The following is a 227,879-nucleotide window of genomic DNA, read 5'->3' on the forward strand; positions in this document are numbered from 1 at the left end:
ATGTAGAATGTGTTGCATGTGGTTCCATATAGACGCTTTTTCAAAATGAAAAATGAAGATGAAACAAAAGAAAAAAGAGCAAACGGGCTAGACGTAATGGTGAAGGAAACATCCCCCTCGGTTTATTTTAACAACTGTATTTTATGTAAATTATTAGAAGTTTAAGAGCATCGCTCTGTCAGTTCTTAGTCTGAGACATAAATTGAGGCTGTTGTAAGGTTAAGAAAATATTCAAGTATTCAAGACATTTTTTTCTTCAAGAATACACTTTTTTTCTTACAGTCATTCTTAATTCATTTGAAAAACTCTTAAAAATCGTTTTGATGAAGTATGTGAGTGTGTAAGGCACATTTATGAAGATGTTCATTCTTAAGACACTTGTTTGAATTTGGCCCAAGAAAATCAATCCTCGCATATTTTATCAAAAAGACCAACACTGTTTTCTTTAAGCTTTAATGGAACTGGATGTGTTTTGTTTTTGGTTTAATAGGTATGTATGTTAGGGTCCTTCCAAACTCTTCCACCATTCACCACATGTAGTTTTGACGTACACATTGACTGATTTTCACTGTAATCACAAATAATTCCCCTTTTAATAGTATTGTTATTGGGCTATTAGCCTTGGTTTTATTGGTAAGATTTTACTGAAGAGCAGCACTCATATGGTTATGACACCTACACAAGCCTGTCATGACAACTGCCTTAAACATAAACCTTTATAAAAGCTTATTCCAACAACAGTAAGTTGTCATAGCACTTTCTGGGGTAAAATCTCACCCAAACTGACAAAAGCAGCCTTACGCTTGCTGGAATAAAGACTTTATAAATGTTATGCAGGCTTATGTCAGTTGAAAGCTTTATAGGTGTCACATACGTTTGCAATGTCACCCTTCAGTAAAGTGTTACTGTTATTTAGCATTGGATCTAAGAGAAATGTGTGCTATCATTCATCCCACCTTGTTCAACGAATGCTGTTCTTTTCCCTGCAGGCCTACATGTATTCAGACAAAGCATTTTAGTTCTGAAAGAGCAGCAGAAGCGTTTATGTACTTTTATGTATGTGATATATGATCATCTTCAGCATCTCCAGGTGAAGCTGATCCTATTTTAACACATCCCCAGTGTAAAATGCCACCAACAGGACAAAAGATCACTGTACTAACCCACAAATTCAACAGAGAAGGCATAAAGTCACACCTCATTTGAAGGAATGAAACATCAGTACACACTATTTACCTCGACCAGACCTCACTTAAAGAAAGAAATAACAAGTAAACACAAATCATTCGTGGCACAAGCGACGTCGTGCTTCAGTATCGCTACTGGGGTCTGTAAAGTGAAAACGTGCTCATGAGTGAAAGCGGAACAGACATTAGACCTGTGCTGCCATCTGGTGAAAATTAGATGAAATAAACCCACGTAAATTTACCCACATGCCGTGGACTGTATAGTGTATAAAATAGTGCATTTTACAGTCACAATCCAGATTTCATTTTTAGCATTGTAAAGTCATTTTTGAACGTCACTTTAGGAGACGAGGGCCTATTAGAACCGTTAGCCACCTGTGCTAACAAACATTTAACAAACATCTCTCGACGATTAGTGGATTACTTATGATTTCTCTTTGTTGTTTTATAATGTAGTAGCGCCTATTCTAGAGTTCTTTTATAACTCTTAATTCATGTAGTAATAAATATTACGTTTATTTCTCTATCATTATTTTTTATTGTTATTTCTATTTCTTTTGCGAAACACTGACGAATTTCCCTCCACGAAACACCACGAGTTCCGTCTTTCAAAATATCGAGTAGGACTTTTATTGTGGTGGACTGCCACTGAAATAGCAACCTGGAAGAAGGAAATAATGACCGCTGTCCACAAGTAGGCTGCAGTCACTTTTGGGTCGAGAAGAAGGTAAGTAATTAAAAGTAACTTCAGGGAACTTAGTAAGTTGTGGGTAAAAAGACATTTAAACGAGTTCGCTTTTGCTTAGTTGTGATTACGTGTTGTGTCAAGCACCCACAGCTTGTCGAACGAGCTCTAAGTCGTAGTGTACAAACAGCGTTAGTCAACTGCTTAAGTGAGCGTTAGTTGAGCTAACGTTAACCCTAACCTTAGCTCGCCCCGTGTTTATTCCGTCTCCGTAACTAGTCCCTCTGTGTCGTGTCTTTTGTTTCAAATGTACCCTGTAACGTCGGATGACTACAAGGTAGCAGATAACACTCGGGCAACTAACTGTGGAGTAAGAGTTTAGTTTCAGTTGTGCTGTTGGAGTGCCGCTAGCTGGCTAATTTGATGTTAGCCGGGTTGTTCGCTAACTGTTTGTAGCCTTCTTAAAATACTCGGAGTCTTGCTCATGTTGGTGAGTAACTGCATTTCTATGGACTTTCAGCTCCTCAGTCTCGAGAAATTAGTAGCTACTGCATTCTCGCTTTCCTGTCTAACTAGTATGTAAATTTACATTATTCAAAGTGTCAGTAACGTTCACTAGATGGTTGATCTTGGAATGAAACACGTCTGTATGTCAGGTAGCTAGGTGAGTTGGGTTAACTACTGTTTTTGAATTCGTGCTGCTCATGGCACTTTGCCAATTTAACGCTAGCCTTTTAGGTTTGAGCAAGGAAAACGTGTCAAATATGTGCAGTTGTTGCTACTGTGTTGTTTAATTTTGCGTGACTCACTGAAAGGGTGGTTTACAGAACTAAGTTTACTTTACTAACCTAGATAAGTACCCTACATCGGCCAAGATACATTTTGTAACTATCTAAAGTGTGCATGTTTTGCACTGGAGCTAGCTACAAGGGTAGAAATAGAAGTCCGTGTCAGCCAAATGATATTTATTGTCATATTAGCCTTGTGGTTCCAGTGGAAAAATGGTTTGGGGTCGGTGGATAATTGTGTAAATGTAATTTTTACTCAGCCATCCCTTAAAGTGCTGGCCAAAATGGAAAAAATATGACCATCTCTACATCTGTTGTAAATATGTCTATTGGCCTCTTATAGCGGAGTTGTGGTGAACTCCAGTCCTGGAGGTATGAAGTCCAGCACAATTTGGTGCTTTTCATACTCAGACACACCTGATTCAAGTCAGCAGCTGATTGCTAGGTGAAATTGTTGTACTATATGCAGGAAACCTGCCAAATTAGCTTGGACTCTGGTTCTTCAAGACTGCAGTTCACCACCCCAGCTCTAGAGTAAGATTACCTGGTTTAAAGCCTAAAAGCACTCTGATTATGTATCTTTCATTATGTAAATTTCAAAAGGCTGCAGGTGGTTTGGGGTTGATATTTCTGGGCAGGCTTTTTGATTTTTTTCATTAGTGGGCTATAAACACTAATGAAAAAACACTATACTATACTAATGAAAATGCTATAAAAAAATTATATGAGGATTCTGCTATACAGCAAGTTGCAGAAAGAATGCTGCTGTAGAAAGAATATGGAGCAGTACTGCAACTATAGTGTTCATGTGGATTTAGAAAAGACCCATAATTGTTAGTCTGTAAATTACAGGCTACTTACTATTAATGTAACCCAAGTATACTGTATTCTGTAGCTGAACACCAACTGGCATGGTGTAGATATATGTTTAAGAAGATATGGTTAATTATCTATCATAATTAAATGATTCTGCTGTTTAATTAAATATTATTGTGATGTTCTGTCTGTGCTAACTTTCCAGGTAACCATGGCAATGACAGGTCAGACATCTTGCTCCTCAATGAGCAATCATACAAAAGAACGGGTCACGCTGGCCAAAGTGACCCTTGAGAACTTCTACAGCAATCTGATCTCCCAACACGAGGAGAGGGAGATGAGGTGAGCGAATCCTGTCAAAACACTATCATCCTGAGCTGTACCCTCAGAAACTGATGTTCAAGATTAGCACAGTATTTGTGTGTTAACTCATTCTGCTCTAGTTGAAAATGGCTTAATGTCAAGTAATGAGTAATCTATCTTTGTAAACTTCTGTGGTATTCAGTACCATTAAAACTAGTTTGACATGTCTGAGCAATGCATTGAGTATCTTGAGCATCTTAACAATGCAATGAAACTACTTTGGAATCTTTCCCTCCCTGCTCTAGTCTGGCGCATATGAAGAGGTGACGGACTGCAGTTTATTTGCTTTTTACTTTTCTAACCCGTTATGTATGCTGGCTGGAGCTGTGCCGATTTCTGTTTCATGATTCACTCTTAAAATTAGTACACATGGCATTTTCTTGTTCAACTTTGTTTAAAAGTTTTGCCAGAAAGGACAACACTTCTTTATTGTTATGTGAAAATATATTCCTTTCATAGATGTACTAAAACACTGTGTATGTGTCATAGGCAGCAGAAGTTGGAGAAGGTGATGGATCAAGAGGGACTAGCTGATGAAGAGGTAGAGGAGTAGTTTTGCTTTGTGCCCCCCCCCCACAATGTGTCATGTATTGCTGTTGTTGATAATGCTATATAAAATTATTGTGTTAGCAACTTTGATTTAAATGTTAACTTCACTTTACACTTAACATTAATCATCCTTGTTTAAATAACATATCAAAGTTAAAATTTTGGTGGTATTGTGAGTTGAAAAGTTTTGCCACTAATGTCTAAATTTAAAAATGATCTTAAATGACTTTTAATTTGTAGAAGCGTATACGGCGATCTCAGCATGCAAGGAAAGAGACAGAATTTCTCCGGCTGAAACGAACACGCCTCGGACTAGATGATTTTGAGTCACTCAAGGTGATCGGTCGTGGTGCTTTCGGAGAGGTATGGCCATTGAAATCTGACATATATCCATGTCTGATCTTCTGAACCCTGCACTGCATATTGAGCTTTTTGTTGTTTATTTATTGTTAATTGTACTGAACGTCACAGAATTGAATTTTCTGTTTAGTTCATTAAATTAGCATTATTAGATTTGGCTTACACATGTTGTTGATATAGGTGCGCTTGGTTCAGAAGAAAGACACAGGCCATGTGTATGCCATGAAGATTTTGCGCAAGGCTGATATGCTTGAGAAAGAACAGGTGAGTCTTCTTTGATTAAGTAATGGATCAATCTGGGCTGTTCTTGCATCTGTCACCATTTGAATATTTCATCTTTAGGTTTGGCAGCATGTGACAGAGGAAGTATGACTGACAAGATATTGTATTTTTTTGGGTGAATATTATGATGGGAAGTCTTTACACTTTGAAAATTTAGGCGTGTAGAATAAACAGGGTTTCAACAGACTCAGAGTATGCAGAGTGAGCCTGGAAAACTCATTCACTCACTCATTTGCTGGTGACATGTCATACAACAGTTTCTTTGTTTTGCCTACACCTGCTAGATTGGCCATATTCGGGCAGAAAGGGACATTCTGGTGGAGGCAGACAGCCTGTGGGTTGTGAAGATGTTCTACAGCTTTCAGGACAAGATGAACCTCTACCTCATAATGGAGTTCTTACCTGGAGGTGGGTGCTGACTAACTACAGATAAATTCAAAAATAGTTAATGTTTACATTTTAGCATTTAGGAACAAATTGGTCTGTTAGAAGGTATCCAGAGTTTGATATTACATTACTGGAGTAAACTAGCATTAAATATGTTATTATAGTATTCTACAGTGCAGCATTGTACAGTCATATGCAACAACCACCAGTCAAATTACGTTATCTTGATTTTTCTAAGTGAAAATATGTTCACACATCCTGTGCAGGAAATGGCAGGAAACAAACAGTTGGGGGGTCGGGGCGTGGTATAAAATATACCAAAACTTAGTGTTTCTCTAATATCGACCAAATAAACAGTAATTGTGTGTAAAATGTGTAGAAATGAGAATAACAATAGTGAATGTAGAGGATAGATTCACAGAAAATGAGCAAAACATGCTATTTGACCAAGAGAGCACAAACTTTCACATACATCTCCTTCTGTGTCATTTGTAGTGCTAGGGAGATTCCCTGCTGTTGCTCTTCGTTGTATAAGATTTTTCTTTAATAAAGACATAACCGAGTTGAAGTAAGCCTTATTAGGCTAATGTGAGTTAGTGCAGTGATGGAGCGTGAATTGTCTTGCCCAGTGTGTGAAATACCTCCTGATATTTGGGGGTCCCATGGTTGGCTTGGTTGGTTGGTTGGCTGGCTGGCTTGTCCAGCATTGGCTGGCTGCTAACTCTCTCACAATTGCCCATAGAAATGAGTAACAATTCACTCTTTCCACCAAAGTCTTGAATAATTGGGCAAGTTTTCAGATTTGGTAAATATTCTACAGCATATTGTAATGTTTTTCAGAGGTCTCCTGGGCATAGTTACAGTTGCTAAGTTAACAAGGATGAACTGGGTGAACCAGTCTGCTACATCGCCACCCTGAGGCAGAGAAGTGCTACATCTCTAGTCATTTAAGAATATTAAAGACAGAAGCTTGCTGATTGTTGGTGATACTAAAAAATTAACTTTCCCTGAATTTGTGTTTTGAGAGTTTATTTTACCCTAATGGACAGCATAATATAATATACAGTTAAGCCCAGAAATATTTAGACAGTGACACAAGTTTTGCTATTTTAGCTATTTTCCATAACGTATTCAAGATACAGCTGAATAATCAACAAGAGCTTAAAGTGCAGACTCTCTTCTTTAATTGGAGGGTATACACATCCCAATTGGAGGAAGGATTTAGGAATTACAGCTCTTTAATATGTAGCTGATTCTTTTTCAAGGGTCCAAAGGACATTGGACAATAATTGGACAATTATCTCAAAAGCTATTTCATAGGCTGTATGGGCTATTCCCTCATTAATCCATCATCAATTAGAAAAGTAGAAGGTCTGAAGTTGATTACAGGTGTGGCATTTTGAAGCTGTCGCTGTGAACCCACAACATGTGGTCAAAGGAGCTCTCATTGGAAGTGAAGCAGACCATCATTAGGCTGAAAAAAAGAAAAAAATCCACCAGAGAGATAGCAGAAATGTTAGGAGTGGCCGAATCAACAGTTTGGTACATTCTGGCGAAAAAAAGAGCACTCTGGTGACCTCGGGAACTCAAAAAGGCATGGATGTCCACAGAAGACAACAGAGGTGGATGATCACAGAATCCTTTCCATGGTGAAGAAAACCCTTCACAACATCCAGCCCAGCTAAGAAAACTCTCCAGGAAGTAGGTGTATCAGTATCTAAGTCTACTATAAATAGAAGACTTCATGAGAGCAAATACACATGGTTCACCACAAGGTGCAAACCATTAATCAGCCTCAAAAATAGAAAGGCCAGATTAGACTGCCAAAAACATATAAAGAAGCCTGGAACTTCTGGAACAGCGTTCTTTGGACAGATGAAACTAAGATCAACCTGTACCAGAATGATGGGAAGAAGATGAAGTATGGAGAAGGATTGAAACGGATCATGATCAAAAGCACACCACATTGTCTGTAAAACGTGGTGGAGGCAGTGTGATGGCATGGGCATGCATGGCTTCCAATGGCACTGGGTCACTACTGTTTATTGATGATGTGACATAAGAGTGAAGCAGCTGGAAGAATTCTGACGTGTACAGCGATATACTTTCTGCTCAGATTCAACCAAATGCAGCAAGGTTGATTGGACGTCGCTTCACAGTGCAGATGGACAATGACCCAAAACGTATTGTGAAAACATCCCAGGAGTTTTTTTTAAGGCAAAGAAGTGGAATATTATGCAATGGCTGTGTCAATCACCAGATCTCAAACCGTTCGACCATGTATTTCACTTGCTTAAGACAAAACTTAAGACAGAAAGACCCACAAACAGGCAACTGAAGACAAAGTATCTGAAGGCCTGACAAAGCATCACAAAGGACAAAACCCAGTGTTTGGTGATGTCCATGAGTTCTAGACTTCAGACAGTCATTGCCTGCAAAAGGATTCTCAACAAAGTATTAAAAATGAAATTTTTTTATGGTAATGTTCATTTGTCCAATTACTTTTGAGCCCCTGAAATGAGGAGACTTTGTAGAAAAATGGTTGCAATTCCTAAACGTTTCATAGAATATTTTTGTGCAACCTCTTGAATTAAACAAAGGTCTACACTTCAATTGCATATGTCGTTTCATTTCATATCCAATGTGGTGGCATGCAGAGCCCAAATTATGAAGATCGTGTCACTGTCCAAATATTTCTGGGCCTAACTGTATTTATAGGGAAACCCAGAATTTTTAAATTTGAGACATTCAGTAGGTCCAGAAAGTTAATTAGGAGGTCCCAGGATGCTCTCTCTGGGTGGGTTGGATGCCTCTGCATTTATTAACTGAACCAATTAAGAAATTAACATTCTCCTTCAAGCGTGTTGACTTGTCCTGTGATTATGTTGGCAGCAGTTTGAAAATATGCAGTGGCTGACTTTTTGAAGGAAGCATTATACTTACATTTACAGCATTTATCAGATGCTCTTATCCAGAGCGACTTACAAAAAAATGCTTTGTCTACCGAGACAAAGTGTCTTTGCTAGTTACAAATAGGTTAGAGAGAAGGCTTGTACTGAGCTCAGATATTGCTAGTAACAAAAAGCCTATGTTGATACCAAGAGAACAGGATTAAACACAGCAGTGTGATACATTTTCAATAAGTGTAGTACAATACATTATGGTAAATACTTAACTCTGTGCTCACTTCAGTGCTGTAAAAAGTGGTGTGTCTTCAGTCTGTGTTTGAAGACTGCGAGAGACTCTGCTGTTCGCACAGCCAGTCTGAGTTTGTTTCGCCACTCAGGTGGCAGGACAGAGTAAAGTCTTTGTGCTTATCTTCCACTTGAAGGATGGCAGGTCAAGCCAAGCTGTACTTGAAGCTTGAAGGGCACATACTAGCCATTGACCTCCAATCATAGCATATTGTGATTGAAGCTAGCAGATGGAACTGTACATGACTAAATTGTGGAGTCCTCCCCAAAGTTCTTGTAGTTTTTGAAAATACCCTCCCACCTTGAAGATAAGTCATCAGAAAGGGATGTCCTATAATTCAATCTGGAAGATCTCGCTGTAGACATTATAGGAGACCAATAGGCATGTTTACAACAAATGCTGCATGCTTAAATTTTCATTTTGGCTAGAGTGGAGCTTTAAGATTGAGATCAAGAGTGACTGAAGCTATATTTATGTGGATTGCTAATAATGAATGTTGTTTTACAGCCTTTGACTTCTGTAGTCAGTTGGAGGCATATCGGAGTGAATGAAGGGACTGTTTTTTGGCACAGTTTAATCAACACGAGTTGTTGTCCACATACCAAATGTCTCTAAAGCAGCTCCTTGCCTCTGCAGGAGATATGATGACTCTGTTGATGAAGAAAGACACTCTGACTGAGGAGGCTACTCAGTTTTACATCGCTGAGACTGTGCTAGCCATTGACTCCATTCACCAGCTGGGTTTTATCCACAGAGACATCAAACCTGACAACCTGCTGCTGGACTCAAAAGTGAGATGCATGCACACAAATGCTTTTGCATGATCAAATTCACAAATGCTTTCACTACTTTCTTAGCTAGTTTTGTGCACCTACTAATGCTGTTAATTGATGGGAACATTGGTGGGCTGTGACAGTTCATGTTCATTTTTGTTTAAAACTTGTTGAAGCCAGTGTGTTCATAAATTCCCAGTGTAGGCTTAGTCATGCTGTCTCATTACTTTGATTTTAATTATCTATGATTTTTTTTTTTATCCAGGGCCATGTGAAGCTGTCTGATTTTGGCTTATGTACAGGACTTAAGAAGGCTCACAGGACAGAATTCTACAGAAACCTCAACCACAGCCTGCCCAGTGATTTCAGTGAGTAGTCAAATGTCTTACTTTTTTCAGTTGTGGTGCGGATACAGTAATACCTGGCCTTTTGAGTCATTTCTCATATTCTCCAGAAGCCAGCTAAGTATTCTGTTATTTTGGCTCTGCTTTCAACATGCATGCTCTCAGCACTCCTACTCTTAGGCCATTTTTATACTGTTCAGCTGCTATAAAAGAGCTCCCTTGCTGGAACGTATTGATTGACACAGCTGTTTTATGTCAGTGCAGTAATGCAGTGCTTCCTGTTTACACTAAGAGCCATGAACAGTGCATCACCCATGAGCTTTCACTTATACAAAGCCAGTTAGGATCCAGTTATATAACTTTCACTGACATCATAGGTTACCATGCTGGATGACAAATTTTGTCAGTCTACTTATTCATTTAAGCCAGATTGTTACAGTTATGACCCATCTAGCTAATTTTTCCTTTTACGGGGAATTCCGCTGATCTTTCAAAATTTCTTAACCGTTAAAATGTGAACAGTCAATGGTTTGTTGTGAAACGTACAAGTCTGTAGAAACATTTCACAGCCGTGGTAATAGGAACCAAACATCTGATGTGTTTAATTCCTCTAAAAGCTACCTCAGAGGAAGTTATTACATAAAATGGTTAAAGATGCATTGTAGTTTTCGAAAGGGCTTTGGCCTAAACAGTCACAGGCAGGGTGTTATAGTGAAATTAAACATTTTTTCATTTTGTCACTCATGTTAATAAATCAGCTCTTTCACACAGGCTGTGCAATCAGAGTCACAGAGCACCTCAGATGTGGCACTGAAGCACCACAGTATGTAAAGAATAGGCACCATGGGGGAGGGAGAAAATTAAAAAATTCAAGCAGTCGCAGTTACATATAAATTTCACATATCTCAAAAGATGCGTGGGGTCATTGGTTCCTGTCACCGCTATTATAAAGAAATCTAAATTGATGGGTTTCTCTACAACAAGGTCTGAAAGAATTTGATAACATGTCAGGAATTACATTCTGCAGAAATGTTGAAAAGTCTTTTTATAAATCTCACTAGTTTAATAAAATACGAGAAGGTAACATGAGTTGTTATGCTGTGGTTGACCATAGCAGCAGTTGCTAGGATATACCAATGGACACAATGGTAGTTCCTAATTGTATGCTGAATCTGATATGGTATTTAGTCTAGACTTCAGTTGCCATTTCAGAGAACACTTGATGTTTAGAGCCAACACAAAAATTGCTGGATGTAGAAATATTATGGTAGAAAACAAACATACCTGGAGATCTGCTGAAAGGTTTAGCTTTAACATTCAGTTTATTAGGTTAACCTGCTTCTTTTTATCTTAGAGATTAAGGTTAATAACTGAGTAATAATCCTGCAGTAGAAGGTCTCTTGAAACATTTATGGCAACCTAAGTAATGTATCTTACTCGATACTTCTCATAGTTCATACTGATATGTTGAGATGTAAAATCTTTGTTTGCATACAAACAGAGCCAAGATGTGTGCATTGGTTGAAGCATTGTAAGATGACTTGTGTCAAGATGTCAGGGTCACCCTTTTACCTTGGATTAATCCTGGAGTTTGTTTTCCTCTGCAGCGTTCCAAAACATGAACTCAAAGAGAAAAGCGGAAACATGGAAAAGAAACAGGAGACAGCTGGTAAGTCACCAGCATGTCATTGTAAACCAGTGGGATATTAATCTTGTTCTAGACATGTCCTCTGTTGCATGGTTACACATCGCAAGGACAAGTGTGTTTGGGGATAGGACTGGTTTAGATAGAGCGGCTTGACCTCTTCTAAGTCGGATTTAACTGCTTAATGATTCACATTTTGAAGGACTTGTAAAAATGTAGGAAATTTAGTCTAGACATCATTTTGTTGGGTAGTTTTTCTGGCTTAGAATGAGTAGGGAAGTAAAGGGGGATTGTGGTGGAGATAAGTAGCACGATTGTCTGTCTTTTAGGCCTTCTCCACTGTTGGAACCCCTGACTACATTGCTCCAGAAGTATTCATGCAAAATGGATACAACAAACTGTGTGACTGGTGGAGCCTTGGGGTCATCATGTATGAGATGCTCATAGGTGAGATTATTACAAGCTGAGTTAATAGCAGTAATCTCATTTTAATGTCTTTAATTGTATCCAGCACGATTGTATAAGCTCTCACAACAATTTAGTGCATGTTTGCATGTGTAATTGCAGGTTACCCTCCTTTCTGTTCTGAGACACCCCAGGAGACATATAGGAAAGTGATGAATTGGCGGGAAACCCTGACATTCCCCCCAGAAGTTCCAATCTCTGAGAAGGCGAAGGACCTTATCCTCAGGTTCAGTTTTATCCTTTGTTTATTAAGCATTCACACGTTAATTTCCAATAAAGAGTCATGGCTTTTTGGGAAACATGTTGTCTGCTTCATAAACACTACTGTATAAAGCATTTTGGGTAACATTTTTGCTAATTGTCGATGATGGGGGATTTTCATGTCTTCAGCGGTGCGTGACGTCCAGTTGACAAGATTTAAAAGTGTATTTAACACTGTTTGTGTCATGTTGTGTAATAGGTTCTGCTGTGAGAGTGAAAACAGGATCGGTGCTTCTGGAGTTGAAGAGATCAAGTCCAATCCTTTTTTTGAGGGAGTTGACTATGACCACATCAGGTAGAAATTTTGAGTAAACGTTGTTTTGCAGATGTTGGACATTGTTGAGCATTATGTTGAGTTTGTGAATGACATGTTAGCAGATCATTGAGTATTATTGAGATTTTGTGTGAGTACAAATCTGATTATTCTGACAGGGAGAGACCTGCTGCCATTCCAATTGAGATTAAAAGTATAGACGACACCTCTAACTTCGATGAGTTCCCTGATTCAGACATCCTCCAACCAACGTGTAAGTTTTTTTTGTTTTTTTTTTTTCCTCCATGCACTGACATAAGCAGAATTATTGAACTTTCACTCCTGATCTTATCTGATAAATTTACACTGACGTAATTGTATCTTTTCCTCTAGCTACTGTTGTGTCCAACCACAGTGAGGTCGATTTGAAGAACAAGGACTGGGTCTTCATTAACTACACATACAAACGCTTTGAGGGTCTGACTGCCCGGGGAGCCATTCCTTCCTGTATGAAATCAGGGAAGAGATAAACACATTACCTGCTGGATTCTCATGGAGCTAGTGGTTTTCTTCAAGGAGTCTTTTCTCCCCATTCCTTGTCATTGCTGTGGATTGGTCCATCTACAGAGTCATCCATTTCCTACGTTGACCCACACTGTGAAGTCATTCGTGGTGGTTGACTCCTCTTTTTCCAGCACTTGGTTCTTTTTTTATTTCTTTCCTTTTTTGCTTCTTCAGTAGAAGCTGCTACTAAAACTAAGATTGTAAAATTTGGAAAAGCATTTGAATCTTTTTATTTTTTAACCCCACAATGGAGGTACATTTTCTTTTGACTGGATTCATCTAGAGGGTGATGAGGGCACTCTCAACCTTTTCATTGTTTTTAGTAATTCACTGTTTTTAAACAGACTAGTTTGAGATTGAATCCTGCTTGGCTTCAGCCTTGATCATGTCCTCATCTGCTGTATAAATCTTGCACCTTTGTTTTGAGTAAACAAAAAAGAGGAATTTCTCTTGGTGAGCTTTTTAAAGTCTGTGCAGTTGGATACGTTTGGGTTTTTATCTTCTCTTTTTGATAGAACATGCCTAGACACTTGCCACTGTAGACACTGGCAAAGGCAAAAATCAAGTGGCTCATCTTTTCATTTATCCAAATAATTGTCACTGTTTGCAAGCCTGGAATAATGTGTGGAGCAGACATTGCCTTACACTTGGATACTACATGAATGTTCCAGTAATCACCTTTTACACCAGCAAAATGTCAGAGTAATCTCTCTTCTAGACCTACAGAGGAAACCAAAACCTTCTTTCTACATTTCCACAGTATACCAGCCAGTGATGGTGACCAAGTGAAACTAGTAACCAGCTTATTTATCACAGTATATAAATTGCTGCTTTACCCAGTAATTTGCCTGGTACACAGACTCAATCATTACTTAATAATCCCTGTTCCTTATAAGGGCTTGCTATTCATGTTTACCCTGTACAACTGGGAACAAACCAATGTAGCTCTCGCATTAAAGGAATGAACATCATCATTCAGAATGTGCTGAACTGGCTTAATCGATGGTTATATACCAAACGTCTTCCATGTTGATACTGGGCTTAAAAGCATGTCTTAGTAGCAAAGCAATATTTTACCAAAGATTTGTGACTTATAGCAACTTGGTTAAGCAGTTCAATTTGTGCTGGGGATTTTAGAATGTCTTCTTTCTAGGTTTGAACATGCTTTGCCTATAATGCAGCATTAAATCAGTATGTCTAAATGTTGTTCTTTCCTGATATTGGAGAAATTGACTTGTAGCAATTAGTTATCATTGAACAGTAATTATCAGTATTGTCATCTTTGTCATTCCAGTATGACTGTGAGTAGATACATGCATTATTGTATACTTGATGGTCACTTGATGCATACAGTTGGTGAAGGCATGTGTACTAGAGCTCATGCAATACTACGTAATGTAGAAAATGAATTCAGATGATTTTGTGGGGGTTGAGGGATTCTCATGTAAGCTGAACTTGTAGGACACATACAAGACTTTTGAGCTTTTGGCTTCATGATGTTTTGCTCTGTCAGCTTTCAGTAGCTTCCTTCATCAGCATAAAGCTGAAATGCAATCCTTTGCATAAACACCAGAGCTGCAATGTGAGCATGTTTGGGTCATTTAATATGTTCTTGACCTGTAGATGTGTGCACCATGAAGACTTAACAAATCCAGATTCGACTTTTTCATGATTCTGGATTCTGTGCGAATTAGCCTCTGCTTATCTAGGATTTTAGAACTAATTCTTTAGAGGTTTTAGAGCAAATTGTACAATTAGTCAGGTTCTACAACTTTTTGTGTATTAACTATTAATTTGTTCTGTCTGTGGAGCAAAATGCTTAGGAACAGGTGCGCTTTTGAATGCGGGGCTGTTTGGATCTTTTATTTTGCAATACAGAATGTTGTCAGTCAAATCTATAGCTGTGCGCATGGCCTCACGAATCCAAAAATGCTGTCATTATTATGAAAACAGCATGATTGTATAACTGTCAAAATGCTGTAGTTTTTGTATTCCAAGAGCAATACAGGGCGGGGCATCGTGTTTTGTAAATACATGTTGGTCCTGTGAGACCATCGTTGCATTGATACTGAAGTTTGACTGTTCTGCCACATGCTTTTGCATGGGTGCTGCTGGAATGATGGCTGATCTCTGAATGGAATTGAGAGCAATTGTTTTATTTTTAATTTATATTCCTGTTTGTGTCTGGTTCTCTGTTCCAGCTTTATTGTGGAGTGAGAATGATGGGGAGAACCAGTTTGTTATAGCTTTTTATTAATGAGAAGGTGCTTGATCAAATTATACACTGTTCTGCAAATGCTCACCTCACCACCTTTTGAACTGCTCTGTGTACCATTTTGGAGTTATACAAATGTGCTGAAAATAATCAGAAGTTTATCTGCTATTTGATCACACCAATTTATATTTTATGTCTTTTGGGCTCAAGGAGTTGGTTGGTGCTCCATGTGGGACAGCTAAAATTGTGGGTGCAGAATGCTTCATTACGGGGGTGTTGAACTTGTCTAGACTTTTGGGAATATTGTGTTGGGTATATTACATATAAGTCATGAGTGAACAGCAGTTTTGATTTATTTCCACTATGTATAATACACCCAAGTTTGGTTCTATGTTCTAAAACACACTGGTTGACTATTTGCCTAGTTACACAGCATCAGAAAAAGCAGGATGGAGCTTCTGAATATTTCTGAATATTTCAGAATATTTATATACTTTGTAGGAATGTCTGCAATAAAACCCCTTGTATATTTATGTTTAAGGGTTTGTCTTGTAAATGAAGTAGGCCTTATTTATTCAAACCAGGGCCTACATTCACAAAGTAACTCTGGAACAGAGGGTGCATTGATCATGGATGAACAACTTGTTTGCCACTTTGAGTTACTGTTCATTAAAAATGCAAAATCAGTATAACACCCATAGTCCTACTTCCATTGTCTGTAAATATGGCTTCTGGGTTCATTAATGTTGCATTCTACTGTGAGATGAGGAAATGGGGCCTCTCTCTGCCTTAAGATTAAGTTTGATATGTTTGAAGATTTTAACTACTCTTTGTAGAGCACCTTTCATTGGATACTTGGAGAATTTGAGGTGAGCATACACATTAACCTGTAAAGAACATTCAATAAAACACAAGTCAGTTTACCATGTGTTTGCCTTTTTCTTCTCATCCTCTGTAAAATTGTGTAAGTGTTGAACCTTGCAAAAGAAACAGTATGAAGATCCAGTTTAACATTATTTATTGATTTGTGACACAGTGTTTCAGATTCCTGGTTCCTCTTTAAAGGTCTTACTGGAACTTAAGGGGACATAGAAACGTGACACCATGTTAAGCTATGTAATCCAGCCCAATTCCTCACTTCCAGTTCCATGCCGCTGTGAAATGTGAGTACGAAAACATCTAAAGGGAATATTGCACAACGCAAACAGGTTTTGACAGATGCTTTGAAGAAGAGCAAAAAATGGGTAGTGAGTTAAAGATTTCCTAAACAGTCATGAGAAGGCAGGTTCCTCTTCCTTGACTTCTTCCAGTAAGAAAAAATCAAAAGGCCAAGAAAGATGATCACAGTTAGGGTGGTGGATGTGGCTAAGCTGACCAGTACAATTTTTTGGACCGTGTTGCTTGGATACAGTTTCCCAGTGACCAGAGTTATATTTGGCCACAGGCCACCAGGTGTCTCCCACTGAACCAAAGCCTTAGTGAAGTTCAAGCTCAACACGTGTGGAGACAAAACCTTCACTCCTTTATACATTCTCTTCACTCTGTGGTAGGATGTGTCCTGTACGTCACAGCGGTATGTCCCAGCGTCTTCCTCTCTCACTGGGTCCAGTACCACCCTGTCCAGTCCTGGAACGTCGTATCGCACAAACAAGCTGTTATCGGTGGTAACAATGCCTCTTGCAAAACGCCAAGATACCATAAAGGCAAAATAACCCATGACCTCCATGACTTCCTCTAGACAGTCCAACTCCAGGTGCTGTCCAACGGCAACTGTTTGAGTCTGCAGGCCACACTGCCAGCTGTCCAGGCATTGGACTTGGCGAACCCAGCAGGAACTACCGTTGGCCTTGGCTGCACCCAAAGGGCAGAGCTCCTGGGTACGGAGGCCCAGTCCGCAGGTGGTACTGCAGGGAGAGCTGTGTGTGATGGCCCAAGTGTCGACGAAGGCTGGTACATCCAGGTCAACAATGTTTAAAGTGTTACAGTGGCTGCATGTATGAAGTAACATCCAGCATAACCCAAGCAACGAAAGCGTACAGCTGTACATGAATGGCAAGTCTGGTAGAGCACAGGAGACTTCTTAAATGTTCAGAAGGCAACTGCTTGCTGCTCCCTGCCACATAAAATGTATTAGAAAAATAAAAAGATCTACAAATAATTCATTATTCCCATCAATGTACCACCACCATTCAAACTTCCCTATGTAAGACAAGCAATTTCACATGTTATAAAGCAACAAAACACCAGAATTAAGTGATACGTTATTAAGTAATACTTTATTAATCCCACAAATGGGGAAATTTCACCTCCGCATTTAACCCATCCGTGGAATGGGTTAACACAACATACACACTAGTGAATAGACACACACACTAGGGGGCAGTGAGCACACTTGCCCGGAGCAGTGGGCAGCCCTATCCACGGTGCTCGGGGAGCAATTGGGGGTTGGGTGTCTTGCTCAAGGACACCACAGTCATGTGCTGTCGGCCCTGGGAATTGAACCAGCAACCTTCCGGTCACAGAGCCAGTTCCCTAACCTCCAGCCCACGACTTCCCCCAAATATCACTCTTAGTACTTCCTGTAGTATACAATCTGTCCAGATGACTGTTTATCACTTAAATATCATAAAGCATAATGGAGCTTTTGATTTTGTACAAACGTTTAATGGCGACATTTTTCCACATAATTGGGATCATCAGCAACTAGTGGACTTTGTTGATTAATCACTGCAGCCTTTAAACTGTCATTTGAGACTTTCTGCCAATAGATGAACGAATAAATGTGTAGCACGAGAGGTCACGTGGCAACACAGTACTGGTGGAAAAGTATTTGTCCTGTGTCTATTAATGTATGTTTCTGCTATTAGGCTGAATTTATTCTGTGGTTCACTTCAGAAAGTGAAGGGAGTCTAAGAGACACAAATATTTGCACCCTTGTCAGTTGTGGAGTGTGCGAGGTAATTAAATAAGCAGTCTTGAGGTGTCAAAAAGTAATTGCCCTCTAGTGAACTGAATCCAATTACAGGGGGATAGAGTGAGTTTGGTAAACAAACCAGCATGTTTATGCTTATTAGTCTGGAAGGTTCCCATATTTCTGTGTTCCAGAGCTCTACCTTTAACTACATTTACAGCCAAATGGGGAAAATTCAAAAATGTTATGATTTGCCTGACTGCCAAAAAACTCCCCTTCACTTGAACTTGAAGGAAAAAAAACTTCAAAGGATTCGCAAGCCTCGCTCACCTCAGCTAATGTCGGTGTCCATGAGTCTTCCCTTAGGCCTTTAGAGTCAAAGTTAGAGGGAGTGCAGATGGGTCATGAGGGAAGGCAATGATCCAAAGCACACAGGCAAGCCCTCATTAGAATGTTGCAACGAGAACTCATTTAAATTTTTAAAATGTCAAGTCTAAACTGCACTGAGCTGCTGGGGCAGGACCTGAAATGAGAAGATTATACTGAAAATGTCATAGTATTAAAACAGGTCTGCGTGGAGGTGCAGGTCAAAGTATTCACCATCACAGTGTGAGTCATAGGCTTTAGTAGGTGTTAAAAAGTGACATGACCAGTCACTATGACTAATGAAGGGCTACTACATGTCAGAAAATGGCTAAGTACATGAAAAGATAATAATATATCTTAACATTCAGTATATTCAGAAAAAGGGTAGACAGATAAATAAATATAAACGTTTGGACAATAAGCCTTTGGTGTTATCATGCTTTGAGCGAGTACATTGTCTACAGGATATCTCAAATGAGCAAATTTGTTCCAACAAATGAACAGATTTGAAAAATCCACACATTTAAATATAATTAAGGATTAAAATGCATTGCATTTGTTTATATAATATGATTAAGATGCAATTTCATTTATCAAAAATCTGTCATTTTAAAAGTATATAATCCATTATTTAAAACACACTCTTACCTCGATGATTGTTCAAATCAGGATTAGATTTTTTTTTTTTCCAGAATTCTGGTGTTGAATCAACTCTAGTCATAAAGAGTGACATCATAAACAGCAACAGCAGGCTGGGAGTTTTGCGCCAGTGCGTGCTGCATCATTTTTGTCACTAGATGGAGTCTGTATACAGATGTTTGATGTTGTGTACTCCTGAAAGAAACATCTACTGTCACCCACGCACCCTTTTATTACTTAATTACTCCATTTAATATCATATTAATTAACCGCAACTGCTCTAATCAACCAGTCTGTGGTCATGGGCCATTCATATGTGACCATTCATAGTCAGACAGCTATGAAATGGCTGGGAATGGAAAACTTTCAAACAGTCTCCTTCGTTCAGTCTAAGCAGTCTTCCACACCCTGATGCGATGGATTCTCTTGGTTAATGTGGTAACACTGTGCGCCTTTGTGTTAACTGATTTCTTGGTTTTACTCTCTATAGCCTTTGTAAACAGGATGTGGATGAGTTCTGACACCAGTTTCTCATGAGGCGTTGGTAGCGCCCAGGATGTTCCTATATCACCACCAGTTCAGTTCAGAAAAGCTGTGTTGTTGCAGCAGTGATTGCATCAGCAGTGATGCAGCAGCAAATTATACTGCATCTGTACTCACCCACTGATACTCTGAAAATAAATCAGCTACAGATTTTTGAAGGGGATTGCATGATTTAATGGTTAAGATGTAAACAGTCTTCAGGGTGGTTTGGTGTGAAATGCTGTGTTCTACAGAAAGTCAGAATTGTGGTGATGAGAACCAGACATCTGAAGCGTTTAATGCCTCTGAAAGCTTCCTCAGAGAAAATCACTACATTTATATGGTTATGACTATGTTGCTTGATGTCTGAGGCATTGATTTACTAAAGTTTTAAGGCTAAGATTGGGCCTAAAAGCCACTTATGGCGGAGCTGTACATGTAGGGCAGCGTGAGGACAAATCACGTGTGGAGACAAAGAAAATGTATTCTATGTATTGGCAAGTCACACTACAATGAAATTTCACAACAAACCAGTTTGAATGACTGTTAACATCTCGATGACTGGATTATACAAAAATTTGAAAAATCAGTGGACTTCCCCTTTAATTGCATATATCCTTTTGGCCCCAGGATACACTCTGAAGTAAATTTATCGAACTGGCAACAGCACAGATTAGCACCGAAGTGTGCAGTGGAAGCACTCAGGTCTGTGTTCATCCCCTCGGGGCTCATAAAAATTAGCATCTGAGGGACTCGGGTTTTCTTGCTTTATAACTTCTACAGAACCGCCTGTGATCTCTAGCCTTTTTTGTTGACTCGGTCAGATGTTGCCGTTGGGGTAAACCTATACATTCAAACTGAGCAGCAGCTCATGTAAATTGTAGACTAACAATAACAGAGTAAAGGTTCAAATGTCGAACCTAGCTGTTGAGCAGAGCAGCAGAAAAGAGAAGTGCACAGGGAGCCAGGCTGCGCTGCTGAGCGCGAACAGGAGACGGGGCTAACTCACTCACACTCTCCCTGTCCCTTCAGTAGCTCAGTAGCTGACCGACTGATATACTCAGTCCACACTCTCTCACTCCCACACCGTCTCGCTGCTCATGTAGCCCCCCCGCCGGCGAGCTCTCTCTTCTCCGGGCTTAACTTTTCCTAGTACTGGTCACCGTTTAGCTCTTCGGTGCTCGCCGTGAGCTCGTACATCATGAGTTAGGTCAGCGTTTCTCTTGCTTGGTAAACAGTAAACAGAGGAGGACGGCGGAACTCCGCAGAGGAGACGCCGAGGGTCACTTCGACTGATAGACCGCGGCACGCTGGCGAACGCGTCTGTCTCGCGACCTCTTCGGCACCGCGGTTTTTTTTTAATAGCACACAAATAGCTACCGTTTTCTAACGGACCGCTCGCGTGCGGAGTGTTTTAACTTTCCCTGAAGTTTCGCTGAAGCCAAAGAGCGCTGAGGGGATTTCTCTGTTTTTTTAAAACTGCCGCATCCTCCCCCTGCGGTGGGTGCCATGCGAGGGGAGATGGACTGAAAACACACACGGCTTCTGCGAGCAAGGGGCATCGTTTTTGGTGGGTTTGTGTGTTTTTTTCCACTGGAAGGGGCTTTGGCGTGAGCGAGAAACATGGAGGAGGACAGTCCTCAAGAAAACGCGGATCAGAAAAGAGACTCGGACCGCCAGGTTCGCCTCAGACTCTGCGTTTTGAACGAGATTTTGAACACGGAGCGGGATTACGTGAGGACCCTCGCCTTCCTGCAGTCGGTAAAGTTTCTGCTCTTGTTGTTTTTCCCTTCCTCGGGCTACAGCTCTTGCTTTCGCCTGTTTGGCTACAAAACACGGAGCGGAGAGCTCGGTTAACGTAACGTGCTGCGGTTTTAACCCTAACGGAGCACAAATTTGCTCATTTGGTGGACATCACGTTAAACAGGCCGGTAACGTTGGCGTGTTTGTGTGTCAGATAACGAGCGGCTCTTCCTACAGCACGACCCTTTAAGAGTGGATGCGCAACAATAGTTAAATGGCTTTTGCGTCTTCTTTCATTCATGTTTTTCAGAATGGCTTTTAACGAGACGTTAGCTCGCTCACAGCTTAGTCGTTTGGTTGTAAATAAGTAGTCAAAACGAGCATTTATGCGGCCATAGACGTGAACGTTTAGCCAGACAGTTCACTTGTGCTGGTTCCCCATTTAGCTGGTGCTTAGCGCCCTGTGTTAAAGGACACAGTTACGCATAAGATTTCACAAACCCTTAACCTTCCAGGGACATTATCCTCCTCTTTAATCTTTAACGTATGCAGTTAATCAAATCTTGCTGCCAGATCTTTTTAAAAAAAGTCAAGAGTCAAGGCCACTCCTGTCTATTAACCCCTGATTCTTGCAAGAACATGTCCCAGAATCACTGGTGGTCCATCTGATAAAACATCTTGGCCTTAAATCCCTGCAACTATGATGTGTCCTAACGGCGTAGGGTATAGCTAAGGTGCTTAAATCTTTATCTTAATGGAGGTGCGATCCAGATACAGTGCACAGGTTCTCATGCAGAATGCCTTTCATATCAAAAGTGCTGGGCCATGTTAAGCAGCAGCAGCAGCCGCTCCTGTCTCAGTTCTGCTAAATGAAAGGTATATAGAAGGGGAGGCTGCTGCATAAATCTTTAGACTGAAACCTGACATGTACTTTCTTGTTCTGATTTGCATCACATTGCAACATCGCTTTTATGGATTTGAGATCCGAAGAATGATGAACCCTGGCACAGTTTGCATTTGTGTAGATGGTCTTGCATAAATGCAGAGAGTTATGGAACACACTGGGCTATACATTCCACTGCGTATTTCCAACGTGGCATGCCAACACTTTAGTCCTGGTGCAAAGCCTATTGATCTGAGGATAAATTTAACAGCATCAAAAGGCTTTGGAGTTTTTAGAGGCTTTACATATATGATGTAGCCTCACAGTCCTGAACAAATCAGTCTTGGCCCAGTGCTCCATAATCACATTGACTGGTTAAGTGCAGTGGCTGAAAGGGCTTTGTGATGAATCTGCCCATTGGTGGTGGATAGCTGCTGGTGTCTTTGGCTTGGGCATCAGTATGTTTTCAACCATTTAGGAGGATGTAATGTGGTCATGCTTCATAACGAGACTCAGTGTGAGGTGGTTAAGCTTGGCGTGAGACTGTGTGTGTAGGCCGTGGATGCTGTTCGTTTTGCACACATGGTTGCTGCCAGACCAAAATGGTAACTTTTACAGGTGAAGGGGAAAAGTTCATTTACCAAGTTTTTTCCCAGGTCATTTGATTCATCGTAAAACGTTGACACAATGTAAAGGTCAGCTGGTATTTTTTCAAAAAAGGAAAAGAAAAAAAACCTCAGTAAAAGCAGAGATACAAGGTTTTGTTTCTGATGCTGACAGTGTATTCATATCATGGGTTTAAATGTTTGTTTATAGAAGAGACCTTCTTTCTCGGTCCAAGAGCCATTGCCATTGGTATGTGAAAGCGTGAACACCAATCAGATTACCCCTTCCTGACGAGTGTGACAACTTCTCATCAAGATGCCCTCTGACTGTGATCACGTACATTAAATGAGATGCCTGTTCACACATCAGATGAAAAAGATCGCAGCTGGCAGTGGCCTGCCCCCCCTCGATCATGTCAAATCCAGCTGTGCAATTTTGTCTGAGAGCAGGTAAAGAAAGAGTCTGTCTCTCAACCCAAAGCAAACAGTAACAGAGGCCTTTGGGTCCTGCTCTACACAAAGACCCACACGCGCATATTTATTGTGAACCAGACTGGCTATCATTTCTTAGGGGAGCTAATAATCATAGTCTCATCCTTTTTTTAGACTCTTGACATGTTTATCCAGTATTTGTTTCATTCAAAGACTATTTAAAGCTTAGCCTTCTCATTCTGAACAGCATTTGGTTGCTATTGTTGATACCTCAAGGACATTTTAAGCTGTCCACACTGTGAAAATGTCACATTATCATAAAGTGAAAGAAAGTGGCAGTAATTACAGAAAGAATTGACATAACAGCCGATGGGTGACTGAAAGCACACCCTCATTTCTAGAGGATGGATTTTAGACTGGAGGAGGCCATTGAGGATTACATGCTGTAGGTGTATATTGTTGCTGTCAAAACCTCATAATTCAGGTTTTTGGTGTTATGTTTTTACAGCATTTCACAACGCTAGCTGCCCTTTACATTGTGTTAACATTTGAAGACGAATGAAGCAATGAAACGCATATTGTGATCTAATGATATATTAATGATAGATTATATCATGATAATGATAAAGATCATAATATTTCCCACCCCTAGATCAGAAATCATCTACAACTGCTTAGAACGAAAATCTTGTTACATTAGCATGCGTTGGAGTTTCCTCTTACAGAGAAAATAACTTCTTATAAAGTTAGGTTATTTTCAGAAATATGAGGTTGTTACAACAGTGATGACATTGAGTCACTGAAAGTAGGTAATGCGATCAGTGACTGGAATACGTCAAACACATCAGTCACAGCAGCATCTGAAGGGGCTTCAGAAGCATTCAGGACTTTGAAACTTCCTTTTGGATGATATGAGCATGAAGTTACGCCTGCTCTTTTCAGAATCCAAATGTTGACATACAAAGGTTTTGTATTTCTGCCTATTTCTTAACCACTACTAAGGACAAGAACTGAGGACTTGGGGCTTCAGCCCTAGTTTGCTTGTATTTAATATCCATAAAAGTTGTACCAGGCCCCATACCTCATCTCTTCAAGCAGATCAACTAAATTGGATGTGTCATGTTTATATTTTGTGGTAGAGCAAGCAAGCTGAGAGCCAGGCATATGTACCTAATTCAACAGGTCAGTTACTCTGTGCATGCCCCCCTCTGTTTTACTGTGCACCAGTTGCTGAGAAAGTTGCTCCCCCACCTCCTCCCAGTCCAGCTGGTGTTGAGTCCTGAGCCCCAGCTGTGCTCTTCAAGAGGAGCGGATGCCCAAACAGGATGGCAGCGCTTTGCTGTGAAGAAGATGGAGGAAGTCAACCTGCTGCTTCCTGCTCTTTGCTTCTGGTTCTGGGGTTGAGTCCTTGCAGGGGAGGAAGCACCAGTTTAAGGTTTCAGGTTTATAAATAGTCAGCCCAGAATCCCCTATATACTGACACAGTGCTTTTAAAACGCTAGCCACCTCCAATGTCCTGGCCTTTCTGTGGCCTAGCCAGGTGCACCACTGGTCTGAACTTCTGGACATTAGTGTTATAGCCCAGAGCTTCTTATAAATGGAGTTATTATACAATGAACATCTGGCCTTTATTAGTATTTATTTATTTGCTGTGTTGCCGAGATGTGTTTAGTGTGTGAATTTTGCTATTAGGCTAATTTAGCTAAAAGATAATGGAAACTTGTATCCCACCAATGAGCTTGAACAAAAGTTTGAACACAATTCATGGCTGTTTTAGCATACTTTTGTTCATCCTTTTATAGACAACATTGTCATTTAATGTCGGAATCCACATAAGTGAGACTATATGAAGTTACTCTGCGACTTGACACAGTTTGAGGCAGTTGTATGATGATTCAGGAATGCAGTTTGCACAATACATGAGATGCCTCATCATATGTAGCTACATTAGCCTTGTAGCTCCAGTTCAAAACTGAGGAAGCCAACATGCCTTTTCTGCATTTGGGGCGAGAAGAAAACTGTGTAAGCTAGATTTTTCACCAAATTTAAACTTACTTATATCAGTTTACTACTTCATGCCTATACCAGACCTCTATTGTGTCCCCCGTACCATTAATTTTACAAGGCACTTCAGAGCATCAATCTAATGCACTAATTTAACCATTTGCAGTGCACAGTGCTTATTTTATTTATTGAGTGGATGGACTTTTGTTTAAGCAGTTAATTTATAGCTGCATCAATTTATTGACCTGTCATTGGCACAAACCCAATGGGACGTCACAAAGTAGTTCAGATAAGGTTTCCATTGATGTGGTTTCATCGTGGTCTGGGCCTGATTTGGCACAAAAGCTAAGGAAGCCTGTTATCTAACTGTTCATTCCTCAGACAGTCCAGAATTACAATGAAAATCAGCTGACCCCTGGGTCCCTTTTGGACCGCACCCAGATTTTCCAGTGCAAGCCCTTTGTGAAGTTTTCAGCACTGGTGTGGCTGTGCGCTTGTGCCGATTAAGGTGGAAGTCTTAACGTTAGCATCTGCTGCCTGAATAGTCCAGTTATTCCAATACTACCCCAAAGCTCCACAGATTTTAGCCTGCCTTGTCTGAAAATGTCAGCTTATTGAAGTGTCTTGAAGTCATGTGTTGCCATAAGCCATTTCTTGAAGGTACAAGTTGGCACAAGGAATGTTAGGAATCTGTGCTGTAAATGTGTCTCAGCTACAGCTATGCAGACACCTCCCTGTGGCCATGTTTTAATAATTTCCTATCAAATAGCAAGCAATCTCTGACAACTTTGAATTTGCATGAGCCTCTGTGGTATTTCATGCATTCTGATTTTGAGTGTAATTACTTAAATTGGGTGTACTTGTGTCTGTGGGCACTGAGGTGGATTGTGATTGATTGAAGGGCTGCAGAATTTTTCTGTCTTTTTTTTTTTGTTGTTATTTCAAACCAGATCAGTACGTGACCTTGTCAAGGAACTTTTCCAATGGAGTCTCATTGGAAGATCTCAGGCTTCAATAAACATTCAGTTGGTCATGTTTATTTGCATATGAATACCTATGTTCTCTTTGTCAGCATGTGGAGGTCTGTAGATCCTTTTGAACTTTGTAAAATAATCTTTCTCATTTCTTCAAACATTTTGATAAGCGAGGCCTTTGGTGGTTGAGTGTTCTAAGGTAACCTGCTCATTTGAATTGAATGGCTTACTTGTGAAGCCCTGTGTGGCCCCTTACGTTCGTGTGAAGTTACTAACACAGCAGGGGACTGATAAAGATGTCTGTGATATCACATTGCATTGTGAGAGTGCTAATAAGTGCTAATTGAACATTATATTTATTCTGATATCAGAGTGAAGAGGGCGTGAGAGACTGAAAGACAGTGGTAGAACGGCCATGTTCACTTTTTTATTGTATAAACTAATGCCCAACTCATGTGAAACATTTACTCGCCACTACTAATTTTAAGGAGCTAAAATTCATATAAACAATATTGTAGTCTTAGAAGTACTTTTATATGGTTAAAAATGAAACAGACTCCAGTAGTTTTGGTCAAATGGTGCTTTTCTCACTGATATTATTGTCAGTTGGAAACTGTAAATTGTCAGTTGTGGATCTCAGGTCTCAATGGGTTAACAGCATAAAAACTGCAAACTCATATTTAATTTTATTTCCCTTGAAGTTCATTGAGTTTTGTTTTGATATGAGCATTTTACAACATCTCTTTAGTTCTAAGTATTAAACAGGATGTTTTTGTTAATGCAAGGTTCATTTTTTTGCCATAATATAAGCTCATTAAATAATATGAACATTATAGCACTCTAACTGGGAGCTTCCCAGAATACTTCACTATTTTGTTGGCTTCTGTTATTTTCTCTTTATTTGTCTAACTCTTTATTAGCTCTTTACACAGCTTATTAAAACATAATACAAGCTGCTTCTAAACATTGATATTTTCTCAGCAGCATTTTCTCTAATTCAGTAAATCCATGAAACCTTACTATCGACTAAATAATGCATCATCCGGGCCCTAATATGACCAGGTTATGGTAAGGTATTGGTCACCTGGGATTTTACTCAGACAAGCTGACTAGATGCTGATAATTGAATCAGATCAGCATGGCAGTCTGCCATGGTACTCAGACACACCTGTCTGGTCCCTCCTCACCTTTCGCAAACAAGCCGACGTGCTAGTGGCATGTGTTGTGCATTATGAATGTTATCGGCCTGTTGGGAGGTATCCTGGGTACAGTGGAATAGGGCAGGATTTTCTGAAGGATGTCGTCAAGATGTTCAATAAACCGTGGACTGTAGTTCATAGGATTATTTCTACCTTGGTCATGAAATTAATATTTGCATGACCCCTTGCCTCTCAGGTCATTGCGCACATATTACTGTTTTCTTTTATTAACTGTTCAGTTGTTCAGGTGGGAAAGGATTTGTCTGCTTTGAATTGGCCAATTGACCCTTGCCATTGCTGTGTGTGGAGATGCTGGATTCTTACTTGGATCTTTACTTGTAGAATACCAGTGTTTTCTCACACTCTCTAGACCTTTCATTTGGTCAGCACTCATCATGAAACACAGCAAATATTTTCCTTACAACAGCAGACAATGGCCACTGATAAACTGGCATGTTTTACAAAGGGTGAGACAGCAGTAAATTGGGAATCCACACACTGCTGGACTGACCCATTGGCCTCTTTCACTCAAAGGAATTCCTGAAGTGTCCTAAGGGAATTGCCCCTGTGGTCAGTGTGACCAGCGCCTGGCCATGGAAGCTCTGACTGCTAAGATCTTGGGGCTTTGGCAGACACTGCCAGATGGATGGGATTTTCCTGTTCCTGGCTAGTGTGGAAGTCACTGTCATTGGTGGAGGTGAAATATGAACTGACCCGTCCAGTCTCGCTACGGTCAGGGCTGACGGATGAGCCGTTTGCCGGGATGAATGAAACATGACGACCATGCATTGCTGTTCTGACGCACACTTCCAGATGGTGCCAGGTCATGGCGGTGTGGCCCGTGGTTGTACGAATTAAATTAATTTAGAAAGAAAGTCATAACCGTATGTTTACCACCATTCATACTGAGGCAACTATGGCAATTAAAGTAATGCAGTGTAACCATGATAAACTCCTCCTCAAAGCCATTCATTGGAAAGTCTAAGTAAAGAGCAAGAAGTGATGTCCTTGCATGTTTGTGGTAACATATAACGCAATGTGTTTTGTAACTGCCATTTCGTACAGCTGATGTAAAGTGGCCAGTATTTTGCTGTCATGTGTTTTCCTTTTTATTTTTTGCGGTGAGTAGGGAGAGTCCTCAAGTCCAGCCACGAAAAAAAACATCTCTCTACTGGGTAGAAAACTAAAGGAGAGATTTAGTCCACTGCCATGGTTACATATTATTTACTTCACATATGATTCGTGTGATAGTGATTAAGACGTAGTGTTTATGAGGAGTTTCTCTTGTTATTGACTGATTGGGTACAGCAGTCCAGTAATGCTAGCTGATAAGTTAATGCTATTGTTGCGGCATCCCTTCTGATGTATCTATGTCCATTTAAACAAAGTCAATGAGGGGTTAATTGATTAAATAGATCAGTATCTTATGTGGCTCACCTTAAGTGATCCCTTAGGCATGATCGCATCCATTTCTTATGCACCCTAAACTAATTACTGTATTGAGTAATGAAAATCAATTACTGCTCAGAGGGACGAGATAACAAGTGACAGAAATTAAATGATGTTTACAATAATCATGTCTGTCTCTTTCTCTCTCACTGTCTCATTCACTCACTTTGAGAAGTACATTGGGGTATACTCTACAGTCCAAATATTGAAGAAAGCTGTGCCCCCCCCCAAATATAGTACAAGCACAACTCTTGTGACACATTGATATCGAGTTCAACCAGGCTTTTTCAAAATATTCTATGGGTTTACAGTGAATGCACACATGCTCTGCCATGTTATACGGTAAATGCCTTCATACAGACCAGTTTCCAATAATAATTATTTACAAACGTCTTATGTAATACATTGTTTTACATTATGAAGCCACCGGGAGCACCTGAATGGGAGAAGCATGTGGATATGATTAGGGCTGCATTAAAACTCTCCAGGAGACTTACTAGGAGCTAAATAAGTAAAGAATCAGTTGTACACTATTTCTACCATTTAGTCAAACCTTTTTGTTCTTTGTTAAAGTTGAACTATGTAAGGTTTTTTGCCTAAAACTGAAAGAAGTGGCATTAGAAAAAAACACTATAAAATGTGCATTTGTGTCTTTTTCTAAAAAATCATTTTAAAGTTAGAGGCAGGTCAGAGTCTAAAGTGGTAGTTTCTGCTTGATGTTTAGATCTTATTTGCAAAATCAGCTTTAGATATGATGTAGTTGATAATTCACTTCATTCAGTTCAATTCTTACTGAACTGAGTTCTGTTTGACTACATTTTTGACATGTTCACAATCATCAGATTCATCTGCCGGGGAAGGGGTCTGAAGCACAAGCGACATTATCAAATTTTCTTTTGCATTTTGCTTGCAATTCACATCCAAATCCCCAGGCCTAACATATTGCTGTGTTTTTTGTTTGTTTGTTTTTTAAACAATAGTTTTTTTTTGTTTTGTTTTTTTTACAAAAGTTACAATGTTAGTTACTTCCAAACTTTTGGCCTGTTGTTGATCTGCTCAATACACCAACTTCTGATATTACAGGAGGCTTTGATATGCAAATGAGCCCTCTAACAAACCACAGTTTATTTTGTCTTTGTGCTGTGATTTCCTGGTGAAGGTCATTTGTTGAATCCTTTCATATGATTGAGCAAAATAATGCAAGCCGGTCTTAATCTTGTCACACCACTTTGTGTTTTTAGTATATTGCAAGGCATATGGAATTGATTTGAGTATTGTTTGCAATATATTGTGCTCCACTTGTATATCATATTTTATTGTATTGCACTGTGTTTTGTAGTTTACTTTAGATGAATGCACTGTGTATTGTAGTTTACTGTATTGTATTGTATTGCATTGCATGGTACTGCTTGGCACAGAGTTCTGTGCTCAACTCTGTTCCTTTTTTCTGGGTGTCATCTACAGTGACTTTTGTATCTAGCAGTACTCAGAGCTCAGGACTGTCTTTCTCTTTAACCTATTCCTAACTAGCAAAGATACTTTCTCTACATAGACAAAGCACTTCTTGTAAGTCGCTCAGGATAAAAATGTCTGCTAAATGCTGTAAATGTAAATATTGTGATCACAGTGGGGAAGATTGGAATAACAAATTCAATATCAGTTCCCGTCCTTAGCTTCAGATTCCTATGACAAAGTTTTTGCATCAGTCCTACCACAGTTAAAAGGCAGATGGGGGGGCTTTGGGGACTTTGGCCTTCTAGCTCCACACAGAAGCTACCGAGAACTCCGGCCCAAATTCCAGTCAGTCAGTCTCCGTTCATCCCACCGCTGTATTTTGAAGATATGGTCCAAACTCATAAAATGTAGAAATATAATCACGGTATGGTATTGTGTCCATATTGGGCAGCCCTTGTCTATAGCATATCTTAAACAAAACTCAACGACAATGATAATCACAGACTTTGCAAGTCTGGTAATGCATTGCGTGCATAGTGAACACTTTGTTTTGAAATTTTGCATGAAGAAGTAAAGGTAATTAACTGGCCATTGTGAAATGGTCAGTCTAGTCCCCTCCCCTGTGCCACCCGCCGTGCATTGACCCCCTGGCTTCTCATGGCACTTCTCCACAAGCCCAATCACTCTTCCATGGAGAGGAGTCCAAACACCTTCCAGATGGCCACTCCAATCTGCTCTGAGATCTTATCTGCACCACCACATGTCAATGCAAAGTCTTTGCACCAGCTCAAATAGCCATCACCATCAAGCCATGACTGTTCCTGTAAAGCCTGTTTGTTTGTATCGGTTGTGCCAGTATTTACAACTGTTAATGATGCAGAGTTGTTCAGGGAGCCTCAGTTGCTCATATTTACTGCTCTGCACTCTGTGTACAGCAGTATGCATTAGACTGTTGGGCAATAAATGAATGCCCCTTTATGACTTGGCTGTTAGTAATTTTTATACGTATACATAAATGTGATAGGAAAAGCTGTAAAAAGCTTTAAACACTTGTCTTTTTTATGCTGTGAGAAGTAGATATGTAAGAACTGATGGTTTTATTTTCTGTAGAATTTTCTTTTCTTTTCAGGTTTCCCTGAAAAGATATAAATTTAAAGCCATTTCATTTCATTCAGCGTAGAAGAAGATGCGAAAAACATTGCACATGCAGGCAAATGTTCTTTTGTTTTGAACAGGCACTTCAGCTGGCATGCCCGGCCCAGTGCTCCCCTAACATGAAGCACAGGGAGGGGTAACAACACAATATGAGGAGGGTAGATGCTTCTAAATATTTGTTACACTACAAAGCCCACCCTCCTTAAACACAACTACTCTAATGAACACAACCACACACTAACAATAGCAACAGCATAAACAACAACAACAACACCTGTATCATGTTAGCAACAAACACTATTGGCAACAAACTGGTTAACCCTCGATGTATGATGTAAGCAGTAACTTTATCTGTAAAAATGGAAGATTGAAAAGTGAGCAAAATTCAGACTTGAGGTGGGCTACTAAAATTTTTATTTGCTATGTATTTTTGCCAATGTAATGAAATTGCGTTACTCTCAGACCCCATGGTGTAATAATAACATTAAATAGACGGTAAACAGGAAAAGTGTGAATTTAAATAGATACTAAACACAACACTAATCGTAAAAATAAACATTAAATGTAGAAAATTAGAATAATAACTTATATAAATGATTAGAAACCACATATACATATATACTTGATATTACTTAACAGCTTGACACAGTTTGAGGCAAGTAGTGATTGCGTGTGTGATGCATTTAGCATGGTGCTAATCTGTATGCTACCATGACTTATTAACTTCTTTTAAAACCGTTCCAATGTGGACCTACAGAAGCAAACTGATCATGTAGAGTAAGTGGAACATTGCAAGTATTATTTTGCATTTTATTTTGACTGAAACATTTTTGGGTCACGTGTACATCTTGATTCATCAGAACATCGACAGAAACTTGTGTGGAACATTTGAGGATGATCAAAATCCGCCAAGCCTGAAATAAAATAATCTGTCACTTGCCAGGGGCTTATTTTTTTATGATGGTTTTATATGATATCAGATGATATACCGTGCAGCCTGTGGTCCTGTTGCCCTTTAATCGTTCTCCTCTCATCCTCATCTCATCCTCCTGGTCATCGGCAGAGGCTCACACTTCCGCCCCTGCATGCAACTCAAACAGCCGTGAACTCTGAAGCCCCTCAAAGCGGAAGTGAGAGACAAGGGGCCGTGCTGAAAGGGGACTTTGTTGCAGCGGGAACGGCTGAGGGAGGAGGGGAGAGCGGAGGGTGACAGTGAATCAGAGTGATGGGGAGAAAGGGGCTCGCTCGACTCTCTCTTTCAGCTCTCCAGTCTTCCTGCCACTGGGCCTTTTGTCTCCATCCGCTGGGCCTCGGCCACAAAGAGAGGATTTTCCCCCCTCTCTCCCCTCCCAACCATTTTATTTATTCGATTTCACGCTATGGCGGCCAAAACGGCCCCTTCCTCGCATCCAAAACAGCGCCGTACCCTTTTACAGCGAGGCAGATTCTCACAGAGAGGCATGAAAGAGCCTTTCTCGAGGGTCCTGGGCTGTTTTTAGCTGAGCATTCAGATGGAGTAGGATCCTTGGGTTCAATCAGCTTTGGGTGTTGCTCACGTTGTGGGAAACAGATTGACCTGCGCAGGAACCTCACTTGTACACTTGTAGAGGTGTGTGTAGTGAAGGAGTAGAGACACTGAGAAGTTTGCTCTGCCCCAAACTGAGCTATCTCTGCAGAATGCTGAAGAACTAGACTGCACAAGATGTTTTTTGTTAATCTTTATCATGATATTGGTCTTTCTACCACTGATATTGCTGAAGGCTAAATAATTCATAAAGCATTGTTTTTACCGTCTGCTGTGAGCATCTGGAGCAGTTATGAGGGGCAGTTCCAGATGAGTGTTTCTGTGGATGTTAAATCTGTATGTTCTCATGAGTTTTGGTCAAACCAACTCAGCAAATCTTTAACCATGTCATTACTGATTTATTCATTTTTAATATATTGCATGATGTATCACAATCCTATAAATACAAAGCACTGTAGTAGCACTGCTAGTAGTTTGTTCATATCCTGAATGACTAGTGAGTTAAACAGCTGTTTGTTTGAGGTAGAACAGCAACTCCTGTCAACTCAATACCTCTGGCTGGAAAATGAATAGGTGTTGATAGAAGGAGATGCCAGGTTTCCCCATTCAAAACATAGACTTTGTCTATGATTTCATGCCCCGTTGTGGTTTATGTATCTCTCTTGTGTGCGGTAAAGTACCCCGATGACGAATTCTATTGCGGTACTGTCATTCAAGTAAAACCTGAAGTGTCTAATATAACGGGACAAACTACAGTTCTGTATAAAAGTCAGAGACCACTCTTAATATATGTCATTTCCAGTCAAATGACCATTAATTACAAACCTTCACAAGGAAAAAGGAAAGTGAAAGAGAAGAAAAGGTTTGAAAACTGGAGTCTGAAAGGATGTGCAGCTGTCAAAGCTTTCACTAAGAAAAGAATTAATACAAAAATAGTAGGAATAATACTTGCAGATCAAACAAAGAACAATGGACCTGCCACCCCAGGGCCCATACCTCAGCATCAATGAATGGTTTTGGGATTCCTTAGATTGGTAGAAGCAGAAAATGCAACCAATTTCAAAAAACTAAACTTTGAATGTGTGGAAAAATATCCCTGTAGATTTCTATGAAAAAATGAGAGCCTCTTTGAAGAAATAAAAGTCTCCCAAAAAGGATGGATGTTGTAATAGAGGCAGTGGGTGGGCACTAAATACTTCAAATTTGTTGTTGTGTTTAGTTGTTGAAGTTTTTATGTCATTTTCTGAGTTAAAATATGTTTCTGCCTGTTGTTCTGATGCTCAAAAAAAGAATAACTTATGTTTAATGGCTATTTTGATTAGAAATTAAATAAAAGGGTGGTCTCTGACATAGTACTGTACATGACAACTTACTTCACAATACGCTTTTTTTAGCGCCCTACAGATATTGTCAGCTAGGGGTGGGAAATATGGTGATATATTGTCATTATCACGATAAAGAACATCAAACTGCATTTTTCTGAGATTATCATATATATATCGGTGCTTCTAGAACACTAAATAAATGCACGTTTGATTGTTTCAACAGTTTTTCCCCAAAAACATTGAGTTTTTCAAATATTTAGACAAAATATCAAACTAGTAGTGTCATAGTGTCAAGTTTCTTCAAGGTTCTTTTTTACCTAAATAAATAAATAATACAGTGAACGTTTCATCTCTTTAGCAAACCTAAGCAGAAGAGAAAAGAAAAATATTGTGATGTGTATTGAGGATCAAGAAGACGCCTTCAGCTATGGCAGTATTGTGTCATATCATCCTCCATACTTACACCATAGAGGTCTTTTGCGGTGGTACTTTGAGATGAAAGGTGACGCAAAATAAAAATTTCTGCATCGGATGGTCTGTAATTGATCACAACTTCTAACCGTGTTTCAGATCATCCAGGTCAGTCTTGACTCAATCCATGACGATCTAGAGCTAATCAGAATTTTTCTGCAAGACCCTGCAGAGGAAAGCCGTTCCAGACTGTATCATGGAGAAACTACAGATGAACTGAAGAATGCAGGATGGTTTAACCACATGAGAAGGGTTTCTTGGTAACAGTGGAGATTCACTTTTCAAATTCCTCTCTAATTTCTTCATACTAAATTGACCATGGCCAGAAGTTATGTTTGAAAAGACCATCGGACACATAAACATCCATGCAAGGCCGGCTTAAGGAGTCCGGTGCAGCGCTTCAAGATTACTGTTCCATTTTAAACCGTGTTTTCTGTGCGCTGGCCCAGATTTTCTGAACACCTCTCCAAGTTCCCTCCTTTGTTGTGTATTTTAAACCTCTCTCGTTGTTGCTCCTTTTCACTGTCTGCTGAATGAAAGTGTCAAGCAGGCATATTTGCTGCTTTTTTAGCCGTGAAATGAAAGCGCAATGCATTCGCAGATTCAGTGGATTGCCTAGTGCATGTTCATGTTCTAGGCGCTTCCTAATTTTTCATACCCTACAAAACCACAATTTCTACTTTCTCTGAACCGTATCAGCCTTTCCGATGTTTGAATGATTTAATGTGCAAATATAAAACAGTTCTGCTTTGTTCGTCTGTATATTCTTATCTTGAAGCAAATGACTCTCTGGCATGCTGCATCTTACTTATTCACAGTAAACAAGGTCCATATGATGCATACATGTTGCACCAATTAAATGAGTTTGTTCTCTTATAACCTTTCACTGTATGCCTGTCGAAGAATTTCAAATAATATACTGGCTATTCCGCTTATAGTAAACTCACAGAGTGATGTAAACAAGTGCCAGTGTATCCAGTCACCAGTTTGAGAACTTGCTTAGAAGTCGTGAACTACCATCACAATTCTTTAAATTTTCAAACAAGTTGTTCCATTTAACTTCCCATTTCCACTAAATTGAAATACGTTTCACCAGCTGATAGACACAGTAGTTGTGGTTATTGATAGTTTGCTTTAACTCCAATGGCTCCATTTCCACAGCTGCTCTCTGGGCCGTGTGTGTGGGAACATCTGTTATCAACAAGTTCAAAGGCAGTTATAACCTTCAGTATATGAGCAGCATGGATGGAGCTTTGTTCTGAAAAGTGTTGGGGGAAAAAGGAGGAGGGCTTATTCGTAGTCTTTACTGATGAGTGCTTTTCCGCATGGATGTGATATTTTTATGGTGTTTTTATAGGGTTTTGTTTTAAGTGTTTGGACAGGTTTCTGCCACTGGCTCTAAAAGATTTTCAACAGACTGCACTTTAAAAAAATAAAATAAAATAATTACACCAAATCAGGCTTTATGTATGTCTCCAGTGCAAATTACATCCATGATGCCACTTATGTCTTGAATTCATTAGATTGGTATAACATCTCTCTATAGATACATTTTCATTCTTTGATGAAGTCTTCCATCTTTTAGAAAAATTGGAACAAAAAATGAATACTTATAGAATAAATACTTATAGCAGGGATACCCAGCTCTGGTCCTGGAGGGCCACAGTTTGGCACAATTGGGCAATTTCCCTGCACAAACATGCCTCCTAAACATGTTAAATTATATTAATTCAGTCTAGTGTCAAAGCAGGGAAATTGCCCAACTGTGTTAGACTAAGACCCTCCAGAACCAGAACTGGGGATCTCTTCTAGTATAGGTAATATTATAGTAACTTTTATATATAGTTTACATTGTTAATATAACATTCTAGAGAATAAGCTCCACTGCTCCACAGACTGCACTTGACCCAGGGCATATTGACCTTTATTGGCTGGTCTAGAGCATCCTGATCTATTGACAGTGTTTTTCTTTGGATATTAAACAAACTGTGTGTGACAACTAAACATGTGTGTCAGTAGTTGGTGCACTTCAACATAGCTGAATTCACTAATTAGAAGGTTTTCTGAACTATTTTGGACATATAGTGTAGATTAAATCTGTGTCAGGATCAGACTGTTTAACTGAGATCTCAGCTCCAGTGTCCTATGATCACACTATGCAGAGGCCAGATGAATTTTAATTGGTGATAAAGAAACCCCCTGCAGCCACCTTCCCAACACAGCGCTGGAGTCTCTTTAAATGTCTTACTTCTGTTTCTCCATCTGATCAGCACAGGTCACGTGCTATGGCTTTCAGGCCCTCAAATGTCCATGAGCATTTTACACTTCTGCTTTTAAACCCCAGTCATCACATTTTGTGCTGAACAGTTTTGTTCTCCCCAGTGCTGTGGCTTTTTTTTCACGTTGTACTTTTATTGTTCTGTGTTTCACGTCAAGATGACACCTAATGATAATTTGATATGTTCTGGATAATTGTTTTCAGGATAATTGAGTTTCCTATTTATTTTGCACTGTAAATCAGCTTATAGAACTGGAGGTTCTAATGTCCTTCTTGATATACATTGTGTTCTCACTTGGTTTGAGGAAATCTCATATTTTGCCTCTCTTTCACAATAGGGCCATCTCCTTGTTAAAATAAAAAAGAAAGGAAAAACACATATGATTGCAAAAGGCAGAATTATCCACGATTTCTTTAGACAAAGAGCAATCTGCTGTCCACTATTGCAAACGCTGTGTTCCAGCTTCAGTAAGCAGATGTGGTCAAAAAGGCCATGATACATGGCAGGAAACGTATTAGGAAATGATTGCTTATTGGCCAGAGATTTGTCAAAAAATAAAGCAGATTTTTTTTTTTTGCGAGAACTGCGAGAAATGTTTTCTTAGGCCAAGAGAAATCTGTTCTATTCTGTTCTGTTTGTCTGTTTTCAAAAAACATGTCTCAATTACTGGCTCCTCTGTGTTTAGTACCTCAGTTATTACCCAAATAACAGAAGGAAGTCTAAATAAGATGGGAGAAAACACAGACAGACGTTTTCCATCAGTGGCCTTGATTGTTAAACCATTTGTTCAGACAAGTTAATGTTAAGTGTTGTGTGGTTTGTTAGATTAGACTTTAGTAGGTCTGTTCTGTCTTAAATGATCAGATAACTTTTGCCAGTCGTACAAAAACACTCATGTACATTTAAAATGATGCTTTCAGATTATTTGAAAAATAGTCTATTTCTGGTGTCTGTTGTGCTGCTTATCCTAATTTCTCCTTCATGTGGACAAGAAGTCCTTTTAGTGTGTGATTATGAACTCGATTTGAGGCTTCCAGGCTCATGGCTCAAGTGTGTAACAGACGTGTTCATGATGTTGTATGTGTGATCGTCTTGCTCTATCACACTTCATTGCTCTATTTTGGTGCCGCACCTGCTGCAAAACATGTTCTTTAAATAACTTATTCACTTATTTAAGACATGTACCTGCTACTAATTTAACTGTTTAGCCATGAACATAATGAAGCAGAAATTTTAGCCGGGTATCTTTAAAGAGGCTGTATCCTCTCGTATGTGATGTAATGTAATAATGATTATGTAGGTTTTTTTTTTTGTACCAGAAGCAATCCTAATTATATTTTTGCATAACCATTTTTTTCTTACAGTTTCTTTTTTACATGGGCTGTTTTTGTTAATGAGCCTTAAAAAATGATCTGTGATCTGTTTTGATTGGCTGATGTGAAACACAACATATACTTCAAAGGAAATGGGTGGAGCTAAACTGCAGTCAGCTGAATAGGTGAATATTTAAAAGTGCGTTGGTTTTCATAACATTGAATGCCGATAGGCTGCTTTTATAACTTAGATTCCATTTATGGATTGTATGGACTGGGGAGAAAATAGTATTGTTGTTGAACGATGTTCAGAAACGACTTATTTCAAATATGCAAGGCAAGTATAGTTTTCCATGATACAGACTTTCTGTGCACAGAGCAAGAGATTACAGTCCTATATAATCAGTGAAGGATTACTTCACTTGTAAACTGTTTTTACTGCACCATAACATAATTTGTAAACCATACATGTTTCAGTTATGATTGCATTACACATCAGAAGATGAGGTCACGTATATTTTCTGCTTTCCTGTCAGGGTTTCTCTATACAGCTGGCTGGTGCTTATTGACCATAAACCTTACACCATGGTGCTGCTAGGTCAACCATAACACAGTTAGCCTTGAAGTCTGCTGATGGCAGAAGTCATGGCAGAAGGCCCTTGACCCTGAGTCTTCTTGGATGAGAGTGCTGTCTATGAGAGCATATGGCCAGTCTGGGTTTTCTTACCTCGCTGTCTGACTGTCCTTGCCTGAGCGACTCGCTTCAAACAAAGGGCTAGTCACCCACGTCTAACCTTCTGCCACTCTCTAGACATGGACCGGGCCATGGGGACTAAGGGCATAGTGCTAGGACATGGTGGTTGAGGGTTTCCTTGAAACATATGCCCATTGGTCAGATTTCATTAGCCTTTTCGCTGAGTTTGTGGAATAATTTATATGAATGCATATAATTTAAAATATTCTAAGACAGGCATGTCAAACTAGGGACCTTTAGTTCAGAGGCCTTGCTAATTAACTGATGAGCTGATGTGTCAGGTGTGTTTAATGAGGCAGTATGCTGAGGTTTTCAGTGTTTTAGGCTACAAGGAAAGGAGGCTGACGCATGCTCAACGAGACTACATGCTTGAATTTCATAGTGGTCTTAACTGACTGACAAAGTACCTTTTGTTGTGTCTTCAAGTCCAGCATCAGTACGGCTGTTGCCAAAATGTGAGCTAATGTATTTTTCATTTGTCAGTCTTGGATGCCTTGAGTGAAATGACAATTGGGGTTTAAGCATTTAACTTTTATTTCAAGGTTAACTTGTTTTTAGCATGTGTTTAGTGCAAGATGTTGAATGATGAATGATTGATGTCATCTTTTTTCAAGCCACAACCATTCTAGCATTAACTACAGTAAATGTAATTAGCAAAGGCCTTTAGATAGAACCATTTTTGCAAATATACAGATAATAATCTTAACAAATTATAGCTGGTTTAGCTGAATGCATCATAAATTAATACCAGGTAACTACATCATCTCATCTCAGAGCGTAACATATTGCACCGGTTACCGCATAGCCATGGAAGCTAAAAGATGCTTAAAAAATCACATATGGGAACACAAAGCTTTCATATGGTAAGGAGAGCTTTGCAGTAACAGGTTGAAATATGAAGTCAAACAAGTTGGATGAAATTGTTTTAAAAAAAAAATAATACAAGTTTTGCGCTCCTTATTCCAGTACCTTTTGGTATGCTGCAAGCCCGACACCATGGCTGATTTCAGTTCATTTACACTACTGCCAGAATATACTATTAATACATCTTTACCATCTACTGGATGTGTTTTAGCCGTCAGCTGGTTTACATTTCATGTCATATTTGTATATATGACCTGATTTCCTTTTATACATTTCAGTAAATTACATCCCCAGTGTTGGCAAATGAAATGAAGTTTTACTTTCCTCCTGGAAAAACGTCTTTCTGCTTTACTTTTATCCCGCTAAGATATCAATTGTTTTGACGCTTTCATCGACCCAGAATAAGAAGACATTTGGGATAAGTCCAGGCTTGCATATCCTCCATCCTACATTACTTTGTTTACCCTTTGTGCGTCTGCTAGTCAGCACTCAGCAGACGCATTTCTACTTATATAACTGTGTGTGGATATGGAAAACACTTTCCATTTACACTTGTGTTCAATGCGATCAGTATCTGTCTCTGACCATCTCTAAATGTGCTTTGATTTATCCAGTCGTAGTCACGTAGTCAAGTTTTTTGGGTTTACATCAAGCGAAATTTGAACGATTTGCTCACTGAAAGCGATTGTTGATGCAAGGTATAAGGTATTCTTATTGTGTTTAAGGGCAAGTTTGAGGATGTGTGTTTGTATGTGGGTGATCTTTTAGAAAGGCTAAACATTGACATGAATGCTAACATTTTGTTTTACTGTTTCTTGCTGGCTTCCGTAGGTTCCATTTATTGTCGTTTTAGCATTCTTGACTAAACTGCCTGATTGACAACAAAAATGGTCAAGATGAATCCTGGTGACTTTACTTTGTGTTTTCTAATCAGGTCAAATGCACTTGTTTTTTTCTGATAATGAAAGTACAAACATTTAGCACTGAATGATTTACCCTGATACAGGAATTGCCCATCTCTCATTTTGAATATTGAAGATTTGTTCTGAAGTTCTTTTTTTTTTGTCTCAGAGGTTTTGTAAAGTAAAATAGTGCACTAGGTTTACATCTGCATTCATTCATAGCTGCTTGCAGAGAATCAACAGGTTTGAGATGTTCAGACATACTGATTGAGGAGTCTGACACCATCTCACACATGCAGGTTCTAATCACAGATCTGTTGTGGCCTTGCAGAAAAAAACTGAAGCTGAAGGTTGCAGTGGCATGCATGCATATCGTCTGCCTTGTGTGCTGAAAGCAGCTGACCGCATGCAGCCTCTTCACACTGCACTGCTTCCTGTCCGAGGACATCCTTCCCTTTTTTGTTCTGTCAGACAGAGAGCTTTACTTGCTAGTTTGCTTTTCTTTTCCCTTACAAGTTTATTTTCAGCTCTTTAACTTGTATGAAAATGACAGTTTCTTCTGAAGGGAGATAGGTTGGATGACGATTTCATACACTTCTAGTTTCCTGTTTTGGCACCACATGCTAGTAAAGAGAGGCAAAGAACAGCATTTGCAGAAAACCTCGCTACAAATGCGTTACTGATCTTAAATGAGATAAGAGGTTAAAAGTGACGACTTGAGTTTTGTATTCATTTAGGCTATTAAAGATAAAGGTTCCAAAAGGGGCTCTTTGGAGAGATGCCATAGGCGTACAACTTCTGGTCCTCTAAAACACTTTTTGATTGATAGTTCTTCAGAGAACAGTTTGTATATGAGATGTAATACAAGTGTGGAGAACCAATTTGAAGTTCTATATAAAGTAAGGGTTCTTTATGAAATGTAAGGGTTTTCCTAGAGCCATAAAACCAAGACAGGATTTACCACCTTTTTATGCTGGCTAATTAAGTCGTAGTTGTAATTGTTGATTAGAATGAGGCAAACTAGTGTCTGTTAGCATACTAATGAAAGACTTTACATTGTGTCTTATGGGAAAGGCCATTGAAAAGGTCTTTACTGATGGTGCTTGACCCTATGAGAGAGTGTGAAAGTGACACAAAATGGCTCTTTTGAAATTGAGAGTTGAGGCACTTTGGAAGGGGCTAAACTGCTTCCCCTCAGTTGCTCACCCCTCTGCTCTTTTCTAAATTAACATTGACAATACGGTTCTATTTGCTGGCACTGAAATGCCATTCTGATACCATTGTGAAGGTATCAGAATGACATAAAATGTAAAGTACACTCTGCAGCCCCTTTTCTGCTGCTAGGAATAAGCCGGCCAAAGCTTGCTTGCGCATGCCTTAATCATTAATACTGAACTGTGTGGTTTCACTGCGACTGAATCCTACAGCAGTGGTGGTCACGGTGAACAGATCTTAACCAGTGCTGTTGGTTCTGCAAGATTTAAAGTGTAGATATGTAGAAATGATAAAAGTTCTATGCATGTAACTGGAAACTCCTGCCAGCTGCTCAGCTGCTGTGGTCAAATAGCCCATTTCTCACCTCAAGACTCAGAAGCGTGAGACAGCATCATGTGCCATTTCCCTTCAACCACAATTGTGCCACTTGTCGCTTGACGACTTGAGTAGACCAGACCAGAACGAAAGGAAAAAAGTTATTGTTGAGATAAAAATAGTGCTACGAATAATTTAATTACTTTCTTTAGACTGCATCCCTTTCAGCATGGCTGTTGAAGCTAACAGAGCAAAGATGCCTAAGAAATCACTTTTGGAAGCTCAGTGCAAAATTAACAATAGGAGGTTAGCATATCACAGATGTATGTCAAGTTTGTTGAATCATGTCAAATATGTGAGTGTAGCAATTTTTATTGGAGTAGCACTTGTCTCTGGTGAGGACGACCCTAAAACGGGGGAGTCCAGAATGTCATATCTGTTTGTTGTGGAGAGTTCTGGTAGTATTTGATGAGGGGGAAAACTATCACAGCTACCGTTGTTGGTGCTCCCAGGCAGAAGTGTCTTGCCTGGATGAAGTTCACACTAGGTTGGGACCCTTCAGGCTATAGACAGTGGGCTGCATTCTATGGGGAGGGAGTGATCACAGTTTCAGGGGTCCCACTGCCTTGCAGCTTGTCTTCTGAGCTCGGTACAGGGTCCAAAAGGACAGTCTACACCAGCCAAGCTGGGTACCTGCCAGGTCTTCCTCATTAACTCCAAAAGCCCCTGAATCCGCTGTTCCATTCATTGTACAGTGTCAGGAAAAAGGGACTGTGCAGGGATTTTTTTTGTTCTTCAAGGTATAATCAATCTAAATGTACTCTCAAATGTACAACCTGGGTCCAACTTAAGGTTCTATTGCATACATGAATTGAGTTTTAAAGTATACTACGCTTACTTTTGCAGGGAAAGGTATATATTTGTACCCTCTCTGCCTGGATTTAAGACTGAGTGTATAGACTCATTGTAACTTAAAAATATATTTGCAGTCGAATATGGTCCAATTGTATTAGCTAACAAGTAATGAAAGCTTGAGCAATTAGCATGCCTGTATCTTCATATGCTTCCCTTAAACTGAATAGAGTTGTGAAGTAATCTCAAATAGATTTGCTTATTAGCCTTTTAGAGCCATTGCAATGCTAAAGAAGCTAACCTTGGACACCAGACATGGCTTGACTGTTTGGATTCGTTTGCCATAAAGAGGGAAAACTCTGCACATTTTTGCCAAACTATTTAGAGATAAAAAGCCTGTAGGCCTACCTGATGTCTACATTGCTCACATGATTATGCCTCCAGTATTCAGCTATGGATCAGTGTAGCCATTGGTATTGGAGCATGGCTTTTAAAATGGCTCTTGGTAGAATGCACATGTCCCTTGATATCATCCTGCTACCCCTATTCTTATGCTGTCTGTGCGTGTGTGAGCATATCTGACTGGCTCTTCTGTTCCCATGTGGCTGAGCGATCGGCACAGAGCCATCTCCAACACAAGGGTGAAAGGCAGTGCAAAGCTACTGTGCCTTTTCTTTCCCTTCTCAGTGCCGCTCACCAGTGTCCACTTCAGTAGAAAACCTCCCCAAACAATGAACAGAGTCGATATATTGTGTGAGGGAACACCGGCATCTTTTATCGCAGACCGCATGCGGTCATTTCCTTCCTAAAACTACAGTGGCCGAAGCCTGTCCTGTCTCTGGATTAGCCCCGGTGTTTGGTTAAGGTCAGCATGCGTAATCAGCAGCACCTCTGCAATGATTTTTTTTTTTCTTTCCCCTCTAGAGGTCATTGAGAAAAATAGTCAGTTAACAGCTTGCTTCCTTCGCCGTGACATATGGGTGCTTCCATGTTCCTCTCTCGTTCTGATTGCCTCAGGCTGCCACACAGCAAGTAACATGATTCCATTGCTTCTCCCACCAGCTGCAGCAGAGCTGCACTCACATGCTCTGATTGAGCTGTACTAACCATCTTTTGAATCTGCATCTGAGAGTTTTGGGTGCATCCATGTCACTGGATTTAAGTGGTATGCATCAGTACTACAGAAGTGTAGTCAACAAGCCAAGATGTGTTTTGGTGTGCAAACACTAGAAGTACATGTACTTAAGTAAAAGGGGCACACTTCTTACTTTGGAACTTCAGCATTTTATTTTAGACAGAAAGATTCCCAAAAAGAGAAGAAGAGAATGTAAAAAAACATCAGTTCCAGTACTGAATTTACTAAGAAGTTCCACTGCAGGAGCTGTAAAGTTAAGCTTTGACCGGTCAGGATAAGATTGTTCACAATTTGTATTACAGAAGCATCTCATCTTAATTTAGGAATCTTATCTTATAGCATCCTATCTCAGATTAGGAAATCTTAACTGACTTGACTGAAGTCAGCAATCAACTGTCATGTCTGTTATCTAGCAGCTGACTATATATATGCACAGCTGAAATATAAACACGTAATTAAAATATTCAAGTTAGTTAGCCAGACTAGTTAGCTAGCTACCCTTACTGATGTAAAAAGGCCAACAAAACTAGAGCTCCATAAGGTTGGAGTTTCAGGAATATTCTGACAGTGCTTCATGCTGTTTGTCAGAGCACTGCATTTCTTCAGTTTCTCAAACGCTTTAGCCAACCATGCTAATGCTACTCCTCCTAATAATCAGACACACATTCAGCTCTCTCTCCTCATTATTCACCACCATCACTATTATATTTTATCTGACAAGTTTTCATCAACACATGATGGTAATAAGATGGGATGGTGGAGATCGCGTCTGCAGTGTCTGGGATTAAGTCATAACTCAAAGCACAACTTTCAGTGTAGATAAATGTAACATCATGCTGATTATAGTGAGCTGTGCTTCATATCCCTGCCTAAAACGATAGAACCAGTTAAAAGTTGTCTTAAAGTTTGGATAGAATTAAGGAAGTTTGGTCTAGTTAGGATGTTTCTGTAATAATGTTTGCGTATCTGGAGTTAGGATAAGATTATGAACTGTTCTGTCCTAAATTCAGTCCTAACTGAAATTGCCATGGAGACTAAACAGATACGAGTTTAGACTTAGGAAGTTGCTGTAATATGGTCTAGATCTTGAAGTTACTGAAGACTGTTTGGTTTTTTTTTTTTTTTTTAACCCAATACTTTTGTACTCCAAGACAAGTTATTCTTTGGGAAGGTACTGTTACTTTTACTTGAGTGTTCATTTTCTTTCTTTTTTTTAACCTAAGTATTAGTGCTTTTGCTTGAGTTTGGGTTTAGGAACGTCTTTCAGTGCACTGAAACCACATCCAGGTTTTCATTAAAGTTATACAGACCGGTCAGCGTGATTTAGGGCACAGTATGACTTACTGTAAACTATATAAAAAAGAGCAATGACTTTAAACAGCAGTTAAACACAGTTGTGCCAAGTGTGTGTGTGTGTGTGTGTGTGTGCGTATGTCACACAGGCATATGAATTTCCCAGATTACGTATGCAATGTTGATGTTTTGTTTGTTTTATAGTTCACAGTATCAGCAGTAACTAAAGGCCTTGACACATGAAATGTGATTTATTTGTGTGCTTTCTTAGAAATTACAAACGCATATATAACTGATTTCTGTTTTGGAAAACCATGCGTTTCCTGGATGGCACGGCTTTTGTGTGAAAACACGCTAATGTTTCATGTTTTTGTGTCATCAATTCTTGTCACACTCAGTGATAATACAGTCTGAGGTACTTAAGTACATTTTCCAATATGAGCACAGTCATTGTTGCACAGCCCTTGCCCCTGTCTGTGCTGCATCTGGTTGGTAGTGTTCTCTCGCTCTTGTGCAGAAACGAGCTTGTGGTTTATATCTCATTTCCATTAAGACAATATACAGTCAGACAAAGAGGCATATTTTATAGTATTATATTAGAATGCATATTTAACGTACTTCACTTTTATTTTTGCTAATAATCATACATGCCTTGAAGAGGTTTCAAAGCACAATGAAATTGCATGAGCAAGTTGACATTTAATATGCTGCAAACAAATGAATACCATGCACATCCTCTCTGGTTTGAATATGAGTGAATGGATGAATTTCAAATTCTGGTTTAATCTCAGGAGCACCTGGCTGCTGCTGCTGCTTACTTCACACTCTCTGTTGCTCAGAGGAACAGTGGCAGTTACCATGGCAGCGCGGCACGACGGTGCGGGATTTGTTTATTTACTCACTTTGTGACGTCAGTGCAGGGAGTTCTGGTGACGCTGCTCTGGCGTACAATAGGACAGACGAAAGTCATCTGCTGCATAAAGACAACACACTGCAGCAGCTTCTAACACAATGTGTCTGCCATCAGTGCACTAAACAGAACTTCAGCAGAAGATATGAAGATATACGTTCATGTTATCTTTATCTTCTCTATACTGTTCTATACCCAGGTTTGTAGACACCTGCTCAGCCAGCATTTTTCTGAATTCAAGGGTATTAATAGAGTTTGTTCCCTGTTTGCTGCAGTAACAGCTTCTTGTCTTCACCAAAGGCTTTACACTAGATGCTGGAACATTACTGTGAGGATTTGATTTTGCATTGAGACAGAACTGCAATAGTGAGGACATACTGATGTAGGATGAGTAGTTCTGGATCACAAACATAACAGCTTATTGGTAAGGTCAAAAAATGCAGTTCCGCTGATTATCTTGTTATAAAGTTGGTATTAAATGCGTTTTAATATTCATATAATATAAATAACCTATTCATTTTAGTTCTCTTTAAGCAATACAATCTAAAAAGACAATATAGATACCATACAATGGATCTAATATTAATTTAATAAACATTAATAGTTATTAAGCTCTTATTTTATATGTTAGATGTCCCAGGTAGGCTCTTTATCTTGTCTTCGCTTATTCCCCTCCCTGTCTTTATGGATGCTCAGCTTACTGGCTCTTCGCCCTGTGGCTTTTTTGGCCATCTCACACATGAATGAGCCTAGTCAGGATGAGTTTGGATCTGCCATATGGGAGATTTCATTAGTGCACGCGTGAGGGATAGTCCTCCATCCATGGCCAGAGGCTGTGTGGGACACCAAACCACCACCAGCATCACGCCTGTCTACGTTTTAATTGGATATCACTTACATACGCATACATCTAGTTGTCTTCCTCTTGAGAGTTGAGATCTATGTTTAGTTCAAAAAGACTCTGATAGGGTGTGTCCAATGCTTTTTTTCACCTTACATCTTTCTTTGAGAGCTGTTATTTAGGGAGTAGTAATGTGTTGTGTTTAAATGTAGGCAGAATACATTGTAGTGATGGACAAAAGCTTTCTTTGCTTGCCGTTTGGAGATGACTCAATACCATTTTTCTTTTCTGGCACATGTATCATAGTACACAGATAACCTGCTGGCTCCGAGTTAGCCTAACATTTAAGTAAAAAGAACAGAAACTTAGCAGCTTATAGAGGTGTACGTTTGGAAACTATGCTTTACTATTGAAAAACCTCTAAGGTAAAGGACCACTTATAACGCTTGTGTGAGTTTTTACATCGAAAACAATCAGTTAATTACTCTTTGCTGTTTAACTGTATTCAAAAAGAAATACAGGCTTTTAAAATACACATTGAATGGGTGGATCTAAACTACTGCAGGCTGAATAGGTATATATATAGGCTATATATAAGTTGAGGTGGAGTGGAAAAGTGTCCTGTGGTCTGATGAATGAAAGTTTGAAATTCTTTTTGGGCACTGCTTAATTAAGGCTAAAGAGGAGAGGGATGCACAGTTTAAAGCCAGCATCCATGATGGCATACGGGCGCGTTAGCGCACATGACGTGAGTGACTTGCATGTCTGGGAGGGCAACATAAATGCTGATCGATGTACACAGATTTTGAAGCAACATCTAGATGGCATCTTTTAGGGAAGGCCTTGCTTATTTCAGTAAGACAAAGCCAAACCACATTCTGCACGTATTACAACAACATGGCTCCATAGTAAAAGAGTCCGGGTGCTAAACTGGCCTGCCTGTAGTTCAGACCTGGCATTCAATGAAAATATTAGGTGCACTATTAAATGAAAAAGGAGACTCTGAACTGTTCAGAATCTGAATTAATATATCAAGCAAGAATGGAAGAATATAATAATTTCAGAATTAGAACACTTGGTTTCCTCAGTTCCCAGTACTTGGTGTTGTTAAAAGAAGAGGTGATGTAAAACAGTAGTAAACATGCCATGTTTCAACTTTTTAAAAATGTGTTATAGGCATGTAATTACAAGTGTATAATTACAAGTATTTTTGTAAACAATATTTTCAATTAAATTTAGGCATTACGTGTGTGTGTGTGTGTGTGTATAATATAGCACTACATCATGTCTGTGATATTTGCTGTGTTTTCCCACAATCAGATCATTTTCTGCTAGTACTGAATTGGTGGCATATCTGCTTGCTTTTATGACTCTGTGTCTTCTGCTTTTCATCGTTTTGGGAAAAACTTGAAACTCTAATCTGTAACTCATCCGTAAATAGCTCTGGGTTATCTGAATGTTCCTGGTGGAGCACCCGGGACACGAACCCAGGGATTAAAAACTCAGTAAAATGCTAATAGCTGGTTTAAAGGGGGATAAGTTGCAGGAGCAGTCGCCTGTTGGTGGAGCAGCATATGTAGGGTGTGTGGGGCCGGCGTGTGAGTGGGAGAGCTAGTCTGTCATTAAGGGCAGGGCTGGGATGCTTGGCAGGAACGAGGGAGCGGTAGACGTGGCACCCGTCCTGTCATTGTGGTGAAGGGCACGGGGGTGAGAATCGGCACATTTAACATCCTGCTGGCCAATAAACCGGATAAAAGATGCCCGTCATGAGGAGTTTACATTTGAACTGTAAGCACAAGTTAAAGTTGGGGTGGCCAGTACAGTGTCAGTGTTTCCGGATATATTGTGGATATCATCAGTACTTCTAGAACATTGAACAACTGTGAATATAATAAACAGGGACAGATTTAGACTAATGTTAAAATAAATGTGCCGTTCTTATTCATTTATTTTTGTTTTAAATTATAGGGCAAAAAAGATCATGATACTTTGACATTTTTACAATATCTCCCACCCTTAAGTTAGTATTAGTGAGGACTAAGAGACAGCATCTGCGACAAGCTGCACAGACAGACAAACATACACACAGCATACTGATGTGTAGAGATGAAAAGAGAAGGACAGAGAGACAGACAGGCAGACAGGCGGACCCACATGCAGAACAAAGGTGAATAGGAGAGCCAGTATGAATAAGGCAAAGACAGTTCCCATCTATATGAACATTGTGGCTGTGCTACAGTCTCAGTGAAGTGGTGTAGTGAGGAAGACGAGTGAGACAATACACACACTTTCAGGTAATTTAACACACACACACACACAAACACGTGTGCAGGCTGAGTGAGTCCACCTTCAGCAAGCACTGCCGCCCGCCGCCCAGAATAGACTTACACAGCCATAATTAGAAGCAGCTTTGAGTGGCAGACTTGCTTTCTACACACACACACACACACACACACACACACACACACACACACACACACACACACACACACACGTGAATACTGAAGATCTGTTCTAATATCTAATCTCTCTCTGTCTGTCTGTCTGTCTTTATCTTTGTCTCTTTCTGTCTCAATCTCTGTGTTTCTTATCTTTGTTTCTGTCTCTCTGTGTGTGTCTCTCTGTCTCTGTGTCCCACTTGCCTATCTGTTTCTCTCTCTCTCTCTCTCTCTCTCTCTCTCTCTCTCTCTCTCTCTCTCTCTCTCTCTCTCTCTCTGATCTCTCCTCTCTGTCTGTCTTTCTGTATGTCTTGCATCTCTCTTCTCTCTCTCCTGTGTGTTGTATATGTCTGTCTCTCTTGTCTCTCTCTTTCACCCTCTCTGTGTATCTCTTGGTTATCTCTCTGTCTCTCTATTTCTCAGTCAGTCAGTCTGTCTGTTTCTGTGTATTTTGTCACTTGGTCAGTCTTTCTCTGGCTCGTTTATTGTGTATCTCTTTTCTTTCTTTAATTTTTTTTTAGTCATTTCATTTCTTTTTACTCTCTTTTTCTCTCTCTCTGTTTCTATTTCTCTGTGAATGACCCTCACTCTATATCACATCTGTCTCTATATCATATCTTTTGTGTTTGTATTATCTCTCCCTCACTCCTTCACCCTCTCTCTGTATCTCTAGTTTATATCTCTGTCGCTCTCTTGCTATCAGTCTTTCTTTTTCTGTCTCCCTTGGTCTATCTCTTTGTGTGTCTTTCTCATTACTCTGTCTCTCTCTCATTTGTTCTCTCTCCTTCTCTCCTTTTCTCTCTCTCTCTCTTTCTGTCAGTATGAATTCTTTGCCCTCAGCGTTGTTGATTGATACACTGATTTGTTTTGTTTTCTGCTGCTCTGTTTGTGCATTAGCGGCCACGCGTTTATTCACAAGCAAGGTGTGTCTTCCCCTTCTCTGTTGCCGTGTGGTATCCAGGCTCAGCAGGCTATCGCTCCTGTAGATTTTTTAAATCCCCTCTTTTTGGCAGAAAGACAATCTGGACTTCCCCATGCTTGTCTGTGTGCTGCCTGATCAACAGTCTGTTCTCCTTTCTCTTACTGTTCTGCATGTTGACAGTACAAAGTGGCAAATGAGACTGTAGTGAGGTTTTTGTCAAAAATATGATATGAAATGAGCTTGTAGGTTGTGGTTGTTCAACAAAACAATTATTTATGAAAAATGCAAAAAAAAGTTAGGAATGTGCTGTTTAGCAAAAGTGTAGTTCATTTTTTAAAATTTATTTCATCTTTGTTTTACGTATACAGTTTAATTTCTATGGGACTGTTGGCAAAAACAATTTACAGAAATTTCATAAAAAAGCCTTTAAAATAAATAAATATTACAGTGTTCTCAGATGTTATTGATACCAAACCAGTATTGATTCAATGTTTGCAACACCGGCTGTGCTGATGAGGCCATCGTTTAGAATCATGTTCGTCTAATCATTGTGCTTTAGCCGTTGTTCCAGGTAGTGCTGATTGTAACCTCAGTTCTCTTTCGATGTGTTTTCTTCAGGCCTTTCTTCAGAGAATAAGACAGACTGCGGAAAACCAGCAGTGTCTGACACCTGAACATGTCAAGGTACGAATCATTCTCTGACCATCCAACACATTTGTTAAACATTCATTTTAGATCCAGTCAGTGAGGAAACTTATCCAATGTCTGTCTTGCTGCTAACACCTTTCCTTGTTGCTCACGTCAGATCTTGTTCTCCAACATTGAGGAGATCCTGGACGTCCACCGTGAGTTTCTGTCAGCGCTGGAGGGCAATCTGCAGCCTGAGCCTCAACATTATCATGCACTTGGACACATTTTTCTCCAGTTTGTGAGTGCCGTTTAAATCCACCTGGCACACACTTTAAAATTACCTTTGATTTAGTTGTTGACATTTTTCCCATGTGCTGTAGAGTTGGGAAAGTTGTCTTAAAAATCAGCTTGATAACTTCTTTTTCAACTGCTAACTACATCTCCAGTTAATGCTGTAATTTGTACATTCACCTTAATGTTTACCTGGGTAGAATGTAATCCTACAGATATTAACCTCATTTTAGATGAAAATATCTCTATGGTGATTGTCCTCATGATTAGTGTTTTCCATGCTTGATATGTAGTCCAGATGCCTACATACATACATGCATTTATATAGATAGCCAGATACTGACTTGTAACCCTTATGCTGACTTTGCACAACTTTGCAGCCTGCTTGAAACCTACATTGCTCTATGTCGTCAGGACTGGTAAAGCATCAAGTACAAATTAATGACAATTTAAAAATTCATTTTCAAACACTTACAAAGACCAAATGTATACATTTATAGGTAGATAATGAAAATAACAGCTGGAAAGATAAAAATGCTGTAAATTGCACTTCATGGGTGACTTTAAATAGCTGAAACAATATGCTGTATCGAAAAAACAAGCTGGTAAATTGTCATTGAATTGGTGGTAGTGGCAGTTCAAAAAGATGCAGTTCCTGACTTTGTGTCTTGTAGGAAGTATGTTTTTAGCCCTCAGCCTTTAGCTTTGTAGCATTGTATGATGGGAAGACCTGGCTAATGGGTGGTGAGTGGGAATTAGCTATGACTAAACAATTAGAGAGGAAAATTTGTGGTTAAATAACATCTCCAACATACACATATGAATAAGGTATTGTTTGAAAGTTTGGAGTCCACACTCCATGATGTGGAGTGGAGAAACTTTGTCGCAGCATTTTATTACTACACTGCCCTTGCAGTCCCAACCCTTTATCCTTCTTAAGCCAGCCTGCATCTTCATATCTCTGTCTACATCACTGGCCTGGGTGGGTAGGATGATCCGTCTCTCTGCCCTTATCCAGCTGCCCTGATGCTATTCAGTGCATATGTCTCCCAGCTTGTGCAATAGAATTGACCGTTAGTGTTCTCCACCAAGCACATTGAGCCATCCAATGTCATTGTGTTAGCAGCAGCTCAAAAAGATATGTTGACTGGCATCAGTCGTATTGGAGAAAGTGTGTTACAGCCCTCACCCTGCAAGCTTGGTAGCACAATGTGATGGGGGAGATCTAGCTAGAGGGTGGTGGGTGGGCATTAGCGACAGCTAAACATATAGAGAGAAATAAACTGAATAAAAATCTCTCCTTCTGCTTGCAAACCCATCTGGAATCAGTTAAAAGTTTTGAATTCACACATTTTGATCGAGTTTCTTCATTTTTTACAATAAACTGAGTGAATTTGCACCGTGCTTTTGTTGTTGCAGATGGGTAAGTGTTAATCCCCGAACCCAAACAAACTTTGACAGTAACAGTAATATTTTAGCAATCTCTCTCAGTCCCAATGCTTTATTTTTCCTAAAGCAGGCTGCAGACATCTTCACATCTATGTTTACACACAGTATTCCAGATGTATGAGCTGAAATCATGCTGGTGGATCTTTGTTAGAAGCCTTGACTTAGTTGAGTTTAGGCATTAGTGCAAGTAGCTGTGCTGACATAGCCTCGGTGTCAGAGTTGAATCATTCTCCACAGTAAGTCAGAGACCGTAAGCCCCTGTCAGAAGAACTATTGCATAATTCAGGATGAGGAATGTTTTAGGACTGTGGACGTCTGGAAAGAAACACAGCTGGAACAGTACACACTGTGCTGGGATTGACCCAGGTTTGGCATAGGGCTGTGTTGTCTCCAAAAATAACGATATGGAGGGAAAAAAGTTTGAAAAAAGTTAGTAATTTCTGTATTTAACACTGCAGTAAATATTTGCTTTATTTCCTTGGCTAACTCCTATTCAAGGCCCTTCAGTGCTATCATTGTGCATTAGTGCAACAAAAATATGTTTGTCAAAGGAACAAACAGTGCTGGGGCTATTTTGGGTGTGCTTTCATATTGGAAAGAAAGTCTGAAAATGAAAGCTAGCTATGAGAGTTTTGAACTTTCCTTACTTGGTGCCTGGGGGGAAATTGACTTTAGCCTGAAAGGATAATTTCTGACTGTTTGTCTGTCCCTGAGCTGAGATGTAATGCATTAGCTCTGTGAGAGCACCACTGTCTCCCATTACAGGTGCTGTGGCCAGGGGGGATTTATTATAGCACTGAGACCACTGCCATTGCTGAACGTGATCTCTCTCACACATGCATGCACACATACAACGTTTTCATACAGTGTCAGGATTCACAAGCATATTCTGGAGTGCTGAGCAAAAGTCAAAGACCACTCTTGATTTATTTTATTTCCAGTCAAAACAGCCATTAAGTGCTAGTTAACAAATTTTCATGAAGGAAAAAAGAACATATACACAGAAAATTCCAATAAATTCCAAATAAATAGAATGTGACATTTTTCAAATTGGGACATTGTTTCATGTCCAAATTGGTGGTTATTACAGCCTCCATTCTTTTCAGGAGACTTATTTTCAGCTTATCAAAGAATTCTGCAGGGATATTTCCTCACACCTCCAAAGTTCAGGTTCATTTTCTGATTCTCACAATCCAAGTATTCCCAAATGCCTTCAATGATGTCTGGGCTCTGGGGTGGTCAGTCAATTGTTCTGAGAACACCTGCAACTTTTTGAAGCTTGATTTTTCTCCTCTTACACAAAGATGAAAACTTAGTGCTGTTTATCTCATGGTAGCATTTTTGGTGGTCTATCAGGTCTTGCACGGTTGTTAAACCCAATGTCTCTGTATCTTTGAATGTATTTTTTTGGACTCTAGTTTTTTTGCCTATAAACCTAACCCTAATCTAAACTTCAGTATTTCAAACGTGATAAATAAGACATTTAGATTTGTAAAAACCAGGTACATTTTATTGGTTATCCATGTTTTGGATGGCCCGAACAGAAGAGTTCCTCCACATCCATTGATATATTGGAGAGAGAGAGAGAGAGAGAGAGAGAGAAAGACAGAGATGTGAGCAAGACAGAAGGTAAACGTAGAAAGAGGCAAACAATGGTAAATTCTCTCCAGCCATTCATTGTCCAAAGCCCATTACCACAGAGCTGCCCATGGGATGTGAACCTGTATCACTTTTCAGTTTCATCCGCATGGCCAGATAAGCGGCCAATCCCAGGAGAAAGAGAGCAGCACCTTAGCCAAGGTTACAGCCCATACTCTGCTTCTGTGCAGCCCATCTAATCACAGTTGAGCCAAAACTCCATACATAATTTACATATACTGACCTCATTCTAGCCTCATTACCTCCTTCTCTAAAGCCAGAGCCTTTAATACTAAGCTGTCAGTCTATGTTCAAAAACAGACATGTCAGATGCCTTCTTCAGTGTCAGAGCCGATAACTAGATCGCTGAACAGAAGAGATGCTTTGGACTGATAGTACGCACCCAAGAGCTTGTCTGAGCGCTGTTTCCTGTTTGGTAGCACTGGCTGCTTCTCTAAGGGTGTGACGCTAGAGGCTCGTGAGCTTCAATTTCACTTCCTGTGTTGTTTCGAATAACGGAAGTCAGGTAGCAGTGCTGTACAGAGTCTCCTTTTCAAACCAGTTTCATTACCTTTTGCCCTCTGGAAGGCCTGCATGTTTACAATCTTGACTAAAATAAGGAAGATATATTATTGACGAAGTGAAAATACAAACAGTGGGCTATTATGTGTATATCCAACTTTCAATTATATATAGGTTAAAAATTTTTATTTGCTATTTGACACTTGTTTTTGTGTGTTTAAGAATATTCAATGACAGATTTTGTGGTAGCGATTAAAGGAATAATGCCCACAATACCACAATAATAGAGTTTTATGGAATTAATTATGGTATCCATAATTATATACTTTGTAAACATCTTTGTAAATGTACGTTTTATGTAAGTGGATTATCTTCTATCTAAACTCTTCAGAAAGAAGTCTTGAAAAATTATAACTTAGTGGCTGTTTTGACTGGAAATTAAATAAAGGGTCTATGACTGTTGATATAGTGACCACATTGAGACCTATACAGTATGTACACTCTCTTTACTCACACACATTTTGTGTTCTGTCTTTTTCAGAGAGGCCATTTCTCAGTCTATGGAGAATACTGCAGCAACCACGAAAAGGCCCTGAAGCTGCTCATAGAGCTCAATAAGATACCCCACGTCCGCACCTTCTTATTGGTGAGAACTTGATTTCTACACATGTTTTAAATGAGAGTGGGAGTTAGTTTAATTACCAAATAAAATTGATTGGTACAGGCCCAAGTAGATGTGAAAATTCATAGACTTCATTCAAATTCATATGAAGCTGATGTATAAATGTGTGATTTATCTGTTTAAGCACTGCATGCTGCTAGGAGGAAAGAAGAGCACAGATGTTCCTCTTGAGGGCTACCTGCTTTCCCCTATCCAGAGGATCTGCAAGTATCCTCTACTGCTAAAGGTAACTTAGCATTTCTTACATTCATTTTTCTATTGTAGAAGATACATTTACACAAACAGCTGTTCTTATGTGTATATGCCAACCAATGTGTGCACTCTCCACCCACACATTTGGAGTGGTAACCATAATTATATACTTTGTAAGCATTTTAAACGTTGCACAAAATAAAGCAATGAGCCACAAGAGGCCCTGCATTACACGATTTTACCACAAGTAAGGAGCGCTTGGTGCATGTTTAAGCTGTAAATGTGGGCTCTAGCAACATAATAGCCAAATGTTATTCCATGAATAGTGCAATGGTTTTCAAAACCTGTGAATACAGAATACAGGGTAACACTTTTTGAATCTCCACTGTAGATACTTTGAAGATGCTCACTTTGACCATAACTAGTGTTCATATATGGAACAGAATTTTAAGGTTAATGTAATAGGTTCTAGTAAATCTAACCCATACATTTCACTAGACAGTTCTGAAGGCATCTTTAGATAATCTATAGGGGCCTCTTAAAATAAAGTATAACCAAGTTCAGTTCAGAAACTGGAGCATTGGGTTGTGTGCATAGTAAAAAGCAAAACATGTGCAGCTGACGTACATATTTGTCTTGATTTTAAGTGTGAGCGGCTCATGGCACCTGGTTTTGTGTTGATATGTTGTTAGACAATTATACAGAGGCATGAGCCTCACAGACGTGCTTGAAAAACACATTTGCCATCAGAATGAAAACTGTTCAAACCCTCAGAACCAGATGTGCCAGTGTGTGAGAAGGTACAGCACTAAATATGCAGTCGTGTGGCTGCAATTTGCATGTGCAATCCATGCTAAACTTTTCTTAAACTCTGTTTTGTTAGCCGTGGGTGAATAAACCTCCTGTAAAATGTTTAGGTAGGAAAGATCTCCACAACCTCTTTGTTAGTGAAGTTTGATTTTCTGTTTGTCTCTAGCTTGATAACTGCTCAATTATTTATTTATTTATTTTTTTTAAACTATATGCCTTTTGAGCAAGCGGCTAGTGGCCAGGACTGCACCTAGTTTGCATGATAAACCTGTGTACATACATGTTCACACCGTTTCAAGGGTCCAAGCCTGCAAAAATTAGTGTGATTTTTATACCCTATCACACCCTTTGGCAAACAAAATGGTTCTAAACTCTATACATAGGTTTAATCCTATGTACATTTATTTACATTTATGTACATTTATATTATGAGGTTGTTTAAGGAGCCAAAATATGAATTTTGCTGCATGCAAGCTAACACTTCTGCACACTGCTGCACACTGAATTGATTTAATAAGACCAGCAAATGACTATAAATACCAAACCAAGCTTTGTCACGTGAGATAGTCAAGTTGCTTTGGCAATGGTAAAGTACATTAGGAGTAGGAACAATGTTTGTATTTTGTCTTCGGCACTGACATATGAAAAGTGGTGCTAAACACAACAAAACTCAATATCTGAACATCAATATTAAATATTACCATTACTGAATAACAGTGAACAGCTTTAGAGTGTATGATCATTACACTGGCATATGTGACAAAATGCTCTTGTTCTGTTATGTAATACCAACAGTGTGCAAATAGACAATGATAAACAAGTGCATAATACCATTATTTACTTCTTTTAGTCTTTCTTTGTGTTCATTTGGACTTTCACAGTGAGGACTGACTGCAGTATCTAAAGTACACAGTGAAAAGGAGGAGTGAAATCATTTTAAATCTGCTTTGTTGTGTTATCTGTAACTGTGATTTGATGAGGATACAGAATACACAGAACTCAGTGAGTAATGTTCCAGTGCACTAAGCTTAGTTCTGCTACAGGAGCTGTTGAAGAGGACTCCTAAGAAGCATGTGGATTACCCCACCGTGGAGGAGGCACTGCAGGCCATGAAGGAAGTGTGCTCCAACATCAATGAAACCAAGAGGCAAATGGAGAAACTGGAGGCTCTGGAGCAGCTACAGTCACACATAGAGGGCTGGGAGGTGAGGGACAGTACATGCTGTTGATGTCTTTTCTGAGTGATTGTTGCTCTGATAATTACACATAACAGCACAGGATGCGACACCGCATACACACATGTGCTGCGTTAGCAACCACGAGGTCAGAGTTTGGTCGGCAGGCTGTTTGTATGTGGTAGTTCGTATATTTGAGTGATATTTAAGTATGCAGCTCTCATACATTTCCTGAGTAGAGCCTTGATGACGCAGGCAGAATCCATGGTGACATTTGCTGTACTTTTAAAACAAGGAGAAAAAGGAAGTGATAATGCAAAGAAGTCCCAACCTCGTTACCTAGGAGATAAACAGGTTCATTAGAAAATGCTACTGTATGCCATGTTCTCTCACCCTCTCTGTTTCTCTCTCTCTCTCTCTCTCTGTTTTACTTTCTCTCTCACTCATATCTGTAATTCTCTCTTGAATTCCATAAGTTACAGAGAGAGAGAAAAAGGAAAGGTGAGTTAGAAAGAGTTAGAGAGAGACAGTGAAGAGTATATGCAAAAGATTTATAGAGAATTACAGATTTCACTCTTTCATGGTCTAATTCTCTCTGCGTCTGTCTCTCCCTGTTAGTGTGTCTCTAATTCCACGCTTTCTCTTTTTTCTGTCTCTGTTTTTCTCTCACTTTTCTCTCTCCCTCTGCAACTTCAACCTTTCCTCTTCTCTAATTCTCTTTCTCTGTCACTCTTTCTTGCTCCAATGTGGTCTCTTTGTGTTGCTCCTATTTTTATTTTTTTTTCTCCCTCACTCCATTCTTTCTCACTTGCGCTCTCCCTCTGATTTTAGGGTTCTGACAGACATTTCTCTTCCTCAGTGGCCATGCATGGTGTGTTATTTCCTACAGCAGAGTGGCATTCACAGTAGCTCAGTATTTCTCCATTCACTGCTCTCAGTCACCTCTCAACAGAGTCCCTTTATTCTCGGCTCCAGCCCCTGCGTGCCAGGGTTTCCTCACCCCAGCCCACCCTGAGCCCTATGCCATGCTGGCAACAGGAATGCTAACTGGATGTTTTGAGTGCATGCAAGAGTTAGACCAAGTGCTTGATTGGTTTAGTTTCTATGCTTTTATGACTTCATTCAAAAGTCTCTCTATTTCACTAGTTCCCAACCCTGGTCCTGGAGTAGCTAGCTGTCTTTCACATTTCATTGTTTTCCTTCTGTACCACACCCACTTCCAGCTCAGTAAGGGCTTGTTAACTAACTTATTTGTTGGATCAGGGGAAAAAACATGTGCTGCTCCAGGACCAGGTTTGGAAACTACACACACTAAACACACACCATATTGATAAGAACTATGGGCAATTTCAACTCCTTCTATTTGTTTGAAAGGGGAGATGCTCATATTACAGGATTGATCTGGTGTTTAGCCATTTGCCTCTGATATATAGAGGCACTAATGCAATATATACACATGGTTTCTTGGTTTATTTTGACAGAAAAGCAGCTTTGTGGTAAATACACTATCCAAGCACTTTGTTAGGAACACCTGTAAACCTACTCATTCATGCAATGTCTAATTAGCCATTCATGTGGCTAATGCAGTGCATAAAATCATGCAAATATGGGCCAGCAGCTTTAGGTAATGTTCACATCAACCATCAGAATGGGGGGAAACATGTAAGCACAGTGATTTTGACTGTGGCGTGATTGTTGATGCCAGATGGGCTGGTTTAAATATTTCTTTAACTGCTGATCTCCCAAGATTTTTACGCCCAACAGTCTTTAGAGTTTACTCATAGTGATGCATTAAAAAACATCTAGTCAGTGGCAGTTCTGCAGATGGAAATGCCTTGTTGATGAGAGAAGTCTACAGAGATTGGACAGACTAGTTCAAGCTGATAGACAGGCTGCATTACCTGTGTTGAGCACAAATGCATCTCAGACTGCACATGAGTCGATGAAGGTGGATGAGCTACAGCAGCAGATCACATCAGGTTCCATTTCTGTCAGTAAGGAGCAGAAAGCTGAGGCTCCAGTGGCCACAGGCTTAGCAAAAACTGGACAAATGGTCGAAACTGGAGAAATGTAGCCTGGTCTGATGAATCTTGATACCTGCTGAGGCACACAGACAGTAACGTTAGAATTTTGCACTAACAGCCCGAATCCATGGACCCAAACCTACCTTTTGTCAACAGTCCAGGCTGGTGTAATGGTGTGGGGAATGTTTTTTTAGGCATAGTCAATCATCGCTTGAATGCCACAGCCTATTGACAAGCTTAGTATTGTTACTGACCGTATGCATCTTTTCATGGCAACAATTTATCTTCTAATGGTTTCTTCCACCATAATAATTCACCATGCCACAAAACAAAAGTTGTCTCAAACTGGTTTTATGAACATGATAATGAGTTTAGTGTTCTTCAGTGGCCTTCCCAGTAACTAGATCTGAATCCAGTAGAACACCTTTGGGATGTGGTTGAACAGGAGATTGAACACCTGAAAAATCTGTAGGAATTGCAGGTTGAAATCCTGTCAACATGGAGCAGAATCTCGAAGGAATGTTTGCAAGAATTAGTGTAGTGTTCCTAATAAAGTGCTTGGTGGATGTATATATCTGTGCCCATGTGTTGGGCAGCTCTCTGTGAGGCACTGGCTTAATGACAGCTAGATGGCATTTATGGCTTTTCCTAACAATGTCAGAGAATGATTTAGATTTTACATATAACAAGTGATGTGGCAGGCAATGAATTTAAGGTGGACACCAGCTGAGAGAGTATGGTGAACCAACAAGCTTTATTATGCACGTATTATTTAACATTCAGCTATAAGAGAAACTCTACTCTACAGTAAGATGATAAGCATACAACCTGGAAACCGCAAACAATGCAGGGAGCCCAACAGCAAAACAGTAACAACAATGGAAAGATTAACAATAAAGGATGAATAATATTCACTTTTTGAGCATGCTGGGAGGGTTAACTTGATCCAAATTAGACCCCTTCCCCTGGACCACTCCAATAATTTGAGACCAAAGTTTTACCATCTACTGACCTTGCTGTGGTTTAGAAACTTTGAGTATGCTAGCTGACAGAATACAAGTAAAATTGCCATAAGATATAATAGCAGCAAGGTCTGTATAATAGGCCAGTGTATTCGGATAATGTTTATATTTTACACATAACTTGGCGACGATGCTTCAAATGTAATTGTCATGTTGGCAAAGGTAATTGGTAGGGAACTGCAATTTACTTTATGATGTTAAATATTATGTATGCTGTATTTTATTAACTTTTCTGTTAAAACAATGGGTTATTAATAAGCATTTAGACTTAGTCTACCAGTAAGGCATTTTCTATACCAATGATTTAGATGAACTGTAAAGTTTTATATATATATATATATATATGGGAAACCAATACAAAAGCCAGAGCTTCTTTCCCATCTATCATCTTTGGCTATCCTCTATGATATAATATGCTGTATTTATATCCCACTTTGCCTTTACAAGTAATGCCAGTATTGCTGAAATGGAATATAGTGCTTGCTGTACCTCCAAATGCAGTACAGTGAAGTGCATGGTCCTGTATAATTTATGTAGGTTTAAATGGAGTTGAATGGATCCAGTATGTCCAGCAGATGTCTGCTGGCAGAAAATTCTGCATAAGCAGGTAGAATGCATGCAGTGTAACGTAAATCACCTCTAATGCACAGAGAGTACAGAATAGGAAGAAAACACACTGCCAGTGCTCTAATCGACCAGTTTGGTCACACCATTGATTAAGCAGCAAAATGGAATTTGCACACTATACTCCTGCAAAGCATGGACACTCGCATCCTGCGTAGGACTACGTCTGGAATGCTCAGACCGGATGAAATCAATTATTGACGGTCCAGATCATTGCATACATCTGACTCCTTGACATCAAACAAGTCTGAGCATTTTTGGTTCCTGCAGGACTCAGGCTGGCAGGCGTTTGAAGAAAGGTAGAGACGGAAATAAAAAAGACTTTGGCTTTGATTTCTTTATTAATGAAATCAGTCCTTTTCAAAGAAGGGCACTTTGTAGAAAAGCAAGCCTGTGCTTTCTGTTAATAAGCAGGTAATTACACGCATCACTGATATCAAAAGATATTAACAGTTTAAATAGCATCTTTGCTATTTTGCTGGCATGTGGAGAGATTCCCGTCAGATTTCTGTCCTCTCATTTCCTCAGGGGAACAAGTTATGTTGCATTACTAATGAAATGTCATGTGTCATGGTGGCTTTGAATCACTTCAAATAAGCTTATAGGCAGAGTGAATGTCTAATTTACTTCTCAGAAAAGTCAGTGTTATCCAGACAGCTTACCTCTTATTATTTCCTTTTTTTTTTTTACCAGGGAACGAATCTAACGGATATATGTACTGAGCTGCTCCTTCATGGGAACCTGCTGAAGATCTCCGCAGGAAACATCCAGGAGAGAGTGTTCTTCCTGTTTGACAACCTGCTGGTGTACTGCAAGCGGAAGTCCAGGTTGGTCAACCATGCAGTCTACATTACTCCTACTTCTACACAGTGCCTGAGTTGCTAATATTTACTGGTGCTAGTGTATGGAGATACTGTAATTAAAATTAGCCCTTAGATGTTTTTTTTTTTTAATTTACTACTTAATCATATTTAAATAATTATTGACTGTTACAGTTACATTTGATTTACATTCTGTTTTGACAGCTTCATATCAACAGTTTCAACTTGGTTCATTTGTTTAAACAAATGACAAAACTATTTTTTTTTTGGCAAAACAAAAAAATTATCTCCACAAAATAAGTCTGTACACTTAACAGTGGCTTTATCGAAGTGAAGTCATAAAGAAATATCTCCTTTTCTGCTTTCCAGCACAAATTTCATAGTAATTGAAAGTTAACCACATGCACTTTGTTTCTATCTGCTTTTGTTATCATCAGCAATAACTGCAGCTATTAATGGTTAAAATGTGTACTGTTTCATTTTTAATCCTTCATGTAAGTTTCTGGGCTTTTATATTATTTGAGTAATTGAGGAACAACTTTTCACTCAGTATGTAAGTTTTCTTCTTAAATGTTCAGAGTCTCAGGGAAGAAGTCCACCAAACGGACGAAGTCCATTAACGGGCCTCTGTATGTCTTCCGTGGCCGAATCAACACAGAAGTGATGGAGGTGGAGAATGTGGAAGATGGGACGGGTAAGTATCTTCACCTGCATACCTCTGTACTTATGCTCTAGAGTCAAATTATGACCATTAGTACAGTATAGAGCTTTCACAGCAGCTAAACCAGGGTGGGCAATATGATGATATGTGAATGTTGTCTTGCTTTTTTGAAAATTATTATTGGGGTTTTTACTTTTAGTTTCATACATAGTAACACTGAACAATTGCATTTACTGTAATACAACACTTTTAAAAAGATAAAGACGATTTAGACCAGTTTAGAGGGCTTGTAAACCACAGCCACCCATGTATAGTAACTGAATAAACTGCACATGAAGTAGCTGAATGGATTGCAGCACATTGCATTGTCATTATTTTATTACTTTTTTTTTTTTTACCCCAGAAAATAACCAAATTTTTATAGCCCTTTTTTTAAAATGTAGTGTTGCTGTTGGCTGGTGCATTTTGTCCATTCCAACTTGTTCACAAACCTCAGGAAAAATAAAAAAAAAATTTTTAGTTTAAAAAAAGCACATTTTAGCCCAAAACTTTGTCAGAACAATACCAAAACAACGCATCAGGCAGAATATTTGTAACCATTTTGTATAATGGCTTTGCGTGAAGTAGTTTTAAGAGGCTTTAAACTCTTCAGATTTGTGGTTCCCCTCACCAGTGCTAAGAACAATTCGATAAGGTTCTCTAGAATAGAGCGTCTCACATCAAACCACTCTGAATGACTGTTTATATTTCAACCATTGAATTATGCAAACTTTTTGAAAAATTGATAGAATGCCTCATAAGGTAAGCCAAACTGAGTTGTTGATCTTATATCTAAACTCATTGGCTATTTTATCAGGTAGAGTTACCATTTAGGTGCAGTTTGTAAATATAAAATTATTAACTGTGGCCCATCATTTGGCTGTTTGAGTGGTTGGCCGTATTGCTAATTATTTAAATAGTGAAAATTTACTATATCGGTGAATTTACGCACTTTGGAGGCTGTTAATATAATGTTTACTGTCTCTAAAGCTTCACACCCATATCAGCCTCTTTAGTCTACATGCTCTTGCAGTGCTTTGTCTCCTACGAAAGCCAAAACATTCCGATGTCTCTTCTGTTTACGGACATGCTGCTTTAAAGAACAACAACCACAAACTCAGCATGAAAAAGAAGTCTGGAAGCTATATAGAGATTGGTGTGAAGTTTCAAGCGGAGATTATGATCTGTTTTGAGACACAGATGCCCCTTGTTTCACACCTCTTATACGGTAGTGCGTTAAAGCCACATGCAGGGTGTGGTTCAGCCGTTTAAAATCTCTAAAAACTGAGACTGCTGCTGAGCTAACGGCTCTTTTTCTCGCTTTCAGTACACCTTAAGTGGCAGGATGACTACTTAATTTCACCTACTTGTACTCTGTACACTCTGTGTGTGTGTGTGTGTGTGTGTGTGTGTGTGTGTGTGTGTGTGTGTGTATATGTGTATATATATATATATATGTGTATGTGTGTATATATATATATATATATATATATATATATATATATATATATATATATATATATATATATATATATATATACACACATATATGCATATACATATGTATATATGTGTATGTATAGCACTTTATAGCAATTCTAATAATAACAGAGCAATGCTTTGGAAATTCCAAGGTCAGATGCACAAAGGTTGGCAGATCTTTGGCTCACTTCACTCACCTTTGATTACTCCAATTACACCCTTATCAGGCCACAGTAACAGCAAAGTATCCGTTAGCCTCTACTACACCCAGCACACTAGTGGTCAGCTGTCTCCCATCTGACCATACTGGCTAAAAGCCCCAGCTCAGACCTCTTAGTGTTTTTACATCTATTACTACCATCTTAACATTAAGCCAGCAACCCATTACACTGCCTCATTCTTTATTCATCCCATTCCACCTCATTCACCTAATGTCAAATGAGGGATAAAAATGGACTGTGGCTTGAGGGCTGAAGCCTTTACTATACATGGGCTCTCACAGACACACTGTTTAATGACTGTCAAGTTATTTAAAGAGGCGCTGTTCCCGATATCTCCCTTTAATGGGGTTATTTTTCATGCCTCCAAATTGGAAAGAAAAGCCTTTTTTCTGTAGGCCTACTTGTAGTCATGCCATTTTTAGTCATTCTGTTATCGTTTCCATATGTAGATTTCATATCGCTTCATTTGTGGAAGAGAAAATTGGTGCTGCTTTGGTGTTGATTTATCTCTTTCTTTTTTAATGCAGGCTCATGTCATTCAGTTAAGATCATGGAGTCGATTTGTCACGTGTATCTGCTGTTACTACTCTAGATGGTGCATGTTAAGGGTGCATGATGGAACTTACTGGTTTTCAACCTGGTTGATTGTTTATTTATTTATTTTTCCTGTTCTTCCAGCGGACTACCACAGTAACAACTACACTGTGACCAATGGCTGGAAGATTCACAACACAGCCAAAAACAAGTGGTTTGTTTGCATGGCCAAGAATGCCGAAGACAAGCAGAAATGGCTGGACGCCATTTTGAAAGAGCGTGAACAACGAGAAAGTAAGTGGTTTCATCTTGTTTACTGGCTTTAGTAGTTCATGATATCTTTGCTATCTCAGATATTTGAATGCTGTTGTTTCGTCCTCTAATATATATTCTGATGTTCTTTCCGCAAAAAACATATTTCCAGTTTTCAGACAGTTACAGATTATTTTGGTGGATTTCTCTGAGGAAACATCTGGTAATAAAAAGACAGAAGAATTGCTTTTAGAAATACAAATATAGTTAATTAAGGCTGAACGATTTAGGGAAAATGTTTAATTGCAATTTTTCTGATAATATTACAACAAAATTTTAAGTTGTGATTATTTTCGGTAATTATTAAGATCCAGACCAGTTATTTTGGCATAGAAGACCAGTGTATCATTTTTTTTCCCCAGCCAAACTGGCAATTAGTTGTTGTTATGATATCACTGTTGTTTTTGATTGGTCTCACTCTTCTACAGGCAGTTCATGAGCACTCTTATTAGGTTAAATTTTTCCACTTAAAATTTAATAAGGTAATGTTGTTGATAATGTAGGCTGTCCTTAAAATTGAAAATTGCAATCTTTCAAGTTGTTTCCTACATAAAAACAACAAATTTTCAGTCCTACTGCTATAGCGCGCGCACACACACACACACACACCCCTCCTAAGCCGCTTCTCCCTCTGGGTCGTGGGGGGTGCTGGAGCCTATCCCAGCGGTCATCGGGCAGAAAGCAGGATACATCCTGGACAGGTTACTGCTAATGCACCTACATAAAATATATTACATTTTTGACAGTATTTTCATATTTTTGAGTAATGCTAGCCAGTGACAGTAGATTGTAGAGATTGCATGGTACCACTTTATTTTCCGATAATTGTGATGAATCATAAAAAAAAGAAAGAAAAAAAGAGTAATTTCTAGCATTTTCTCTGCATTATCACTTTATCAACAGCTCTGTCTCTATCATTTAAAATTAAGTGGAGTCAAGTTGACCTCTTCAACGCCTCCAGTGGCCAGAGTCAATAGTTGACTCCAGAAACCTTGGAGTTGCACATCCCTAAGCAGGACTATTGGAACAAGTTGTGCTCCTGTCCTCTCATGCAAACAATTCCAAAATAGTTAAATGAAAACACAGTTCAGCTGTCAGTTGTTCGTTGTAAATTAAATTAACTTTTTAACCAAAAGCATGGGTTGAACATTTATGTATTTGTTAACTAGTGGTTAATCTGTTATTATTTACATCCCAGCCTAAAACTGATACCTGATACAGATCATTCCAATCTCTAGTATATAGCTTTTTGCAGTTAGTTAGCAACACCAGCTAACACTAGTTTATTAACCCCAAAGATAACTTCATGCACTATCATTCCACCTCACAAATGTGCATGTTTTTATATATGACAAAAAAGTCTGTGAGTCATTGTTGGACATGGTCTTACACATCCAGAATTTTAATCAGTATTGCATTCAGTATGATCAATATCTCTTAACTAAATTAGTTTATAGAGGAAAAACTAAAAATAAGCATGAAAAAGCCAAGTAATTTGGTTTATCGCAAATTGAATAGCTAGATTAACTGATTACTGATGTGTGTGCAGTTGTAATACGTTTTTTTTTTATTTATTAGATTAAAAGACCATTTGTGGTGTCTTATGTATCCTTTTTTTCTCTATGTTGGTCTCTTCTATCATGACTTTATGGATAGCTCTGTTGTTTTCCATGGAGGATTTAGAACACCTGTCTTACATTGGCCACCTGTTCTTGTTTTTGTTTGATGAGAGTGCACTGATTCTGAATGTCATCAGAGCTATAGAACACAGGACAAAACACTATCAATTCAGTATATCAGAAACTATTGGTTTCTAAATCAAAGTTCTGACCAGTCTAAGCATCCAAAGCTCTCAGTTTAAGCATGATCATTTAAGCTTTAAGCCTTAAGGCTGGACATTGCGTTTTGCTTTGGCGTAGAGTTTTTTTAATGGTATGGATCATGTTTCGGCCGTTTGAAATCGAGCCCAGTCCAACAGGTGCCCTATCAGTCACGCCTCTCCCTCTCTTTTTCTGTCTGAGGCCTCAAACCTCTGTGGCTTTCAGACATGGCTGTTAATTACATGTTCCGCTTGAAGCTTAGCTTGACATGCTAAAGTGCTACCTTATTTTGACAGTCTGTTCTAGAGCCTCATATTCAATTATAATCAACCCAGTGACACTTTAGCCCAAGGAAGCACTAAGTTAATGCAATTATGTGGATCAGCATCTGTCGCTTGTTGGCGTGTGTTGCTTGAAAGATTTGTGCTGACAAGACATCTTAAGGAACAGATCCAAGCACGAGAATTCCATACTTGCAAGCCATAGACCTTAATGATGTGGAACTGGGCCACTCACGCTTTGGAATGTTGGCTAGCACAGATTGAAACAGCTACTTTTTAGATACAGTAGCACTTCTTGTGAATGAACACAAAGGCTTACTTTGCTGGAAAAAGGGCCTGGTGGGGTCAGCTAAAGGTCATATTACATTAGCAAAAGTCTTACTTTTTATTTTACTATGTAACAGTGACATAGCAAAGATTTGCTGCTTTATGGTGCTTTATAGTGATTTGAGTGAGTGTGCGACAGATGTAGAGGGGTAACTGTGTCTCTACCACCTCCTCAAGCCGCTTTTTGTTTAGGTCAGCTGCTGTGGGGGAGATGGGAGCTCCTTGTGGAAGCATATTGCAGAGTCATACCAGCTGGTATTTGGTGAAAAATCACAAACACCATAGCTCAGTTCTCAAAGCTGAGGCTGCAGTCAAGGTATAGGGAGACCTTCCTAGCACCTAGGCCAAAGGCTCTTCTTCAGTGTTTACTCATGCGCATTTGAGATGGTCTGAGTAGACTGTGCTGATACATCACAGCTTACTGACGTGAACGATGCAGTGTTGAAATCTTATTTTTAAAAATGCTAAAATTAAAATTTGCACTTCATTACATTTCATTACAAACGCTACCTTTGTCCTTTAATGTCTCACAAAAGAAGGACTTATTTCTCGGCATCCGAAGGGTACTACAAAAGGAATAGCTTATAGTGACGTAGAAGCCAAGAAATGCAGCCTAGGCTTTGAAACGCAGCTCGTATGGACCTCCAATGAGCAATTTCCCTATAGTTGCGAGGTAATCCCCAGTGATTCCTCAGACATCTGTGGCCAGGAGTTCAGTTCTCCATGCTCTCTCAGCACGATGTGAACCATGTGGGTGTCTCTTAGCTGACAGTTAGTTTTCTCCTTCAGGTGTATTGAGCTGTCCAAAGATGTTGCAAAGTTGCATTTGGGGCAGTTTTAAAAGATGCATTGGCAGGCTTCACTTTTCTCAGAGGAAGTGTGTACTAACCATCACCCTCTGAGCTTCATGGCATTGTGTGATGAAGGAGACCTAGCTAGCAGGTGAAATTGGCCATGCACAAAAATCCAAAAACAGAGAGGAAAAAAATACACAATGAGTCCAAAAATAGTCAGTCAGGACATTTTTGGTGTATGAAGTTTGCTTCTTTAATTTTTGCCTAATGGAAACTAACCAATAATGGAAGCTGACCAATTAGCATTGTAAACTGCATGCCTAAATCATCACATACTTGCTTCAAATGGTCTTGTTGTTCGTAAATTTTCAATAGGCTTTCCTATTTGGTTTCCTGCACTGTATAACACAGTGCTATGTATTTTAATCAACAAAAGTATAGACAAAATATAGGTTTCATAAGGGGGAGCTAAACTGTTGCTTTAAAGTGTAGATTGATAAGTGTCTGTCGTGGTTTTAGAGCCAGCATGTTGCACATGCATGCTGATAATCTGTGATTCTATTTTTATTTTATCTCTGTCTGCTGACCATCATGTTTTGTGCTAGTAGCCGGATGCTAGGCCAGTTTCTGGTAATGAACATGTGGCTGCTTAGCTTGCAGCTCTTGCTGCTGATGCACCTTAACACAGATATTGAGCGGTAAATTTTTGGCTGTTAGTTCCTTCAGCCCTTTTTGCACCGTGGTAACAAGGCCTGTAATACTGGCTTCAGCAACACCAATTCACTGACTACTGGCAACACTGTTAACCACACAGGATACTGAAAACAAGAATGGCCCTTACCCTACCTGAACAAATGTGAAGTAAATAGCTGCTTCCTCTCTCTCTCTTGCTTGCTCAGCCCCAGCTATGTGCTGCTGCTGTCTGGTTTCTACTTATTTCCCCGTCTTTGGCCTGGATCAAGTATAGCCACGGGGCAAGTTAGCAGTCAAGTTGACAGTCTTTATTTTGTAGATCTTCAAATTCTTTAACTGATTGTTCCTTATGACAGCTTTGTGCTTATTCTCTGGTGCCTTTAACAATTTTGTTTTCTAGCATGCGCTAGCTATATTTAGCATCAAGCTCATGCTAACAGCGCATTGTTAATGTATTCTGCTAAACCATTGTTCCTTCTTGATGCCACACGATAGCACATGACACCACATCCACTTGGGGGACAGGGAACCCAGGTGGGTGTGCGTGTGTGTGTAGAGAGATAGAGAATGTTTTATTCCTTGAGGCTTTTGGCTCTTGAGGCCTGTGGTTATCATCATTCACCCGAGAGTGAGCGAGAGCGAGCGAGCAAGCGAGAGAGGCAAGCGAGAGAGAGCGAAAAATCACAGCATATACCACAACAGGAGATAAATTATGATCTTACCAATAATCTTGTCCAATTATCAATTTAATAAAGTTCAGCTGCTTGTGGAATTTGTAGCAGACCATCATGCATCTGCTTTAAAGGGACAGTATGCGAAAAAAGAACATTTGCACAAATTGTACATAACATGTTTGGTGTCTTAGGTTTGCCTCTTTAGCTTTGCACTTGTGCTGTAAGGCTAATGTAGCTAACAAGTAATGGCTTGTTAGCCACATTAACATTTACAAAAACTGCGCATCAAATGGTTTCTTCAAACTGCATCAGGTTACGTAATCTCAAATAGACTTATTCAAGTGGTTTTAGACAGTGTATGTAGTACAGTTACCTACCACAGTGATTTACTTAAGAGTTCAGGATTCAAGATGATTGTTGTAGCTGAGCTGCTGTTTGTAGCCAACATGTCTCAGTTCATGAACTACAGATAAAGAGTTTAATTCTGAAATATTGTAGATCCATGTGTAACAATTTTGGATTTTACAAGTTTTTGAAAAGAATAAAAGCTGACGTATTATGGAAAACACTTTCTCTAATTAAAGTGGTATTAATCAGAATATAGAATCGACATTTTTGTGTGTGTGTGTGTGTGTGTGTGTGTAAAGCCCACTCCCAACAGCATATATCATGGAAAAAATAGGGAAGAAAATTAGTTAGAAAATTAGTAATTAGTGGTCTTTTAATGTGTTTTGGCAAAATAGGTCTGTCAATCTTTACCATAAAACAATACTGTCTTGTCTTGTATAAGGCTGAGAACCATTCATACATACGTATATATTACACTCACCAGCCACTTTATTAGGTACAGTAAATTGTTGGACCCCCTTTTGCCTTCAGAACTGCCTTAATTCTTCGTGCCACACTTTCAACAAGGTGTAGGAAACGCTCCTCAGAGATTTCGGTTGGTTATTTGAGTTCCTGTTGTCTTTCTATCATCTGGAACCAGTCTGCCCATTCTCCTCTGACCTCTCACATCAACAAGGCATTTTAATTCACACAACTGACCGCTCACTGGATATTTCCTCTTTTTCGGACCGTTCTCTGTGAACCCTAGAGATGGTTGAGCATGAAAATCCCAGTAGATCAGCAGTTTCTGAAATACTCAGACCAGCCCGTCTGGCACCAACAACCACGCCACGTTCAAAGTCACTCAAATCACCTTTCTTCCCCATTCTGATGCTCGGTCTGCACTTCAGAAAGTTGTCTTGACCACCTCTACATGCCTCAATGCATTGAGTTACGGCCTTGTGATTGGCTGATTAGCTATTTGTGTTAACAAGCAAATGAACAGTACCTAATAAACAAGCAACTGTACCTAATAAAGTGGCATGTGTGTGTGTGTGTGTGGCAGGTCTTAAGCTGGGAATGGAGCGGGATGCTTATGTAATGATCGCAGAGAAAGGAGAGAAGCTGTACCATATGATGATGACCAAGAGCCGCCATCTTATCAAAGACAGACGGAGGAAGCTCAGCATTGTGCCCAAGTGCTTCCTGGGAAAGTAAGTCCAACTTCTACACAGTTTGAGTGTGTTTTCAGGTGATAACTGCTAGTTTGTAGTAAAATTTTAGTTGCATCTGCATCTTCCCAACAGATATTTGTCTCACTCTGGATGTACAGTGCAAAAAGTATTTGCCCCTTTTCTATTTCTACGTATTTGTGACATTGAAAGCGTTTAGATCTTTAAACAATGTCTAAGAGAACCTTTTTAAACACAATATATTTTTTATTGTTATTTAATTAATTCAGGAAGCAAAGGCATATGCCATTTGAAGTACCCATGTGAAAAGTAATTGACCCTTAAAATAAATTTACTTGTTCCATGACCTTTAGCAGCGTTAACTGCAACCATCACTTCATCACTTCGTTTGATATCAGCCTTTTACATCATTGTGGAGGAATTTGAGCCCACTTTTGTATGCAGAACTGCTTTATTTCAGGTATATTGGCAGGTTATTGAACATAAACAATTCATTTGAGGTCCTGCCACAGCGTCACTATTGAGTTCAAGTCAGGAGTTTGACAAGGCTGTTCCAAAACATTGACTTTGTTTCTTTTCTTTTAAGGTTTCCGATGGGTTTATTTTTCTGTCTTGGATTATTGTCTTGCTGTATAACCCAGTTATGTTTCAGGTTTAGCTCATGGATAGATGAACGGACACTGGACCTCATTCACCAATATCTTCCTAAGTTTGTACTTAAATGTGTTCTTGAAAAAAGGTTCTAAAAAAAGTCAACGTCAGATTCATGACGTGTTCTTAAACCGCAGAATTGTTCACACTTTTGTTCTATTGAGTGTGTGTAGATTCTGTTCTTACCTATGAATAAATCCCCTATAAGAGAACATAATATCAGAATATCAGAAAAAACTGCGCAAGTGGGTTTTAAGAAGAAATTTATTATCAAAGAGAGTTGGTGAATGAGGCCCACTGTCCTTTTGAATTCTCAGATACAGAACAGAATTCATGGTTCAGTATAAGTGAGGCTGCTTTCTAAGTGTGGAGAGTTTGATCCACGGCACTGCTACAGCTAGCCAACTGTGTTCAATCAGCTGAGTCTCATTATCAGTAGAATTTGGGTCATTTGTCTGTGGAGTAACTAGGGGGTAATCACATTTTCCACAAAGGTGATTTGCATGTTGGATAATGTTTTTGGTAAGGATTTTTTCTATTACAGTTTTACAGATCTAAAAGCATTCACAGTAAATGATAGAGAAAGTTTTTTAACAGCAGTGTAATGTTTTTCAGTCTGCGTTTTAAAGGTCTTTAACTCTTCATGATGGTCTCTTGCATGTCAGCTTACATCTGAGAGGCCTCCTTAGTGAACACTTACATACAATGCTTGTAAATGCTTTCCCAAGCTCAGTGCCAAGCACCCCATCGGACACCGGCATTCCCAGCAAACATCCTTCATTAGAGAAAATTCACCATTCAGTACTGCTAGTCACCCCTCTCTCTCCCTCTCCCTCTCCCTCTCTCTCTCTCTCTCCCTCTCTCTCTCTCTCTCTCTCTCTCTCTCTCTCTCTCTCTCTCTCTCTCTCTCTCTCTCTCTCTCTCTTGCTCTCTCTCTCTTGCTCTCTCTCTCTTGCTCACTCTCTCTCTCTTGCTTACTCTCTCTCTCTCTCTTGCTCTCTCTCTCTCTCGCTCGCGCTCTCTCTCTCTCTCTCGCTCTCTCTCTCGCTCGCTCTCTCTCTCTCTTGCTCGCTCGCTCTCTCTCTCTTGCTCGCTCTCTCTCTCTCTCTTGCTCGCTCTCTCTCTCTCTCTTGCTCGCTCTCTCTCTCTCTCTTGCTTACTCTCTCTCCCCATCTCGCTCGCTCGCTCTCCCCATTTCGCTTTCTCTCTCGCTCGCTTTCTCTCTCTCTCTCTCTGCCCTCCTCTCTGTCTCTCTCTCCCCCCTAGTTCTCTCCCTCTCTCTTTCGCTCTCTCTCCCTCTCTCTTTCGCTCGCTTTCTCTCTCTCTTTCGCTCTCTCTTGCTCTTGCTTGCTCTCTTGTTCTCTTGCTCTCTCTGTCTCTCTCACTAACTCTCACTCTCTCTCACTCTTTCTGCTGTACTCATTCTCACTCACTTTCTCGCAATCACAGTCTTTCAGCAACATGAATGAACAATGGACGTGGTGCAGCACCCATTAAACTCCCAAACTCTGTGTGTGTGTTCTGTTCTCAAGTGTGTTTGTGTGTGATTGAGATTCCTCACAGCAATTAAAATTCCCCCTTTACTCTGACTGAGGAAAAAAAAAAAGACAAATTCTTCCCTTCTTCTGCCTAAGTTCAGGGAGTGAATTTAAGCCAAAAAACACAAAGGGAGCTGATCCATTCGATGTTTGACAGATACAAAACAACTCTTTATCCACTTTTATCATTTTAGTTTCTATTTTATTATAATGTGTATTATAAAATGTGTTTTGTTATGCATGAATTGATTTATTCTACTACATCAGGTACTTGTATAAAATATTGTCTGGCGTTTGTGAAAAGTACTATGAAATATCAGTGGCCCCCACTGGGCTCCTGCAGGCATTGTAGTACACAGTGACTTGATAGATTTCATGTGTCTTTTCTCTGTAGGCTCACTGTTGCATAGACTTTCCATCACTCTGCTTCATGAACACTCTCTCTCTTTTATAGATTCTCTCTCTGTTTCGTAGACTTTCTCTCTGTTTCATAAACTCTCTCTTTAATACGCTTTCCTTTTCATGCACTTTCTTTCTCCTTTTCATAGACTCTCCTTCTCAGTTTCACAGATTAGACTGTCTCTCTGTGTTTCATAGACTCCTTTCTCTTTTATTGTCTCTTTCTACTTGTTTCATAGTCTTTCTGTTTCATAGACTCTCTGACTGTGTTACATAGACTCCTTTCTCTTTTATTGTCTCTATTTGTTTCATAGTCTTTCTGTATTTCATAGACTTCCTGTTTCATAGACTCTCCTTCTGTTTCATAGACTCTCCTTCTGTCTCATAGACTCTCCTTCTGTCTCATAGACTCTCCTTCTGTTTCATAGACTCTCCTTCTGTTTCATAGACTCTCCTTCTGTTTCATAGACTCTCCTTCTGTTTCATAGACTCTCCTTCTGTCTCATAGACTCTCCTTCTGTCTCATAGACTCTTTTCTTCTGTTTCATACTCTTTCTCACTGTTTTCATAGACTCCTTCTCTCACTATGTATTGCATAGACTTTCCATCTCTCTCTCTCTCTCTCTCTCTCTCTCTCTCTCTCTCTCTCTCCATTTCATAGACTTGCTTTCTCTTTGCACACTCTCTCAGCTTCATAGACACTCTCTCTCGCTCGCTCTCTCTCTCTGTCTCTCTCTCTCTCTCTCTCTCTCTCTCTCTCTCTCGCCCTCTCTCCCTCTCTGCTTCATGAATACTCTTTTTGTTTCATATACTCTATCTCTGCTTCATAGACTCTATTTTATTTGTTTCTTACATGGACTTTCTATGTTTTTTCATAGTGCTATTTTATTCTTTCTTTTTTGTGTTACAAAGACTGTTGCTGTCTCTTTGTGTTTCTTTAAAATAGATGCGCTCTCTCTCTCTCTCTCTCTCTCTCTCTCTCTCTCTCTCTCTCTCTCTCTATATCTCTCTCTCTCTCTCTCTCTCTCTCTCTCTCTCTCTCTCTCTCTCTCTCTCTCTGTTGGTGATGTACAGGAATGAGTATTGTTTTTTTCACCAAGGTTTTTTATTAGCAGTGATGATATCATAACTAAACTTGGTGTCTTAGAGAAACACACACAGCTACTGTAACCTCAATGTATGTTTCTGACCCACAAATATGTAATCTGCCTCTACACTGTCTCCCACTCAAACATGCAGACGAATAGCTGCATATAGATTTTCTCTCACGTACGCCTTTGCCCCCCATATGAGACAAATGTGTGTGCATGTGTGCATTAGCTGTGACGAATATTAATGAGTTACATAAACACTAATTCATTCCCTCCAGGGATGCCTGTCTCTCTCCCCTGCCAATCTGAATTAAAGCTTACGTAAGCACAGCAGACTTGCTGTCTTTTTCTCTCCTTTTGGATTCATTGGCCTCTCCCATGTGCCTCAGTGCCCTTCACGTCAGTAGGACTCCATGGGGACAGTTCTGGAGGACAGTCCGCGATTATAGCTTTGTAACTACCCCAATAGAAGTGCCTCATATTGTTTAAAGCATGAGTGGATTTTATATCATATAGTTTTGTTTATTACTAATGTTAACTCCATCCAAATCTGCCATGTTGGTAATATTTATGTGCAGCATTCTATCACTTCAGCAAAGATTCCGTCACCATTTATAAAACAAACCGTAGAAGTTACCCCTGGATATTTTAATCCCATGCAGACCAACATGTCTCTAAATGTTTGAACATACCCTGTGGGAAGTGAGGACACTCCCTCCTGTCTACAACTCTTAACATGTTGACTGTTGGCTGTAAATTTCTAAGCACTTAAAAGCTGCTAGGTAGACGGTAAGATTGTTTTTATTTTGAAATAACAACTTGAAAGATGACAGGCTTCAAAATGTAAGAGCTCCATTTGTACTTAATCTGTATTGTCAATGATTGTTTGAAGTTTTAAGTGGAGAAATTTAATCTATTAACATGGAGCTTGTGAACTGACTGTAGATGAGTTAGACCAATCAGTAGCAACCAAACCTCCCATGCCCTGCGCTTGAAAAAACGCCTCCAACAAACAGCAATCTTGTGCGGGATACCCAGAGCAGGAAACTGTGGATATCCTGGTCTTTTTAGCTAAAAAAGAAACAGGCCTAGAGATTAATTTATAGACAATAATTCAACTTTAAATTTCAGTTACAGTTTTAGTCAGAACAATTGCAATTAGATATTTTGTTTAGCCATTTCCACTTCCAGGATTTCTTACGTAAAGCTTTGCGAATCGATCCAAAATATTGCAGACATTCATTAGTAAAATTGAATTAGCTTACTTCCCCCTGTAAAACTCATCTTCTCGAAATGGTATTACCGGTTGACCTCATTGGTTGGGTGGCATGCTTCAGAATTTGTACCTTTCTCTTATGTTCACATCTAATATTTGATGAATATTGTGCATCTGAAATCAAGAACTTCAAAATTTTAAGACTAACATTCTCAGAAAAAGTCTAAAAATGTTAAGACTCTCACTAAATTCTTAGTAAATTGTGTATTTTGTCACAGTTAATCACAATTAAATGCATTAAGAGAGATTTTTTTCTTTTCCATCTTGTTGTTATGACTATACACAGAGAAAATAAGCATCCTTGGAATGTCTTTAGTACTTATTCAACTTAATTTTATATGCAAGTTCATGTTGAATTATGTGACTAAATAGGCTTCTAATAGTTTTGCATAGTTTCTTTGGCTGTGATTGTTGTGTGTAGAATAGTAAGTACTGCTGCTTTTAACAAGTGTGTAGCATCTCTGTCTGAACAAAAACTCATATTCCTCAAAAGTCAATAATCCAATGCAATCTTATAGTAAATCTAGACTAGAGTGGCATACACTAGCACTCTGTGATTTGGTGATATTAGCTACGTGTGTTTCCTCCTGTTGTGTCATAGAGTGTTTGAGTAGTTTGAGCATGTTAGCCCTATTAAGATGCTCGTCCTCCAATTAAAAATCAATTAAATCAGCTCATTTTTAAAGTTCAGTAGTTTTTTAAAGAAAAATAATGGCAAGTTCATAAGTCTGGAGGTCTGATTTGTCATACCTCTGGAAGACTGTCTTTTATTGGCTTTTAGTAAAGCAAGACTTGCTCCCTCACTCAATCATTCAGTCTCACATTCTACACATACACACACACACACACACACACACACACACACACACACACACACACACAGACACGATCTCTCACATTTACTTAAAAGTGCTATAGTAATTTTCACATTATTTATTCTGGGCAAATGCACACTCTTTTTCACACATATTGGAGCCCTATTCACATTCTCCCCAGGACTGCTGTCACCAACCCTGAACTGTGCCATCACTGAGGTTTCCATATTGTTCTATTTTCAGTAAAAGCAGACACCAGTTTAAACCAGTTAAATAATATAACCAATTAAAGATACGATTTTTTTTATCTTGATATATAACGGTCATTAACAATAATGACATCATTAGCTGAATGTAATTAGCTGAGTCTGTTAAAGCTTGCAGCACCTTTGATCTTTTGGGTGCCTTTGATCTGTTAAGCCACTTTGATCTGAAGGTTTAAGAACTACACCTTTTCGTATTATCTGATACTCTGTAAATACATAAAATGTGAGGTGCCAGTGCTGGGCCACAAGTGGCAGTATCTCAAAGCGATAGCTGTACAGAACTCTAATTTACACAGTTTCCTCCTTACATCATATGTCTGTCACCCAAAACATGTTTCATTTTTAGAGTTTTGCCCTGGAGCCATGAGGCTAACGTATGTAATGTCACAGAAGCTGAAACCCGACAAGGCAGTATCAGATTACTTGCCTTAGTGATCACACACCTGCCTGAAATTGTGTTGAGCTGTTCTCTAAGTGATCTCTAATAGACTTAGTATGTGGTTTGACGTGTTATTGTTGACATGCTGTTATTTATAAAAAAAAATGGAGAAAAGTGTGAAGCACATTCAACTTGAATCTTTTAACTATATAAAATATTCATGATACATTTTACCCAATCTTGGGTTGCGTCCCCCCATTTCCTGCTTCTGAAGTGTAGTCACTGAGGTGTTTCCAAACTCCAACCACACGGCTGTGTCTGATCCACTCAGAGCAGCGCAACACACACCAACACACCACCACCACATCAGTGTTACTGCAGTGCTGAGAATGATCCACCACCCAAATAGTACCTGCTCTGAGAGGGTCCATGGGGGTCCTGATCACTGAAGAACAGGGTAAAAGGGGGCTAACAAAGTATACACCTATATAGTAAGTGGAGCTGATGAAATGGACAATGAGCGTGGAAACAAGGAGGTGGTCATAATGTTATGTCTGATCGGTGTTGTCGGATATGTGGTGTTCTATGGGGGGCTAATGTGGAATGTGTGTGTGTGTGTGTGTGTGTGTGATCGTGTGTGATCAGTGAGTTTGTAGCCTGGCTGTTGGAGACTGGCGAGATTAGTAAACCAGAGGAGGGCATCAATTTGGGTCAAGCACTGCTGGAGAACGGCCTCATCCACCACGGTGAGAAATCCCTGCTTTCTCTTTCTCCAGCTCTCTACCACTTCCATCTCTCTCTCTCTCAATTAATTTCATTCTTTTGTGTACTTAACACATTAACAGTTAATTACATTTGTCTTATTTCCTCTAATTTATTTTTATTAAAAGATGTGCATTTTGTTATAGGCTGTATCAGTGGAAAAAATAAGCTTAATCAGAATGCATGTATTCATGCTAATTTTCAATGACCAATTCCTCCTACTAGTATTAGTTTGCTGTATGTCAGGTTATCCATGATCACCGTTGGGCATAAACTGCCGAATAACTGAATTTGCTGTATCAGCAGTGTGTTTTGCCTGTAAATGATACTGGGACTCAACGTACTTCAGTATAAACAAATTTACAACATTATGTTAGCTGGAAATGACTGTAATCGAGAGACCCGTTTAACTTGGAACTTGCCACCTAAAAGCTGTATATTGGGCTACAGTTGACACAGCGTGAGGGTGGCAGGGCTTTAGGGTGGACCTATTGATAGAGTAACACTGATTAAAAAAATGTTAATTTATTGCTTTAATGAGTTCATTTTGACACTGCTATTAACTATGTAATTACAGCAGTAATTACTTTCATAATTATATTTACATTCGATTAACATCCCGTATTGATAGGTTTGAGTTACCGACCTTCTTTTCACTTGAATAAACAATAATAAAAATATTGACAAAATATAAAGGCTATTAACTTTTTATTAAATTATTGTTAAAAAAAATATTGAAACATTTAAATGTTATCGTGAGTGACAACTGCAAGGGTTGAAATAAAATTTTGATCGTGTTGCTGTATCAGTCTTTTCTCTGGACTGTTTGACAGCAGAGATTGAGACTCAAAGCTAAACAGAAAAGAAAAATAGAATATTTGACAGATTTGCCGACTCTCCCAAAGTATTGGCTTGTATTTTCTGACTGCTACCTGAGCACATCATATGATTTGCTGTCAGTGCTAACAAGTGGGCGAGTGGTGCTGGAGAACTACATGGATATGAATAATGGATGAAATGAAGTGTTTACCTTATCCCAAGCCTGAGCCAGGGATAATAACATACCCCTGCACTGACAGCTATTGAGCAGGAAAGGGGGACTGGTCCGTATGTGTGGGGTTGAGCTACGGCTCTTTCAATTCTGTGAAATGCAGCTTATTACGAACAGGATTGGAGAGAATTATTCTTGTCAAACAACAAAGCCGTAACATCAGTAAATGGCCCTGGTGGCAGGGATACAGGAGAAATGCAAAGTCACATTGACACTGCTGTCAAACTGAGGTGTCGTTGACTTGCATGGATTTATGATGGTTGTGTTTGTATTCGTTTTTCAAAGGAGCCTTACATTGTAAGGTGTAGGTGGACTAAAAGCAAATCAACAAATGCCTGAACCTTTTGTGTAATAACAGAATAGATAGATAGATAGAGATGGATAGATACTTCATTGATCCCAAAGGAAATTTAGAGCAGCAGATATAAAAGGAGACCCTGTTGTTCTCAGCGTAAGAGGTTTTTTGGCTTTTTTGTAGTGTCGGATAAGCACCAGTTCAAGAATGAGCAGGTGCTGTATCGGTTCCGCTATGATGATGGCACCTATAAAGCAAGGAGCGAGATGGAGGATATCGTATCGAAGGTATTACTTCAAACTACACCTGCACACAAAACATGAGCTGCCCTTTACATTATTTGAGTATTTCCTGATGAATGAACCAAGAGAAATGGTCCAGTACTTAAATTAATTGTAGCAAGATTTACTTTCAAGAATGTAGTTACCCTTGTTCTGCAAAGTTGTAATTTTGCAGAGTTTTCTAACATAATACATGTGTTTTTGTCTCTCACATATGTATTTTTGTGTATTTAAATTGAAAATCCAGCGTTTTAAAGGACCATTATGTGTGTTTTTATATTTTGGTTTGTTTCTTTGTTTTCGTGAGTTTTGCTTTAAAGTAACATTTGGTACAAAGATTTTTGCTCTGTATACTTTCACAGGGGATAGAAGTTATTGAATTATGTGTTAAAATTGGTCTTTTACAATCACAAGCATTAAAACAGTCACTGTGTGAGTTGTAAATAAGTATTTTAACATATTTAGAAAGGACTTTGAGCATAAAACCATTATTTACCTATTAGCTTACTGGCTAGCATTGGCTTTAATTATGCATGTATCAGTGTCCAGGGGCTCAACTTTCATAAAAGGTAATGGAAACAGATGCATTAGTACTCCTAACATTCAGACAGTGGCACAGTAAAATATCACAGCTGTTGGAGAATATTTCCTCACTGAAATGCCAGCATTAGAATTTCTTACAGTGCCCTGTGTAAACCTATAGGACATCACTTTTGCACTGTATTTCACTTCAAAAGCCAAATGTTTTAGCTGGCCTATCAAGAGAAAGTGCAGTATGTGAGAATGACAGTGTTCTTGTTTCTTTACAGGGTGTGAGACTCTACTGTCGCCTCCACAGTCTGTTCACTCCTGTAATCAAGTAAGTACCGCCCATCAGTCCATTGTCAAAGACTTACCCTAATATCCAGCAGGGCTTCTGCTGATAAGACCAGAGTTCACAAAGGCCACTTTACTGTGCGAAAGAACGGCCATTCATGACATTGTTGCACCATGTTGCTCATGAATGATTGTAAAACCACAGGTATTCTTAGGATGCTCAGGACCTTTATCAGCACTCTCTGCCTGGCTGACTGTGTGTAGTTTTAGCTTTAGTTTAAAAAAACAAAAAAAACCCTCTGAATTCTGCTGCTGGCAGCTTGTTTTCATCAAATTAACTTGGAACAATATAAAAAATGTGTTTTACAAGTTTCTTTGAAGAATTTCATGTCTAGCTAGATAGTGTACGGATTTTCTTCATGATCACAGTTAAAGGGACGTTCTGGCCTAAGACTACAGTTTAATATTTATTTGTCAGTGTAGTTTGCCCGTGTCATGTAGCATTTTGTAAGACAACATTGCAACCCAGTGTTGTATCCTTTTTGCATTTATATCCATCATTGTTCTCTCTTACATACCCAACATGCATTATATGCATTTTACCAATGTCTCAAACAACCTTTGAGAATCCACTGCAAAATAAAAAACAATGGTGTAACACACATGTAGAGTCTAATAAATACGGACATGAAATTTAGCTTTCTAGCAGTAACATTAGCTATCTGGTTTCCTTCTGTGTTGGCGAGCAATCCCACCCTCATGTATCTGCCTCTAAGAGCCTGTGGGTTTTTGAGCATGTAATCCCAGAAATCTCGCTCTTTGGACTATTGTGGCACATCTGCATGAGGCAAGTGGGCATGTTTACAGCAAATGAAGCGATGATTACAGTTTTCATTTTGACTGGAGTGCCCCTTTAGTATTCTCCCAAGACGATGGCACAGAAATGAAGTGACTGTGTATTATATTTTTCCTGCTAGAAACGTTTCCACTAGTTTGTTGTTTTGTTTCATTTATCAGCAAACATTTTATCTACTGAAGTTAAATAAAAAGCAAAAAATGTTCAGTTGATATTTGAACATGTCCATTTTCATTGCTTACATCATCAAATGTTTTTAAAGTGTTAATCTTTTTTTCAACACATGTGTTGGTACGTATTCTATAATGAAATGAATACGCTGTCCTTTCACTTATAAAGTGTGCACATCACGTGACAGTAAGCTCCAGACACAGTAGGTGTCAGTGCCTTATCTCTGCTGTATAGCACTGCTAAACTAGTGTTTTGGTACGTTTACAACGTGGGTCTGAGGTGATGCTGCTCCTGCAGATGTTTGGCAGTGTATTGTTTTTGGTGTTTACTTCTATTGTGTTTTTGCTTTGTTTGCAACAGCAGCTCGTCTTCAGTCTTCCTCTTTAAACCCAGTGCTGTGTTTTCCGCTGTAGTTTTCTTTTAGCACTTCCTGTTTGACTGGCTCTGAGGGCTGGTGATAAAGGCTGTGTAGTAGTGGATTAATCAGCTTTGTTAGTGGCTTATCATTGAGGAAAACGCCCCAGCCTTTGTGTCTGTGTGTTCAGATTCAGTGTGGACAGATTCAAGCATGCATACAGAAACGTCCCAAACTTTCCGTTCATAGCACGTCAACCTTTCTGCCTTTCTGTCTAGAGCTGCATTTTTCTCTCTCTCTCTCTCTCTCTCTCTCTCTCTCTCTCTCTCTCTCTCTCTCTCTCTCTCTCTCTCTCTCTCTCTGTCTGTCTGTCTGTCTGTCTGTCTGTCTGTCTGTCTGTCTGTCTGTCTGTCTGTCTGTCAGTCTGTCTCAAATACACACTTTCGCTCCTCCACTTTTTCTAATTCTCATATTATCTAATTATCTTATTTCTCTTCTCTAATTATCACTCTGAACCTTTCTCTTCTCTCTTTCTTTTCCTCTGTCTCTCTTTGTCTCACTCTCACTTTCTTGTTCTTTTTCTCTTTTTCTCTTGGACACTGCTCTCTTTCTCTCGCGCTCGCTCTCTCTCTCGCTCTCTCTCGCGCTCTCTTGCTTTTCATTCTCATTCACACTCAGACAATGGAAATTTGAACAAACTAGTTTTAAATGGTTTAAAATAGTAACTGCTTTATGTGCTGCATAGATTTATCACCATTTTCTGCTACAAGAAAGAAGGCAAAAAAAGATAAAAATGAGAGTAGCGCGTTTCCACTGAGGTTTGTATGTGTGCATGCTCATGTCTTTTTTTTTTTTTTTCCTCCATGCAGAGATCGAGATCACCACCTGAAGACATTTAAGTCAGTGCTGCCAGCCAGCAAACTGGTGGATTGGCTTCTGTCACAGGTAGGATAATGCCAAGCACTAACACACACACACACACACACACACACACACACACACACACACACACACACACACATACATGTACCTGTAGAGAGAGGATCAATAATATGATTTCTGCACACCCTACCACAACCACTGTACCCCATAGACTCTCACATATTTCAGCTCATTCATTTCTGCTTATTGTAAATACAGTAAACCAGTAATCTTTGTTGTCTGAAGTTTGCTTCTTTAGCTATAAGGTTGATGTAGCTAACAGCTAGTGGTAACTTCTGTCCAACCAAGTAACATTGTGAAATTTACCTACTGTAATTTATAGAGCTGCAAGGGTGTAGCCAGAACTTTCAAAAAGGGGTGGGCAAGTTAGAGCCATTCATTTTATTAGGGTGACAAACTGCTAAGGAAAAAAATAATACAACAATGGTTAATAATATTCCCCTCTGCATATATTAGGCCTGCATTACTAAAACATGATGCACTGAATTAACTTGATAACATTTAATGTAGCTAGACAGCAAAGTATAAGGTACCAATACAGGGGAAAATCTTTAACTAAATGACAGGCTGTAACCCACTGTAGCATTAGCACAAACAGAGCCTATATTTAGCCCTGGATTATCCTAAAATAGAATCTAACTTGCCTCATTGAACATGTGTTCTGGTGTAAAAAGCAATTAGCTGACATGACAAATGTTTACAGCTGACAAACTGTTGAATAGTATGCTTCATTGTGTGAAAATATTGTTTGTTGTGTTCTCTGTTCCATTTCTTATTTCTAAACATTCTAAACATAACGTGATCCACATATAGCACAATATGTTGTAAAACAAGTATACTGTATTGTGCTGATGTGAATTTTATATAGGTGCTTTTTCCATATGCATTTTATAGTAGAGCACCAGTGAAACAAACCTCTGATCATTCACTCACGTTTGCTCACTGAAGTAGCCTATCACATACTGGTCATGTCTTTGTATAACTGATGTGGACAGGTGGGCCATCCCTTGGCTAAGCAGAAAAGTATTGCATAGCTAAAAAAAAATTTCTTTTGCCCATTTCTGTAGATAACAGTTTGACTACAGAAACAAGTCTATTTGAAAAAAACAAAATCTGTAAAATTAAATGGTAGAGATGCAGACAAACTCGTTCAGAATTGTTTGATGTGGAATGGTTAATTGCAGAGATATTTACTGACTCTTTCTTTACAGTGGTGCTGATGCAGGGATCACAATACCTGTAACTCAAATATAGCTATTTTATTTACTGTCCAAAACTACCGATGAACCCACATGTTTCTTCTGAGTTCTTATATGTAATGTTGATGATAGTAAAATAGTGGTAAATCAGAGAATGAAAGTTTGGGGTCTATTTTGCCTTACAGTTCCCTGCATGCACCTCTTTTTTTTTCTTAAAACTGCTATAGTACAGTCCCAGTGGTCAGGCCACGTATACATAACCATTTCATATAATAACTTAGCGTGAGGGAGATTTTTTAACTCTTCAGATGTCTGCTTCTCATCACTACCACTGTGAATCATTCTGACTCGGCAAGCTTCTCTCAAATGGTGGCTTCCATGTCAAACCACTCTGAATGACTGTTTACATCTTATACATTTAAATTTAGCAAATCTGTGGATTTCCCTTTTAAGTGTAAGGCTGTAAGTTCCCATTACTTGTTAGCTCCATAGTTCTAATGCAAAACTAGAGAAGCAAAAGTGTGACTACATTTGTGGTTAAAGGAATGTTTTCAAAAAATTGTGAACTGCGAATTGTTCTGGTATTGGGTTTTATTTTTACCTAATCGGTGTTGTATGCTTCTTCTGTCAGGGAGACTCTGCTACTCGGGAGGACGCTGTCACACTTGGGGTTGGCCTTTGCAACAATGGGTTCATGCACCATGGTAAAGTCCATCACTTCTGCCTTGCCGTTTTAGTTTAAGTGATCATTGTGTTTATAAAGTCTGAATGAAAGTCTAAAATGAATTTTTACCATTCACTGATCATGTGGTGTGATGGTATCAAAGGAATTTCAGCAGCATCAGTTTTAACAGCAGTAGGCCTTCTACTGCATGATTGCTAGGCCGACTAGCATGCCCACAGATATGTATACGAAAGCTTTGAGGTGAGAGTTCAGAAAAGAAAGCAAGAGCGAAAGGAAACCACAGAGGGGATGAAAATCTCTCTGAACGTCATTCCAGACTGACCTGCTGATTTTGCCATAAACAGAATTTGCACTCTTCCTTGGTGTGCCATGTTTGCTGTTGCAACACGTCTGCTGTCTGGGGCAAGAGAATGACCCATGGCTGTGTTTGAGTGTGTAACGTGTGTGTGATTGCGACTCCATGTGGCACTGTTTGAGTGTATTAAAGAGTCCTATGGTAGTGGAGTACTAATATGCTATATTTGTCTTGTAGTTTATAATGACACATGTGACACTTGTGTAAACCTGTATATCAAAACAGTCATTCATTTTTACATGACCACTTTCCAACCAATGTTTATCCCCTAAAATTAAAGTCTGCATGAACTGGAAGTCATAATCTATTTTTCCTTCTTTACCATTACATATTTCTGAGTGAAATGTGGCATAAAGGAGAATCTGCAAGCTAGCTGAGGGTTTTCAGTGAGATTTAGGGGTCCTGGGGGTGGAAGGTGAAACATGATATGATGATATTATTGTTTTTCCCTGCCCCCTGGTGCATAGTAATGTAATCAAAAATGAGAAAACGTTTTAGAGGCAAGGAAAATCATTAAATTGAAGATTTAGGAAAACAAATGATGTGATATTTATGCATCTTGGTAAATAAGAACTAACAAGGCAGTTGATGTCAGGTTGATATGTATGTGAAACTCTATGGCTACGTTTACACAGCAGGTAAAAGGCCCAAATCAGATTTTCTCACCAAATCTGATTTTTTTTCTTTTGCTGTTCACATTATCTTTTCAATATGATCTCTATGCGACATCAGTCTGAACAGATCAGCTCCTAAACCGACCCACATACACAAAAGAACAATGCTTCACATGGCTTGCTTGTCCATGCAAAACATGACAGAACATGCTTTGCTTCAGTCTGAATGGGGAGAGCTAATGGCTGAATAAGTAGATATATAAAAATGTATTGATTTGTGTGAGATTGCACTAAGGATGAATTTGAAACAAGCTGTTTTTCTGCTTACTTTCCTCATATGGACTTTGTCAGCAGGGGAGTTTATAATGTTTGTGTAATACAGGTATGTGCAAAAGCCAGTGACCACCCTTCATTGATTTCCATTTCTATTCAAAACAGTCATTAGGTTGAAGTTATTTACTTTTCAGAAGAGATTTTTTGCAAGATTAGATATAAGAGAATTCTCTTACATAAGGAGAAAGTCAAATAAGTGGGGGAAAAAAACAGGAGTTTCCAAAGTCGGCATGGCCTGGTGGACCATTAGAACCAGCAGAATCAGACAGTACTTAAAGCTTTCATCTTCAAAAGACAGGAGAAAATCAGGCTCCATTCTGAAAAATCCACAGATGTTTCTTCCCCTGTGAGGAAACAAGAATTTGTTATTTAGCAAAGAACATTTGCAAATCAAACATATATATTGCCCGTGTTCTCAAAAAACAATGGACTGACCACCCCAGAGTCCAGACCTAAGCATCATTGAATATGTTTGCGATTACTTGGAGTATGAGAAGCAGAAAATGCTATCAGCTTCTAAGCCTACACTTTTTTGACATTTGGAAAATATCTATGCATATTTCTCCCAAAGCAGATCTCTAAAATAATATAAACTGTAATAAGAGAATAAGAGCGGGCACACTAAACACTGAAAGATTTGATGATAAGTAGTTGAGGCTTCTGTGTACTTTTTTATTATATATGTTGTCTGCTTTTTTTTCTTGATGCTGAAAAATGAATGACTTGTAGGTCAGCAACATCAGTCATCAGCAAAGCCCATTTTTCCTGGGAATTAAAGTAAGAGTGTTCTCAGACGTTTTCACAGTACTATGAATCAGGCTCCTTTATTTTAAATGTGAGAAACTTTTTTTATATCATGACTGTGAGCCTGAAATGTATTTTCTGTTGATTATTTATTGTTTTATTTATTTAATCAGTGTAATCTCATTAGTGTCAGTACCTGCTTTCTGGGAAGTTGTGAGTGCCAATTCTAATGTAGTTTTACAGCTTTTTCTACTTCAAATGTATTGATTACTTTAGTGCTAATGCAGACCCTTTTTAGTTTTCCCTGGTGGTGCTTGATGAACCCCTGAGGCTGCGTGCCTGGCAAAGGGCCAAAGTGTGCGCGCGTGTGCGTGTGTGTGTGTACATGTGTCTGTTAGCAGATGTGCCCAGCTGTTAGAACAGTATCTGGGGGTTGGACTGGAACAAACGAACTTAAAAAAAAAAAAAACAACAAAAAAAAACATTGACACACACACACACACACACACACTCCTTCAGTAAGAAGGACATGCAGACTTCTTGCTCAAGAAATAAGAGCATAAGAGCACTAGTGTTCAGATCATTCACAAAACAAACCCCAGTGATGTTTTGCTTGGGAGCACGGGAACATCCTGTCCCTCTAAAATCTGTCTGCAAACATGTCTGTCACTTTCTTTTAGAGGAAAGTCTTATGTGGCTCATTTTCCACAAACAGATAAGCTCCTGCCATGTATTGCTGGGGGAAAAACACAGGATAGCAACATCAGTCATCATCCTAGGCCAGTGTAATTTATTCATTGTCAAGTTGGTTGGTTGGTGTAGTGGTTAACACCTTTGCCTTCTACACTGTAGACTGGGGTTCAATCCCCCGCCTGGGTAAGCACCCTACACTATACCAATAAGAGTCCTTGGGCAAGACTCCTAACACTACCTACGCCTACCTGTGTAAAGCAATCAAATTGTAAGTCGCTCTCGATAAGAGCGTCAGCCAAATGCCGTAAATGTATATGTAAGTGATCTGAATGCTACAATTCAGCAAAATTGCCCTATTTCATAAAATGTAAAAAATGTTTTAACTGAATTAATGTATGTAATATAATGTTTCAACTAATTAATTTGGTTTTGTTGTACATATATATACACTCATTCTGAATTTGATGGCTACAATATGTTCCAAAAAAGTTATGACAGGAGTATTTTTCCACTTTTTACCACTATATTACATCACTGACATTTTTTTTTAAAACTGAGGACACCAATTGTTGTAAAAGTAGAATTTTTTCCTCTTCATGCTTGATATAACATTTCAGCAGCTTAACATCTGGGGTCTCCATTGTAGTATAATGTGCTTCTTAATACACCACACGTTTTCAAAGGGAGATAGGTCTGGGCTGGAATGTAGCACCTGCTCTCTGTTACTACAAAGTCATGCTGTTATAGCGTGCAGAATATGGCTTGGTGTTGTCTTGCTGGAGTGAGCAGGGATCCAAAAAAAGATGTTGTCTAGATAGCAGTTTATGTTGCTAAAAAATGTGTTTGTACTCCTCACCATTAATGATGTCTTTGCACCCCCTTACCATGACAGACACTGGTGTCATTCAGTCATTTTAAACGTTTAATCTCCTCCTTCAGATAACCTGTAATTGGGTTTTAAATGAGTTTAACTTTTCTCATTGTTATTTAAGATATTCTTTCCAATCATGTCATTTTATTTGGCTGATTAAAATCTTCATTTGATCTTAATTATATTAGTTTTTATTCATTGTTTCATTTTTATTACTTTTACAATCCTTTTACTTGACTTTTTGAATTCTAGTTTGCCATTTTTATCCTTCCATGTTGAAATTTTATTCATTGCTTTATTATCTTGGTTTAATTTTTATTATTCCCCTTTATGATTAAATCTTAATTCTTTTTATTTTTTCCCCATTAACTTGTTTGATTTTGTTAGATTTCACTGCTTTTGTTCATGTAGTTCTGTTCATTTTTAGTTTAACCTGATTAAATTCCATTTTAATTTCTTTTTCAGTCGCTTGCACTATAAATGCTTAGCTATGTTAAGAATGAGGGTCACCTTCAATGTAAAAAATAAAGGTTAATTGATCGGTTGATTTTGTGTCAGTTCTTCTCAGATCAGCTGTAGTGCAGAGAAGTTGGCAGAGTTTCTGGATATTGTTGATGAATGGCTTCGCTTTGTTTTGTACTGTCTTATCTTGCATTTGTAGATCTACTGATATGTTTTTTTGCTTTTGTCTATCCTGCTGCAGTTTTGGAGAAAAGCGAGTTTAAGGATGAATCCCAGTTTTTCCGCTTCTATGCTGATGAAGAGACAGAGGGCACCAGCACCAAGAGCAAGCAGCTCCGCAACGACTTCAAACTCATTGAGAACATCCTTGTCAAGTCCTTACTGGTTGGTATATCATATGCACATGTAGGCATAGTCTACCCAGCAGCTCAAAATCTAGTTATTTTCACATTATATTACTTAAAAACTACAAGTTTCTCATTCATCAATATGGTTTTTGGGGGTCGGATCATGTTCGAATTTCACTTGAGGGCCTGAAAAGCCAGGTGTAAACACACCCAGTTTGCACTGTGATCAGATCACTCAAATCGCATACAGTAAATGGAATGCATATTTGATATACAATTATGTGAACATAAGTGCATCTGCCTCATGCTGACTAGCAGGGGTTGAAAAAGTAGATTCAAGACGGAGGATTAGCAAGGCTGGAGTTCCCCAAACCAAGTCCCTTCTTACACTCTTGGCCGATGATGGTGTTCAAGCCAAACTTGTCAACTCGCATTGTAATGTTGGGGGAAAAGTAAACCAAAGTAAAACAAAAACTACAAACATGTTGATGTTCTTTTGTGGGAAAAGTAAATGGGAGCCCAACTGGTCAAACTGAGGACAGATGGAATCCGGAACCTGGTTAAAGTATATCCAGACACTGTCCAGACATGAGACACATGCTATTGCAAGGTGTAAACAGGCTCAGTGTGACACAGATTTGATTTTCTTTCAGAAAATCACTGTGTAAACAAATTAGATTTGTGGGAGTGTCATGTGTGGTCTTAACTCGGTTACATATCTGCAGCATGGCCTTGAGATTGTACTGAGAATGATCAGATTGCAATTCATGTGTCGTTTGTATTGTTTGTTTTTGTTGTGTTTTTGCATCACACTTCAGGCTATGTGAATGTATCATTGTTGTCATTGTCCATAGATCATGCATGTGACTCATGCAGCTATTTCCAACGATCAAACAAACGCAAATTTTAATCAAGACAGAAAAATGTTATCTGCGCAAGAAATTGGAATTGAGCCGTTGGGATTGTAATATGAACATACCCTGTAAGACAACGGATCCAAATCCACAGAAATTCAGAGATACAGCATGGAAACTATGCATCTCCGTTGTTTTTGTAAGGGTTTGTTTTGCAGGCTCACCTGCTCTCACTCTCCTGCGTCACACACATTGATTTCTCCAGCAGGTGCAGGTGCATTTAGGTACCTCTTCATCATCCAGCCTGATCAGTCTAATCACCCTGACCTTTACACATTACTCTTTCATCCCCTCAGCACAGACTGCTGCAAGAGATTATTAAACATATTCTGCTCTCTTCAGCTCTCTTTCCCCTCTCAACTAAATCAAGTACTTTCATTATGACCCTTGTTTTTACCAAGGCTGTGGGTGCTGTAGGTGATTGAAAAGTAAAGAGAGAAAAATAAGGGGAAGTCTGTTGTAATTCACCTGTATTTGTGAATGCATGTCCCGTCTCCTGAGTAGCCTTGGTCACTTTGCAGTTTACCCATGCTTGTTTTTGGCTGTCATAGATCCATCCCGAGGAGGAGGACTATGGATTTGAGATTGAGGAGAAGAACAAGGCCATTGTAGTGAAGAGTGTAACCCGGGGGTCCTATGCTGAGGTGAGGTCATAAACGGTATTCTTTAAAACTGTATTTGTTCATCTGTGTGTGCATCACAATAAAAGATGTAGGCAAGCAAGACTGCATTTAGATCGACCTGCTGCTTTTGGTTTAGTGAATCTCTTCAGAAGAAGATGGTGTATTAGATGTGGGTTGGGCCCGGACTCTGCAGGTAGATAGATCTCCAGAGGGAGGGTTGACGATGACTGATTTAAAGTGTAAGTGTAAAATGTTGTGTTTTGTGTTGGCCTCCGATGATGAGCTGGTTGAGGGATTTCCCGCTAGAGTGACTACATTGTACTGCCACGTCATTGTCATCTGACTATTTATACTGTTTTGTTGATGAAGCGTCTGTGTTTACATCTGAACACAGTGACTAGGCTGAGTCAGCTGCTGATGTTTTGCAGCCATATTGTTTCTGGATGACTCTTGTTTCTGTATGTTTCTTTACTGTAATTTTTAGTTCATTTTTATGTCATGCTGTTGAAAACAGTGGAGTTAAAGTCTTAAAACAGAAAATTAGAAAATCAGCATTTTGCTTCTATTGCGACATCTACATGAATACAGCCAAGCAAGCCCTGCCATTGGACAGGCCTTCAGGAGCTGGATAGAGGGCCTTGCATTTTAGAGGAACCACCAATATAAATAGGAAGTGACAGTGGATTTAATTAATCAAATTTTGGTTTACAGTGGGTGGGACCACGTTTCTTAAGGGGGAAAACATCAGTTTAGGCCTCCTGGATATGCTTGATCTCTGACTGCCAATATGAGCCGTAGTTTACCAGGTTTGTCACTTGTTAGAAATGGAAAACAGCGGTGGCCACAGTTCTTTACTGAGTCTTTCATGAGTCACTGTGAAACTATGACATACAAGGAATTATTGAGGAATCTTTATTTTGCAGAATGTAATTTCTAGCATAAATGATGAATTAATGGTAGTGATATTACTATATTATTACCTATTATTATTATTATTATTATTATTATTAGCTGTATCCTTTACACTATAACTTGTGGTTATGCTAAAACTGTACTGCTAATGATGGTAACAGAGGGAATCAGTTGAGCTTAACTGTAAATCTGTTTGTGTCCTCGCACCTACGTCACTGGCCGCTCAGATGTGCAGCCAGTCAATCAGGCGTGGGTCACGCTTATTTAATTCACTCCTTTTACAGCTCTTCTCTCACTTCTGTTGAGACAATTAGGCATGCCTCGTCACATTCTCCTCACAGTCCCCTCTTTATCTGTCCCTTTTCTGCTCTCTCTCCATCCTTTCTTTCTCTCCAGCAGTCCTCTGTTCTCTTTGCTCTTTATAGATAGCATGTTATCACTCAGACGTGTGGCTGCACTTACTCTCACTATCTCCTTGTTTTTATTTATTTATTTATTTACATTTTATAAATAACAGTGGCGACATCGGAACTCTAAAATAAGAGATTATGCACTTGCCAAGTGCTAAACAAAGTGTTAAAAATCTTCTGTTTTAGAGTCTTCAGAGTAGTCCCTCTTTATCTTGATGTAGCTTTGCAAAATCTTAGCATGGGCCTGGGATGCTTTTCCAGCTGGATTAAAGAAGATACTCATATGCTAAGACCTTTTTGACTACTGAAAATAACTCATTTTTTTTGTATCTGCACCTGCCATTGTTGAGACTTAAACATTTATAAATTGTGGAAACTGGGACTATATCTACCTGGATTAGCTTTACAGAGAGATGTAATGTTTAATTAGAAAAATGGTGGGCAATATGCAGACAATTTTTTTTATCATGATATGCTTCTCTGAGCATTATGTGGATATTTAAAGAACACTGACCAACTATGACTATGACCAACATGTTTCATTACAAAATGAATATAATTATTCTTGTTTAATTGGATTGGGCACAGTATAATATGTGAAATGTTGAATAAAAAACATTGTATTTAAAGAAGTTTTGATGTTTTTTAAATGTGGCAGTAGTAGTGGTTCTGTGTTTTTGTGTCATAAGATCGTAATACATATTGTGGGTTTATAAAAAAAGTCTGTGATATATATATATATATATATATATATATATATATATATATATATATATATATATATATATATATATATATATATATATATAACTTTTTTCTTTTTTTTTTGCCATATTGGCCATCCCCACTAGAAAGTTGGAAAACACCTTGCATATTCACAGCGTTGTCTTGTAACTTTACGGGGTAAGAAAGGATTTGAAAGCATGAAGTAATGGTTCAAAATATCAAATCTAAACATGTGTCCAATACCAATATTTATTTTAAACAAATATCTTCCTAATCCAGTATGATTCCAAAATCATTGTATGAGCTTTTGACTGGTATTATAGGAAAGGTCAACAAAGTCATTGAGGACCACTAATCACCTTTCTACTGGCAGAATGGCAAGCAACTCAAATCAAGAATGGTGATATTTTATTGAATGTAATCAACGATTATTATTTTTTTCTGTTTATGAAATTATCCATGATGCTGTTCTCCAGGTGTGAGACATATTGTGAGTCGGGTTGAGCTGCTAGTGAGAAATGAGAGAGCCCCCTGTTGTGAAAGCAGTTTACACCTTTCCGCAAAGAATTAAATATGTCACAAAGCTAAGCGGAGTAGTAACATCTATCCTTTAAAATCTCGTTGCTGATCCATGTTTAAGGTTAAAATGGTGTAAATTTGGCATTTCACTGAACTGTTGCTAATGTAAAGGTGCTCTTTGTTCTAGTAGCTTTATTCTGCTCATGATGCTTGAAGCAATGAAGATGACAGTAATATTTGCCATTCCTTAAGGTTCCCTGTCTCTCTGTCTCCAGACCATTTTCTCTTCTATCTCCTCTATTCCCTTGCACTCCTCTCATCTCTCCTCAACAACAATGCTGCTGTCTTTCTTCTCAAGGCAAGCTTTACCAGTAAGAGAGGAAAAAAGCACAGGCCAGTCCTAAGGGCGGAATGGACTAATCAAAAGACTATTGGAACGAGTCTGCTTGGGTCAGGAATACTAAACACTTCTGCGCAGAAGGAAAGGATTTGTTTACACAAGCAACACGCAGCCACAGTGACTCAGTGTGTGTGAGGGCATAGAGGCCTGCTTTATCCACAATTCCAGCCTTGCGTGGCTTATTGAAAGAGCTGATTTTAGTGATTTTTATACTGGCACCTGGCACAGAGACTCATTTAGTGTTGCTGGGAGCTGTGAAGATGTGAGGGATGGATCGTGGTTGTGTGGAAAGAGATGTACGCTGTTTGACTGACATGATGCATCTTTTTTACCAATATTTTTGACAGATATATGTATTACATAAGAAATTATGTGATGGATGCAAAGGTTTGAGCACCCTGGTGAGAACACATGTTGTTGATTTACTAAGTGAAAATTCATCCTCGGCCAACAGCACATATTTTTCTGCAAATTTTAGTGTACACTTTTGCATATAGCTGCATAGTCAGATAACCAGGGGTGCAAAACAGTACAGAGAAATACACAGTATGAATACTGTGTCAAAATCTTACTCATTTATAAGTATAGAGTCAAACATATGCTTGGTAAATATAAAAAGTGTAATTTAAACATGCTCCCATAAAAATTAAACAGCAATTGCTTATGAAACAAATAAAGCTTTCTTTGGTACTTTGGTGCAATGAATAGTTGGTAGCATTGCTTGGGTACCGAAATTACAAAAAAAGTTCTGTCCTTTGAGATTCTGAAGGCTTAAATGAAAATGTAAGGAGTAAAAAGAGTTGTTGTTTTGTTTTTGTTTTGTTTTGTTTCTCTTGGAAATATAATTGAGTAAAAGTACAAGTGTTCAGTTTAAGTAACACTTGAGTAATGTCAGGTCTTCCAAAATAATAATTAGAACAACTAAGTACAATAACTCAGTATCGTATTTTCCACAACACAGATAACAGTCTGTCATACAGTGTGAGAAATGACATAAGTAGGTCTTGAGATTACTTAATAAGTGGGTATGCTTTCATGCAAGTGTAAGATTATGATGATTTAGGCATGCAGGTTGCGTGACAGTAAATTGTAGAGTAAAAGCTTTCATTACCTGTTACATAAGCCTTTGGACATGTCTTACCTGATTGACTTTGTCTTGGTTAAGGCGAAAAAATGATGCAAATTAGGTTATTCGCCAAACTCTCCCATCAAATTGCTGTGATATGTGATTTTCTTGTAGTTGTATCACAGGTTAGTGATTTAGAACAATCTTATAAGATGGCTTGTTAATATAAATTAGCGTTTGTGGTTAAAATCAAAGGGCTCTCTCATGATCACGCCTTCATAACAGCATGTTTCCCCTTGTGGTGTTTTGCTGTGTTTAGATGGCAGGACTGCAGGCAGGCAGGAAGATCTACTCCATTAATGAAGACCTGGTGTTCCTGAGGCCCTTCTCTGAGGTGGAAACCATGATCAACCAGTCTTTCTGCATACGCCGCTCACTGAGGCTGCTGGTGGCTACCAAGAATAAAGAGTGAGTCCTTCTTTATGGCTGTAACCTTATACACACAGAACACACTAATGTACTGTTCACATCTGCTATACTGTAAACAGTACAGCTCTAAAGTGATATCATGGTTATTAGTATTACACCTATGTGACAGGTGACATGAAGTCACACATGCCATATGGTATTGTATGTGTAAGTGTGTAAATATAAAAGTTTTAAGCACATGAGAAAGTTCTTTGAAACAAAAATTTAATTGGGCAGTGTTATAAATATAATAACAACCCTAATATTAGAATAAATACAGTAGTAGTGGCTTATATTTATATGCATCAATTAACCATTTCCATATCTCTCCTTGTGGCAGCCTGGTTTATTTATTAATAGCTATCATCCAATACCTGGTTTGTCATAACTTGAAAAATTTTGTTACACTTTGCAAAATTCATGATGAACAGACCAATAGAAATGGTCCAATTACTTGGAAGAAATCTACTTACATTCACTTCCATTACAAGTTACATAACGTTTGTTCCATCTCCATTTCTGTTTTGGAGATATCGGTCTAAAGAACTTGCTCCTAAAGCCCTTCTAATTTTAGGGCTCTAACCCGTATCCAGCAAACCAGGCCACGACTGTATGAATGAAGAAATGTTTTAGAACAAGTGAACTCTCCCTGTAGTCTCATGTTGTTCATTACTGCTGTCTGCTACATGAAGGCTTGTGAAGGTTCCAGACTGCAGTGACGGCCTGTCCTTCAAACTGAGTGGCTCCGCCCCCCCATATGTGTACGCCGTGAAGAAAGGTGAGCACTCAGTAATGCTGTTCCAGAACCCATCATGAATAGAGCTAGCGTTGTACTCCTGTTTGGCAGCCTGTCTTTGCAGTGTGTCTGAAGCTAAACAACTGAAACTGCATGTTTTATTTATTTATTTATTTATTTATTTATTTGTGAGTGATTAATTTTCCCCTGCAAATGAATGCTGCTGAAGACACCAGCTGTTTCATTCACTGATCACAGCAGTGAGTTAATTTAATGAAATCCCCTGCTTTTCTTTTCTCTCATACGAGGCCTTAGGTTTCATTTCCACAAAAGAAGGGATGTAATTGTGTTTTCTCCCTCTAACCTGTCAGGCAGATGTTTTGTGTTCTAAAAAAAGCTTTCAAAAGGGGGGAAAAAAAGAGATTCATGACAGAGACCGCTGTGCTCATGTGATAAACATCTGGGCTTTTAAAATATCTCTCCAACTCACAATCAAGCTCAAAGCCCAAAATCTCTCCCAACATAGCGTTATCTGAAGAGCCACACTCTGTAGACCCATAAGGTTGACCCGTAGCTTACAGCTGGGCATTTATAGAATAGATACAGATTTATAGCTTTATTATAATAGCTTTCATTACAGAAAGTTCCCCAGTGCTTCATCTGGGGTCCATAAACTATTCACATATTCCAGCGAAAGGCTAAAGTTAAATGTGGAATATTGTTTTCGTAATAAAAGTTATGCACCCAAGAAGATTCCGCCCATGTGAGTCTTTTTGTAGGAAAAAATAACGCTAATCCAAGGCCAGAGAGGGCTGTCAGGCTTACAATTTTCAGCCAAACTGTAGTGGGAGTAGTAGCAACCATAGTAAGTTTATTATGACTGCAGGAGAAAGGGGAGAACTGTGTGAGGAACAGTTTATGTACTGTCACATATTTGGCTTAGCAAAGGTATTTTTGGACTTTTTCAGGGTATTTAGTGTCCTGTTACCTTTCTGATGCGTTCTGGCTTTTCTGTTTAGGCTGCTGTGGTTCTTTTTCTTCCTTCTTTCCAATATGTTTATTTTATTGTGGGCTACATTCAGTCACATTGTTTTTTTTTGTTATTCTTTCATGGCTGTTTGTTGTTTTGACTTTTCAAGAATATGAAATAAGAAGAGCAGTATTTTCTTGTATTTATTGCCGTTGGTTGAATGTCTCAGTCTTATGTCTTTTCATGTGTGTACAGGATCAGAGGCTGCGGCAGCAGGCCTGCAGCCTGGTCAGTGTGTGCTCAAAGTGAATGGCGCCAACATGAGCCAAAGCAGCTATAAGGAGGTGCTGGAGCACTTTAGCAGCTATCAGCCTGAAGAGGAGCAGCAAGAGCTGGTGGGATTCCCTCACTGATTGCATTTTCAACCACCATAAACACTATTTGCCTGCTTTTATCTTGCTCATGTCTTTTACACTCCATTGCTTTTGACTGTCATAGGACACTGGATTTGAGCAAAAGTCAGAGACCACACTCCATTTACATTTCATATAAATTTGATCATTTTAAAATAAATAACTTTTAGGAGATACATCTGCTAAGAAGTAATAAGAAGTAATAAGAAGAGATGTGTAAAAATGTCCTTTTCTTTGAGAAGCTGAAAGAAATACAGCTGTAATAAATGTTATATGGGGACAAACTACATACTGAAATTTTAGATATTATATTTAGTTGTTGAGGCTTCTGTGTCATTTTTTTCACAAATATACTTTTTTTTCCAATGCTGAAAAAATGAATAACTTAATGGTGGATTTGAAAATTAGGTAAATGAAGGCTGCTCTCTGACTTTTGCACAGGACTTTATGTACCTCTTGTTTTTTTTTTGCTGGTATGTGAGGTTGTTTTCATTGTTGCTTAGGGCAATTTTTTGTTAATTGTTATTGCCATATTTGTTATTGCCAGCTTTTGCGATACTGACATTACAGAAGGCTGCAATATGCAAATGAGTTCTCTAACAAATTAAATTGTTTGTGTTCTGTGAATGCCCCTACCAATCAGAGATATTGATTCAAGTTTTATATTGAGTTTTATATAGAGGTAACAATATGACAATATTAGTTGATATGTGACATGCAGCTTGATATTTAATTTTTCTGAGATTTGATGATTTGGAACAGACAGAATTGATTCAGTAGTACCATATTGAAAATGCTATTAAAAAGTATGTATACAATGAGTTTTATTCAGTGTTTCACATACTACACAACGCAGTTTAAACAGGATTAATTATGCTCTCTTTGTAATAAAACATGTAGTTTTCCATATTCTTTAAGCACTGTTATCAAAGATATTCTCCCGATATCCATTAAAAGCATATGCTCGCGTAATTTGTCACAATAAGACAGCAGTATGCTGCAGTATGTAGCATTATAACTGATGTTTTTTTTAACCAGCCGTACTTTCCACAATGCATACTTTGTTCTTGAGCTTTTGAGAGAAACGTTTAAATAAAATGTATTATTGTACTTTGTTTTATTTCAATTATTTGTTTATTTTGGTTTATATGCAGTAGTTTGTATTTGTTGTGCAAAAAAAAAAAAAATCATCTTTTCGTTTTTCTGTCTTCTTTCTGTTTGAACACAGGATTGTGGTCAGTGGGTATATCGGGTGTATGACGATGTGGAGGAACAGGCATTCAGCTCTTGCCTATCTGAGAACAGTTCAGATGCAGAGGAAAACGGTTGCTCCAATGGAGGAGGTAATGTGGTTGTGGTTTTGGTTGTAGGTGTGGTGGTTGTGGTTGTGCATATGTGTCTTTGACCTCCAAACTCTGAAATTGTGTTCATCAGGACAAAGTCAGAAGTAGAGCAAGTAATACATGTACACTTTCTGCATATATCTATCAGTTACTGGTGTTTAGTAACATTTAAAAACCCCATAAATACTAGCTAGTGTAGGATGAAAGGCTTGTTTGTTTTACACATTCATTCATTCATTCAATCCTTTGACGTTTCACTGTGATCCATGGTATTGTTTCAACCCTGGTTTTTTTTTTCTTTTTGGAGAGTAGGGATCAACACAATGTATAGCCTATTCCACAACTTTTCCTTTTTGCTTCTCCTGGTGTTATAGATCCAGTGAGAGGCCTGGAACGTCTGTCTCTGTCTGCAGATGCTCCGCTTGTCAATCTGATGGTGGATAACATGCACCTAGAACACGGCGTGGTGTATGATTATGTGAGCTCTGCAGGCATTAAGCACCACGTGCTGGAGAAGATGGTGGAACCCAAAGGCTGCTTCAGCCTTGCAGCAAAGGTAATAAGTGAAAATGTTTACAGAGAGAGGCTTGAAGGAATCTGCTTGGTGAACACTTCTGGTGAACAATTTTCTTTTTTGACTATGTCCATAAGATCTGGTGCCCACAGCCTGTCTCATGACAAAGATAATAAGTGGAAAAGAACATACAATTAGCCTTGAAAGAATTTGGATGGTGGCCACTGACCTTTATTGCTGCAGAGCATGTGTCAGGCTCCAGTCCTCTTGGGCCAAAGCACTGCAGACTTCAGCACTCTACCTCATTAAACACACCTGATTTAGCTCTTTAGCTAATTAGCAAGGCCTCCAGTTTGACAGTCTGCTGTGGAACATTTTAGAACATCTTACTACTGTATTCAGAAATTGTTACCTCATTCTACTGTGCTCATAACCTTTGGATTTTCTGGTGTTTTTTTTCTAGATATTGGAAGCTTTTGCTAAGGATGACAACCATTTTGTAACGAGCTGCAGTCAGTTGATTGCTCAGAGCGAACGAGTAGTGTCTATGCCCCAGTATGAGTTCAGAAACATCTGTGACACTAAACTGGAGAGCATACAGAAACGCATCTGCAATTACAGACAGGTGTGAGAAAACACATCCACTTTCTCCCTATTCATCTCTTTATCTTTTTTCCTCTCGATTTAACCTTATTGTTACTGGTGTCATTTTGTCGTACTATGTAATTGTAACAACGCACTTATGTGGTTAGTTACATAATTATTCTAGTTTCCAGTTTCGGTTTACATTAACATAGTGACAGGTTGTAGTCTGTACTTTCTTACACTTGTTTAGAAGTTCATTACAAATGGCAAACGTAAGTGCCATATCAATTGAAAGATTAGAGACAGAGTTACTTTATCAGCTATTAGTGAGGAGAAAAAAAAATCAAATCGTAATATACTTTGCTGTCACTGCATAACTGAAACTTTAAACCATAAGACTCAAATACCCCCTGTTTTGTTTTCTATTTGTATCTTTTTCAGTTTGCAGAGGAGCTGCAGAATAAGGCATCCCCCACATTTAAGCAGGCCAGCACGAAGTCCCATGCTCTGAGCTGTATGGACTTTGTGCCCACCAACTGCCACTTAAACCTGATGCAGGTGTCCTGCCCCAAGAGCAGCACGTCAGCTGGCCGCGCCTTCAGCATCCGCTTTGGACGCAAAAACTCCTTCTTTGGCCTTGACCCAGACCAAGGTCAGTTTTTTGCTTTAGCTGGAGTTTTAATTTAATTTGGAGAATTTAATTTTCCCCTTTTAAGACGTATGACATACTGTTGTCTATAGAAATGGACAAAAGTGCAGAGATTATTCAGGCCTTAGGAATTTTAGCCCTCTAGCAAACTCCCTGAGTTGTTTTTGGGTGCATTTAGACAAAGTGGATTCCACTCTAAATGCCATTATATCCTACAAGAAGAGGAATCTGTGGCATTGAGACCATGAGGTAGAGACGATAAGTACCCCCACCACTGTAGCTCTACTGTTAGCTCTAGCATTAGCTCATCTGAAGCGTTTGCTTCAAAATTGATGGGGAGAAATTTTTAACTTTAAAAATGTTGGGCAGTGAGGTCTGTGTTTTAGTTTCAGGTGAGTATTTTGCTTCAATGTAGAAATTGAAGATTTCAGTTGAAGATTTGTCACTTTGCTTGCTGGTAGTAGAGTTTACGGCACTTGCCAATGTTCACATGGGTTGAGAAAAAAGAATGAAGCCTGACTTTTTCTTCCAGTACTCTTCCAGTGTGAAGTTGCCAAGTGCAACAAAATAGTCAAAATAGTTTCTTTGGTATATCAATTTAGTGTCATTGTCCATTCAGCTCCTTCTCCACTTAGCACATGTTATCACGGGCGGGTTCCTTGTGGTTCAATTTTTTTTTTTGCGGAATACTCACTACCACCTGAACACAGCCTGAGACAAGACTGTGATGATTTTGGCGTGCAGTTTGTACAGTGCCATTTGAAGGGGTATAAGCTTCCATTACTTCAGCTTTGTTTCTCCAGCAAATATCATGGCTCATTGACTATATCTCAGATAAGGAAAGAATTCTGTGTTTACTTTTTAAATTTGTTTTATTTTTGCTTGTATTTTCTAGCCAAACCATGCCTTTCAGAAATACAATCACACTGTATTGTATTACGTTCTAATGTCTTCTCTTTATTACTCATCAATGTTCATAGCACAGGTGCAATTGAGTTTGAATCTCAGCTGTTGCCCTGTTTTCTAAATATTCTAAATATTTCAGTTGACCAATAGCTATCAAAACAATTAGCTAGATTGCATCCCGGCACAAGGATTCCATTAAACAAATCTCCACTTCATGATAGTTAAACGTCATAAAATAGTAATTAAACCAAACAGTTGAAACCACAAGGGGCTCGTAAATTTCATACCCAGCTGTAATGACTATTCCCACGGCAAATCAGAGCCTTTTTAAAGCTCTCAGCCTGAAATTGCCTCCATCAGCCTTCCATTATGACTCCATTAGGCTATGATGAGTGGCTCTGTGATGTCAGCCCACCAAGCCCCTGAGGACTACCCTCTCCCATTTCCTGCTTCTTAAAGACAAGGATTTGTTTTCATGTTTTTGACAGCTTGATGTTTGGCCTTTGGTTCAGAACAGCGATCGTACAGTTGAAGCCTAATGTTATCAATTTTTTTCTTATGTTTCTTTGTTTTTTTACAGACATAGACTTTTAAGTAAATTAAATTGCTCAATGTAGGATTAAAGCAAGAAATGATCAATTAAAAATCTCATTTACACTGTTTACCTCTTTCACAAATGTAGTTAGTCAGCTAAGACGTTGTTCAAGGTTTGCTTCTTTAGTTTTGCACTGCTGCTAGAAAGCTGATATCTAAAGCTGATGACATCTGCATCAAACCATATAAAACTATTGAAGACCCCATTAACATCTGGTCACTTCATGTGACTAGTATCTGGATTGTATCCTCATACAACTTGGTAGTCAAATGTGTCTCTGGTTAAACAGACTGAAATCTGATTGCTGTGTGGAATGGAAAATGCAAATCTGCTCGTTATGTGACAACCAATTTACCCGTTGCTTATAAGTTCAGCCTCTTCATCTGCCGCGCTAAAGATGTAAGTCGTCTGTGTAGTTTGTTTTGATTTGTTTGTTTTGCATAGTAGTGTCTATCAATATTGCTACTAAGCATTTTGTTTTGTCCAGTTGTCAACCATGTATGTCCTCCCTGATTATCTTCCTCACAGACGAGGATCAGATGCACAGCGACGTACTGCATGTGGAGGAGTTTCGTTTTTTAGACAAATGATCGAATTTGAATGTGTTTTAAGTACATCTTGAGTGCTTTTACACTTGCATTGTTATAATCCAGGTACTCAAGACACATGAAGTGTAAACGAGATCGTTTGGGGGTTTGGAATCATCTCTGGTAGAAATGTGTAATTGAACACAATATGCAGGAAAAACAATTTATAATGTTGGTTGTGCCTCCGACCCCTTCATTGATCGGATGAATCTTATGAGGGAAGCGCATTGAAAAAGTATTCACATAGGATGTCATCATGTATTCATGAGTATAATATTGATTTTGCTTTTGAGACCTAAACATTGAGGTGTACATTTTTTTTTAAGCCTGTTCGTGTAACTATAATGCGTAAAGACAGCTGATGTGGTCTGAACACTCCACAGACGTCATTAAATATTCCACAGTCAACTGTCAGTGGTGTTATAACAAAGTGGAAGCAATTGGGAACGACAGCAACTGAGCCACAAGGTGGTAGGCCACGTAAAATGACAGAGCCGGGTGAGCGGATGCTGAGGGGCATAGTGCGCAGAGTTCGCCACCTTTCTGCAGTCAATCACTATAGACTTCCAAACCTCTTGTGCCCTTCAGATTAGCTCAAGAATAGCGTAGAGAGCTTTATGGTATGGGTTTCCATGGCCGAGCAGCTGCATCCAAGCCTTACATCACCAAGCGCAATGCAAAGCATCGAATGCAGTGGTATAACTACTCTAGAGCAGTAGAGACTTGTTCTCTGACGTGATGAATCACGCTTCTCTGTCTGGCAATCCAATGGCTGAGTCTGGATTTGGCGGTTGCCAGGAGAACAGTACTTGTCTGACTGCATTGTGCCAAGTGTAAGGTTTAGTGGATGGGAGGTTATGTTGTGGGGTTGTTTTTCAGGAGTTGCGCTCGGCCGCTTTGTTTCAGTGAAAAAACCCTTAATGTTTTGGCAAACCAAGAGTTTTTGGACATTTTTGAGATTTTTGAGTCCTCACCTCAACCTGATAGAACACCTTTGGGATGAAGTAGAGCGGAGACTGCGACCCAGGCCTTCTCGTCCAACATCACTGTCTGGCCTCACAAATGCGCTTCTGGAAGAATGGTCAAAAATTCCTATAAACACACTCCTACACTTTGTGGAAAGCCTTCCCAGAAGAGTTGAAGCTGTTATATCTGCAAACGGTGGGCTGACATCATATTAAACCCTATGGATTAAGAATGGGATGTCACTCGAGTTCATGTGCGTGTCAAGGCAGACGAGCGAATACTTTTGGCAATACAGTGTTTGTTGTACAGTTAAAAACAGTAGCAGCAAACATTTTAGCAGCTAAACTAGTCTAAAGATTCTCCATGTTGCTCATATACAGTCATAGCAGATTGAGGCTGTGCTCTATCTGGCTGCTGCTTTGGCTGCACCTGCCTGGAGTGCTTGCCGCAGTAGACGCCGTCTAAGTGGAGCTGCACTGGCTGTGTTGCTTAAGGTCCTCTTCAACGTCTCTTGGTCTGTTTTTGAGCGCTTCTCACATCTGTGCGGCAGTTGTGCCACGGTCAGAGATGTTTGGAATTCCTCTGAAGCTGGAACTCTCCAAGCCTCCTGGGCTATGGCTTTATGACTGTGGAGAGGCTGCTCCATTCCATTAAAGCTTTTCCTGTCTGCGATGATGATTTTTCTTATTTTATGAAGTCAAAAGAAGCACTAGTGTCACAAATGCTAAAACAGTTCAGAACTTGTGGACTGTGTCAAAACATAACAGTGCCTTAATAAGGAAGCCACTGCCTCAGCTGTGTACTTATGCAGTAATGTATCATCACAGATATGTTACAGTTTTGTTATTGACATTTAATATTGGGTGATGAAACATAGGAGATATTTCTGAGAATATTTATTTGCATTTCTCAATGAAAAGTAGTTCAGTCAAACTTATCATTTTTAACAGATGAGTAAGGTGGAAGCGATTCTTTAAAACAAATGTTGTTGAGAGAGAATTCATAGAATGCCTAATCACTTGAAAGACTGGAACTTATTGAAGGATGACGAGAAATGGTTAATCATATCAGTGACTCAATTTTATCTCCATCTACTTCAGTTTTTCACCCTGTGTTTCTTGCTATAATGGAACCCATTCTCTACCTTTGGCACTATTTCACTTCCTTTCTGCATTCCTCCTCCAAAAGCTCTGTTTCATCTTCTCCCCTTTTCCTGTTTTTCTTGTCTTGTCTTATGTTATCCACTGATGGGGGGGAAAAAAAAATCACAGCATCATTTGTCTGAGCCTGATTGGTGTTGATTGACCGTGCCTGTAACTTCCTTCTCTTCCCTCCACAGCCAATCTGAACCCCATGTCCCACACGGTGCACTGTGTGACCAGCATGGCTGCCCCATCGTGGGGCTGCCACGGGCTGGATGAGGAGCTGGAGGGAGGGGAAGGGAACGTGGATGTGAGCAGGAGGCACACACAGGGAGAGGGAGGCTTGAGCTTTCTCCTCAAGCAGGAGGACACGGAGAGCCAGGACAACTACATCTGCCTCTACAACCGGCTAGATGTTGCCGTCAGAGAGATGAAGCTCTACGTGGCTCAGATCGATGTGTAAGTATGAAAGTTGTTATGTACATTCATAGAGTTTCTTGGTGAGCAACAATCTAATTGGCACATTTTTCCTCTCATACCAGCCAAGAACTGTTCAGCGTCTGAACTTCGCTTCTTTAGTTCTGCACTGAAGCCATGATGTTTTTACTGGATTGTAAAATGTGACTGAGTTGATTGTCCTACACAAGTGCTTTAACATGACTGTGTTGCCATTGACATGTTATTTAGGAAGTGACTGAGAAGGCAGGGATGGCTCTAGTGCGACCTTTTCGCTAACCACGCTGACTACTGTAGCTGATGTTAGCTAGGTCCAGAAACAGTGAATATATTTCTCTGATAAGGTTACATGTAGACACATAATCCACATCATCATGCACAGTGCTAATTGGCATATTATAAGCTTCCAGTAATTATTAGTTAAATTAGTCTTGTAGCTCCAGTGTGAAACTAAAACAGACTTTAGACACTGAGCACATCTTGTCTGACTGAATACATCTGGGGCAGTGCTCTCAAACCGTGGTCCAAGAGAGCTGTTTAGTTGTAATCTGTCTCCAGTAAGCTGCCCTGCCCCTTGCTTAACTGTAATGTGTACGTTCTAGCCAATCAGGGACTTGGGAAGAGGTTGATTAGCCGAAGCAGGTGTGACAAATTGTGGTTGAAAGGATTATCTGCAGAAAAGTAGCTCTCCAGGACCAAGTTTAGAGACCACTCATTTGGAGTAAGGAAGAAATTCTGGAAATGTGACTTTTTTCTTTTCTTTTTTATTTAAGGGGATTTGCCCTCAAATCGGCTTCCTGCACCATATGTTCTTAAGGGCCTCAGACTTGGTAGAGAAGCACTCTGAATTTAAATATTTGCTTTAGTTGTGGGTTTGGCTTAATGTTGCCCAGACTGACTAGTCTGAAGTGAAGGCCACGCAGTCACAATACAAGTCTGAGGGATAATAAGAGCTCATGCATGTATGTCTCAATTTAGACAAACCTACACTGTGGTAAAGCAGCTCGTAGGTGCCTTTCTTTTCTATCGCTGCGCAGCTGCACTGAACAAGCTTCAAGAAGTGTTTGTGTCCGTTTAATGACGGGGTGTGTCTCCACCACACCAGAGAATAGAGAGCCCCACCATCCACCTCTCTGTTCTGCTTCTCTTTCTCACTTCAGGAAGCCTTTTCTGAAAGTCTAAAAATATTTATGGGCAGGGAAGGCCCAGCTGAGGCTCTAGCCATAACACAGCACAGAGGAGGGGAGACTGTTTTCCTTGCCACTCCCTCCTGTCATTCTCTTTCTCTTTAGTTTGACCTGTGTTGAAGGAAATGATGTGTAAAGGCCGAGTTATACTACTGTGTCCGCATATCTGTTGTCATGTGCCAGCGTTTGCATAGGTGTGTGCCGGTATACTTGCATGTAACATGAACATGTGCGGCGCGGGGTGGATTCCAAACTAGAATGTAATATTTTCAAGATGGGTTGTATAAAAATCCCTGATCCTCAAACTGCCTCCATTTTGCACTAGTTCTGGTCCAGATTGTGCCTTGTCCCACCCCCAACAATGACAGATAGCCAGTCAGATGAAAGCTTAACGCACAGCTTGATAGATTCACCTAACAGCAATGTGTAATTGAGATTTTGGAGGTGCGTTTATTCACGTTTGCCTAGTTTTTAAAAGTTCTAAAAATCTAAAAGTTTGGTGTAATAATAACTAATGATATACCAAAATGAAAATTCCCACTCATAACCAAAACTTAGACACACCTGGCTGAAAACCTGAGCCTTTTTTATGCTTAGTCTGCTTTTCAACAGACTAAACAAAAACTGTGAAGTTGTAAAGAAAATGGATTTTTATTATTGATACAATCTGATTTTAATAACACAAAACTGGGCTGACAATAAATAAAACTGGTTGGTCATCCCAGGCAATGACTTTGGCACAGTTGTTAATGAATTCTTGGACGTTTCGAAATCTGAGCCTACAGACAGCGTGGGTGTGCTAGCAGACACTTTTTTTATGCTGCGATTTTTTTTTTTTTTTTCTCTGTATTCTGCATGTGTTAAGTGGAGTGTCATGTTTTCAAGTGATATCAGACCTACAGTTGAGTAGTGCTTGAAAGTTTTACCTCTTCTTTATACTCGAGATTAACAGAGATTATGAATTCCTTCTGTAAAGTCCTTCAAAGAAATGGCAAAATAGTGTCACAAAGTTGTCTTTTTTCCTTCACTGTTTATCTGCTATACTGTTTAAGCTGTTTAAACTGTTTCTGCACTTACTGCCGCTCAAAAGCAAAGGGAACAGTGTTTTCAGTGGCTGTCATATCATCCAAATGCTTTAAATGTTTGATTTCAACACTATTGTGGTCTCATTAATCGTTTTTTTTTCTTTCTGCCAAAAACCGAAAGGGTAATTTTACATTCTTTGACATTCTTTTCATTCTTTGTTTTCTTTGTCTTTTGAAATATGATGAATTGTCCTCAATGGCTCTGTTCATCTTTCTGGACACAGCTGACATTTCTTTATTTTATTTACAGTCTAGTGTCCTACATATTAGCATATAAGAATTGTTTTATTCAATTAACCACATCCTAGATTTATATTAATGAATGAAAACATTAATGAATGTTAATGTAAAATCTCAAATTTTTGAACAGTAATATAAATCAGCTTTGTTGTGGCTAAGAAAATGGTTTGTAGCTCACACATAAGTAACTGTGCTTGTGTACATTTTTAAGCATAACAATTCCATGACCTGTTAGCTACTGTAGCCTTATAGTTTCAGTGCAAAACTAAAGAAGGAAACTTTAGACACCAAACATCTTTAGTGTCTTTGCCAAACTTGGTTTGATGTGTGTGTGTGTGTGTGTGTTTTGTGCCATTATAGGCTTTTATCATCTATCACTGGGCCCATCCAGCCTCAGGGCTCTGAGCCTCCCTCATTTGACAGTGTTCCCTCTGCGTCCCCTGGGCCCGAGGAGTCAAGTCAAAGCAAGAGAGTGTGCTTCAAAGTGAACGAAGATGATCAGGAGGACTCGGGGCATGATACCATGAGCTACAGAGACTCTTACAGGTAAGACATGCAACACAACACTAAATTCATTACACAACTGAATGTTGGTGCTGTTCTCACAGTGTACGTTTGGTTCTTTGGAGAAGAGAAACTTGGCAGAGAGGTGTAAAAGCTATTTTCTCCACATTGAGGGCTTATTTTTGGTTCTCAAATATTGGTGGTACATTTCAGTTTGTTGTGTAGAATTGAAGTCGGGTATATTTTGAGATGAATAAGTGAAAGATGATTGTAAGCTGAAAAGTACAGACAGGTTCTTGTTCCGCTCTAGTTCAGGCTTCATGGCTGCTTCTTCTTTGGAACAGATGTGTTTAAAGTAGACACACTCATGACTTCTGATGTTCCACTGTTCTCCTGCACAGTTAACCCGTAAAAGGGAATTCATTTTTTCCAGATTTTTCTAAATCTCAGCATGAGTAAACACTGTAATCTGTAAATGTGTAAGCAATATAAATGTGCCTTCATTACATTTCAGGGTGGATTTTATTTAATTTTGCCCCAAATTCTGCATTCATTTTTTTTTTTAATGCAGAGCCTCATGTATTGTTTTTCAGTAAAGATGTCAAACTGTGTGAAAACAGTGCAATTTTCATTTTGGCACATATTCTGCATGTCACTATGGAGAAGTAATATTGTGTGTTCACTGCATTTTATGTTTATCTGCTGTAGTAGTTGCTTTGCATCATGAATGAAATGAAGTGTGTGTGTGTGTGTGTGTGTGTGTGTGTGTGTGTGTGTGTGTGTGTGTGTGTGTGTGTGTGTGTGTGTGTGTGTGTGTGGTTTGACAGTACTTGACAGTATCAAAACCAGAACTCCTTCAGTAATAGTAGTCTTATTTGAATTGAACTCATGTTAAGACTGTGTTATTGTCACTGAGTGGAGCTCAACTGAACATCTGTGATATTTCATTCCAGTTATTTGCAATAATTTGAGGGCAATTACAGACATTACATGATTATTTGTGTGTAACTACTAATTATATTGTAATCTTGTTATCTTGTAAATTACATAATAAATTACTTTTATGTTCAGTTCACATTTTCTATCAGCTGGTCCACATCTGCTCTGCTGTCTTTTTCCAAAATATTTTTTTTACCTCCATAAAACAAAACCTCCATGTACACAAAACGATACCTTTGCTTCAAATAATGAAATATTTCTTTTTCTGCTGGTCTTATTACATAAATTTACAGTCACTTTTACAAGCACTGTTTTTGTTGAATTTTGTTGATTTTTGTTTCAGTGAGCTGTGAGAAATGGTTAGAGAAGGCATGTGTGCCATGGTGGACCTAAACTCACACATGCCTAACTGTTATGTCATTGTTATTCCCTGCATGTGGTCTGTTTCTTCTTTGGGATTGACCAAAGCTGCTAGTTTACGCAGGCCATTGCTTAAACTGACCACTAACAGTAGACTGGCTGCAGGACTAAATGACTGGCTGAGTGTGCACTCACTTCCATTATACAGCTATCACCCATAAAAAGCCAGTACTTTCAGAGTGGGTGAGCTCATACAGTAGTGCTCCACTTACACTACCCAGAACTGACGTCAGCTATTGGGGGAATGTGTGGAAAAACTGTTATTTAGTCGTTTGTGCTGATAAAATAGATTGCTAAGATGCAGTATTTGAAATCCCCCACCTACAGCACTCTCACTATGTGTGTTTCTCTCTTTCTTACTCTCTTTATTAGTTTGTTTCTCTCTTTTGAAAGGAAAAGGAATGTATATTATAAATCATAATGTTCAAAAAAGAAAACAACATTGAGCAAATAATAATAATAAAAAAACACAGGATAGTTCACTCAAACTTACTGTGCAAAAGTCCATTCCTTACGTTTATCTTGGCTGTAACTGTGCCACTCAAAACAGTATCTAACATTGGAATAAACACAGATGAACGCAAATGCTAGCGGTGTAACACTTCACAAAATTCATACATAATATATTTGATGTTTTTCTATACAGCTAAAATAAGAAGTGTCTGAAAATGTGCCTTACACAAATATGTTAATGTTTCCAGTTTTAGTTTACTAGTAGCAGTGATTTTTTTTTTTTTTTTTTTTTTTTGTGCAGTTTCTCTTTAGAAATTATAGTTTTATGTTGCAGACCTACCATTATGTGTAGTGCAATAGTGTAATGCTTAAAAATAAATAAATAAAATACATACATACATAAAGAGAGAGTGTCCTACTCATCTAGCATCATGTTCATTTTAGCTGTTAGGCAGGCATACACACACATTCACACACACACACACACACACACACACACACACACTACTACCTACCACCTGACAACTTTAGTTTTTTTCTGTGACGCATGCTTTTTTCCTTTTTTTTTTTCATCCTGCCATGAGCTGCTCATTATGGTTATGGTTTGTCTGCAATAATAATTCTGCCACAAAAAGTCACGTTTAACAATCTGTGACATACAGACAATATCGCTCAATGTTACTTTGCAAATTTAAATGGCTGATAAACAAGCAAGTTAGCTTGTAAATTACATAACATTGTGCTAACATTATTAACATAAAATATTTTCCCAAGTTTGGCAGTTTCAACTTTCCACATCCACCCCAGCCCATTTACCTTTGCAAAGGAGTTAAAAGCACTGTCCCCCCCTTGTGGAACAAGTTAGATGGAGTGAGGAAAGTGAACGAGAGGGATAAAAAAGTTGTTTTTTTGCAATGCTAGTTGCTGTTGTCTCTTGCTGTTAGAGTACTGCACATGCACAATTGAACTCACAGGCATCACCAGCTTCTTGCGTAGTTTAGAGTGACAAATCGTATCAGCATTCTTTTGATGTTAAAATGTGTTCCTGTTCTGTAACATTCATAAATGTTGGCAGGTCTGATGTTGAATGCTCTAATACAGTAGTTCCCAGCCTGGACTTCAAGACCTTTCAGGCGGTCCACTTTTTTGCTCCAACCCAACTTGCAGCTCCTAAGGATAAAGGAAAAATGTGTAGTGTCTGAGGGACCCTGAGGACCAACTTGGGAGCCGCTGTTGTATTAGAGCATACAGCATCATATATAACTACATCTAAGCAAAAGTCGTGCTTTATCATGTCTTGATCTAACATTCTAGTTACATTGATATGTTAGCCTCACGCTAATATGCTGTCCATAAGAAAACATGCTAGTCCTGATAAAATGATACAATATGATACACAGCAATACAATTCAATAAACACATCCCTAATAAATAATAAATACATCCCTAATTATTTATTTATTATTTTACTAAAGTTATTAATCTTGGCTAGAAGACCTTTTGAAGAACACAGTTTGGTTCCTGACTCAATATGTTTGTTCTTCAAATAAATAAACTTCTATCGTGCAGATAAAGGACTTTACATATAGTTTTCTCAAATGCCTAAGACTTTTGCACAGTACTGTACATAATTATGGACACACACATAACACACTCATGTTTGTTTCTGTATCTATGCGCATGTACATTCAGGCCCACACACACATACAGTCTTACATAAATACATGCTGTTTCTCTCTTCTAGTAAGGTCAATATTATAACCTGGTCAGCTGCTTCCATTCTTGGCATGTGGTGTGGAGTAATTATGGCCTCTGTTTACTCCAGGATTCTATAATGTGCAGCTATATGGAGAGAAGTTCCCTTAACCTCATATGACATTTGGTCAGAAAGATTCCACAGCTGTTGGATTTCAGAGTTTTACCCTCCTGTCCTCTTCAGTCTACTTGTATGCAGTCAGTTGCCGTGTCATAGGTTTCAGCTTTGTGCGTTCAGACTGGGAGCTTATTGACAACTGACCATATGCAAAATTCTGATTGACGTTAGAGAAGTGCGGTCCAGTTAACCTCAGGGAAGGCAAAACATTAAAAACGTCCGAAAGAAGGTACCTCAGCTGAAGCTGATGTAGGGCTGGAGCCGGAGGTTTACTCTCTTAGATGATACCTTTGTGATAAGATGGTAAAAGAAACAGTTAAACAAGCATTTTTGGCAAGCAAATGTTTAAAAAAATAAAGTTTTTGTGTTGAATGAAACAGATGTGGATTCATATGTGAGCCAAAAGTATAGCTTGGTACAGTACTGGAAATTGATAAGGATGTCTTTTTACACAACGTCCTCACAGGGAGATGGGCTGAATGCATAAATTAATGAATAAACACGTTTATTCCTAAAATTACTGGACCCACCTAACATCTGTAAGACTAGTTACTGTACTACAGTAATGTACTAAACTGCAACATTTTACAGCCCTGTTAAAATGTAAAAGCGGCATTTCGTGGAAATGTTTTCTTTATTTTTTTCATCTTTCTGTTTTTAAATGGATCGAATACCTGAATAGTTATTTCTATTGTTCAAATACTGGCACTTTTTAATGTTTAACCGAGCACTTGAGTGCTTGTTGACAAGCCTCTCAGCCAATCACAATTCATTCCTCTGTCAAAGAGTTCCTCAAAACAAACCTGATGTGTATTGGCCTGTGTTCATATTTCATGTCAATTCTTGAACATGTATATATGTACTAAACATCTAGTAAATTAGGTTATTTTTGTATAAAAAATCATTTTAAATGCACTTAGAGCTCACTGACAACTGACCATGTGCAAAATTATGACTGGCACTAGAAAAGTGCTTCTAAATTTGTCTTTTTGCTATTGAAAGTATTAGTTCATAAGCAAATGTGCTACAAAGCAGCCTGTAATGAAAGTTTGACAGACCTATCAGTAATAACCAGGCCTAATGGTTCAGTGGTTCATGCACAGTCTGTGATGCCCTGGTTGGGAGAGCTCATACTTCCTGAATTAATCTGCAGCTGTAGATGAACAGTTAAGAATCAAGTAAAATGAACACACATCAACATAGTTTGTTTTCATTGATGTTTTAACCTTTGAATTGCAGGATTGCTGTTCAGTTTCTATTCCTTATGATGTCCTTATTAACCCTTATTATTCATTATAAATTATTTTGTAAATACTGCTAAACTAATATTTGTTCTATAATCATGTGAGTGAATTGAAATGTGTTTCCAGATAAATGCCCTACAGTTTCTGAATTCATATTCATTCAATAGGTGTGTGAGATTTGCATGATCATTGTAAACAGTTGATTCTTCGTGTTTGTCGTTTCAGTGAGTGTAACAGTAACAGGGACTCTGTGCTGTCCTACACGAGTGTCCGGAGTAACAGCTCATACCTGGGGAGTGATGAGATGGGTTCCGGTAAGACATCAGGCTTAATGGACGTGAATCCTTTTGACAGTAGAAACAGTGATTCATTTACCACATGATTCATAATGAGTGCATGTGTTGATTTTTAGGAGATGAGCTGCCATGTGACATGCAGATTCCCCTGGACAAACAAGACAAGCTCCACGGCTGTCTGGAACATCTGTTTAATCAGGTATTCCCAGAAGTTTGTCCATTTTATTTGTATACACAACCTAGATTTAGGTACTCAAGTATAATTCTTCCAAATGTTTTGTTTTGGCAGTTTGGTTTTTGTATTTGTTTTTCTTCCAGCTCTTGATCTGTCCATGGTGTGCTCTTTTGTTTCTCCCTCCACAATATTATCTTTCCTCTCCCCTCTCCTCTCACATTACCACATGCACTCTCAGATTACCCTTCACCCACCCTTTCAGATCTCCACACCACTGCTGGTCAAAGTTTCCAGATTTCCACCCTTAAAGGAATAGTCTGGTGAAAAATCTAATTTCCTTGCCCCTTGGTTTCCTAACTCCTCAAACTTGTTTCAGGGAGGGGTGCAGTGAGCCTCTCTGTGAAATAGAATGGTGCTTTTTTTCCCCCTCACTCCAAATGTTGTCACAATAGTGTGTCATTGTATTTGCTTTTATGACTGGTTTACAGGAAGAACAAATGTTACTGTTGTTATTATTATTTTTATCATTATAGTAGCAGTAGTAGTGCCTCTATAAGCACATCTGCTGTTTCTTCTCTGGTTGCTGTCTGTTTACTAAGGCTGTTTCCTTCTCTGTTTTCCAAATAAGAGTATTCTGTGACTGGCATGGGCTTACTTGCTTATGTGGTTTCTGTCACTGTGACACACTGTTATCTGTAAAAAATGGGCAAAAGTACCATATAAGCAAGTCTGTGTGATGTTATGTCACAACTCAATACAGTTTAAGATGATTTAGGCATGCAGTTTGCACAGTGCTAACTTAGTGGCTATAAGCTATGTGAGCCTTGTAGCTACAGGGCAAAATTAAAGAAGCAAATTGCAGACACCAGACATACTGAATCTATATGGAGTAAGGGGGGGTGGCTCTATGAATCAGATTTTTCACCAAACTCTTCATTAAAAGCTTTGGCTCCAGTGTTCCAGTTGTTAGTATGAAGCTGTTTTATCTCAGGAAGTGGAGCTGTAAAGCAGTGCTCAGTGAAGAGAGGATTCAGTGGCATTTGACTGTGTCTTTTCATGTTTAGGTGGACTCCATCAACAGCCTTCTGAAAGGACCGGTCATGAGCAAAGCCTGCGAGGAAACCAAGCATTTCCACCCTGACCACAATCAGCCAGGTACCTCCTAGCACAGGCCAGCTGTGGGTGTGTGCATGCTATATTGGGAAACGTGTTTAGGTTGTGCATTTGCGTGATCAGTCATTACCTCAGAAGTCTAGCAAGACAACTCTCCCTTTCTCCTTCTTGTTTTGTAAACATCTGTCTGTCTGTCTGTCTGTCTGTGTGCCCACATACACACGTGCGTGTTTGTAATTTTGTGATAATTAAACCCAGTTCGACAATGGAAGCCTATGAGAACATTGAATGCTTTTGTATTGACTCAAATGAGCATATGTTTGTACACATGTTCCTGTCACTGACTGCAAGCAAGTGCTTCCAACAACATGCATATATACATGTGCAAAGGTTTTAGACACCTGAGAATATTATATTTAAAATGCAATTTGCAAGCATGTATTTTCTTAGAAAAAATACACAAACATTAAAATACATACAGATAATAATGCAAAAGTAGTGATTTTATGTATGTCAATGTTTATTTGTTTAACCATTTCCAAACCTGTCTTTGAGGAAGCTTAATATCACATGTGGTTATCATACAGTGCCTGGTTCAACAACTATACTCTCTGTCTACTGTCTCTCACATCTGTCTGTGAGCAGAATTCCGTCACACAGATGACTGGACAGCGCGCTGCAGATACGTCCTACACAAGAACATCCAGGAGGACCCTTGGAACCTGCCCAGCTCTATCAAAAACCTGGTGGACAGTCTGCATCGTTTTGTAGAAGGTACATTTGGAACTAGAAATCTCATTGAGTTCAGTGTACAGTGTATTATTACTGTAGTTGAGTTGTATTTGTTTATGGTTTTAATATGTCTAAATATGTTTCAGATGGGAGGAATCAGCTCTTGTTGGCCTTGCTGAAATGCACTGGTAAGTGGATAAATTGTGGTTATTCATTGATTTCCATTTAAAGAATACTTGAGTGAAAAATCATTCACCTTACCCCAGATCTAGTCATTCAGCCAAGATGTGTCCAAAGTTTGCTTCTTTAGTTTTGAGGCATGGCATAATGGAATCTCACCATCACAGATTAGAAGTATGGCGCAACCATCTAAGCGTTGGCCCTATCATCAGGAGATTGCGAGTTCGATCCCTGGTGATGCTACAGCCATCCGTAGCCAGGAGTCCAAGAGAGCAGAATTGGCCTCACTCTCTCTGGGTAGATAGGGTAGCCCCTCCTTCTCCCCCCATCAATATAAAAGTCAGTTAAAGCAATTTACAGGGAAATTCTGCTTTGCAGAGTCAGAATTGTTCACAGTGGTGGTGAAGATTTGAAGCATTTAATGGCTCTTGAAACTGCCTGAAAAAAATGGTTATGAAAACACTGCATGGTACCCAAGACAATGTCATGTTTTGAGAAGGTTTTGACCTAAAGCTAATTTTTATCTATTCATGGCAGAGAGCTACATGCAGTGTGTTATGAGGCAAATAAACCCCAAAGAAAACATATTTTGGTTTTACCACTACTTCACCATTATCAACATTACATATGAAAACTCTGGCATTTGGTTCATTGTTTGTTTTAAATAGTAAATTAAATGGCTATGTTTGCACTGGACATCTGACTACATCTCAACAATTAAATTATGGCAGGTATATTAGGATTTAGGCGTGCAGTTTGCACAAAGTTAAGTGGTGTACATAAGCTGCTGTTACTAGCAACAACTAGAGTGCAAAAGTAAAGAAGCAAAGGCACCAAAGATTTTTGGCTGCTAGGTGACATTTGGGGTAGAGGGTAAGTTGTTCATGAACTTTTTTTTATATACTCTTGAACTTTTAATCTTGCTGCATCACAATCCTATCACCATAATATCAACATGAAAAAGAGCATGAACATGTCACTGCACTGTCATATACTGTTATTGGTTGTCATGCTATATTTTGTTCAGTAATGTAATAATGTCATGCTATCATTACCAGCAGTTTTCATCACATGCCATAATGTTTAATCTCATGACAGGAAACTGGAGTACACATCAAAAATGAGTAATATTAGTAACAAATGTCATAACAGCCAAGTCACTCATTTTTGCTGTGTACTCAAGTTAGCCGTCATGAAGGCAAACGTTATAACATGTCATGATAATTATCGGTAATGGTAGCATGACACTGTTATATTAATTAATATAATCTGTTATGACAACTCAGTTACCCTTTTTTGCTGAATTTTACCTTTAACATAGGATAATATTTAGTCACATACTGAAAACGTTAGAAGAGCAACTTTTGCATTTTGACATGGTAGTTGAGTACTGTTGTTAGTTATCGTACATTACAGAGTTTTGTGTATGTAATGTGTTACATAACTCTTGGGCTGGTGTTTTGTATCTGCGTCCTGTGTGAGCCTTTACTTCATGATTGCTGAGCAATGCTCAGTGCTGACACTCAGAGATAGCTGAGATTTTTATTGGAATTCCACAGCCATTTGTATGTTTGTTTGTGTGGTGGTGGAGGGACTCGTTTGGAGTAGAGGGGTGTTTGTGAGTGAGAGTTCAGGAGGTTGAAAGTAAGAGGAGATCCAAAGAGATTGAAAGAGCCGTGTGTGAGTGAGTGTGTGTGTGTGTGGGGGGGGGGTCTCCTGAGGTCTGCGGTGTGAGGCATATGGAAGCTGTTGTGAGAGTGTGAGGGAATCCGATCTGGAGCTTCTTTCTGCTCTACACACACACACACACACACACACACAGAATCTGTGCAGGATCTGCTCTTACCCCGCCCCAATATACACTGAATAGTGTGTTATTCATTTCTAGTGTGTTTGGCAAACAGTCAGACTCATAAAGCCAGCATAACCACTGAGGATTGTGTATTAATATACTGTTCAATCACAGTAATAAATGAGAAGTGTTCAGTAGAATGAATTTCATAGAGAAAAAAAGTGATATTGCACACTTGTAGGACAGAATAACTATGATTCTGCATCATCTGTAAACAAATGGTATCACTGTCTAAACTGCAGAACAGTTTATATTAGCTAGTGCCACACGACTCAATATAGAACTATTACTCTCTCTGTCAATCAGTATCAGCTATACTAATCTATCTTGTTGCTATCTTTTGCTCAGCCTGTCATAGCCAGCTGTTGTGAGGAAATTTATAGTCATCTGTCTGTCTCTGTCTGTCTGTCTGTCTGTCTGTCTATCTATCTATCTATCTATCTATGTCTGGGTTGTCTGTCTGTCTGTCTGACTGTGTCTGTAAATGTCTGTGTCTATATCTGTCTGTCTGTCTATTTTTCTCTGTCTCTTTTTATATTTATCACTCTCACTTTCCACTCTTTCTTTTTTTTCTGTCTTTATTAGTGTGAACCATTCCCAAAGCAATGACAGGAGGCCTTAGTAATAATAGCATTGATGATACTGAAGAAAAAAGATAGGAATAAAGTGTTTATGTATGTGTGCGTCCATACTGTACACACAAACTCACAAACCTTAACATCTTCATACAGATATATGATATATGTACACACAAACTGGCTTAGGATAAAATTTCATTATTTTCTCAAAGAATATAACAAATACATACATGCATCTTGCTGGTAATTTTTTTAATTGTTCTATCTGCTTTTCTTACAGACACCGAGCTACAGCTGAGGAGGGATGTTATTTTCTGCCAGGCCTTGGTGGGGGCGCTGTGTGCTCTGGCTGAGCAGCTGGTGTGGGCACTTAACCTGCGCTTCAACAACAACGGCGAGTATGAGGACGACAGCAAGGAGGTCAGCCGCAAGTGGCTGGAGCAAATCTCAGCCATCGGAGTGCTCTTCAATTTCCAGTCCACGCTTTCACCACATGTGGTAAGATAAAGCTCAGCAGCTCACACAGAGCCCAGTGTAGTGCAGTGCTTTTCTGTGTACAGCCCCCGATTTAGTGGAGTGGCTGCTGACCAAGCTCTTTATGAGCTGCGTCAGGTGTGCTAGAGCAGTGAAAACATTAAATTATGTAAACTGAAGTTCTGCAACCTTACCCCAATTGTTCTATCACCCAGGACATGTTCTTCTGAAGTTTGCGCTGGATCTATGAAGCTAATGTAGCTAACAGTAAAGGAAGCTTATACCAAGAGCCTGTTTTAGAGGGAGACTGACCACTTCCTGGCCAGCTCATTGACTGAGTAAAGTGGTTTGTGCTCATTGATGTGATTTACATACATCAGGAACTGTAATAAAGTTCTATAAATGAAGTTTAAAAGTGCTCAGAAATATGACAGCAGTATTAAAATGTTTTATGCTGTTCTGTGTTCAGGAAATTAATATTTCTTCTAAGCATTTACAAACAATTTTACTCAAAAGCTCCATATTAACCCATTCATTTTGGAATCACTCAGGAGCACCCTCTAGCGTTTAAAAACCGGGCAGACATTACTGAGTGGCAGTTCCCCTCACTTGAAAGAGTGTAAAACTGAACTGGAGAGTGAATGTGGGGCTGTACAGTAGGACAGGTTTGTAAAAACTGTAAATGAGATTTTTCACTTTAAATGTTCCACCTTCTGATTGCTCTCTTTCTCCGTCTTACAGCGAGATGAGCGCACCATGCTGGAGGATACTAAAGCAGCTTTGGTAGATCTGGATAAAGTCACTGTGCTCTTTCGACCACTGGAAAACGAATGCCTCGTCGCAAGTGAGCTTCTTTGATGCAGCTGTCTAGTGTCTGTGCACGGTTACTTTAGATATAAGGTGGCCACTGTACACTGTGGCACATGTAGAAGTATTAAAAAGGATGTTTGTTCGTACCATGTGAGCTGCAGGAGGCTTCTTGTGGGGTTGGATGATCTCATCACTGGAGTGTGTAGCTGCTCTGAGGAGAGCGTGACGAAACACCGTAACTCCCGCACACGTAATTCGTATAAAATTCCAATGTGAAAAATATGCTTTAGAAGTCACAGTTTCAGCTGACGAGGAACAGTACACAAATTCCTTTGGTTTATAAATAGTTAGGATTACACCCAGTGTTTCTTTGAGGATAATGGTTGCAGGACTCTGCTATAATGTTACAGCCCTAAATCCTGGCTCTTTAAAACCGCACCTCTCGAAATTACACAAATACAAGCACATACTCACCCTCCAGATGTCCCTTTCAGGAATGTCAGCATGGTTAGCAGAGATACCGTAGCAGCTTTATCCCAAATCCTCTGTTTTGGTTGGAGGAAAGAGGGATTTTGTAATCTAGCTTGTGTTTTCAGTGAAAGTGCTGGATTTAGCGCTTTTTGTGTGAAAACAAGTGCAGCTTGAGGTTTGTATTCTAGGGCTTATTTACAAGGCTTATTCACCTAATTATACTCACTACCAAATTAGATCCTGTTTTCATAATTAACACTAAAAGGGGAATTCCACTGGTTTTTCTAAATTTCTAAATCTGCATATTTCAGACATTCCAATGTAAAAACAGTCTTTTAAAGTGGTTTGATGTGAAATGGTGCTTTGTAGAGAAACATACAGACTGAATTTTCTTTATACTGGTGCCACTAGGACCCAAAGGTTGCAATGTCTACAATACAAATTCAGCCATTTTAATTACTGTACAAAACCACCAGTGACCCTTCATGTCACTGATGTAACATTGAAATGATATTATCAGTGTTAATAATGACAAAATAGTGGTAGATCTGAATTTTTAAGATCTGTTTTAGAACATCCTGACTGTACCTCTCTGTTATGAACGTGTTTTTAAAAATAGTTCTGAGAAGGTTTTTGCCTAAAACTATAGTAAAACAATGTCTCGGCCATCAAGGAGTATATTTGTAAATGTGTTATACCTTTCTGTGATGTAGCTTTAACAACAATTAGACTCTTCAGACGCCTTTCCCATTACCACCACTGTGAACAACTCTGACTTGGGTGAGTTAGTCAGGATGCAGCATTTGACACCAAACCAAATCCAATTCCTTTGTTTGCATCTCAGTGACTTAATTAGGCAGAAGTTTTTAAAAGTCAGTGGCTTTAAATGTTTGGTGTATTTTGCAAACATTTGAATATATATATATATATATATATATATATATATATATATATATATATATATATATATATATATATATATATATATATATATTGCTGCATGTATACACTGATACACTGTTTGTGCTGTCTTGGCCATTGCGATACTGATATCACAGAAAGCTGAAATATGCAAATAAGCCTTCTAATGTTTTTAACTGTGTGCTGTAAGCATCTTGACCAATCACTGTTCCAGATCAGATTTGGTGAATCAAGTTATTCAAGTAATTCATGAAAAGTAAACTGCTTTGTTTTGGTCAAAATAATGGCTGCGTATATATGTAAATTTATCGCTGCTTTCGGAAGAAAACCTTGTATCTCCATTTTTTCCCCCATTGTTTTTCAGTTTTTGGCATAATTTGAAAGCAACTGTTGCCCTTTACATTATCTGTAAATTTCATGATGAATGGACCAATTTGAAACCACCCAAAATGACCTGGAAAGACGCCTGGTTCCATTGACTTACATTAAAAGTAAAGTATGTTTTTTCCCTTTCCTGTAAAGTTACCATTTTGAAGATACAAGTTTTTGTCCCGACAGCTACGATGTGTAACAGCGTAAAAGGGCTGTAAATGTGTAATAATACTTCAGCAGTGCTTTCTTTATACGTTACATAGTGTGTCACAATATATAGGAGACCTTGACTGATACATTGCTAGGCAGATAATGTGGCCCTTTATTGATGACCCACAGGTATCTGTGAAAATACCCGTAATGCGATGTTAAGTAACGCCTTTTTGGTTTCAGCATTACTGTAATTCAGACTTCTGATCTCCATCTCCATTTCTTCAGAACTGAATAATGTTAGATGGTTGAGCCCCAGGAAAGCTCAACATGACTCACCATATGTCAGCAGTACAGTCTGAACTGGTGTAGCTGAATGCATAATGCCATTGAGGGTAAATCCACAAATACAAGTAAAATTAGTAATACAAGTAAAAAAAACTTCTAATGACAAACTAATGAAAAATAAGACAAATAATAGGTAATTAACAGAAACCAAAACTTCAATTGAAAGCTAAAATGAAAATAATAAATTTTAAAAGTTGTTAACTGTATCAGTCAAGAAATTTCATATCAGCAGCATCCTAATATGTATTAAAATAACTAGTCATTAGTGACCCAGGTTTTATCCAACCATCCATCCATCCATTTTCTAAGCCGCTTCTCTGTCAGGGTTGCGGGGGGGTGCTGGAGCCTATCCCAGCAGTCTTCGGGCGGAAGGCAGGATACACCCTGGACAGGTCGCTAGTCCGTCGCAGGGCAGACAGGCAGACACAGACAGTACCCAGCTTTTATATTTCTCTTAAATAGCAACCCAGCTCTTATACAACACTAATTAATCTACAAACCGTGATCTCAAACTACCAAAATTGTTTCCTTATAGTCAAACATACTTATATTTTGGTATTTTTGGTACATATCTGAAAAAACAATGACAGGGAGGGAAATGAGGTAACAGGTCACTATCAACTGTTTAAGTGATAAACAAGATTTTAGTTTAAAATGGAAACGATAATAATAATTATTCATTTTTTCCTCTTTCTCACAGACACACCAGTGCATTATCAGGTGGAGGGCAGCCGACAGGCCATCCGGGTCACACTCTACCTGGACAGCTGTCACTTCAGTGAGCTGCCCACACGGCTGCAAAACGGGGGCAGCCTGAAGCTCCACTCTGTGCTTTTCACTAGAGGTGAGCACACACCCGAGAATAAAACATTTCATTAACCTTTCATTAAAGTCTGTAGCTGAATTCTGGCGTCTGCTTGGTCTTCATTGAAAATCCTTCCTCTGTATTAGGCTTATTCTCTCTGTGTCTGGCTCTCTCCTTTGATGTGAAAAGAGTAAAAGATGCCTAGACAGAGTCTTAAGGGTCTCAACCCTCGAGCAACAGGCGGTTAGAGATCTAATCTTTAGAAGTCTACAGTTATTATTGTTGTTTTGCTGTTCTCTTAAATGTATTTATGTAACTATATCATTAAATAGTCTAATGAATTACATTTGATATTTAATAGTTTGGTTCTCTGTGTGAATCTTGGTCTCCATCTAGTGGTTTTAGTGTGCACTGCGGTAGCTCAAATGCCTGCTTCAGAGAGAGGAATTCTGCTAAGAAAGAGGCGTGTGTGTGTGTGTGTGTGTGTGTGTGTGTGTGTGTGTGTGTGTGTGTGTGTGTGTGTTGCCTCTTTTTCTCAGCGTTGGAGCGGCCTGAGGGAGTTCCAGCTCAGGACTTTGTGGAGATGGAGGAGTTTCAGCAGCGGATTAACGCTGTCTCTTTAGAGAAGGTCAAGTTCTACTACCGCAGACTCAGGTACACCTTACTACAGCTTAGTGCTGAGAGTTGACTAATGTAGCTCTTGCTTTTTTAAGGGCTGATACTGATACACAGTTAAATAATACATGATCACTGTTATCATCAATGTTATCTCCATAAACTCAGGAGAAAGAAAAATCATTCTCAACTTTCAATTTGTGTTAATATAACAGAATTTCCAAGTCATTTTGGACCATTTCGATTAAGAGATTAAAAGACCCTTATTAGTCCCACAACAGGGAAATTTCACCTCCGCATTTAACCCATCCATGAAGTGAAACACCACATACACTCTAGTGAGCACACACACACACTAGGGGGCAGTGAGCACACTTGCCCGGAGCGGTGGGCAGCCCAATTCGCAGCGCCCGCGGAGCAGTTTGGGGTTAGGTGTCTTGCTCAAGGACACCTCAGTCGTGTGCTGTCGGCTCTGGGGATCGAACCGGCAACCTTCCGGTCACGAGGCTGGTTCCCTAACCTCCAGCCCATGACTGCCCCCACTTCCCTGTTCATCAGGGAATTTTGTCACAGTATAAACAGCAGCTGACATTTTTAATCAAAAGTACAAACTGGAGATATAAGGTTTTGGTCCTACAGCGACATTATAATTTATATTAGAAGTGATTTAAAATGTTTAATGAAGTACTTGTCAGTACAGAGCTGGAAATATCTTAATGAAATCGCTCACCTTGCTTGTTACTGGCAGTGCTGAAGAAATCTAGATGAGTCCAGAAGTCGTTTTAATGATGTTATCACATAATTCTGTATGATGCCAATAAGTTACTCACTATTAAGTAAGAAGGAAAATAATTAATTAATTTAGGACAAAAACTAAAATTGCAACACAAAATATGTGCGTGAAGAGCAAAACTGTTTGCATATTTTGAATTCACCATGTAAAATGTGTTTACACAAGCTAGTTTACATCATCTGGTATCAAAATGCTATTCTGAACTTGCATAACTTGTATCATACCTAGTCATGCTTAATCAGGTAATATATTTTAAAATCTTATGCTTATTGTGCATATTGAGCAAAGAGGTTATACTGTGATTATAAAGCACTTTCTGTATTACAGAATTTATTATTATTATATGTTTTTACACAACCAAATAGCCAAGGGTTTTATGGCTGTTCAGGTTGATATAATGATATAAAACCATCATGATAACATTTTGAACTTCCATTCCTTTAGGGCTTTCTACCTGGAGAAATCAAATTTACCCTCAGAATCAAATTCCACCGCCATGAAAATAGATCAAGTAAGTGAGACAAATCTCAGCCCTCAGGAATGTTTTCACAATTTTTGGCGAGTGCATGCGTTTGTCTGAAGGACAACAGTTCCTTTGTGGTGCACTGTAAATGTTCTAGTATGCAGCGAGCTCATTTAGTAGCCTTGAGCCATAGCCTTTGTGATGAAAGAGCAGTGCCATGTGGCCACCCTGAGCCCAGTCACAGAGACTGATGACCTGTTTACTTTATCTGCAGCTCCTTCGTCCTCTCAACACTCTGGATGACCTATGCAGACTGATGCAGACCTACATGAACGTGAGGCCCAGCGCTGCAGGTCACCCATCCGGGGTCAGCGTACTACTGGTCTCTTCAGAGCTTTGCAGCCGCCTGGGAGCCTGTAACATCACTATGTGTGCCACAGGCATGCAGAGGTAACAGCCACAGAGCACTGGGTGATTTATTAAAGTGATAACAAAAATGAAAGGTATACACAACTTTCCCCTTATCTCGGTTAGTCAGCCAAGACATGCTTGGTGTATGAAGTCTGCTTATCTAGTTTTGCACTGAGCCAATGAAGCTAATGTAGCTAATAAGTAGGGCTGAAAAATGAAAATAATTAACTGCGATGAATCACATTATTATTAGTTGTGTAGTTTAATTAATTTTTCTCCTATTTGCTCAAGCTTGCACTTAAAGAAAGATTTAAAAAAGCAGTGCATTTTGTTGTAGCAATACACTCATGCAAAAGCTGTTCAGGTTGCATGTTTTGTAATACACAATCACTGTGTACTTGCTGAAAACAAATTGGTTTGTATTTGCAACCTGGCACATTTTATCTTTCCTGTTTTTTCCTGATATGTTAAACTTGGCAAATAAATAGAAATTGCATAATAAAATTAGAAAAAAATGCCACATTTAAATTTGTTCTCTGTATAGAATATGTACTTATTTTTACTTATAAAATCAAGAGAACATAATTTGACCAGAGTCTTCAAATAATTGCATATGACTCCATCCATAAAAATGGAAAAAGCTATGAATACTCTATTGGCTGCTTTTAAGGATGCACTGTATGTTGTAGAAGGATAAATCAGCAGACTGACTACCTAAGTGGGTAAATCGGTGACTGTTTCTAAACGTGGTTCTCCTGTTGAATGTTTGGTTTCTTTGACAGATCTACCCTGCATTTTCTTAACTGTTTTTTCTGCTATGAGGATATGCTCCACATGACTCGCTTTTGAGGAGAACCATAGCCTTCCACTTTGTTTATGGTTTTGTTAGTCTGCCAAAGATATTGTTTTACAAGTCATTAAAAACCTGTATTTAAACAAGAGGGCTACAATCAAAGATTATGTCATAGCAACATGCAGTCTGTGAGCAGCTCAGCTTCATGATGAACCTGCAAATGTTTCGAAGGTTCACTTGTTTGTCTTAAATGTTATTAATGTGACAGGCCTTCTAGCAAGTAGCTGAAATTCAAAGCCTGAATCATCACACACCTTCCTCTAACTGCATTGAGTTGAGGTAAAGAATGTCAAATTTATCTAGGTAATGAAGGTCCTTAATCTGAAAATTATAGCCAGGTGTGCTGGATCTGAACTCTTTAGGGCATGAGATCTCCAAGACCAGGATTGAGCACTTTAGGTCTATAAGAATGGAGGCAGTCGTGGGCTGGAGGTTTGGGAACTGGCCCTGTGACCGGAAGGTTGCTGGTTCGATCCCCAGGTCTGACAGTCAATGACTGAGGTGTCCTTGAGCAAGACACTGAACACCAAACTGCTCCCCGGGTGCTGTGGATAGGGCTGCCCACCGCTCCGGGCATGTGTGCTCACTGCCCCCTAGTGTGTGTGTATTCACTAGTGTGTATGTGGTGTTTCACTTCACGGATGGGTTAAATGCGGAGGTGGAATTTCCCTGTTGTGGGATTAAAAAAAGTATCACTTAACTTAAAAAAAAAAAAAAAAAAAAAAAAAGTACCAACGTACAGACTAGTTCAGTACTGTTCTTAGTTATGCAGCAGACTTTTTCCAACTTGTGAAACTTGTATTGAAACCAAACATGTCTTGGCTGATCAAAGCAATTGGGGGTCTTTTTTTTTTTTTTTTACTTTTTCCAATCATGGCTGTAAGGCTTTCATTATTGCCATTTCTTGGTTTCTCCTTTGTTTTCTATATATTCTGGTGCACATATACACATTACATGCAAGGGCATTGGCAAACATTTATGCAAATGTCTGCATGTGATGACAAAGTCTTTTTGTAGCTTTCGCTGTGCCTGACTCTGTTACTGGCTTTAACCTGGAGCTTGTGTTGTGTAGGTGCACTCTTACGGTCTCTCTGGAGCAGGCCATGATCCTGGCCAGAAACCATGGCCTTATGCCTCGCTGCTTCATGCAGGCTATGGATATTATGCGCAAACAGGTACAGCGCCACACACACCATCACTGTACTACACTTCCCATCATAAGTCTGCTGAGATTAGATGCTTTGATAGATTTTGCTGCTTTAAGTTGTTTTGGATTGTGGAGAACCAAGTCAAGTTAATGTGTTCTATATGTTCTTCCACAGGGAACCAGAGTAGAAATCTCTGCTAAAAACCTAAAAGTAATGGACCAGATGCCTACATTTGCACCAAGGTATCGGCAATGCATCTTTAATGTAACTAAAATTCCTGGGTATTTGCTGTAAGTGGTTAACTATTATTGCAGGAACGTTGCTGAAAATCTTTTGTTTTTTCTTGTTTCAGACTCTTCAAGCTGTGTCTACCACCATCTGATGGTGACCTCTAAGTATGGCCATGTTCCTCACTTCAGCTTATTGTTCACGTTAAGAGTAGGACTGGTGACTCTGGCACATCATGACTCATATAAAGGTCACGTTGTACCTTTGCCAGACATTTCCGTTTTTTCCACACCTCCGCTCGCAGACAGTATCACCAGAGGCCAGCTGAGCCCAACACAAGACTCTGGGATCGTAGACTAGCCAATTGCTAACATTAGCAATGCTAACCCTGGCTAGCAGAACTTGCTCACATTGCAAAGACATAGACTCTACTAATGTACTTGGATTTTGCCTCTTCCTGGTGGTTTTCCCCAAAACCTGTTCTTACATTTTTAACAGAGTTACTAAAACTACCTGTAATAGACTGTGTTTCTCACTTTGCCTTTGACTGCAACTTGTTCAGTCTATAGATGGCGAGGCAAAGGTCTTTACTCGCTGCCTCAGATATGTGGTGATTATGTGCAATTACTGTAGCTTAGCATGTGCGTTCCTGCACTTTTCCTTAATGAGTATTCTTCAAAAAGGATTGTTTTTGTCAGTTCTATCAGGTATTACATTACTGAAACCATTCCAGTCTAACCACCCGACAGTATTACATGGACCAATCCGACACAGTTTAAGATGTTTTATTAGTTTATGTATTGAAGTGCTTTATTTTATTTGATCTTATTTTATTACATGATGGAGTTCCATCATCAATCCATTATTGGATTATGAGACGATAGAAAAAATAGAAATGAAGATAATTATTGGATAATCAAGCTAAATAAAGTTTTTACATTAAAGTTTCTCATTTAACTGATTGACACCCAGTATTGTGACTGAAAGCTTAAGAGTTTTACTAATCAGAACGTAGAGAAACATAATATATGTCTCTGTGTGTGTCTGGTTTCAGCACTTTCTTAATGCTAATCTAGGCCATGTTACGGTAGACAGCTGTTCTAGAGAGTAGGAAGTGTTTTTGAGAAGCACAATATAAAAGCTCAAATTATTCACAAGTGTTTTGTAAAAGTACTGTGTGTTTCTCGATATCAGAAGAAAAACAAAGGGATCATTGAAGGATGGTTAGATATAGTAACTTTATTGAATTTTTGTTTTTTGTGTATATACATATGTATAACATGGTCTATCAGAGGGACAAGCATAATTGTATGCTTTTTGGGGAACAGTAATGCTATAATTTAAATGTAATTAATGTTAATGGGAAAACAATATGGAATTGTAAATCTTTCATTTTATATACGTACTGTATATGTGAATAGGAGTCCTTATTGTGTATTTACACTCATGTTTTCAGTATTTAAATTTCTAACCGTGTCCATGTCTTCAGCAGACGTTTCTGGAGAATTGGCAAAGTAAGAGTGCCCGGTTCCTTGGAATAAGGTGTTGATGTCCTAACCTCTGGTGCCTCAAGCAAGCTCAAGTTATTAGTGCATATGTTTTATCTTTTTATTTTTCACCATATCACATGGCTACAACCTGCATGGGCTAACAAAACCAAAACTTTTATATTGAGATCTAAGCAGCCATACAAATGTATTTGATAGCTTATGTTGAACTTATTGTAGGCTTTTCCTTTAAATCCAAAATGAAGAACCACTGTTGCAACCAACGTGTGGAAACAATGCAACACTGTGATAAAGGTTTTATCCTTTTTTATTTTACATGATGCTATGCTTTGTAACTCACAGTGCCTTTCAGATATGAATGCAAATTGGCTCCATTATTGTTATAAAATCCATTATTGAGACCATTTCAGCTTGAGCTTGCTTCAGAGACACCAGGTTAGCGTGTGGTGACTGAAGTATTTGGTTTAAAAGCTTTGTTGGGATAAGTGTCATGCTTTTCCTGCCTTATCACACCCAACTCAACTCATAGGGGCTAAAATTAGCTGATGAACTGAGTCCAGTGTGTTACAGCAGGGAAAACCAGGGATTGACAAATGGTGTCCCAAAATGTGGAATCCATGATTGAGGGGGGAAAAGGCCCTGCATTTGTTTAAATCTGTATGTAATGTTGATGCGCCTTTTTAACCTGTAGTATTTGTGGATGTTTGAATGTAATGAGACGTTTTTAATGATATGATTAATCTATGTCAGTTGACTAACAAGCTATTGAGTCAGAGAGGTTTGAGTTAATATATGGTCAAAATGCTGGCTGAACTATGTTGTCACCTACCCAACACAGCAATACTGTATGTTGTATAGACATTTTCAGATTTTATTTTATTTTACCCCCTTTTTACAGCTTCTGCATTGCGCTGTCACATCAGTTCAGAATTAAATTCTCTCATGGTTGTATCCATGTATGACATGACTGATGCTGTTTGGAAGCGATCAATGTACACATCATCACATCATCATATACTGACTGCATGCTTTCAGTGTCTCTTCGCCTGTAGTGAAAACTTGACTATAGTGGAATCCAAAGAAGTAGCACTAGCAGTAGCACACTGTAGAAGAAAATATATTCTCAGGTTTCTAAACCTTTTTGGTCAGTAAATGTGAGGTGAACTGACCGTTTTGAGAAATATTCTGAAATGACATCATTTAGAAGTTTTTACAATTATTCCAGCAATTCATGGTAACCTGTTTATTTTACGGTTTGTACAGTGGTCCATTACATTACCTTGATTCTAAGTGTACTTTTACTCAAAAGTCAGCTATTTCTTTTTGGTGCTTAATGATAAAATGTCTTTTTTGGGGCCTTAATGGTTGTATTTGTGGATTGTGAACCTTTTCTGTTTTGCTTAATTGATTTGTAAGTAATACTTAGTCTGCGATTTGATTCAGTTCTTGATTCCCCCTCTCAACCTCATCCTCATAACCCAGTGCCCCATTTTTTTTATAAAACAGAGTTTCATGCAATGTAACTTGTTCTATGGTACCCAGCAGATTTCCTCCAGAAACAATTTAAAACATCTCAAGCTGAATCAGATGTCCCATATCTGTAAGTTCACGGGGTCTTTTGTCCCCAGAAACTTGACAGTGTGCACTTTTTAATTAGCTTGGTGGAGCTGCAGTTCTGTGGTCATCCCAGGGGACTGCAGCATCCGAATTATTGCTAAACAAACGCAAGGTCATCACCGTTAACGCAAGCCTCATTACTTACCATTAAAATACTGTAAAGCACCATCAGAGCACTCCTGCCAAGTTGCTCTGTCTTAACAAAAACAAAAAACATTTTGTTATTTGATTACCTTTGGCTGACCCCAAAACACGAAGTTTGAATAGCTTTCAATCCCAGTTAGGGCATACAGTCTGAATCTTTTAACCTGTAAGGTGCATGTGTAAACCTACAAATGGTGCAAATATACATGTTGAAATGAGTTATACTGTAGATTTGCTCTTGGCCTGTTCCAATTGTAAAAGCTTATTAAATCTTCATGCTTCCCAAATGCACATTAAACCCAGAACTGTATCTTTTGAATCACTGGCCATGTGATGCTGTTGATGTCTGGTTGGGCGGTAGGTTGGAGCAGCAGCTCTTCAGTCTGCGAGCAGGAGACTGATTGCATCCTTAAGAACTCTTGAACAGAGACACTTGGCACCATTAAGATTTCAGCCTGAGTCCTGCAGCGCTGTTACACACTGCTTTTACTCCTGCTCGGGTGCAACTCTTCAGTCTTTTCTTACCTAATGACCATTAAACATTCCCCATGCCTGGTTTCTTTTAGGCATTGTGAGCTTACATCTATGGTGTACTGAATGCATTGCTAATATCAAAAACTTGTAATAAAAGTGTCTGTTTATAAACAGCTTTTGGTCAGTGTTTTTCCACACAACAGGATTGTATCGCAATTACTTGATCAAACTCAAACACGTATTATTCGAATCAGTGATTCAAATTTCAGTTTGCAGGTTAAATGGGAATCCTGTTTCTCAACAAGGGGGCGCACTTAGCAACCTACACCAACAGGATCTCATGAAAATGCTTACATTAAGCGGTCTGAATCCATGCTAAACATTCCCTTGGTGAAGATGTGGTTTTGTTTAACAGTTGACCTCACCAGGTAGCTAACAGCTCCTTGAATGACAGAGTTTGGCTTTACACTGAAATCTGATGGAATGATTCACAGCAAAACTGCGACATTAACAGCAAAGAATATGTTACAGTTGTTCAATTGTCACTATGTAAGTTAGTCCTGCCCATGTTCTGTTAAGCCCAGTGTGGGAAGTGAGACTACATTCCCGTTAGTGTAGTGATAACAGCAAATTGCAAGTCCTATAGGGGGGCTAATGGACATTAGTTTTATTGCAGCAGTGATGATCATATAAACTGCTCGTAAAATGAAGGTTTCTCTATTAAACAAGGCTACATAATGATGTCAGATGTTCCATGGGAATTATTATAGGATTTTATGAGAAGAATTGGTCATTTGTCTTTTTCCAATAGCGCTGTGGAGGATTTTAAAAGGCTCATAGTTTACAACTCAACCAACAAAATAATCAGCAGACTATTTGAGATTTTATCAGGCACTTGTTTTATTGAAGGTGTTATCGTTAGTTATTACCATTTACTGTTATTAATATCCTGTTCGCTTATTGCTCAGCATACCATGACTTCATTTACTTCAATGCCCATAGTTCCTCGCTCTCGTGTAATAAGTACTGCATTGAAACGTTGCAAAAGCATATTAAGGGGGAAATGTTTCTTCATGTCTCATTAGACTACGATAGACATTCTTCTATTACAGTGCTACGTCACAGTTTACGTCCTCGTGAGAAAGATCAGACGCCCATTCAGCCAAGGAGCATGAAGTTTCTCTTCTCACCCCTCCTCCTTTCTAGGAGCCCATTCCCCCTTACTTTTCCTCTGCTGCAGCCTCCTCCTCCTCCTCTCTCTGCTCAGTCCTGTTGAGGAGGCGCAGAGGTGAAAAAACTGGTTTCCCTCCACTGCAGCTTCACCCCCACCGTTTTCTTTCCCTTTGGCTTCCAGCAGCGCAGGAGCTCCACACTCCGAGCCATGCCGACCGCTCACCGCGCCCAGTCTCAGCCACAAACCCAGCCGCAGTCATGGTGAAGAAATCAGCCAACGGCGAGGTCTACCCGCCTCCAGCCGGGGAGCGGAGGCTGAAGGTGGGCTTCGTGGGGCTGGAGCCCGGCGCCGCGGACACTGGCCGAGACGGGACGCTGCTGATCGGCAACGCGGAGGGCTCTAAACGCGGGGGGATCCTGTGCAAAACGCGCTCGGGCGGCGGCAGAGCGCACAAGAGGAACGCCGGTTACCGGAGACTGCAGAATTTCCTCTACAACGCGCTCGAGAGGCCGCGCGGCTGGGCGTTCGTTTACCACGCTTACGTGTGAGTAGACTGGGGGGGGGTCTTCACTGACTGAGCGAGACTTTTACCCACCCTTAGAAGGGAAACTTTGCAGTCTCTGACGCAGAATAGGGTTCAGTCCGTTAGTGGTCCAAAGAGCGTTTTGGAGTTTTAGCAGCAGTTTTTAGGATTTTAAGTGTTAATGTAATCTCAAATCATTTATACTGTAACGTCATCTAACTTTATTGATTTTCAGTGGAGGATCTATCTCTCCATCTGTCTGTCTATCCATCCATCCATCCATCCATCTATCATCCATCCAGTCGTGGCTTGTAACAGCTGCTTCCAGCACCTGTAGTTCAGCTCCGTTCTTGTATGGAATGGAAGTTGATCGCCTGGGAGGTGTCCAGACTCCCTCTTGTGTCCAGACTCTCGTTAACGCCTCGTGAATAGAACAGATCGATATGGAGCTTTTCTAAAGACGCTCGTCATACAGAGGAGAGCAAACCGCAGAGCTGTTGCTCAGACGTGCCGTCTATTCGAGGCACTGCTCTGTATGAGGAAGGTGTGTTCAGCACGCTGGACAGCTCTCGCGCTGCGGCACGCCGTCCGCTCCCATTCACTCCAAACGCGCCCAGAGCAGAGGATTCTCTCTCAGCCTGCTCTCTAACACAGGCTCTCAGACACAGCACTGCAGATGCTGCACACACCGCCTGCTGCGCCGCATCTAATGCTGCCTCTGCTCGTTGGCCATGTCGAGGCTGGTGTAGATGTTCGGTTGTGCTGGGTTTGGAATTCTAAACACAACCAGCAGTCATGGGCAATGCTTCCTCTGTGTGCTCTGTATATGAAGCTAAATCTGTCTGTCCTGATGATGTCAGAGAAAAAGTAATGCGCTGAATGTACCTGAGACAAAATGTGTTGCATCAGTTCAGCTTCAGCTTCCGGTTTACTTACTTTTTATGTGGTTTATTTTATTAACATGGAAATGATGTACACTTCTGAATCACATACATTCAGAGCAGTATTAGGAAGGACCTGATCAGCTGCAAGACCTCACATGAGTAGTGTGGACCTTTATGTCCCAAAGAACATTATGTAAATGAGAACATTAGATCTGGCCTGCCTGAAAGTTGCCCTGATCTTACCAACTCGCAAACTGAGAGAACAAGCATATTTGTATATTATATATAGCTCCTCATATTCCTACTTCACTCTTACCATTGAATTTAAAATTGATTTTAGTAAGAAAATATGTTGCAATATATTGTAAAATACCTTTTAAAAAGCCTACCTTCCTTCTTTATTTGTACATCGTTGTCTTTTTTCACCCACCACAAATTTTGCACCCCAGGACAAGACGTTTTGGCACCCCTGTCCCAAAGGGTTTTAACCTGCTGTTCATCACAATTTCCTTTTTCCCCCTCTCATAACTGCATATGTTACATATTGTACTGCGCAAAGGGCAGAAACCACTTTTTATTCAATCCACTCTTCACGTAAAAAAGCAGGAAACATTCCACCCCAAAAAAGTCATTTTTCTCAGTATTTGGTGAGTCCACCATTTGCCTTTATTACAGCTTTCTTTCTTCCTGGAAGAAATTTGTTCCACACCTCCAAGTTCAGTCTTCGAAGTTGGTTGTATTTTCTGCTTCTCGCAATCCAAGTAATCCCAAACATGTTCACATGTCATATATATGTTTTGAATGAACAAAAACAATGAAAGCACTTTGTGATAATCAACTGTGGAAACACTTAATACACTTAGTTAAAGGGGTTAACATTATAAAAGAATGATATAAAGAAATTAGGAAATGAGTGTTATTTTGTTGGACTAATGTTCTGTAATGGTAGAAGTATGAGAGATTGATCACTCCATATGGAGACAGTCAGTGAGCAGAGGTCTGTAAATAGATCCCAATCTCCTCCAAGCATGCAAAGCCATTGTAAAACCACTGAAAGTGGAAGGTGCTGAAAAAATCTAGAGCTTTCCATTAGCTCCAGCCTCCATTAAATCTGCTATGAGGAGACACTCAACCAGCCTGAAATGATAGAACAGCATGGCCCTCATCAAAGCTGAAATGCAAGGCCTTTTAATAGGACTGCTACAGTTCCAGATTGCTTTCAGAGTATTTCTCCTCTCTGGACATGTTCTGAACATACTCTCTGTCGTCTGGCTGATGTATTATTTATATGTTCACCAAGCCTGGCTTGATCTTTTTAGGGCCTTGCTCTCCTTCCATTCTGTGAAGTATGCTGACTTTGGCCTCTTACTCTTCTGATGGTTTCTTTTTTTCTATCTTGCTCTTAAACTTCCACTGCTGTGGTAGCACTCTGTGTGCACCACAGGCACACTTTTGTGTAAGTCTATAGTAAAAGGAAATGCTGGCTAAAGAGAGCTGTTTTTGTGCAGTAAGCTCTAGTTACTTTGATGGAGTATTTTGTATTGACTGTTTTGTGTGTGAGCTAAAATCTCTGAATGCAAATGCAGCAACTAAGGAAAAAGTATATGATCCACAACATATAAAACTATCCTGCATCCTTAAAAAAGTAAACAGCTCTTGGCTTGAACACACATTTGCAAGAAAATACTTTTAACTGGTATACAGAACCTTTCCATTAGGAGGAGGTTCTTTCAACATTAAAAAGCTTTAAAGAACTAGTCTTGCTTTAGGAAACCAGAAGTGGTTATTTTATGGCATCACTACAAAGGACTCTCATTTTGACAGTGTAGAATGTATAGAGTGTTTTAAATGCTGCAATGTAGTGAGGAACAGCACGATACATGTTACTGAATGTTAATGGGCAGCATGTAAGTGTTCAGTGAGAGTTCCTTTTCTTCAGGTCATCTGTCTGTGTTCAAGCCTAATTCAGGAGCATCTTGCTGACTGGGATGAACAAGGCAAATCACTTAGTCGTTATTTGCTGCTGAGTCAAAGCCTTTCTCCTTTGGGCTCAAGAACGTTCCTTTGCTGTCTCTCTGCTTGACAGACTGCTTTTTCTCAGCCTAACAAATTTCAGATTGCTTTGCGTCCACTGCCAACACCAAATGCAGCCAATAAGCCTGGCAGAAAGAGCCAAATTGATATTTGTTTTATAGATGCAAGGCAAGCATCTCTCTTAATTTTGATTTCTTTTGAGGTAGCTGATAGAGCTACAGGCAGCAACATAACACACTGAAACCCAACCTAGCAAGAATGTACTGTACGGTGCACTGAGTTGCCAGTTTATTAAAAGCACATGTTTTATTCCTACACTTACTGGCTATTTTATCTGAAATTATTGCCATACATTGCAATTCTTCAGTGCTATCAATCCCATCTGCCAATTAAAAGGGGCTGATGTAGGACCCCCACAGACTACATATTAATGGCTTTAAGCAACATGGCAGCAGGGTGTGGCATCCAGAAAAAACTACTACAACAAAAACACTAGTCTGAGGTAGCCACTAAACCCTGAGATTTAAGTGAGTTAATTTTATATTTCTCTAATAGGCTCATTTAGAGATTTTACTCTCAATAGCGACTATTCCTTCAATAAATTCAGTGCAAATCTTTCAAAGACACTGGTTAATTTTGTATATTTTTATATTTGTCTTAAGAGAATTCACTCCACCATCACGGTAAAGTGACTGATTTCTGCAGCTACGGTATTAATGCAGGTATATCTTCAGTCAGCATATTCAGCTCTACAACCACTGATGCTTACAAAATGCACCTATTTAGCAGATATTCCTCCAAAAATGCCTAATGCGTAAAGGTTCAAGGTAGACGCATCTAATGAACTGGCAGTCCAGTGTATTATCTTATGTGCTAAGAAATTATATTGACTGCAATGTTTTCTGTTCTACTTTACCCCATTTAACTCCAAGGAATTTAACATTTTCCAGACTTTCATTCCTCTCCTTCCATTCCTCTTTCTATTGCTATATTATATCATATATAATATGCCATTCTTTTCAGGCTTTTCAAGCTCTGTGCAATAGAAAGGCAATTACTGCGTCTCTTGGGATAATATCTCATGGTCTATCTGTTTTCCGCCCACATTCTCCTCTTGAGAAACGTAAATAAGTCTCATTGCAGTTCGCCTCCATCCTTTTCATGGTTGAGTGCTCTCAGGTCACTATGTGCCAGCTCTCTCTTTGGATCTTTCCTCTTGGACCCATGCCTTAGTGCTTTTCAACCCTGGGCAGTTCTGGGCATTCCTCTGTGGGCAGTTCCTCTTATGCAGAGTTTTAGGCTTGATAAATTATAGCCAAGGTAGTTTTACTGCCTGTTGTGGCTGTAGTCATGTACCAAAATGATAATTTAGTGTAAAAATCTCATTTACAGAATATTCCCCTTAACCCAAATGTAGTAACTCAGTAAATACATGTTTGATTGCTTAGGCTGGCTTAAGTCCATTTGTGCTTGAGACAGTTTGAGGCAAGTAAGGTTTTAAGCATGTAATCTGCACATGAAAATTTGCGGGGCAGGTCCAATGGCATCATTCTTTGGAAAGGTATTTTTAGTGACTTTACCATGGAAATTTTGGTAGCTCCTGGTGCGCTAACCTACATTACAGTGAAATTATGTAGTTCATTGAGTTCAATGGCTATCCAAATACAAGTCATGTCCATGTAGTGTTTTCAAGGTATTTTGATTTATTTATTACAAATGTATTTCTGACCATACTAAGGTCAAACATTTAATGTGTATGAAATTTGGCAGAAATCTTCTTTTGAAGTCCACTTTACCCATCATTTGAGTTCTACTGGCTTCAAAATGGTGCACTGTGCTTGGACCCCAATTGCTATTTGCGATATAATTTTCTAGCTTATTGTCCTGCTTGAACTCAACGATCATTTACACATATGGCTTTTTATGCTGACTGTTACTGAAGACATTCTCTTTCAGAAGACCCCTTTCCCAAAATTAAAAACTCATAAAATCTATGCAATTCGCATGGACATTCATCACTCAAAAAGTGATGTTTGCATGTATGACAATGCTAATTGGTAGTGTTTTGAACGAAAACTACATCCTGAACTATCGCTTTAAACTGATCTGAGCTGAGCAGAAAAACACAGCAAACCATGCTGCACATTTGACTCTTATATAAGCACTAATCAGTGACAGTGCAGACTTCAGTCGTAAGCATTGTTATTATGTTTTCAAAGCAAGCATTGATATTTTTAGGCCACGTTGTAGTCTGCACTGGTTTAAAGATGTTGTAAAGCCTAGCGTTCTTGCTCTCAGACACTATACACCTCTTTCTGAGAAATGAAGTATCACCTCTCATGAAGTGCTGCCAAGTTCCTGTAAGCTATGAGTACTTCATCACAGGAGGAAAACATCAGCTTCTCTTTCTCCCTCTTAAATCCACATATACACCACACACACAGATTTGTTCTTATACATGTCCTCTCTCTTTTCATATGTATATATATATATATATATATATATATATATATATATATATATATATATATATATATATATAAACCCTCTCACTATATAAAAATACTTCCTGTATGTGCTGCACATTTTGTAAAATGCACTACCAAGATGAGTATTTAAAAAGACTGTCTTGCAAGGGTTCTTTGGAAAAGTGATTTGCTTGCTTCAAGTGTTCTCTGCATGGTGCAATTAGTCTTCAGATTGTAGGTATATAACAATAGAAGCAAATTTTTTGGAGCTACATAGAACCCTTTTCAAAAGGGTTCAATACAGAACCACATTTAACACATTCTCCATCAAGCTGAAGAACGATTTCACAATGCAAAGAACCATTTAAGTATGCAAATTGCTCTTTGACTGTTCATTGGTCTATATAGAATCCTTTTTTTTGAAGAACCATTAAAGCACCATCTTTTTAAAGACTGTAGCTGTCAGATGAACACCAAGCTTTGTTCAGTTTATTATTTTTTGCACCAATAGAAAAAAGCAGGTATACTTTACATTTTGAGAATATTTCACGGTGAATGAACCAACAGAAATGGTTCAAAACGTGTTATAAAAAGATCTTGTTACTGTACCTTTAAGTAAGTGTTTTCAAGATTTTTTTTTCCTTCTTCTGAAAAGTTATATCTTGGAGAAATGTTTGTTCTAATAGAGATGACATGTATGGAACTCTCTATTTGTAATAATAATAGATGTATTACACAAATTTCACTATCAGTAATCATTATATGTTCCATGTGTCCAGTGTAAGACCAGAAACCCTAACCTTAAGATTAACGTCAGTAACCAAAAACAAAAGCAGTTTATAAAGTCAGAACATTTTTTGTACTCAAAAGCCAACTCAGAAACGCACATTGAGGGTAGCTCAGTTGGCAAAGATATGATGGCTTAGACTATATGAACAACACTGCCATCAGTTTTCATTGCCTGCCTCTAATCACCGGCCTTAACTCATTTCAGCAGTGTTTCTTCCCCTCTCTGAATATTCCATTTCTCAAAGGTTAATTTCATTTGTGACAGCAGATATGAATACTCGGGACAGCTGAAGTGTACGTCACGGGGGGTTTGTACTATCATCCTGGCAACTCCTCAATAATTTAAGAGCAATCCTCACAAAGGATTAGCTTTTATGAGAGGGGAGATTTTGGAAGTGTATAATAGCATAATGACATTAAAATCATTACAGCCTGTCTGCTCCTTTACAATCTTCCCCAACCTGTCTAAATGAATGGCTGGTGCATTATGCAGCAGAGATGCATGTGCAGATTTGCTTGAATGTTCTCAGGCTTGTCTTTGTGAGGATAAATACTGCAGCAAACAGATGGAGGAAAGGCTTAGATTTATGAGACAGGCTTTGCACAATGCTTCGGTGAGAAACTGCAGATTTGCACAAGCTGAGGCCTGTAGACTGTCTAATCGATACAATATAATTGGCTAACTGAAGGCACCATGGCAATGAAAGAACGATACAAATGTATCATAAAATAGAATAAAATAGGGTGAACTAGAAAAAATATATAAAGCAGTGCTATATTATACACATATACATATTAAACGTATACTATATAGGTTTAATATGTGAATTGACAATGTTTCCTGTTCAACTTTAACCCATTTAAGGAGTGGTGGATGACTCAATCTGGCTTACATGACTCAATCCATAAAACCATCATAATGTTGATTGTAGTTATAATGTGAATAAGCCTTAAGATTAAAAACAGAATGATAAGATGGACAGCACAGGATTAAATGAGAAATAACACATTAACTTGGCAGATCAGTTGTTGAACCTGTTACAATGTTGAAAATTATAATATTGTGTATACAGAAGTACAAAAATAAAATGGAGTAGAGTAGAATGTTTGTATTCTCATTTTCAGCGTGATTTAGAGTGTAACTTACTGGGTTTGATTCTTATATAGAATATTTTGCCTCATATATATGGGAAAAATTAAAGAATAAAAAACATATTTAAGATATTTATTCATATGAATGCCATCCAAAAAGGTAAAACATTGCCTTTTTTATTTAAACATAGGTTTGTGTAAAGAGATTATTATTGGTTCTTTGTGAATTTGTCACATAAAGGGGTGGGCTGCTGTACTCACATGATGTAAAAAAATTAAAAAATGGAGATGGTTATTTTTTGCACAGTGATATGTTTATAGGAATAAATGCGTTAAACTGTACATATATAAACTGTTTGTGCTAAAAAGCCAAGGTCAAGTGACAGAAATCCTGCATAGGTAATACAGCAGCATAGCAGTGGTTTTGAGCAATAATGCAATTGTCAGCAGCATCACTGCAGCAGCAGTTTGAGACAAATGCAGTATTGATAATGGAGCAGCATGCTACTGCATTCTGACTCTCTTCAGTCCAGCAGCCCCTTCTGAAATCACAGTTTTTAGGCTTTGGTGTGTCATTATGCTCTTAAAGCAAATCAGCTATTCTACCACCTCTCAACTGCTCTTTCAACAGTCTCTCTCTCCTCTCTCTCTCACTCACCCTCCCCATTCTCACCATTTGAATGAAGACTCTGTCTGGATCTCTCTGAGGTCTCATTCCTTTTAGCCTTACTGCCTCTCTAACAGTTCACTGTAGGTCACCTTCCAGTCCAAACACACTGCCAAGTATGTCTTTATGGAACAACTGTAAGGATTCAGTGATGGATCCTAAAGGGGCCTAACTCTTTTTATCCATTAGACTAGAACAATCACAGACAGTAGGCTACTGTGCAAAAATCTTAGGCCTCTTGTGTTTGTGCTCAAAAAACTAACTTTATAAATAAAAATTGATACAATGAGTTGTAATTACAGTCCGATACATGGTTTGGCTAATAATCTTCATTAAGTGTGTCAAGTGTGCTAGAGATAGATTGGACCCCTGAGGCTGTATTAGAAAAAAAAAATCTTTGTTTGCTGGAGGTCATTTTGCCTGGCTCTGGCAGTGCTCTGCTTTGCTTGTCTTAAGTTAAGCTCTGACAGGTCAAGATGACTGCTGCACCATTTTACTTTCCCAAAACGCTTTAGCTAAGCACGCTAACATTATTTCTCTTAATGAACAGGCACATGTTCAGTCTCCTCATTGTTCACCACCTGTAACGTAGGAGGCATTGGGGCAGGATGCAAGTGTGAGTTGCTTTTATTAAAACACAATTCAGAGTGCAAAAACACAGGGGTGAATGGAACAGATAAATCCATTACAAGGCAAAAGAATGTAAACAAGAACTAAACAAGAAGCAAAACCAACAATGAGGGGAAAACAAGCAACAGGATATATAAACACACAATGCAAGACCAAAGGGCTGAGCAAACACAGCGGTATAAATACTAACAAAACAAGAAACACCTGAGACCAATGAGAGGGCGGGACTGGGAGACAAAGAACAGGTGAAGACAGGGGAGGAGCCAACATGACAACAAAAACAAATATCAAAAGAAAACAAAGGCACATGGCAGGTAATCAAAAAACACAGCACTAGGAAACAAACAACAAAAAAAAAAGGCAAAGACCAGGACAAAGAGTGAACAGATGTAACAGAAGCCCCCCTCTAATGCGCAGCTCCTGAGGGGCGAAAATGAACACCAAGGGAGCTGGCTCAGAGGGGGAGGCTGAAAACAAGAGCTGGACAAGAGGCTGACCTAAGAAACTTGACAGAGGAAAGCACAGGACACTAAGACTGGACATGAGACTAGACAAAGGGCTGGACGAAAGACTGGACATTGGACTGAACATGGGACAGGGCAGGAAATGGGACAAAGGACGGGACGGGATATGGATTATGAGGCTGGACAGGAGACAAAACGTGAGGCGGGACTACGGGCTGGACAGAAGAGGAAACATGACAAGACTGGACACATGATTTTAAAAGGAAGTGGAATGAGAACAGGAGACTGGACTGGAGATGAGATAAGAGGGAGAACTGAAGATTGGACTGGAGAACAAAGAGGAAACCGGACCCGAGGACAGTAGACAAGACAGGAGGCTGAGCTGGAGACTGGTCAAAAGATGGGATAAAGGACTGGACTAGAGACTGGACAGACAGGTGACTGGACAAAAGACTGGGTAGGAGGCTGGACAAATGGCAGAACAGGAGAGGAATTAAACAGACATGGCGTAAACATAAACAGGAATGGGTACCAAAAGACCAGACACAAAAACAGGAACACTGATGGAGACTGGTACAGGGATATACATGGTGATATGGACAGAAACAAAACTATGGAGTAGAGATTGGGCAAACACAGAATTGAGGTCAGCCTGAGTAGAGACCTGGAAATGTGATCTGGCAGGGAACTGAAAAATGGCTGAGCAGGTACTGGAACAGGACATGGAGGCTGACCTTGGAACATGGCATGAAGCTGAAGCGGGAGCAGGAGCGGGTGCTGAGGGGCTGGTGCTGGAGCGGGAGTGGCCCTGGGAGCAGGAACGGGAATGGCGCCCTCGGGTGCAGGATGTGCCTGCAGAGGCGCCCTCGGCGGCAGGCGGGCCTGCAGTGGGGCCCTCGGGGGCAGGCGGGCCTGCAGCGGCACCCTCAGGGGCAGGCGGGCCTGCAGCAGCGCCCTCGGCGGCAGGTGGGCCTGCAGCAGCGCCCTCGGCGGCAGGCCTCAAGAAGTAGCATCTTGCATAATAACTGACAAAATCGTTCTTGCCTCTTTAGCCCTTCTCTCGAGCGCAATACCAGCCCACTCTTGCGTCTTGCCTCTAAGAAAAGTCCATAAAAACAAAACTTTTACAATGTCCAGTGGAGGAGGACATGATAAAACCGTGCCATCTTCACCATAATACTCACTATGGGTAGCCATCAACAAAGAAAGGAGAATAGATTCCCCAGACAGGAGAGCAGAGAGTAATTATCCCAGATATTTAAGTTCTCCCTCTTGGGAGAGAACAACACTTGTTGCATCCTTGTTCGGTCTTGCATTCTGTAACATAGGAGGCATTGGGGCAGGATGCGAGTTGCTTTCATTAAAACACAATTCAGAGTGCAAAAACACAGGGGCAGATGTGAGTGTACAGATGAATCCATTACAAGGCAAAACAAACAAGAACTAAACAAGAAACAAAACCAACAATGAGGGGAAAACAAGCAACAGGATATATAAACACACAATGCAAGACCAAAGGACTGAGCAAACACAGCGGTATAAATACTAACAAAACGAGAAACACCTGAGACCAATGAGAAGGCGGGACTGGGAGACAAAGAACAGGTGAAGACAGGGCAGGACAGGGGAGGAGCCAACATGACAACAAAAGCACATGTCAAAAGAAAACAAAGGGGCATGGCAGGTAAACAAAAACACAGCACTAGGAAACAAACAACAAAAAAAAGGCAAACAAAGACCAGGACAGAGTGAACAGATGTAACAGATGCCCCCCTCTAATGCGCAGCTCCTAAGGGGCGAAAAGGAACACCAAGGGAGCTGGCTCAGAGGGGGAGGCTGAAAACAAGAGCTGGACATGAAGCTGGACAGGAGACAAAACGTGAGGCGGGACTACGGGCTGGACAGAAGAGGAAACATGACAAGACTGGACAAATGATTTTAAAAGGAAGTGGAATGAGAACAGGAGACTGGACTGATATTGAAGAACAGGAGACTGATATTATACAGCAAAGACACACTTACCCCAATATTACATTTTTCTTTGCTGCACAGCTATCAATCATGGTGAAGACACTTGCTCTTATTTTCTGAAAGAGCAAAAATCTGTCTAAAAGCTGTAAACAGACCATTAAGAGAGGTGTCTGGTCATTCCTCACCATTAAACTGCAAACTCGATGATACTTACCAGACTACTGTGTTAGTCCAAAGGTGCAGTTTAAATATATCTCCTCAGGAGGGTTTGCAGGGCTTTATGCGAATACTAGTAACTGCGCATTCACGCGCCGAATCCAGCTCAGCACCGACTACTGCGCTGTGCTGAAGCGCGCGCTCATTTCAAATTCAAATTTCAACGGAAAAGCGGATCAGCCCGAGTCCAGTCCAACGGTCATTCGGACCGCTATGGTGAAACGTTTAGCTGCTTTTATTCATAGGATTATTTAATATTCCACTGCGTGCTTTTATTGCGCGTGTAATGACTAAGTGTGACGCTATTAACTAACGCTATGATAATTAACTTCAGCTTTTGTCAGTTTATCGCGACCTAGTATCAATTTCAGTTGACTCATTAGTTAGCGCTAGCTAGCCGTAACGACACTATTCCGCGAGGAAACGGTTAGCTAACGTTAGCTCGCTAAGATTGGAGTTAGCTGTGATATTACTTGAGGCGTTTAAGTTACAGCGCGGTGGCAGCAAGTAAATCTCAACTATTGAGCGGTGACGTTACAGGGGAGTTCCACCGACTTTTCAAAATTTTACCATAATTTTATTGTGATTCAGTGTCATTCAGAGTCGTTTGATATAACATGGTTTGCCGTAAGGAAAGTTACAGAAAGGTAACGTTACAGTAGAACAGATGTGATGGCTGTACCTGCCCTGCAGCTTTTATTTAATAAACAAAAGTGTAATTTGTTATTATTAATGTTATACCAGTATATATATATATATATCAGTTTAGAGAATAACCATCATCTGAAAACTGTTATTTTTAACGGTTCATGTCATTTTCTACATACTCTCATTCATTCCTTCAGCTAGCAGCTAATGGAAAGGAATGCTGATCCCCATTAAAAGGGGAATTCTGCTGGTTGATATGTAAGCAAAGTCATTCAGAGCGGTTTGATGTGGTAAGAGCAGCGTACAGAGTCAGATTTGTTTACAGTGGTGGTGATGGAAACAAAGCAGCCAACGGTTACATTTTTGTTAGAGTCAGATTCCAGAGGACTTGGCCTGCTGTGTGTGTGTGTGTGTGTGTGTGTGTGTGTGTTTTGTGTTTAACACAAAAGCTAACCTAGCTGCTTAGTTATAACTGTTTATCTTGAAAGTGAGGCAGAACCGCGTTCATTCTGTAGTGTAAGTTAAACTGCAAATCTGGCAACCCTGAGTGAACTGGGGAAACAAAGGAGTTTAAATGGAAAGTCTTGCAAAATAAAAAACATGTGCAAACAGCAAAGCTAAATGTATTCATGCATGTGGCGCGTGCCCAGCAATACACTTTGTGCGCGCGCCCACGTAAACCAATACTGATTAACGTAGGAGCGACTTAAAGCAGCAATCAGCAGTGCAGTTTCTTTTACAACAACGTTTTGTTAGCGCTGTGAGTTATTTAAGCTTATCATGCTCATGTTTACTTTGTCTCAGGGGCAGGGCTGTTTGTGGTTTACTGTGTTTGGGTTTATCATGGTATCCACAGTACGGCAAAATTCATATCATCCATCCATCCATCCATCCATCCTCAAAGCCGCTTCTCCATCTAGGCCTATCCCAGGCCTTCTAAGCCTATCCCAGCAGTCTTCAGGCAGAAGGCAGGATACACCCTGGACAGGTCACCAGTCCATCACAGGGCAGACAGACAGACACAGACAGTCACTCACACAGTCACACGTAGGGGCAATGTAGCACGTCCAATTGGCCTGACTGCATGTCTTTGGGAGGAAACCGGAGAACCCGGAGGAAACCCATGCAGACATGGGGAGAACATGCAAACTCCACACAGAGAGGACCCTGGTCGCCCAGCCGGGGAATTGAACCCAGGCCCTCCTTGCTGTGAGGCAACAGCGCTACCCACCATGCCACCGTAGGTTATATCGCCCACCCTGTCGGCAGGTCGTTTTGAAAGACGTGAAATGCGTAATGTTAAATATCAAGTGTCAAGTATCCAAATCCTAGATAAGTTAGCTTTAAGGCCATTTCTAGTCTTTAATTTTGTATTAAATTTGTTTTAATTTAAAAAATTTTTAGAACTACTTTATAAAAATGGAACCAAAACACTAAACTGAGCTATTATTCTATCTCTGAAGTGAATTAAAATGTAACGTTTTCAGATGCAGTTTATTATATTCATCGCCTGCTGCTCATCCTCTAAACATGGGTGTAGCTTATATGCTGAAAGCCTATCAGTCCGTCGTCAGCCATTCATAACAATCATTAACAGTAATGAAAGACAGGCTATGCATCTTCCTTAATGACAGAGCAAACACTGAATAACTACTTTTAGGTGACCTGCTATAGCAATACAATTAATTAAATATAGAGTCTCTTGGATGCAGGGTCAGAGAAGTGCAGTCAGTGTATGTTTTTTAAATTTTTAATTCAAATAAATAAACAGTGACAGAACAAGTATGTGAACCTGTTTCTCACGGATAGCTTGGCTGACCTTTGCCCAGTACTGCGCATATCCAATGGCTTTATAGGAATATGGAGCATCAAGGTGTGAAACTGGGCTGACTCTGGCACACATCTTGAATCTAAGATTGAATTTGAGAAACATCTTGTAGATTAATCAAACATAGACTTGGACCAGGTGACCAATTAATGGATAAAGTCATGTTTAATCTGAGTTATAAACTTGATTTGTCATTTGCTGTTTCAGCTTTCTGCTGGTGTTCTCCTGCCTTGTGCTCTCCGTGTTTTCTACTATAAAAGAGTTCAAAAAAAGCTCAGAGAGTGCCTTGTACATTCTGGTGAGTATCTAAAAATAGGCTTCATGAACAAAAAATGTCATTTTCCTGTAAGTGCCTTGAAGTTCAACATTCTAGTAGAGCGTGAACACTCACATATTAAATATCTTGCCATCTTTTCACACCTATTGATTGTAAGCAGATACCATATCACATTGTAACAAGTGGTGACATGGATAGGATATTGCATCTCAGCTGGTGTTAAATGGTGTGAACATGACACGATATGGATCCGTTTGGGTCTCTGCTGGCAGTGCTGTCCATCATGGTCTTACACTCTATACCACTTCAAACAGCTTTGTCAGTATACTATTATTTAGAAGAATAGACTATTTGAAAAGTGCTGCTGTGTATGTGCTACTAGTAGCTTACATTGTATAAAGTATATGGATGTATACACCTTTACCACTGACTTTATTAGAAACACCTACCATTCACTGGTGACATTATGACCTCCATTGTTTTATAGGTCCACCATAGAGGTGTACAGTTACTGGCTGTAGCCCTGCTGTTGCTGTGCATAGTTCATCAGCCCCCCTTTATCCCTTTCATCACTGGTCAATTTCTGCTCGCTGTTGGCCAGACATTGTGTGGTGGACCATTCTCAGCACAGCAGTGGCCTGTTATTAGCCTGTTATTTGCCTTATAGTACTGCCACTAAAAAAGAGCTGCAGGTTTTCATGTTCATTATAGTACGCCTTTACTCTCTTCAGGAAATAGTGACTATCGTAGTGTTTGGTGTGGAGTATATAGTGCGGATCTGGGCCGCTGGTTGCTGCTGTCGGTATAGAGGATGGAGAGGGAGGCTGAAGTTTGCCCGCAAGCCTTTCTGTGTTATAGGTAAGACCAGCTGCTGCAATGTCCCTGTGTGATATTCTTCTGTTCTAACTATGTCTCACTTCTGATCCCTCGCTCCCCTCATTTGCACTTTCTATCTCACTGTACTTCTTCCTTTTTTCTCTTATGCTTTTCTCTCTTGAGACAAGAGAAATGTGCCTTGCCTGCATTTTCAGGGTAATAAATGAGCAAAGTGGTTTGGCACACTCCAAATTGAGACAGTTGAGCTGTCAGTTTTGTAAGAAGCACAGCAGAATCAGGCTGGTATTTTGTCATCTACCTCTGAGCTGCTGCGTTTCTAATGCTGAAAATCTACAGTGGCTGTCAGACAGGTTTCAATCACAGCTTGCTTTCTGTTCATTATTTACTAAAAATGAGAGGGCCTGCCCATTGCATTTATGTGAAAAAATAGACAATATACTATATCTTACTGTATGCCTATGCACATGAAATGGTTTTGCCAAAAGCTTACTTCTCCCTGTGAGATCCACAATTGTGGCTTACATTTATTGTAATAACTATAGAGTATATATTTATTTATTAAAAAATTCCTGTTGCTGCTAAAATGTATGAGGGACCTTAATACGCAAGTAAATAAATACAGCTTAGAATGGAAAATTAGAGATATGATATATCAATTCATTACATTTTCCCTTTACCCTAAACATGTTTTACTGCCATGTTTGGTGTCCAAAGTTTACTGCTTTACCTGTTAATTTACTTCTTTATTCCTTATTAATAGGTATCATGCAAACAGAATGCATAAATCGTGACACATTTGGCTCAGACCAGGTTTTAAAAGGATCACAAATAGACTTGGTTGTATTCTTACTGATGCTGTATTACATACTGTTCTCCGTAAACATGGACAAAAAACAGTAGTGGCAGTCACTTGCAGGGAACAAACCTTTTATTTGTACTTTTATCCCTCTGAAGTTCATTTTTGTGCTTTAACTTTACTTTGATAACTTGTGTTAATTGGTTATTTATTGCTTGCATAAATTTTACTTTGTACTGAAAAAACATTTTATTATAGAAATCTTCAAACATAAGTGTAATATATATATTACATATACAGGGGTTGGACAATGAAACTGAAACACCTGTCATTTTAGTGTGGGAGGTTTCATGGCTAAATTGGACCAGCCTGGTGGCCAATCTTCATTAATTGCACATTGCACCAGTAAGAGCAAGGTGTGAAGGTTCAATTAGCAGGGTAAGAGCACAGGTTTGCTCAAAATATTGCAATGCACACAACATTATGGGTGACATACCAGAGTTCAAAAGAGGACAAATTGTTGGTGCACGTCTTGCTGGTGCATCTGTGACCAAGACAGCAAGTCTTTTTGATGTATCAAGAGCCACGGTATCCAGGGTAATGTCAGCATACCACCAAGAAGGACGAACCACATCCAACAGGATTAACTGTGGACGCAAGAGGAAGCTGTCTGAAAGGGATGTTCGGGTGCTAACCGGGATTGTATCCAAAAAACAAAACCGAATTAAATGTGCACCTCAACTCTACTGTTTCCACCAAAACTGTCCGTCGGGAGCTCCGCAGGGTCAATATACATGGCCGGGCTGCTATAGCCAAACCTTTGGTCACTCGTGCCACTGCCATACGTCGGTTTCAATGGTGCAAGGAGCACAAATCTTGGGCTGTGGACAATGTGAAACATGTATTCTTCTCTGATGAGTCCGCCTTTACTGTTTTCCCCACATCCGGGAGAGTTACGGTGTGGAGAAGCCCCAAAGAAGCGTACCACCCAGACTGTTGCATGCACAGAGTGAAGCATGGGGGTGGATCAGTGATGGTTTGGGCTGCCATATCATGGCATTCCCTTGGCCCAATACTTGTGCAAGAAGAATGGCTTAAAATCCCTCTAACCACTGTGCAGGACTTGTATATGTGTATTGTCATTCCCAAGATGAATTGACGCTGTATTGGCCACAAAAGGAGGCCCTACACCATACTAATAAATTATTGTGGTCTAAAACCAGGTGTTTTAGTTTCATTGTCCAACCCCTGTATGTCTGTTCTCTTCAGTAAAAGTTTTGAGCAACATTCTTATGATCACAGACAAAAAATGGAGAAAGTTTCCTTCAAAGCACCAGTGAGATGTGGTTCATATTTGGTGTCAACTCTTCTTGGTCATGATGGCCCTCGCCTGTTGCAATATGTGACCCTTTCTGCTCTTCTGCAGATATCATGGTACTGTTTGCCTCTGTGTCCGTTTTGGCGGCTGGCTCTCAGGGCAACGTCTTTGCCACCTCTGCTATACGCAGCTTGAGGTTTCTGCAGATTCTTCGTATGCTGCGCATGGACCGCCGAGCAGGAACATGGAAACTGCTGGGATCTGTAGTCTACGCACATAGCAAGGTGTGTGTGTGTGTGTGTGTGTGTGTGTGTGTGTGTGTGTGTGTGTGTGTGTGTGTGTGTGTGTGTGTGTCATTGCGTGAGTATGAAAGGGAGAATCCCAACTCTGACTAAGTAGTAAAAGTGTGTTTTTCACCAGCAGGGACAGAAAAGGTTTCTGTCTAAGTAGATTACTGATTATACATGTTTTCTTGGATCAAGGTCAGTAGAATGTGAATATTATTTTATAAAGGCAGGTATTCTCTGACTTGCTTTGTGAGTTCTGTTCATAATAACTCATAAATTATGGCTCAGAATGCTGTAGTTCACAAAACCCAAGTCATAACATGTATAGTACCACTGATTTGACTGGTTTTAAAGGTGTGATCTAGTGGTTTTCAACTTGTTCTCTTTGCACCACATTTGTACCATTGATGACCATAAGCAATAATTTGGTTTTAAAACCCCAGACAGACAATATTTTCAATTAGAGAAAAGTGAATTTGTGAGTGTTCCAAAAAAATCTGACTAAGATGCTCTTTCAGAGACTAGTTTTCCAGAAGGAAGAATTTGTAGTAATACAGGGTGATTCAAAAAGATTCATCCAATTTCAAAGTACAATATTTTCATCACCAGACCTCACACCATGTGACTTTTTTGTGGGGATACAGTAAGAATTCTGTTTATGTGCCACTTCTCCCAGTAAAACTGGATGATCTCCAAAATCACACTGAAAGAGCCGTGAGTACAGTGACACCCGACGTGCTCAATCGAGTATGGGATGGATTTGACTATGGCGTTGATGTTGTCCGTACAGCTTGAGGAGGTCATATAGAGCAATTGTGCAATTACATAATAAACTTCAGGCTCACTAATCCATTTACAATTCCCTGCGTTTTTCAGTTATGATTTAAAGTGAAATAAATAGTTTTGGAATTGGATGAATCTCTTTGAAACACCCTGTATTAGAGCTTGGTGAAAAAAATCTAATGTCACAATACTACAAGAAGTTTTGATGATACATGTTTGATCACAGTATTTTTTCTGACATAATTTGGAACAGATAAAGCAGAGTCACATTTCAAAAATAGTATCAAAAAATACAAATATAGTGTTTTGTCTTGACCATTATACATACAGTACTGCACTAAATCCAGTTGTATATAACTAATTATGCTCTCTTTATAACCAAACTTGCAGTAGGGGGTGTTTTTTGAGTACTGATGATGCGAGACTCAGAAAAGCATACTGTGACATATTGTGACATAATTTATCACCATTACGATAATAATGTCATATTGCTCAGCATATTACCATAACGTATCACCAAGTAATATGTTAAAATTTGTGGTAATATGGCACTTATCATGTTTTTTGGAACAAAGAATTCATGCAAGATTTTACAAAAAAAGTTGTATATCTGAATCATTCATAGTAATGGTGGAGTTATCACAGAGTCCAACGTGATTGTGCATGGATACCAAGAAACCTTAGGATACATTTTATAGTTATAGTTAAAGTTAATAGACCTGCTTTTTTAGTGTAGTACTTAATGCTTGAAAAATAGATTAAACATCAAATAAACAGCTTTGGTAAGTGTGGCATGCGTGGCACTCTGCCACGACGCACCTCAGCGAGGACGCCAGGGAGAGAGCTGCGAGTGTGGAGGGGGCGAAGCGTAGAGCCCGAACTCCCCCGACAGACGGGAGTTCTGCTGGCTCTCTCGGTCATCATCGGGAGCTTGCCACATTTACCAAAGCTGTTTGTTTGAGGTTTAATCTATTTTTCAAGCATTAAGGCGCATTCTCATGTCTGCGTGCATCCTATAGTCCATGGTGTTATCTAAACATGTATTTCAAATGTTTATTCATGGAATTCAGCAACTGTCCAGTGTACAGTGAAACAAAACAGATGTGACAGGTAAAGATTAAGTTGAAATGCTGGAGTATTCCTTTAGTAATGTCAGCATCATTATATTATCTGATGTCAAACGCAGCCCATTGAAGGAGTTTTGTATGTTATTGATTATTTTAAGAATAGTTCCTAAATTTGCTGTTTTCTACACTTTTTTATTCTTAAATGTAGGAGCTCATCACTGCATGGTACATTGGTTTCCTCTGTCTCATCCTGGCCTCTTTTCTGGTGTACTCAGTGGAGAAGGATGACAATGCAGAGATGTTTGAGACCTATGCTGATGCTCTTTGGTGGGGGCTGGTGAGTAATGTGGTTAGAAATATTAGATCTCTCCTAGTTGCTCTAGAACTGGACAACTGCTGCAGACTAATAAGATTACAGACATCGATGCTCTTTCACTTTCCTGACTGAATTTGTGTTAACATGAAAGTGGGTAAATGATCACATTAACCCTTGTGATGTGAGATATATCTCTGTTCCTCAGATCACTTTGACAACCATTGGCTATGGGGATAAGTTTCCGAAAACATGGAATGGCCGTCTGATTGCTGCAACCTTCAGTTTAATTGGTGTGGCCTTTTTTGCACTCCCAGCAGTAAGTGCACAACATAATGCTGTAAGAAATATGACTTACAGAGAGGAGGCTTCTGTTATCTTTCACTCTATTGCTAGTTAATCTTTTATATCCACACCCTAAGGCTTATTATTCAGTAACTACATTGATTACAATGGAAAATAATTGTGTTGTTATTTAAAAAGGGGGAACGCCACAGATTTTGCTAAATTACTTAATCATTAAGTGGTTTAGATGTAAACAAAATCATTCAGAGTAATTTGGTGTACAATGTGTCTTTCTAGAAGAATAGATGTAGATGTAAAGTCAGAGCTCATCTGCTGCTGCACAGTTTGTGTTGGTCATCCTTTAGTCCTTCATCAGTGGTTGCAGGACACTGTCCACAGGATGCTGTTGGCTGGATATTTTTGGTTGGTGGTCAATTCTCAGTCCAACAGTGACACTGAGGTGTTTTTTTGGTTTAGTTTGTGGAGTTGCTCAACTTTGGTATTTGAGTGTAGCTTCGAAATAATTAGCCTCGACTTCAGGATTTCTGATTCTTGTAACAGCAAATGAAAAAAAGACACCATACTATATTTTCTGTATTTTTGCATCCTGGTACAGCGCAGTTCACCACCACTCTTAACTGGCAAGGTGCAGCTGTGATCTTTTGCAGCTTTACATCTAAACCATTGAATGACTAAGTAATTTTGCAAAATCTGTGGATTTGAATGAGCTGAATGTGGACCTGCCTATGGTTTGTGAAAGTTTAAAAAGCATTCAGATCCTTTTGATCCCTGTCATCAATTTATTCATTAGTCATTGGATTCCCCTGTCAACTGTCTTTCTTTCTCTCTCTCTCTTTCTCTCTCTCTCTCTCTCTCTCTCTCTCTCTCTCTCTCTCTCTCTCTCTCTCTCTCTCTCTCGCTCTCTTTCTCTGTCTCTGTCACACACTCAGGGTATTCTAGGTTCTGGCTTCGCTCTGAAGGTCCAAGAGCAGCACAGGCAGAAACACTTTGAGAAACGACGGAACCCTGCTGCAGGACTTATTCAGGTCAGTAACATCACATTGCACATCTGCAGTTCCAGAATGAGCAAATGGGGGCTTTAAAGGCATTCTAGGTCAGTGGTCTCCAACTATGGTCCTGGAGAGCTACCTTCCTGTAGAGCCTAGTTCCAACTACACTTTGTCACACCTGTTCCAGCTAATCAAGTTTTTTCTAAGTCTGTGATTCTGAATCAGATGTATTAGAGTTAGTAAGGAGTGGGGCAGATTATTGGATACACTTTGGCTGACTACCAGTGCAGTGAAAGCATGCAAGTAAGATGTGAATTTAGAAACTGGAATGATGTTTTAAGCATACAAACGAACTGTTAAAGCATACCTTCATGCAAAACCCAACGTTGTTATTAGTAAATTATCTTCTTAAATAAGGTGTAAGACTAACCAGGTAGCATTATGCAAATGTAATTACACTAAGTGCTCATGCTTTCCTTTATACTGTTAGCCATGTTGGCAGTTTTAACTTTGTGAACTGCTTGTTAATCAGATGATGAGTTGATATATGTAGTGCAGGGCTACTCCAGTACGGAGATTGGGAAATACTGCTGTGTACCTTTGGAAATGAAGTGAAAATGAAGTATATGTTTCATTACCAGTCTGCCTGGAGATTTTATGCAACAAACCTCTCACGAACAGACCTGCTGTCAACCTGGGACTTCTATGGACAAACTGTGTCAGTCCCTATGTACAGGTAAAATGAGCACACACACACACACACACATACACACATTTTCTAAGCCGCTTATCCTTCTGGGTCACTGTAAGATACAGCGCTGATCATTTCATGCCTTTCAGTTGTCATTTCACTGTCTGCATCTGTGCCACATTTAATGTTTTAGTTGAAGAGGTGTTTTCTAACTGATATCATTGCTCTAATGTGTCATTACAAGTACAGTATCTTCAGTGTGCCACTATAGTTTAGAACTAATCACTCAAGCTCTTAAGACTTTCCTTATTTACAAGAGGAATAAAAGTCTTTCACTGAATTGTGATGTGAAGTTGTCACCAGGCCAGCTTCCAACCTGGCTCTCTCTTCTTGCTCTGCCAACAGCACCCAGTTTCAAAAAGGCTCATCTGACTGTGGCCAGTTCTACTTTTAAGATATTAAATGAGTCATTGCTCTTTTTTTACTAGTGCCATCCTACTGTACCATTAAATTTTTGGGAGACATCTTATGTTTTTGAAACATCTTAATATATATAAAAGTTGCATACTTTTTTTATTGAAGTTACTCAGTGTTCTGTGCTGAATGTATGTACTTTTAATCCTTTTACCAGGCTGATTCCTCCTCTGAATCAATTGGACCTCTTGCGTAGTCTGAAGGGAAAATCTGGATTCAGGTTGGACTAGCAATATATTTTTTTATGGAACTGTATGAATCCCCTTGAATCATCTTACAAATTATAATCAGTGAGCTTACATGTCTGTCTGAGAATAATTTTTGTTTTGTAGATTATCTTGGACTTGGTTTACTCACAATTCTTGACAATGTGTTCATTTTTTATTAATACTAATTGTCTCACAGCAAAGATGTCTGTGTCCCTCTCTGTTCTCCTTTTCTGGAACTAAAGAAAGGACTCTCAGCCTGAAGCTTCTCCCAGGTTGGTTAAGTCAATGATGTTTTTATGATTTCTTGGACTACAGCTCTCAGCTGCCTCTCATTACAGAAGTCATTCATGTGGTCTCATATTTTATGGGAGTTGCAATTTCACTCAAAATGAATACAAAGTCTATAAGTTCCTCTATGGATATCGTATTAAAAGTTATTCGAAAATGTATTGTAGACAGTTTAGTAGCACTTTATATTACAATGCTGTTTTCAGTATTTACAAGGTAAAAACTCTTCTAACACAATTCAGTCTTTTCTGGCACACAATAATAGATGGTGATAAATTGAGGGCTAAAACATTCCATGCTTTGCATATTGCATATTGCCTCTTTTGACAAGTGAGCACCCTGTAGAATACCTATTGTTTTCTGTGCTGTAAAATCAAGTGCGCTCTTAATTACAATTCTAAATTTAATTGTTTTCTCAATTTTGACCGTTAAAATCCTTCTCATCAAAAATAAACGTTCTACTTCCTAATTGCGGCCTGCACCATTTTGACTATTCCTTTTATAATCTTTTGTCTCTCTTACCACCCACCCAACCACACTTGCAGTAGTGAGATTTCACACAAAGACACCCTCTGTGGGTGTTGCCCAAGATGCCATAGGTACCGTTGCACACAGATACTAACGTCTGCACGTCCACGTTTCTCTCCAGCATTTGGATCTATAGCTTCTTTCCTGTCTATGATTTCACATTTCTGAATATGTTTTTTTTTTTTCGGATTTCCTCTAAATAGTTTAACATGTCAGGTGCTACTTTTTTGAGTTAAATAGACCAAGATAGTTCGAACAATGTTGGTTTCACATAGGGCTGAACAGTTAATCATTGTTATGTTTAACTGCAGTTTTAATTATATCCTACATTCTTTAATGTTGTCTTAACAAGTTCTGAGTGGGGAAATTTAAATCTAATTACACAGAACTCTTGAACTGCATGTCAGACACACCACATTTAGCATTTAAGCCTAAAAAAAAGGATTTGCTGTCTTTCTGACAAAAAATTCCTGGAGTTTAATTTGGGAAAAGTCACATTTAATCCATAATATTAATAAAAAACTCGTTTTAGATTAAAATTAGTTATCAGAGTTCAGCAAAATGGGTCAAATATCATGACCAACAAACACTCAAACATTCATAAATTAGAAATTTGTCACACACTTTAAACAGAGTTTTTTAAAAAGACAAAACCTCCATTTGGAAGTCATTTGTTTTGCTCCCTTTACATTGTGAAAAATCTTAAAGAATTGGAAAATGGGCAGTGTGTTTGCCTATTGGTCATGAGGCCTACTGTTGTAGAAAGCTGCATGACTTCAGGCCAGTATCCTTGTTTTCATGTAAGCAGTTGAGCTTGTAGGTTCAGCAAAGCTTTCCTCGCACCTTGGCTCATAGTGCAGGGACTTGGCACATATGTCTTGACAGGGTGTTTATTTCTGCTAGCAAGAATTCAGCACATACTGTTTGTGAAGGTTTTCAGTCATAATGGTCAATGAATTTGTCTAGCTGTAGTAAGTCAACATTTAAAGTTTGTAGTTAAATGCCAGGGAATGTCCCTACCACTCATTTGAACTGACAAACCAACTCAAATGAGTGGTTAAACAACAGAGCACTCACCTTGAATTATTAACGAGTTATTCCAGGCATGCTCAAATAGGGCCTACCAAGTCACATCATTGATTCCTGGAACAATTGCTGAAAAAAAGTTTTATTTTATTTATTAAAATATTTCATTTTAAATCAACTAGCATCACGAAAATTAATCAATTGAATGATTGAAGTCTTTAATGTTTTCAAAATAATTTTTTACAAAATTTAGATTTTATGTCTATATACCTTTTTGGTCCTATATTTTCTCAAAAGGGAATATAGAGAAGACATGTGTGAAAGTACAGACATGCTATGACTCCTTCATGGTTAGTAATATCTTCATAAAAGGTTTCAATTTCCAAATTAGTTGTTATAAAAATCTGTATCCTTGTTAGAGAGGTAATTCATTGTTGGGGGATCTGTTATACACAGAATGTCTTGCAGAGGCATCTAGCTATAATCCCATCTTGCTATCCTGAAAGAAATGTAGGAATGCTACATAAATTAAAAACAAAAAATTAAAACCTGCTAAAAAAATTTATTTTACAGATACACTATATTGCCACAAGTATTCATTCATCTGCAGAAAGTTGCCGACCTCTGCATACTATGCATCTCAGCATCCATTGACCCTGCTCTGTCATTTTACATGGCCTACCATGTGGCTGAGTTTCTGTCTTTCCCAATTGCTTCCACTTTGTTATAATACCACTGACAGTTGACAGTGGAATATTTAGTAGCGAGGAAATTTCCCGATTGGACTTGTTGCACAGGTGGCATCCTATCACAGTACCATGCTGGAATTCACTGAGCTCCTGAGAGTGACCCATTCTTTCACAAATGTTTGTAGAAGCAGTCTGCATGCCTAGGTGCTTGGTTTTATACACCTGTGGCCATGGAAGTGATTGGAACACGTGAAGTCAATGATTTGGATAGGTGATTGAATCATTTTGGCAATATAGTGTATTTCATGTTGTGACAACAAAGTAAAATGTGTTAAATAGAAAATTTTGTTGAATTTTTACTTGGAAATTAGGCCCCAGGTGAGCTGGTGTGGAATAAGCCAACTACTAGATCTTGTAGCTGATCAGTGTGTTTGATACATATTTTAGACCAGAAAGTTTTTTTGTTTTGTTTTTGTTATGTTTGTTTGTTTTGTTGTTGTGTTTTTACTCAGATGTTTGTACAATCTGCATGTTTGTACAATCTACTTATTGTCTTTTTAATATGATCATTAAAAATTGAAACAAAAACTGTTTGTATACAGCATGCTCTAGAACATGCATGACTTATGTTGCTCTGTCGTTCAAATGCATCATTCATGACTTTGGCCGCACAAGGCTCTTTACTGTAGCAACGGAAATTATTAAATATTGCATGGCATGATTGTTGAGAAGAATCAAGTTTGTGTAATCTCTATTTTTTGAAGTGGAACTATGATTTAGGTTAGAACCTATCACACAAAGCCTGCAAAGAATAAACTGATATTAAATTTAAGGTACATTTGAATCCAAACTGAATTCACTTGTTAAGTTACACCTTCATCAAAGTTGAAAACGTATGAAATAACTTGAAATTTAACAAATAACTGACTAGAAGTTGTCAAGTTGGTGGAAAGTGACAAAGTGCCCATATTCTGTTTAGTTATTCTTAAGATATATGAGTTTTATTCCATGAACATCTTAAACTGATACTGTGCTTTTCTGAGTTTCTTCATCTGTGTTTGACACTGATGTAACTAGATGGGGTCCAGCATCTGTTTAGGGTATATGCACTGAAACTCTTTTAAGCATTCTTGAATACAGTGCTGAACCTAATAAAGTTCCTGATAAGATCTCTAGCATGTATTATTGATTAATCAGATTCCCATCATCATACAGTATGTCAGATGCACTACTTGTTCTATAGAAGCATACAGTAGTCCATCAGGAAATTTGATTTACTGTACATTCTACTGCATGTTTACCTTAATATAATGCTTTTATTATCACTGTGCTTTTGTTTGCTTTGTATACCCCAAAATGCTTTCCACACAGTCGTAAACCAAGCCTTAAAGAGAAATTCCCTAGCCCTTCTAAGAGTGCAGGGGGAAAGGACACTAAATCGCCTGGAGCAGAGGAAGGAGCAGGGGAGAGTCCTAGCAAAGTGCCAAAAAGCTGGAGCTTCACAGACCGAAACAGATCCAAACAGAACTTGAAGTTCAAAGAGGGGAGTCGGCAAACCCCAGAAGGTCAGAAAATACTAATGTTTCCTCGTTCACACACACACTGTTGTTTTTATACAATGTGGTCATATGATACTGTGCAAAAGACTGCTCTTAATGCAACTTAATTTCCAGTCGAAACGGCTAATAAATACAAGCTATTCATTTTTGGGGATCTGGAAAAAAGGCAGAAAACATTACAAAGACATCTGCAGGGATATTTTTCCACACCTCCACACCTCAGTCTTAAAAGTTGGTTGATTTTCTGCTTCGCAGGATGTGAGTAAACCCAAACACATTCAGTGATGTTAAGGTCTGGACTCTGGGGTGCTTAGTGTCACGATTGGCCCCTCCCAGTTCTGTCCATGTGTTAGTGTTTTGGTTTAGCCCAGGTGCATTTTTGTTTTGGTTTTTCTAGTCCAGCCCCCTCATTTCAAGTCTCCGCCCATCATTGTTTTCACCTGTCCCTCGTTACCCTTTGTTATTTAAGCCCTGTGTTTGCTCTTAGTGTTTGTTTGTTGTATCGGTCTATGTTTGGTTGCTTTGTTTGAATCTGTGTTGTTGGTTGTTTCTGGTTTATAACATGTCTGACCCACAATCTATCCGTATTAGCGCAATGACCCTGGACTGTGATGACCCTGATTTTGGATTTGCCCTCAATAAAAGTCGCTTACCTCCGTACATGCGTCCACTACCTCGCTCCTCATTACACTTAGTCCATTAATTTCAGAACACAAGCAGCTTTATTAGATTTGCAAATTTTCTGTTTTTTTCAATTTCCTTTGTAACAGATTCTTGACAGCTACATATCGTTTCAGACTCATAGTATTGCGTGATCTGCTCTATAGTGGAAGGCTGGACAAAAACAAATGTGGATTTTTTTAAAGCAAGAGTGGAGCTTGATTTTCCCCTCTCTCAAAGTACTGTTTATCAGATGGTTACAGACTTAGTGGTCTCACACAATTCTTAGGAGTCCCATTATATCTACATCTTTTAATAATTTAAAAAAAAAAAAAAATCTCAGAAAGATCTCCAGAGAAATTAATTACTTTACTTGTTGGCTGTTTTTATTGGTAATTAAATGAATAAAGAGTGGTCTCTTTTTCACAGTACTGTGCAAACATCCATGTTTCATCTCAAGATTGTCAGAATCAAACTTTCTATCTCCAGAATAGTATTTTTACAGGAGAAGGAAAGATGTTCTTAACATTTAATGAATGTTTTAATGAATCGTTCAAGTCATTCAACATGAAATCTTAACACAATATTTTTTTTTATAGTAATGATATGTATTATATATATGGAGATATCTGCAAATAAAGCAAGTTTTGTAAGATACCTATATAATACTTTTCTATCCCTAAGCTTAGCTACAGTAAGCAAGAATTAATAAAACATTTTTAATGCACTTTACATGGTAAGAACCATTTTGCTGGCCCTTAGATTGTTGGTTACCCCTTTCTCTGATTTCATACAAAAAGTCAACACATTTTTGTACTAATAACTATGGGGGGCAAATCTAGCAAAAAAAAGAAATAAAAATTAAAACAATAAAATGTAAACCTCACTGCATTTTGATTTTGGTTTTGACACATATTGGGCATTTCATGAAGAAAAGCCAAAGCCAAAGTGGATTTTCTTTTCTTTGTTAGCTTTTTCATTATAGATTTGGCCATGAAATACTAAACTAAACAACTAAAATGAAATTACAAATAGCTGTTTTCCATTTTTATTTTTGTCACAAATTACTTATGCTCATGTGAAAAATTAAATTGCAAATGTAGGTATTTCATTTAATTTTCAATTTTGGCAGGATATTTGTACAGATGTTTGGGAAAAAAGTGGCAAAAAAGAGGTTTGCGTTTACATTTTATTGTTTTAATTTTAATTTCTTCTTTGGCTGGATTTGCGTCCCATAGAAAAACATGCATACACACTGTGGATCCCTGGAATAACATTAATTACAGCATGCCACAGTAATACACACACATTGCACGTTCACCATCTTGTACTTTTTCCCTCTCTGAGTTTTGCTCTTTAATCTGTGTTTGTGCATTTAGTAAGGACAGGTTGTTTGCACAGGACCAGCTGTCACAGTGGTCTGCCAAATGTAGCATGTTCAGAAGAGGGTGCCAATTATGCACTCCATTCATTAGCATTCAGCAGAGGGTGCTGTTAAACAAAGAGTTCAGCAGATTTGTTTCATATTATATGAGTTTTCGTTCCTGTACTTTTTGGCATTCATAGGTTGAGGCTTTGTAAATGATATTTATGATTCCGTATACTGAGACGTGCACATCTTATTATCTCTGTCCATTGGCTAGATGTTTGCATTTTCATGTCATGCTGTGATCAGCTTAAAAGATATATTTCATTTCTCCCTACTCACTGTCTGCACTCGCATCGCTTCCTTTCTCATTCCTCTTGACGGGAAAAAAAGTGCTGATTGAGATGCAGGATGAAGACTTCGGAATGAAGAGTTCTCCAGGTTAGGCCGTGATCCAGAAATATGATCCCAAAAGCATAGAGATGACACTGCAGTTTCCATTAAAATATATTTAAACAGCAACAGTAATTTATGTGTTAAAATTAATCTTGCCTGTAGTACGATCTCTGATTGATTTTAGTGAAGGCAGTAGCTTTACTCATTCGTAAATGAAAATGAATTCTATTGTAAATGTGACCCAAATGTCTTCAGCATCAAAACCATGGCACCATTTAATCATGATATGTCAGCATATTTGAAACTATACAATTATAACCCTATAATATCAGAACCTAGTGAGTGATGCAGTCTGCGTTCTTTAAACCATTTTCATCTGAAATCTTTAAACATTTCTTTTCCATGTCTTTTTCTCCACATTTTGGCAGCAATTGATGGGTTGATCAGTAAGGAAAATCATATTTTTAGGGTTTGATGCTTTTATTTAAAGCCACAATAACACACTGAGTCTGAGCAAGGCAGTTGCAGCTTGCCTTAACAAGATTGCACTTCATGCAACACCCTCTGTCATAAAGTCTGCTGACTGCTGCGTCTTACCAGAAAAAGACTTCTGAAGTTCTCAAGTTCTCACATGAAAGTCAAGCTTTAAAATATGCTGTTCACAGCAGTTTAATAATTAAATAATGTGATAACATCAAAGCAGCAATAATACCTTTTTTGATTATCTGTGGTTATTTTACTGTTTTTTATGACAGAATGTGTTACAAATATATTTGTCTTTTTGCTCTTTTCTCCCCAAATACTTTGCATTAACCTGCATGAGGATATCCTTCTGCTTTCAGAGGAAACAGGATTGTTTCCAGTATCCAGTGTTATCAGTAAAGACTCACTGGCTATTATGTCATTTGAATGGAATCTGTTAAGATTTTTATTCATATGACATAACCTGCTCCTGATATTCCTATTACACATACTACCATCTCAACAAGCTAGCCAGTGTTAATGTAGCACTGAAGTCCAAGTGTGCTTGACTCTGAGTCATTTTAGGTGCACAGTGTGGTTTACTATGCAGTGTGTCAGGTAAGAGATTGCATGCTTCACATTGCTGTTTTGTCTTAGGAAGTAAAATGAAGCATGTCCAAATATTCTGCCAGAAAAGGTACTCACACGCCCCCAATGAGATGATTGTGCAATAGCAATTTATTGAACATAACTTACAGCTGTGGAGTTTTCAATATTGTGGAATATTTTGTCTCATATAGCCTATCAGCATCTTTCTAATTTAGTGAGTAACATGTAAGACTGTTCTCCTATGTCTAGAGGTTAGGCTTTCTACCTTTGCTAATGCAGAAATGAATTGATCTTGTTAAAATCATCAAAGTGATAGATGTGATAAAGATCTTAAACAGGGTTTCTTATTCTTTATAAATACTGGGATATTAACAGTGTGTGTGGTTGTGTGTGTTGTAGAGGCGAGTCTCCCTGATGACTTTGGAGATGATAAGACTTGTCATTGTAATTTTCTGCAAGACCTGTCTCCTGCACTGAAGGCGGTCATAAGGGTAGTCTGGTAGGAGATTCAATGTATTAGGACAGAAATTCCATAGATAAACTTTTAAAAAGGCACACATAATAATTAGGATGGTATAATGTTTGTGGTTCAATTATCATAATAATTTGTCACTGGAGTTTTACTATTTACAGTACTGTAAATGTACTGTGCAAAGAACGCATTTCATTAATTTAATTTCCAGTCAAAATGGCCATTAAATATGTCATTAATGTTTAGAGATAATTAAAAATAATAACTTTTTATGACATAATTTTGAGGATAATCCACTTACATAAAAGAGAAAGTTGAAGGAAAACATACATAAAATGGAACACCAGGCAACTGTGCAAGTCCTGGTAGACCACCAAAACTTTCACCATCAGATAAACAGTACTTAAAGGTTTCTCTTTGAGACAACAACTGAGCACTTTGGGTCTGAAAGGAGATATAGCTGCCAAGTCATTACAGAGAAAAAGGAACAGTCAAAAAGAAGAAAAAAATTGCAAATCAAAGAAAGATGCTGCTGATATTCTCAGAAAGATGTCCAGATCTCAATATCAGTAGATTTATTTGGGATTACTTGGGTCATGTGGAACAGAAAGTACAAACGAGGTCTAAGACTGAATGTTTGGAAAAATCCCTCTTTAGATTTCTATAAAAAGTGAAGGCAATTCTCCAGAAAAGAATGGAAGTAGAACTAAAGAAAAGGTGGACAGGCTTGGACCTAGATTTTTCTGTAAAGCTGCTTTGTAACAACAAGCGCTATATAAATAAAAAGGCACTATGTAAATAAACTTTGACTTCTCTTGGACACAATAAATATTGGACATTTTAATATATTCTATTTAACTGAAATTTATCTATATAAATCTATTTAAGTGTTTTTGTGTAGTTTGTCTTAAATATATGCTTTCTATATTGGACTTAATGGCCATGTTGATGTAAATCAAATAAATGATGTGTGTCTCTGACTTTTTAATAGTATTGTACAACCCCAATTCCAATGAAGTTGGGAAGTTGTGTAAAACATAAATAAAAACAGAATATGAATATTTCAACCTATATTCAATTGAATACACTACAAAGACCAGATATTTAATGTTCAAATTGATAAACTTTATTGTTTTTTGCAAATATTCACTCATTTTGAATTTGATGCCTGCAACACGTTCCAAAGAAGTTGGGACAGGGGCAACAAAAGACTGGGAAAGTTGAGGAATGCTCAAAAAACACCTGTTTGGAACATTCCACAGGTGAACAGGTTAATTGGAAACAGGTGAGTGTCATGATTGGGTATGAAGGGAGCAGCCCTGAAAGGCTCAGTCGTTCACAAGCAAGGACGGGGCGAGGTTCACCACTTTGTGAACAACTGCGTGAGCAAATAGTCCAACAGTTTAAGAACAATGTTTCTCAACATGCAATTGAAAGGAATTGAGGGATTTCATCATCTACAGTTCATAATATCATCAAAAGATTGAGAGAATCTGGAGAAATCTCTGCAAGTAAGCAGCAAGGCAGAAAACCAACTTTGAATGCCCATGACCTTCGATCCCTCAGACGGCACTGCATTAAAAACCGACTTCATTCTGTAAATGGATATTCCCACATGGGCTCAGGAACGCTTCAGAAAACCACTGTCAGGGAACACAGTTCGCCGCTCCATCTACAAGTGCAAGTTAAAACTCTGCCATGCAAAGCAAAAGCCATGTATCAACAACACCCAGAAACGCTGCCAGCTTCTCTGGGCCCGAGCTCATCTGAGATGGACTGACGCAAAGTGGAAAAGTGTCCTGTGGTCTGACGAGTCCACATTTAAAATTGTTTTTGGAAATCGTGGACGTCGTGTCCTCCGGGCCAAAGAGGAAAAGGACTGTCCGGATTGTTATCAGCGCAAAGCTCAAAAGCCAGCATCTCTGATTGTATGGGGGTGTGTTAGTGCCCATGGTTACAACAGCATGGCTTTGTAGTAAAAGAGTGCAGGTACTAGACTGACCTGCCTGCAGTCCAGACCTGTGTCCCATTGAAAATGTGTGGCACATTATGAAGCACAAAATGCGACAACAGAGACCCCGGACTGTTGAGCAACTGAAGTTGTACATCAAGCAAGAATGAGAAAGAATTCCACCTACAAAGCTTCAACAATTAGCATCTTCAGTTCCCAAATGCTTATTGAGTGTTGTTAAAAGGAAAGGCGATGTAACAGAGTGGTAAACATGCCCCTGTCCCAACTTCCTTGAAATGTGTTGCAGGCATCAAATTCAAAATGAGTGAATATTTGCAAAAAACAATAAAGTTTATCCGTTTGAACATTAAATATCTTGTCTTTGTAGTGTATTTAATTGAATATAGGTTGAAAAGGATTTGCAAATTATTGTATTCTGTTTTTATTTATGTTTTACACAACGTCCCAACTTCATTGAAATTGGAGTTGTATATTTGTCTTAGAAACATATTGCAAACATCAAAGCATTATCCTTAATGCTGTAGATTTAACACCAGATGTGTTCAAACTTATAACTGGCATTGCACTTTTAATTGTATCTGAAAACAATGACGGTGATAGGCTATTTTCACTTGCTTGTTTCAGTGTCATGCGTTTCCTAGTATGTAAGAGGAGGTTTAAGGAGAGCTTGCGGCCCTACGATGTGATGGATGTGATTGAGCAGTATTCAGCAGGCCATCTGGACATGCTCTCCCGCATCAAGAACCTGCAGTTCAGGCAAGATCTCCATCCAGTCTTTCTCGACCATGTTACTGTACTTCTCAGCTGGGTTTATGATTTCCTGTTGTGCTTTCATTTACACATGCTCTGTTTAGAACACTTCCTTTTCTTAACTTCCTCTTGCTAGTTCTGTTATTGGATGCTCTGCCCTCTACCAGTTACCTTCTGTTAACATTATGTCATAGCCACAAATTGATCACTTACAGCAAATAGTGGCTCAAATCTCTATCATACCCATGACACATTCAGTCATCTCTGAAGAGATGGAAGTTTCACTTTCCCTCAAAGTTTTCTTTGATTTTTCTCTCACATTCCAATGAACTGATGTGAGTCAAAATTCATGTTTTTCCTCAAATAAGATCCATATATGTTGTGAAATAATATCACTGTTCCACACATATAAAATATATTCCAACAGCAAATAGCCATGTGCCATATCCCGTGTGTCACGACAGATGTATGTATGGAATATATTCTCACTTATTTGTCCACTGTTCTCAAAGGAGGACTGGGATTGTTATCCATGTGTTGCTTTATGATGCTTTGCCCCATGTCTTCTCTATGTACTTTGCCAGGATAGATTTGATTGTGGGCCCCCCACCCCCTTCGACCCCTCGCCATAGGAAGTACGTAATTAAAAGGCACTAACAGTTGACCAAATCTGAATGGGTCTGTTATTGAACAGCATTGCAGCGTACATTGTAATTCAGTTTGTTGTTCTGTTGCGTATATCAAAGTTTTCAGTCCAAATGAACCTATAAAGGACACGTGAAGGGGTCTGTCAAGGCTCACTACTAGCTATGCTTTTTGCTGTTTGTGGTAGTAAATGTTGTTTAGTACTTTGTTGTTTGATTTGTACGTTGTTGTTTTTCGCTTCCAATGAATGAGTGTGGATAACCATTCAACTGTTGTTAAAATTGCTGCAAAATTAGTTTAAATGCTGTCCAATAATTCTGTATACCCAGCAGTGTAGCTGTACCCTGACTAGTGGGGGACTAATACATTTGTGCATGCCATTTTTGCATTTGAAAACCTATGCCATCTGATAAAAGCCAAGCATTTATGAGTAGAAGCAGTGACGCATGAAGCATCATAAGGCATGGTCCCAGGTAATATTTAGAAACATTCTATATCTGTTCACTTATTTTTTCTTTCGCCAACACATCCAGAGGCCATTCCTATTTATTGGTTTCACATTATATGTGTTGCCAGTAAACATGCGTGGCATTACCACTAAATAAGCAGCACGGTGTTCTTTCCTTGTTTTTGTACAAGACTGCCGCTTTCTCCTTGTGATGTTGCATGGAACAGTATCCTTATGGGTGCTGTGGGTGACCTAAAGACCATATGGTGCATGATGATAACAAATACCATGGTACCATAATGCATGCCTCATTTTTCCAAAACATTAAGACATGTTGAAACTGCCCAAATACTACTGTGGCCCTCATGTAAGCAGTGTTTACATTTTTTTTTTTATCTTTATGGTCAGATCCCTTCAATGTTGTTAATTTAATGTTAATGCACTGTAATTGTGCAGGGCTTAAATCAGTGCTTGTACTTTGTGTGGGTGATTCACTACATTGGCTTTGTATGGAAGAGATTGTTTCCTGAATTGTCAGGGTAGACCAAATAGTGGGGAAGGGAGCACCAATAGGGGATAAGGACAAACCCAAGAGTGAAGCTGAACCAGCAGATGATCCCAGTATGATGGGACGATTGGTCAAGATGGAGAAGCAGGTAAGGGACATTTTCTTAATTCCCAAATAGTAGAAAACCAAATTTTCTTTCTGAAACTTGAATTTGATTTACTATGCAATAGCTGCTAATCTTTTAAATTGTACCAAGCACTCCCTGTTATGATTATGCGTAAAAGAAACTAAGTTGCAAAAATCTGTTTTGAAGTAATCATGGTTGTGTTGTCACATATGCATATGACTGCCCATTCAGCCAAGAAGAGTTTACCATTTAGCCTACAGTGGTCTTCTTATCTCTTCATCATGATTGACCAATAAAGTCATGAGAGTTTTTACTGCAGACAGTTTGCAGCATAAGAATTGATGCAGAAGATGTGGGGGAAAGTTATTAAACATAGTACCGTTCCTGGCTATGTCACCCTTTCGAAGGATCCAGATAGCCAAAATGAGAAGTTGAAAATGATTTTTTCTACATCTCTGAGGATTTCAGAACATAACAGATTGATCCACATTTAAGCTTGGACTGCATTTGGAGGCACACGAGAGAGCAGTTTTAAAAACATTTTGATGGACTTCAGGGAAAAAATTAAGATCAAGAAAACACAGCAGCTTTACAAGAGTACAGATTAATAGATTATGTGACATGGGTGACAGGGAAATAGTGTATGGGGCCATTTCCTGAATTTGAGTACAAGGAAAGTGCTCAGAGTCTCTTCTGCCCCACAGGTGGGTGCAATGGACCGTAAGCTGGACTTCCTGGTAAACGTATACACTACCCGCTTAGGCATCCCGCGGTCTGAAACAGAGGCTTTACTGGGCTTCAAAATCCCTGACCCGGCACCCCCATACCACAGCCCCGAGGACAAGAGCGAGAAAGTTCAGGATGAGAAGGAAGAGAACAAGAGCAAGAGAGTTTCATCTGCGGAGCCAGGTTCTGCTGATGGTTCTGCTGATGGTCAGTGCCGTCTGTCCACCTCCTGCCGGCAACAGCAGCAAAGTGAGCTGCCTCTGAATGTGCCACTATGGAACAGCAGTCGTGGGGTTTCCCCTGTGGGCACAGATGACCCCTCACTTTACCGCATCCCACCCCCGCCTGCTCAGGAGAGCAGTGAAAGTGGACGACAGCGGAGGTCCCGGCGGTCCAGGGCTCAGGCCGGTGTGGAGAGTGACACGTCTCTTTCCATTCCCTCAGTGGACCATGAAGAGCTAGAGCGCTCCTTCAGTGGCTTCAGCATCTCCCAGGCCAAGGAGGAGGACTATCTTCCTCCAGTCAGCCTGGGCCTGTTCGGGGCAGGGGGGAGGGGGGCCGTGTGCACTCGCATAAGGCCGTATCTGGCCGAAGGTGAATCAGACACAGACTCAGACCTCTACACGCCTGGCGGCCCTTCTCCTCTGTCTTTTACTGGAGAAACTGTGGCCTTTGGAGACCGGGGCTGGCCAGGATTCAAATAGACTTCAGAAAGGGACCTTCAGATCCTCTGAGGATTGAATATAATTTTAAAAAAGTAAACATGGATCTACTGCTTAGAATTTTGGAATCATCTTTCAAAAATATGGAATTATTGTTCAAAAGTTTGGAATCCCTCAATAATATAACATCAGTTTTGTTGTAGATACATAAATAAAGCTTTTCTAACATGATGCTACCAGTATAAGTTTAAAATGATTTGCTGCAATCCATATTTTTTTTTACATGTTCTAGATGACTTGCTGATAATTGACAAGGCTACATATTATCAGGAATGAGGTTATAATGAAATCAGAGTCCAAAATGGCTCATATTTGAAAAATGGTAATCAAATCCTGGACTAAAGAACTTGACAAGAAATTACAATCAGCAGATAATTACAGCATGTTTTTTAGGATTTAACCCCTTGGAGTCTAAGCTTATTATTACTCTTCAGTTTCAATCCAAATAAGAGTTTTTAATCAGTATTCATAGGAATATGAATTATTCAGTTACTATTATAAAATGAATTATGAAACTAATAAGCCATGTAGATATGAGAGGGTTAATAGCTTCTTTTTTCCAAAAAAATATATTAAATGAAACATCTAAGGATGCTTTCTGGGGTCAAGTTTTTAATACTGAAAGCTACACTATTGAATAACTTAGCATCAGTTATTATATGGTAAGTGATTTCAAACTTTTGAACAATAGTGTCAATAACATAGAACACTAAATGTGATGTACTCAGTGGACATTCAGTGGAAATGCTTGGTATGACTACAGTGATGATGAATAATATTCGGGCCATAATTCCAAACATTCGAAGCCTGACAATTTAAGGTGGCCATCTTTGCACACTTAAAAAGTGGATTCTGTGTGCATGCAGGTATTGGCATGAATCCCCAACACTTAAAATTGAGTGGGTCACCTGTTTGTATTATTTAGAATAGTTAAGGTACCAGCGCTTATGCAATATTAAAAGCACCTTTTATGATTGTACATACATAATGATTGTTCGCTTGCTACATGAGACTAATCTTGGTTGCTCATTCAGTTTTATTGATTTTGTATGTTAAGGAAATGTTATTGTAATAAAACAATGAGGGTAACATAGGGATCTGTGTGAGAGATATAATGGAAATTCAATCGCCTTTAAAGAAATTACCCCAACCAAAGATAGAGGGAGCACTTGAAAACTGAGCATGCCTTACACATAAAGATTTTTTCTTTCACCTCATATGAATGTGGCTTTTCATGTATTTTTATTGGTACAAATAGAAATTACAGGTAAGAGTTTTACAGTTTACATGCATTTTTTAATCTTTTTAAACATCTGAGTCATTGGTTATCAGTAGTCACTAAATGTACTTTATTAAAAGTCCTTTTTTTGGTCAAACTCTGATGGTACTTTCATCCAAATAACCTAGCGGTGTTAATTGTGGCAAATGCCTTTAGCTCATTTTGCTTGCTAGAAATATAGCTTGTGTTGCAAACAAAAATGGTTGAATCTGCAAGCAAAAGCATTATAACTTCTTTAAACCTATGTGTAGCTCCTTCAAGAAGACAAAGCACTGACCAGTAAGGAAATATGAAATGATTAAGCTGAATTCGCTGAACAAGGCTAAGGGTCATGAAGTCAAAAGATGTTTTCACATGCAATGCATTTTAGTTGAATAGAAGCAGCAAGATACCTTTATGCTTTAGTAACAAAAATGGTGCCTCACAATATTCATTCCCCCTGATTACACTTACTGCATGGCATGTTTAGAGGAGCCTGACTTAATTGGTGATGGTAACACAAAATTGTGCCTATAGAAATGAAAGAAACCGTGATCAAAAGCATCATTGCATTCAGCTGTTTTCCTTGATGCCAACACTGAAGATTTACATGAAACATTTACAATATGGTGAGACTGAAATCTTTTTTCACCTTTAAAAAGACTGTTTTAAAGCATGCTAGAAGGTTGTAATCTGTAAGGAAATAAAATGGTCTTAATCTTAACTGACTCATCAGCTGTCTGTCTGTAAAAGACTGTTTTAGAGCATGCTAGAAGGTTGTAATCTGTAAGGAAATAAAATGGGCTTAATCTCAACTGACTCATCAGCTGTCTGTTTCACAGTGATCAATAAGTCACACTTTGCTCTAAAATTTCAGAGAACATTTCATGGCCCTTCCTGTATGTTTACACCTACGCCAAAAGGCAGAATATCTTATTTTGAGTATGATATTGATTCTTGCATCTTACTGTTTTCTTTTTATCAGTGCAGGCAGAAACATTAAGGTGTGAATTCAGTGTATCCACTCCAGATTGTCTGTAGCCCACCAGAATGTCACCATGCCTATCGCGGTCGCCAGGCCCAGTGCTAAAACTGACTTCAGCAGAGCAAGACACTGCAATGGACATAACACAGAAAGATTTCCATGAGACAGTGAACAGTCTGTGTATTTAAAATGAATGTGTTTATATACCAATTGAAGCTCATGTACGCTCTGTAGCAGTGCTTCACATTTTATGTATTATAGCATGTTAAAAATATTTAAAATGATGGTTCAGTAAGAAATCAACACAGTTTCCCTTTACCCCAAATGAACTTAGCATGTTAAATGTCCAAATTTTCCTTCTTTAGGTTTGCTTTAGGATTTACAAAGCTAATGTGGCTAACTCGAAACCTTACAGTGTTAGCATCATGCCTAATCATCACACTTGCCTCAAATTGTGTGGAGCTGTTAAGAAATCTCAGGTGCACTTATGTGGTTTCTGACACACACTGTATACTTCTGTTCATTTTTAGAAAAGCATCTCAGTTTGTATAAGCAATATTGATGACTTAGATTTGCAGTTTGCATGATGCTACTTTGGTGACTATTAGCTTCCTTTACCTAATAGGCTACTTTAGGCTTGTAGCTCCAGCGCAAAACTAAAGAAGCAAACTTTGGACATAAAACATTCGATTGTTTGCTGAGCTATCACTTCAAGTGATTATAAGAAATCTTCTGCAAACATAAACCAAAGTCAAAATTGGTTGTCAAAGCTCTTTTTGTAAAGCAGCTCTGCTCAGGCAAATGCTCATTATTCTAGACAATCTGGTAAATTGTTGCTACCAAAGAGTTTGACTAAACTAAGATAACTGAGAATCTCTACAGAATTATGCATTTGTTTCCATATAGTCCAAGTTTAACAGCCCAGGCTTTTACCTTGTTCCTTGGAGGACTTGCATTCCATGTAGGGCTCACAGGTTGCTGCTCTTTTGGTTGAAGCTTTGGCTTCTCAGGGATGAAATGCTTCTCCTGCAGTTCATCATCTGACTCACTGTGGTACTACAATATACAAAATACTGTCAGTCTCAGCTGCCATATCGTAGTTACTGTAGTTATCACTCTTATGCTGGTTGATTTTCTCACCTCAGGCTTTATTGTAGTTGGAGGTATGTCAGGGTCCTTGTCCAGTTCCTCTTCACTGCTATGGAATGAATATGAGTATAGAATGCAAAAGTAGTATGGTGAGTGTAAAGTCCATAGACAACCACACAAATATTATTGGTATAATGATCACTTCAGCATACCTCTCAGACTCTTCTTCATATTCAGACGATTCATGATCCAAACAAAAGGTAACCTTATGATTCCTGTCTATAAGGGTAAAAAAATAACTAATTATTCAATTTAGAAATATTTTGAGATATCTGTTGGAGAGTTTAAAAGTGCTATGGTGAAATGCAGACTATTTAAAACTACTCACCTGCTTTGTCCTCTTGCTCATCCTGATTATAGTATCTATAAAATGCCTCAATTCTTGTTTTCTCCTGCTCCCAGTCCCGTGCTTTCTCTTCCCCATCATCATCATTGTCTAACGCCTCCAGGACTTCTTCTGTGTCCTCTTGGTTTTCTTCTTCACCGACATTCATCTCAAGTTGCTGTTCTCCAGTCAAGTCCCAGTCATACTCATCTAGGAGCTTACTTTCACTCATTAATAGTTCTGAGGACCAAAACACCTCAGAGATTAAGGTGTTGGTATCTCTCGCACTAGTTAAAATCTCTGCTAGGGGTGTATCTTGTTCTTTGACGGCTGGATCCAGGTGGACTGATTGTAATGTTGGGTATGACTCATTGGACTCTTCATTGGGTTCTTCACCACAGTGCCACTTATATGAGAAAGGGCTTGTGTTTGTGAAGTCGCTATCCATCTCGGGGTTGCTACCATCTCTATCTTCTGTATCTATCCCTAAATCAATGTCAAGATCAGCTCTGTCCAAGTCCTCCATAAAGTTATTCTGCTGTATGTCACATTTCCAGTCTTCCTCATCCCTCACAAAGCCCTCAGTAATCTCCTCTTGACTTGTGCTGTGGTCACTACTTATGTCACTATCATAGTCTGGTTGATCTTGATTATTTCCATTCCTTGCATCTCTTTCATCTCCCATTCCTTGATTCCTGGTGTCTTCCTCTCTACTGCTATCATTTGTTAGAGATTCTTCAACATCATGCTCATCAGCATTCTCACTCTGGATGGATGTATCCATGTCTGCTGCTTCTGATATTGTCTGAACTTCTGGTTCCTTAATCTCGCTATCACTGTCAGTGGAGGTAAAATCCATTGGCTTGTCTTCCTCTCGCAAGTTGTCTTCTTCTGCATGGGATAAATCTTTCGTCTTGTTTAACTGATCATTGCTCAAACTCAAACTGCTGTCCAAGAGTGTGGATATCTGGTCCCCAGCACTTTCTGCACACTCTTCAGTTTCACTTTGAGATAAGTCTGAGGGGTAATCAGCAAGGCTTTCCTCAACCTGTTCCTGGTCCTCTTCTGTAAACTCTCTCAGGTCATCTCCAACACGGTACCCTGCAGACATATTTTCCTTAATGGCAATTAAAGTCTCCTCCATATTGCCATTGGAGTCACACTGAGAAGAAGTTTGTTCTCTTGCGCTGCAGATCTCTGGCCCTTCATCATCTGACCCTGATGCCCTTTCTTCTGGCATCTCATTGGGCACAAGACCTGATGACATTTGTTCCATTAGTTGCTGATATTCTTCACTGGATGTTCTTTGATCCTCAACAGATTCCAAAGAAAGTTCTTCGCCCTGACTAAGATCCTCTGTTTCCTCCAAGATACTGACATTAACCATTATTTCATGCATAGAAACATCTATTTCTTCATCACTTTGATTGCTTTCGTCCTCTACAGTGCACTCCTCACTTGCCTGGTCAACTTCTTTCACTTTCGTTGATGTCTTTTCTGCAAACTGATCAGAGTCTATTTCTTGAGATGAACAAAGTGCACATCCTGTCTCTACAGGGTGTTGATTACTTGATGCGCTCTCCTCACTGCTATCAGTACTGTCTTCATTCTCTTCTTGTTTGTTAACACTAGAGAAGGTCTCGACTGAGCCTTGGTCAGATGTTGGCCAGAGCTTGCTGGCATCTTTCAGATCAATCTCCCCACCCTCTTCGAGCTGTATATGTTCAAAGTCTATATCAACTTCTAAAGTAGATACAGAAATGCACAAAAAATACAGTTTTACTGTCAGTTTTACTGTCAGTGTCCGTAAGAAGGTAAAATAGATCCAGACTCAAGAAATATCTTCCTAAACCACCTAGTACCAGATAAGATTGAAGGCTCATTCTAGAATTATTATCTTACCTGAAAATGCATCTTTCAGCAAATCGGCAATGTTTTGTTCCATTCTCTTTGTTAAAAACTGCAGATGGTGCCAAAAAGCCTTTGTGATTCCTTTTGATATTTATAAAAAGAAATGTTGAGCACACGTTTGATGAGTGAAAAAAAAAGAGCGGGTGCGATACTTACCTCTTTGTTTCAAAGTCACTTCCTGTCAAAATCCATGAAACAGTTTATCTTCACCCTACTCTTTCTGAAAACTTAAAAAAAGTAAAATGCATCTGGATAAGCATTGTGCTAGTTAGAAATATTGGCATATAAACAAAAAGATTAAAATTTTTGCAAATTCACTCAGAATAAACACCAACCGTGAGTTTGTCCGTTTTGTTTTTGTTGCCTCAGTAACAGCACAGTGACAGCTGTGGTTTCAAACACGCATAGCTGAGTCCCCCTGAAAAGGTACATCCTCTTCCATCACCAGAAACAGCTTTATCTACATGCTACTGCAAACATGGCAGCATGTATTAGACTCTTCTAGTTCTACCTAAGCCAACTCAGCATTTGCAGTGATTATTTTTATTATATTACCATTTTATAAATGTTAACCGATATATTATGAATAATTTGTATTGAAAGTGTAGTTTGTTGAACAAGAACATGTACAAAACATGTTCCAGATGAACTACTTTGATACTTTTCAGTAAAACAGTTGTACGCTTTGTGTGGCAATGAATCACTAATAATAGAGGTGGAAAAAGGAGAAGTACCAGAACATTGAGAGAATTCCTTATTTAAAATTTACATTGAGAGGCAAATTTTAATCAGTTGTTCCAGGATGTGGAGACACATTTATATTTAATAACATGTAAAAATCTCCTGGAACAGCAGGTTCTGGGCCCTGAAGTTACATCAGAAATTCTTGTTGTGTCAGAGCTCATGACGAACGAGGTAGTGGTGGCTTGGCTTTAGGTCAACTTCTACTGGATAGTGGTCACTGACTTCCAAAGCCTAAACAGAACAAAAAAATCTATATTTAGTTTGATGTGCAACAATAAAATACTCGTTTTGATTTTGTAGATAAGCCACAAGCGACAGTACCTCCTGCTCAGTTAAACGAAACACATTTTTGAAGTTGAATGGCTGAGCAGACTCTGGCACAATCCCAGAAATCAGTTCTTTGCCATGTACAATTATCCTGGATTGAGACAAGGGGGATATTAAAACATTAAAACAGCCTCACATCACTCCTAGTAATGTATCTGAAATTTGATTAAAAGCTACTATAAAATGTTTTATGACTTCAGCTAGTAAATATGTATCTATTTAGGTTCATGTGCATATTACTAATAAATAAAAGTGAAAGAAAAAATACATGACTCAAAAACTCATAACAGTTGAATGTGAGCCTGTGTTGTGCGATATTGACCTGTCATAAGCACAGTGAGTTTTGTCGCGGACTGTTGTGTCCTCTTCATCCGTAATCAGCCAGCGGAACCTTGGGTCATTTCTCAGTTTAAGGCTTTTTAAGCCTTTAATAGTCACATAGCCACAGTCAGCATTCAGATCTCCCAGGAACATCACATTCTAGACAGAACATACATAAAAAAAAAACTTTCTAAACAGATCTGAAAATAAAAATAGAAGAGAAACGCATTTTGAATGAAGAAATAATGGTTGACCTCTGTTTTCCATTTCTTTTTAACTGCTTGGAAAACTCCAAAAAGTGCTTCCATCTCTTTCATGGCTTTTGTAGGACAGGTATGATGACCAATGATGACAAAGTTTTTCACAACTGTTAAAGGAAATTACCAGTAATATTAAATGACATAATAGTAACGTTTCACAGAAAATCCTATTGGAGTATGTAATCAAGTTTCCCCTTTTCACACTTTTTTATACCTTTAAGGGCATATATCAGGCAAAACAGTTTTTCATAAAATAAATATATATACATCATTAAAATTTCTAACTGTACCCTGACTCTGCAGTTCTAACAATCCGTATACATAAACTAAGCTGCTTTTGTCATGAAACCCAACTCTTTTTTTTATATATCTGCCTATACAGCCTATGGCAGTTTTGTCCCGGTCATTCATGTTGTGTTTCAGCCTGGACTTCTTTTTGAGTGAGGCACCATACAGAGCAGCCAGTCAGAACAGAGGGCATTTACATTCAACAGTCTTTAAGGCACAGTGAGAAATGTTCCATTCTAAGGGACAAAGAGTTTGGAAAAGTCATATTAAAACGTGTCATGACTGGTTTTGCTATATAAACCCATTCAAATGTCACAATATCATTATGGACCCTTTAAAGGGGGCTTTTCTTAACCTCTGCATAATTTAATTACTGAGATGTAAGCAAAGTCATACTGAGTGGTTTGATGTGAAATGGTAAATGGTTAGAGAAGCCTGGATTGGACTGACTTGGATTTCTTCATCATGGTACTTACAGGAAAGAAAAGTTTGCCGTGCAATTATAATCACTTTATTTGTTATCAAACACCACTCTTTGGCATTTAGGGGGTCCCATGTTGGCTGGCAACTCCAGTGTTGGCTGTCAGCTTACTTGCCTTAATGGTATTGGTGCTGGCTTTAGCGGCACAAAAATGTTTGGTTCAACAATTCTTTTGGAAATGTTTATTCTGGCTTGGTTATGCAGCCTTCCACACATTAATTGAGTTCTTATACATCTCCTTTAGTGTCTTTGAGAAATGAGTAAAAATTCACTCTTTCCTCCAAACTCTTTAAAATTGGGCAAGTTTTCAGGTTTACAAATATGCTATACCATATTGTGACGTTTTTCAGAGGTATCGTTGGTATACGCTATAAAGGACCAACAGGGTGAACTAATTTGCTACAGTGCCACCCTGAGGCAGAACAGTGCTGCATAGTTAGTTAAGAATATTAAAGACAGAAGCTCTCCAATTATGAAGTAGTATAAATAATGACATTTCCCTAAATTTGTATTGAAGTGTCTATTCCCTAACAGACAGCTTAATGTCAGAATTATGTCAGAAAAAGAAGTTTATTTTGGGGACGCCCCAGAATTTTGATTTTGAGACATCTAGAGGGTCCAAGATATTAATTAGGGAATCTTGGACCCCCCAGGACCAAAAATGTATCTGAAAAGTATCACAACACAACATCTCAGTCATCACACAAACTATTTTGTCACAATTTCATGTAATAACTTCCTGAGGCGCAGCTTATAAAGGCATTAAACTCATCAGAGGGTCTGGCTCCTATCACCACCACTGTGAACAATTCTGAGTCCGATTTTCACACGAAATCATTCTGAATTACTTTGTTTACATCTTAACAATTAATAATGCAGAAATAAATATATCTATATGTGCAAGCCTAAGAAACAACTTGATTGGCTGTTTGGAGTCATTGTCAGCTAGTAGTGTTAGAGACAGCACAAATAAGCTAAACCAGGCCTAAACTTGTTACTCACTAACTAAGACACAGCAGAAGGAGGCAACTTCTTTTTTCTTGTGTAGAAGCAATGCAGTTTGGCATTTAAAGGCAAATATGAGTTTGGTGTTTTAAGTTATTAAAAGAAAAAAAAATGTGCCAGATAATAAAAACCCACACTGTTTCCTTCCTATGGTTTTGCTTCACTGCAGTCATCAGCTGTTTGTTCACATTTACAGTGCTGCAGTCTACTAATGACCAGATGCATAAGTGTATGCTTGACTACATCCTTTCTGTACAAAAAGATTTCTTGCTCTATCCATGTACAGGATAGACGTAATGTGTACAATTAAATAACATGTAGAGGAGGCAGTTTGCTGAAAGGGCCATGATAAAATCTCTTGCACTTACGGGTGGTGGGTGAGTGGATGCGTATTATGAAAGGCTCCCTTGAGAAAACGTCTGTGTCATTAGACTCTTGCTGCTTCAGTTCAGGATAATGGAAGTGCTCTTGCACCTGGAGCATATCTTTCCTGAGACCACATTGCAACAGTTTAACATGACTTTCACATTAAGTCTGATGAGGGATTTGAGAAACCTGAAACAACGTCATGTCAGCAACACTATACTTGAAGCTTGTTACATTACACTGACATAATCATGCCATAACTGCAGATGCCATATGCTATCATGTCAATGTGTCATGATGGTGTCATGCTACCATTATTGGTAACTGTTATGAAATATGTCATCACAATCAGTTTAACTGATTCTTTGATGCTTCAACACTTAACAAATGCATATAATTAAGTGAAATTGAGTTAGCTGTGTTGTTTTGTTGATGTTTTTTTGTGTACTTTATAAGTGTTTGTTTGGTCCCTGTATTCTTGTACTCAACATCTTACCCAATAGCTCCAGGCATCATATCTTTGTATATTGTTTTATATGTTTTACAACTCTTCACCCTGTCTTTCCCCCAGCCTACCTCCTATTGCATGTGCATATTTATTAACTCCTAGCTTCATTGTTGTTGGTTGTAAGTGTAAGTTATCATCTAACCTATATTTGAGTGTAATTCTACAACAGCTCAGTAGCACACTAACAATGTAATAAAGTTTTGTTGATCTAACCTAAACCTAATTAGTAGGGCATGACCATATTAATTAGAATTTTGGGGTAATACATAAAACTGACCAGTCCAATTAAGAAGTTTGAACTCTCAAAGTACATATTATTCCGTCGACCATCTTGAAAGCTATTAAAGACAGTTGCGAGGAACCATTTGATATAACATTTTGTGAATCCAGCATTTCATTTTTGGGTAATACATAAAAAGAAATAATCGTTTTTTTATGTAGAATTACTCAAATCGCTCTATTGTGATGTACTTCAATAATTCAAGAATAATTCAATAAGCGCAACAGTGCTGTTATAAAGTCTTAATGTTAGAGGCTACTTAAGACAGTTGCGTGGAACCACTTGACATAACATTTTTAAGTAAATCCAGCATTTCAACTTTTTAAAATGGATGTAGCAGGGTTCAAGTAAAGTGTTACTGCCATGTCTTCGTAGATAAAAACATGAGCTTTGGACACTTTTATGTTACCTGTAAATATACACATACTGTTCTTTGTAAGTCGTCCTTCCCAGTCGCTTGCTCTCTAGATGATTGTACATATGAGATTTGTCAAACCTGGGTGGAATGATGAAAATATTGTAAAAAAAAGATATAAAAGATACACATCAAATGACCCCTGGGATAACGTTATAGTAACTGTAAACCTGCCTGTTCAAGGCCTTCAGCAGCACAGGGATGGCTTCACCTTTAGAGTCTCGCACCTCCTGAATCAAACTCAAGTCACAGCGGGAAATGATCTGAAAATAATTAACATATTATCATATAAACAAATGTGTGCTAGGAGTAACATCCTTAGGGGTGCATATGCTGACTGACCACTGATGTGGTGGTGGCATGTTAGTATGTGTTGTGCTGGTATGAGTGGATCAGACAAAGAAGTGTTACTGGAGTTTTTAAGCACTGTGTCCACTCAGTGTCCACTCTGTTAGACACCTTAAATGTAAAGTCAGAGATGATAGCTCATCTTTTGCTGCACAGTTTGGGTTAGTCATCTTTTAGCCCTTCATCAGTGGTCACAGGCCGCTGCCCACAAGATATTGTTAGCCGGATATTTTTGGTTGGTGGACTTTTCTCAGTCCAGCAGCAACACTAAAGTGTTTAAAAACTCCAGCAGCACTGCTGAGTCTGATCCACACATACCAGCGCAACACACACTAACACACCACCACAATGACAGTAGTGAGAATTTTTCACAACCCAAATAATACCTTCTCTGTGGTTGTTGTGTCAGGGTCCTGACTATTAATATACAAGGTAAAAGGGGGCTAACAAAGTATGCAGAGAAACAGATGGACTACAGTCTGTAACTGTAGAACTACTAAGTGGTCCTTGGTAATTGGAGCTGATAAAATGGACAATGAGCGTAAAAATAAGTCTACTTGATGAAGTGGTTGGTCAGTGCAGAAAGAGATACGTCTTTCAGATGATGTTAGGGCCTTTCAGAAGCATTACAGGATATATTATTAATCACTACTGTGGTCCACAATGACATCTTTGTTTACCTTGATCAAAATCCCCATAACTTTTTTGTTGTTGGCTTTTGCTTCCCCAAAGCTCTGGACATTAAAGGCACAAATTTTCACGGAAAGTGTTGTTGAGAACAAGCATATTCCCACAAAACACATCAGCAAAACAGCTGGCCTCATTTTCACAGCACCTAGAGGTGAACAGAAAAAATCCTAAACACACACTGACCATTCATTTATTGAGTAGGATACGCACTGTAGTTAGAGTAGAGCAATGTCATTAGACCTCGTCTCTGGCTTTGCTGTTGCTTACATAACAGCAAATAAATGCTTTGTAACCACTTTATAACAGCACTGCGTATTCAATGTGTTGCAGTTTCAGCCCTACATCATGCTGTTATTACATGGCAAAGCAATTGCCACAAACACCAAACTGTAGTTATGGGTTATGATAGTTATATTAGAGGAAGGGAGCACTTACCATAAGTCACAGGTCTCCAGATACTGTAATGGTTGTCCAGTGCACTCCATGTCTTTAATGGACTCTGGTAGTCTTTTGATCACACAGGAAATATTGTGAAAGGCAGAAAGGCTAATGGGAGGGGCAACGTGTGTGTGTGTATGTGCCTTTTAAAATGAGCTGTGTCAGTGGTCCACCACAGTGCAGGTCAATCTGGAAAGCTGAAGAGGGTGACCTGCAGTAACACAATGGCCATTGAGCACCATCAGGTGCATATTGTCTCTTTTACAAAATGACATGTTTCAGTTCAGCTCATACCTTTGAAATCACATAGAATAAGTGAAAAAACAACAAATGTCGATGATATTTTGGCACATTCATTTGTAGAAAACCACCCTTCATTCATTTATTTTCCAATCAAAACATTCATTTTTCAGTGATGTATTCAGTATTACTCATAACAACTAAATATAATATCAGTTGTTCAGCATTGTTTTGGACTTTCAGAAGACTTGCTTTTATTTTTCAGAAAATCTGTGGGCATATTTTTACCTCCAAAGTTTAGTCTTATACGGAGCACCACTGGTGACATCCCATATAAGTAAAAACACTGTGAGGCCGCACATTATTAACGTATGAAAATGAGATATGAATGCATGGCAGTGACTTAGCAAGGTGTGGGACTAAGATAATTAAGTCGTGGCCACAACAGTACAGCATGGTAATGAGATCATGCCTTATTAAGTTGTGGCCATGAATAGGTTCTCATTCCCATGCCTAAGTCGTGGCCACAACTTAATTATCTTGTTCCCATGCCTTACTGAGTTGTGGCCACACAATATTTTTATTTATACAGGATGTCAACAATGGGGCTCCATAGTCTTAGAAGTTGGTTGCATTTTTTGACTTTCTCCTTCGTCATTAAATCTTATATCTAATCACTTCAGAAATATCTCCTAAAATGTATAACTTACTGATCACCACTTTCACAACATAACCTAACATCTCCAAAAAAAAAGCAACTTTACAGGAGAAAGAAAAACATTCTTGAGGTTTACAAGAAGTTAACAAGATATTAGTGTACGTCCCTCTGGACGTTTTCCATTTGTCATGAAATTTTGGCCTGCATTTAAAAAGATAAAAAATAAATAATAAATAAATAATAACCAAAATGGAGAAACAAGGTTTTGTTCCAACTGCGACATTATACTTAATGGAAATTAAATAAATGAAGGCTGGTCAATGATTTTTTGCACAGTACTGTGTTTTATGGCACATATAGAGAACATAAAAGAACATATTTTATTTTCATTGGAGTTCAGGTCTCTAGTGAGTGATCAACCTCAGACTGGAGATTTAAATTTATACATTAAAGACAACATCATGTTGAGAATGGGTTTATTTTCATGTCAAAAATCTGGATGTATAGATATAGAAAAACAAGTAAGCAAAAGTAAACCTTATTATGTATGAGAATAACTATAGAAACTCACTGTAAAACCATAGAAAGATAAAACATTTGATGTTTTGGTGCTTTTTAAACAGAATGAACTGATTTCAGCTGATAGTACTGTAGAATGGTTTGTGAAAGACTTGCTGTACTGTACTGTGTCCATACTGTGATATATGGACCTATATCATGATAAATAAATGACATAGTATTCATGATAATAAATATTAACCAAAACAACTATAAAGACACTTGTGGATGTAATAATGTTTCTTGTTCAAGGTGGCTGTCAGATAGGTCTAAGGCAGACTGCATGTTGTGCAGAGGCTGCTTGCATTAAGTAGTCCTCCACTTTCTCCTCTACGACAGAGTAAAAGTCCCACAGCTGATCTCTGATTGGGGGATGGTAGATCCAGACAGCAGCCATTACCGCAACCAGCATCAGCAAGAAGAACAGAGTCAGACAGATAAAGGAACCACAGCAGCATCTCTGTGAGAGAAGACAGAAAGGCATTATTATCAATTGAGCAGCATTCACACATACCGAGTTAGCGAGGTAACCTAATATCTTGCTGTTAATAATATGTTAATATATGTTAAAGTAGTAATATTACAAGTCCAGACAGTTGTGAGTATTGTTTAAAGGGCCAGTATCCTTCCAATGGCCATATTTGTGTGGTTTTATGTACCAAGATTGGTCATAAATCATTTTTACATGAATATTTTCCAACGTCTCTTTATCCTTTAGAATTACACAGGCTGTATTTGTTACTGGGTCTTTAAAACCATCATAGATTGGCTGTCCTGAATTGTGCTGTGTTCAAAAATGCAGTCCAATATGAAGCCCTCCTTATAACTTCAGTGAGAATGAGCAGAGCTAAACTGCTCTAGGTTGAAAGGGTGGATATACATAAATGGGGTGTTTTTTTGCGTCGTGTTAACACGTTTTGAATGTGTTAATTCGTGTGGAAATGATGTACTTATTACAAACAAGAAACATTCAATGCATAACTTTTTCAGAATATGTCATATGTCATACTGTGCAAAAGTCTTAAGCACTTAAGCACATTTTTTAAAACCAGTTTGCTTAGCAATAAGTATGTTTGTGCTTGTAAAATTACCATATATAATTAGTAAAATGTTAGTAAAATAAGTAAATAAATACTGTAAAAAACAACAAGAGTTTCTTGTTTTCTTGTGAGCTCATTAGAAGAACAATGTTTTGGCTCTTAACTTCTATTTTATGCCTCCAGAGTTAAGTGAACACGCTGACAGACATAAAATCACTGCTTATGATATTAATTTCATTAGCATTTATTCTAATATTGGTGCTTTTGTCTGATTAAATAAACTCTTACTGCTCAGATAAACTACTTTATCTCAGGTTTCTAAAACTTTTGCACTTTATGCCTTTGGTCCAGTTTGAAGGTACCTACCTTGGTTCTGCTACTGTTCTTGCGAGCACTTAGTGTGTTCAGCTCTTCTCGACACTGGGTCAGACGACTCTGGTAACTATAGCACTCCTGCTCCAGCGCCTCCAGCTCGGCCTTCAGCTCCATGCACTGCCATGACAACCAGGTTACCAAGACAACAGGCCTGTCACTGAGTGTCATTTAAGGTGGCAAGCTGAAAGCTCTGTTAAGCCCACAGCACCATAATAAGCACCAGAATAGGTGCCTGCATAATTTCTCAAGTATAGGAGGCCACACTGCACCAGTGAAAAGTTTGGACATGCCTAGTGATGTTATTCTTGCTGTTTTCTACATTTCAAAACTAATAGGGAAGACATCAACAATAAGAAACATGTGGAAAGATGCAGAAAAGTAAAATAATCAAGCCAAGTTTCATAAAAAGCCACCTGAGCTGCTTTTCCAACAGGACTGATAAAGTTCCACATTTGCTGAGGAGTTTCATTACGAAAAGTTGAATATCCATTTATAACAATTTTGGATATATTTTATTTTTTGAAAAGAAAAACAGATGATGTATAATAGAAAACATCTTTTACTCCTCTAATAATTAATCATAACATAGCATTGATTTTGTTGTATGTATAAATCCTATTCCCAAGATAAAGAAAATAGGTAGTTGTCTGCTGAAATGTACGTTAATGGGCTTTAAAGAAATAAATGAATCCACAGGTATTGACTTTGACAAATTGTAAGCACTTAATCATAAGCTTTTAGACTAAAATGTTCTTCAGATAAAATACATACATTAAATCAGATGTCTCCAAACATTTAGCTGGTACTGTTTGATATTTCATGGAATGTACTGGAACATAGAGCACACTATGTCTGTTAAAAACCTTTACAATGATGCTTAAGCAGGCTTTTCATACCTCTTTCTCCTTCAAGCTGAGTCTCATTTCGGCCTGACGAAGCTGTTCAGCTAAGCTGTTATCTGTCCTGAAAAGCTGGTCCAACACTTGTCCCTGCTTGTGCACATCTGTGATATTATTCCATGATCCATGACTGTGCTCTGTAAGGATTAACCACAGCCAGCATATTTCATATTTCACTACGTTGTAGCATTTCAGTTGAACTAGGTAAGAAAAGGGAACGTGGCAAAGCTTCCTTTGTTGAACTTTATGAGCGTGTATCAGAATTCAGAGTTCAGCGAGACAGAACAAATCAAAGTCAGTGTATCCTACAAATATCAGTGCAAGCAGGTGTGACGTGTACCTGCAAGTTCTTCAACCTGTTCTCTCAGGCTCTGGTTGTCCTGCTCTAGAAGAGAAATATTGGATCGTAGCTCCACCCCATCCTGCTGCAGGATCTCACACTGCTCCCTCAGTGACTCCTCCTGCTCTCTGGAACGCTGCACAACACACAACACATTTATACTAGTAGGTAAATAGAGGGGAACACTTTATTTGAAGGCTCCCTACACTTCATAACACATGCATATACATTTCTAAAGCATTAGTTGAATATTTATAAACAGCTTATGTCAGTAATTACAAGATGACATGAAGACATGACAAAATGAAGTAAATTGCATTGTATTGACAAAAGGGGCCTTAAAGTGTTGGATATTTGTTCCACTTACAAAACTTGTAATCTTGATGCATCATTTCAAAGTAATAGAACATATAAGGAGGAGGCCTAGTTAAGAGCACTACATACGTTCTTGGAAAGATTTTGATGCCTCTGAGCTAAAGCGAGAATTTTTCCTTATATATTTTCCCAAAATGATTAATATACATATCCCAAAAAACTGTCTTGCCTTTAAATGTACGCAAGGGGTGGACGATATGGCAACAATATTATATCGCGATACTTGAAGACATTTTCAAGATGCTTGACATTTAGTTTTTCTGCGATTTAAGTTTGAAAAAGAACCTGTAGTGCTACATATAAAAATAATACAATAATAACAATAAACCCACAACTACATTCATTTTTATTCAGTGTTTTACAAAATGCACTGCAACAAATCCAACTAAACAGACCTAATTATGCTCACTTTTTAATGAAATGCAGTTTAGTACTGAATCAACTTTACTGATTAAGTACTGAGGATAGCCACAATATGCTCAGAAAAGCTTATTGAAGCATATCTTAATTTGACAACAATAAAATATGGTAGAGTTTGTGCATTACAGTGGTATTACATAGTAAAAAGGCAAATCTAGCACAAAAGTGGAAGTGCACTAGGGAAAGCGAACATAATTTCAAATCTTATTGCTTAATTCACATAAAATTATTTTCCACGATGTAGTCTTTTACAGACCCAAAGCTTTTACATAAACAAAAACACACTGACAGCAAAAGATCAAATTGTTGGGTGAGAAGTGAAGATATGTCATTCCAGTGGCAAAATTTCCAACCCAGCTGTCCCAGGGTTTTGTTCAATTTGTTGGCTAAAAAAGACTAATAATGTAATTGCAAATTCTACAAGCAATTTTTCCAACAGAAGGCATATGAAGTACTACTACCATTTTCATCACACTCTCTGTATTATGTTATTACTTAATCTTTAGGAATGCAGGGTTTATCTTTTAATGCAGAAAGTCAGGATTTTACTCCTATTATAAGAGGCAAAAGGTTAGATATTTTTAATGTATAAATGAACTGTACACTCAGTAAAAGTCTGCTTTAATGGAGTATTATGTCTTTAATATTCTTAAATGTTTGTAGGTTATCCATCACTTAAATATGAATCCACTTGGAAAGGCAGGTACAAATGGGTACAAAACATTTGGCATGATATACTTTTTTGTTAATATGTCCTAAGGAAAATTAGAGGTAAGTAATATAACCATCAAAATTCACAATTAGTGATATCAAAATTGCTCCCTGGCCCCCTGGCCCCCTGAAATTGCTCAGTGTAATTCCTCCTGACTCTGTCTGCTCACCTCCAGCTGGTTCTGTAGCTGAAGAAGCTGGTCAGTACACTGGTCCTGACTCTTCCTCAGCAGGCTGGAGCTTTGCCTCAGCTCCTCACACAGCTTCTGCCAACGTGCTGATTCAGCCTGGGCCGCCTGGAGTGCCTCCTGGTGGTAAGGAAGAGGTTGCCAGTTGACAGAACTGTCTGCAGATTACAACTTCCTTCTCTCAAATTCCTTCTGTCAAATGGACTGATAGCCTTATTAATGCCATTTATTTGGAACCCTGTCCAGTGGTTAGTCTGCCATAGTGCTGATATACATTCAACTCATTAAAAAATGCATCCTGAGATGAGTGGCATGGTTTGATAGGTGTTTATCTTATTCAGTCAACCTGTATGGTACCAGGATTGCCTTTCTGTGAATGTGTTTGTTGTCAGTGTGGGACTTACTTGCATGTTCTGCATCTTGCTCTGGGCCTCTGCACTCTCCTCTGTAGCTCTCTGAATGGCCTCAAAGGCCTTCTGCTCATACTCCTCCTTCTCCTTCTCCATCTGCAGTACCACCTTCTTCACTTCATCCTGGGGAACCCTCTAAGGGAATCACCATAAGCATTAACAACACTAAGCCTTCAGAAGAATACTTCACAGTTTTATACACAAATCTAGATACTATATTCTTATTGGAAATAGTTCATTTTTATACACTTTTCTGTAATTAACCAGCAAGTTTTGACTTTCTTATCATCCAAAATGTTAAGCTGAGATCTTCCAAATACTCTAAGGATGTTAGATTATTAAAAGTCTTATGTAGGCCTTACCTTCATGCAGAGCTGCAGCTGAGCCTCCAGTGCCTTGATCTTGCTCTTCAGCACATCTTCATCACAGCGAGTCTGTGGGAGGAAAAGGAAGTGTGGTGTGATACAGGCACAGCTAGAACGGAAACAGCTTCCTCTGAAAGTCAGCGTGAATGCAGTTGAGTATACTTTTTTAGCTTTGTCACACTTCAGTGGCACAGTTCTTCTCTGGCTGAATGAATGGACCAAATGATCAGACCCTGTATATAAACATCAGTTTCTAGACACTATATTTGTGGAAGGACCATGAGACAAGTTTCATCTACTACTGAGGCTATGACTCATTGTCATTCATATTTGGCTTTCAAAACCATTACTGATTAATTGCTCCAGCACCTAAAATGCTGTAGTCTAATGAGGAAAACTTAAATAGTGGATGTTACAAAGAAGGCAAAACACAAAATGTGTCATGTCTTTAGTGTGTAACCCTCACACTCTTTCCGGTGTGAGAGAATGTTTTTCTGTTTTTTCTGCCTGAAAGGCAAACAGCAGCCGGATACTGGCAACCACAGAACCGCCTCCCCAACCCACCCCCCACCCCTCAAGCCTTTTATATTTATCACACAAATCAGGCAAGATGGTAAAATGATGTAACTGTCACATCAGTTCTAGACTTCAAATAAATAAAAAAAATTCCTCTCAAACTAACTGTCCCCAAAATACTTTCCACACAAGTCAGTCACTGAAATATTAAGTTTGCACCTTGTTTTTGTTAATGCTGGTTGATATTTTAGGTTCCTCCTTATAATGTTAGACAGGCGATTTGATTGGAAGGTCTAGTTGTGGGACTCACACTTTCAGACAGCACTGTATTTTGAATTTGCAGTTATTGTCAATTTTCCTCAATTTAGCATTAGAAATAGCACCAATCTAATACCAGGGGTAGCTGATATCGAGCTGCTATCAGTATAAAATGCTGGATCAGCTAACAACTTGAAAAAAAAAAAGACTTAATCCAGTGCTATAACACATAACTCACTTCCACATTGTATGATGTCATTTTGTTAGCTATGTATTTCTTTCTGATAGCCTACTATGCTTATCTTAAGTGAAGTGCTTCAATTAAAAACAGCTCATTTTAAAGCTTAGTTGATTTTAAAGAAAGCATTTTGTATCGGGATCAGTATCGCATGTCAGTGTCAGTTCCCAAGGTTTCAATATTGGCATTGTAAAGGAAAATGTGGTATCATGCCATTTCTGTTTAGTACAGTGATCAGCTCAGAAAGCAGGTCTAAAGATTGCTATAGTGCTTAAGATACTGCACAAAATATTGCAAGTTAATCATTATTGTCATATTGGCCTTTGCCATCAGAGGCCATCACTAATGTGTTTAATACATTGCAAAGCATATCTCAGTATGCACCATTACAATCAAATGGTATTTTATGTGTATTATGCAGTGCAAGTACGACATAAAATTGCAATATTAAGAAGAATATAGAAGATATATGGAATGCTGAACTACAACCCTCTCAAAACACACCCTTTTGTATTCCACCTGAGAAAGGTTTATCTGGCTACATTTTTAAATATTTCAATATTTATTGCAGACATCTAAAATATTAAAATGTGACTTTTTCCTCCAGTATTCAGCCCTAACCCACATACATTCACATACATTGTGATATGCTTGTTTTGCTGCACCACTAGCATTATAGAAAAATACAGTATATTTTATCTCTGCAAGGTCATGTGATGTTTGTGTGGGGTTGTGTATCTTAAAATGATATGTGTATGCGCAAAAATTTTTTACTGCAGTGAAGATAGTTTCAATAGAAGTGTTTGGCCTAAAACATATATTTTAATGCCACTCATAGCAGGGAGGTACATGGAAGGTGTTGGGGTGAGGCAAAATAATCCCCAAAGAAAACATACTTTATGGATATTTACCACTTTACTGTCATCAGTATTACATATAAAAACTCATAAGACTGTAGGTTCACTGATCATTTTTGACCGTAAATTGAAACGCTATATTTGCATTGTAGACACCATGACCCCTGGTTCCTATCACCACCACTGTAAAGAAATCTAAGTTGGTAAGTATCTCTAGAATGAACCCTTTCAAATCAAACCATTCTGCATGCATTTCTTTACACCTCAACAGCTGAATTATGTAAAAATGTTGAAAAATCTGTAATATTGCACTGATTCATCACATATAGATTGTTAAAGCAAGCTGCCAGTTTTTTACAGTTTTTCTCAAAGAAAAACTTTCTTCGAAGTTGTAGTATGGGGACTACAGGCACTTTTTAAGTGATCTGTTTAAATTATCTGTAAAATGATTTAAAAGCAATTCATTTTTTGCAAAAATGTGACAAATTCTTTGAGAAAAACTGTAAAAAACTGGCAGCTTGCTTTAACAATCTATATGTGATGAATCAGTGTAAGAGACATCAGCTGAACACACCTTCCACAGCAGTTCGGTGGAGCGCAGTAATGTTGAGGCACTCCTCTGAAGGGTGGCTAGCTTCTTTTTCAGAGCCTCCTCTCTGTACAAAGCCTCCTGCACAGACAGAGAGAGAGAGAGAGAGAGAGAGAGAGCGAGAGAGAGAGGGAGAGAGAGAGAGAGAGAGAGAGAGAGAGAGAGAGATCCATCATCTTTAACTTGGCATCCACTATTCAATGAGCAAAACCATAAATGTTCCACAAAGAGTGAAGATTAGAATAAACATCTATCACATTAAAACCTCATAACTCAAAACTTTTTTTTAATTGCTTGTAAACATCAGATGCCCTGAACACCTCATAATAAGGTGACCAATGGAAATGCTCTAAAATTACTTAGAATAAACTCTAATTACATTCATAGATATTAAAGTTAAGAACGTTTTTCATTCTTCAATCTTCCAGTTCAGAAATACGAGGCTTTTTTATGACAGCAACATAACGCTACAATGCTAAAACAATCAAATACATAACAATAATAATAATAATAATTTGGTCACGCTAATTTAAAGATCACATATTGGGGTTTATTAGTGTCTTGCCATTTGTTCAGTAAAGCCCAAATTGAACACTTCTATGCTCACTAGGCATTAAACATGAGTCATCATGCTCTGTATTAGTACATAATTTAATTAATAAAAATCAATAATTCCACAATTAGTTGTAACAATAAACAATCTTGTTATTAAAAATTTTGAGAAGTAATTAATCACCGAAATTCACATCCTATTATTACATAGAGGGTAACATTCCCCAAGGTTCAGGATGGTGGCAAGTGAGTTTATTAGAGCTAATAAGAGTTTAATAAGTTAAAAATACTTCAGCTTGTGTTCAGGATTCTGTAGAGAGTTTTAGTCATCATTGTTGTATGATTGTAGAAAACGTGTTTAGTGCTTTTAGCCAGTGATGATTAAACTCTACTTTAGAATATGGAACAAATCTTGAAGTATTAATGACTTACTAATCTCTTATTAGGTTTAAAGTCATAAATTCTGCAAACCATTAACCCATTCCTTGAAACTGAAGGAATTGAATGCTGTCAGTTGAACACTAAGACATAAATGTCACTGATTCATTCAAGCTCAATAAATTGTCTTGACAAACTTATTGTTTATTGTGCATTATTACAACTAATAAAGCAATTATTAGTTATTTTCATATAACAGATATCCAAAGATGTACTAAAACAGGTCATAATAAATCAAGCTTAGTGTCTAATTTGGGCTGAACTAAACTAATCACAAGACTTTAATAAATACCCAATAAGTGTTCCATGAAATAAAGTGATACTAATAATTTAACCAAAACAGGCCATATATATACACACCTCCAAGTAGTCTGCCAACTGATGAACATCCTGCAAGTGAGAACAACAGAAACTGAGCAAAAAGAAAGTGCATGTGTGCATTTGTTACTCATTAAGGTAACACCACGATTAGCTTGTAACTAGTTGTATTCGTTCATTCGTTCATTCGTTCATTCATTCATTCATCCATCCTTAGCATAAACTGAGGGCACCGGCAACATCATGGCTGACCCTTACCGCTTCTTTTACAGTGGCGATGCCCGACCTGTGAGAAAAAAACAAGCAAAGTCAGAAAGCTGGGACTGAATGTACAGACACAGAGTACTTTGTGTACTGAAGCTAAATTCATTCATAGCACTGAGGGAGCCCACTCACTCTGTCTGAGCACTCGCAGTGTATAGTGTCCTTTGGGTGTTGGTGAGCTGAGTAATATCTCTGAGAAGAACTGCAAGATTAAAAACACTAATGTGAGCTATAATGTACAGCTTTGGGCTGATTTACTTACAGGCATTTTATTCATGCAGCTGTTCAATATGCACAGAGGAAGTCTTTAGTATGCTGTGCTTACCTCGCTCTTTCTTTGCTTTCCCTTTCTGCCGGAGTGAATCAAGGACACCTGCAACACCCTCTTGTTTCCGTCCTGGTACATTCTCATCATTCTCTGAAGCAGTCTGAGTGTAGAATTACAGTTATAGATACATATTACATGTAATGCAAAGTTATCAATATACAACGCATGAAAGCAGTCTTGAGACACTCTCTGAATGCAATTTGTTGCATTACTTTACAATCATTTATTAAATCGTATCCATCACAAATGACAAAACAAGCAGCAAAAGCGACCAGGTTTACTGACTGAAAGTCAAGATGATTGTGCTTACTGGTTAAAAGCTTAAGCAAAGCAAGTAAAAGTACTTAAATTAGTGGGACAAACATTAGTGTCTTTTTACTTTATGCTGACCTGTATTTAGTAATTTATTTAGGTTAATATTTTGTTGCATGTATATTTATTTGGAAGACAGCTTGAAGTCTTCTAGACATGGAGTGCAGAAGTTTGCACAAGTGATGCTCATCCAGGTTTGTTGGATGTTCTCTTTTGCATGGCCAGATCACTTCCTGCCTCTTTTCAACACTATGAGGGGAATTCCATTGATTTCTATATAGTTATATCTATATAGAAATCTATATTGATTTCAATAAAGCTTTGAGCCTAAAGCGTATTTTTGAAATCAAAAGGCATTGATAGTCCTGAACACAAACTAAATGTTTTGAGGTTTAACATTGTCAACTTTGCATATAAAACCCTGAGGACAGTGAAGGTTCACTGGTGGTCACAAATTGAATATAATGATTTTTCTTTGATATCTGACATACTGTGTTGCAGTAAATACAGTTAAATGGGACTCATTTTGCTCTCTTTATAGTAAAACAGGCAGTTGGTCAGTGTTCTACTGATAATATAGACATTACATTCAGAAAAATGTGTTGTATTATATTGTGAAATAATTTATCACAATAATGATATATATATATATAGGAGAAAATTACATATTAAAAAACTGAAACCAACTTTTTTTCTGCTTGATTTTGTCATTTTCAAAGTATGTATGGTATGTATCTTTCTTATAAACATTTTGTTACCAAAAAACAATATTTTTAGACAGTTTTATTCAATTCTAGTTTGCCATTGTACAATTGGACCCAAAATACTGATGTAGCTGAAATTATGTTATTTTGAATACGGCTAAACATAATGTCCATAATATATTAACGGATTACATAATTCTAACAAAACAAATGACATCAGATGTGTCCCAAGACTGCATTTAAACAAAACTTTGCTAGACTTATGATATGGATATACTGTCATGAGTTGAAAATACTCACTGCTCAATGTTATTGTTAAGAGATTCAGTCTCTCAGGATATGATATCTGTTTACTTTTGATCACCTGCTTAATTGAGCTGATACTTTGACCTGCCATCAAATGCCGTCTGAATGACGTTGATGTCTGCGTCACATAGTCTTCCTCTCGTAAATAAATGCGCCTTGCCCTCGTAGATAACAGTGCACTAAAGCCACAGCCGGCAGGCCTCCTCTTACAAAACTCCTCCTGCCTTTTGCGGTGTAGTTCATTCTTAATCCATCTCGTATCCAGGTCTCTGGTTGGACTTCTGCAGGTTGTCACATTGTTTCGATCCCCAAGCTTCCTGTGCTTCACAGCACGCTGTTCCAGCTTTTGGTCGTAGTCAATAGGCTGAAAGTGGTAGCCATCAAGCGTGGCCATTGTGCTCAGTCCAAAGGAGTCTGAAGCTTTTGTTTTATGCTTTATGGCAGATGTAGTCGAAAGTAATCCCACACAAACGGATGGCTTTCTCAGCTTTAGAGGGGCATTTCTGTGATTTGAACAACACACAATCCTCAGTGTTAATGTCTGAGCCTGATCAAGTTACTGAAATTACGATGTAAGAAAGTTCCAATTTGCACAGCAATTGACAGTGTTCTCTACATACATTCAATTAAAGTAGTGATCAGTTTACTATTAGATTAGCAGAAGGTAGCGTATATTTAATCATTCACCTCTGTGGTCATTCTGGTTGAAGAGCCGGCACTCGCTGATCCTTATAGAGCTGCAAACACAGAACAGAAACTTTCAAGCTTCATTGAATACGCATATCAAGTCAACTCAACTCAGTGTGAAGACATTAACAATAATGAGTTCAGAGAAAAAGTTCTATTGAGAGTAACATAAATAAAGGCTTTTTAATGGGTATCCTTATCCACTCTTCTCCTCCATTCATTTTCAGCAGGCCGCACATTTTGGATATGCACTCCTTAAACATGGTGTCTGAATACAAATTTCCTCACTTCTCAGACTGCACCAACTGCATGGGCATACATGAAGTAAATAGCTTTCATCTGCCTAGACTCAACAGCCAACTTAGAACTACAAAGTTACACCAGAGACTGTCAGTTGGTAAGGATACGAGAGCACAACAGACAGCAAACTGAAACTTTTCCTGCAAGAAACCTGTAACATTATAACCTTTAATCAAAAGTACCTGTTTCATGGGTGTCCTGGAAGACAAACTATTCTCGAAAGAAGAGTCTGTGGAAACATTGCAGCTAAGAAAGCAGGGATGAGAATGAGTTCAAACAACGCACAGCGGTCTACTTCTTCAGCTTTGCTAGTTTTACAGGAAGTAAGAGGAACCACATAGCTTGCACGAGCAGCTCTATCTCTGTAGCCACCCGTATTGAAACTTGTGCTGCACACGGATGGGCCCTTAGATTAGAAATAGCTGGTGCTTTCACACGCTGACTGCTCAACTGAACTGTGAGTGGTGGGGAGGGGTCATATGTTGTAATATGTCCAGAGGCAATGAAATGTAAAAATCTTGGCTTTATTAGAAATCCAAAATGATAGGCTACTTTTAGGCTTTCACACTGCGCAGCTTGAGTAGACTTTAAGTAGTGAGGTGGTTAGAACATAAATGTTTCATGGTAATAAAAGATATAAATCCAAAATGACAATTTCAGTAGCTTTGTTCTTTTAAAAGGCCATTGCATACAGAAAATAAATATATATAAATTGTATTTATCTAAAACTTTTAGACAAAGCCAGAGAGGCCAGGTTGAGATGGTTTGGACATGTGTTGAGGAGGAATAGTGGATATATTGGAGATGGAGCTGCCGGGTAGAAGGAGAAGAGGTAGACCTCAGAGAAGGTTTATGGATGTAGTGAAGGTGGACATGGAGATGGTTGGTGTAAAAGTAGAGGAGGCAGTACATTTTTGGAATGAAACTATATTTGAAATGTATTACACACATATAAAAATTAATGTCCCTATATTTTTCTTATCTTAGCTATCTTATCTTTATTGCATTTTATATTTTTCACCGTGCACTCATAACATGTGTAGATCTTTGTACCAAAACAATCATGATTAATTTTTATATGACAGTTTTCCAACCTTTTTCAGACTGAATCTCATCTTATAACCTCAGTGTAAATGGGCGGGGCTAGACTGCTGTAGGAGAAATAGACAGATATATAAACTAACTGGTTATCATAACATCACAAGAACAATGTGTTGAAAACGAGCTATTTTTGCAGCTTAATTTTCATATACAGACCGGAAGGGCGGGGAATACATGGGATTTATTTATTTATCTCAACGTATTTAGTGAAATGGATTTTAATATTGGATGAAACTCACATATACAAATATATATGTCTGTGTTGAAATGTATTTTATTTTTACATGCTACATCGAACTCTTTTATTTTAAAAAATGAGCATTTTCCACTGCAAGACCCTTTAAGAACCCAAAATAGTTTTCTTTAAACAAACTCAAACAAGGATTCTGTGCCCTTTAATCCTACTTTTTTCTTTGTTTTGAGGGAAAAGATGCACTTTTTTCTCCAGGAATTCTATCAACGTTTGCTGTTTTGTGAATTTTGCAAAAAATCTGTATATTTCAACATCTGAGAGTTATGATGCGAAATGATACACTGTAGACAATCTTACCAAATCAGATTTCTTTTTCATTGTGAGAGGAATCAAGGGTCGCAGTGTCTACAAGACACATATAGCTGTTTTTCACCATTCAAAATTACCAGTGAACACGTCTTCTGAGTATATGTAATGTTAATAATGGCAAATTACACACATTTTTATTTGGGGACTATTTTTCCTTACAACACCTTTCATGTACCTCTCTGCCATCGATGTATTTTGAAAAACGTTTTTAGGCCAGACTGTAATCTCAGGTATCAGGAAACGTGCTCATGACATTCTCATGTAGGTTAACGTTCTGCAGACTCCTCCTTAATGTATTCTGTGAGGGGGGTTCTGAGTTTCTGTAGAACCATTTAATTATTCTGAAATTACTGAGGTGTCTTTAGACTCATCTTGTATTTGCTATATTGTTATATTCATGTTTTTCTTTATATTTTTATACTGTTATCTTTACGTCCTGTTAAGCTCTCTTTTCCTCTGTTAACGCCGTGTGTTCTGTTGAGGGCCTCTCTCGCCCCCTCCTTCAAGAGAGGGAGCTAATGTATAGAACATGTTATGTATGTGCGTCCATTCAGCATATAAGACCAGAGGCAGCTTGGACGACAGAGATCCCACATTCGCATTTCGGGACTCTCACAGGGCTTTAACACTATCTTATTCATTTGAAATAAAGTTGTTCATGTTTAAATCCAGAACTGTCTACAGAGCTTTCGCCTCCCCACCTACACAACTGAGAATAAACAACATTACACCGGCGGAATTCCTCATTACTATCATGGCCATCCAGCTACTAAACAATAACCCAACGCCATTGTTAATGCAGCTAACATTAAAATGTAGCATAGCTGGTTTTGTCCTTGTACAGAATAGGGCTGAATCTCAAATGGCCCCCTCCTCCCTACGTAGTGCACTACGTACGTCATGACGCCTTCTGCACCCAACTAACGCATGACAAGTCTAATTGAAAGACATTTATATTGTAGCCAAAGCTGCACGACTACCTGTCGAACATTTTCTAAGTGTTTAGTGTGCAGAAGAGTGTAGGAGCCATAGTTTCGTGACCCATGCAGTGCACTATGGAGAACAGGGAGCCATTTGAGATTTAGCCTGAACAAACCCTTCGTGTAGACTTACGCCATCTTCTGGCTCGGACTGAGTTGAAATGACCCGGATGAGAAATCTCGCGATATGAGATGTGAGTTTTCCCCATCCTTGCTCCTCACAGAAGGGCACAGCGAGGCCGGGAGCGTTGGTGGTGTCTGCTCTGAAAACTGATATTTCGGCCTGCAGTTTCGCCCTATCTTCCTGCAGCCATGCTGTCGAGACTTGTGCTAGTCTCAGGTTGGTGCGTTTGAATCAGAAGTGTTGCTGTTGTTGCGTTAGGTCTGTTTTTGTGAGCGGGAGCGCAGAGTGAATGTGAAGTTGAAGGGTAAAAGCTCAGGCCTGACCGCTGCTTAACGTTAGCCAACGTTAGCCGAGTGAAACACAGAGGGCTCTCATTAAATATACGAGACCTTCTCCTGGGAATTAACTGACTTTTTAGTTTTGTACAGTTCATGATGCTAATGTCTCATTCTGTTGTTTTGTTTTTTCTGCTGAGCTAGTGCTAAAGTAGCTAGACTGTCCGCACGACCACGTAAGGTAAAGCCTGTCAAGTTAGCTTGCAAGCTAAACGTCCTTCCAGGAGCATTGATGGACATTATATTTACGTTAGTGCAGTGAGCCCGTTAGCATTGGCAGGTAAATAAGCTGTCGTCTTGTGCACTCATTTGGCAGAAGATGAAATAACGCCTTATTTCCTTGAAAGCTGTTGCCAGTCAAATCACACTCGTCATTAGAGTCGTAATGAATGCTTTTGGATGAAAGGTTTTAGGTAAGCTTGCTGCACACTACCAGATAAGTTAATTAGGTGGTTTTAGCTATATTCAGTGAGCTTTAAGTACATTACTTTGCACAGCGTGCAATTTGGTTTGCCTGGTAAGTAAAATTGTGAGAAGCTTTCAGTCTCACTGAGGATGACATCGTGTGTCTGACCCTAACCAGTGCTGTTCTGTTATGTCTGCAGGTTCTGCCCTGAAGAACAGCGGCTCATTTGGAGCCTGGTATGTAACGTAACATAGCATAAAATGTTAAATGTTTTGTTAAAAGGCTGATACAAATGGAAGGTTTCCTGCTTATGTCCTCATGTTCTCTTCTTTCCTCTTTTTTTTTTTTTTTTTTTTTTTTAAAAGTGTGGTCCAAGCCTCTCGTTCTCTCCACTCATCCTCCCAGAGCCTGGCACCTGTGCCCCCTCTGCCAGAGAAAGGGGGAAAAGTCCGCCATGGAATCTTCCCAGAGGAGCTTTTCACATTGCTGTACCCAAAGACTGGTGTCACAGGTAGGTTTGTCAGTACTGGTCCTCTTAAGATTTGCTTATGTTCATGTGTTTTTTGTATTTAATTCCCATTGATCTGCACACTGTTAATCAGTCTTGTGACTGCCCTGATTTTAGTGTTCTGTTGCAGCTGAAAAGGACCCACCAGCCAGTCTGCCTCATATGTATTGAAAATGTTTCTTTCTCAGGACCTTATGTGCTGGGCACTGGTCTTCTGCTGTATTTGCTCTCTAAGGAGATCTACGTCATCAACCATGAGACTTTCGCTGCTGCCTCCATTGGTGCAGTAATCATTTATGGGATCAAGAAGTTTGGTCCCAACGTGGCAGCTTTTGCTGACAAACTGAATGAGGTGGGTTTTGTCTTGATTACACAAAATTGAGCTATGTTGTGTATATAGTTTTAAGGTAGTTTTAAACAGTAGTTGTTGCTGAAATGGCAGAAATGATTAGTTTTACAAAAGGCTGTTCACCTTTCAGTGGCTGTATATAAAATGCCTACATTCTCTGGAATAAAATAAGGTCTCAACTTTTTTACTCTCATCTTTTACATTTCTATGTCATGTATTTACTGCTTAGCATGAGTTTGTGGATTAAACCTTGAGACTATGAAATTAACTGAAAGCAGTGTTATTTGCCAAGTGAGACCAACTTGATAGCAATCAGCAGCTAATGTACCACAGAGAAGTAGTAGTTGTACCCAGGTGGCATTGACTGAGGTAGAATTTCTTAATTTCTCTGGAAATAAAGAGAAGTTCACCTTTTTCATTGTTGGCCATTAAAGGTGGAACCCCCCTTTTTAAAAGCATAATTTCAAAGCCATTAGATGAAAGGTTTTTGTTGTTTTTAGGCTAAAATGATCACATCAAAATGAAATGTCATAGTTTAGCTTGTGTTATTTCCTCAAAGCCATTTCTATGTAGAATCTAAACTGTCTTTGACTTTCTCTCCCTGCAGGAAAAAGTGGCAAAGGCCCAGGAAGTGAAAGAACTGGCCATAACCAGCCTGGCCCAAGCCATTGAAGATGAGAAGAAGGAGCAATGGAGAGCAGAGGGGAGACAGATGCTTTTTGATGCTAAGAGGGTGAGAAAATGTGTCATATGATTTATTTTGACTTGTGCAATGAGTTACCATTTAAATTGTATGTTTAGTTTCCTTTGTTTTTGGTGGTCATCAAAATTATTTGCACTGTGTATGTCTATTGCATATAGTTAAGTATAGGCCTACTACATCAGGTGTTCATAATTCAAAAATATTTAAATAATAAAAATGTTGTGCAACAGACAAACATAAATAAGAGAAACATAGTATATCTGATTCCGAAGTGCGATTTCTTCACAGCCAGATGGGACAGATTTTTTAGCTGATTTATTATAGCCTTTTTAAGTGAGAATCTCACACTATGTGAGCTAAATGAACACATGAAGCATCTTAACAAATTTACTGTATTACATTATTTGTAAAACTTATTTGCTCCTTATTGGGCCAAACTGCCAAAACAATCAGTTTATATTTAATGTCATGTAAACAGAGTACTAAGTCAAAAGTAAAACGCAACTGGCTATTTAACACAACACAACTGCTGCACAGATCAAAATACTACAAACTAGTGGGTTTTGTCTGAGAATTGCTCTCTTCGAGGTTGCAGTTTGAATTATGGATTTTACTGCGTGTAATTGTCTCTTCTTATGTAACAGAACAATGTTGCCATGCTGCTGGAGATCAACTACAGGGAACGGCTGCACATGGTCACCAACGAGGTGAAAAAAAGGCTGAACTACCAGGTGGAGCTTCAGAACATGCAGCGCCGTATGGAGCAAGAACACATGGTGAACTGGGTTGAGCAGAATGTCATCAAGAGCATCACGCCACAGCAGGTATGTCAGATCCAGAATTCAGTTCAGTGTGTCAAACAATTATTGTGAGCAAATGACGGATTTGTCTAGAAGCACATTGCATGTTGTAGTCATGATCCTATTACACATGGTAGGATGTAGTAAGGTAACTTTTTTTTTATTCCTGCTAATATATAATATTTACATGCATACATTTGGATCAGCTGTGGACTGTGTTGTAAATGAATGTGTTCTAGTGCATGTTGTCCGTGTAGTTCTATCATGCACTGAGAAAGAGAAAGGTATTTTGTATTGGTAACTCAGACTTGGTTTAGTTTAACAGTCCATGTAGTTTAAGTTTTCAAGTCTGCAAAGCTGATGTAAATAGGTTGATATGTTTTTATTGTTTTAAAAAAAAATACATTTAAGGATGTATCCTCTACGAAGAACATATTTCTGCACAGTTGGTCTGCATGTACTGTTTATTTGCTGATTTTAACACATTGGGAAGAAGAATAAAATATAAAATGTAATCTGGGCAAAGGTTATGGCACATTTTGTATTTTGTTTGTGTTTTTTCCCCAGTATAAACTGGATCATCAAAACATGTTATTTGGCAAAAGTGTTCCTTGTAAATATGACTCTGTAATAATTATACAAATAAAGTGCTTATTCTAAAACAGTGGCCCAGCCACCCCAGACTGATGAAAAAAAAAAAAAATGTAATGTGATTATTATTCAAAAGTTTTTGATTTTGCAAACCTAATTTGTCCTGCATATTGTAAAGATTCTTGACCTGCTTTAAAACCCCAAGCTTATAATAAATATGCATACATTTTCTTCACAGAACTTCTTAAAAGTATCTGGGCCGTTTCACATTTCAGTCTGCTTCTTTGCTGCTGGTTCCAGGCAGTGGCTAAAATTCCTTGTTATGCGCACTGAACATTAAAGTACAGTTAGCAGATACCAAGAACAAGTTGTGTGCATTCCCCCAACAAACTGCTTTTGATAAAGATAAGTTGTCAATGTCTGAAAAGGCGTCTGAGTATGCCTCCTCTGTATGTACTTGCTTATTTCCCCCCACCTCTTTTTTTTTTTATTTACAGGAGAAGGAGAGTATTGCCAAGTGCATCTCAGATCTAAAGGCGCTGGCTAAGGCTACCCAGGCCAGGGCCACAGTATAAGTTTGCCCTGAAGGACCCTTTCCACGATGAAGCCACCTGCTTTTCATCATGAGTAAACTATTTCCTCCTAAAGTTGATCTGACTATGTTGACAAGTGTACATACACCTATTGAATAAAATATTTGGTTATTCACTAAATGGCTCCAGTGTGTTTTTGTTCTGAAGGGGCAGTCTTCATGCTATTTTTAGTTATCAGCTAACTGATGATTATGTCCTTGATTTTAGTGACTACTGTTTCTGTCTTATCTTGGAAGAATGTTAATTATTTCATGACAACCGTCAGGTAGGAACTGTCTACATCTATGTTGGTCATAAAAGCTGTTAGTCAAGAGGTTGAAGTTCAAGTCTTATGTGATTCTTAGGCCTTTCGATGAACTTGGAACACGAGACGTTCCCAACCTTTGAAATCTGGATGTAACCTAGTAGTGTTTCCAAATGGGCTCATTGGGACTCTCAGATGGTCAAAATATTTTAATAAATTGTACAGCTATACTAGAGCAAACAAAGAATGTTCAAGATTCAAGAGCATTATTGTCATATAAATGAGAAAACGACCAAAATAACACTAAGAACAATAGTAAAGTGAGTGAGGTATTCACAAGCTTAATGGCCTGTGAATAGAAACTGTTGGTCAATCTTGTAGTTCTGGACTTCACACTCTTCACGTGACCCTCAAAGCTTTAAGGACTGGATAGAGAAATGTTCAACTAGATAATTTCCATTGCGCTGATTGTCTCACTTCCTATCTGCTCTCACAGGTGTATCTGGACTTTGCACCAGGTTTTACTAAGAAGGAAGTTCAGGATATTTGTCCCTTTTTTCGCGTGTGAGGATTTTTAACTGGTGGGTTACTGAGCTTGAAAATGGAGCGTTAAGGTGGAAACTAGGCTGATTTTGTCTCAGGTAATACATTTTTGTTGTACCATGTCCAATATCTTTGTGTTGGAGACACTGAAGGAGCCAAGTGCAGATGTGTGACATGTGGGTGACATTTCAGACAGCAAAGAAGATAGATCATTAATTTGAATATATATATTGCTGGTAATCAAACAAGATTCTGACAGAAGTAAGTGGGTGTTGTGGCAAGATCTGAATGTTGAGTTTTGTTTTAAAAGAGACTAAGAAATTAAATGTTTAGATGTAATTTTTAAAGCCAGTTTCATTCAGATAAACACAATTACACGAGTTTTGTTGAAATAGTGTACTGCAATTTTAAAGTATTTTTTTCTCAGATGAAAATGTTTACGTAGAATCTGAACGGTTATTTGCGTGGTTAGACCTGAATAGCATGAATGCTGTTGTTCCATCCTGACCAGTTAAGGAAACAGCTCGTTTTGGACTGGTTTCCCAGACCCAGATTAAGCCTAAACGTTGACTAAAATGTTTAAACCATGTCCTGTAGTAATTCTCTGTTGAAATGAAAAAGTCCAAGATAAGGCTAATTAAAAATTTTAATCAGATGTGTGCATGTTGCAGATCTTGACCAGATACCATGTTTGTTTATTTATTTTATTTATTTATATTTTTTTGTGGGATAATAAGTGATTATTATTATTCACAAGGAGTTGGTTGTTCTTATTGTGACTTCATAAGTCATATTGTCTTTTTTAGTGTTGGTAACAGACGTGACATCACGGGTGAAGAATGTACGGGTACAGCCCCGCCCCAGCTTTCCAGCCGAGGTACGAACTGAGCTCAGAACTGTGAGGACAGAGCAGCTGTTATTAGTACAAACTGAGCTCAGAGCTATTAGAACAGAGCAGCTGTTATTAGTACAAACTGAGCTCAGAACTGTGAGGACAGAGCAGCTGTTATTAGTACAAACTGAGCTCAGAGCTATTAGAACAGAGCAGCTGTTATTAGTACAAACTGAGCTCAGAGCTATTAGAACAGAGCAGCTGTTATTAGTACAAACTGAGCTCAGAGCTATTAGAACAGAGCAGCTGTTATTAATACAAACTGAGCTCAGAGCTATTAGAACAGAGCAGCTGTTATTAATACAAACTGAGCTCAGAGCTATTAGAACAGATCAGCTGTTATTAGTACAAACTGAGCTGTGAGAACAGAGCAGCTGTTATTAGTACAAACTGAGCTCAGAGCTATTAGAACAGAGCAGCTGTTATTAGTACAAACTGAGCTGTGAGAACAGAGCAGCTGTTATTAGTACAAACTGAGCTCAGAGCTATTAGAACAGAGCAGCTGTTATTAGTACAAACTGAGCTATGAGAACAGAGCAGCTGTTATTAGTACAAACTGAGCTATGAGAACAGAGCAGCTGTTATTAGTACAAACTGAGCTGTGAGAACAGAGCAGCTGTTATTAGTACAAACTGAGCTCAGAGTAATTAGAACAGAGCAGCTGTTATTAGTACTAACTGAGCTATGAGAACAGAGCAGCTGTTATTAGTACAAACTGAGCTGTGAGAACAGAGCAGCTGTTATTACAAACTGAGCTGCAGAGCTGTGAAAACAGCAGCTGTTATTAGTACAAACTGAGCTGTGAGAACAGAGCAGCTGTTATTAGTATAAACTGAGCTGCAGAGCTGTGAAAACAGCAGCTGTTATTAGTACAAACTGAGCTGTGAGAACAGAGCAGCTGTTATTAGTACAAACGGAGCTCAGAGCTATGAGAACAGAGCAGCTGTTATTACAAACTGAGCTGCAGAGCTGTGAAAACAGCAGCTGTTATTAGTACAAACTGAGCTGTGAGAACAGAGCAGCTGTTATTAGTACAAACTGAGCTGTGAGAACAGAGCAGCTGTTATTAGTACAAACGGAGCTCAGAGCTGTGAGAACAGAGCAGCTGTTATTAGTACAAACTGAGCTGCAGAGCTATTAGAACAGAGCAGCTGTTATTAGTACAAACTGAGCTCAGAGCTGTGAGAACAGAGCAGCTGTTATTAGTACAAACTGAGCTCAGAGCTGTGAGAACAGAGCAGCTGTTATTAGTACAAACTGAGCTGCAGAGTTGTGAGAACAGAGCAGCTGTTATTAGTACAAACTGAGCTGCAGAGCTGTGAGAACAGAGCAGCTGTTATTAGTACAAACTGAGCTGCAGAGCTGTGAGAACAGAGCAGCTGTTATTAGTACAAACTGAGCTGCTAATGTGGCAAACTCACTGTTAGGAAGTCTCTCAGCGTGGAAGGTTGTTATGTGCAGCATGAAAAATATTGACAAAAATGTAGCATCATTGCGTATAGTCTGTATCTGGCTAGAGTTTTATTTATGTATTTATATATTTTGCTGCATAAAGCTTAACTCTCCAGCAGAGTTAAATTGTTGTAGAAGTAGTGGGTTTTTATTACTGCCTTATTTAATTGTACTGGTGTCTGTCCTTGGCAAAGTTTTAATTTACAGTGAATCACTCTACTGAAAATCAGAATTTAAAACATTTCGGACTATTAACTCTTTTGGCTTTACGATTTAATTCTGCTTACTTAATTAAAATAAAATTAGTGGACACCGACCTGAATTCCATTTAGTGGCAAAATTTGATTCCATTCACAATATAATGGAACTTATGAGGATTCTAGCAGGCTGTGACAGCATACTGACCATGTTGCCATTATGTTGTCAAAATGTTTTCAGATAACATTGTCACAATTTTATGAGGAATTACATTTCAATATTGTGACAACATTGTGGGCACCAAAACAACTTTTTGGTTGTCACCACGTGCCTATGTTTCCTGGGAAGTGGCCTCTTAATCACGATACCCTACTTTTGAAAATCTGGATCACTACATAAAACACTATCATAGAGAACAGAAATAATAGTGTCAGTAAACAATTTTGGACACATTTTATGAGTTTGCTCATTACTTACAAGCCACACAGTGCATTATGGGTATCCCCTGTCCACTAGGGTACATCAGTGGTACACTTATTACGGTGCATTGTGGGATTGTATGAGTGCACTGGACCTTCTGCACTATGTTTTCAGACACCACTACAAGATAGCGGGACCCCAAAATAGTGCACTATATAGTACATTTTTGGACACAGCTTCTGTGGTTCGGTTGTGACATGAAAAATGTGAGATAGCACTTTTTAAAAATACTTTTTAAATTTACAAATTCTAATTTTTATTGAAAAAACTCAATATGTATATATACCGATCAGGCATAACAATATGATCACCTCCTTGTTTCTACGCTCATTGTCCATTTTATCAGCTCCACTTACTGTATAGGTGCACTTTGTAGTTCTACAACACTGCAGCACTGCTGTGTCTGATCCGCTCGTACCAGCACAACACACCCTAATACCACCACCACGTCAATGTTACTGCAGTGCTAAAATTATCCACCACCCAAATAGTACCTGCTCTGCAAGGGTCCATGGGGGTCCTGACCACTGAAGAACAGGATAAAAGGGGGCTAACAAAATACTACAAAAGAACTACAAAGTGCACCTATATAGTAAGTGGAGCTGATAAAATGGGTAATGAGTAGAAATAAAGGAAGTTTAAGGGAAATGTAGGGATTAGGGTGTGGGACAGACATATCTCTATAGAAACTGCCGTATAAATTCTGATTTTGTATATATTTAGCTTATTACCGTATTATTTGATGCCTTGGGTTTAAATTAGGGCTGGTCAATATGACAGTGTTTATTGTTATTGTGATAAATTGCTTGACACTATATCACAATGTGGTTTTCTGAGTATATCATGTATCTCATCAGTGCTTAAAGAACCTTAAACAACTGCATATTTCGAACGTAGCGTATTCACATAAATGGGTCAAAGACGTATAATATTTCCAAAAATAAACAGCAATTACAATTCCCTAAAGGCCCTTTTATGTTCATTGTGTCACCAATGCCATTTTAATAGTTATATTCAAGAAAAAAGCAGCTAGTAATTCATTTTTATTGTGATTCATTAGTGAACTCTAGGAAAATGTCAGTCTGTATATCACTGTTTTTCTTTTTAAAGAAATTCATTTTATGCTTATTTTTCATATAGTTATATATCCATCCTTAGACTGGAAGGAATACAACTACCCAGAAAAAAATGACATTTACATATAATAATATAAAATGCAAGGAACAAAAACAGCCCATTTAGTTCTAAGGCTAAAAGGAAGCTGGAAAATGGCCATGTTAAAATGAATTACGATGGTTTTTGGTGGATGCCTGGGCAAAAAGAAAATAAAAAACATAAAAAATGAGCCCTTTATTGTAGTCTACTGAAAGTTGGATCCCAGTGCAGTAAGCATTTGTTGCACAGTGCTTGCTCACAACACTTCATATTTAATGGAAAAAAACAGTATGATGTGTCGTTCACATAGGTTGCCTTATGTTCTTATTGCAGAAGCTTCTCACCAGAGCCACCTTCTCAGAAGCCTGATATGTCTCGGCCCAGTGCAAAATCTATCTACAGTGAGTAAAAACCTTAGTCCTTTCAAAATGACACAGTTCTGACCCAGCAAGTGTGGCTCTCATGATAATAAGTCCATTTTGTCCTCTTACTATGCAGTGCAAAGGAAGGAATACTCAGAATCCGTTAACAGGCATCCTGACACCTTTCAGTACAGAGTGGAGGTAAAATCGGACCAGTTTTATAAGGTTATCTGCAACTGAATTTTTATGTGACTAAATGCAGACTGCTAGTCATGTTTAAAGTCTAGGTCAACTATTCTCTCATTCTAAGTGTAAATGTTACAGTAAATATACTGTGGGCAAAGACAGAATAGCTTTCTGGTCCCAATTCAGTCACCATTGACTGGCAAATGTTTGGCATCTTCTTCAGCACCTGTTCACATGCGAGTTAGACAGGAAGGAGCTGAACAGTGTGGAAGACTGCGTGGCCAAGCTGAAGACTCTGGACAGCCGAGGGAAAGTGTGGGGTCAGGACATGATCCTGCAGGTGCAGAGCGGCAGTCTACAGCTTTGTGACATCGAAACAAAGGTTGGTCGCCTTACATCTGTGATTACCAACCCTGCTCCAGAATTTAGCTCTAATCTTCCATTCTTGATCCATCCAGTTATTGTCCTATTATCCTAAATTTAAAATAATGATACATTTATTCTGAATCTGATGAGTAAGATATATATAGTATGCCTGCACTCTAACTATACTGGTTTCATAAAGGCCTTCGCAGACACTTTCTTCAATCTGACCTGAACATTAACTTTTGTAATACTGTTGTTTTATGCTTTTGTATTTGCTGACTATGCAGGAGGTGCTGGAGTCTCTTCCTCTTGGGAGCATCATGAAAACTAAGGCAATTCTGGACAGCTGCACTTATGACTCACTGCTGGCAGTCACTTGTCAGGAGAATGGGCGGAGGGCTCCAAATGTTTTCTTGTTCCAGTGTGAGGAGACCGGGGTAAGGAATTTTCTATTTCATTTGAGTACTGACAATTATATATTATTGTACAGTGCCTGTTTTAATTACAGCTTGATTGCAATAAGACATTGTGATCTAACTTGTCTCAAGCTTTAAAAGGAAATAGACAAAGGCCCAAAGTTAACTCAAGCCTTATTATTCAGTTAGAAATCCTAACACTTACTATTCAGTATGTTATACAGTTGCCTACATAAAGTGAATCACTGAAGTGTGAGCCCACATACACATCTTAGGGTTATTGTATTAGATTATTACAGTGGTTCATCTTTAAGGTAGTTCGATAAAAATTGAAATTGCCTAGAAGTGTTTTTTGGTTTTGGCTGGATGGGAAATTTGAAAAATATGTAAGTGATACATGCAGATGGGTTCATTCAGTTTTATCCATACTGTTCAAGGCAGCAGATGTGAGAGGTGACTTGGACCGAATGATCAAGCACAGAGGAGAAGAGCCAGTAATTCAACCAAGTGAACCACTGTTTGACATCAGGTAGGCTGCAGCATAGACAAATTAATGTGACAATGCTATAAAATAGCTTTTACTTAAGTTCTTTGTAACTGATTTGGTTTGACTGATTTAATTCTGAATGAGTCTGATCCATTCTGCTCACTGGAAACAGTAACAAACTCTCAGATTTCTACAAAACTAAGCAAGCTGAAAAGGCCACACTGACAACCAGCACTAAGAGACATGAAGTCCTTTTGTTAACTGTTTTAAACTAATTGTTTGGGGGGTGCATTGCCCACCAATCAAAATTAAATTTTTCCACAGTAGGTTACTGACACATTTACTGAAATGTTTCTCTTCCCTGAAGACATACCTTTCATTAGGTCTGCAAGTTAACCATTTGTTGTACATATGTTGATAGAGAGCTAGATTCATGGATATATATATGAGACATAAACTGTACATGACAAAACATGTGATAACATTAGATTAAAAAAAAGCAGCAGTTGTACATTTGTACAGGTTTTTTTTTATTTGGGGGAATATATCCCAAAACAATCCTACAATGAACTGAGCAGAAGCAGAGATCTTGACAAGACCAGCTATCTCCCCTGGTCAATAGTGACACATTGATTCTTTCACAGGAGTAATCTGGAGAGTATCATAGGCCTAGGTTATTCGGGGGGTTTCCGCAGACCTGGCCCCCCTCCGATGCAGCCTGCACCTCCTCCTCCACCTGAGTACCTTCCACCTCAACTCAATACCTACCAGGACTACGGTGAGGCCTGTTTAAAGACTACCACTTCTAATGCTATGATTTTTCAATGAAGATTCAAAAGCATTTACAGTTGCTAAAGAACAGCAAAAATTTCATCATGAAATCAAATTTTATATTCAGAGAGCACTAGAAAGTCATTGGTTCAAATCATTACATGTATTCTTGCTACAACATCTGTCACAAAAAATTGTCCAGTGTCCTCTGTTCTGTAATGTACACTTAACAACACATACAGTCCAGTCTATAAATATTTGGATGGTGACAGAGTTATTGTAATCATTTGGTTTAACTTACATAGGTCAGGAACCCAGATGCTGGGCTTCTTTGCTGGTCATGCTTTTTCTGGCCTTTACTATTGCTGTCTTCAGTTCCTGCTTCTTCTTGGGGCATTTACCTTCAGTGAAATGTATGCTCAGGCTGATTTTTGCCTTAAAAATATTGTCGATTGCTTTTGCAATATGCTTCAGGTCACTCTCTGAGTTGAAGCATCTGGCTGAAACTAAACAGTTACTATAGCCATATACACAGAATTCCTCCTAATGCTTTTTTCAGCAGTCATCAATCAATACGAGAGAACCATTTCAAATGGCACCCATGCATGCCCGTACTGTGACACTACCTCCACCATGCTTGTTTTCTGGTTTTCTTTTTGGTCTCTTGATTGTATTGATAGTTGATTTTGACACAGATACGCCTACCTCCTGGGTGGTGTTCTTGATCTAGCCAACTGTTATGCAAATGCTTGTAATTCCTAATCAGTTTACCTGATGAAAGTCAACTTTGTGCTTGGATTATTTCATTTCAACTCCAGTATGCTGTGGCAGACAGCTAAGATAGCAATAACTTTCTCAATGCCCAAATATTTACAGACCTGACTGTATGTGCTCTCATTGAACCTTCATTACATGCTTAACTTATGAAAATAAGTCATTTTTGTAAGTTTTTTTGTGTTTTCAGAGGCTCCCAGAGATGACGCCCGTTACAGCCCAGATATGTATGAGCAAAGCCGTTCAGTGCTACCATCCCCTCCTCCATACACAGAAGCTGAAAGGAATTCGGTCAGTTAATAACAACACATTCAATAATACACTTAATTTAGGTGGAACCTTCCACAAATAATCTGTCTACCTATCTCAATTTTCACCTTCCTTCAGGAAATCTTTAATCATGTGGTGGGTGACATTGAGCTGTTCACAGATAAAGTTGAAGCAGCTCTACGACAAGAGCAGGGAAACAAGAAAAAGCAAAAGAAAGGCAAAAACCAGAGGAAATATGGTAACTGTGGCGCATAGCATGTCTGATCGGTTCATCATAATCATAACTGCAAATACATTTGTTTAATTCTAAAGTTCATCACTGCTTTACTTTTTTTATCCTGTGCAGGCGAAAACTTTCCCTCCATACAAGAATTTATTGGCTGTCTTCAGAAATTTAAATATGCATTCAATCTCCTGGTAAGTTTTCAGTCCTGAAATAGACGTGAACAACTAGCCATCATTGTTTAAAGCATTTAGTATTGGACACTAACCTTTTTTATTCTATTTCATTTTATTTTGGTTATTTAAACTGTAAGCTTGATTACCATTCAAAGGCCTTAATGCAAATCTGTCTGTTTGGCGCTTCATTAGTATTACAGATATTAACATTATTAAACATGAATGGGACAAGGGCCACTGGTTTGTCTGTAAAAACAGGGGAAACCAAAGCACATCTGAGTTAATCCATCCCAAAAAAAATCAGTTTTATTTGTGCAACCATCCACAATTTCAAAACCATGCTCCAGATAGTTTAGTCATGAATTTCTAAAGCTTAGCCCTGCATGTTGTAAAGAACGTCTCAGATGTTGAGTTTAACTGTTTATATAGTGACTACTGTATGACTGATACTCTGACACACAAATGCCTGAATGTGAGCACATTGTTAAGGCCAGTTTATGCTGAATGTATACGCTTGATGAAGCACTCCTGTGGTGCGCAAACGTAACGTGCTGTACTCGTGTCTGAGAGAAAATCTTCAATAACCACATAACAAACAGCCCCAGCTAGCGAGAACTGATGGAAAATGAAAAGGTATATAACCAAGTTGGTTAGTAAACCAAACAATCAATAACAAGGCAGTTCTTAAATAAAACAACGATATCATAAGCAGCATTCATGACAGCACAGTTTAGCTGCAGAATGAATGTGGTTCTGTCTTACATACAAACTATTCTTATTTTCACTGTGTAGCTGTTAGCTTTAAAATCTGTGCCTGTCAGCTGCAAACAGGTAAAGAATATGACTGTTGGTAACCAATAAGGCACTTTATTCTGCAAGGGTCTGTATTCTACATTATTAGTAACTAGTTCGTATTCTGCTCTCATTGGAGCAGACTGATCAGTATGCATCCTGCACCTGGCCTATGCTCCTTCAGCCGACGTACCTTTTTTCCTTCTCTGCAGAATATTCATTTGTTAAATACTGTACTTGAATACCAAAATTAGTCAGCATGCACATCCCTAATGTCATTTCATGTGTCAGAATGCTTCAGAAGATCATGTCTTGACACTGTATTGCAACTAATGTATTGTCCTGTCTTTGGCTGTGGTAGGGGAAACTTGACGGACATTTAAGAAACCTTAAACCTTCTGAATATGTTCACATTCTCTTCTCTGTCCTTGGCTTTGTGAGTATCTGTCAGCTTTTGGTCACATGTCTGGCCACATGGCTTATCATGAAGTTGAGTAAAAATGAACTGCTTTGATTGTATTATTTACATCCTGCTTTTCAGTGAATATTATTCATCCCTGTACTAACTGATGTGACTGAATAATTAGTTTAATTTATTTTTGTGAAGAGATTTACTTGTCATTGTAATAATAATAATAATAATAATAATAACTCCAAAAATGTATTAAAGATGACTGTATTTGGTCTGTCATCCCTAACTCTCTCCAGACTTGCTGACTTTGTGCTCTTTCTCTGAATCAATGTCATTGGCATCTCTCTAAAACAGAACTATTCGATTAAGTTACATTTCTCCTCTGTTGATGCTTTAGCTGGTGATGCATTATCCTCTGGATGTGCCACGATCAGTGCTGAGCCCCTTCCTCACAGAGGCCACTCTGCAGCTCCTCAGCCTTGTCGTCACCCCAGAGGAGGACAAACTATGGTCCAGTTTTGGAGACACATGGCAGGTTCCCAGGTCTGACCAACACTTTCCTTTAAGTTCAATACATCTAGCTTGAGAACTGTGTTTATTAGGGGTGTAAACCTCACAATGATTCAATGATGATTCTTTAACAAATGATCCAGTGCATCATACAATCTCATCTGGCCCCACGAATCGGTTCAGTTCACAATATAGACGAATTTAATATTTCAAAATAGTAATTGCTGTTCAGTCACCGCCAGATGCATTTTTACACCCCTTATTCTTATGTGTTGTAACTTTGAGAATGGCTGCAGCAGGAGTGTGGCTGACATAAGGCTCCGCCTATGGAATACTTTTTTATTCATTAGTAACATGGAAAAATGGGAGAACATTTAAAAAATGTTATACACAAAATAAATATGCTAAATATCAATCTGTCAACTTTAAAAGAAATCAGAAAGATGTTTTAAAACAGCGCTAAAAATGTACATTTTATTTTCACAAGTGGAAATTTAGTGGGTTAGGGTTTAGGACAGAGACCTCCCAATACAAGGTACCTCATAATGTTGATTTTGTATGTATTTAGTTTATTACTATCTCAATTAATGTTGTTTTTTAAATAGATCATAACATAATTCTTGTAAATATGAAAGGTCTGAATACATTGTTTTATTTTTACATTTTTTTTAGTGTGGGATTGGAATGGGTATAGTCTATACATTCATATGTAGTTTGAACACCCCTCATCAAATTACAAGTTTTGTTGATTTTGTATTTAAAATTAAGTGAGCAACTATATACATGGCATTTTTTTCTGCTAATTTCAGAGCCTACTGGGCAAAACATAACGGGCCACATTTTTTTTCTAATAAGTTAAATTCAGCAAGTAAACAGCAATTGTGCATTAAAATTTGGTGAAGAGTGTTCTTTGTAGAGGTAGTAGGAGTAGAATAATTTTTTTCATTCAACTTTTGCATAGAAGTCAAAGTAGTATTATAGTAAATATAATTAGTATAATTATAAATAGTAAATACTCAGAGAAAACACTCAAATGCATAACAATTTGAATATAGTTGTTAGTCTTGTAAAAACATTGCTCAGATATGATTCAAGTTGATGTGGGAGGAAACTCTGGTGTGTTTTAACATTCCTGCTATTGAATAATGACTTAGTAGAACATTCTCTTTGTCTCTATTGATCTCAGATCTAAGTGGCCAAATGGAGACAAGATAGCTCCCTATGTTCCAGTCTTTTATGATGGCTGGGAGCCCCCAATGCCGGTCCCTGTACAGCCGCCGTTGCCATCACACAGCAACAGTCAACGCTTCCTGAACAGAAACAGCCCACAGCTACCACCAGCTCAGGTAAAAGAATACGCTTTACTGCAGTTTTAACTACAACATTTATAGTGTTTCAGTGAAAACTTGAGCCAAGAAATAAATAAACTGTCTGATATAGACATTTTACACTGTAACCTATACGCACTTGTATCAGTTTGTTGGATTGTAAAATATGAAAAGTGTATTAAATGCTTTTATTTTAATGAGGTGATACAGTTTAAACTTACTGTTTACTTTCTGTTTTAGGATAACAGGCCTTATCGTTCCCCGCCGACACGGTAAATGAGAACATGTGACCTAAATGTATCAAGATAATAATGCTGCTGTAATGGATAGATACAAGTAATGTATACAATACTGCTGTCTGGCTGAAATGATATTGGGTATGTTCTGGATCATAAGCGCCAGTCTAACTCCTCCAAAAGGTGCTGGGGGGCTTTATATCCCTCAACTGGCAATTGACTCCAGAACATCCTGTTGTATTTGCTGTGCTTTTCTATAAAGACTCTACAAGCTGCATGTGAAGAGCTGAACATCTGTGTCAGTGATGTATCACTTTAAAGTAGCTAAATTCATTAGTTACATGGGGTGTCTAGATACTTTTGAATAAATAGTGGACTATTTAGCTTTAGAGATTTCAAATAAGGTGTAGCAAGTTGTTAAAATGAAGAAAATAAAACAGAAATGCCTGCAGACTGAAGGGCAGAGCTGTGTGTGATCAGAAAGGGACTGAAAACACTGTATTTAGAATGATATAATAATAGAATTAATATCCAAATGCCAAAATGATTTGCAAAGAAAGGTTCAAAACTCGATGTAGATATTTTGACAAGAACCTTATTTAGATTGAGTATATATCATAATAGTGTTATTTATTATGTACAAAATTCAGTGGCCACTATTTATGTATTTAATTTTCAATAAAACAGCCAGAAAGTTATTAATGTAATCAAAGTAGATTAGATATAAAATAACCCACTTGAATAAGTAAGAACACCAAAACTGTCACCATCAGATAAACAGTACTTAAAGCTTTCTAAGAAAAAAAAGCTTGTCTAAATGGATGTATAGCTGTCAAGAAACCTCAAGTTACTAGACAAAAAAAAATGCCCAAGCTGCTGGTGTTCTCACAATAACGGACTGACCACCCCAGAATCCCGACCTCAACATCACTGAATGTGTTTGGGATCACTTAAAACTGAATCTTGAGGTGTGGGAAAATGTCCCTATGGATTTCCTTACAAAGCTGAACGTGTGTCTTTTGAAATGAACAGAAGCCGTAATAAAGGCAAAGCCTTTAGTGAACACGCTAAACACTGAACAAAACGGACATTGTATTTAGTTGTTGAGGCTTGTGTTTACCAGATAATCTCATATCTGTTAATGATCTGTTTTCTGTTTTTTTCCTGACTCTAACTTGACAGTTTTGAGAGCAAATAAAATAAATTAAGGGTGGTCTCTGACTTTTGCACAGCACTATATGTGATGATTAATTATTTTATTTTTGTCATTTTATTGTGCTGTAGCTTAGAAGAGCCACCACTCTACATGCGAGTGATGTATGACTTCACAGCAAGGAACCGTCAGGAGCTGAGTGTGTTGAAAGGTGAAGTGGTGCAGGTAAGACGGTGAACTATTGCAGGAATACAGAGGTAAAAAAAACACTGGTGCTGAATCCAGTTCTACAATGGCCGTGTGTAAGCTGCGCTGAAAAACAGGTATTAGTTATTTTTTCTACTCACAAGAATGTATGAAGCTTGTTTCCTACATAAAACATGTGTGGGCTTGGACCTGGATTTTTCAGTAAAGCTGCTTTCTGACATCGCCTGTTGTAAAAAGCAGTATTTAAACAAACTTTATCATGACTTGATTTCGCTGAACCATAAAACAGCAGCCGCCACCCTGTATTCTTACCCTGTATTCTCACAGGTTATAGACAAGTCCAGGCAATGGTGGATAGTGCGAAACAACCACAAGGAGGAGGGTCATGTGCCACAAAATGTTCTAGAACCTATGAGCGAGGAGGAGCCACCAGTAAGTTTTTCACTGCTTTGGCAACATTCATTCAGATCTTCCACATCTGTAGTATACAGATATAGTATACAGATTATCATGGATGATCATTTTAATGTGCTTCCTTGTGCTTTACCCTAGAAGGCATAACCCAAAAACCTACATGCATGAAAAGGGTCAAAAATGACCTGTACTGAGGCCAGTGATATGCAGTTTTTATCTTTATCTTAAATTTAATGAAATCATTTAAGAATTTGATGAACCACAAATGTTTTAATGCTTCAGTCATGTTTATTTGATCATCCACATATACAATAAGAAGAGATACAATTCAATAATATCTAAATGCATTAGAACTATTCCTCAACTGACTCAGTAAATAGGCCCCAAAATGAATGACTGGTGAATAATTAGTGAATAATGTTTGTTTGTTAGACCACTGATGGTTTTTGTTTAGCATTACATACATTGTTGTATGGATAGTTTGGACAGTCCTGGTCAAATAATAACACATAATAACATCGCAGTAAACCAATAAACCTATTCATAAACCGTGCCAGTGTTTAAGCTACTTTACATAATCAAATGAAAAGGGGTTATGAATGAACATAAGTCAGAGTAACAATTCAGGTACAGCTTACTCTTACCTGAGCAGCTTACCGGAAAACTTAGTGCAACACCCGGGAAATTACTGTGTCATGTATGAACAGAAGCCATACAGCTGAGCAGCAACTGTATCTGTGAGTTCTTTAGTGTTAATTTTATCTCCATTTTTCACTTAGAAAATACCTGTTGTGCTTTGCGTTGTATGTAAATTTTATGATGAATGACTCAAAATGACCTGGAAAAAATTCTGATTCAATTGACTTACATTAAAAGCAAAGTATGTTTTTTCCTTCTCCTGTAAAGTTACCATTTTGGAGATACAAGGTTTAGTTCTGACAGCAGCACAGCATATATATATATATATATAATGAGTCAATTTACTACTTTACTAATAATTGATGCAACATTGTTATTTTTTCAGAACTTATCCAAGAAATATGGAAATTGACATTTATAAGGCCCATCAACTTGATTTTTGACAAATACACGGAAGGTTTTACTGTTAAACTATATCAAAAATCACACTCTATGGGGTGAATTTGCATTCTCACTTAATAAAAAAAAAACAAACTCATAACTCAGAATACACTAATCATGTAAGTCTGAGGGGAAAGGGGTTTCAGTACCTGCCTATTGGCTTTTATTCTGAATGTTTCGAAATGATTGTCTGTAGTAATGGATCTTGTGATACAGATGCTGAATCGAAACACATACGTGATATTTAAATGTTTCTGTCCTACCTCTGCTTCAGAGAATGAACAGACCTCCGAATCTGGGCATGAGATCCAGCCCAGAGGAGGTCAGAGCCTGGCTACAGTACAAGGGCTTTTCCAAAGTGTAAGAAACCACCTCAAACATCTTAAGCATTCATGAAGCATTAAGGCACAGAATTTTAACGAGACTACAAAGACAAGCTGTTTCAATCATAAGGCACCAGTGTAATTATGACATAACAGATAGGATATTTTTGTCAGGTGCACAGAAAACACACTTCCCAGTTTCTTCTATTTTGCGTGTTTGTCACGCTTGAATGTTTCAGATCATCTAACTACTTTTTTTAGTATTAGACAGATATTACATAAGTAGGTACAAAATGATGGTTTCAGTTATTGAAGGAAAAATGCTGTTCAGTACTACCTGGATCTGTGTGAAAAAGAAACGGGCCCCTTGCCTACTAAATCAACAAGTTAACGAAGTTCAACTGACTATTGGGTTCAGTAGGCATGACTACTGCCAGACCTGCTAAATCTAAAACATCACTTAACTATAACATTTCTGGCAACCTGAAGCTTGAAGGCCTAAAAAAGCAACACATGATGCCACGTTCTAAAGAGATTCAGATACAGATGCGAAACAAATTCACTGAAATCTAGAAGGCTGGAAAGGGTTTCAAAGCCAAAGTCACGGCAAAGGTTTAATTGCAGTTGTTACTGCCCAGTGTGGCACAACCAGTTATTAGGTTTAGGGGCAGTTTTTCACATGGGTGAAACAAGTTTTGAATAAATCCTTGTCTTCAATAAACAAAATGATCATTTAAATCTGCATTATGCATTTACTCGTGTTGTCTTCATCTTAATATTAGTTGGATGATCTGAAATATTTAAATGTGACAAATTAGCAGAAACCGAAGAAATCGGGTGTGGGGCAAAAACTTTTTTCTGTCTTTATTTCGTTTTGTCCGTGTTTTACTTTTGCATACTATGCTGCCATTTAAACTCTTCCGTCCTTTCAATTTCAAAACCAGCACAGCTGTGTTCTCCCAACAAAAGCTGTTCTCTTCTTTTAAATCTTTTTATTAACTTACATGTCCACTCTTTGCCTTTCCCTTTTCAAGAGACTTGCTTTCAGCTTTTCTGCAGGGATATTTTATCACACCTTCAAATTTGGTGGCATTTTCTGCCCCACTTACAAATTTAGACTGATCAGTTCATAAAACCTTACTCCCCATCTCAGATATCCAGTCACTGTATTAAACGTTGTCAATTTCATGTCAATAACTGCTTCAGCTTTAACTGACAGCTACACATCCTTTCAGTGTTGTTTTCTTCTCACAGTTCAAACAGACAGAAACATTGGATTTTTTTCAGTTGTGAAGCAAGAGTGGTTGGCTTTCATCAAGTGGCTTGATTTTCTCAAAAATTAAAGCTGTTGATCTGATGGAGATTTGGCAGTTTTGGTGGTGTGTTTTCTGGGTATCTTTCAATCATTTTTTTAACTTTTCAATAATTTTTATAGAAGCTCCATATTTTCACTTATCGTCCTTATACATTCCGCTTCTTCATGCAAGTGGATTATCTTCTTTTAATCCCCTCTGGAGGATCTCCTTAAGCCATTCTAGAAGTCCATGAGAAAGAAATGTGCAACGGAGCTAAGGTGTGTTAGAGTAGTTGTTTGCATGAATATTAACTTGTACTTAATTCCTGTTTTGACTGGAAAATAAATAAAAAATGTGATTGGCTTGTGAACAGTACTGTATATGTATAGACTCCTCAGCTTCTGTGAATTTTAATGATTTCTACTGCCTATGAAAAGTCTACAGGGAGCAAAATACAGAACTCTCAAGTGGTTAATGTAGTAGAATTATAGTATTATAGCACTGTAGTTGCCACCATGCTGTGTCATAGAATCTGACTTCTCGTTTAATTGAACTAGGTTTTAAGTGTGTGTATTCTGTGGTTTGTAGGACGGAGCGTAATCTGGGTATGATGAACGGAGCACTGTTATTGGGGATGAAGCGTGATGATATACGAGCTGTGTGCCCAGAGGAAGGAGGCCGAGTCTTCTTCCAGCTGCAGGCCGTCAAATCAGCTATGGCAGTATGTAACAGCCCATACACAGACACACTCTGCTTGAACTCCTGGTTGATAAGAATAATCTTAATAAATACCAGAGACACCTCAGTCAAAAGCAGAATAAGTTGTAGGTAATTTAAAATACACACACATATATGGAAAGGTTATGTGTATATCTATATATGCATTTTACATGTTTACTTTTATGCTCTACAGCTTGCCAGTGAGGCAGAATATAGCCAGTACGGTGGCCGTTAAACCAGATGTCTTGGACCTTGATGTCAGAAGGACGTGATTTCACTGAATAGAACTGCACAGTGATTGCATTATTAAAATGTGTATGTTAGGAATTATGATTATCTGAAATAAAATAAGAACTGTAAAATTACATACATCCACAAAATCATTTCACTTAGGCTCACTGGACCAAAGATTTGTGCATGCAGCATTTCTAGTACTATGTATCTCCTTACCTTAATAAAAGTGATACTCCTGTCAGGTATTGATTATAACAGTCTCTGGTAGTTCCTGTCCATTCTCAGCCCAGTCTTCCACAAACTGAGTGAATATTTCAGTAAACCTACAGTAAGATTTAAGTTCATCTGCTATTCCTAATTGAGAATTAGGATTGAGATCTGGTGATTTTTTTGGTCAGTCAAGCTGCCCCAGCGTTCCATCACGCTGAACCAATCACATACATACACCCTACATTGTCAATATTGTATTCTCTCTGGACACGAAGCAGTTAGTTGAAGACAAGGCTAAATATTCGTAAAGGTATAATCCATACCAGACAGGATTGTTGGCCTTATTAATGTAATTGGATGCTTATATTGTGGTTAGTAGACTGCCATTAACATGAAGCTTGAATTTAGAACTTTGTAGAATATTTTCATAAGAAAATCTTTGTTTTGTTGAATAGCCATATATTTATAGTTACCATCCAATAAATCTATATTAACCAGAAACTTAGTGATTACAGCTTTAACCCTTTAACCCAATACTACTTATGCGTCAAGAAAATGTTTTACTTTTTACCTCAGTGTTGTCATGAACATGAATTTATATTTTTTTTATACTTTGATTACTATTATCAAAAACGTAGATACTTTTTTGAACTGAACTGTAGACCTTGGGCTATACATCCTAAAAATATGCAAGTACAGTTTCAAAATGTGTGTGACATTGTGCAACATGAATGACCACCCAGGCCTTACTGTTTGAATTTCAGTTAGGAAATTTTCAGTCAGGAAAAGGAATAAGTACAAAAAGGAATAAAATGGAAATAAGTGTTTCAGCTTTTATTGCATCAATAATGGACAGAACTGTGAGCTTTTCTAGACTTTTACATCAGTTTAAATGGAAATAAAAGTCTCAAATCAGGGAAAAAAAAAATCTAACAAAGCAACAGTGCTCATTGGTCACTCCAAGACTCAAAAAAGGCCCTTCTTCTATTTTCCTCTATGAACAACTTTTAACTCAAGTAAGTGCTGTGCTTAGGTATTTGCAGTGTATCGTTTGTTAGTGCACTGACAAAATAAAAATAACCCTAATGTGAAGTGCTGACTGTATTACTGGGATGTACACTGATCACTACAAACTTCTCTGCACAGCTACATTTAAGGCATTTTAGAGTTTTAGGCATTTAGTGTATGTTATAAAACATAATTTGGCCAGATTTAGTCTTCTATTAGTATTACTTCTAGTACCAAATCTTCAAAGCAACATGACAAAGGATCACTTTGTTCACTCCTTCTTGTTGCCCCATTTAGCCATCTTGTTGTTCACTGGCGTCTTCATAAACTTACTCGACTTGATGTAAGCAGATATCTTCTCAAGGGCCTTAAATGAAATAAAGGAAAACGCAATGCCTGTTTAATCAGTTCACAAAATATCTTTCTTTTTGCAAAATGCTTACTCGTTTTATGAAGGTCAGATACAGCAATACTTGCAGATTCAAATATTATAGAAGCGGCTGAAAAAGTATTTTTAAATGGCAGCTACAGCATGTGATCCAAACCTCAAATCGGTCCAGCAAATCTTTTAGGTTCTTGAAGTCGTCCAGGCACTTTGACTCAAACATGCGATGCTGGTCCAACAGCTCGTACATGATGAAGTCCACAAATGTGATCTATATCAACAAACCAGAGCAGACGCAGAAATATCTAAGCTCTACACTAGAACATGATTATAGTTGTGTGTGCAAAAGTCTGAACACCCCTATTCCAATTACATGCTTTGTTGATTAGCCAAGCAGAAAGAGGTTAACACATCCTCTACAGAGAATACAGAGAATATGTTTTATTCTGTTAATTTTAGTGCAGTTTCTATTTTAATATACTGTATAAAAATATAACAAATGTGCCATAACTTTTGCACAGACCACCTTTTGCCCCCCTCCTCCCCCCCCCTCCCCCTCTCCTCTATTCTGTAGAGAATGTGTAATTATTTTTAATCATAAAATCAACAAAGCATAATTTGGCTAGGGTGCCCAAACTTTTGCATATGACTACTTATGTTCTCTTTTTTTTTTACCTTGTCACCAGCAAACCACTTCCTCTCTCCCAGGAAGTTAGAGAACTGCTTAAGAGTACCAGGCAGTGCCCCCAGGTATGCTTGCTTATTAGTGTCCTGATAGAAATGAAACATATAATATAGTTTATACATCACTCTGCTCATGCAGTGGACAAGTGTCACCAAAACAGTGGACACTCACATATTCCCTATAGCAGAGGATGACAAAACCATTGCGAAAATCCATCGCCTGATTCTCCAGGATATCCACTCGGATTTTCTCATCTTCTGTCTCTCCACCTAGCAGCATAATAAAATAAATGTGAATAAAGACAAAAACCCTCAAGGGTGAGTTTTCATACAGAAATTACTTTTGCAACTGTTTTTATATGACAACAGTCACCACACAGCATATTGCCACAAATACTGAGCCTCATTTTGATTTGTTTTAAGGACATTACATCAAAGTTGGAACAGCCTGTAGTGTGTTTTTCCACTTTAATTTTGTGTGTGACTCCAAATCCAGGCCTCCATTGGTTAATAAATTTGATTTCCATTGATGATTTTTGTGTGATTTTGTTCATTAAACTTTGTACAGAACAAAGTATTCAATGAGAAAATTTCATTCATTCAGATCTAGGATGTGTTATTTGAGTGTTCCCTTTATTTTTTTTTAGCAGTGTATATATGCAAGTGCTAAGGCTAAAAGTAACAATCCAATAAATAACAGAATGGATCTTTTGCAACATGAAAAAAAGTGGGAAATCTGAAAAGTTGAAATCAACACTCACAGAGGTTGTGCTTGCGGGCAATGTATCTCATTATGGCGTTGCTCTGTACAATCTTCCTGTCGCCATCTTCAAGGTAGGGCAACTAGAACGAGAACTCAGTTATTTCCTTCTGCTTATAACACCAAGACACAAAATTAGCTTTGCTTCAGCCTTTGCTTCAATACTTACATTAGGGAAGTCCATTTGGAGTTTGGCCTTCTCTTCAAACCAGCAGCTTTTGTCATAATTGGGAGCTGAAGATGAAAGATCAGATCACTGCAACAAACCTCAGTAAGGATGTAATAATGTGTGCATTTCCATTCCAAGGTCAGGATTTGGCAATAATTTTAATAAATTTTATTTCAAAACACAATGAGTCAAATTGCAAAATCATGACCTTAGAAAAGTGCAACTGAGCTATGAGCAATACAAAAACATGAAGTTCCATGTACAACACTTCCCACCAACCTCCCAAAACTGAAATAACAACACAAGCACAACTAAAATATGTACACAATCTACATGAAGGCTGACACTAAGCATTAGCTATCTAACCAACTTACTTTTTCAGTTTTCTCCATATTTTGTGGTTTCCACAAACTAAAGTAAATGAGAGACTGTCAGCAGATGGGCATATTTTTAATGTATAGGCAGGAGTACTGTGAGGCTAGTCACATAGCGAAAAGAGTGGTGGCAAAGGCAAAGGCTCAGGCCTATGATGAGCTGTATGAGAGGCTGGACAGTAAAGAACGAGTAAAGGACTTGTATCGAGGAAAATGAGAAAGAGAGGAGGACAACGGGGGTAGGGGGGGGATGGGGGGGGGGGGGGGATGGGGAGAGATAGTGGATCAGGAAGTGCAGAGAATTAGTAAGGTGGAAGTGAGGATGAAAAATGGAAAGGCAGTTGGTCCAGATGACATACCCGTGGCGGTATGGAGATGTTTAGGAGAGAAGGCAGTGGACTTTTTAACCAGGTTGTTTAACAAAATCCTGGAGAGTGAGAGGATGCCTGATGAGTGGAGAAGCAGTGTACTGGTCCCCATTTTTAAGAACAAGGGTGATGTGCAGGGCTGCAGTAACTACAGAGGTATAAAGTTGATGAGCCACACCATGAAAGTATGGGAAAGAGTTGTTGAAGCAAGGCTAAGGCAAGAGGTCCAGATCAGTGAGCAGCAGTTTGGTTTCATGCCCAGAAAGAGTACCACAGATGCAATTTTTGCATTGAGAGTGTTGGTAGAGAAGTACAGAGAAGGTCAGAAGGAGCTACATTGTGTCTTTGTGGATCTAGACAAGGCATATGATAGGGTGCCAAGACAGGAACTGTGGTACTGTATGAGGAAGTCAGGTGTAGCTGAAAAGTATGTTAGGGTGGTGCAGGACATGTATGAGGATAGTGAGACAGTGGTGAGGTGTGCAGTTGGAGTGACAAATGGTTTCAAGGTGAAGGTAGGGTTACATCAGGGATCAGCTTTGAGCCCCTTCTTGTTTGCAATGGTGATGGAAAGGTTGACAGATGAGGTCAGGCAGGAGGCTCCATGGACCATGATGTTTGCAGATGACATTGTGATCTGTGGTGAGAGTAGAGAGCAGGTGGAAGAGAATCTGGAGAGGTGGAGGTTTGCACTGGAGAGGAGAGGAATGAAGGTCAGTAGAGACAAGACGGAATACATGTGCGTGAATGAGAGGGAGGCAGGTGGAAAGGTGAAGATGCAAGGAGTAGAGGTCGTAAAGGTGGATGACTTCAAATATCTTGGGTCAACCATCCAGAGCAATGGACAGTGTAGAAAAGAGGTGAAGAAGAGGGTGGTTTGGAGTCTGTGGCTCTGTCTAAAAGACAGGAGGCTGAGCTGGAGGTGGCGAAGATGAAGATGCTGAGATTTCCGTTGGGAGTGACAAGGCTGGACAAGATTAGAAATTAGCAGATCAGAGGGACAGTGAAGGTGGAGCAGTTTGGAGATAAAGCCAGAGAGGCCAGGTTGAGATGGTTTGGACATGTGTTGAGCAGGAATAGTGGATATATTGGTCAAAGAATATTGGAGATGGAGCTGCCGGGTAGAAGGAGAAGAGAAGACCTCAGAGAAGGTTTATGGATGTAGTGAAGGTGGACATGGAGATGGTTGGTGTAAAAGTAGAGGAGGCAGTGGATAGGGCAAGATGGAGACCGATGATCCGCTGTGGCGACCCCTAAAGGGAGCAGCCGAAAGAAGAAGAAGAAGAAGTACTGTATTGAAATCACAACACCCTTACATGAGTTGTTTTACCTAAAGTTTAGGGCCAAAAATAGTAAAGCTGTCAGCTCTGGCAAAACCACACAGAGTACCTACACATACAAGGGAAAACACCCATATACACCTACATATATCGAAGTAAACAATTCTCCATATGGATTGTTTTTTTTTTTTTTCAGTTTTAATTGATACAACTGACAATGAAATTATAAGATATATCTCTTAAAATAAAGTGTGTTTTATATTATTTGATTTCCAAAAAGCAACAAAATAGATAACAAAAAAAATCTGCATAATTAAATCATTAAGATGCAAACAAATTCATTCAGAGTGGTTGGATGTGAAATGCGCTGTTCTACAGAAACTGACCAAGGCAAAAATGTTCACAGTGGTGGAGACGGGAAGCAGATCCCAGTGGAGTTTAATGCCTCTAAAAGTTACATCACAGAAAGTCACACAAAGCAGTTACAAATGCTGCCTAATGTCTCAGAGATGGCAGAGAAGCACATGCATGCTGGGATAAGGCTAGTTCAGATCAACCACCGTTTTACATTCATAAATGTCATGTAAATAAAAACTCAGACGGCAGGTGTTGGTTGACTGGTCGTTTTGGATAGTAAATAAAATAGCTATGTTTGACCTGTGAACCTCCTGACCCCTGGTTTCCCTCACCACCACTGTAAACAGAGTCAGTAAATGTCTCTACTATGGAACATTTTACATTAAACCACACTGAATGACTTTATATCTCTCAATTATTGAATTATGTAGAATTTTGTAAAACGACTGAATTCCCTTTTAAATGTTCTCCTTTCAATACAGATTCTAGCTACACGTTCCAGAACTGTAGTGAAATCTACAGGTTAATGGCTTTGTTTGACACAACGTGCGGCTCCGCATCTCCAGCTGTCTGGAGGAAAGAAAGAACATTGTCTGGATTTCCACTGTTCAGGTCTCCTTACCTTCTCCACAGGAGTAGACTTTTTCCTCATACTTGGTGCCTGTGTACTCCAGCAACAGACGGATGGGCTGGGCGAGCTGTCATAACATGCATAACATAAGGAGTTACAGGATAAGTGGGCGTCTAACCTACTATCTACTGAACATTATAACCGTCAGACAGCAGCCATTATCTCGAGTTAGTCAGTCTGTGGAGTTCTCTCAGTTCAGTTCAGTGCAGCTGCAGCTAAACTAGGCAGACGGCGAAATACACAAACTCGCTGCAGGATTTTTCAACTGTGCATATAAATTTAACTAATTTTCCTCTTTGCTTGCTACAAACCGACCGCAAAAAAATCGAGGCTTCTCACCACCAAAGTGCATAAACAGGTCTTAAAACGTGCTAACTCAGTAAAGACGCACGAATTCGTCGCTTGTTTTCTAGTTAGCTAGCATTTTCTCTCAAAGCACGTGCTCCTTTGTTGGCTACAGATCCTTCTGTAACGGCTGCTTCTTTTCAACGCACATTAAAGAGTTTAAGAGCAACCGACGCCTGCTCAAATCCTCACATCTGTCTGACTTACAGCCAAACACTCTCCTTTGCTCGTTTCTTACCCCTCGAATATCCCAGTAAGCCAATTTCATCGCCATCGTGAAGCAGCTCAGTCTTCAAACTCAGTGCCAAGACAGAAAGCCAGTCAGGCCGCTTCAACGGACTCCAGCGCAGGGAGAAGATCTGCAGCAGCGCAGCCAATCACCGAGAAGGGGCGTGTCCCGGCGCCGCTGCACAAAGCTTCATTACGTAAGCAGTTATGTATATAGCACATTCAGAGACACTGGTAAAAGTTACTTTGCTATGGGTGGTCAGTGGTCAGTGGGGCCTTTCATGGGGGAAGAGGCCTTTCTGTGAAGTGTGGAGCACTTTTTTTTCAGGATTAATATTTGAAATAGAAGTCACATTCACAGAACATAAAACTCTCCTTTCTTCAGCAAAAGACCCAAAATTCCCCAAAACACACAAACTCTTTTGCAGCTTCGTTAGAAAAAAGGTTAACTAAAGATAAAGGGCAAAATGGCCTGGTCTGGTATGAATGGACAGCGTATGAAATAGGACGCATACAGTATATATGTGGATATTTCAGTTTTTACTTAAATATCTTATCATGAAATAAAATATTAATCTTGTTTGAACATAAGCAAATTCATGATTTGTTTAAAAATACAGTGAAAAGAACAGAAAAGTCTAGGCTGCCCCTAAATGGGTCCCCATCACCTTTTAAGCCCATTTGGGTTCCTAATAATCCACTCATTGCTTTATTTGCTTTATTTTAGGAACAAGTGATTCATTTTATACATACAGTCTATGACATATTCCTTGTCTCATAAGGTATGAGGTCTCATTAGGGCATTTTACAGTTACAGTAAACCACATACAGCACAACATAGAGCAAAGATACTGTAATACCCTGATGTAGATTTAAATAGGTGTTTTTAAATGTTTTTAAAGTAGAAATCCAGTTTTAGCTGCTTTCTAAAGCAAAATGATGTTAAGTGTTAAATGTTAAATGTTAATTTAGAGCAGCGTTCACTCACCTATGAGATTACTGATTACTGAGTGCGACGTCAGATCATAACTGATTGGTAACTGCTCTGAGAGTAGGTTCGCACTGTAAAACCGTGCACACAAGTAGCTACAGAGCCCTGCTGGTGACCTCCTGTATAAATCTATATAAAATAATGCCTGGCCATGCTGTATTTACATGTGGGAAAGAGATCCTAATGCGTGGCCACAACTTAGTAAGGTGTGGGAATAAGCTAATGCCTAATTAAGCTGTGGTCAAGGCTTAATTATTTTATTCTCATGCCTTACTAAATTGTGGCCATGCATTAGGGTCTTGTTCCTACATCATACTTAGTTGTGGCCACACCTTTCTTACTTTTTTCCCATGCCTTATTAAGTCAAGGCCACACCATATTTTTATTTATATGTGATGTCACCAGCAGGGCTCCAAAGGGAATTTGTGTATAAATTTATATTGTTTGAGGACTGAGCCAGAAAATTTCTAAAAATGTATTGAGCAGTGAGAAAGTGTTTTTGGTCTCAGCTCCAGGGTATTGAAATAATATTTGTTTCAGGAGACAATTTACAGTAACTTACTGTTACCTCTAATCGTACCCAGTGTGTCTAGTCAACTACAGCTGGCAGTGGAGAGCCTC

General features: G+C 38.7%; 9 protein-coding genes across 22 annotated transcripts; 5 read left to right on the forward strand and 4 right to left on the reverse strand.

Annotated features, from left to right (window-relative positions):
- The first annotated feature begins 1,839 nt into the window (after positions 1-1,839).
- stk38a (serine/threonine kinase 38a) lies at positions 1,840-13,891 on the forward strand. The gene is made up of 14 exons (XM_017722204.2): positions 1,840-1,914; positions 3,682-3,818; positions 4,329-4,380; positions 4,629-4,751; positions 4,929-5,012; positions 5,315-5,438; positions 9,249-9,403; positions 9,651-9,753; positions 11,337-11,398; positions 11,704-11,821; positions 11,942-12,065; positions 12,300-12,395; positions 12,533-12,627; positions 12,747-13,891. The coding sequence occupies exons 2-14, from the start codon at positions 3,688-3,690 to the stop codon at positions 12,881-12,883; spliced, it is 1,404 nt and encodes a 467-aa protein (XP_017577693.1). The 5' UTR covers positions 1,840-1,914; positions 3,682-3,687; the 3' UTR covers positions 12,884-13,891.
- A 2,281-nt stretch (positions 13,892-16,172) lies between these two features.
- On the reverse strand, positions 16,173-17,140 carry tmem81 (transmembrane protein 81). Its single transcript, XM_017722181.2, has 2 exons — positions 16,542-17,140; positions 16,173-16,209 (listed from the first exon to the last, which is right to left on the reverse strand). Exons 1-2 carry the CDS (start codon positions 17,138-17,140, stop codon positions 16,173-16,175), a joined length of 636 nt encoding a protein of 211 aa, XP_017577670.2.
- Positions 17,141-20,597: 3,457 nt separating this feature from the next.
- On the forward strand, positions 20,598-131,857 carry prex1 (phosphatidylinositol-3,4,5-trisphosphate-dependent Rac exchange factor 1). Its single transcript, XM_017722205.2, has 40 exons — positions 20,598-21,331; positions 51,442-51,507; positions 51,629-51,751; positions 55,895-55,999; positions 56,160-56,261; positions 58,081-58,242; positions 62,576-62,709; positions 63,282-63,397; positions 65,785-65,934; positions 71,935-72,082; positions 79,122-79,222; positions 80,768-80,871; positions 81,675-81,724; positions 83,933-84,008; positions 85,836-85,908; positions 90,203-90,345; positions 91,774-91,866; positions 96,198-96,346; positions 97,039-97,124; positions 98,308-98,447; positions 99,694-99,808; positions 100,183-100,364; positions 100,786-100,947; positions 101,349-101,559; positions 105,950-106,211; positions 109,081-109,266; positions 114,379-114,467; positions 114,566-114,648; positions 115,689-115,779; positions 116,383-116,511; positions 116,616-116,657; positions 119,360-119,577; positions 120,295-120,397; positions 123,326-123,469; positions 123,970-124,084; positions 125,283-125,349; positions 125,576-125,751; positions 127,638-127,740; positions 127,888-127,955; positions 128,066-131,857. Exons 1-40 carry the CDS (start codon positions 21,194-21,196, stop codon positions 128,106-128,108), a joined length of 4,848 nt encoding a protein of 1,615 aa, XP_017577694.2. The 5' UTR covers positions 20,598-21,193; the 3' UTR covers positions 128,109-131,857.
- An 849-nt stretch (positions 131,858-132,706) lies between these two features.
- On the forward strand, positions 132,707-171,449 carry kcnq2a (potassium voltage-gated channel, KQT-like subfamily, member 2a). Of its 11 annotated transcripts, none has more exons than XR_005129806.1 (19): positions 132,707-133,402; positions 147,280-147,370; positions 148,081-148,207; positions 150,409-150,584; positions 152,646-152,774; positions 152,959-153,069; positions 153,986-154,081; positions 154,687-154,781; positions 155,368-155,430; positions 155,662-155,691; positions 156,253-156,306; positions 159,322-159,515; positions 161,929-161,976; positions 162,360-162,377; positions 163,402-163,501; positions 166,071-166,202; positions 166,786-166,831; positions 167,828-167,945; positions 168,629-168,651. XR_005129806.1 is itself a non-coding variant. In XM_037535792.1 (19 exons), exons 1-19 carry the CDS (start codon positions 133,116-133,118, stop codon positions 169,352-169,354), a joined length of 2,646 nt encoding a protein of 881 aa, XP_037391689.1. In that variant the 5' UTR covers positions 132,721-133,115; the 3' UTR covers positions 169,355-171,449. The 11 variants fall into 11 exon arrangements, 9 of the variants coding, with proteins under 9 accessions (XP_037391693.1, XP_037391689.1, XP_037391690.1 ...); XM_037535792.1 differs by having other exon boundaries at positions 132,721-133,402; positions 166,781-166,831; positions 168,629-171,449; XM_037535793.1 differs by lacking the exon at positions 166,786-166,831 and having other exon boundaries at positions 132,725-133,402; positions 168,629-171,449.
- On the reverse strand, positions 170,598-181,547 carry si:dkey-183p4.10. Of its 4 annotated transcripts, none has more exons than XR_005129809.1 (11): positions 181,469-181,547; positions 181,024-181,178; positions 180,170-180,258; positions 180,008-180,076; positions 178,795-178,916; positions 176,647-176,759; positions 176,394-176,551; positions 176,066-176,162; positions 175,336-175,975; positions 175,157-175,227; positions 175,026-175,081 (listed from the first exon to the last, which is right to left on the reverse strand). XR_005129809.1 is itself a non-coding variant. In XM_017722211.2 (8 exons), the coding sequence occupies exons 3-8, from the start codon at positions 175,032-175,034 to the stop codon at positions 171,643-171,645; spliced, it is 2,133 nt and encodes a 710-aa protein (XP_017577700.2). In that variant the 5' UTR covers positions 175,035-175,049; positions 175,157-175,227; positions 175,336-175,871; the 3' UTR covers positions 170,598-171,642. The 4 variants fall into 4 exon arrangements, 2 of the variants coding, with proteins under 2 accessions (XP_017577700.2, XP_017577699.2); XR_001859012.2 differs by having other exon boundaries at positions 179,990-180,076; XM_017722211.2 differs by lacking the exons at positions 176,066-176,162; positions 176,394-176,551; positions 176,647-176,759; ... (3 more) ...; positions 181,024-181,178; positions 181,469-181,547 and adding exons at positions 170,598-171,744; positions 172,549-172,671; positions 172,756-172,813; positions 172,917-172,983; positions 173,093-174,832 and having other exon boundaries at positions 174,992-175,049; positions 175,336-175,871.
- A 1,188-nt stretch (positions 181,548-182,735) lies between these two features.
- Positions 182,736-195,095, reverse strand: LOC108442252 (TRAF3-interacting JNK-activating modulator). The gene is made up of 15 exons (XM_017722212.2): positions 194,900-195,095; positions 194,418-194,467; positions 193,789-194,233; positions 192,406-192,508; positions 192,213-192,282; positions 192,075-192,102; positions 191,859-191,888; positions 190,494-190,589; positions 188,048-188,119; positions 187,680-187,820; positions 187,258-187,395; positions 185,582-185,717; positions 185,239-185,378; positions 184,334-184,459; positions 182,736-183,387 (listed from the first exon to the last, which is right to left on the reverse strand). The coding sequence occupies exons 3-15, from the start codon at positions 194,122-194,124 to the stop codon at positions 183,187-183,189; spliced, it is 1,617 nt and encodes a 538-aa protein (XP_017577701.1). The 5' UTR covers positions 194,125-194,233; positions 194,418-194,467; positions 194,900-195,095; the 3' UTR covers positions 182,736-183,186.
- A 2,452-nt stretch (positions 195,096-197,547) lies between these two features.
- On the forward strand, positions 197,548-201,889 carry atp5pb (ATP synthase peripheral stalk-membrane subunit b). Its single transcript, XM_017722214.2, has 7 exons — positions 197,548-197,700; positions 198,425-198,461; positions 198,591-198,736; positions 198,922-199,085; positions 199,690-199,815; positions 200,430-200,609; positions 201,674-201,889. The coding sequence occupies exons 1-7, from the start codon at positions 197,673-197,675 to the stop codon at positions 201,749-201,751; spliced, it is 759 nt and encodes a 252-aa protein (XP_017577703.1). The 5' UTR covers positions 197,548-197,672; the 3' UTR covers positions 201,752-201,889.
- A 592-nt stretch (positions 201,890-202,481) lies between these two features.
- Positions 202,482-220,179, forward strand: eps8l3b (EPS8-like 3b). Its single transcript, XM_017722215.2, has 20 exons — positions 202,482-202,654; positions 203,363-203,433; positions 207,067-207,134; positions 207,232-207,296; positions 207,505-207,663; positions 207,935-208,084; positions 208,501-208,592; positions 209,195-209,328; positions 210,286-210,386; positions 210,483-210,603; positions 210,712-210,782; positions 211,918-211,992; positions 212,366-212,511; positions 213,665-213,824; positions 214,047-214,078; positions 215,327-215,420; positions 215,730-215,834; positions 217,171-217,256; positions 219,103-219,235; positions 219,428-220,179. The coding sequence occupies exons 2-20, from the start codon at positions 203,396-203,398 to the stop codon at positions 219,467-219,469; spliced, it is 1,872 nt and encodes a 623-aa protein (XP_017577704.2). The 5' UTR covers positions 202,482-202,654; positions 203,363-203,395; the 3' UTR covers positions 219,470-220,179.
- Positions 220,180-220,497: 318 nt separating this feature from the next.
- LOC108442255 (glutathione S-transferase Mu 3-like) lies at positions 220,498-226,425 on the reverse strand. The gene is made up of 8 exons (XM_017722216.2): positions 226,278-226,425; positions 225,686-225,761; positions 222,685-222,749; positions 222,517-222,598; positions 221,928-222,025; positions 221,747-221,842; positions 221,232-221,342; positions 220,498-221,053 (listed from the first exon to the last, which is right to left on the reverse strand). Exons 1-8 carry the CDS (start codon positions 226,311-226,313, stop codon positions 220,958-220,960), a joined length of 660 nt encoding a protein of 219 aa, XP_017577705.1. The 5' UTR covers positions 226,314-226,425; the 3' UTR covers positions 220,498-220,957.
- Between the last annotated feature and the right edge of the window lie 1,454 nt (positions 226,426-227,879).

This window comes from Pygocentrus nattereri, chromosome 28, assembly GCF_015220715.1.
Source record: "Pygocentrus nattereri isolate fPygNat1 chromosome 28, fPygNat1.pri, whole genome shotgun sequence".
NCBI lineage: Eukaryota > Metazoa > Chordata > Actinopteri > Characiformes > Serrasalmidae > Pygocentrus > Pygocentrus nattereri.

Coding starts and splice junctions, on each gene's coding strand:
- stk38a (XM_017722204.2), top strand. CDS start 3,688: ATGGCAATGACAGGTCAGACATCTTGCTCCTCAATGAGCAATCATACA. Junction 9,754..11,336: donor CAGCCTGCCCAGTGATTTCA/GTGAGTAGTCAA, acceptor TTTCCTCTGCAG/CGTTCCAAAACATGAACTCA. Junction 12,396..12,532: donor GTTGACTATGACCACATCAG/GTAGAAATTTTG, acceptor TTATTCTGACAG/GGAGAGACCTGCTGCCATTC.
- tmem81 (XM_017722181.2), bottom strand. CDS start 17,140: ATGTTACTTCATACATGCAGCCACTGTAACACTTTAAACATTGTTGAC. Junction 16,210..16,541: donor ACTCTGGTCACTGGGAAACT/GTATCCAAGCAA, acceptor TGTCCCCTTAAG/TTCCAGTAAGACCTTTAAAG.
- prex1 (XM_017722205.2), top strand. CDS start 21,194: ATGGAGGAGGACAGTCCTCAAGAAAACGCGGATCAGAAAAGAGACTCG. Junction 100,365..100,785: donor GCTTCAGCCTTGCAGCAAAG/GTAATAAGTGAA, acceptor TTTTTTTTCTAG/ATATTGGAAGCTTTTGCTAA. Junction 106,212..109,080: donor TACGTGGCTCAGATCGATGT/GTAAGTATGAAA, acceptor GTGCCATTATAG/GCTTTTATCATCTATCACTG.
- kcnq2a (XM_037535792.1), top strand. CDS start 133,116: ATGGTGAAGAAATCAGCCAACGGCGAGGTCTACCCGCCTCCAGCCGGG. Junction 154,082..154,686: donor CTGCTGCAGGACTTATTCAG/GTCAGTAACATC, acceptor TTTCATTACCAG/TCTGCCTGGAGATTTTATGC. Junction 167,946..168,628: donor TGGTCAAGATGGAGAAGCAG/GTAAGGGACATT, acceptor TCTGCCCCACAG/GTGGGTGCAATGGACCGTAA.
- si:dkey-183p4.10 (XM_017722211.2), bottom strand. CDS start 175,034: ATGGAACAAAACATTGCCGATTTGCTGAAAGATGCATTTTCAG. Junction 174,833..174,991: donor GCTGAAAGATGCATTTTCAG/GTAAGATAATAA, acceptor TATCTACTTTAG/AAGTTGATATAGACTTTGAA. Junction 172,814..172,916: donor TATGAAGAAGAGTCTGAGAG/GTATGCTGAAGT, acceptor TTCATTCCATAG/CAGTGAAGAGGAACTGGACA.
- LOC108442252 (XM_017722212.2), bottom strand. CDS start 194,124: ATGGCCACGCTTGATGGCTACCACTTTCAGCCTATTGACTACGACCAA. Junction 190,590..191,858: donor AGTTGGCAGACTACTTGGAG/GTGTGTATATAT, acceptor CTGTCTGTGCAG/GAGGCTTTGTACAGAGAGGA. Junction 187,821..188,047: donor AGCTGCAGCTCTGCATGAAG/GTAAGGCCTACA, acceptor TGATTCCCTTAG/AGGGTTCCCCAGGATGAAGT.
- atp5pb (XM_017722214.2), top strand. CDS start 197,673: ATGCTGTCGAGACTTGTGCTAGTCTCAG. Junction 198,462..198,590: donor AGCGGCTCATTTGGAGCCTG/GTATGTAACGTA, acceptor TTTTTTTAAAAG/TGTGGTCCAAGCCTCTCGTT. Junction 199,816..200,429: donor TGCTTTTTGATGCTAAGAGG/GTGAGAAAATGT, acceptor CTTATGTAACAG/AACAATGTTGCCATGCTGCT.
- eps8l3b (XM_017722215.2), top strand. CDS start 203,396: ATGTACGGGTACAGCCCCGCCCCAGCTTTCCAGCCGAG. Junction 207,664..207,934: donor TTTGTGACATCGAAACAAAG/GTTGGTCGCCTT, acceptor CTGACTATGCAG/GAGGTGCTGGAGTCTCTTCC. Junction 209,329..210,285: donor CAATACCTACCAGGACTACG/GTGAGGCCTGTT, acceptor TTGTGTTTTCAG/AGGCTCCCAGAGATGACGCC.
- LOC108442255 (XM_017722216.2), bottom strand. CDS start 226,313: ATGGCGATGAAATTGGCTTACTGGGATATTCGAGGG. Junction 222,599..222,684: donor TCCAAATGGACTTCCCTAAT/GTAAGTATTGAA, acceptor TTCTCGTTCTAG/TTGCCCTACCTTGAAGATGG. Junction 222,026..222,516: donor TGCCCGCAAGCACAACCTCT/GTGAGTGTTGAT, acceptor TTATGCTGCTAG/GTGGAGAGACAGAAGATGAG.